Raw genomic sequence first — 264,865 nt, forward strand, 5'->3', positions numbered from 1 at the left:
CAAAACAAAAGCTTTCCTCTTCAACAGGTTTCGTATCCCCCTGGCATTGATTGACATAAACTTCAAGTCCATATATACCAAATAGAAAGGAAAATCCTATGTAATCTCAACTCTACCCTTTCTAATAAAATATGCTTCATATACACTACAAGTCAAAAGTTTGGACACACCTACTCATTGAAGGGTTTTTCTTTATTTTTTAAAATGTTTTACATTGTAGAATAATAGTAAAGATATCAAAACTATGAAATAACACATATGGAATCATGTAGTAAACAAAAAAGTGCTAAACAAATCGAAGTATATTTTATATTTGAGAATCTTCAAATAGCCACCCTTTGCCTTGATGACAGCTTTGCACAAACTTGGCATTCTCTCAACCAGCTTCACCTGGAATGCTTTTCCAACAGTCTTGAATGAGTTCCCACATATGCTGAGCACTTGTTGGCTGCTTTTCCTTCACTCTGCGGTCTGACTCATCCCAAACCATCTCATTTGGGTTGAGGTCGGGGGATTGTGGAGGCCAGGTCATCTGATGCAGCACTCCATCACTCTCCTTCTTGGTAAAACAGCCCTTACACAGCCTAGAGGTGTGTTGGGTCATTGTACTGTTGAAAAACAAATGATAGTCCCACTAAGCCCAAACTAGATGGGATGGCGTATCGCTGTAGAATGCTGTGGTAGCCATGCTGGTTAAGTGTGCCTTGAATTCTAAATAAATCACAGACAGTAAAGCACCCCTACACCATAACAATTCCTCCTCCATGCTTTACGGTGGGAACTACACATGCAGAGATAATCCGTTCACCCACACCGTGTCTCACAAAGACACGGCGGTTGGAACCAAAAATCTCCAATTTGGACTCCAGACCGAAGGACACATTTCCACCTGTGTTTCTTGGCCTAGCAGGTCTCTTCTTATTATTGGTGTCCTTTAGTAGTGGTTTATTTTAGCAATTCGACCATGAAGGTCTGATTCACACAGTCCCCTCTGAACATTTGATGTTGAGATGTGTCTGTTACTTGAACTCTGTGAAGCATTTATTTGGGCTGCAATTTCTGAAGCTGGTAACTCTAATTAACTTATCCTCTGCAGCAGAGTTAACTCTGGGTCTTCCATTCCTGTCTTAGTCCTCATGAGAGCCAGTTTCATCATAGCGCTTGATGGTTTTTGTGACTGTACTTGAAGAAACTTTAAAAGTTCTTGAAATGTTCCGTATTGACTGACCTTCATGTCTTAAAGTAATGATGGACTGTCGTTTCTCTTTGCTTATTTGAGCTGTTCTTGCCATAATATGGACTTGGTATTTTACCAAATAGGGCTCTCTTCTGTATACACCCCCTACCTTGTCACAACACGACTGATTGGGTCAAATGCATTAAGAAGGAAAGAAATTCCACAAATTAACTTTTAAGAAGGCACACCTGTTAATTGAAATGCATTCCAGGTGACTACCTCATGAAGCTGGTTGAGAGAAAGCCAAGAGTGTGCAAAGCTGTCATCAAGGCAAAGGATGGCTATTTGAAGATTCTCAAATTTAAAATATATTTTGATTTGTTTAACACTTTTTTGGTTACTACATGATTCCATATGTGTTATTTCATAGTTTTGATGTCTTCACTATTATTCTACAATGTAGAAAATAGTAAAAATAAAGAAAAACCCTGGAATGAGTAGGTGTGTCCAAACTTTTGACAGGTAGTGTATGTATTAACAGAAGTCTTAACTTGTAAACCATAACACCACAATTCAAAACTAGAATGCTCAGTTTGTTGTGGGGAAGGGGCTACCTTGTATGCCTACCAACGGAGCAAATCACGGCGGTCTAATTTATTGTATTCACGCCGGCTCTGATTCCCCTGTAGTATCCACCCTTTCGTTGATTTTGGGCCTGTTGGACGAGAGGCCACAACTTTGCCTTTGCTGCCTTGTCTGCTGCAGTAAGGTCCTCACCGAATCTACATTTTCTCTCTTTCAGAAAGGCGCTTTCCTTTGCTTTCTTCCAAACTGCATCTCTCGCTGTGCGGAAAGCGAACTGGATGATGATCGAGCGGCTGCCGATGCCATCTTGCTTCTTCCCAATATGATTAGCAACATCCACAGCCATGTCCATATATCCTTCGGGGAGGTCCGGGGCCACACGGTTACAGATGTCACTTACTATGCACTTCACATTCTCACCCTGGTCCTCGGGGACACCGTAAAATTGTAGCCCCCACCTTCTCTGGTATCACTCTGATTCCGACAAGCGCTCTTGCATGTCGGCGATGGTCTTCTCCTGTGCAGTGCATTTATCAGAGGTTGCAGTGTTTGCATGTTTAAGCTCTTCGATACTCTCGTATGCATGATTCAGAGAGGTCTCAAGGTCAACGATTTTTTATGTGTTTTCGCGTATAATTTTCTCCAGACCATCGGCTCTTTCGTTTATCTTTGCAGTGATAGGATCGATTATGTTGACCTGGAGTTCGCTCAAAGACAATTCCTTCTGTGTCTTTTTGGGTGCAGGACTATTGACTGGAGTTTCTGAATCAATCGAATGTCCAGATTCCTCTATTTCTTCTCCTGAGGAGTCAGGTGGCGGTTTCTCTCCAGTGTATGAGTGGTTAGCTAGCAACTGCCTTCTCCTTCCTTTGCTCTTTCGCACATTTTAAAATCAAATTAGCAGTCTACTGAGCGTTGTTCTCTGTGTTTACTGTAAACTGAGTTTTGTTACATTTAAGTAAGCTTGAAAGGGATAAAAGTTAAGGTTACTCGGAGCAAGACAAAATCCCGTCTGCACTCGCCACCATCTTCCGGAAAATCTCCAACCAACATGTAATCTTTGGATCAGAGTATAGTTTATATTTCTTTATTTCAATGGCCTCATGATAACTGGAATAATTTCATCAAATAGAAAACAAAGACCTTAAATAAATACTTTTGCCAACAAACCTACCTGTTCCCAGTCCCATTGCAATAGCCTCAACAGCAACTTCGTCCAGTGGTCTGCCTATGATACCACTTCTCATACGTCCATTGCATTGTTTTATTTGACCCAATCTTGTGTCTGTTTGAGGATTTTCGGTCAACAGACTTTTTACTTTAGGTTTTCTCTGCATAGTCCTCATGGGTCAAACTTTTGCTGTACAGCTCTCTGCTATTACAGTTGTATTGTGTAAGTGAAACATTGTATCCCCATCAGTGGCAACCTGCTTATTGGGGCGTGATTGGTCAAAAGCCCCATTTGTTATTGGTCCCCAAAATAATAATATAACATATAATTCATGCATTATGTTTTAAATCCTCATAAAAGTGCGGTAAATGTTTACATTTTCCTGTTTCAAAAATATGTTGTTCAAAAGAAGCTGTTCAGTTACTTACTGCCCCTCAGTGACTGCCAGCAGCAGCAGCTCCATCGAACATTGCTCCGATTGTTTTGCGAGCAATTTGCTATGAGGGGGAACTGCCCAAATGAAATCGCAGGATTTCATAGCATAAAATAAATTATAACAGCACAAAGTAAATGGACCGTCCTGGGGCGCTTAAATGTGCATTCAATCAGAACTTCTGGGTCTGCTCTAGTCTCTCTACCAATGAGTCTTTCGGGCCAGACGGCTTACTTCCGCACATGACACTATCTCCTCTATCAGGTACAGATGGCACTAAAGCATATTGTAATTAACTTGTAAATAAATAATCACAACAGTCATGGGAGCCTTTGACCTACATCCAACAAAAGTGGAAGGACAGAGGGATACACTAGCTAGAACCTTCTCATTGCGGATCTGGTAGGACAAACAAGCATGACAGTGGCTTATTGTTCCCCCCATGTTGTTCAGCAGGTTCTACTGTAGGTGACAGGTGACATGTTGTGTGGACTGAAATAGCCTAAAACCGGGTGTATCGCAAAGCATGATCCAATGAATTAGCCAGCTACAGTAATTTTGAGAAACATTGAGAAATAGTTTGGTTAAATTAACCAGTTATCTACCATTGATAAGCTTGCTAGCTTCTGAGCTCCCATGCCAATTTCAAGTCTTTCTAAACTAATATCTGACTAACTCAGAAATATGAAGTTATTTCAGAATGAAAGTTAACTGGCTAGCGCATCATGCTTTGTGATGTTGTGTTAGCTAACTATCCCCAGTTAGATCATGTATTTTCACTTATTGCAACTGCATACTTGTTGCGTTCTCCGTGGTGCACTCGTTCGTTGGTGAGCTGGCTGCTCATTCTAAATAGTATAATCTAATCTGTTCAAAACAGTGGCAGCATGTGCAGCAGTGGTCATTCGGTTTTTGACATGCAAAAGTGAAATAGGTGTATTTATGCTGCTGTTCAAATGCACAGATCGCTTTATATATCTTCTCAAAGAAACTACCGGTAGTTTGAAAACTTGGCATGGTATTTCTGTCATGCTGCTTTGTTGACAACTCCAACCACCTCGTGACCCGGGTATTCAGCCAGTCAGCGGCCACCACTGATCCCCATTGGAATATCGCCATTCTTTCAGGGGTGGAAAAAGTTCCCAACTGTCATACTTAAGTAAAAGTAAAGATACTGTACCTTATTTTTTTAAATATTTTTTTTTCTGGGGGATGGATCAGCTTAATATTGCAGATAGATTGTATCTTCTATCAATGTAATTGTCTGCATCACTTCCAATCCCCCATGTTTTTTATATATATACTCCCCTTTATTACTTTTCAACCCGGCCATCCTTTCCCTACTTGGAGTAAATTAGAGATCAACAATGCCCAGGCCTCTACTTCCGGCCTATACTTACTATCTACACCTTATGGACACAGTTGATTTTACAATAATTATATTATATATATATATATATATATATATATATATATATATATATATATATATATATATATATATATACAGTGGGGAGAACAAGTATTTGATACACTGCCGATTTTGCAGGTTTTCCTACTTACAAAGCATGTAGAAGTCTGTCATTTTTAACATAGAAAATCACATTGTATGATTTTTAAGTAATTAATTTGCATTTTATTGCATGACATAAGTATTTGATACATCAGCAAAGCAGATCTTAATATTTGGTACAGAAACCTTTGTTTGCAATTACAGAGATCATACGTTTCCTGTAGGTCTTGACCAGGTTTGCACACACTGCAGCAGGGATTTTGGCCCACTCCTCCATACAGACCTTCTCCAGATCCTTCAGGTTTCGGGGCTGTCGCTGGGCAATACGGACTTTCAGCTCCCTCCAAATATTTTCTATTGGGTTCAGGTCTGGAGACTAGCTAGGCCACTCCAGGACCTTGAGATGCTTCTTACGGAGCCACTCCTTAGTTGCCCTGGCTGTGTGTTTCGGGTCGTTGTCATTCTGGAAGAACCATCCATGACCCATCTTCAATGCTCTTACTGAGGGAAGGAGGTTGTTGGCCAAGATCTCGCAATACATAGCCCCATCCATCCTCCCCTCAATACGGTGCAGTCGTCCTGTCCCCTTTGCAGAAAAGCATCCCCAAAGAATGATGTTTCCACCTCCATGCTTCACAGTTGGGATGGTGTTCTTGAGGTTGTACTCATCCTTCTTCTTCCTCCAAACACGGCGAGTGGAGTTTAGACCAAAAAGCTCTATTTTTGTCTCATCAGACCACATGACCTTCTCCCATTCCTCCTCTGGATCATCCAGATGGTCATTGGCAAACTTCAGATGGGCCTGGACATGCGCTGGCTTGAGCAGGGGGACCTTGCGTGCGCTGCAGGATTTTAATCCATGACGGCGTAGTGTGTTACTAATGGTTTTCTTTGAGACTGTGGTCCCAGCTCTCTTCAGGTCATTGACCAGGTCCTGCCGTGTAGTTCTGGGCTGATCCCTCACCTTCCTCATGATCATTGATGCCCCACAAGGTGAGATCTTGCATGGAGCCCCAGACAGAGGGTGATTGACCGTCATCTTGAACTTCTTCAATTTTCTAATAATTGCGCCAACAGTTGTTGCCTTCTCACCAAGCTGCTTGCCTATTGTCCTGTAGCCCATCCCAGCCTTGTGCAGGTCTACAATTTTATCGCTGATGTCCTTACACAGCTCTCTGGTCTTGGCCATTGTGGAGAGGTTGGAGTCTGTTTGATTGAGTGTGTGGACAGGTGTCTTTTATACAGGTAACGAGTTCAAACAGGTGCAGTTAATACAGGTAATGAGTGGAGAACAGGAGGGCTTCTTAAAGAAAAACTAACAGGTCTGTGAGAGCCGGAATTCTTACTGGTTGGTAGGTGATCAATTACTTATGTCATGCAATAAAATGCAAATTAATTACTTAAAAATCATACAATGTGATTTTCTGGATTTTTGTTTTAGATTCTGTCTCTCACAGTTGAAGTGTACCTATGATAAAAATTACAGACCTCTACATGCTTTGTAAGTAGGAAAACCTGCAAAATCAGCAGTGTATCAAATACTTGTTCTCCCCACTGTATATATATATATATTAATTTTTTTTGCTCCTGAACTTCTTCTACTCTCAACCTCCCTGATCATTTTCATGAAGTCCATCCGGTTTGCTTCTATATGCCATATCTTTCTAACTGTGCTCTTTTCCAAAAGCTCCCAACATACAACCTATATACTTATTATGGACACAGTATGCTTACATTATTAGCTATCTTTGTTATTATTTGTTGTTATTTGTTATTAGTCCCATCCTTCAACTCTATTCAATACCTCCCATCTATCTCTTAACACCATCCATATAGGATTTCTATTTGCCATATATATTTCAACCGTACTGTGATGTTTTACAAAAGTTCTAAACCTTTCTATTCTCATTGCTTCTACAGATTGTGAATTCAAAATAAACATTTTTGCTAAAAGTATTATTATATTATTGATCGATTGACTATGACTTTTCAGATCACCCAGTAATGCTATCTGCAAGATTAGCTCCAGGTAAATATTGCAATCCTTTAGCCATTCCTGGACCTGTGTCCAAAAACAAGCTACAAATGGACAGAACCAAAACAAATGATCTAATGATTCTGTCTCTTCACAGCAAAATCTGCAGAGCTGGGAAGATTGTATCCCCCATATAAATAACATTCTATTGGTAGCAAGAATTTTATATAATAATTTAAATTGAAAGATTCTAATTTTTGAATCCGGTGTCGTTTTGCGTGTCAGTTCATAAACACTATGCCATGGGATCGGTACGTCAAAAATCTCTTCCCAACTATTTTGCAATCTATATGGGACGGCTGTCAATCCTTTGGTCCTTAAGTGAAACTGATATACTTTTTTATTTATCACAGTTTTCCTTAACCAATTATGTTCTTTAATGCAAGGCCAACAGACAAGTTCCTTACTTTCTCCCCCTTCCACTTTCCCCTTCCACTTTTGCGGTAAGGCTGCAATTATTTGGTTGTAATTTTGGGTAGAGCAAACATTTCCATATGTTTTTGTTAGCTGCATGCGCGACATAACTCCACCAGTCCTACGATGATATCATTTACGAAGATTATACCTTTTTTAAACATTCTGTCAAAAAATAAAGGTTTTTTGTCAATTAGTATATTTGAATTTAACCACAATATTTGTTGCATTATTTGTTCTGTAGTTTCTGGAGGATTAATTTGAAATTGCAACCAACTTTCTATGGCTTGTTTTAGAAATAGTGATATTTGGGAGATTATTTCCTTTTCAAATAACTGCAAATGAGTTGTTGTAATCTGAATAAAGGGAAAAAGGCCTTTCTTGAACATTGGGTGAGACAATCTTACTAATTTGAAAACGGAGGATAGCTCAATAACATTCTAGTGATTCCACTAAAGGCCTCATGAATACAAGAATACAAATATACAGAATAAAAAAACATGCGTCTTGTATGCAACAAGGTACTAAAGTAATACTGCAAAAAAACACAGCAAAGGAATACACTGGCCTAAATGCCAAGCCCTATGTTTGGGGTAAATCCAACACATCACTGAGTAACTGCCTCCTTATTTTCAAGCATGGTGGTGGCTGCATCATGGTATGGGGATGCTTGATATCGACAAATATTGGGGAGTTTTTCAGGATAAAACTAAACGGGATGGAGCTAAGCACAGGCAAAATCTTAGAGGAAAACCTCCCTCAGTCTGCTTTACACCTGTCACGTTCGTTCAAGGACGGGTCAGACCAAGGCGCAGCGTGAAATGTGTACATGTTTATTATACTGATAAACAACGACAAAACAACAAACGAAACGTGAAGTCCTAAGGCTAACACAATACAAGCCTCCAACACGGAACAAGATCCCACAACTATCTAGTGCCAATAGGCTGCCTAAGTATGATCCCCAATCAGATACAACGAGCGACAGCTGCCTCTGATTGGGAACCACACCGGCCAACATAGAAATACACATACTAGATAACACACCTAGAATATACACAACATAGAATATACACACCCTGACTCAACATATAAGAGTCCCCTGAGTCAGGGCGTGACAGTACCCCCCCAAAGGTGCGGACTCCGACCGCACAACCTTCACATAACAGGGTAGGGGCCGGGTGGTCATTCCGCCTCGGAGGCGGATCCGGCTCCGGGCGTGACGACCTCTTACTCTCCGCCTCCCTGTTGCGTGCGCCCCTGGTCTGGTCTGGACCTCGGCGCGCTGCTTCGCCTCTCCTTCCTCCCACGATACTCCAGGCCCTGTCTGGACCCTGGTGTGGGAGACCCCGAACCTGGAGAGGGGCTGACGTCTGGGGCTGGACTGGAGCCACTGACTGGAGCTGGACCAGACAACGGTGGAGCGGGCTGCTCAGGCTCCGGACTGGAGCCGCTGACCGGAGCTGGACTGGGCACTGGTGGAGCGAACTGCTCTGGCTCCGGAGTGGAGCCGCTGACCGGAGCTGGACTGGGCACCGGTGGAGCGGACTGCTCTGGCTCCGGAGTGGAGCCGCTGACCGGAGTAGGACTGGACCCCGGTGGAGCGGACTGCTCTGGCTCCAGAGTGGAGCAGCTAACCGGAGCTGGACCAGGCACCGGTGGAACGGGCACGGGCCATGCCGGACTGGACACATGCACCACTGGTCTGGTGTGAGGAGCAGGCACGGGCCGGACCGGACTAGGAACACGCACCACTGGCTTGGTGCGAGGAGCAGGAACGGGCCGGGCCAGACTGGCAACGCGCACCACTGGCTTGGTGCGAGGAGCAGGAACAGGCCGGGCCGGACTGAGAACCCGCACCACTGGCTTGGTGCGAGGAGCAGGAACGGGCCGGGCCGGACTGGGAACACGCACCACTGGCTTGGTGCGAGGAGCAGGAACGGACCGGACTGGCGACACGCACCACTGGCTTGGTGCGTGGAGCAGGACTGGGTTCCTTTATTAACCCCCGCTCCTGATGCTGCCTAACCAGCTCCTCTCGCCGTGCCTCTACTTCCTCCTTCTCCCTACGCGCCTCCTGCAGTGCCTCCTCCTGAATGGATCTCACCCGCTCTATTCTATCTAACAGCCCCCGTAATATGGTGGCCTCCTCTCTTACCCGGCACTCCTCCTCCCGTGAGGACTCCTCCGGAAGCCCCCAACTCGTCGTCGTCATCATCCTCCGACTCCTCAGTATAATACTGTTCCCACTCCTCTTCCCATGGTCGTAGGGACCCAATCTGGAAACCAACCAGGTGCAGTGGTCGGGGCTCTTCTCTCTCGCTCCCCGACCACCCCTTTAGCTCCCCCCCAAAAAATGTATTGGGGCTGCTTCTCTGGCTTCCTCCTCGGCCGGCTTCCGTGTTGCCGTTGCTCCTCTCCTGCCTGGGCTTCCTTCTTCGCCCAGGGTCCTTTTCCCGCAAATATCTCCTCCCAAGACCAAATCTTCCCCACCTGTGTCCAGGGTGTTCGGTCCTCCTGGGCACGCTGCTTGGTCCGTGTTTGGTGGGATCTTCTGTCACGTTCGTTCAAGGACGGGTCAGACCAAGGCGCAGCGTGAAATGCATACATGTTTATTACACTGATAAACAACGACAAAACACAATACAAGCCTCCAACACGGAACAAGATCCCACAACTACCTAGTGCCAATAGGCTGCCTAAGTATGATCCCCAATCAGAGACAACGAGCGACAGCTGCCTTTGATTGGGAACACACCGGCCAACATAGAAATACACATACTAGATAACACACCTAGAATATACACAACATAGAATATACACACCCTGACTCAACATATAAGAGTCCCCTGAGTCAGGGCGTGACAACACCAGACACTGGGAGAGGAATTCACCTTTCAGCAGGACAATAACCTACAACACAAGGCCAAATCTTCTTGCTTACCAAGAAGACTGTGAATGTTCCTGAGTGGCCAAGTTACAGTTTTTACTTAAATCTGCTTGAAGATCTATGGCAAGACTTGGAAATTGCTGTCTAGTCGTGATCTCCAACATCTTGACAGAGCTTGAAGAATTATGAAAAGAATAATGGGATAATATTGCACAATCCATCTGAATACTTATGCAAAGACTATATTTTAATTATTTAATTTCTATTAATATTTTTTTTAAAGTACAAATGTTATTCCACTTTGACATTATTTTGTGTAAATTGTTGATTACTAATTACAACTACATCTATTTGAATCCCACATTGTATACACAATAAAATGTGAAGAAATCTAAGGGGTATGACTACTTTTGCAAGGCACTGTAGGTAGGTAGGACTGGTGTCTGAACGGATAGTTCAGAGCTTCTTCTCTTTTCTATAACCTGTATGGAACACAATATGGTCTACTACAGTATTTACTACAGTGTTCTTTTACAGATAATACTGTAGTATTTACTATAGTAACAGTATACTACAACATATGCTATAGTATTCTACAGTATACTACAACATTCTATATGTACTACACATGCTCGAGGGATACTACAGTGTGTAGTATACTATTCTACAGTTTACTACAGAATGCTATAGTAAGTACTGTAGTATTCTATAGTAAACTGAAGTATTTTTTAAATGTGGGATGACAGTGATGCCACATTGTTTACATTAAAAGCATTTAGTTATGGTCTGGACCGGTTTACTTTACAACTTTTAATGTTGTAGGCCTAGTTCTTAATCAATAGTGAAGTTGGCTAGTTGTATGGCATAGCCATACATCATTACAAATCGTTTTGTCATTATGTTGTCGATGGAAAGGTTGAGCTCTAAATAATCATGGTTGTTTTCTTGGCATTTTCTAGAGGATGCTGTAGTATATAGTATATACTGAAAAGAATGTGACACTTGTAAGCGTAAAGCATTTCTTGGAGATATAAAGTAGAGTAATAATCTTTACTAAAAAATATTTAATGCACACAGACAATTTAAAACACATTTCTAGACATTACAATCAATAATATGTATAATTACCATTGTAAAAAAGAAACATCAAAATACAAACATTAGATAAGAAATTATAAAGAAGCGTGTTGTTTCGCAGCATTTCAAAAGTTAAAGGTTTTATAGATAATTATGTTGAAATACTGAACAGGCAGCCATCTCCAGTAAACAAGGTTGGCATCCCTTTTAAGGAAAATAAATGAAAGCCTAATTCTCAACTACAGTAATACAAAAATGTATGCATTGCATTTCAATCTAATTCCTGACATTTTTAATTTAAACAACATCAAATGGCTAATTTCCTTGTTATATCTCATCTAATGTGTACCACCTCCTGGCAAATGAACCCATAGGTAAATAAGGAGTTGTAAGACCATCAAGAGCCACTGCAGGTCAGTCTTTCCCATTGAAAGCTTAATTCCTAGACTGAATTATGAATGAAGCTCTTCGCTAAAGTGGTTTGTTTGTAGTCCCTCACTTAGGTAATCAAGATAAACACTCAAAACCACCTCAGTGGAACTCTTATCAGGTGACCAATAATTTGTGGAGAAGCCTGCCCTAGTCCACGCCTGTGTAGCAAGTACTGAAGTAGATGCACAGTTTTTAAGATGTTCATTGTTGTCAGCTGTACATTTCCTTGGTCAAGACATCAATGTGGCTTCTGAAATGATATGACAAAAATGAAACAAGATTCATCATTGTTTGATACACAATTTGATCAGTTAAAGAAGGATTTGTCACATATTCAGAACATTTTCAAGGTACTACAGACTCACCTTTTCTCTGTGACTCTTCTGGTGGATCGGCAATTCCTCTGGATCTGAAAACATCTTTTGGCAAAAGGGGCAGACAGACTGGGATGGTTCTCCAAAACCCTTGTCCTAGGTCAGGAGAGTCACTGAGCTTTACTTGGGCCTCTTGATGACTTTGGGGAGATTTGTTTAGGTCTGCATGCCAATCATCATCACCAGCTGACTTCCTATTGCTCTGATGGAGTGGCTCTGCTCCTCTGACACGCTTCATTCCAGCAACCAAAGATTTGGGATTAGAGGACTTTTGAGACAGCTGATCTGAACACACCACCTTATGGCAAGTCTCTTCCCCCTGTGAGCTTAATGCAGGCCTGGCTCGGGGTGGACTGCTCAAGCTCACCTGAAGCCGCTGAGGCTTATGGGATGCCTTGTTTGAGGAGGTCACACACTGGATGGAGCCGGAGTCAGGACCAGGGAAGGGGAAAGCAGTATACTTGTCCTGCTTGTGAGCCGATGCTGAACCATCTCCCTGTATTGTCTGATTCCCCCTCACAGAGCTGGGCTGAGAGGTGGTGGATCCAGGTCCCCCTGTCACCCCACACCCTGACCTGGCCAACCCCGAGCTCCAGCTCTCCAGAGGTGGCACAGACAACTGCTGGATGCAGTGGTGCAGAGAGGGATAATCTACATACTTAAACTTGGGAACTCTCTCCTTGGAAGTGACAGGGGTGCGTCCTCCAGAGGGTCTTCCCAGGGCCGGGGGAAAGTCCTCCAGCCAGCTGTCCAGGGGTGGCACAGTGAATTGCTGGATGCACTGGTGCAGCGAAGGGAAGTCCACATACTGGAATCTGGGCACTTTGAGGGGCACTTCAGAGAGGTCCTCTTTTTTAACCCTGATGGGAATGGTAGGCTTCGCCTCCTCTCTCACCCTACGGGTCTTTGTGTCCGGCTCAGTTTTGACCACTAAGGGCACGAGCTTTGCTTTTGGATCACCTGCTCCCCCTGCAGGGAGAAGTCTCCTGTCCTCCATGGCTGGCCTCTGAAAACACATCAAACACAATTAAATATAACATTTTGGTTAACCTACATTGGTAAAACCAGGCTTCAAATATCGGAAAGCATTTCTAAATATATCCAGTAATGTTACTATGGGGAGGCATATTGGAGGTTGTTCTAAAGCCTTTGCTCTACTTTGCATAAATGTACGTCCTGCTTTTTTCCCCAAGATGTGTCAATCAAATACATGTAAATTCACAGCTGTTTGTCTTTTGAATTATCCCCACTTAGAATCGCTTGTCCTGTCCAGTTCCTCTCTGCTAAGCAACAGCATGTTATTAAGTACGCTGTCCTGACCTGACCACAATAATTAGTTTAGGGGTTTCTGCTTCTGAGAAATAGCCCTAAGCAGCTGTATAGTACAGATATACACTGAGTGCACAAAACATTGACACCTGCTCTTTCCATGACATAGACTGACCAGGTGAATCCAGGTGAAAGCTATGATCCCTTATTGAACAGACGTCATCAGAGCACGCAACAGAACAGTGTACTGCCTACACTTGGTTTGTTGTTTTTATGAAATCGTTTTCATTAAATAGTTTTAAAATCATAGCTAAAGTTTGTATTGCTACTGATTCTGCAACATGGTTGGGACCGCACGTTTGTGTCCCGGATTCCTGTTAAGTAACAGTTAGCTGCTAGCCATCATGAAAATGGAGCAAGCTAATGCTAGCAGTGCTAGCCCACTGGTATAAGATATAATATACAGATATTTCAGGTGTGAGATTACATTTCCACACAATCACAAGATGAAGATAAGGTGGAACTGGAAACTGGACAGAAATTTGTCTGCCCTAAATGCACCACCATCAAGCATCTTAGGGAAGAGATCCTCTGGCTGTTAGCTCAGCTGCGAGAAAAGGAAAACCTGCTTTCTAAGTACACCGACCTTGCTGTAACTCAGGCAAACCAAATCTCAGTTTTAAATGCCTCCTATAGCAAAGCTGTTGATGAGTCGGGCGGCGTTGATCTGTTCTAATCCAATGGACAGATGTTAGGCTCAACTCCGCGGCCCATGGGAGACTGGACACTTGTAAGGCGTAGGAGATCGGGGAGGCAGTCTGGCCACCCGTTAATCCGAGAAGGTCTGATCCAGCTATCAAACAGCTTTGCCCCACTTGAGACGGACCTACCAGCCCCGGGAGTCAGCACAGATCCTGGGTGTATACTAACAGCCGGCGGCCGTCCAGTGGCACCCTCCCCCACGGCCACCACAGTTCAGCAGGTCGTTTCCCCATCGGATTCCATCACTACCACTATCATTGTGGGCAGCTCGATGGTGAGAGATGTTGGCCTGCCTACGGTCTGTGGACTGACCAAGGTCCGCTGTCACCCAGGAGCCCGTGTCCATGACATCAACTTTCTCCTGCCCACGGTTCTGGCCAAGTACTCCAATATTGACACCATCGTCACTCACGTAGGTTTTAACAACCTTCGTTTTAGGCAGGAGGACTACAATTATTTTTTAAAGACCCTCGTTAGCACAGGGAAGAGAATAGTTATCTCTGGCCCCCTCCTGTCCTCCCGGAACGTTTTAGCCAACTCTTTGCCCTAAACGAGTACCTGAAGAAACTTTGCAACGACAGGAATGTCTCTTTTTGTGACAACTTTGATTTGCTGTGGGAGCAATTTTTAAAAGAGACGAGATTCACCCTAACCGCAGGGGTTCCAGTATTATTTCCAACAACATCACAAACTGTTTTAGAGACTGACAGACAGGGTCTGGTAGTGCTCCAGTTCTCCCCATCAGAATAAGCAACAGAGGACTTGGAAACCATATCAACTCCTATAGAAATTGCACTATGGTTATTGTGAGTAACCTAATTTATGTTCCTTTAACTCCGCCTTCTAGTGAGTTTATACAAACTGTCATCTCCTACCATTCTGATAGATTGGAGACTGTCAGAAAACGTGGTTGTAATGTTAATAGTTTGGTTGTTATTACATTGGTTACCTCTAGGCAGTAGAGCAATCACTAGTAAAACCTTCCTCGTGAATTAGTAAAACCTTCCTCGTGAATGACCTCATTACTGAGCGCAAAGTTGATTGCATGTCACTGAAACATGGCTGTCTTCAGACTGTAGTGCCGCTCTTAGTGAAGCCCCCCCCCCCCCCCCCCCCTCTATCAGAAAAGGGGAAAAGGGTGGGGGGACAGCTTCTATTTTTACTAATGCTCTCAGCTGTAAGGCCATTTCATTTGGCGACTTTGGGTCTTTTGAGCATCATGCTATACTGTTTAAATGTCAGCCACCATTGCTGGCCATAACCCTGTATAGGCTACCAAAGCACTGCCCCACTCTTTACTGATTTTTCTTTACTATTGTCTATTGTCCTTGAGAACTATGATAAAATCTTTGTGTTGGGTGATTTTAATATTGATGTTGAGAAAGAGACCATTGGCCATTGAATTTCTTAATATTTTGAGCTCTACTGGGCCCACCCATAACCGCAGCCATACTCTGGACCTGATTATTCCCAAGGGGCTTTCTATTGACATTCTCTATTGTTGATGATGCTTTATCTGATCACCACTGTGTATTCTTTACTACCTTGTTGACCATATCACAGGGTAATTGTCACGCCCTGACTCTAGGACTCGTATTTGTTGAGTCAGGGTGTGTATTTTCGGTGTCGTGTTGTGCTATGTTTATTGTCTATGGTTAGATCTAGTATGTATATATCTATGTTGGCCTGAGTGGTTCCCAATCAGAGGCAGCTGTTGCTCGTTGTCTCTGATTGGGGACAATACTTAGGCAGCCGTTTGGCACCTGGTAGTTGTGGGAACTTGTTACGTGTGAGGTATGTTATTTGTCTACCTTGGACGTCACGTTTCGTTTGTTGTTTTGGTTGTGCGTTTATTCGTGAAATAAATATGAATGCATATCACGCTGCGCCTTGGTCCTTCTCGTTCATGAGCGATCGTGACAGAAGATCCCACCAAAATAGGACCAAGCAGTGTGTTCAGGAGCAAACGCCGGGAATTAAACAGGAGGTTACGTTAGCAGATGTCCTCCTCGGTTGGGGGAGAATCACGGAGGAGGAGGCCGTCCGTTACCGGAGGGCGATGAATGAGGATGCCCAGGTAGGGGAGGAGAAACGGCGCCAACAGTGCCGACGACGGAGACCCGAGAGGCAACCCCAAGAAAAAATGTTGGGGGGGCACACGGTGTGGACGACAAGGCAGCAGGAGGCAGCGACAGGGCGAATCTGCAGGTTAGGAGGCCACCAGGTTACGGGGGCTATTGGTCCAGAGGGAGCAGGAGTTATTTGGTCAGAGGGAGGAGCTACAGGAGGCTATAAGGGAGAAGGAGAGTGTAGAGGCACGGCGAGAGGAGCTGGTTAGGCAGCAGAAGGAGCGGGGGTTTATAAGGGAACCCAGTCCCGCTCCTCGCACCAAGCAAGTGGTGTGTGTCGCCAGTCCGGTCCGGCCCGTTCCTGATCCCCGCACTAAGCCAGTGGTGCGTGTTCCCAGTACGGCCCGACCCGTTCCTGCTCCTCGCACTAAGCCAGTGGTGTGTGTTCCCAGTACGGTCCGGCCCATTCCTGCTCCTCGCATCAAGCCAGTGGGGCGCGTCGCCAGCCCGGTACGGCCTGTTCCTGTCCCTCGCACCAAGCCAGTGGTGCGCGTCGCCAGCCCGGCCCGGCCTGTTCCTGTCCCTCGCACCAAACCGGTGGTGCGCGTCGCCAGCCCGGCCCGGCCTGTTCCTGCCCCTCGCACCAAACCAGTGGTGCGCGTCGCCAGCCCGATCCGGCCTGTTCCTGTCCCTCGCACCAAGCCAGTGGTGCGCGTCGCCAGCCCGGCCCGGCCTGTTCCTGCCCCTCGCACCAAGCCAGTGGTGCGCGTCGCCAGCCCGGTCCGGCCTGTTCCTGTCCCTCGCACCAAGCCAGTGGTGCGCGTCGCCATCCCGGTCCGGCCTGTTCCTGCTCCCCGCACCAAGCCAGTGGTGCGCGTCGCCAGCCCGGTCCGGCCTGTTCCTGTCCCTCGCACCAAGCCAGTGGTGCGCGTCGCCAGCCCGGTCCGGCCTGTTCCTGCTCCCCGCACCAAGCCAGTGGTGCGCGTCTTCAGCCCGGTCCGGCCCGTTCCTGCTCCCCGCACCAAGCCAGTGGTGCGTGTGTCCAGTCCGGCACGGCCCGTGCCTGTTCCACCGGTGCCTGGTCCGGCACCGGTCAGCTGCTCCACTCCGGAGCCAGAGCAATCCGCTCCACCGGGGTCCAGTCCAGCTCCGGTCAGCGGCTCCACTCCGGAGCCAGAGCAATCCGCTCCACCGGGGTCCGGTCCAGCTCCGGTCAGCTGCTCCACTCCGGAGCCAGAGCAATCCGCTCCACCGGGGTCCGGTCCAGCTCCGGTCAGCTGCTCCACTCCGGAGCCAGAGCAATCCGCTCCACGGTGCCTAATCCTGCTCAGGTCAGCGGCTCCACTCCGGAGCCAGAGCAGTTCGATCCACCGTCGTCGGGTCCAGCTCCAGTCAGCAGTTCCAGTCCAGACCCAGACGTCAGCCCCTCTCCAGGTTCGGGGTCTCCCACACCAGGGTCCAGACAGGGCTTGGTACGTCGTGGGAGGAAGGAGAGGGGAAGCAGCGCGCCGAGGTCCAGACCAGACCAGGGGCGCAACAGGGAGGTGGAGAGTAAGTGGTGGTCACGCCCGGAGCAGGATCCGCCTCCGAGGCGGAATGCCCACCCGGCCCCTACCCTGTTATGTTTATGTGGCGCGGTCGGAGTCCGCACCTTTGGGTGGGGGGGTACTGTCACGCCCTGACTCTAGGACTCGTATTTGTTGAGTCAGGGTGTGTATTTTCGGTGTCGTGTTGTGCTATGTTTATTGTCTATGGTTAGATCTAGTATGTATAGATCTATGTTGGCCTGAGTGGTTCCCAATCAGAGGCAGCTGTTGCTCGTTGTCTCTGATTGGGGACAATACTTAGGCAGCCGTTTGGCACCTGGTAGTTGTGGGATCTTGTTCCGTGTGAGGTATGTTATTTGTCTACCTTGGACGTCACGTTTCGTTTGTTGTTTTGGTTGTGCGTTTATTCGTGAAATAAATATGAATACATATCACGCTGCGCCTTGGTCCTTCTCGTTCATGAGCGATCGTGACAGTAATACTGAACGCATTATTAAGAAACGCTATCTTACCTCTGAAGTAAGATCTTACCTCTAAAGATTTCATTGAGTGTATGAACAATACTCCATCACCTATTCTGCCTTCCTCTTGTGATGATTTAGTTGATAACATTAATAGAAAATTAAGGGCAACCATTGATGCCATAGCTCCAGTAAAGTTGAAAAAGGCCTCATCCAAACGGAAAGCCCCTTGGATGAGTGAAGAAACTAATAAATTAAAGAGAAATTGCAGAAAGGCAGAGCAGAAGTGAAGAAAGTCAAAGTTGCAGGTCCATTATGATATTCTGAGAGAGCAATAACGCAATTAGAAATGCCAGACGGGCTCATTTTTCTAACTTGATCACTAATAATCAGAATAATTTGAGAATGCTCTTCTTGACCATTGATGGCCTGATAAATCCTACCCCCGCAAACCTATGTGAACTTCTAAATGTGATGAGTTTGCAGCATAGTTCAGAGATAAGATAACAAACATTAGGCTGGGTATCAGTCAAGCAAGACCTGATAAGAAGTTTGATGATATGTGCCCTAGCCTACCACGCAAAGGCACTATGGATTTATTTTCCCTGGTTGACACAGACATGCTCAGATAAGTGATATCACAACTTAAGCCTTCTACTTGCCTTCTCGATCCTATCCCCACCACCTTCTTCAAAACAGTTTTTAATTGCATATCTGAAGAAGTGCAAGCTATTGTTAATCACTTTCTGTTCACAGGCACTTTCCCCACTGCACTAAAAACTGCTATTGTGAAACCCCTTCTGAAGAAAAGTAATCTAGATTCTTCAGCTCTTAGCAATTTTCGGCCAATCTCCAACCTTCCATCTTAAGCAAAATTCTGGAGAAATTGGTTTTCAAACAGCTAAATTCTTTTTTAAGTGCCAACTGTATTTTAGAAAAATTCCAATCTGGTTTTTGGGCCCACCACAGCACAGAGACAGCCTTAGTTAAAGTGGTAAATGATCTTAGAGCCAACACAGATGCCAAACAGCTCTCTGTCCTTGTACTCTTGGATTTAAGAGCTGCATTCGACATTGTTGATCATGATGTCCTTCTGGACAGACTAGAGAGGTGGGTTGGCCTCTCCGGTCCATTTCTAAGGACCTATTTAACCAGTCAAGAGTTTGTTCACCCTTGGTGAACATAACTCAGAGAAAATACATAACACATGTGGCGTTCCACAAGGTTTGATTTTGGGTCCGGTACTGTTCAGTTTTTATATGTTACCCCTTGGCAGCGTTATCAGAAAGCACAGCATTGATTTTCACTGCTACGCAGACGATACACAACTTTACATTTCCATGTCACCAGAGGATTTTAGGTCCATGGATAAATTATTAGAATGTATTAGTGATTTTAAATACTTGGATGGCTCACAACTTCCTCCAGCCAAATCAAGACAAGACTGAGGTACTTATTGTTGGAGCCAAAGCACAGAGAGAGAATCTAGCCACACATTTTAATTTATTTTAGATTCTGAACTCAATTTTGAATCACACATTAGGAATGTGTCCATAATAGATTTTTACCACCTGAGGAACATTGCCAAGGTGCGGCTGTTTCTCTCTCGGGCTGATACAGAGAAACTCATCCATGTTTTTATTACCAGCAGGCTTGACTACTGTAATGCTCTCCTTTCTGGTCTCCCCAAGAAAGCCATTGGTCAACTGCAAAACATACAGAATGCTGCAGCACGGGTACTGACCAAGACCAGATGGAGAGCACACATTACACCGGTTTTAAGGTCTCTGCTCTGGCTGCCTGTGATTTTTAGAGTTAATTTTAAGATTAATCTATTGGTTTTTAAATCAATCCATGATTGTGCACCTCAATACATGTCAGACATGCTTTTAAGTTATGTACCCAGTAGGTCCCTCAGGTCCTCTGGAACTGGCCTTTTAACTATCCCAAAGCCTAGAACCAAGAGGCATGGAGAGGCAGCCTTTAGTTACTATGCCCCCAGCCTCTTGAATAGCCTGCCAGAGAACCTGAGGAGGGTCGAAACTGTTGACATTTTTAAAAGAGATCTTAGAACACACCTTTTTTAGCTTTGCTTTTCCTTAGTGTGCTTTTTAGTCATTCTGTTTTTTTACTGTTATTATTTTGTTTTTATCCTCTTATGTTTGTTGTGTAGTAAATATGTATGTTTTTATTATTAATATAATTTTTTTCCTGTAAAGCATATTGTGTTGCATTCCATGTCTGAAATGTGCTGTATAAATAAAGCTTAATTTGATTTGATATCACTTGTTAAATCAATTTCAATCAGTGTAGATGAAGGGGAGGAGACAGGTTAAAGAATGATTTCTAGGCCTTGAGACAATTGAGACATGGATTGTGTATGTGTGCCATTCAGAGGGTGAATGGGCAAGACAAAATATTTAAGTGCCTTTGAATGGGGTATGGTAGTAGGTGTCAGGCGCACCGGTTTGTGTCAAGAACTCCAACGCTGCTGGGTTTTTCACACTCAACAGTTTCCCGTGTGTATCAAGAATGGTCCACCACCCAAAGGACATCCAGCCAACTTGACACAACTGTGGGAAGCATTGGAGTCAACATGGGCCAACATCCCTGTGGATTGCTTTTGACACCTTGTAGATTCCATGCCCAGACGAATTGAGGGTGCACAACGCAATATTAGGAAGGTGTCCTTAATGTTTTGTACACTCAGTGTAAATTGACCAGTGTGACCAATGTAGGTTGACCAGATGCTGATAATAAGGGTAAAACTGGGTCCAGTTGAAGATGCTGTGTGCTGCTCCTCCAATCTCATGTCAGGGATAGAAATAGCGTTGCAGGTATGAAGTTAGGAGGAAAGTAGGTCAGAGCCAGACTGATCACACTGCCAGGGGCCCAAAACAAAAGATATGTCACACAGCAGCACAAACTATTGGCCATGCAACAAATGCCAAGCTTGAGCCACGATACTTTAATACAAACCTCCTCACCCTGCTCACTGCAACAAGTATGGCTAGATTCAAGGTAAGACATGAAAGGTTAGAAGGAGAAGCTAAATGTATGCACGCATGACTGTAAATCGCAAAAGCGTCTTCTAAATGGCATACATATTCAGCATTTTGATTCACAATATATTTTTGTCTTTTGTTTATTTTAAATACTTTGTGTGTTTGTTGCCATCGTCATTAGAGGCAGTGAAATAACAGCAATAAGAGGAATCCCAATAGAATCTTATATATGCATGATAACCTACTTATTGTAGTGTCGTTTTTATTGAACCTACCATCCTGGCACAGTGAAACACATAGAGAGATTTGCCCTGGAACTGTGCGGAGCCGTGACGAGGGGCGGGGGGAACGCTGTGTTCCATTTACACTCGCTGTGTAAGAGGAACTGGGTCATGCACGGTGGCCTACATTTGGATGATTTGTTTTCTTCGTTTTTCCCTCCCCACATATATTTGGTCTGGCCCCGCCCTCTTGGGCTCAGCAGCACAAAAGTAACTAGACTACAGCAATATCCATAGTTGAAACGAAAAAGGACCCTTACATTTGGATAACTTCCATACCCATTTTATGACATTTATCCTAGATTTGTAGTAGAAACACAATGACCCGTCGCAATAACTGCAGAGCCAAACGGTTGCATTATTTCCATATGGATCACACTGTTTACTTGTAAATTCATAAATATGCCTATTAAAAGCGGGGTCACGACTGTTGAATTCCTACCGACAATGTCCAATGGGCTATAAGGCGAGTTCTAAAGGGCGACTGGCGCATACACACATCAAAACATAGTCATTGACAAATTAATAATTATTAGCAGTACAATAAAATATGTGGTTATGCCATGCGTTTCTTTATCCAAGTTTTACCTTTCGTTATAGGTCTTCCTGGAAATCCGTGAAACGCGTAATGAATCTGATTCTTGGTGATGCTGTGTCCTGCATTGTGTGCAATTAAATAGTGTTGTTACAAGATGCAAATCAACCAGTAGCCTAATTGCTCAGACGTTTTGGTTTTGCAGCAAATCGAATAGAAAAAAGGCCAAGGAAGGCTGGATGGCTGACCCTTTGAGCGTGGTTGAAGACACCTGCTATTAGTTAGTTTCAGAGAAAATAATAGCTTGATCATTCGATGTCAATGACAGCTCACCAGAAACAGTTATTAAATGCTTTATCTCTAAAAGCCTCTAGTGCTACTGCTACCTTGACTGATAGAGTCTCAAACCAATCAGATTTAGCACAGTCAAACCACGCCCATATAATCCTTATCTATATAACACAATGCAGACCAATGCTCAAACTAGTTACAGTTGAATAGGCGGAGCCTTCGTGCTCCACTTCTGGTCAAATTACAGTTCAGATAGTGTCCACTCCATTAGGATGGGCAATATCACGCATTCACTCATATAATCCTACAACCCAGTTTATATATTACAGACGTTGGCAGATAACATAAATAGCTTTTAGCTGCTATATTTATCAGTACTTCTTTATGAGCATGTCTTGAACTCACACCAATGTAATTACTAATGTATTACCTTGAAGACACAATTATGGGTTATTCTTTAAGAATATAAACTTAATGGGTTTGGGCTACAACTGCCTAATTTCCCTATAATAAACCAAGGAAAATACAAGGTGATATTGTCTTTTGTTTATGTTTTTTGTTGTCAGTTGATTCAATGTATAGCTTCAAAATATGTACATATGCTTAACGTTCATGATCTCATGGACTGTCAGTCATGACGTTTGGCTGGAGTGATGTGGATGGGTAGCCAGGTATATACTGTGGTTTATGCACATCATTGGTAGCCAGGCAAGTTTACTCCAGTCTCTGCTCTTGATTTGTAAGCAGTCCCCTATCACTCAAAGGTGTATAATATGTAGAAATCAAAAAATTAGTGCAGGTATTATTTCCCCCAAACATTTTTATGTTACTTAAATGTAATATTTGAACCAATTCATGGAGCAGAAAAGAGCTTGAATGAAAACAAACATGCTGTTGACATGACCCTATAACAATTGAGTTTGTAATTATATATAACTTTTCTATCAACTGAGGTACTCAAAGCACTTTACATAGTAAGGGGGAAACTCACATCATCCACCACCAATGTGTAGCACCCACCTGGGTGATGCACAGGAACCATTTTGTGCCAGAACACTCACCACACATCAGCTGGAAAGGTGAGGATTGATTTATGCCAATTAGGGGAATGATTAGGTGGCCATGATGGAATGGGACCAGGTTGGGAATTTAGCTATGACAGGGTTAACACCACTACAATAAGAGCCATGGGATTTTTTAATGACCACAGAGAGTCAGGATACCCATTTAACATCCCATCTGAAAGACAGCACCCTAAACAGGGCAATATCCCTGTCATTACTCTGGGATTTCTGTTAGACCAGAGTGCCTCCTACTGGCCCACCAACACCACAACCAGCAGCATCTGGTCTCCCATCCAGGGACCCTGCTTAGCTTCAGAGGCAAGCCAGCAGAGGGCTGCAGGGTGGTATGCTGCTGGCATGAGCTTGTAACCTGGAAAGTTTACAATTTGGGCTTTTTCATCAAAATGTTTCCCATTGGAACATTTATTCAACCCATTGCTCAGTCCATTTCTTTGTTGTAACAAAATGCATATCACTTAATGTTAAAACAAATTTACAGTTAAAAAAGAAAAAGAAAAGTGTGATATACTGATATATAAATACCATAAAACAAATGTGTCTATACATACGTGAATTTTATTGAATAAGAAAATAAATACAGTAATAACATGAAGGAAACATGATTTTAAAGAGAGGAGCATAGAAATAGTTTTATCTCTATAGAGATACAGTGAGGGAAAAATGTATTTGATCCCCTGCTGATTTTGTACATTTGCCCACTGACAAAGACATGATCAGTCTATAATTTTAATCGTAGGTTTATTTGAACAGTGAGAGACAGAATAACAACAAAAAAATCCAGAAAAACGCATGTCAAAAATGTTATAAATTGATTTGCATTTCAATGAGGGAAATAAGTAATTGACCCCCTCTCAATCAGAAAGATGTCTGGCTCCCAGGTGTCTTTTATACAGGTAACGAGCTGAGATTAGGAGCACACTCTTAAAGGGAGCTTGTTACCTGTAGAAAAGACACCTGTCCACAGAAGCAATCAATCAATCAGATTCCAAACTCTCCAACTTGGCCAAGACCAAAGAGCTCTCCAAGGATGTCAGGGCTGGAATGGGCTACAAGACCATCACCAAACAGCTTGGTGAGAAGGTGACAACAGTTGGTGTGATTATTCGCAAATGGAAGAAACACAAAATAACTGTCAATCTCCCTCGGCCTGGGGTTCCATGCAAGATCTCACCTCGTGGAGTTGCAATGATCATGAGAATGGTGAGTAATCAGCCCAGAACTACACGGGAGGATCTTGTCAATGATCTCAAGGCAGCTGGGACCATAATCACCAAGAAAACAATTGGTAACACACTACGCCGTGAAGGACTGAAATCCTGCAGTGTCCGCAAGGTCCCCCTGCTCAAGAAAGCACATATACAGGCCCGTCTGAAGTTTGCCAATGAACATCTGAATGATTCAGAGGAGAACTGGGTGAAAGTGTTGTGGTCAGATGAGACCAAAATCAAGCTCTTTGCCATCAACTCAACTCCCGTGTTTGGAGGAGGAGGAATGCTGCCTATGACCCCAAGAACACCATCCCCACGTCAAACATGGAGGTGGAAACATTATGCTTTGGGGGTGTTTTTCTGCTAAGGGTACAGGACAACTTCACCGCATCTAAGGGACGATGGACGGGGCCATGTACCGTCAAATCATGGGTGAGAACCTCCTTCCCTCAGCCAGGGTATTGAAAATGGGTCGTGGATGGGTATTCCAGCATGACAATGACCCAAAACACACAGCCAAGGCAACAAAGGAGTGGCTCAAGAAGATGTACATTAAGGTCCTGGAGTGGCCTAGCCAGTCTCCAGACCTTAATCCCATAGAAAATCTGTGGAGGGAGCTGAAGTTTCGAGTTGCCAAACGTCAGCCTCGAAACCTTAATGACTTGGAGAAGATCTGCAAAGAGGAGTGGGACAAAATCCCTCCTGAGATGTGTGCAAACCTGGTGGCCAACTACAAGAAACGTCTGACCTCTGTGATTGCCAACAAGGGTTTTGCCACCAAGTACTAAGTCATGTTTTGCAGAGGGGTCAAATACTTATTTCCCTCATTAAAATGCAAATCAATTTATAACATTTTTGACATGCATTTTACTGGATTGTTTTGTTGTTATTCTGTCTCTCACTGTTCAAATAAACCTACCATTAAAATTATAGACCGATCATGTCTTTGTCAGTGGGCAAACGTACAAAATCAGCAGGGGACCAAATACTTTTTTCCCTCACTGTAAATGTATTAATAATCTGTTGAAGTGAAGCTTCATTTTGGGAACAGTGATTTTGCAATACATTTATTTGATTAGAAAATGATTAAATTAATGTTCCAACTGGCAAATGTTTGAAAAAATATGAATGAATATTTTCTAATGGGTTGATATTTCTCAATTATCATTCAAACAATAAGAAGGCGTTAATTATTGAAGCACGACAATAAGAAAAAAAAAAAAAACAGAATGCCTTGGACCAGATTCTTCAACAGCCTACCTTATACCTTTAAGGAAATAGATTACTTCTAAGATGAATGTATCATTGAGAGAGATTACAGTACCAAATTTAAATAGAGCAGGTGAGATACACTACAGTACGTGCTACATTTTAATATACCCTTGTCATATAGTTGAGTATGAATACATTTTCATACTCTGTCCAATATTTCTACAAAGCAAAAGAGACAGTAGAGATACATACAGTATATTACACACAATATCATGGTCATTTATAGTTTATTTCAAGCAAAGAGCCAATCTCTTCCCATGTTTGTGCTGTGATGTTTTCATTCTACAGTGACTCCTAAATCAATATATTTGGTATTTTGTACATGATTGTAATACACCTTTATTTATCCCTCCTATTTCCCACATTTGCTCTATTTTTAATATACTCTTATTTTAACTAATTGCTCTGTGCAACAAATGTAATGTGTTAAAGACAGACAGTGTCTCTCCGACTTTGGCTTATTTGTGCAATGTGGATCAGCACTCGACAGGACACATGGGGTGATGCGACAGACTGTCTGTCAGACACACCCCTAACCCATCCTCTCCTCTCAACCAACCTGGTCAATTCACCTATCTGGTCTTTCACTCCAACAGGTAGGTGGAGGACTGGGCAACACAATCTGTGAAAAAAAAGGATATATTATCACTTAAAGGGATATCATAAATGCAGCACAATTCATTGGTATGTACCTGAATTGAGACAAACGAAAAGGTGTAATGGGTTCGCACTCAAAAAGATGTTGCATAAAGCTTACGTCATTATTCAATTTTTTAAATTATTTTCACTGCATCAGGGATAGCGTACATACAGTGGGGAGAACAAGTATTTGATACACTGCCGATTTTTCAGGTTTTCCTACTTACAAAGCATGTAGAGGTCTGTAATTTTTGTCATAGGTACACCTCAACTGTGAGAGACGGAATCATAAACAAAAATCCAGAAAATCACATGGTATGATTTTTAAGTAATTAATTTGCATTTTATTGCATGACATAAGTATTTGATCACCTACCAACCAGTAAGAATTCCGGCTCTCACAGACCTGTTAGTTTTTCTTTAAGAAGCCCTCCTGTTCTCCACTCATTACCTGTATTAACTGCACCTGTTTGAACTCGTTACCTGTATAAAAGACACCTGTCCACACACTCAATCAAACAGACTCCAACCTCTCCACAATGGCCAAGACCAGAGAGCTGTGTAAGGACATCAGGGATAAAATTGTAGACCTGCACAAGGCTGGGATGGGCTACAGGACAATAGGCAAGCAGCTTGGTGAGAAGGCAACAACTGTTGAAACAATTATTAGAAAATGGAAGAAGTTCAAGATGACGGTCAATCACCCACGGTCTGGGGCTCCATGCAAGATCTCACCTCGTGGGGCATCAATGATCATGAGGAAGGTGAGGGATCAGCCCAGAACTACACGGCAGGACCTGGTCAATGACCTGAAGAGAGCTGGGACCACAGTCTCAAAGAAAACCATTAGTAACACACTACGCCGTCATGGATTAAAATCCTGCAGCGCACCCAAGGTCCCCATGCTCAAGCCAGCGCATGTCCAGGCCCGTCTGAAGTTTGCCAATGACCATCTGGATGATCCAGAGGAGGAATGGGAGAAGGTCATGTGGTCTGATGAGACAAAAATAGAGCTTTTTGGTCTAAACTCCACTCGCTGTGTTTGGAGGAAGAAGAAGGATGAGTACAACCCCAAGAACACCATCCCAACCGTGAAGCATGGAGGTGGAAACATCATTCTTTGGGGATGCTTTTCTGCAAAGGGGACAGGACGACTGCACCGTATTGAGGGGAGGATGGATGGGGCCATGTATCACGAGATCTTGGCCAACAACCTCCTTCCCTCAATAAGAGCATTGAAGATGGGTCGTGGCTGGGTCTTCCAGCATGACAACGATCCGAAAACACACAGCCAGGGCAACTAAGGAGTGGCTCCATAAGAAGCATCTCAAGGTCCTGGAGTGGCCTAGCCAGTCTCCAGACCTGAACCCAATAGAAAATCTTTGGAGGGAGCTGAAAGTCCGTATTGCCCAGCGACAGCCCCGAAACCTGAAGGATCTGGAGAAGGTCTGTATGGAGGAGTGGGCCAAAATCCCTGCTGCAGTGTGTGCAAACCTGGTCAAGACCTACATATGATCTCTGTAATTGCAAACAAAGGTTTCTGTACCAAATATTAAGTTCTGCTTTTCTGATGGTCAAATACTTATGTCATGCAATAAAATGCAAATTAATTACTTAAAAATCATACAATGTGATTTTCTGGATTTTTGTAGATTCCGTCTCTCACAGTTGAAGTGTACCTATGATAAAAATGACATACCTCTACATGCTTTGTAAGTAGGAAAACCTGCAAAATCGGCAGTGTATCAAATACTTGTTCTCCCCACTGTATGTACCTGAATTGACATCACTCACATTACAAATCATTTGGGGAAATAAAGTAATTTTAAATCTATAATATGATAGTTAAACCAGGCATACCTTACAGGCTACTTATTCCTCGCCTGCCGGTCAAGGAATTTCTGTTTTCTATCTGGAGGAATCTCTTCCAAACTGATGCCATGGTTGCTCGCCCTGAGGAAACGCAAAGACAGAAGGTTTAGTGTCTTGTTTGATTGGCAGTGCACACTGAGCACTCAGACTATCTTGGAATAGGCATTAAACATATCAATCCCAGCATATGAAGCAACAAAAGCCCTGTCCACACTGACAACTGTTTTCAACAACCGCTGTTGACAACCGTGTCTCAGAATGTTCATTACAACTGAGTTTGAACTCTTAACACAGATATAAAATGTTCATGTGGACAGGGGTAAATGAGGCAACCACCAGGGTAATGTGTTAAAACATTACAGCGTTGTTTGCTGCCTGCCAGGGAGAGTGTTCATCACACATGCCTTCTGAAAGTATTCAGACCCCTTGACTTTTTCCACATTTTGTTACATTACAGCCTTATTCTAACATGGATTTAAAAATAAATAATCCTCAGCAATCTACACACAATACCCCATAATGACAAAGTGAATACAGGTTTTTATTTTAATTTTAGCAAATGTATTAAAAAAATAAAATAAAAATACCTCATTTACATAAGTATTCAGACCCTTTGCTATGAGACTCAAAATTGAGATCAGGTGCATCCTGTTTTCATTGATCATCCTTGAGATGTTTCTACAACTTGATTGGAGTCCACCTGTGGTAAATTAAATTGATTGGACATGATTTGGAAAGGCACACACCTGTCTATATAAGGTCCCACAGTTGACAGTGCATGTCAGAGCAAAAACCAAGCCATGAGGTCGAAGGAATTGTCCGTAGAGCTCCGAGACAGGATTGTGTAGAGGCACAAATCTGGGGAAGGGTACCAAAACATTTCTGCAGCATTGGAACCACCAAGACTCTTCCTAGAGCTGGCCAACCGGCCAAACTGAGTAATCGGGGAGAAGGGCCTTGGTCAGGGAGGTGACCAAGAACACGATGGTCACTCTGACAGAGCTCTAGAGTTCCTCTGTGGAGATGGGAGAACCTTCCAGAAGGACAACCATCTTTGCAGCACTCCACCAATCAGGCCTTTATGGTAGAGTGGCCAGACGGAAGCCACTCCTCAGTAAAAGGCACATGACAGCCCGCTTGGAGTTTGCCAAAAGGCACCTAAAGACTCTCAAACCATGAGAAACAACATTCTCTGGTCTGAAGAAACCAAGATTGAACTCTTTGGCCTGAATGCCAAGCGTCACGTCTGGAGGAAACCTGGCACCATCCCTACGGTGAAGCACAGTGGTGGAAGCATCATGCTGTGGGGATGTTATTCAGCGGCAGGGACTGGGAGATTAGTCAGGATCGAGGCAAAGATGAACAGAGCAAAGTACAGAGAGATCCTTAATGAAAACCTGCTCCAGAGCGCTCAGGACCTCAGATTGGGGTGAAGGTTCACCTTCCAACAGGACAACAACCCTAAGCACACAGCCAAGACAATGCAGGAGTGGCTTTGGGACAAGTCTCTGAATGTCCTTGAGTGGCCCAGCCAGAACCCAGACTTGAATCCGATCTAACATCTCTGGAGAGACCTGAAAATAGCTGAGCAGCAACGCTCCACATCCAACCTGACAGAGCTTGAGAGGATCTGCAGAGAAGAATGGGAGAAACTCCCCAAATACAGGTGTGCCAAGCTTGTAGTGTCAAAACCAAGAAGACTCAAGGCTGTAATCGCTGCCAAAGGTGCTTCAACAAAGTACTGAGTAAAGGGTCTGAATATTTATGTATTTTTAATACATTTGCAAAAAATTCAAAAAAACTGTTTTTGCTTTGTCATTATGGGGTATTGTGTGTAGATTGATGAGGGGAAAAAACTATTTAATCCGTTTTAGAATAAGGCTGTAACGTAACAAAATGTGGAAAAAGTCAAGGGGTCTGAATACTTTCCGAATGCACTGTAGTGCAGTGGGAGGTCAGGATTAATTACATTTGAGTTAAACAGACAAGTGGTAGATGAAGAATTTTACATTTGGGTGAGCACGTGAACTGAACCACGACACAAGGGTCAGGTCAGCAGCACATAGAAATTATGATTTATAAAACTTTTAGTTCCAGCCACACATTATCACACATTATCAGATTTTTCTAAATTATTTTCGGACATCTTATCCTCTATATCCACGATGACCTAGATGAAAATCAACTTTAATGCGAACTGGTTGCATGAGTACTACTGACAAGGGGCTTGGGACAAGCACCCGGCAGGACTGAGAGTCAATGAGAGTATAGTTAAGAGAAACATAAAGTACAATATAAATAGAGCAGGAAGGCTTGTTAAATCTTACCCTGGAGTAAGATCAGGCGGTCTGGGGAGAACCTTGTCGAACCCAGCTCTTCCAACCAACCAGAATGTGTTTTCAACACCCTTCCCCTGAAAGAGAAGTAGGGAATAACAGAATGTAAGTACGCATTTCACTGATAGTCTACACCTGTTGTTTACAAAGCATGTGACAAATAAAAATAGATTTGAGTGGTAAGTTAAGTGAATTCACTGTTTGGGTCTGTCTGTCTGTCTCTGTGTGTGTGTGTATCTACCTTCAGCTCTGTCATGCCCCTGGTGTCTATTTTGTAGCCCATTTTCAGTTCATGTAGGATATCGACTGTGCTTTGGTTGACATGGATTCTGTAAGCTGGGATATCAAACAACAACAGCAACCACAAAGGCAGCATTAGTCTTCAAATATTCTGACAGTTAATTCAATGTAAACAATGACCATTAGTTATTAATGTCTATAGAGTATCAACATTCGTGACATCATACAGTACTCACATATCCTACATATATTTAGATTTTCATTCATTGGTTGATCATAAATTGATTTAGTATAGAGCAACACAATATCATTTATTGTGTGTGAGCCCATAGACAGTAGTCACAAGAGCAGTTTTTTGTGCAGCAATTCATATGTATGGCCACATGGTGGGAGTAGATGTGAGATTTCCTGTACTCTTATGTCACTGACTAGTACAGACATTATATTTTAGTTTTTTTTTTACATTTTAGTCATTTAGCAAATGCTCTTATCCAGAGCGACTTACAGTTAGTGAGTGCATACATTTTCATACTGGCCCCCCGTGGGAAACGAACCCACAACCCTGGCGTTGCAAGCGCCATGCTCTACCAACTGAGCTACATATACTCACTATAGCGACTATACTGGTTGCCCCTCACTACTATAAATACCCTATGTGTTGCTAGGAATCAGCAGTTAAATAAGCATATATTGTTTTGAAAGATTAGAAGATTATGAGGTTGTTTAACTATTCGTATCATCAACCCAATGGTTTTTATAAGTGTTACATTAACTTATAACACATACAAATCTCAACACATTATGAAGTTAACAATTGCTGTACCAGCATAATTGGTGAAAGGGTATCTGAGGCAATGGAGGATATTTTGATTAAACCCTAAATTTGCCCACTAATTCTACTGATAGTCTTAAAGGATTAGTCAGGACTGCTCATCGTAAACCTCCTTAGCCTCTTGTTGCATGCACACAAATGGCAATACACCTGTCCCTATCCATAGTGACCTCACACAGCGTGATGGGCAAACAACGAGTGTGAGGTACTCACGCAACCCAGTGGACTCCATTCGAGAAGCCGTGTTGACAGTGTCTCCGAACAGACAGTACCGAGGCATCGTCAGACCCACCACTCCTGCCACCACAGGGCCTGGTGGACACAGAAACACACATGTAGATGATACACATGCTGATAAGATCAGAAGTAGCATAATTTCGGATTTATGACTTGTGATTCATGACTTATTCAAAGAGCCTCCAATATGTCTCACAGAAGTCTCTGGAGAAAAAATGGCAAATGCAGTTTAATTGCAGAATATCCTTTCAATGTTTAGCAGAGATGTCAGAATATTTATACAGAATACAATTATGTTTTTTCTGAGCTGTCCTTTACCATACCTAAAAGTAGTCACTTCTGTGTTACTAGAAACATGCAAAACCTTCCATATTAATTGGTAGGGTAGAGTAACTAGAAGAACGCATTAGGCAGTGGAGACTAATAGGATGACAGGGCTAAGTGGATGACATTTCACTGTTCCAGGAATATGTTCCAGACGGGGATCAGGTAAAAATACACTTTTGCTCCAATACTCTGATGTTAATGCCATGTTCTAGAGAATTCCAATACTCATTCTCAAATTTCATTAAATATAATATATCAAAAATGTAGTTTGCTTAAGTATTGAATTTTACTATTCATCTGTTAACTTTGTTGCATATGCATGAACTGCAATGTATAGCAGTTGATCTCATGGACTGCCAGTCATTGCATCTATAGCTCCATCTATGAATTTGACAGTAACATTTCTCCAGCCCCGTGTATGCACGCATGAGTGTAAGTCGCTTTGGATAAAAGCATCTGCTAAATGGCATATATTATTATTATATTATCCCACAGCTTAACAGCAAACCAAGTGGCGGGGCTACCGTTTGGCTGAAAAACGAATGAAGAATTGTGGCTTTCAAGAGAAAAGGCCAGTCAATATGTCTACATTATGAATGCTGAGACAGAGGATTAAAAAATGACAAATAATTTTAGATGGGCCACGCACCAGAGTGAAGGCCGATACGAATCTTGACCTTGACGTCAGGCATGTGCCTCATCTTGAAGGTTCCAATACAGTGGAGGATGTCCAGGGACATGTTGGACATCTCAGCTGCGTGGCGTCTACCGTTCCGGTTTGGAACTCCAGAGGCTACCATGTAGGCATCTCCGATGGTCTCCACCTGAAGGCCACACAATCAATATCTTTATAGTCCGAATTGGGAAATTTGGAATCCACCCATTTACTTCCAGGATTTGTATTGAACGTAGAACAAGCTTCCATTGCATCACTAATAGGACACAACTCTTTTGCAGCAGGACAGGATTCTCACCTTGTAGACATCATGCTGCCCGATGATGGCATCAAAGAGTGTGTAGAGATCATTGAGTAAGTCTACCACCTCAATGGGCTCGCTGAGTGCAGAGATGGTGGTGAAGCCCACAATGTCACTGAAGTACAGAGTGACCTCAGAGAAGTGCTCTGGTTTCACAGGCTTGCCTGTCTTAAGGGCCAGGCACACAGACCTATAGTGTAAGACAAGACAAGGGAGTGGATAGATGGATGCGGATAGAGGTTAGGAGAATAAATAACAAGCGGCCAATTAACTAAAACACTTGCACAGTAATACAATTCAATATTCTCAATACAGAGACATTTTTTATTTTTGATGTTGCAAATAGACATGTGAAGCTTTGTGGGAGGTGGGAGGAGAGGGGGGCTGACCTGGGCAACATCTGGGCCAGCAGCTGGTCAGTCTTCTTCCTCTCCACCTCCAGCTCCTCTGTCCTCTCCCTGATCAGGTCCTCAAGGTTGGTGGAGTACTGCTCCAACATACGCAGCATTGAGTCTATGATGTTGGTCTTCTTCCCCTTGGTTATACTCTTGAACTAAAGTATGAAAGGAAAACATAGAACATGCAGTGAGGAGGTGAAGTGTGTTACATATTACTGTAATATAGTTCACAAAAAGCATGTCGCTTTGAGTTCTTGTTAGCTTGAGACTGAGTTCATTGTGTTCAGGTGTGTGCCCTTTGCATGTCTGTGAAAAAAATTGTAGGGCGAATTCAACCCATCTATACTGAAGCATCTGGCTGACTGAATACCAGGCCAATCTGAGGTGCCTGGAACCAGCAGAGCTCACCAAGTAGACATCTACCTGTCTGCAACTGCCCACCAACAGCAGAGATGAAAGACAGGACAGGATCTAATCACTCTCTCCTCCTTCCCCACCATATTCAGGATTAAAGGTAACAATTAAGTACCTTACTGTGGTTGTTTTCAATTAAAATTGTCAAAAGGAAACAAAAATTGCTTCTTAGCAAAGAGCAATTTCTCAAGCAAGAAATTTGCTAGTACTGTCTGGGAGTGGTCTGAGTGGGACGAGGAAAACTGGCAGAGAGGGTTGGAACTGTTTGTTATTGGTATATTAACTAATTTACAACCTGGTGATGTTACCTGGCAGGCCAAAACTCCAACCCAACAAAACAGACTGAAATTACAGGTGGTCTTTTGAAACAGCTCTTACACTAAAAGGGTATTATCGTAATTTTCAGAATTTCACAGTATTATTCCAACCTTATAGTGAGGAAATATAATATACAGTGGTATAGTGCTATTTTTTTAGGTGATGGAGCAAAACAATTATAATTAAATTACGTCATAATTTCCTCAATCAAAGTTTGTACTGACAGATGTAGCCAATTGAATAACCTATCAATATAGAATATGCATAATATGAATCCTCCAATTGCAAAGTCTGCCTATGCCCACATATTGTCTCAAGAAAATGTTATATTTCTAATACCCTCAAACACAGGCTACCTAAAAGTTCAAACTGCATCTCCATGCCAATCATTTGATTAATCTCCATCAGCTACATGGAAATATGAATTTAGATCTTCTTGAATTACTGTTTCGTGAGCAAATTAGAGCAGATGGTGTTAACAAACTATTAGCCTTTCTTGTGTTTTGTTTCAATCAAAGCATATATCCTGCCTAGTGGTATGCTCTGTTGAGTTTTGGCGCATGAGACATTTTTTGGAACTATTCAGTTTCAGCTAACCATCCTAAAATCTCATTAGAAATGAGATGTTTTTGGTGTAACAGTAACGTTATAGACCTACTATGCGATGGTATTATATTCGGTTCTGTTATGTAAAATGCAAATGAATCATTATGTGATCTTGCCAGACATTGATTTAGCTATGATATAACTTTACTAAACAAGCACGTTTGTGGGAAGTGATAATCTTATATTTGTAATAATAATAATAATAATAATAATAATAATAATAATAATAAATGATAATAAGTGATGAGTATGACTATTAGGTGTAGGCAACAGATCTTGAGCAGACGTCATTTTAAGCAATTGGAGCACCCTTCATGGTGCTTAAAAGACAGTACCAGGATGTTAAACAAGAGCTGCCGCTTTCAAGGAGAGGGACACTAATCTGGACGCTTATAAGAAATCCCGCTATGCCCTCAGACGAACCATCAAACAGGCAAAGCGTCAATACAGGACTAAGGTTGAATCCTACTACACAGGCTCTGACGCTCCTCGGATGTGGCAGGGCTTGCAAACTATTATGGACTACAAAGGGGAACCCAGCTGTGAGCTGCCCTGTGACGCGAGCCTACCAGACGGGCTAAATGCCTTTTATGCTCGCTTCGAGGCAAGCAGCACTGAAGCATGCATGAAAGCACCAGCTGTTCCGGACGACTGTGTGATCACGCTCTCTATAGCCGATGTGAGCAAGACCTTTAAAACAGGTCAACATTCACAAGGCTGCGGGGCCAGACAGATTACCAGGACGTGTACTCAGAGCATGTGCGGACCAACTGGCAAGTGTCTTCAATGACATTTTCAACTTCTCCCTGACCAAGTCTGTAATACCTACATGTTTCAAGCAGACCACCATAGTCTCTGTGCCCAAGAAAGCGAAGGTAACCTGCCTAAATGACTACCGCCCCGTAGCACTCACGTCAGTAGCCATGAAGTGCTTTGAAAGGCTGGTCATGGCTCACATGAACACCATCATCCCGGAAACCCTAGACCCACTTCAATTCGCATACTGCCCCAACAGAGCCACAGATGACGCAATCTCAATAGCACTCCACACTGCCCTTTCCCACCTGGACAAAAGGAACACCTATGTGAGAATGCTGTTCATTGACTACAGCTCAGCGTTCAACACCATAGTGCCCACAAAGCTCATCACTAAGCTAAGTACCCTGGGACTAAACCTCCCTCTGCAACTGGATCCTGGACTTCCTGACGGGCCGCCCCCAGGTGGTAAGGGTAGGCAACGACACGCTGATCCTCAACACAGGGGCCCCTCAGGGGTGCGTGCATTGTCCCCTCCTGTAATCCCTGTTCACCCACGACTGCGTGGCCAAGCACGACTCCAACACCATCATTAAGTTTGCTGACGACACAACAGTGGTAGGCCTGATCACCGACAACGATGAGAAAGCCTATAGGGAGGAGGTCAGAGACCTGGCAGTGTGGTGCCTGGACAACAACCTCTCCCTCAATGTGAGTAAGACAAAGGAGCTGATCGTGGACTACAGGAAAAGGAGGGCCGAACACACCCCCATTCACATCAACGGGGCTGTAGTGGAGCAGATCGAGAGTTTCAAGTTCCTTGGTGTCCACATCACCAACAAACTATCATGGTCCAAACACACCAAGACAGTCGTGAAGAGGGCACGACAACGCCTTTTCCCCCTCAGGAGACTGAAAAGATTTGGCATGGGTCCCCAGATCCTCAAAAAGTTCTACAGCTGCACCATCGAGAGCATCCTGACCGGTTGCATCACCGCCTGGTATGGCAACTGCTCTGCATCCGACCGTAAGGCGCTACAGAGGGTAGTGCATACGGCCCAGTACATCACTGGGGCCAAGCTTGCTGCCCTCCAGGACGTATATACTAGGCGGTGTCAGAGGAAGGCCCAAAGAAATTGTCAAAGACTCCAGTCACCCAACTCATAGACTGTTCTCTCGCTACCACATGGCAAGTGGTACCGGAGCGCCAAGTCTAGGTCCAAAAGGCTCCTTAATAGCTTCTACCCCCAAGCCATAAGACTGCTGAACAATTAATCAAGTTGCCACCCAGACTATTTACATTGACCCCCCCCCCCCCCCCCCCCTTTGTTTTTACACTGCTGCTACTCGCTGTTTATTATCAATGCATAGTCACTTTACCCCTACCTACATGTACAAATTACCTTGACTAACCTGTACCCCCGCACATTGACTCGGTACCGGTACCCTGTATATAGCCTCGTTATTGTTATTTTCTTGTGTTACTTTTTATTAAATGTTTTACTTTAGTTTATTTAGTAAATATTTTCTTAACTCTATTTCTTGAACTGCATTGTTGGTTAAGGGCTTGTAAGTAAGCATTTCACGGTAAGGTCTACACCTGTTGTATTCGGCGCATGTGACAAATAAAATTTGATTTGATTTGAACAAGTTGAACCAACTTGTGGTGCTGAAGGATAGCTCTGCGCATTTGGCCAGCTCAGGAACAAACAATAATTAGCAGTAGGCCTATAACCTATCTTGTGTAGCTATTTGTAGGCTATAGCCTAATATAAATACAAATACATATAGTTTAATATCATTGCACTGTTTGTGAGGAGAGCTTTATTGTGAGTAGGCATTTCATTGTATTGTGTAGCTTTTACACGCTGTATCATAAATACACTTTGATTTGATTAGCTTAAACACATGGTTACAATCTACCCTATTAAAGACTAAAAGAAAACAGAGAGGTGAACTATCAATTCATATAATTTATTTACATAGTTTAAGCATGCTATCAAATCAATTGACCAAGTAGTGAGCCTAAACCTTTACTATGTAGAATTGCAGGAAATTAATTTTAACTCAAGATTTCAGCATGTAAATCTTGGTGGGACAAACTCAACATTTTTTTTTTTTTATGCATGCCTGACTCCACCCTTGCTCTCCATTCAGACTGGACTACATAAGCATTGCACGAAACCGCGCATAATGAGCACTAGTAATAGTGTATATTTGTAGGCACCAACTCCACCATGGCTCATTGGCCAAAGCCTATGGGGAAATGTATGGCGGTTTTGTAGTCTTGGGGGGGATAAACACCAAAAATAGGGTCTGTGGTAAACACAAGCTTAGAAGAGCTTATACATTTTTTCTATGAGATCATTTTGTGTATTTTGAAGCATTTATGTAATCAAAATAAGCACATAAAGGCTTCAGAATTCATATAACGGTCATGTTAACTGACTGATATTATCTCATAGAACAAAACATATAAGATCTCCTAAGCATGTTAACCTCAGACCTTATTTTCAGCGTTTTTCCCAAAACCCCATTCTTTCCACATTAATTTCCCCCATAGGAATGGCTGAATGAACCAGAGGTAACTCATTTCCGGTTTTTAGGACTACAAGCTGGCGAGCTCTATTGCTGCCCAACTTCTGTTTCACTAGATGTAGTGAAAATAGGTAACTGGAATGCACCTTTTGTCCATTGATCTCACCTCAGTCTCAGTGGACTGAGCTGATATCAATCTTGGACTATTGAACAGGGATATTTAAACAATATTGCACGAGGGGGTGTGGTAGATGGCCAATACACCACGGCTAATGGCTGTTCTGGATACAGCCCTTAACCCTGGTATATTGGCCATATATCACAAACCCCCCAAGGTGCCTAATTGCTATCATGAACTGGTTACATAATTAATTAGAACAGTAAAAATACATGTTTTGTCATACCCTTGGTTTACGGTCTGATATACCACGCTGTCAGCCAATCAGCATTCAGGGCTGGAACCACCCAGTTTATAATTTTCCTTTGTGCATGAAAGGACTCATTCGGACCTCGACCAGGAGCCACTACAGAGTTTACTTAAACTAATTCAATGTTGTCTCCTCATCCCTAAAATCCCTGCTTGGCTTGAGCGTGTAAATCTGTGTGTCCCTCTATATTATTTAGGCTATCTTTCTCCTAGACATTCCTGCGTTGTTTCGTTTTAGAGTTATTAGAATAACTGCTTGCCTGACCCTTTTGGGCCATCTAATTCTCCTATTCCCTGTTGAGTTTGAATCTGTAACCATATCGTATCATTTTGCCCCAAATCCTTCATTAATCATTCATCCTGTAAAATGAATTGCTTTATCTTGATGCGCTTAAAATAAATCTTATTCGTTTATAAAGTATTCGCTGCCTCTGAGATATGAATTTGTCTTGTCATTCAATAACTCAATTTCTTTCAGAATTATAATAATTGTAGGTAGTTATAATTGCAAGGTCGGCCCTCTCATTAGGCAGGATTAGGAGGCCGCCTATGGCGGCAGATTGACGAGGGCGGCATTTTCTGAGCTAAACGGGGCAAGACGCACCTCCAACAACAACACATAAAACCTCACATAATTCTGCAAAAAAACAATGACAATTTCTCTCAACCAGTGACATATGGGTTTTTAGGTGAGTGCTGATGCCGCCTTGTGATAAACAGTACCCACTTTGTCAAAGGTAGGGGCGCAAAATATTTGTCTTGTCCATTCCCAGCGCGCCTCTCCAGGGGTCTGTTGGAGAGACGCATCGCTGCAGCGCTCCACCAACGTTCCATCAAAAAAAACATCTAACATAAATCATGTAGCAGATATAGGGTATGGTAGAAAGAGTATGTTGCCTTTTCTGTAGCCTACAGGCTGGAGATAAAATGTATGACAATGTAATGAGATGACAATGTAATGAGACGGACACTTTTTACATCGTACAGGCTTTTCCGATCAAATAGCCTAACCGAAATGGCGCCCAATCAATAAAGAAAATGTGCTGTCATGTTAAACAACATATCAGAAAAACAGGACAGGTCAAAGTAAAATTGACAATATGGAAGAGACAATCACAACTGTTGTCCAGGAGTTTCATCCCATTGTCATAATCAGTGGTTTCAAGTTTGTATCCCTCCATCCTTTTTTGGTGCAGTCCAGAGCAGCCTTGATTTCCACATCCATGGACATTGGTTTTTGGTTAGGTCTGGACAAAATCTGAACCAATCATAGATGTCTATGTTTGGTTCAGATTTTGTCCGGTCTGGATCAGCCTTGATTTGGCCCAATATAGATGTCTATAAATTACATATTTTCAACTTTAATTCAGAAGCGAAACTGAACCTGATTTCAATGTCCGGAAAATATGTATTTTTCAACATCCGGAAAAGATGCCTTTTGAATGTCCTGGAAAATATGTATTTTTAAGGTCTTGCCTAGGGCGGCAGGCAAGGACCTGCCATGTATAATTGTAACTATTTATAGTTTCCTACCGACTACAAAAGTGTTGGTGGTGCTCCGACTTTCACATGTAATATTGTAAATTAATAACCTAATGAATTAGACATTATCATAGTGTAGCACATGGGGATGTGTGAAACTTACTCCTCAGCCTTACGTGTCCTGCTTGGGTCACCTCATTAACTAGATTTTGAGGTGGCGCGATCTGCTAATACACTTAAGGGAGGACGGTCACGTGTGCTAGTAAGGCAGAGGTCCCGAGTTTGCGCCAGGTATGGGCCGAGTCGGGAGGAAGTGGTACTCGCTAAGCAAGCAGCATGGTGTCCTTTACAATAGCATATTACACCATTCTTTTACAACATGTTGTTACGAAACCGACTAGCATGCTAATATTGTTGCTCTCGCTAAGAGTAGGGGTCTTAGGCCTAGTTAACTGGTCTGTAACCAAAATTTAAGATGTGCATCTAGGTGAAAAATCAGTGTATGCACCTAGCTGTTGAATGTACATGTGCCCAGGGAGACAGCAACCTTACCTTGGTCCAGGGCCAGCTCTGTCTCTCTTGACCTCTTGGTCGGCCAGTCCAAACTGTCACGCCCTGGCTCTGGGACTCTGTTATGTTGAGCCAGGGTGTGTTGTTTCTATGTGTTTTGTGTTCTAGGTTTATTATCTAGCTCTTGTGTTTCTGTGTTGGCCGGGGTGGTTCTCAATCAGAGGCAACGAGTATCAGCTGTTGCTTGTTGTCTCTGATTGGGAACCATACTTAGGCAGCCTGTTTTCCACAGTGTTTTGTCGGATCTTGTTCCGTGTATGGTTAGTGTCTGTTACCAAGGACGTCACGTATCGTTTTGTTGTTTTGTTCGTGTGGTACTCTAATAATAAAAGTATGTTCGCAAATCACGCTGCGCATTGGTCCACTCCCTTCAACGATCGTGACACAAACGGATTATTGATTGGATCAGATGATGACAAAAATTAATATATTGTGACGTCACGAGAGGCTACACAGCTTTCAGCGGGATTGCTCAAGTAGTGCAAGGAGACAAGGTTCAAACAAAACAAGGATTTTATTATAGGTCTTGGGAAATTAACGAAAATATAACAAAATTCTGTTCTCTTGTGGCTCTTTAAGGGTTAACAGTTCAGGGATGTCTCTTCCACATCCAAAATCATAATTCTCACTCGCTCAGATAACTTTTCCCCAGCCTTACTGTAGTCCACGTTGCAGCTAGTGGCCAACCCAGCAAAAAGTCCTTCCAAATGTCTCTCACGTATTTCCACAGGTGCATATATCCAAAGGTGAGTATTTCCCAAAGGTAAGTATCTCCAAATCCTTATATTCCTCATGGAAGTGGACGTGCAGCACTCTTGTCCTCCAGAGAGCCCAGGTTGGAGACTGTGTTTCTTCACCCCCCACACACTCCCTCCGTGTCCCTTCCCTTCCCAAACCTTCAGCTCATCAGCTCCTGATTTGTTTCAGCTGCGTGGGAAGATTGGCCATAGAGGGGTGGAGTTCCCGACCATACCAGCAGATGGAGCCATAGCTGTCTGGGTTTGCAGCCACCTCAGGGGGATGTAACGTCCCTCCAGGACACAGCCTCTCGTGACATCACACATCCCCCTCCTCGGGACCGACGTCCTCGTCGGGGTAAAGGCAGCGAAGAAGGCATCACGCCGGGAGAGGGCGTCCGCATTGCCGTGGTGCTTGCCAGCCTTGCTTCTCCGTTTCCGAGGTACTCGGGTTATCCTCTCCTGAGACTCTCTCCAGAGTGGGTAAAAGGCTGGGCAGTCTCGTCCAATTAGGACAGGGACGGGGAGGGAATCAACCACCCCCGCCGTCGTGTGTATGGTTCCCCGTGTGCTGGTCATTGTAAGTTCAGTAATGGGGTATTCTCTGGTGTCCCCATGGACACAGGAAACTGGGAGGACTTTCCCCGGGGTCAGACACGTTGGGCCCACCAAATCCTTACGCACCAGGGTGGCCCGGCTACCAGAATCCAGTAAGGCCTCCACATCATGGTGATTCACAGTTACCGGGCAGGTGGGGGGTCGATCTGGGCCGCCATCTACGACTCCCAAGAGCGAGGCAACACGGTGTGTGGGTGCCGAGCTGGAGGACTCCGCAGTGGGCATAGGTTCATCGGCTGGTTTCCCACACTGCCAGGAGATATGTCCCATCTCCCCACACCGGTAACACTGTCGAGTTTCCCCCTCCTGGTGTACTCTTCTTGGACCCGCCTGGTTTCTGGCTCCCCCTGGAGCCGGGATAAGTCCTGACGTGGCTGGGTTCGAGACCTTGGGGTCCTTTGGACGGGTTCTTCCCATTTGTGGTGGGGCCGCACTCCTGGGGTCTTTTCGGGAAGCATTCAGCATCTCCGCTGTGGCCTGGTACTTTTCCACAGCTTCCACGGTCAGATCAGCCGTGGTCAAGGTCTGTTGACTGATGAACCGTTTTGCCTCATAAGGCAGGGCGCGTAGGTAACGATCCACCACAACGGCCTCCACCACCGCCGCTGCTGTATTCCTCTGCGGATCCAGCCATTTCCTTGCGATTCGGACAAGTTCATGCATCTGCGCCCGAGGAGGTTGGTCTGGTTGGAAGGTCCAGCTGTGAAAGCGCTGGGCCATACCAAACTTTGTGAGTCCATATCTGCTGAGGATCTCAGACTTCAGGGCATCATAGTCAGTAACCTGGTCAGGGCCCAGGTCCCGGACAGCATTCAGCGATTCCCCGGTTAGAAAGGGGGCTAACAGACCAACCCACTGTTGCTTGGGCCAGGCTTCCCTAGTGGCCGTGGCCTCAAATGCATGCAGGTATGCCTCAATGTCATCGGTAGCTCCCATCTTAGATATAAAGTCACTTGCCTTTATTGGGCGGGTATTTTGGACAACCCTCTGTCTCTGCAACTGCAATTCCTCTGCCTTCAGAAGGTTGGCTTTCTTTTGCTCCTCCAAGAGAGCCACGTTTGCTTGCATCTGGGCTTGCTGGCCAGCAACAAGGGCTTTCAATATGTCCTCCATTTCAGTCGGCGGGGAGCCTACGGCCAACGTGGAAAACTGGGTGATCAAACCTTCGGTATCCTCCTCTGACATGCACTATTAACGCTTGAGCTTGCCTGTATTCTCCACCATCTGTGACGTCACGAGAGGCTACACAGCTTTCAGCGGGATTGCTCAAGTAGTGCAAGGAGACAAGGTTCAAACAAAACAAGGATTTTATTATAGGTCTTGGGAAATTAACGAAAATATAACAAAATTCTGTTCTCTTGTGGCTCTTTAAGGGTTAACAGTTCAGGGATGTCTCTTCCACATCCAAAATCATAATTCTCACTCGCTCAGATAACTTTTCCCCAGCCTTACTGTAGTCCACGTTGCAGCTAGTGGCCAACCCAGCAAAAAGTCCTTCCAAATGTCTCTCACGTATTTCCACAGGTGCATATATCCAAAGGTGAGTATTTCCCAAAGGTAAGTATCTCCAAATCCTTATATTCCTCATGGAAGTGGACGTGCAGCACTCTTGTCCTCCAGAGAGCCCAGGTTGGAGACTGTGTTTCTTCACCCCCCACACACTCCCTCCGTGTCCCTTCCCTTCCCAAACCTTCAGCTCATCAGCTCCTGATTTGTTTCAGCTGCGTGGGAAGATTGGCCATAGAGGGGTGGAGTTCCCGACCATACCAGCAGATGGAGCCATAGCTGTCTGGGTTTGCAGCCACCTCAGGGGGATGTAACGTCCCTCCAGGACACAGCCTCTCGTGACATCACAATATACAAAAAGGAAAACTACAAATGACGTGCCCAAAGTAAAGAATCAAAACCAAACTAAAGGCCACATGGCCACCAAACCAACCAGCAGCCTCACGACTCCAAGCTGGCACTCTGACTGATGATCACCTTAAGTGGCGGCACCTGATGTGCTTTTAAACCAGGCTCAGCACTTGGACAAGGTTGCTGCTGCCCCCTGGGGGAATGGAGTGTGGAAGTGGTAGTGAGCTGGAGTGTGCTGTCTAAACTACCTGACCTATTCCATAACAATGTACTGTATGTGTGTGTATGTATATATGTAGCTTTGTGTATGTTTGTGTATAGTAAAGTAGGCAACCTGTTTGAAGATCTCCTCGAAGGTGGGTCTCATGTCTGGCTTCTCACTCCAGGCCTGTTTCATGACCTGGATCACCTCTAGTGGAGCCTCATCCGCTGACACAGTGGGCCGACACAGTGGTGGGGGGGATTTCAACTTACTGAGGATCTCTGTCAAACACACACACACACCTATACTGTCCAATAATTGTACTGTTCATATTGGCATGGTGGCCGTCCTGCTGTATTTGTTTTACATCTGACACAACTAGCCCCATGTATGGTGGTACTGTTTGATATGAGGTCTCACCCTTGGGAGGCATGTCCAGCATGCAGAAGGGAGCAGAGCGGGCGATGACCTCCTGCATAACGATGGCGAAGCTGTAGACGTCCCCATGGAATGTTCCTCTCTTCATCAGCTTGGAGTTCCTTAGCAGCTCTGGAGCCGTCCACAGTTGATCTGTTAGGTGGACCAGGGAGTTAGGGGACAAGAGTGGCGGGTTGGATTAAGTGTTTTTCACACACAACCTGACCAGGGGGGAAAACGAACAAGTGTCTTTATTTTCTTGTAATTACTTGGTAAATGATGAGAATGATTAGCTGTCTCTGATACGTTGTCCTGTATGTGTCCCCATGGACTTACCCTCAGGCCTGCCTTCGTCAAAGTTGATGCTCTGGGTGGATAAGATCTCGTTGAAGCCGTACTCAGTCACCTTCAGCACAAAGCGTCCGTCCACCACACAGTTTCGGGACTTCAGGCGCCCGTGGATGACATGCCGGTTGTGCAGGTACTTCATTCCCTGGGAGGGAAAGAAAAGATTGAGGACAGAGTGTAAACAATGAGGAGAGAGATATAGTCAGAAATGTCTATGAATGTGAGAGTTGTTTTCCCCCTCACCCTGATCAGATCCATCAACAGGGAGGACTTGAACATCCAGTCGAGACGCATTTCCTCATTGTTGAGAAGGTCCTCCAAGCTGCCCCTGCTACAGTGCTCTGTCACAATACCAAAGATCCCTGAGTCGAGGAACAGGCCAAGCAACAGGTTGAGGTTCTCATGCCGCATGTCCCTGAGCTGAGAGAGGGGGAGAAGATAGAGAGGAGAAGTAGGTTATGACAGAGGAACAGCGCAGCGTTCAGACAGCGCTTCAATGTCTTGCTGTTTTCACTGACTCACTCAGTCAGTCACTCACCTTGGTGAAAATATTTGTAGTGCTATCACTGACACTTGACACAGTGTTTCCATTGGGACATCTCTTCAACCAAACCCAGTCACCCTAGTGAACACAGAATATAAAGGTATTAGCAAATGTTTATCTGGAAAACCCAAAATGCAAGGGACAGGGACACTAAACAGAGATGTATTTGTTTATAACTGTTTGTCACCAAGACAGGCAAGAGTAGCAACATTGGGTGTTATTTCTTGCATGCAGCACATCAAACATTGGAATATTGGATTGCTGTCTCTGTTTGACAGTAGTTTTACATTAGATTCACCACATTAACATGTGACCCACCTCGAAGACGGCGACGTTGGAGCTGTCAGGGGTGGAGCAAAAGTAGCTGCGTCCCGACACGGAGTGGCGAGGCGTTTTCACGTCCAGCTGACTCTTCATCATACTATCCTCATTCAGCTTCTACAGAGAGACAGAGAGAGACAGAGAGAGACACAGAGAGAGAGAGAGAGAGAGAGAGAGAGAGAGAGAGAGAGAGAGAGAGAGAGAGAGAGAGAGAGAGAGAGAGAGAGGTTACAAGGGCTTCAGAATAGAAAGTCCATCAAAGATAAGGGACTTTAAAACAGACACAAACTCACACACAAATACAGTATTTAGGCTATAGGCCTTTATGGTATGATAGGCATCAAGCTGACCCTTATGCTGTTCTGGGTATTGATGAAAATCAGGTCATCCAGATTCAAGACTACTTTTAAGGACCCTCCTCCTCCCCCTGATCCTCCAAAGCTGATTCCAATCCGGCCATCTCTCCTGATCAGACACAAAGGGGAAGACCCCAAAACATCAGTAACCTCATTTACAAACGAAAGTGTGTTCAATGCAGAAGACAAAATAGGCAGCTGATTGGCACACTCCTCCCTGTGTTTGAGCTTAACTTACTTCATATAGAAGGCAACTCCACCTCCAACCAACCCACAGAACAGGACAAACAGAAAGAGGATAGTACCTGCGTCCATTCCTAAAGGCAGAGAAGGGGATAGAAAGAGAGTGATGAAGAGAAAGAGTTAGAGGGAACACAGACCTCATTTTACCATAGGCTACTGGTACATCACTGACCCCAACGCTAGACCACCTACCCCCACCACAGGTGATGTATGGACTGAACCAGCAACGGGAGTCTGTGCTGGGGCTACTGCCTGCAAAGTGGATGGAGCGCCCATTGTACTTGACCGCCCCAAATTTGCCAAGGGTGTGGGGGGCCTCCAGAGTGTGTGTCATGTAGAGTTTATCTCCCCCGTCAGAGTCCAGGACCACGTAGCGAGCCAGCATCCCCAACCCATCTTTGTCGGATGAGATGTGCTGGTTGAAGCCCTCAAATTTGACCCCTCCATCGCTCTCGAGCATGGTTTCCCCATCCACCCAGCGCCCCGCTGCCATGCGACTCTTCTCCACTGCATAGGCCATGTAGTATATCATGTTGTAGATGGTGCCGAAAAATGGAGACACCTATGTCAGGGGAGAAGAGTGGTGACAATGTATAAATCATTTATCTGACCGACTGTTATTGAAGACTCTGTCTGTAGACTCTTTAGACTGGCAGTAAGGGTTTTGATGATGTTAGGCAGGGAGTACAGAAATAGAGGAACATACCATTACCAAGACAGTGGTACGGCACTGACAAACCACTGGTCATTATCATTAATAATAAAACATTCCAACAACATTCATATGTATTTGGTTTTAAGGCTAGAGAGGTCCAAAGACCTATAGGTTACCTGTTTGTGAAGAACTAAAACTCAAGAGTACTGTTGCTCATCCAAAGGTGCTTGCTACAGTACTGCATGTCCATGGCATGTGTGACTAATGATGACTAGATGAATATCCCAGGAGCTGTGTTCTGGGATGTCTCACCTGATCTGGTGGAGTGCTGGTGCGGATCTCAAATTTCTCCTGAGCATTTTTGAAGCTCTGATAGAAAGTATTCTCGCCAGAATCCATGGTGATTGTGAGAACTGCATCGTAGGCCTTTCTCAACAAGCTGTCATTGGTCAGGGCATGAAGGTTTGTGCCCTTGGGCAGTGAGTATGTGAGGGTGTCGTAGGGGATGAAAACGTAGCCACGATCTATCATACGTATGTTCAAGGCAGAGGTTAAGAGCTGATACTGGGCCACACCACCGATCAAAGCTGAGTGCATGCACATGATGACCACTGCAGAGACAGAGAAGGGGGAGAAGGAAAGAAGGAGGAGAACAGGAGGAGAGTAAAAGGTTAGTGAAGACAGAGATAGAGGACAGAAGAAGGGAATAGTAGAGACAATTATTAGTCATTACAGTGTGGCAGTGTCATACAATGGAATAGATGACAGTGAGTCAGTGATGTTGTGTATCTTTCCTCTCACCTTTTATCACACACACACACACACACACAAACGCGCATACACACCTCTGACACGGTCTAACTCCTGTATCCTTTTCAAGGCTTTTGTGGGACCATCCTTATCAGGCTCCATGGTGACCACAGTGCTGACCGGCAGGCCCAGGGCCCTCAGAGAGGCCGCCAGCTCGTGTCCCGTAGCTTCCCACAGGTCATCCTCTGATGTCACGATGGTCACATGGGCCCAGCGAAAGTACCGCAGCATAGAAAACAGAACCCGGGAGGACAGAGGCAAGGGCCGATGAAAGGTGGGATACTGTCCATCCTCCATGTTGGGTTTCAGGCAGCCCCAGGAAAGAAGGGGCTTATTCCAGTTTTTCGCAAACAGGGCAGCCGATGAGCAGTAGCCTGGGTTAGTAGGGCCGAGGAAAGCCGAGCCATAGCCTTCCAGAGAGGTGAAGCGGGCCAGAGCATGGGATGTTTTACAGTCCTCGTTGACCAGAGTGTAGTCATACCAGTAGCCTTTCTTAGTGTAGGGGTCCTTGTTGAGGCGGGCGGTGGCCAGGCGGGCGGCCAGGTCAGGGAGGGCTTTGGAGTACATAGGGTCACATGTCCAGGGCCCAACTATGGCCACAGTGAAAGTGGCGCCCCAGGCCTCACAGGGTAGATAGGTGACCATCAGCAGGGGCAACATAAGCCAGTTGCCCCACCAGCTTCTGGAGCGTAGCACTGCAGATGAAGATGTGGGGGTCGTACTGTTCATTGTATCTGTATCCTCTGTCCTTCTTTGTCTCCTCTCCCTCATTGAGGGATCTTGTGTCCATCGTGGGTGGTGGGAGAGGTTGAGGAGGAAACTAGAGTTTCTGTGAGCTGCCATTGTCCCACAGGGCTTCTATCTAGAGTCAGCCAACACAGATGAGGAGTGGAGGGTTGGAAGTGAGGGAAGAGTGTGTTTGTGTGTGTGGAAGAGTGTGTGTGAGGGAAGTGTGTGTGTGTGTGTGTGTGTGTGTATGTGTTCTGACCCCTAGTGCTCTGTAGGGCACTAGCCCAGAGCTGGGAAGGTCACCACTGGACTCCCAACCATTGCTGCTTCCATGGAATATATGAGAAAGAGGGAGAGAGAGAGCACAAAGTTAGACATTTTGACACATATATTATTTACCGTCTCAATTTTCTAGGACAAAACTCTGTTATTGTTGGTGAGCTACAGTGTCAGAGGCTCGGAAATGCGCTGTTTCTATAATAATTGGACTTTAAATATGTTACCATTAATGTAGGGTTATTACATAACATTAAAATATAGTTGCGAGCAGCAATGAACAGAGTTCACAGGATAACAGAAAGAACACAAGATAACAAAGCAAGTTGAATAACAACGCAAGCACCCTATCATGTAGAAACTATCTTCCTTTATGTGCAATCATGAGTCTAAAGACAAAATCTGGAGTGAATCTGACGTATGGTTCATAAGAAGATTTTAAGTATTTTTAGCATATTTTAGCATATTAGCGTATGTGCTAATATGCATCTTCTGGTATAGTGTGGCCATCTTTGAGTGCATCAATGTTATTTTCTCAAACTCTTTAGGGACTATTGTGATGAGTCCAAAACCACATTTGGAGTGAATCTGACTTTTAGTCCATGAGAAGAAGATTTTGTATTATTATTTTAAGCTTTAGCGTTACATAGTCAAAAAAGTTAATTGTTAATAGTTTCCTTATTTTTTAAGATATCAATGCCAAACTTAACATGGTTCATCATGGTAATGTGTTTGTTGCCTGGCCACCCAAACTCCTTGCTCTGGCCAAACACTACGCCACACCCACGGACGTTAGTTTCTTCTCTGCAATGAGTCTAGATCTGAATACTTCCCTGATGATTTCTAGAATGGAATTGGTCCCAGAAACCGATTAGAGATAATCAATTTGCTGATGACTTTGTTTTGTACTACAACCCTCATTTTGACGTCACCACAAACAACTTCACATAAGTATTTAGACCCTTTACTCAGTACTTTGTTGAAGCACCTTTGGCAGAGATGTTCAATCGGGTTCAAGTCCAGAGTCCGGGTTCTGGCTGGGCCACTCAAGGACATTCAGAGACTTGTCCCGAAGTCACTCCTGCATAGTCTTGGCTGTGTGTTTAGGGTCGTTTTCCTGTTGGAAGGTGAACCTTCGCCCCAGTCTGAGGTCCTGAGCGCTCTGGAGCAGGTTTTCATCAAGGATTTCTGTACTTTGCTCCATTCATCTTTCCCTCGATCCTGACTAGTCTCCCAGTCCCTGCCGCTAAAAGAAATCCCACAGAATGATGCTGCCATCACCATGCTTCACCGTAGGGATGGTGCCAGGTTTCCTCCAGACGTGACGCTTGGCATTCAGGCCAAAGAGTTCAATCTTGGTTTCATCAGACCAGAGAATCTTGTTTCTCATGGTCTGAGAGTCTTTAGATGCCTTTTGGCAAACTCCATGCGGGCTGTCATGTGCCTTTTACTGAAGAGTGGCTTCCGTCTGGCCACTCTACCATAAAGGCCTGATTGGTGGAGTGCTGCAGAGATGGTTGTCCTTCAGGAAGGTTCTCCCATCTCTACAGAGGAACTCTGGAGCTCGGTCAGAGTGACCATTGGGTTCTTGGTCACCTCCCTGACCAAGGCCCTTCTTCCCCAATTGCTCAGTTTGGCCGGCGGCCAGCTCTAGGAAGAGTCTTGGTGGTTCCAAACTTATTCCAATTTAAGAATGATGGAGGCCACTGTGTTCTTGGGGACCTACAATGCTGTAGAAATGTGTTGGTACCCTTCCCCAGATCCTGTCTCGGAGCTCTACGGACAATTCCTTCGACCTCATGGCTTGGTTTTGGACTCCAATCAAGTTGTAGAAACATCTCATTGATGATCAATGGAAACATGATGTACCTGAGCTCAGTTTCAAGTCTCATAGCAAAGGTTCTGAATAGTTATGTAAGTAAGGTATTTTTGTTTTTATTTTTATAAATTTGCAAAAATGTCTAAAAACCTGTTTTCGCGTTGGCGTTATGGGGTATTGTGTGTAGATTAATGAGAATAAAAAAATTATTGAATCAATTTTAGAATAAGGCTGTAACGTAACAAAATGTGGAAAAAGTCAAGGGGTCTGAATTCTTTCCGAATGCACTGTATGTAGAGAACAATACAGCAGCGGAATAATTCAGTTTGGGCCATCAGGCAAATGCCTAATGACCCCTAAAAAGTTTCAAGTTTATAGGCCATTGTGAAGTGGATTTACAAAGGATTTAAATGGACACGTAAAATCTGATTTCTTGATTTATCAGTAACTCTTAACCGATCCCTTAGCTTTTCTCAAACTACTTTGAGAAATGTACCATTGGCATACATACCGAATGTTGTATTATTTTGGACATGAGAATACGTTTTTCAATGGTTTCCCAAATTTCCAAGATGGAGGAAAATCTATCCTGATGGACTTTATGGGTCCTTGATGCAAATTTGTTCAGTACAAAGTTTAAAGTTTCTAGATCAAACAGGGAGGCGGATATGAGGGTTTAAGTGAGACTGCTTATAACAGAACCACCTATTGGTGCCATTATTTTTGGCCAAGTTACTCATCGCCTTTCTGTGTGCCAAACTGGAAAAAAAAGTTACCAATCTATGCTTGACCATGTCAAGAAAAAAAACTATGAATTACCAACTGCTTTTGGACAACTGTATGAAGTATGAAGTAATGATACATATGAAGTAAGGATGTACAGTGGGGGAAAAAAAGTATTTAGTCAGCCACCAATTGTGCAAGTTTCCCACTTAAAAAGATGAGAGAGGCCTGTAATTTTCATCACGTCAACTATGACAGACAAAATGAGGGAAAAAAATCCAGAAAATCACATTGTAGGATTTTTAATGAATTTATTTGCAAATTATGGTGGAAAATAAGTATTTGGTCAATAACAAAAGTTTCTCAATACTTTGTTATATACCCTTTGTTGGCAATGACACAGGTCAAACGTTTTCTGTAAGTCTTCACAAGGTTTTCACACACTGTTGCTGGTATTTTGGCCCATTCCTCCATGCAGATCTCCTCTAGAGCAGTGATGTTTTGGGGCTGTCGCTGGGCAACACGGACTTTCAACTCCCTCCAAAGATTTTCTATGGGGTTGAGATCTGGAGACTGGCTAGGCCACTCCAGGACCTTGAAATGCTTCTTACGAAGCCACTCCTTCGTTGCCCGGGCGGTGTGTTTGGGATCATTGTCATGCTGAAAGACCCAGCCACGTTTCATCTTCAATGCCCTTGCTGATGGAAGGAGGTTTTCACTCAAAATCTCACGATACATGGCCCCATTCATTCTTTCCTTTACACGGATCAGTCGTCCTGGTCCCTTTGCAGAAAAACAGCCCCAAAGCATGATGTTTCCACCCACATGCTTCACAGTAGGTATGGTGTTCTTTGGATGCAACTCAGCATTCTTTGTCCTCCAAACATGACGAGTTGAGTTTTTACCAAAAAGTTCTATTTTGGTTTCATCTGACCATATGACATTCTCCCAATCCTCTTCTGGATCATCCAAATGCACTCTAGAAAACTTCAGACGGGCCTGGACATGTACTGGCTTAAGCAGGGGGACACGTCTTGCACTGCAGGATTTGAGTCCCTGGCGGCGTAGTGTGTTACTGATGGTAGGCTTTGTTACTTTGGTCCCAGCTCTCTGCAGGTCATTCACTAGGTCCCCCCGTGTGGTTCTGGGATTTTTGCTCACCGTTCTTGTGATCATTTTGACCCCACGGGGTGAGATCTTGCGTGGAGCCCCAGATCGAGGGAGATTATCAGTGGTCTTGTATGTCTTCCATTTCCTAATAATTGCTCCCACAGTTGATTTCTTCAAACCAAGCTGCTTACCTATTGCAGATTCAGTCTTCCCAGCCTGGTGCAGGTCTACAATTTTGTTTCTGGTGTCCTTTGACAGCTCTTTGGTCTTGGCCATAGTGGAGTTTGGAGTGTGACTGTTTGAGGTTGTGGACAGGTGTCTTTTATACTGATAACAAGTTAAAACAGGTGCCATTAATACAGGTAACGAGTGGAGGACAGAGGAGCCTCTTAAAGAAGAAGTTACAGGTCTGTGAGAGCCAGAAATCTTGCTTGTTTGTAGGTGACCAAATACTTATTTTCCACCATAATTTGCAAATAAATTCATAAAAAATCATACAATGTGATTTTCTGGAGAAAAAAAAATCTCAATTTGTCTGTCATAGTTGACGTGTACCTATGATGAAAATTACAGGCCTCTCTCATCTTTTTAAGTGGGAGAACTTACACAATTGGTGGCTGACTAAATACTTTTTTTCCCCACTGTAAGACAAATCACCGGTGAACAAGACTGACAGTGTTGTAGTACTAAACACTCAAAACTGCCTCAACATGTTTGGACAAAAATATCCTCATTACATAAAAAAAAAAAAAAAATGTATTCACTAACTGTAAGTCGCTCTGGATAAGAGCGTCTGCTAAATGACTAAAATGTAATGTAAATGTAAATAAGAATGTAATGTGATGTTGGAGGAGCTCAGTCCCAGTCCATCTGTCTCTTCAGACCAGGGTGCCCTGAAACCATGGCTGAATCAATGCCCAGCTCTTTGCAAAGTCAGCTTTCATGACATGCAAATGGAAATCAGATTAGCTGCTCTTAGGCTGTGACAGGTGGGGGCCATGTGAGTGGTGCCAGATAACATGGCTCTAAATCTGGCTTCCATGTCCCTATCGCTTTCTCTTTCTCTGAAGTCCCTCGCTCCCTGTGACCTCTTGGTCAGCCTCTCCTTCACCCTGGTGGCCTCTATCTCACTCTGTAATATCTCTAGACATAACTGGATTTGGAAGAACATCAAGAAGCTTTGATTTGATCATCACTGACCTTTTATTAGAACATGTCCTATCAATGGAACTGTGGAGTTCAGGGTTGGGGTCAATTTCATTTCAATCCAGACCATTCAGGAAGTAAACAGAAATTCCATTGAAGGAATAGGAATTGGAATTTCAGTTTACTTCCTCAATTGAACACTTCCTGAATTTATATGGAATTGACCCCTAACCCTGATTGAGTTAACTGGATTTTGAAAGGAAAGACCACTGTCACCACTCCTTGACCCATGCCCTCTCACTTTCAAACTAAAAGTGCTAATTTCAAACTAAAAGTGCTAATTTCACAAATTAAAGTGCTCAAACTAAAAGTGCTAGTTTCATAAAGTGCTCAAACTAAAAGTGCTATTTGCTAAAAGTGTGTTATGTACGTAGTATATTGGTTAAACAGCAAAAGTGTAGGCCTACTGTCCCTCTCTCCTTAACTCTATACATACACAGCTATGTGCAAATTATCTGGACAGGTTGGATAGGTTAGGCCAGTAACCGAAAGGTCGCCGGTTCGATTCCCCGAGCTGACTAGGTGAAAAATGTGTCGATGTGCCCTTGAGTGAGGCACTTAACCCTAATTGCTCCTGTAAGTCGCTCTGGATAAGAGTGTCTGCTAAATGACTAAAATGTAAATTCATGAACTAATGTTCAATGGATGGTTGCCCCTCAGTTGCTGACATGATAAAACATGACCTGTTCTGAATTCGGTGAGTGTACAACATGATAAAGTTATAGTTTATTGTGAGTTGCAGGTAGCACCAGGGTTGGGTTCAATTCCATTTAAATTCCAGTCAATTCAGAAATAAAACCAAATTCCAATTACACATTTTCCTTATTGAAAAGCATTGAAGAGAATTGGAATTGGAATTTCAGTGTACTTCCTGAATTGACTGGGATTTAAATGGGATTAACCCCAACCCTGGCCAGCACATACATTGTTTACACAGTGTGCAAACAGTAGCTAAGCTACATGGCTATTGTTAAAAAGCTAATAATGGTAATAGCTAAGAAGCTGCTAATAGGCTGGTACAATTTACAGTAAGTGATGTCACAAGCATCATATAAAATGTTTGTTGTATATTAATCAAATTATAACTTGATATCCATTACATTCAATTGAATGACATTAGCTGTGAGGACTTAAACTATTAAACAAATTATAAGAAAGCAATACTGGATAAATATAGAATGAAAAATCCAGCACAGTGTCTCTTGGGGACATTTACTGATCTTACAACTAAAATGTGATGCTGCTCTAGGATTATTGAATCCATCAAAAACAAATTCCTCTATGAATCTGACATTTTAATCTAGGGTGTAATCAAGGTATCCTGATATCACTACAGTTTTCATAGATTATGTTGGTCTATACACCTATACTGAACACACACCTGTGCAGGTGGGGCAAAAGATTTCACTAAATTACCCTGAAAAGTTCTAAGTCATTTGTAAGTATTTCAACCACTTACCACAATAAAACAGCACAACAGCATAAAAGTTAGGTTAGAATGTACTGAAATGAAAATACTAACTACCTAGGAATAAAACATAATAAAACAAAATCATATTGATTGGAAGTGTTGCTGACCTGGAGTAGTTTGTCTATAGTGCCATATCGATGCTCTCCGTCTTTGAATGGCAGGAATCCAGGTGACGAGCAGATTGAAATTCAGCAGTAGAGCAGGTGCAGTATCTTGGCATGAAAATTGAAAATAAATAGTAATCCAAGTAAGGGGGGAAAAATCATATTTCCTCTCGTTTTTAGAATCCTCTTATTTGAAAATAAATAATCCCCCAAAATCCATAGGCTTCCTGTAATTTAGTACTTGTAGTCACTGCCCCTATTTTGGACTGGGACCTGCCCCAAACCTAGGAGCAAGGGACTAATGGGGACGTGAGAAGAAGGGTGAGATTCACCCAGTCTGGTAACAAATAGATAGACTGATAGTTGGTGAGAGAGAGCAGGTGAAGGGTAGGGAAGGGCTGGGGAGGGCAGGGAAGCTTTGACTTCTCAACCGGCTTTAGCTTTTAATCCATAAGTAACAGTGTTGGAGCCCTGAAAGTGCAGTTAAGGCTTGGCGGGGGAGGGAAAGCAAGAAGGGATCAGAAAGGAAGAGAAAGAGGGTGAAAGTAAGGGAATGTGTTCTACCCATTCCCAGGGTCACACAACAAATGTTATTTTATTACAAAAACTTAAAACTCAAAGGTAATAATGTTGCTTCCACCAAGGCCAGAGTAACAATGAGGCAGTGTCAAACCGCAAAAAGACTAGAACAAAACGTGCCTGAGCAGAAAGATGTTAGATGCCCTGTGCACAGCTGTGCATCTTCTACAAAGTGTTGGTTCTGGCAGGAAAGCTTGCATGCTTAGATGTGTTTTGGATTATGCTACATATGTCTTTGTCATTATGACGAACAGTGCAGACTGCTGCCATAACCCAACCTAAACCTGGACATGCCCATTAGTGGTTAGACTGATCAGGTAGTGAGAAGTTGCCGGGACCACAATAAGTGTGACACCGACATTGCATGCTAAAACAAAGCTCATGGGGAGAATCTCAATTGGATTTCCTCGATTCCTTGCATCGTCTCCTCCGTCCTCTCCTCGCCTCCTTTTGAAAAAGGTAAAAAGTAATTGAGGGAGAAGAGGCGAGGAGAGGAAATGTAGAAACAAATGCGCTTGTATGAAATGAGACTACTTCTCCACTAGCGCGTCATCAGGCAAATTACATTTACTGAGGTGGAATCCCAAAATACATGTGTAAAGAAATGTATAGTTATGCTAGACATTTTATAGATAAAAAGAAAAGTAGCGTATCTTTTTTTTAAATAACAGCTGTTTCAAAGGGGGTGCGTGGATTTCAAACTCTTACGCAGTAGGATACACCTGAGCATCCTCCACCGGAGGAAGCAATTGAGGAGAGGAGCAAACTCCTCCATTCACCTGTTAACTAATTGACACTCTCCTACATATGGCAACCACTTATCGGTTTCCGGTTCACGGAGGAGAGAAGGACGGAGGAGTCGAGGAGAGGACAGACTTTTTCCCAATTAAGAATCTCCGATGGGCTTTGATTGGTTTGGGTGTCCCTCCTTGTTCACTCCCCTGTTCTTTAGCTCCGCCCGACTGCCTAACAACCGTTCCATTGGATTGGCATTGTCCTGGCTGTGAGACATGGCAAAGGGGATTTCACTTCCTGAAATTGATAAGTATAGCTTCCTTTGTCATCACACCAAATCAATTACTTTAAGGTCTTGATTGCATGCCATGAGGTCCTTTTGGTACACTATCACACAGTTTGCCATTTGTTTTATTCATTGTTTATTTAACTATTGTTCATATGATGTCTGAGTGCCATTTACAGGTGGCTACAGATGCTCCCCACATAATGGCAGAGAGAGGAGACAACTGAGGATGAGAGCGAGGCTTAAGGAAAGAAAAGCAGCTTGTATGCAAAGTGGACAAGGACAGTCCTGGCTACATACAGCTACAGGGCTTTAGTGTTGTTTAAGTGGCATTTAGTATGAGAGGATGTTTTGTGAGAACCCTCTCATAAGATGCCATTATATTTAGAAGACAAAGTTCAAGGTGGTGACAGTGATAAAGCTATCAGTAAACAGACATATCCCACTGGGCATAGATGTCAGTTCAACGTCTAGTTTTGATTTACATCTGGATGAGTTGTCAACTAACATGAATTCAACGTGAAAAAATAAAAAATCACCATGTCATTGGATTTAGGTTAAATGTTGGGTTAAAAAATGCACAATACCTTACGTTGATGACTTTTTTCAAATGCAATCAGTTTTCCACGTTGATTCAACATCATCACATTGAACTTTTGGGTTGAAATTACATGGAAACAATGTTGATTCAACCAGTTTTTGCCCCATAGTGGGCTGAAAATATCTTGGGGTACGTTACAAGTCTTTTTTTGTGCTTTTGACCCAGGCCAGCCAACAGATGCAGCAACCTACATGGTAGGTACATGGATACCTGGAAATGACCTGCTATACAGCTGGAGTTCCTGGGAAACCCAGAGGGGAAGGGGTGAATGGCACAGTTTATTGGGCTGTGATTGACTGCTTCTTAGAGGGGGAAAAAATGAAATCTTACACGCACACATACACCTACACACACATATCGTGAGAATGCTCTCATACAGCTTTCTGATTGTATGATCACAAGTGTCACGGTGTCATGTGCTAACCACATGGTCTGTATGAGGGTGGGCTCTTCTATCTTGCGATTACTAGAGTCCAGTTCCCGTAATAAGATTAGTCCGATGGACCTCTACCTGCAAGCCTCTTAGCAGTATGTGAGACAGGCTGACAGCACTGACAGAGATCGCCTCAAGGCAAGGTTACACTTAGGGATAGAGCCTCCAACAGATAGCAAAGCCCTAACACTAGCCCTTTAGCTACAGCTACCACAGAGAGAGCACCCAGGACCGAAAGGCAAGGAGAGAACACGCTCTTTTGACACATGATGAGCCCCAGGTCAAAGTGTAATTTGGTCTTTATACAGTCCAGTAATAGCACTGTAAAGTCAGATCATCGAGGACAATGAGAATACCAATGCACTCTACACACATCCATCTACATCACAAAGTGAAGAGGTAACAAATAGTCCAAAGTGACATTGGTAAATAGTGCAAAGTGACATCTTTAAAATCAGAGCACAGTAGAAGGCTGATGAGCGGTAGTAGGCAAAGGCATGGTCAATTGACAAAGGGTGTGGTTACAAAAATCCTTGGATGATCTGTCTTGGACTGCCTTCTCTTTTTGTCTTCTCTCCTATTCTCTAAGCTTTAAGTCAAATTGAATTAATCAAATGGCCGCTGTTAAGCAGACCTGTAGGAGGAGGGAACACGAAAGCAGCTTAGGTACATGGCAGACAGCCACCATCGCCCATCCCCCTCCTATTGATCGGGTGACTCCATCAAAGATCTTAGTGAAGTAATAGGAGCTATTCTGGCTCCAGTATTAATCTGTACAGATGTAGGCTCTTAATTTGAGCCAGTTGCTACAGGAGAAAAAAATCTTGCAGCAACAGGAAATGTGAATTATTATGTGGATTATAATGAATATAACAAAAATTGTAGGGGTTGATGCATTTTTCGTTAGGGCAAATCAAGTCTGACATTTTTAATTGGAAATTACACACTTTAGAAGCCTTTTTAAAGCTTAAATACACTGCAAGTTTGCATTTCCTGCTGTGCAGGAAAGTTCCTGCAACAACAGGATGATCAAATTAAGATACGGCATCTGTAGGTTATGAGGAGTGACTGACAACGAATAAGCATGCTAAAACTACATGTGAGTGTGTGAGTGAGTTTGCGCAATTCATTATGTAGGTTGAACATTACACTGACATGCAATGTTGGAGTAGAACTACAGGGAAATCGTTTAACTGTTAAAGGGTCACTATGAGGGTCTGGGGACCTACATTCATGTTCAAGGCATCATCGTGACACAATTGGCATCTAAAGATGCAGTACTTCTTTGTAAGGTTAAGAGTAAATCAGAGGTCGATTCAACTTTAATCTGATTCCCAGACAGATTTAATGGGCAGAACCAGTGGATCTGTATTAAGGTCACCATAAGGTGAATACAGCCAGGACTTCCAGGGGCCTGCCTGTTGCATAAATCCAGATGAGTGTTTCAGGGCAGAGCAGAGTTGAGCAGGCTGCTGAAATCAAGTGGGGCAGCCAGTCGTCTGGTCTCACTCCATAAATAGAGGCTTTGTGAAACAAACTTAGAGGGACTTCAAAATTAGTAGACTTTTCGCAAAAATACCCTCGGCTAAACATATTACTGCAATGTAAACTTGCAAACTTGTCACATCTCGACCTCTTCCTCCGGCGGTAGCGCACGACACTCACCTGACAGTTGCCTCTAAGCAGGGCAGTGGAAACAGAATTTTCTTGTTGAGCCAACACTCTTACAGTAAAAATTGCAATAGCAGAGCAATGTTTTTGAAACAGCTTAAATGTACATACATTTTCCTTATTTTTGAGACATATTTTATTGAGTTTTTACCTGAAATTGTAATAACAGCCTGTAACATTCTGAAATGTCTGCACATGCTTGTGAATTGTGTCATTATTCAAGAGTGTAGTATGGTTTGGTTGGATTATTCAACCGTGTAATAGCTATGTTTTAGAATAAAAGTTTGTGCTTACTGGCTAGTGGCTACTGTGATATTTACACAGCGGTCAAGTGAACCGACACTTGCAAAAAGCAGTCAAGCCATCAGCGCTTCAGTCTCCTCCTGAATTTGGATGCGCGAATTAGGGCTGTCCCCGACCAAAAATAATATTGGTCAATGGAAAGTCGTCTGTTCTTTTGACCAATCGATTGGTCTAAAAAATTTTACTTATATTTTTCCATATATAGACACACCCAATGTGTTTTAATAAAATAACTATTGAGCTTGTCTGATGCTTTAAGCTCACTGTTTGATACAATAAGACACAAATGACTCAAGAGGGAGCCAGAGATCAAGATAACCAGAAGAAAAAACCTTAACCTGTCCCGACCATCCTCCTCCCGCTCCTACTGGCTTTCGTAGATTCTGCCATTACCCTCCTGAAGTTGCAGGTAATAGGCTACACAAGGAGACGGTAAACTTTCTCATGTGGAATGCCAATGTATCTTACAATTTCTACCGATCTGTGTGCCAGTTATGGTTTTCATATGCACATTTTCGTGGAACAGTTTCATTTCATTTATAATAATGTATTCCTATCTCAAAATCATTGTCATGTGGTTAATCAAAATTCTGTCCAAAGCGGCGCTCCTAGTGGCCGGGAACTTTAATGCAGGCAAACTTAAATCTGTTTTACCTCATTTCTACCAGCATGTCACATGTGCAACCAGAGGGAAAAAAAACTCTAGACCACCTTTACTCCACACACAGAGAGGCATACAAAGCTCTCCCTCGCCCTCCATTTGGCAAATCTGACCATAATTCTATCCTCCTGATTCCTGCTTACAAGCAAAAACTAAAGCAGGAAGTACCAGTGACTCGCTCAATACGGAAGTAGTCAGATGACGCGGATGCTACGCTACAGGACTGTTTTGCTAGCACAGACTGGAATATGTTCCGGGATTCATCCAATGGCATTGAGGAGTATACCACCTCAGTCATTGGCTTCATCAATAAGTGCATCGACGACGTCGTCCCCACAGTGACTGGACTTACATATCCCAACAAGAAGCCATGGATTACAGGCAACATCCGCATCGAGCTAAAGGCTAGAGCAGCCGCTTTCAAGGAGCGGGACACTAATCCGGACGCTTATAAGAAATCCCGCTACGCCCTCACACGAACCATCCAACAGCCAAAGCGTCAATACAGGATTAAGATTGAATCCTACTACACCGGCTCTGATCCTCGTCGGATGTGGCAGTGCCAGGCCTGGCGGCAGGATTAACTCGGCAAGGGGGCATCAGAAATGACTAAGGGGGCAAAACTATTTTCGCTTGCTGATAACACAGGATGGATAATAATCAATAGTACAATTACACACAATGTATTTGCAGCCACGCATGGCTGTCTTGCCGCAAGAATACAGGCTACTGCACCGCTTTACAATCTTGAGAAATTGCAAGTTATGACAACGCTACACAGCTACATGTACAATACCCATCAATCCAATTCAACACAGTTGCTAATTACCGTAATAACACTTCCCATGCCAATACAATGCATTTCCAATAGTGGAAAGCAAACAACAATGTACAATGCACTACCATGACTTATCGTTACAATGCAGCTTGGACGCAGCTACCAAGCTGTCTTCCCACAAGAGTGCCGTACTATGCTGCGTATGATAACAGACAAAATCACGTCTATGCCTATTTTTGACATTTGCCACGCATTTCCAAAAGCTAGAAAATAACAAAATAATACAAGCCCAGCCAGGGTGCCTGTTCTTACCCAGATTAAAAAGAGTTGCAGCCGCCTTGATGCTGTTTTGAACCTTCTCAGCAGTCTCTCGTTCCACTCCCCACGGAATTTGCTTGTAGGATCCCTCTCAAATGCCAGTTGAATCAGCTGCTCTTTCCTCCTGTGCAACATGCTCCGTCTGTGCTCACTGAATACGTTTTTCAATGTTGAAAAAGAGTTCTCGCAAGTTGCCGTGGATGCTCCAAATGTTTATCCCAGCTTCAATGCCATCATCACAGTAGACATTGCTGTTAGAGGCCTGGAGTATCTATCCAAAATACTCTGCGTTGTCCATTTTTCTTCTCCAGATCGGCGATTTCAGTCTGTAGAAACTGGCATGCGACAGTAAACTCAGTTTCCACAAAATCTCCTGAGATTAAGTCCAGCAGTGGTTTCACTTTTTCACACCACATCCATAAAGGTTTCATTCTCTGGGTGCAAGGCACACAGGGCCTCAACAAGTTGGCTGTTTCGTTCGTTAAATATTGCTGACATTTCTCCCAGTACAGCATCCAGAGTGCTGAAAAACTGTATTTTGCACTCCCTCTCATTATCCTCTTCTTGCTGGCCCATTGTTGTTTCGAAAACATATTCTTTCAGATTACTACTCACTACTCTTTTTCGTTTGCTTGGAGCGGGGGTGTCCAAGTGTGCTTGTATTTCTCCCATAACTCATCAAACTGCATCTGCCTTGCAGGAATATTCCAGTCACTCTCTGCTTTTGAACCCTGCGCTACAAAATGCCAGTTTTCTCCCACAGTACAGGCGGTTGGATATAATTCCCCAGACAAACCTGCACTGGCTCCTCATCACCGAGGTCGTCAGGCACTAACGGAGGCGTCTGTGCTTGTAATGTACTGCCGGTGCTGCTGCTAGGTTCGGTCTTGGCGGCTGCAGGCCCCTCCTCGAGTTGGTTACCTCCTATGTCACCAGGCTGCAAGAAGGTTGCACAGGTGCCTTTGCTCCTTGCCTTTGGCCTCTGTGGCAGGCTTCTCCCCCTACCCGCCACTTTGATCCGATGCTGCCATTGTGCCCTGGCGAAGCCACTTTCTAATATCCATCATACTATCAGCTACCTACCTAACTGTTAACATTAGCTAAATTCCATCAAGCTGCACGTGAAACGTTTTTTTTTCTTCGTATTACGTAACTTTGAAAGTAAACCTAAACGGTCAAATTGACCCCGCCCTTCTACTGTGAAGGCCAATCCATCGTTTTTTTTAAACCGGTAAAATGTGTATGATGTAGGTATGATGCGTGCAAGGGAGTTGCATGAATAAAGCATACACAACAAATCGGTTGGGCATGACAGAGGGGGCAGATTGTGGGACAGAATAGGGACACAAAACTGAGGGGGCACAATATTAAAACTAAGGGGTCATTGCCCCCTTTTGCACCCTCGTGGCGCCCGGGCCTGGGCAGGGCTTGAAAACGATTACGGACTACAAAGGGAAACCCAGCAGCGAGCTGCCCAGTGACGCGAGCCTACCAGATGAGTGAAATGCCTTTTATGCTCGCTTCGAGGCAAGCAACACTGAAGCATGCATGAGAGCACCAGCTGTTCCGGACGACTGTGTGATAACGCTCTCGGTAGCCAATGTGAGCAAGACCTTTAAACAGGTTAACATTCGCAAAACCGCTGGGCCAGACGGATTACAAGGACGTCCAGAGGCAGCGCTCCTAGTGGCCGGGGACTTTAATGCAGGGAAACTTACATCCGTTCTACCTAATTTCTACCAGCATGTTAAATGTGCAACCAGAGGAAGAAAAACTCTAGACCATCTTTACTCCACGCACAGAGACGCATACAAAGCTCTCCCTCGCCCTCCATTTGGCAAATCAGTCGTGAAGAGGGCACGACAACACCTTTTCCCCCTCAGGAGACTGAAAAGATTTGGCATGGGTCCCCAGATCCTCAAAATGTTATACAGCTGCACCATCGAGAGCATCCTGACCGGTTGCATCACCTCCTGGTATGGCAACTGCTCGGCATCTGACCGTAAGGCACTACAGAGGGTAGTGCGTACGGCCCAGTACATCACTGGGGCCAAGATTCCTGCCATCCAGGACCTATACTAGGCGGTGTCAGAGGAAAGCCCAAATAATTGTCAAAGACTCCAGCCACCCAAGTCAAAGACTGTTCTCTCTGCTACCGCACGGCAAGCGGTACTGGAGCGCCAAGTCTAGGTCCAAAAGACTTCTCAACAGCTTCTACCCCCAAGCCATAAGACTCCTGAACAGCTAATCATGGCTACCTGGACTATTTGCACTGCCCCCCCCCCCCCACCCCATCTTTCTACGCTGCTGCTACTCTGTTAATTATTTATGCAGAGTCACTTTAACTCTACCCACATGTACATATTACTTCAACTACCTCAACTAGCCGGTGCCCCCGCACATTGACTCTGCACCGGTACCCCCCTGTATATATAGCCTCCCTACTGTTATTTTATTTTACTTCTGCTCTTTTTTTCTCAACACTTTTTTGTTGTTTTATTCTACATTTTTATAAAAAATAAATGCACTGTTGGTTAAGGGCTGTAAGTAAGCATTTCACTGTAATGTCTGCACCTGTTGTATTCGGTGCATGTGGCCAATACAATTTGATTTGATTTGATTTGTACTCAAAGCATGCGCGGACCAACTGGCAAGTGTCTTCACTGACATTTTCAACCTCTCCCTGACCAAGTCTGTAAAACCTACATGTACTTATTGTGATCGAGATGTAGTTGTCCCTGATTGCACTGACTTTGCTCACAGCTGCTTGTTTGAAGAAGTGTACTTACTGTGATCAAGATGTGGTTGTCCCACTGGCTATCCTAAGTTGAATGCACCAATTTGTAAGTTGCTCTGGATAAGAGTGTCTGCTAAATTACTTAAATGTAAATGTAATGTTTCAAGCAGACCACCATAGTCCCTGTGCCCAAGGAAGCGAAGGGAACCTGCCTAAATGATTACCGCCCCGTAGCACTCACGTCGGAAGCCATGAAGTGCTTTGAAAGGCTGGTCACGGCAAGCGGTACTGGAGCGCCAAGTCTAGGACCAAAAGCCTCCTTAACAGCTTCTACCTCCAAGCCATAAGACTGCTGAACAATTAATCAAATTGCCACCCGGACTATTTACATTGACCCCCCCCCCATTTGTTTTTACACTGCTGCTACCTGCTGTCTATTATCAATGCATAGTCACTTTACTCCTACCTACATGTACAAATTACCTCGACTAACCTGTACCCCCGCACATTGACTCGGTACCGGTACCCCCTGTATATAGCCTCGTTATTGTTATTTTATTGTGTTACTTTTTATTATTTTTTACTTTAGTTTATTTGGTAAATATTTCCTTAACTCTTTCTTGAACTGCATTGTTGGTTAAGGGCTTGTAATTAAGCATTTCACGGTAAGGTCTACACCTGTTGTATTCGGCGCATGTGACAAATAAAGTTTGATTTGATTTGAAAATGAAAATGATACAAACCGAAAAAAGTATCTTCTATTGCCATTGCCAACTACAGTATATAAAAATAGCCTATAAAGACAACAAATAAAAACATTGCAGCCTGCAGGTAGAAAATATCCTGATAAAAATAAATATCCTATAAATCACATTGGCTATGCATGGCCTGTCTGCAACGAACTTGAAACGTATCAACTATTAATTTGGGTCCGGCCTAAAGCTCCTTACAACATTGTATAAAATATTCTGGGACCTCGGGACAGACACAGCTGTAGGCTATTTGCTCAAGGGATAAGTAATCAGGTAGGCCTATTTTATGACGTTTCCACTGGATCAGACCATTACATTTTTCCCTTTCAAGCTGAGTGGTTATCGAAAGAGAGAGCTGGAAAGATTTTTCAAATACATTGAGGAATTATTGTCATTGTCAATGGATGTGAAAACAGACTTCGTTTGCTTGCTGTATGAGGTGACGAAAACATAACTTTGACAAGCTCCACAGCTCATTAGTGGTAGTGCATTAAGCAAATCAGAAATATTATCAAGATCCCCAAATGGGAGCATTTATATGCCTACATTTGCACGCAAGCCAGGTAGCCTATAGGCCTACTTCTATGCATAATCAGGTGTGCATCCTTACTCAACATTGACAGGAGAGCTCCAAACAAAAGACAATGACAAATTGACAAAACTTGTAAATGGAATGAAATAAACCAAAAGTGTAGCATAGGTTGTGCAAACAACAGGTCCACTCGACAATGAGAACGGTAAAAGACTGGAATAATAATATAATGAATGCATTAACATACATTACCATAACCAAACAAACATTGTAGATTCGAAATCATAGGAATTAACAGTAAATGTAGGGTACTAGGGGGTAACTAGCCCCCCTAAGAACAATGTCTAATAGCTGACACAAAAAAGCGTTTGGAAAAAAAATTGGTATGTGGATGAAGGTCATGCTTAGGCGAATAAACTATAAAGGGAAATAAATGGCTACAGTTGACACTTTTTAAAGTTATTTCATGAAATGTTGTTTTTAGCTAAAGGGCCGTTTTTTTAAAGTACCGTGGTAACTGGCACTCCCAGTTGCCCCCAACATACTCATCCAACATATTACTACTTTACTCAAAAATTATCTAAATGTTTCTCTCTAAACAAGTGGATTATTTATCTTAAGGCTTTCTTACTTGTATATATATTTTTGTAATATATACATTTACATTTAAGTCATTTAGCAGACGCTGTTATCCAGAGCGACTTACAAATTGGTGCATTCAACTTAGGATAGCCAGTGGGACAACCACCACTGGGGGAGGGGGGGTGTAGAAGGATTACTGTTATACTATTCCAGGTATTCCTTAAAGAGGTAGGGTTTCAAGTGTCTCCGGAAGGTGGTCAGTGACTCCGCTGTCCTGGCGTCGTGGGGGAGCTTGTTCCACCATTGGGGTGCCAGAGCAGCGAATAGCTTTAACTGGGCTGAGCGGGAACTGTGCTTCCGTAGAGGTATGGGGGCTAGCAGGCCAGAGGTGGATGAACGTAGTACCCTCGTTTGGGTGTAGGGACTGATCAGAGCCTGAAGGTAAGGAGGTGCCGTTCCCCTCACAGCTCCGTAGGCAAGCACCATGGTTTTGTAGAAGATGCGAGCTTCAACTGGAAGCCAGTGGAGTGTGCGGAGGAGCGGGGTGACATGAGAGAACCTGGGAAGGTTGAACACCAGACGGGCTGCAGCGTTCTGGATAAGTTGTAGGGGTTTAATGGCACAGGCAGGAAGCCCAGCCAACAGCGAGTTGCAGTAATCCAGACGGGAGATGACAAGTGCCTGGATTAGGACCTGTGCCGCTTTCTGTGTAAGGTAGGGTCGTACTCTGCGAATGTTGTAGAGCATGAACATATAGATCTAACGTCATTGGAATATTTCTACAACTTTTTCAAAATTTCTAAATATTTGATCAACTTACCACAAAATCGTTTTGTTGAAATATCTCCAAAAGTTGTGATGATACAGAGGAAATGTGTTGTTCAGCAAGAACAGTGACAGACAGGGAAAGTGTTGGGGAAATAACATGGTGACATCTTGTGGTCTTTGTGTGAATTACAGGGGGGGTAGTTACCCCAGGGGGCTAGTTACCCCCTACTAACCTACTACTGGTGATATAGGCCTATGTAATGGGGAATTGATAGACACTAACAATCAAATGCAAACAATTCACACAATTAAGTTATGAAACAATGAATGTGCACAAATTGGTGGGAGAGAGCCCATTCTGGAGGGAGACATGCATTGTGCAGCCACACTCCCCTTCTTCTTGGACTGTGCCATCCCTGCGGCCTCTGCAGTGGATTAGTCTCTGCCTCCGCAATGGCTTAGTTCACTGAGATGGGCGCAAATAAGACAGGTGTCTCTTTGTGGAGATCAAGAGATAATCAAAAGTACCATGCATCATTCATTCATTTGTTCAGATGCACTTCATCAAGTAGCACTGTGGCTGCGTTGATCACAATGCACTCGTGGGACATTTAAGCCCTGAACGATGACTGACAGACAGCCCTGTCTCCCAGGCTGGGTGCCGCCCCCAAGACCACAGCCAATCGCATGCAAGGAATAAAGCAGCTAACTTGGCTAGTCTTGTGAGCTAGCTAGTTAGCTAGATAGTTTTGTTAGCTAGCTAGCTAGCAAGCTAGCTTGTTATCTATGATAGTTGTTATCTTGCATAACTGATATGTACATAATTATAAAGTGACACTTAATAATAATATTTGAATTTACATTGGGTGAGCGCCCTTCCTGACAGGCTAATAAGTCAGGATTCTGCCCGAGTCCAAAATAAAATCCTATTACAATCCAAAATTTTGGAACCTATCCTATAGGATTACAGGAGTGAAGTGGGACTGGTTCCAAAATCTGATAGGATTTTCTTTTGGATTTAATACGATATTTTTTTTTTGACCAGGGTAATATGTGTTTTTGTGAGATCAGAGTCATTTTTATTGACAGAACAGATGTGAGTACAGAAAGTGGTTAAGGACACAGACAGTCAGCCAAGCTGGGGATCAAACATTCGTCGCCAAGGGGATCCGGAGTCGGGAGCTTAGACCGCTACACCAGACTCCAGCACACTGATAAAATGTCTCTATTAGATTCTTGTACATAAAATCCTGTAGAATAGAATCCTATAGGAGTCATGTAGGACTGGTTCCAAAGTCTGATAAGATTTTTTTTATTGGATTCTTGGATTGGAATATTATGGGATCCTATAAAATAAAACCATATAGGATACAATCCCATGGGAGTCCAATACGGCTGGTTCCAAAATATGATATTATTTTTCTATTGGATTCTAATTGGATTCTAATTGGATCCTTGCATTGGAATACTATAGGATCCTATAGGATTTCAATGTATTTTTCTCCTATAGGATTTATATGAATTTTGTCGATGTAAATTGTATAGACATTTACATTACATTCTAAAGGATTTATCCCCAAAACTTGGCTATACACTATAGTTACCTTGGCTGCTTAACATATGGAGCACCAACCCTTCAAACCTCTTAGACAATTACCTAAGAAGGTGGACCGTGGACACGTGAACTGTAATAACATCATAAGAGACCAATATTGAACTGCCACCCTTGCCACTTGAGATGGTGAAACCGCCAGCACAGTAGCTATTTCATGCAGCTCCATCCCCCCCCGAGGTCCAAGGGACACAACGTGAGTAAACATTTGCATCTGGTGCATCTGCGTCACACGTTAAATGTATTGTGCCAACTGCAACAACAATAGCTGTTAAACCTGCTGAGATTGTCTTCAAGGTTGTTTACATTTGTGTCAAAAAGGAGCGCTATGTGGCATTACAGCCAAACAGCATAGAGATACAGTGGAGAGAACAAGTATTTGATACACTGACGATTTTGCAGGTTTTCCTACTTACAAAGCATAGGTACAGTTGTACACTTCAACTGTGAGAGACGGAATCTAAAACAAAAATCCAGAAAATCACATTGTATGATTTTTAAGTAATTAATTTGCATTTTATTGCATGACATAAGTGTTTGATCACCTACCAACCAGTAAGAATTCCGGCTCTCACAGACCTATTAGTTTTTCTTTAAGAATCCCTCCTGTTCTCCACTCATTACCTGTATTAACTGCACCTGTTTGAACTCGTTACCTGTATAAAAGACACCTGTCCACACACTCAATCAAACAGACTCCAACCTCTCCACAATGGCCAAGACCAGAGAGCTGTGTAAGGACATCAGGGATAAAATTGTAGACCTGCACAAGGCTGTGATGGGCTACAGGACAATAGGCAAGCAGCTTGGTGAGAAGGCAACAACTGTTGGCGCAATTATTAGAAAATGGAAGAAGTTCAAGATGATGGTCAATCACCCTCAGTCTGGGGCTCCATGCAAGATCTCACCTCGTGGGGCATCAATGATCATGAGGAAGGTGAGGGATCAGCCCAGAACTACACGGCAGGACCTGGTCAATGACCTGAAGAGAGCTGGGACGACAGTCTCAAAGAAAACCATTAGTAACACACTACGCCGTCATGGATTAAAATCCTGCAGCGCACGCAAGCCAGTGCATGTCCAGGCCCGTCTGAAGTTTGCCAATGACCATCTGGATGATCCAGAGGAGGAATGGGAGAAGGTCATGTGGTCTGATGAGACAAAAATAGAGCTTTTTGGTCTAAACTCCACTCGCCGTGTTTGGAGGAAGAAGAAGGATGAGTACCACCCCAAGAACTTCCCAACTGTGTAGCATGGAGGTGGAAACATCATTCTTTGGGGATGCTTTTCTGCAAAGGGGACAGGACGACTGCACCGTATTGAGGGGAGGATGGATGGGGCCATGTATCGCGAGATCTTGGCCAACAACCTCCTTCCCTCAGTAAGAGCATTGAAGATGGGTCGTGGCTGGGTCTTCCAGCATGACAACAACCCGAAACACAGCCAGGGCAACTAAGGAGTGGCTCCGTAAGAAGCATCTCAAGGTCCTGGAATGGCCTAGCCAGTCTCCAGACCTGAACCCAATAGAAAATCTTTGGAGGGAGCTGAAAGTCTGTATTGCCCAGCGACAGCCCCGAAACCTGAAGGATCTGGAGAAGGTCTGTATGGAGGAGTGGGCCAAAATCCCTGCTGCAGTGTGTGCAAACCTGGTCAAGACCTACAGGAAACGTATGATCTCTGTAATTGCAAACAAAGGTTTCTGTACCAAATATTAAGTTCTGATTTTCTGATGTATCAAATACTTATGTCACGCAATAAAATGCAAATTAATTACTTAAAAATCATACAATGTAATTTTCTGGATTTTTGTTTTAGATTCCGTCTCTCACAGTTGAAGTGTACCTATGATAAAAATTACAGACCTCTACATGCTTTGTAAGTAGGAAAACCTGCAAAATCGGCAGTGTATCAAATACTTGTTCTCCCCACTGTATATTAACAATGTGATGTCATCTTAATGACACAGGTCGTCATTTTTTGTATTTTTACAACACCTGGATCAGGTGTGCCAAGAGGTCACTAGATGGGCACTGGTAGTTACATCCAGGAGGGAGATAGGGAAGATGGGGAGGGAGCACCTTCTAGGGATGGAGGGAGAGTGGGGGGGGGGACAGCTCTGGGGGGAGGGAGGCGGGGGATGGGCTACAACCCTGGGAGGGAGGGAGGGAGGGAGGGGGATTTGTACAACCCTGGGAGGGAAGGAGTTGAGGGGGTTTATTTTCCTCTTCCTATCCCAACATAAAGAGGGTAAAGGGAACATTCCATGTTTTGTATGCATAGCTGACTATTATATATTAAATGAAAGATAAGCTCATATCTGTGTGTTACTGTACCTAGACATTTATATTCCTTAGATGCTGTGTATTCTAAGGGGAATATCCCCCAAAATATTGTGGTATTGTAACATTGTATATAGTATTTTATGTCGTATTGTAATGTATTCTAATTCAAAGACAAGAAGTTGCATGAATAAGAATCAAATCAAATAATTCAAGTGAGTGTTTTGTTGAAAAAGCTGTACTGTACTGGTAGTCATACTGCAAATGAATTTGCAGCCTTGAATCAATCCCATGTTGTGGTGGTGAATAAAACTGAAATGATTATAGAACTGTTGTTTCTGATTAAATAAAATGTTGTAATTAATGTTGTTTTATTGTACTGGAACGAATGACAACAAACAATATATCATTTAATGGGTTCAATTAAGAAAAAAAATCAAATAGGATTCTGATTGGGGTGACAAAGTCCTACAAGATAGGATCCAATAGGTTTGATTTCCAATAGGGGGGAAAATAGTCCAATAGGATTCCAATAGGATTCTGAAAGAAGTGACACAATATGGATTGCAAGAATCCTATGAGATCCATTAGGATTACTTTTGATTTCCAATAGGAAAAAAGTAGTCCAAATGGATTACAATATGATTCTGATAGAGGTGACACAAAATCCTACAGGATTGCGAGAATCCAATAGGGTTCAATAAGATTACTTTTGATTTCCAATAGGAAAGAAGTAGTCCAATAGGATTCTGATAGAGGTGACACAAATCCTATAGGGTTGCGGAAATCCTGTATGATCCAATAGGATTACTTTGATTTCCAATAGGAAAAAAGTATCCAATAGGATTCCGATAGAGGTGACACAAAATCCTATAGGATTGTGATAATCCTGCAGGATTCTATTGGAAAAATCACTAATCCTATAGGCTTTTTTTGACTAGGGTGCCTTGTAGGCTGTTTAAAAGGTAAGGTTCCTTGCAGGCAGAATAGCTGTCAGTGCTTTATAGGCTGATGCATATAATCCAGAGAGGGTGCTCTCTGTTCCTGGCAGTTGATCAGATTCAATAGCAGCCTCAGAGGCTGATAAATCAGGCAATGAGCACCCAGTTAGCAAAGAGCAGCTGCCTTGTAGGCTGTTTCATATGTAGGGCTCTTTGCAAACAGCCTACAAGGCAGCATCCTGACTTATAAGCCTCTGAGGCTACTATTGAATCTGATCATCCTGCCAGGAATAGAGTGCACCCACTCTTGCTGATATACATAATGCACTGACTGCTAATCTGCCTGCAAGGAGCTTTACCTATGAAACAGCCTACAAGACAGAATCCTGATTTATCAGCCTCTGAGGATACTATTGAATGTGATCAAGCTCTGAGGCTAAAATTGAATCTGATCAGTCTGTCAGGAATGGAACTCACCCACTCTGTACATTTAAATATTTTCCATAAAACATGAAGTGTCCCTTACAATTATACAAATATCAGTTATGCAAGCTAACAACCAGCATAGATAAAAAGTTATGGGATTATTTTTTTTACGTGGGGTCATCAAAGGTCACTGTAATATAACTACTTTTTTTTAATTATTATTAAAAAGATAAAGAATGTGAGGATATGCCAAGTGAAATGTATTAATGAAACACTTTTTTTTTTTAAATCTATCTTTATTGATATACAAATAAAAACAAAGGAAAACATATCAAGCTCACTTAGATCTGGCTGTGAAGCTGTGTGTGTGTGTGTGTGTGTGTGTGTGTCTGTGTCTGTTTACTGTGTCTGTGTCTGTGTCTGTGTACTGTGTCTGTGTCTGTGTCTGTGTACTGTGTCTGTGTCTGTGTCTGTGTCTGTGTCTGTGTACTGTGTCTGTGTACTGTGTTAATATGTCATGACTGTAAACACATCTTGCTTTCACAATTTCATATTTGCTAAACAGCGCCCCCCGTATGCTTCTGCAGCCTCTGCAGCCTCACTCTACCCATGATATCAAAGTAATTTTTGATAAGGTGCAAAAATGAAAGAAACGATTTGGTATAATTTTTCTTGTGAAAGATTGAATAAGTGTGCTTCAAACTGTTTGCTTGAATGAGTTGTAACAATCATCTCTATCTGTGCATGAGAGTGCATCCGACTCAGTTTCCCTACCAGAAAACACGTGATATCGTAAAGTGTTGTGTATTCGCGCACCCAAATTCAGGAGGAGACTGAAGCGCGGATGGCTTGACTGCTTTTTGCCAGTGTCTACTCACTTTACCGCAATGATTTTTACAGCTTTTATCGCGGGACTTTAACTCGGAAATCACCTCACTATTCAGCCTATTGTGCGATTTGGACATTCATATTGCAATGTACAGCCTTACCTATGGATCTTGGGTCCATGAAATGGGGTAACAGGCTGTACATTGCAATATGAATGTTGAAAACACATAGGTTGACTGATGAGCTTAATGTTGCTAATTTCACAGTGGTTTCAGAGTCCCGCAATAAGAGCTATGACGCTAATATTTGAAAACTCTTCACAGTTGTGCGCTGTGAGTGTCACTGAGAAAGCTGTTACTCCATTTCATGGACCGAAGATCCATAAATAAGGCTGAACATTGCGCATAATAGACTGAATTGTGAGGTAATTTTCCACAGTTAAAGTCCTGCAATAAGAGCACGCTAATATTAATGTAAATTCTTTACAATTGTAATCTGTGGGTGTCACTGAGTAGGCTGATACTGTATTTCATGGACCCAAGATCCATAGGTAAGGCTGTACATTGCAATGTAAGTATGTACCCAATGTAATTCTGAAGTCTAATAAATCCACAGTGCGATTATATAATATTAATAATAGATAATAGATAATAATAATTATAACAGTTTTGTAACATTTTTTTTGTGTCAAATTAAGTAATTATTATATTTTGTTGAATTTATATAACAACATTCCAACCTACAAATGCATTATCTAGTCCAATTGTGACATGATTCCACTATTTTTATCTGTTTGCATTAGTTTCAATGGGGGACTTTTATTTTGAATAATATTTTCCAGCAGTAATAACCATGCAGATTAAATGTAGATATCTTTAAATCCCTAAGAAGCAAATAATCCTGTGCTAAAAATAGTGGTGAAGTCCATATAGTTCAGATGTATAGGCTATTTAAAGTGCACCGCTAGGTGCCAGTTATGTATGATTTGGTTATAACACAGCTGTAAATAGACATGTGTAGGAGGCCAAAAATATGACCATTCTCAGAATACTAGTCAGGTGTAATCAGACTGGAATGGAGGCTCCACCATCTGTGGATGGGAGGAGCGTTTATAAATGGCCACCTGATTATAAACTGTCTGGAAAAACATCTTAATTTCCTCCCCCCTTATATTCAGAAACTCATGACTGGTCTCAGAACACAAATGATAACTTCTGGATTTATGAATATTTTACTTGAGTAGCATGCAGAGAACTGAGAAAAAAGTGACAATAATGAAGCATAGCAATTTGCTGTCTTTGTACAATATAATTTGTGTAATATTTCCAGGAGTATATAGAATCAAAATGATTTCCTTTTGCAAGTGATAATGAATGAGGCATTAATTAATGTTCCAAAGACCATGTGCCATAGCCTCTACATTCCCAACTCTCTGAGAGACTGACTGTTACCCACCACAGTGCATTGTACATGGAACTCATAAACATAAACACACTCAAAATAGCACTTCAAGCAGCGGAAGCAGAACGCCTTATGGCAGTATGGACAGACGATACTGGGGCATCCCTTTCCAGTGTGAGTGAGGAGGGCCTTACAGCCAGGACAGGCCCTGAAGAAGGGGCATCCCTTGGCTGAACTGCAGGGATCAGCTATGACCTCTGGGGAGAGGAGGGCAGCCCTGAGGGCACAGCCTGGCAGAAGGCAGGAGGAATGGCCCCCTTCGCCCTCCAGGGTTCCTCCTGACTGGGGCCACTCCCTCCCACAGGCCCAACAGAACTGGTAGACACGGCGCAGGGCCTCGGAGCAGCGTGGACACACAGCACGCTGACCTTTGACCTTTCTGGCCCCAGCCTGGTGGCAGCATGGGCACTTCAGTGGGAATGGAGGAATGGACTGGTGAGGGGTGGGGAGGGGAGAGAGGCATACAATGTCATAAAACCATTATCTGTGAGATTACCTCTTATATACAGTGCCTTCAGAAATTATTCAGACCCCTTGACTTTTTCCACATTTTGTTACGTTAAAGCCTTATTCTAAAATGGATTAAATAAAACAATGTCCTCAGCAATATACACACAATACCCCATAATGACAAAACAAAAACAGGTTTTTATACATTTTTGCAAATGTATAAAAAATAAAAAACAGAAATACCTTATTTACATAAGTATTCAGACACTTTGCTATGAGACTCGAAATTGAACTCAGGAGCATCCTGTTTCCATTGATCATCCTTGAGATGTTTCTACAACTTGATTGGAGTCCACCTGTGGTAAATTCAATTGATTGGGCATGATTTGGAAAGGCACACACCTGTCTATATAATGTCTCACAGTTGACAATTCATGTCAGAGCAAAAACCAAGCCATAATGTCGAAGGAATTGTCCGTAGGGCTCCGAGACAGGATTGTGTCGAGGCACAGATCTGGGGAAGGGTACCAACAAATTTCTGCAGCATTGAAGGTCCCCAAGAACACAGTGGCCTCCGTCATTCTTAAATGGAAGATATTTGGAACCACCAAGACTCTTCCTAAAGCTGGCCGCGCGGCCAAACTGAGCAATCAGGGGAGAAGGGCCTTGGTCAGGGAGGTGACCAATAACCCGATGGTCACTCTGACAGAACTCTAGAGTTCCTCTGTGGAGATGGGAGAACCTTCCAGAAGGACAACCATCTCTGCAGCACCACCAATCAGGCCTTTATGGTAGAGTGGCCAGACGGAAGCCACTCCTCAGTAAAAGGCACATGACAGCCCGCTTGGAGTTTGCCAAAAGGAACCTAAAGCCTATCAGACCATGAGAAACAAGATTCTCTGGTCTGATAAAACCAAGATTGAACTCTTTGGCCTGGATGCCAAGCGTCACGTCTGGAGGAAACCTGGCAACATCCCTACGGTGAAGCATGGTGATGGCAGCATCATGCTGTGGGGATGTTTTTCAGCTGTAGGGACTGGGAGACTAGTCAAAATCTAGGGAAAGATTAATGGAGCAAAGTACAGAGAGATCCTTGATGAAAACCTGCTCCAGAGCGCTCAGGACCTCAGACTGGGGTGAAGGTTCACCTTCCAACAGGACAACGACCCTAAGCACACAGCCAAGACAATGCAGGAGTGGCTTCGGGACAAGTCTCTGAATGTCCTTGAGTGGCCCAGCCAGAGCCCGGACTTGAACTTGATCGAACATCTCTGGAGAGACCTGAAAATAGCTGTGCAGCAACGCTCCCCATCCAACCTGGCTTGAGAGGATCTGCAGAGAAGAATGGGAGAAACTCCCCAAATACAGGTGTGCCAAGCTTGTAGTGTCATACCCAATAAGACTCTATGCTGTAATCGCTGCCAAAGGTGCTTCAACAAAGTACTGAGTAAAGGGTCTGAATACATATGTACATGTGATGTAAATTAGCAAACATTTCTAAAAACCTGTTTTTGCTTTGTCATTATGGGGTATTGTGTTATTAAAACAAATGTAATACATTTTAGAATAAGGCTGTAACGTAACAAAATGTGGAAAATGCCAAGGGGTCTGAATACTTTCCGAAGGCACTGTACCTCTTAATAATGTAATGCTGTCGTATAGGTCTGGCACTGGACAGCCTGACTTGCTTGGCACCAAAAATAGTGACAGTGCAAGACGGTGACTTTATACTCTGCCTCTGTGGAAGTGTGCAGCTTACCTGTGCGAGCAGCAGTGAGCCACTCATTCTCAACTGTCCTCTGAGAGGCTAGGGAAATAGAACATTACAGTAAAGAGGGTCAGTTGAAATCAGGTAGGTCTATTGTAAGTAAAGGGCACTTCTACTCTATAAAACTTCCAGGAACATGCCTTTTCATTGGTTGCTATATTATCCACATGTAAAGTGATTCCTTGTGAAGATACATACTGTTATCGCAAAAAAAACTGAAGTATCTTAGAACACGGTTCAAAGATCGATTATGAACTACTTGATTTACTTAAAACATTGATCTATCAATATGCAAACATGCCAATGACATACAATACTTTTTCATTACCTTTTAATCATAAGTCCCAACCGAAAAAAAAACATCAGCTCCTCTGCCTTTCTCTCCCTAAATCCACTGTGACACAACAATATGTTATATTGTTTTTCGTCTCACAAAACAAGGGGAAATCCAGGACTTAAACCGAAAGTTACTTGATATGGCCCTTCAATTTTCGCTTTCACTTAGAACAGGGATGGGCAACTGGCGGCCCGACCAATTTCAAACAACAACAAAAAAAGAAAAAAAAGTATTATTATTATTTTATTTTTTAGGAACTCAATCGGGGTCTCAGCTTACTATTGAGAGTTTGAATAATAGAATACACAAGGTGCAATTTCGAAATTTGGTTGTGCATTAGCACTCACTCAATTACCCCATGTCAGCTATTTTCTTTTGGATTGGTAAATTAGTCTAGCGACCAGCTATCTAAACTAGTAGTAAGCATGGTTGAATTACCAAGCAGCGTGGGGCCCATTGATCATCACTTATCATAGTAAAAACTGCAAACATTTACCTCCATCCTATGGCAAAATGTGTAGAATTGCAGGGAAATTAGCTGTAAAACTACATATTTTGATCTACACCCCATGGAAAAATAAGTAGAATTGCATGAAATGAGTTATAAAATTGCTAAATCTTTTCTCCACCCCATGGCAAAATGTGTAAAATTATAGCAAACTTGCTTTAAAACGTCAACATTTGATCTACACCCCATGGCAAAATGGGCAGAATTTAAGGAAATAAATTCTCAGCACTATCATTAGTGGGGCTGCTAAAATGTTTTTCTCTCTACTTTCTGAACCCTGCAAAACATACTGTACATGACACCCTGCACATTTATAAACCCTGGTAATTACTGTACATACAGTATACATTAAGTTCTTGTTGCTGTGAACATGAATTTTAAAAGTGCCATTTGCTCTTTCCATGGATTTTTTTTTAACGTAGTTGCCTCTTCCTTTATGGGGACAGGTAGATATTGTGTGTGCAGTGCATCACATACAGATGTAGGATCTTAATTTGACCAGTGTCGTTGCAGGAGTAAAATCCTGCAGCAGGAGGATTTGATTAGTACAAAAAAAGTGCAATTTCTAACGGGAAATCAGTTTTCATAGACTACAGTGGGCTATAATTTAGGTGTAGCCTATGGCTGCATTTTGGATACACTAGTATGTTGTAGTGGAGATCAATATATATTGTGTGTTATCAGTGGTGGAAAAAGTACTCCATTTTACAAAAGTATATATAAAGTGAAAGTGAAAGTCACCCAGTAAAATACCAGTTGAGTAAAAGTCAAAAAATATCTGGTTTTAAATGTACTTAAGTACAGTGGTGGAAAAAGTTACAAGTAAAAGTAAATGCTATACATCAAATTCCTTATATTAAGCAAACCAAACTCACATATTTATTTTGTATTTTTTATTTATTTATGGACAGCAGGGGCACACTGCAACACTCAGACGTCATTTACAAACTCAATGTTTGTGTTTAGTGAGTCTGCCAGATAAGAGGCAGTAGGGATGACAACACGTTATATTGATAGGTGCGTGAATTAGACCATATTACTGTCCTTCCTAAGCATTCAAAATGTAACGTGTAGGCCTACTTTTGGGTGCTAGGGAAAATGTATTGGAGTAAGAAGTACATCTTCTTTTGGGGGGGGGGGGGGGGGGGGGGGGGGTGTAGTGGAGTAAAAGTAAAAGCTGTCAAAAATATAAATAGTAAAGTACACACACACCCAAAAAAAATAATTAAGTAGTACTTCAAATTATTTTTTACTTAGTTACATCACACCACTGTGTGTTATTAAGCTATATAAAATGACGGTTGTTGATGTGTATGGCTGCATTTCAGATACATTTTTGTACATTTGAATGTCGCAGTAGTAGGACTTACAATAGTAGGACATTTATTATGTCTGGTGCTTTAGCCTTTGAGTGAGAGGGAAAGAAAGAGAACTGCAGGTTTTCAGTGAAAGACAAACATTCACCTTCGATTCTGAGTTTCACACAATCCAGAGCAAGGGTCTGTCTTCCATGTACAATACAGGCTATGTAAAAGCCATATCCAAACCATAGAATTGACATCTGATTGATTGAGGGACAGGGACTGGCAGTACAATCAGATTCTATCACATTCTCTCTCTCAATATGAACTTCTCCACTAACATGCACCTATAGGATCCAGTAATATCATTGCCAAAACTTTAAGAATAGCATGTCCGTATTAATTATTCTTCATTAACCTTTACCCGAGTGCAATCCTTATTTTTTTCAAATATAGTGCTTAACAGATGTTGCATGTCAACCTTTTGCAGGGGTCAGAGGGTATCCATTTTTGAAGAATATGAAACATCTCAATGATATTAGTAGGCCTACAAGTGTATTACCTTATCATAAACCAAAGATTATGGAGGTTATTATAAAACTATGCAGATTGCAGGGAGGGGAACCACACAGTTTGTACAGTGAACAAACCCTAAAGCTATCACAGGGATGAATGTACATTACTGAGCAACAGAGGAGAGACCGTCACACTCTCAATTATGATAATGAACACTTAATCATGCACATTTTTAGCTTATCTATAACCATAACATAAGCATGTTGTTTTCAAACATCGCAGCACACAATTAGTTAATCTGCCAGTAGAGCATTTGGTCATTTATCTGCATAGGACAAGCAAGTGATACAAAGTACATAACATGCACAGCCTCTACAACGCTGCCACGCAACTTATAGATAACTGATTGCTTGTTACACTGTATTGATAAGACTGCAATGCCACATGTGTAGACGATGTGAAAGATCCCATGTTGTATGTTCCCAAGTTTTAAACACAGTCAAAACTATTTCAAAGTAGTTCTGCTCTCATCTACAATTGGTAAAATTGTCAACTTTGAACATGACATTGTAATTGATATCATCCCAATAGAGCTCACCAGATTGAAGTCCTAAAAAACGGATATGAGTTACCTCTGGTTCATTCAGCCATTCATATGGGGAAAATTAATGGGGAAAGAATAGGGTTAAATGCAGAAAATAAACGCAGAAAATAAGACAGGCTTATAAGATCTTATACGTTTTGTTCTATGAGATAATATCAGTCAGTTAATGTGATCTTTATAAATTATGAAGCCTTTTATGTGCTCTATGTGCATTTTTTGATTACATAAATGCTTTAAAAAATAAAATAAAGTGAAGTTAGCTGATTAAGATTATCTCATAGAACAAAACGTATAAGATCTCTTAAGCCTGTGTTAACCACAGACCTTATTTTCAGCTTTTATCCAAAAACCCTACAAAAACTCCATTCATTTTTCCCAGTGGTGTATAGTACTTAAGTAAAAATACTTTAAAGTATTACTTAAGTAGTTTTTGGGGGGTATCTATACTTTACTATTTATATTTTTGACAACTTTTATTTTTAGTCCACTACATTCCTAAAGAAAATAATGTACTTTTTACTCCATACATTTCCCCTGACAACCAAAAGTACTCCTTACATTTTGAATGCTTAGCAGGACAGGAAAATTGTCCAATTCACGCACTTATCAAAATCCCTGGTCATCCCTACTGGCTCTGATCTGGCGGACTCACTAAACTATGTCTGAGTGTTGTAGTGTGCCCCTGGATATCTGTAAAGTAAAAAACCAAGAAAAACGTGCCGTTTGGTTTACTTAATATAAGGAATTTGATATGATTTATACTTTTACTTTTGATACTTAAGTATATTTTTGCAATTACATTTACTTTGATACTTAAGTATTTTTAAACCTTTCACTCAAGTATTATTTTACTGGGTGACTTTCATTTTTACTTGAGTCACTTTCTATTAAGGTATCTTTACTTTTACTCAAGTATGGCAATTGGGTACTTTTTCCACCACTGTTTTTCCCATAGGCTTTGTTTTGTCCAAAGAACCACGGCAGAGTTAGTGCCATTATCATTACTCTCTATACCGTTCAAGTGGCGTAGAAGGAGGCGGGAACATTGGACAGGAAGCTATAAACTGTATTATTTGTATAGCCAGAGGTCTATATATAATGACAAGACGACCATGTCTCCGCCCTAACAATCGGAGTCGTTGTCCCAAAGTTGGGAAGGCAGGCGACAAGTTTAGGTCCATAATAGCCCATAGAAACGCATTGGGCTTTTTTGGGCCAGAGTAAAATCTCTCGCTTCGCATCTTCCTCTTTGGTATTGCTCTTGTGGGGGACGATGAATAAAGTGCGGGATAGCGTCATACTCCTTTTGCCTAGTGATTTGCTGAGATGACGCACCAGGAAATATTCATGACCAATGCGCAGATTAGATCAAGATTCTTGGGCGGAGCGTTGCATATCGTTTTATGTCTAAGTAAGCATGTTCATTTCTACTATAAAACCAGCCAAAGTTCATATTTTTGAAGTACTGTCAGCTGAAGTGTGAGTGAAATTTGTCCAGACATGGATACTGTATCAGACTCGATGCTTGCGAGGGGACTGATGTTCATAGGTGGCTTCACAGTGCTGTATTACATGCTGAAATGGTCCTGGGAATGCTGGTATGGATTCAGAGTGTATGTGCTGTCAAAAGTTTGGCAAGCTGATTTAAAGGCATATGGACAATGGGCAGGTAAGGTAGGCTACATGCTATGTAAAGCATACTATTTTTATCTGGTGATCATGCATTACAGTAGGCTAATATTTGTTTATTTATGAAAATAAAGGCATTCTCTTTTTAGTCATAGTGATGGCTATGTTACATGATTCTTTAGACTTTCTCTACAAGATTAATAATACAGTAGACTGAGTGTATCATGTTTCCCCTGGGCAGGTCACATTCCACTTTACAGCTCACCGTTTCGCCCTGTACCCAAGATGATATCTGCTGTTAGGTGGAACGGGATTTGTGTGGTCACTGGTCCAATTCAGTCTCATTGGAAACTTAACTTTCCTGTTGGTTATTGCAGCACATCTGTTTATGCTATTTTACGCTTTTGGCAGCAGTTGGAGAAAAGTTGTTGCCAGTGCTTGACAATGGTCACTATAAAACAATTGTACAAGTATCTGATGACAAACAGTAGTATGCTTCCACCGAGCAGACCAGGACAGCAGCATTTCTGCCAGTATTGTGAAAGAAAGGAAGAGAGAGATATCTTTAAATGTTCCTCCATCCTGCAGTCACGTCCAGTGTCCGACCTGACCTCTCTCAGAGACCTCTCACTGCAGAGGATGAGGAGATACAACAATAGTAGTAAATATGTCATTATGGAAGTCTGCGGTCTAACTAATTCTGACCATGATCTCCTTTCTACAGTTGTCACAGGGGCTACCTCAGGGATTGGCAAAGCTTACGCAAATGAGGTCAGTCTTTACTGATTGTTTTTTTGTTACATGGCCTCTGTGTCCCCTTACCCCATTGCTGTGTACAGATGAGATTGAAGCATGCATAAGCATGTAATTCAAGTACTTTGTAAAATGAGTGTTTACTCACGTAACAGTTGCCTTTCTTCCTGGACACTACAGTTGGCCAGAAGAGGCCTGGACATTGTACTGATCAGCCGGTCAAAAGATAAACTCCACATTGTTGCCAAGGAGATTGGTGAGTGAAGCGCTGAGATGGAAAAATAGAACTAAATGAAGAGTTGAGGTACAAAAGATCAATATGCAAATGTATATTTATCCTTAAAATACAACTATACGTCAATATGTTTGTTCCAGAGAGCCAACATGGACGCCAGACCCAGATCATCCAGACAGACTTCACAGAGGGCCATGACATCTACCCTGCTATAGTTGAGGCACTACGGGACCTGGACATAGGCATCCTGGGTAGGGCACCTATGGCAATGATATACAGTTGAAGTCGGAAGTTTACATACACCTTAGCCAAATACATTTAAACTCAGTTTTTCACAAGCCCTGACATTTAATCCTAGTAAACATTCCCTGTCTTAGGTCAGTTAAGATCAACACTTTATTTTAAGAATGTGAAATGTCAGAATAATAGTAGAGAGAATGACTTCTTTCAGCTTTTATTTCTTTCATCACATTCCCAGTGGGTCAGAAGTTTACATACACTCAATTAGTATTTGGTAGCATTGCCTTTAAATTGTTTAACTTGGGTCAAATGTTTCGGGTAGCCTTCCACAAGCTTCCCACAATAAGTTGGGTGAATTTTGGCCCATTCCTCCTGACAGAGCTTGTGTAACTGAGTCAGGTTTGTAGGCCTCCTTGCTCGCACACGCTTTTTCAGTTCTGCCCACATATTTTCTATAGGTTTGAGGTCAGGGCTTTGTGATGGCCACTCCAATACCTTGACTTTGTTGTCCTTAAGCCATTTTGCCACAACTTTGGAAGTATGCTTGGGGTCATTGTCCATTTGGAAGACCCATTTGCGATCAAGCTTTAACTTCCTGACTGATGTCTTGAGATGTTGCTTCAATATATCCACATAATTTTCCTTCCTTATGATGCCATCTATTTTGTGAAGTGCACCAATCCCTCCTGCAGCAAAGCGCCCCCACAGCATGATGCTGCCACCCCCGTGCTTCACGGTTTTCCTCCAAACATAACGATGGTCATTTTGTCCGAACAGTTCTATTTTTGTTTCATCAGACCAGAGGACATTTCTCCAAAAAGTACGATCTTTGTCCCTATGTGCAGTTGCAAACCGTAGTCTGGCTTTTTTATGGCGGTTTTGGAGCAGTGGCTTCTTCCTTGCTGAGCGGCCTTTCAGGTTATGTTGATATAGGACTCGTTTTACTGTGGATATAGATACTTTTGTACCTGTTTCCCCCAGCATCTTCACAAGGTCCTTTGCTGTTGTTCTGGGATTGATTTGCACTTTTCGCACCAAAGTACATTCATCTCTAGGAGACAGAATGCATCTCCTTCCTGAGCGGTATGACGGCTGCGTGGTCCCATGGTGTTTATACTTGCGTACTATTGTTTACATTTACATTTTAGTCATTTAGCAGACGCTCTTATCCAGAGCGACTTACAGTTTTTTTTTTATACTGGCCCCCCGTGGGAATCGAACCCACAACCCTGGCGTTGCAAACGCCATGCTCTATCAACTGAGCTACATCCCTGCCGGCCATTCCCTCCCCTACCCTGGACGACGCTGGGCCAATTGTGCACCGCCAATGAGTCTCCCGGTCGCGGCCGGCTGCGACAGAGCCTGGATTCGAACCAGGATCACTCAGATGAACGTGATACCTTCAGGCGTTTGGAAATTGCTCCGAAGGATGAACCAGACTTGTGGAGGTCTACAATTTTTTTTCTGAGGTCTTGGCTGATTTCTTTGGATTTTCCCATGATGTCAAGCAAAGAGGCACTGAGTTTGAAGGTAGGCCTTGAAATACATCCACAGGTACACCTCCAATTGACTCAAATGATATCAATTAGCCTATCAGAAGCTTCTAAAGCCATGACATCATTTTCTGGAATTTTCCAAGCTGTTTAAAGGCACAGTCAACTTAGTGTATGTAAACTTCTGACCCACTGGAATTGTGAAACAGTGAATTATAAGTGAAATAAGCTGTCTGTAAAGAATTGTTGGAAAAATTACTTGTGTCATGCACAAAGTAGATGTCCTAACCGATTTGCCAAAACTATAGTTTGTTAACAAGAAATTTGTGGAGTGGTTGAAAAACGAGTTTTAATGACTCCAACCTAAGTGTATGTAAACTTCCGACTTCAACTGTATAGCAGGAAGAGAACAAGGAGTCAAACAGGGGACGAGAATTGGGAAATGAGAAAGGAACTAAAGCTAGTCTGCAATTAAATGTGGGATGGAGAGAAAGGTGTTGTAAGGAACGAGAGGGGTTGGAGAATGTGCTCTTATTACCACAAACAACATACAGTGCCTTCAGAAAGTATTCATAACCCTTGACTTATCCACATTTTGTTGTGTTACAGCCTGAATTCAAAATTGATGAAACATATAAAAAATCTCACCCATCGACACACAATACCCCATAATGACAAAGTGAAAACATGTTTTTAGAAATGTTTGCAAATGTATTGAAAATGAAATACAGAAATATCTCATTTACGGAATTATTCACACCCCTGAGTCAATACATGTTAGAATCACCTTTGGCAGCAATTACAACTGTTAGTTTTTCTGGGTAAGTCTTTAAGAGCTTTGAACACCTGGATTGTACAATATTTGCACATTATTCTTTTACAAATTCTTCAATCTCTGTCAAGTTGATTATTGCTAGACAGCCATTTTAAAGTCTTGCCGTAGATTTTCAAGCCAATTTAAGTCAAAACCGTAACTAGGCCACTCATGAACATTCAATGTCGTCTTGGTAAGCAACTCCAGTGTATATTTGGCCTTGTTTGAGGTTATTGTCCTGCTGAAAGGTGAATTTGTCTCCCAGTGTCTGTTGGAAAGCAGACTGAACCAGTTTTTCCTCTAGTATTTTTTCCTCTATTCTGTTTATTACTATCCGAAAAAAACCTCCCTAGTCTTTGCCGATGACAAGCATACCCAAAACATGATGCAGCCATCACCATGCTTGAAAATATGAAGTGGTACTCAGTGATGTGTTGTGTTGGATTTTCCCCAAACATAACGCTTTGTATTCAGGACATAAAGTTAATTTCTTTGCCAAATTTTTTGCAGTTTTGCCTTAACGCAAACAGGATGCATGCTTTGGAATATTTGTATTCTGTACAGGCTTTCTTCTTTTCACTCTCATTTAGGTTAGTATTGTGGAAAAAATACCATGTTGTTGATCCATCCTCAGTTCTCTCCTATCACAGCTCCTTAAACTCTGTAACTTGTTTTAAAGTCACCATTGGCCTCATGGTGAAATCCCTGAGTGGTTTCCTTCCTCTCCGGCAACGGAGTTAGGAAGGACGCCTGTAGCTTTGTGGTGACTGGGTGTATTGATACACCATCCAAAGTGTAATTAATAACTTCACCATCCTCTAAGAGATATTCAATGTTTGCTTTTTTTATTACACCCATCTACCAATAGGTGCCCTTCTTTGCAAGTCATTGGAAAACCTCCGTAGTCTTTGTGGTTGAATCTGTGTTTGAAATTCACTCCTCGACTGACGGACCTTACAGATAATTGTATGTGTGGGGTACAGAGATGAGGTAGTCATTCAAAAATCATGTTAAACACCATTATTGAACACAGAGTGAGTCCGTGCAACTTATTATGTGACATGTTAAGCACTTTTACTCCTGAACTTATTTAGGCTTGCCATAACAAAGGGGTTGAATACTTATTGACTCGAGACATTTCTGATTTTTAATTAATTTGTAAACATTTCTAAAAACATAATTCCACTTTGATATTATGGGGTATTATGTATAGGCCAGTGATACAAAATCTCAATTTAAATTCAGGCTGTAACACATTACATTTTAGCAGACACTCTTATCCAGAGCGACTTACAGATAGTGAGTGAATACATTATTTTTTTATTTGTCATACCCCCGTGGGAATCAAACCCACAACCCTGGAGTTGCAAATGCCATGCTCTACCAACTGAGCTGCCGGCCATTCCCTCCCCCAATTGTGCGCCGCCCCATGCGTCTCCCAGTCGCGGCCAGCTACGACAGAGCCTGGATTCGAACCAGGATCTCTAGTGGCACAGCTAGCACTGCGATGCAGTGCCTTAGACCGCTGTGCCACTCGGGAGACAACAACAACATGTGGAAAAAGTCTAGGGGTGTGAATACTTTCTCAAGGCACTGTAGCTATTCTCTCTTTCAATGGATGTTAGTAGTGAAATGTAATAATAAATTACATAGAAATATATTCTGACTATCCTCATTTACAGTTAACAATGTAGGCATGAACTATTCTGACAAGTTGGTACATTTCCTGGACATTCCCAACCCTGAGCAGGTAAGATTCACACACCCCCACTCACATAAATGGTCTATGTATATATATCATGTTTTGGATGCCATTTTGATTCTAACAAGGTAATAATGTACTATGGTTGGATTTAAAGCTTGAGTTAATGGTTGAGTTAATTTGTGTTTTCATTCCTCCCTAACCCAGAGAATCACCCAGGTGATCAACTGTAACATCCTCTCTGTCACCCAGGTGAGATTATCTGTCAGGATTTATATAGACTCCCTCTGTGAAGTTCTGTGCATGATACATGTCTTAGTTTATGTTTCTAAACTAGTGTATGGCTCATACAAAGTCATAGCTTTTAATATTTGGTCATCATTATGTGAAAGAATAATGGTAGCGTTTAGGAGGTTAATGTTGGTGTTGTTGAACATGATGATCATGATGATGATGGTGATGGGGGTGAAAGAGGATTCTGGTGATTATGGAGATGGTGGTGATGGTACTGATGGTGTTATCATTCCTTGGAATTTCCTCAGATGACCAGACTGGTTCTCCCACGCATGGTGGAAAGGTACATATGCATCATGATGATATCAATGAAACGTGAATCTTAATGATTTCTATCTATGAAATTGTCCCTTTATTTACCTGTCTTGTCTTTCTCAGAGGGAACGGTCTGATCATCAACATTTCTTCAGAGGCAGGTGCTCAACCACAACCCATGCTGTCTCTCTACTCCGCCACCAAGGTGCCTCTCCCTTTCACTTAAGTTTCTCTCACTCAAGCATGCACAATGAATCACACACATACACAACCATGCTCAACCTCTTGTACATTCACTGAACAAAAATATAAACGCAACATGCAACCATTTCAACGATTTTACTGAGTTACAGTTCATATAAGGAAATCAGTAAATTGAAATAAATTAATTAGGCCCTAATCTATGGATTTCACATGACTGGGCAGGGATGCAGCCATGGGTGGGCCTGGGAGGGCGTAGGCCTATCCACTGGGGAGCCAGGCCCACTCACTAGGGAGCCTGGCCCAGCCAATCAGAATGAGTTTTTCCCAACAAAAGGACTTTATTACAGACAGAAATACACCTTAGCACCCCCTCCCCCCTCAGACGATCCTGCAAATGAAGAAGCCGGATGTGGAGGTCCTGGACTGGCGTGGTTACACGTGGTCTGCGGTTGTGAGGCCGGTTGGATGTACTGGTAGAGAAATTAACATTCAATTCTCTGGTAACAGCTCTGGTGGACATTCCTGCAGTCAGCATGCCAATTGCACACTCCCTCAAAACTTGAGACATCTGTGGCATTGTGTTGTGTGACAAAACCGCACATTTTAGTGGCCTTTTATTGTCCCCAGCACAAGGTGCACTTGTGTAATGATCATGCTGTTTAATTAGCTTCTTGACATGCCACACCTGTCAGGTGGATGGATTATCTTGAAAAATGAGAAATGCTCACTAACAGGGATGTAAACAAATGTGTGCACAAAAGTTGAGAGAAATAAGCTTTTTGTGCGTTTGGAAAATTGTGATATTTTATTTCAGCTCATGAAACATGGGACCAACACTTTACAAGTTGTGTTTATATTTTTGTTCAGTGTATTTATATGCCATTCAGCAGACGCTTTTATCCAAAGCGACTTAGTCATGCATGCATACATTTTACATACGGATGGTCCGGGAATCAAACCCACTATCCTGGCGTTGCAAGCGACATGCTCTATAACAGCTACAGAGGATCAATGTTATCCATTCTTTTCTTGGCAGATTTTTGTGACATATTTTTCCAGATCTCTGAATTCTGAGTACAAGTCACAGGGAATCACAGTTCAGGTAAAATACTTGTAAGAATTTTGTATCACTACCCATGCACTCCTGTTTCAGTATCCTTCAGCATTTTGTGTTTCCTCCTATCTCTTACGCTTTCTTAATTTCCTCTCCTTTAGTGTGTGGCTCCCTTTATGGTATCCACTAACATGACCCACAACTTGCCCCCCAACCTGTTGTTGAAGAGTGCCAGTGATTTTGCCCGTGAAGCTCTGAACACAGTGGGTCACTCTAGCTACACCAGTGGCTGTGTCTCTCACGCTCTTCAAGTAGGAACTCCTCTTATCCACTCATATATTCCAAACAAACTACTCTATAATGCTTTTGTTACCTTAGCCAAAAAGGAGCCATGCAGAATTTACAGTATATACCATTAGACTATTTTGTGTGATTGTAAATATCTCGGTCTCTCTTTGCCGTCCCACAGCACATTGCGCTGTCCATTTTCTTCCCTGATTGGCTGCGCCTTTCATCCTACTGTGTGAAGCAGACAGAGAAATTTGCACACAGCATGCAGAAAAAAATTGATGAAATGACAGAACATTCTGCAAGCAAAGAGGACTAAGGAGTGCGAAGGAGGTTGCTACTGAAATGTTTGTGGTGCTTTAAAGAGGTCAAATTGGAAATTGATATGATATTTTTTATTCCATGTTGATAACTTACATGATCAATGTTACTGTATTTGTATTGACTGCCATTGAAATGTATTGGTAATAGGACAGAGATTGTGTAATGTTGATGTTGTTGTGATGTAAACAAGCTGACCCCAAATCCACCATGACCTATATAGCCTGAGTGCAGCAGAGAATGATCTGTGGGAGATGGAACTCTCAAACTGGCTTCTATAGTATATATTCTAGCTATATACTGGAGTAATATACCTATTATGGATATAGACGACAACATTATAACTGGACGCTTGAACATGTGCATGTTATGGTTGATTTGGACTTTTAATATAGTACAATTTTTGGTATCAACCGTCGCATGTCATTTTTGTGATTTAGATTTTCTTAAAAATAAATATAAAGACAAAAATACTTTATTTTATTGCCTTTTGCCAACCCATTCACAAATTACTGTCAAATATTTGTTACTGAGTAACATATGTGTAGAGGAAACAGTATGCTATAAAATACCATGTTTTATGTAATTACTTTGGTTTTTGACATTTTCTATTGAGTTATTTGCTTGAACAGTCCTGATTAACTCACAAGCAGGCTGTCTGGCACTCACTGATCAGTCCACAGACTCTAGACAACAGTCTGTGTGGCACAACCTGAGAACAGTACATGGATTCTGAGCAGAGTCAGAAATATACAGTAACTTCATAGTTTCCTCTTTATAATCCTATTTCTGCTTAAGCACAAACATCATGAACCACAAGTTTTGTGAAATGTATAAGCTTTCACATAGCACCAAGGACATACCTCTAAATTAGTAAATAGCTTTCATGAATATCAAACTCCTTGCAGTAACATTCTGTTTCCAACATCTGTACATAAGAAAAGCACAGCATAAAAATAGAAATACTTTTTCCAAGTAACAAATTAATGGCATAAGGTTGATACATTATAAATTAGACAAAATAAATGAGCAATCCATATTTAGTCTGCCTGTTAGTGGCTTAATGCTTGTGTAATTTGACACAATATTGTCAAGCATTAGGCACTAATGTAGTTCAGAGCGGTTCAGGAAGTTTGAATTCATGTTCCATCATGGACCACATAGCAGTCAGGAAAAGCAGCATTTCAAGCACGACCAATTGGTGAGTGACCCAAAATCCTAAGAGATCATTTGGTCCAAAGGCACTGGTGAGCTCTCCCAAACTGGGTCACAATCTGAAGAGGAATACACTGGGAAAAGGGGTCAATGGAAAGCGATTGTACCAGCATCAATAACATCAAATAAAATAACACAAAATTCTAGTTTCCATAGCTAGTTAGCATATGTTGCCCTTTCTGTATTTGAGAATCCATTCTCCCTCCATCACCATTCAACCTATCATATGATTCTTCTTTGGTCCGATGCCGCAGAACAGACCATTTGATCTACTTACATGTAACATTCACTCACACTGAATCAGAGTCACTCTCAGGCCACACGGTCAATTCCATTGTGTGGGTGGAGGTTTTTATGAAAACTACATCTGGGTACACAGCTATATCAGGCACAACATAAATGTATTTATATCATTATCCAACCAACACAAAGGCATGAGACAAGTACTCCATTAAATTACAGTTTTAACAAATACAGAAGGTAGATAGGTACCACTGTGACTCACTAGGTGTTGAATGTGTTAATTTGTGAAATTAGTAGATGTGTAAATGAGTTACAATACAAGATGTGAAACTATGTTCCCAAGGAACAGAGCTATACTTATAGGTCCTGTTGTGTTGTGTGCATGTGTGTTTATTTTCTAACTAAAAAGTATGTTATGTAGCTCATATTTTAAGCGTTTAACAGACTGCCCTTTCTATCATGTTCAGGATTAAGTTAGTTACATGACATGTTGATCCCATAAACACACAGAGTGATACACTCAAAGCTCAGTGCATGTGACTGGGGTGAGACCATGAATTAAGAGGGTTGGACCTAAACCGTAAGTCACAGCTTCCAGCTGACTGAGGTATTTTGGTGATTGGCTGGAGTGAGCAGGGGGGCGTGGTAAATATAGGAAGCGGACAGCAGCCTCAGCACTGTGCTCCATCAGCATGCTGTTGACTGCAGACAGGAAGTCCTCTGAAAGGGCCTGGGCCGGCTTCGTCAGGCCCTCCAGCTCTGGGTCCTGTGTCTGTTCCTGTCCGTAGAGCTGCACCACAGAGTCCCAGGGCACTATCTTGATGGAGGCCTTGATCCTCAGCTTCCTCAACAGCTCCCGGTAGGTCTCCTCTTTAACCACCCAGCCCTGGTCGCTGGACTCCGCCTTCACACATAGGAATATTCTCATTCTGGCATGGCGCCATCTGTTGGCCATGTTGAGAACACACGCCATCTGCAGCAGGAAGAGACTGCACACGTCCACGGAGGCTGTGGACGTGCTGCTTGGCTGCAGCAGGTTGAAGGGCCAGACGTCGATGATCCTCTCAGCCCCGTCCGTCTTGGTCCCCATGCCTTCTCCCTGCAGCTGGGAGAAGTAGCGGCCCAGACACACGTTCTTACTCATCTTGATGGCATCTGAGATGATTCCCACGTACTCCTCTGGTGTGAGCCAGCGTGGGCTCTCCACATGGCGGACCGGGGGGAAGTGGGCTTGCATAGAGGGCAGATCCACCCCAAAATCATCCCCTCCGGACCCTTTTGACTCACAGAAGGCAGGGTCTTGGAGGAAGTAGTCCTCAGGGGTGCAACTGTCGTAGAACCCCAAGACCAGAGTATTGGGCTTCATGCCGCCTTGAAGAGATAATGAAGAGTGGAGGAGGATAATCAAAATACACTAAAAAGTACATTGCTTGACGGGTAAAACTGTTTTATGTTCCATTTTCTAAAGTAGTAATATTATAATGAATATGTCGTGTCAATACTCTTTCTGACACCGTTGTGCATGAGGAGGAATAAACAGGAAAACAATAAACAATGACCCAGAATGGGAAACAGGAGGATATATGTGACTCACCCAGGCCGGTGATACGCAGAAGATGCTGTGTTCCCTGCCTCACAGAGGGGGACAGAGTCAGGTCCACAAAGGCCTTCACCCCTAGCTTATCCACCAGACTCAACCAGAAGTTATACTGCTGCTGGACAGGGTCTGAGGGCAGGGTGTCTGAAACACAGATGAGAGGCTGGCTGAGTCATTTCATTCATTTTCATTTTAGTCATTTAGCAGACGCTCTTATCCAGAGCGACTTACAGGAGCAATTAGGGTTAAGTGCCTTGCTCAAGGGCACATTTACGTCATTTAGCAGACGCTCTTATCCAGAGCGACTCACAAATTGGTGCATTCACCCTATAGCCAGTGGGATAACCACTTTACAAATGTTTTGTGGGGGGGGGGGGGGGGGGGGGGGTAGAAGGATTACTTTATCCTATCCCAGGTATTCCTTAAAGAGGTGGGGTTTCAAATGTCTCCGGAAGGTGGTGAGTGACTCCGCTGTCCTGGCGTCGTGAGGGAGCTTGTTCCACCATTGGGGTGCCAGAGCAGCGAACAGTTTTGACTGGGCTGAGCGGGAACTATGCTTCCGCAGAGGAAGGGGAGCCAGCAGGCCAGGCTGAGTGACTGGACTGCCTGGATTCCCGAACGAAAGAAGAGCCTAACTATTTTCCCTTACATTTTCTATGAATATAAATGTCGTCATATTTCTACGAATATCACACTTACTGTAGACGACTACTTTTGTAATCAAATAGTGGAAGGTTTCATGTGGTCATAAACATGACAAGCATTTATTGTAAGTCATAATCACGATTCCGCTGGCACCAGAACTCCTGTCACCATCCCTATAATATTACCCAGATCTCCCAGCTTCACGTGTCCCAGCACAAACAGCCCACCCTTCTTCAGCTGGTTGACAAAGTTGATGAGCTGGCAGGAGGAGCGAGGGTTGGCCACCATCAACAACACCTGGGGCCTCCAGAACTTCACATGGTCCTTCCTCACGTCCAGCATCAGCAGATACTTACGCACCTACAGGAGAGGGGGAATGGGTGGAAAGCAGATTCAAAGCACCAAGACTGACAGCAGTGACACACCCCAGGGTCCTGTTTAGTAGGAGAAAAACATTTTGCATCAGAAAATGAAAATATGTTTTCTAAATTGGACAACTTCAGGTAGTTCTTCCCCGTTGCAAAAAGTTCTCTCTACTGAACACGACCCAGGAACTGGCCCATAAGTGTGTGTTTGTATGTACTGGTACAAGTCTGTGTGTGGTGTGGGTACCTGATGGAAGATGAGAGCCTGGCTGATGTATCCCCAGCTGCTGGTGGGTGATCTGTAGTGCAGGAAAAGCAACAGTAGCAAGAGGAGGACGATGCTGGCTGAGGAGTAGACTGGGTTAATGACGAACATCATCACCAGACAGCTCAGGATGCCCAGCAGACATGTGTGCCAGGAGAACACCTGGAAAGTGGGCCTGGTGAAGACAGGGAGACTAGTAAAACAGGTGAAAGGTGAAAGACAGGTGAAAACTGGACTGGACGTTGATGGTCAAAAGTATTCTAGATAAACACTACTTCCCTAAGGACAACAACATCATCACACAATAAGGTCAATGTCTTCTTTTTTTGAACAGATTATACAGCATGATGCTAGTGTCAGACTACCTGAAGTTGGGGGCCGATGCCCACTCTAGAGCTAGACAGGCCAGGTCGACAGCAGCATAGGCCAGCAGGTAGAACACTGTCACCAGGCCAGCTATGGCATTAAGCTGGCCTGCAAACACCACACACTACACAGTCACACCAAAGACACGGTCTCAGAGCCTGTTTGAATATCAAAAGTAGTACTGCATAGCTCAATACGATACACCCATCTCTTCTCCTCACCTGTGCCAACCCCCAGGTGTAGAGCACTGCCACCCATGGGTTGCCTGAGCTGGACGTGATAGCAGCGGGAGCCAATGGAAAACCTATGGGTAACAAAACATCAACATTAAAGCATGCTCCTTATTTTATATTAAACAAAAACATGTCCTTTACTCTGTTACAGACAATAGCCAGTCTAATTGTGAAACTTGTTCAACAACATCCTTACCAAACAGTTGGTCCAGTGCGAGGGCGTGGAGGATCCGGGATGCCCCAATCAGAGAGCACATGGCTGCTGAAAGGGCGGAACAATAGATCCCGATGGTGACAAATGGCGGCCAGATGTTTATACGCTGGAAGAACCCGTAATCCTGAGCCAACAGGGTCCTAAACAAAATACATGAATTAGTTGACTTTATTAAACTACATAGTTACAGTATGATGAATATTTGTGCATTAAATTATTAGCTAATTAGATAGGTGACAGAGTTCCCACCCCTCCCAGCCTCATTAACAGCCCATCCATTCAGACCTTTCACAGGTGGAGCTGGCGAGGATGAAGAGAAGGACATAGACTATGAAGGTGTAGAGGACTGCAATAATGGTGCCTTTGGGAATGGCAGCGCTGGGGTTTTTCAGCTCTCCTACAGACAACAGATTGAGGAGAAGATAGTGGAACATGTCAAGTTTGAGTCTATGTGAAGCTTAATGAGATGTAAAGTAATGGAGGGCAATTCCATGGTAACACAATTATGCTAAGACTCAGATTTTTCACTTTAAAATGTATACCAAACAAAAAACATTGATTTCCAAGTTTAACAAACCATATAATTTTATGCACAATGACTACTTTTAACAATTTCCACAGAAAATTGTACAATTGTGCAGATACAAAGTTTGGTAACTGAATAAAACAGAGGGAGATTTTACTGTAATTCTGTTACCAAACTTTGCATCTGCAGTTTTTTTTTTTTTTTTATGTTTTTGCCAGTAAACTGTGTAAATTGTTCAACGTAGTCATTGTGCATAGAGTTGTAAACTTTGAAATCAATGGTTTTTGTTTAGAATACATTTTAAAGTAAAACAAAATCGGAGTCTCAGCGTAATTGCGTTACCGTGGATTTACCCTGGAACTAAGATTCCATTACCTTGAGTCAGAATGCATATGGAAAGTTGTCAATGACAACTATTTGTAGTTGTAATATCCACCAGCTGTCATTAGTTATGATGTGTGTGGACAGTACCTGACATGTTGGCTCCGGCCATGATTCCGGTACAGCTGGTGAACATGACAGCGAACACAGTGGCGAATGACATGACTTTACCGGTGCTGTAGTCCACAGTGTAGCCCGCTGAAGAGGAAAAAGAGGAAGAACACTGTTGCTACAACAGCTCTCTCAAACCATAAAACTAACGACTTTTTACATGTCCAGTTCAACTTCCCTATCAAGGCTTACTATACCTAGAATGAATCTGAAATAGCACCCCGTTCCCTATACATTGTACCTAGGTACTACCGCCCCGCCCCCCCTGACCTTTGACCCCAGCCAGGCAGTACTCACAGCCCAGGTTGTCCTTCAGCGTGGTGCTGTTGAAGCCTGTGTAGCTGGCGTCGTAGGTGAGGGTCTGGTTGCCATGACCCTGGTGGGTGATGAGGAAGTTTAGGGGTGTGGTCACCGCCAAGGGGCTGATGTAGATGGACAGCAGGGAGATGGTCACCACCAGCAGGATGAGGAAGGAGGTGCGGGCGAAGATATGGGCGCCCACCAGGCACACCACCAGAACCAGCAGGAGAACTATGGAAGAGTACAGCACTGTGTACCAGTAGCCCTGGGGTAGCACCCGCAACGCAGAGGAGGACGCTGAGGTGGAAGGGGGACATAGAAGTTGATAAGATGGCGGATGAAACACTGGGTGGAATGACTCATTTGAACGCATGAGGCACCAACCTTCTAAGAAATATTCAGTATAATTTGTTTAAAGCATACCACAAAAAAATGGCTTGCATGCTAGGAATTATAAGTATTGGGCTGTTAATTATAGAATGTCAAATCTAACCTGGGTCCTGACCAAATATGTCAAGTAGTGCCTCTACCAGACCAAGCACATACACTCCACATGCGCACACTTTGGCCAGGAAGAACATTAGGCCAATGCTTCCTCCAAACTCTGGGCCCAACGATCGACTGATCATGACTGGCAGACATTAGGTCAAGGGGTTAAATATTACTGATCTGGTGCGAATCATGTGGTTTTAAAACTATGAGCACGTAAAGGTCAGCATAGTAACCTGCTCAGTTGGTTAAATCATATGATGCACACAGGGCTGGACTATGCATTTCGGGGCCTGGGGCACCTACCTCTAGGGCCCCCAAAGAAATATTTTTGGGAAAACAGCTAACTTCCTGAATTTCAACACATTTTGCCATGGGGCAGAGAGAAAAATTTGCAGTTTTATAATGCTATTCTAAACATTTTGTCATGAGGCTGAGAGAACATTTAGAAGTTTTAAAGCTAATTTCCTGCAATTATACACATTTTTCCATTGCTTATGACATGTTCATAACTACAATTTTTGTTGGGGGCCCCAGGAAGGTAATCCGGCCCTGGATGCACATCAGATGATGTTAAGTTTAGTTTATTAGGATCCCCATTAGCTGTTGAACATGCAGCAGCTACTCTTCCTGGGGTCCACCATGTCTTTACTGTATCCAGATGTCATCAGAAACAGTTATCTTTTTGACTACAAAACATAGAAACCCTCTGTTTTCACATGATGTTGGGGTGGTGCTGGAGATTATGAAAATGAGGTTGAAAAGTGGTGAAATGTCCCTTTAAGGATATAAGGGCTAGAACTGTCTGTATAGACTGTGGCATCAAGTTTGAATAGTAAGAACATAGCGATTTTAAACTGCACTCATACTTAAGACAAATACAAACACACTTGCTAAATATATTTTTTGGGGTGTGTGAGAACAAACCGGTGTTAAGGATACAATAGGCCCCACCTCCCTGCACAGCACCATTGGTGGAAATAGCACAGATGGACAAGATGGTGAGGGAGATAATGGTGTAGGCTACAAGCAGCATCACAAGACCCTGCAAGAGCCCTGCATGACCAACCACAAACCCTATAGGAGACATCATTACACAGTATTAGTCTTGTTACTGGACCACAATACAGTAGCCTATGCATTCACATGCATGCACAGTTACACACACACACCTTTTTAAAATAATCTAGCAGAGCTTGAAGCCAACAGCAGCTTCTGACCATCAGCAAGCATCACTGTATGTTGCACTGTAAATAAATTCCACATTCACAGCCTATATTTGTAGTTGTCTGACATCTAGATGCTGCACTCACCAGTTCTGAGGAAGAGGACAATGCTAAACATGGAGAGGACAGTGGGCACTATCACCCCGAAGAAGGTGTTGAGCTTTCGAGGTACCGCATTAGGAGTGCTGGCCTCCCCAGTGCCATCTGACCCCCCTATGTCACACACTGCGGTGTCTGCAGACAGACCACATACCCCATGGGCGAGGAGGGGTGTTTGATCATTAGACATGGCTTTCATCAGAAGCCTGTTGTTTTTAAATGGTTCAGACGTCCCCTGAACCTTTTGTAACCCTGTTAAATGGAGACATTCGTACGTTTGTACGTTAAAAGTTCGTAACAATGCTGACAATTGGACAGATTCCTGAAAACACAGTATAGCTTTATATTTACAAAAAAATTGGTTTGCAAACATACAAATAGAAGGTGAGAAAGGAGGGTTTTAAATAAATTAATAAAAAACATCTTCAGACTACGAGCCACCAGAAAAGCATCAGACATTCTACATAAACATGATGCTTCAAAGTCATGCAACATCAGAGCTGCGCGATTGTTTCGAGTTGACATTTATTTCATGTATCCACAAAGGGGAAGTGAAGCGGAGATACACCGCGGTTCTCAGCGAGGTCATTCTACAATTCAATCTCGCAATTCCGTAAACTTGTAGTTTGACTAATGATTAAAAAATGGTTTACATTGTTGTTTGCTTTACGATAATGCCGTATTGTAGCTATAGCCAGATGAAAACAGCAACTCACCTATTCGCCGTCAGCGGGAATCAGCGCGCACACTTCCGCTTGTTAAACAAACCCCAGTCTGCCTTTGGCTACGTGTCTGCTCCCTTTTTGCCCGCTAATTAGTTTAAAGCTGAATGATCTCTGGAAGAGTTGTCACAACGTAATTTAACAGCATACACAGCCGTGTTTTGTTAGTTAATAGTTGATCTTCGTAGATTTGAAAACTACTGGCTATAGGTAGCATAGGCGACATACAAATTATCCAATAGCGCATAAAATATAAAATATAAATGCCTCAATCTAAACAGCTGTAATTCAAATGTACATATGTATTCTCCATATGCCCATGGACATTGACCTGCTTGCGGGTATGATGCTGCCGCCTCAGCTATTTGTTCCGTGCAGGTCACCGGACAGTATAAACTGTTCATGTGACTGCCAAAAAGGGAAGGGTGAAAATACCACAAATATATGTCATGAATTATTAGGGCCCTGTGTTTTGCGCAATCATGTGACATGCTTGGATTTTAACCTTTATTTTTTTATCATCAAACGGTCCCCTTTTTCTTATGTCAGATGGTCCAGCACCATCTTCAGATAATTGCTTTCATTTTTGGTTTAATTGTCAAAATCTTGCTATGTCACGATTGTACAGGGTCCCAGATGCGCAAAGCCAGACAGCAAAGGTGGGGTGTATAGTTCTCTGCATCTTGTGATCTGTAGAAAATATTGTAATAACTATATTTAAGATTATGAATAAACGTTGTGTAGTGGGTCCCTTTCAGAAGTTATTTTACTGTAATAATGTTAAACAAAATAATCCAATAATACTGTGAAAATGTCACTTTCTATTGGTAAATTATCATGTAAATCAAAAATGTACAAAGTAAATGCATTGCTGTTCAAAATGAACAGGCTAATTCACACAGTTCCATATGAAAAGAAGACACATGATGTGATACCAACAAAAATACATCAATGATTTCTGCATTGTGCTACCAACTCAGTTCAAGTAGTCTGTATTTCCATTTTACACAAACAATATATATTTTTGCAGTAAATGGAACTCAACCCTTGATGCCAAATGGTTGTATAAACCTTTCCAGGTGGAATCTGCAGACCTCCTCATATCTGACAACATAATGAACACCCTTTTATGCCAATGAAGAAAATTGTGAACAAGCAGAAAAGAGAAGATAGATATAATAGAAGAAATATATGATTCTATACACAAACAGCTTCTGTGTACATTGTCAATTGAATAATATTAACTTCTGATTAGGATGACGTTAACACAAATAATTTCTCCATTACTACTGTCATATCACATTTATCAAACACGTGTGTATGAATGTGTACAAATTCATCCTGATCAGGAATCCAAGGACTGCGAGTGGAGGTGTGGCCATGTGTAGGAGGGCCCTGCTTGAAGTAAAGACAGTGACGGGTGGGGTGTGGTGGGGGAAGGTGAGTGGGTCAGCCTGTGCTTCTTGAGCTGGCCCAGCTCCCTGAAACAGCAGCCACACTGGGCACAGCGGTAGGGCGTCTCCCCAGTGTGGATGCGCTGATGCTTATGCAGACTGTCCAGGTGACGGAAACGCTTCTCGCAATACCTGCAGGGATACGGCCGCTCACCCGTGTGAATGCGCTGGTGTGTCTTCAGGCAGTAGAAGCGACGGAAGCCCCGGCCACACACGTTGCAGCGATGCACCTTATCTGAGCTCTCCCTTCTGACTTCAAAAGCCCCAATAAGACCAGGGTCCCCTACAGTGGGTGGGACAAAGCCCATGCAGTTACCATCATTGTCACCATCATTGTTGTCGATGTGAGTTGGCATCTGTGGCAGTTGTTGTGATGATTCAGGGAGGTGGGACTCCAGCATACTAGATAACTCAGGGTCGTTTTCAATTTTAACTGTTCCTTTGACTTCTTGCACCTCATCCAGCACCTGAATCAGGCCCAGGTCATTCACATTGCCTGCTGGGTGACTCTGACCCATCTCAAACTCAAAGTTGGTAATATCAGAGGTCCTGTGAGGGACCTCTGCTGCCAATGTTTCCCCCTCCTGCTCGTGTGGAATTCTTCCAGAGTCCTCTGATCCACTTGCACTGACTTTGTACTCTGAAAGAGATGAATGACATCATCATGACCAGTGAGCAGGAGACTTTTCACTTTTTGAGTGCATGCAAGTATTGATGTCTATGTATACGGCGTAAGCCTACCTTTCTCTGCAACTCCATCGTCCGTGATGTAGAATTGACCCTCTGTATCCTCCTCAGTGTGTTTAGGTGAGCTTTCAACCTCTAGTTGTGGCGCTTTGGATGTTTGTGAAGGATTGGAGCAAGAGACAGTGGAGGAGGATGTCCGTATTCCTCTCAAGCTTGAGCTGCTCCTGGGCCATTCATGCTGCACTGTTGGTAAGCAAAGACCTACACTAGGTAGTGACGTCGAAAACTGGGATCGTGTGGATGAGGCTCGAAACGACTTGGGCACACGGGACGTGCCCCTGTTCAGCATGTTGGAAGGACTCCCCGAAGCAGTGGGGGGAGGGAGGAAAAGAGACTCTTCTGAACCAGGACCTAATACACCTGATCTAGGATGGCTGTGATTTAGAAGTAAACACTGTTTGATGTTCTTCTCGGCTGCTGTCATGTAGTACCGTACAGCGCTGAGTTCACCCTCCGATACCTCAAGTCTCTCTCTCAAACTTTGGTTCTCACGATGAGACTCAGCAGCAGCAGTCCGAGCTGCGGCCAGTTTGATGGCGACTACTCTGGCAGTTTCCTTTAAAACGGTTTCAACTGCACACCTCACTGCCTGTTCGATGGTCGATGCAAGTTCATATTTGAGGAAAGAGACACTGGCCTCAATCGTCAGACTCATGGTAGTGATTAGCTAGATGGGATGTTTCCCAACAGTTCTAATAAGCAAGCTACAACAAGATGCTCAGGATTCAGTCCTTGTTTTGTTTTGTAAGCAAGGTAGCTAGCTAGCTACCCACCGCGTTAGCTACTCAGCTAAGATTAGCTAGCGAGCTAGCGTTAAATGTCTAGCTAGCCGCTCTGGCCAGATACACGACACGACTGACAGTAATTTTAAAGAGTTTTTAAATCAAGTAAACTTAACAACTCCATTATTCATACATTGATTCAACTTGTTTCTCGAATCTTACTCAAACACGTGGTAATAACTTCGGAAATGTGTTAAATGTTTTCATGTTTTGCTAGCTCACCCTTCTTCTTCTCTGAGGTTTTATGGCAGCCAGGCAGACCACAAGTTGTGGTCCACAACTATAAATTGTATTGCCACCACCTACTGTACGGAGTAGTTGAACTGGTGGGGGAAAAACATTCTAGGAAAAAAATATTACATACAAAAGACAAAAATGTATATAATAAAACCCATCCCACTCCTTCAATCACATACCAATCGATATCTCATCCCTGCACAGGCTCAGGGGCCTGGGAGGGGGAACACCTGCGGCCAGTAGGCCTGTTTCCTGCAATGTTTCAGCTGTTAGTTCCTGAAGAACCAAAAACGTTTCTGCGCAGATTATGGGCGCGTTCCTCTGCCCAGGCATTGCTGACGCATGCAAGATTTTACAACGCCTGAATAGGTATTTAAGTATCAGCTAACCACATCATATGTTATAGCAATCTGGTGCCCGATGGCACAGTCGATGAAGTAGCAAACATTGGTTGATGCATGCAACGTCTGAGCAGAGGAACTCGACCACAATTATATCAAATATCTTTATTAAAAATATATTTATAAAATAGACCAGAGCCTGTCGTTTACAATGGGAGCAAATTAATTTTAGTGGACAGAACAAGCAAGGAGTTGGCAGAGCCAAACACGAGCTAGTGAGATCCTATTGGCGCGTTCTAGCATTTATTTGCATATTTCCGTTAGGGAACGCCTATTCTGTGAAGTGCGTGTGTGCAATAACTCAATTCGCCCTTGCACTCCTTCTAAACAATGCAATTTTTAGAAACTTTGGCAAAGGGTAAAGCCTACAAAACGTAGTCCACTCTGTTTGTTACAGATTATAGTTTTGTAAACAGAAAACTGTATGGAGATCAAATGTTCCATCCAAATTTTTTCAGAATTTCGGCACAAAATCCATCTCGCTCCATCTCTTCCACTGCTGGCCACTGGGCTTCCTCTCATCACCATATTTGGTAGTGAGTTGAAACACCAACCAGATGCTTCACATTTATACATCTGGTGAAATATCTGGCTCATTGTTCTATCTGTGATTATATCCTGTTTCTTGGACTTCTTGTTTGCTAGCTCACCCAGAGAGGAAGAGGAAGAGAGAGGCCCAACTCGGTGGAAATTCTGTCTCCCTCCAGCAGGTGGCGTTTTTTCGTTGTTTCTTGTATGGAGGTCAATGAGTATCGAATTTGGTCAACAAAAAAATGAATGGCTTATTTGTTACGTGAGGTTTATTTGATCGAATAGAAGTTTCGTAATGCTTAAGTTGTTAAGAGTGCACTGATATAAGTAGGACACGTGATATCCCAGCAACTTTGAGAAAAAACACTTTATATCGGAGTTGTCTCGAGATAGCTATGCATATTCGCGGCATGAGGCTAGTAGCATAGCATCTCTCTCCATTTAATACAGGCGGTTGACGTCAGCAACCCTAATCGAATATTCAAATAATGATTACAATAATGACATGTATCCACCAATCCAAAGAAAGGACAAGGACTATAATAATAATAATAATATGCCATTTAGCAGATGCTTTTATCCAAAGCGACTTACAGTCATGTGTGCATACATTTTTACATATGTACATTGTTATGGCGGAGAGACATGTATCTTGTCAGTATATCTATAATATTTGGCACACCTCTCCATGCATCAACTTTTGTGTGACGCTTAGTTATGGCTTCAAACGAGGTACAGTGGAGGAGGAACTTTGTGGGCCTTGTAGTTCTAGCAGAGGGCAGACAGACCCCATGTTGTGCAATGACCATTAGAAACAGAAACGTTCTGTAGTCTTTTTAACCAGCATTACTTACATAAGAGCATAGAGAGACAGCTAAAATAGGGGGATGTATAGTATAGGTCTAGAACTGACATAGGGTCAGATGTTATGGGTCTAGGATGATAGGTGAGATTCTCTATATCTCTCCAAAAAAGTCAAAATGCACCTAACATAACTAGCTAGCTCCTCGAATATCACTTTTGCACATAGAAACATTATTTGATGGACTAGAACACTGTCATATCATGTTTTCTAACCCCTCCACAGGTGAGAAAGGCTTCCAAACATGCCAATAAATTTATGTTATTCTTCAGTTTTGCTTCTTTTTAAGGTCACAATTTTACAGGTCCTTGTTAAGTAACCTATGTGGCCAAGAATGACTCTGTTCATCTGTTCTGGAATTAGCCATTCACAGAGCCATGTATTTAGGAAGCTGGGCCAATGCAATTTCTGCATTATGATGCATTTACGTGACACTTCAACATTTTATGGCAGCCATGTTAGCTCCTCATTAACATCACATGGGGAACAATGATATGTAACTGAATGTCTATAATTAGAACAATATTCAAAATTCTAAATACAGTGGGGAAAAAAGTATTTAGTCAGCCACCAATTGTGCAAGTTCTCCCACTTAAAAAGATGAGAGAGGCCTGTAATTTTCATCATAGGTACACGTCAACTATGACAGACAAAATGAGAATTCTTTTTCCAGAAAATCACATTGTAGGATTTTTTATTAATTTATTTGCAAATGATGGTGGAAAATAAGTATTTGGTCAATAACAAAAGTTTCTCAATACTTTGTTATATACCCTTTGTTGGCAATGACACAGGTCAAACGTTTTCTGTAAGTCTTCACAAGGTTTTCACACACTGTTGCTGGTATTTTGGCCCATTCCTCCATGCAGATCTCCTCTAGAGCAGTGATGTTTTGGGGCTGTCGCTGGGCAACACGGACTTTCAACTCCCTCCAAAGATTTTCTATGGGGTTGAGATCTGGAGACTGGCTAGGCCACTCCAGAACCTTGAAATGCTTTTTACGAAGCCACTCCTTCGTTGCCCGGGCGGTGTGTTTGGGATCATTGTCATGCTGAAAGACCCAGCCACGTTTCATCTTCAATGCCCTTGCTGATGGAAGGTTTTCACTCAAAATCTCACGATACATGGCCCCATTTATTCTTTCCTTTACACGGATCAGTCGTCCTGGTCCCTTTGCAGAAAAACAGCCCCAAAGCATGATGTTTCCACCCCCATGCTTCACAGTAGGTATGGTGTTCTTTGGATGCAACTCAGCATTCTTTGTCCTCCAAACACGACGAGTTGAGTTTTTACCAAAAAGTTCTATTTTGGTTTCATCTGACCATATGACATTCTCCCAATCCTCTTCTGGATCATCCAAATGCACTCTAGCAAACTTCAGACGAGCCTGGACATGTACTGGCTTAAGCAGGGAGACACGTCTGGCACTGCAGGATTTGAGTCCCTGGCGGCGTAGTGTGTTACTGATGGTAGGCTTTGTTACTTTGGTCCCAGCTCTCTGCAGGTCATTCACTAGGTCCCCCCGTGTGGTTCTGGGATTTTTGCTCACCGTTCTTGTGATCATTTTGACCCCACGGGGTGAGATCTTGCGTGGAGCCCCAGATCGAGGGAGATTATCAGTGGTCTTGTATGTCTTCCATTTCCTAATAATTGCTCCCACAGTTGATTTCTTCAAACCAAGCTGCTTACCTATTGCAGATTCAGTCTTCCCAGCCTGGTGCAGGTCTACAATTTTGTTTCTGGTGTCCTTTGACAGCTCTTTGGTCTTGGCCATAGTGGAGTTTGGAGTGTGACTGTTTGAGGTTGTGGACAGGTGTCTTTTATACTGATAACAAGTTCAAACAGGTGCCATTAATACAGGTAACGAGTGGAGGACAGAGGAGCCTCTTAAAGAAGAAGTTACAGGTCTGTGAGAGCCAGAAATCTTGCTTGTTTGTAGGTGACCAAATACTTATTTTCCACCATAATCTGCAAATAAATTCATAAAAAAATCCTACAATGTGACTTTCTGGATTATTTTTTCTCAAATTGTCTGTCATAGTTGACGTGTACCTATGATGAAAATTACAGGCCTCTCTCATCTTTTTAAGTGGGAGAACTTGCACAATTGGTGGCTGACTAAATACTTTTTTTCCCCACTGTACATGGCTCTGGCCATTCCTATCCTACTCTTGCAGTCAGTGTCCTTGGGAACAGAGCTTCATATTGATGTGACCCAACAACGGATCCAGGGACTTCATGGCCCTAGTAGATTACATTCTCTTAAAATGGGAATACATTGCATTCTAGGACAATTATCACATTTTGTGATGTTACAGCCTTATTCTAACATTGATTAAATCGTTTTTTCCCCTCATCAATCTACACACAATACTCCATAATGACAAAGCAAAAACAGGTTTGTAGACATTTTTGCAAATTTATAACTGAAATATTACATTTACATAAGTATTTAGACCCTTTACTCAGTACTTTGTTGAAGCACCTTTGGCAGCGATTACAGCCGCGAGTCTTCTTGGGTATGATGCTACAAGCTTGGCACACCTGTATTTGGGGAGTTTCTCCCATTTTTCTCTGGAGATTCTCTCAAGCTCTGTCAGGTTGGATGGGGAGCCTCGCTGGACAGATATTCCAGAGATGTTTGATCAGGTTTAAGTCAAATCAAATCAAATCAAATTTTATTTGCCACATGCGCCGAATACAACAGGTGTAGACATTACCGTGAAATGCTTACTTACAGCCCTTAACCAACAATGCATTTATTTTTTAATAAAAAAGTGAAATAAAACAACAACAACAAAAAAGTGTTGAGAAAAAAAGAGCAGAAGTAGTGGTTCTCCCACTGGCTATCCTAAGTTGAATGCACCAATTTGTAATTTGCTCTGGATAAGAGCGTCTGCTAAATGATTTAAATGTAAATGTAAATGTAAGTAAAATAAAATAACAGTAGGGAGGCTATATATACAGGGGGGTACCGGTGCAGAGTCAATGTGCGGGGGCACTGGCTAGTTGAGGTAGTTGAGGTAATATATACATGTGGGTAGTTAAAGTGACTATGCATAAATAATTAACAGAATAGCAGCAGCATCATAAAAATATGGGGTGGGGGTGGGGGGGCAGTGCAAATAGTCCGGGTAGCCATGATTAGCTGTTCAGGAGTCTTATGGCTTGGGGGTAGAAGCTGTTGAGAAGCCTTTTGGACCTAGACTTGGTGCTCCGGTACCGCTTGCCGAGCGGTAGCAGAGAGAACAGTCTATGACTAGGGTGGCTGGAGTCTTTGACAATTTTCCGGGCTCTGGCTGGGCCACTCAAGGTATTCAGAGACTTGTCCCAAAGCCACTCCTGCGTTGTCTTGGCTGTGTGCTTAGGGTCGTTGTCCTGTTGGAAGGTGAACCTTCGCCCCAGTCTGAAGTCTTGAGCACTCTGGAGCAGGTTTTCATCAAGGATCTCTCTGTACTTTGCTCCATTCATCTATCCCTCAATGCTGACTAGTTTCCCAGTCCCTGCCGCTGAAAAACATCCCCACAGCATGATGCTGCCACCACCATGCTTCACCGTAGGGATGGTGCCAGGTTTTCTCCAGATGTGACGCTTGGCATTCAGGCCAAAGAGTTCAATGTTGGGTTCATCAGACCAGAGCATCTTGTTTCTTGTGGTCTGAGAGTCCTTTAGGTGCCTTTTGGCAAACTCCAAGCGGGCTGTCATGTGCCTTTTATTGAGGAGTGGCTTCCGTCTTGCCACTCTACCATAAAGGTCTGATTGGTGGAGTGCTGCAGAGATGGTTGTCCTTCTGGAAGGTTCTCCCATCTCTACAGAGGAACTCTGGAGCTCTGTCAGAGTGACCATCGGGTTCTTGATCACCTCCCTGACCAAGGCCCTTCTCCCCCGATTGCTTAGGTTTTGCCGGGCGGCCAGCTCTAGGAAGAGTCTTGGTGGTTCCAAACTTCTTCCATTTAGAATGACGGAGACCACTGTGTTCTTGGGGACCTTCAATGCTGCAGAAATGTTTTGGTACCCTTCCCCAGATCTGTTTCTTGACACAATCCTGTCTCAGAGCTCTTCGGACAATTTCTTTGATCTCATGGCTTGGTTTTTGCTCTGACATGGACTGTCAACTGTGAGACCTTATATAGTATGAAAATATATATATATATATGTGTATGCATTCACTAACTGTAAGTCGCTCTGGATAAGAGCGTCTGCCAAATGACTAAAATGTAAATGTAAATATAGACAGGTGTGTGCCTTTCCAAATCAATTTACCACAGATGGACTCCAATTAAGTTGAAGAAACATCTCAAGGATGATCAATAGAAACAGGATGCACCTGAGCTCAATTTTGAGTCTCATAGCAAAGGGTCCGAATAGTTAAGTAAATAAGGTATTTCTGTTTTTAATTTTGTATAAATAAGCAAACATTTCTAAAAACCTGTTTTCGCTTTGTCATTATGGGGCATTGTGTGTAGATTGATGAGGAAATGTTTTTATTTAATCCATTTTAGAATAAGGCTGTAACGTAACAAAATGTGGAAAAAGTTAAGGGGTCTGAATACTTTCTGAATGCACTGTAGAGTTGAAATGTATTCAATTTTGAGTTTGCATTCCAATATTACATGTTATATACATCACAGAAGACTGAAATGTAACAAACTCTTTGACATAGAAACACCGGATTTCTGGCGTTTTAAAAAATGTTTATGTTTATTAATTATGAAATTATGAAAAACATTAATGACATTCCACCCAAAGGTCATTTGACTGCAGGAAAAGGCTATGTGTGGACTTTGCTCTGATTTAGGGGAACCCCTATTAAAACTAAAACATCTGACCATGTATGCTTATGTGTAGTTAAAGTAAGACATTTTTAGTGGCACGTATAATGTGTGCATGCATGCATCTTTTCAATCTGTGGATGTATGGCTCCTTGTGTCCATCTCTTTGCTCAAGCCCTTCCTGTTGCTAGGCAACCTATCCTCATTTACTACAGTCTCTTATGCGGCCTGCAGAGGGACAGGGCAGGTGGGATGTACCATTGCCTTACTTTGTGTAGGGGGAGGATGCTAATCCCTGCCTCTAATATTGCAGCCTTGCTGTTTCACTAACTTGCATGTCCAAGCCCTATCACCCCTTTGTCTGAAACAGAGTGCACTGCAGCCAGACCCAGAGAAGGTAGTCTGCTGTATTATGTTGAACTTCAAAGCACACATTTCGACTTTTCCAATGACTTTTTGGAATGCACTGACACACAAAGTGTCAAAGAGAGCAAATCATGCATTCTCTTTAGATGTGTGTTGATCATTCATCTATCCACAGACTATGGCAGGTCCTGACTCCCATTCCACCAAAACCAAATGGAGTATTTTTTACTATTGTTTTGTTGATTGAAATGCATTCTCTCAGGAAGTCAACAAATATTTTTGTGATCTTTCTTTGAAGAAACAGCAATTTGGACTGATCGAAGGCCTATGTTTCCCCCTACCCTAGGGTCACTATTATGAATAAGAATGATTGGTTTGTTTGGTTCAATTTTGAACAATGGTCTACTCTAATTAAACCATAGAATATATTTCTCAGGCCTATATGGCCATTTAGAACCAGCTGCTTGTTTCTAGTTTACTCCTGTCTTACAAATACATTAAAATATAAGAATATAATGATTATGCATATTGTGTGTGTTTGTTTGTGTATGTATGTGTGTGTGTGTGTGCTTGTGTGTGTGTGTGTGTGTGTGTGTGTGTGTGTGTGTGTGTGTGTGTGTGTGTGTGTGTGTGTGTGTGTGTGCATGTGCATGCCTCTCTGTCTCTATTTGATACTCTAAAGTGTATACAGTTCACTGACAGTTTAAAAATGCATAATATAGCCTATAATAATATAATTATTATGCAAATTATGTGTGTATTATGTATTGTGTGTGTTTGTGGGGTGTGTGTGGGTGCGCACAGGCCTCTGACCTCTCTATCGCACTGTAATGTTCATACAGTCAATGACAGTAAATACAGGGAAAGTTTGAAAAAAAACAGGACAGACAGAGGATTTCGAAATGAGCGTATTACTCCCTATCATGAATATAAAACCATGGCTTGATAAAACACCAGCAGCCCTCACCATCCTATGGCCTTGCTCTCTCTCTCTCTCACACACACACACACATCTGCTAATTATTAAAATAATTGAAAGAACCCTTAGTTACATCTCCAGAGTAATTAGGCTACACTGAGGTATTAATTACACAAGTAGTTTAATCAAAAAGTGAAGGGGAAGAAGTAAGAAATCTGCTATACTGAGTGATGAATTGAGGCCCATTGGAGAAACTTCAACAGTTATTTTGTTCTTGGTGGGTGGGCAGTAATTTCCCTATAGGCTAGTGGAAGTAATTAACGCTATAAGCGCACACTGCACTGAGGGATAGTCTTATTAGTCAATAACTAAGACACGAAAGGGTTCTCATAGAGCAGACAAATGCGATCCTGTGATGATCTAAATCTGCAGTAGATCGAGGACCTTCTGAGAGTCATCCCACCCGTATCAAGTAAACATCAGAGGGGGGTTCTAAAATGGTACAGTCTCACCGAAATGGGTGTGGTTGAATCGTGCTTACGAGATCTAACGTTAGCAAGCGCATATTTCTTCTCAAACTACGTTATTGTGTTGGATGTATTAGAATACTGCAATTTAGAGATACAAATAAAAGAACACTTCATGTGAATATACATTATTGCATGCTCTTATTTATTTATTTGTGTACCGATGGGTGGGTTTCCTGCTCCTCCGGCAAGATAGCCCAGTCGCTTTTTAAATTGTATTTGTATTTTACTCTCAGGAGCTTAAGACTCGGTGTTTTGCAATTTATTTAATAATTCATTTTTTACGAGGAGGCGGCGGTCATTACGAAGCGAGGGAGTGAGAGGAGAGAGGGAGGAGGAAGAGATCCGCGAACTAGCAAGGGAGGAAGGAAGCGAGGATCACGAAAAACACAATCAAGAGAAAAACGAAGCATAGAAAACCCATTTATTAATTTCATAAGGTTCAATGTATTTTCTTTGATGCGTGGACAGACTGCATTTGTGTTCAATCCGCTCCAACAAATATGTTTTCGAGTTTATGAAGGTCTCGGGCGTAGAAAGGCAAACCATTCTGAAGAGGAAACGGGAACACAACAGCAGATCTCATCTTTTCAAGAGGTCCAATCAAACGGAGATATGGTGTCTCTGTACCTCGATCTTTAATATTTATTTGTACAGCCTACATTGGAGATACACTGAGCAAGAATCTAGAAGACAAGGAGCAGAGAGGATATAGAAAATATCTGCATATTTTTGTCCCTATTTTGTTTTGTTTTCTAAGGAAAAAAGGGGCCAATAAACCCCCCCAGCCTTTTTGAAACATTGCATCCAGATTTTATTCGAGAAAGACCAGCAACCTCATCGGAAGCATTAACTAACAGGTAGCCATCCATTATAAAATGCTGTCAGAATTGTCTTGGATGTAAGATGGCTGGATGATGATGGGCCTATTCATGACTATGCTCATCATTTCGATGAAATAGTTTTTCATCTGTATTTTTTGTAAATATATACATATGGACAAACATCCCCACTGGACCAAATTGTTTTCCATCTGCATATAGCATAACTTGCTGTACATTATTACGATAACCTATATTAATAGACAACCCCTTAAGCGTTTGCATATTTAGCGGCTTGGAAAAATTACAGGGTTGCCAGGGTGTCAGTGCCATTAACCGTGAATGCCCATGGCTCACTGCTATAATAATCGAATTATGGCCTTAAATTCATCAAGTAACTGCTACCTATGTAAAGTAGCCTCTATACATTTGTGGGTAGCCTAGGCTACTGTTGCTTGCAGTGAGGGAGTAGCCGTCTGAGTTGCGCGGCAAGGCCGATGTAGGCAACCTATTTGTTGATCAGGGAGGGCTGTATTACAGTGTCTATGCTGCTATCTGACCTTAAGATGGATTTCACATTTTATGAATGGAATTTGTTTAGAATTCTAGAAAGATGCCGAACGTCAATGCAATATATAATGTGCTTAATATGAGTTTACCAGTCTTGGTTCACTGTGAAATATCAACCGAATATCGTTTACTGTGCATTAACATTTTGCATAATCTTTCTTAATCAGAAGCAAGTCTTTGACCTTTAGTTTAGGTCAATTATCATTGGTTATCTCTTAGAGAAAATGCTTAAAGAGCTATTATGGTTACTTTGTAGCCCACATATTCTAAGCACTGGACAAGTGGGTTGTTCGGTACAATGTATCATCATCACTATTCCATCATTAGGCCTTCTGTAACAATCGTGAGGGGCGTCCAGGGCGCTGCACACATGTGGATTGGAATAGGATTGGCTACAGCAGCACCATTTTAACAATTATTACAGATACAGATTAAAGTGAGCGTTAAAATATAGCATTCCATTCCCAGCGAATTCATGAGAGGAACTGTGTGGAATACATCCTGACCTAGATAGGGCACTTTAATGTCTTGTCTGCTGTGTATCTTTAAAAAATTGTACATCTGCAATAGGCCTACACCACTAATTTATGTAAATTATGCCTTCAGTCTACAGCATCAAGAACAACCTGTGCACCTCTGTACCCCCCACACACCTACGTAGAGGTCCACAACCAGTTGTACTAAATAAGGAACATTTAATCCAGCCGTGGCCTGTGTTTTGTGTCTTTCAAAATTATTTTACCAGTGGACAAACACTTCAATTCTACCAGAAATCCTCCCATACGATGATGTTCTTGAGGAAGGGTTAGGAACAGGAACGTGTGTCCAGACAACATGGGGTTGGTTTGGTTACTACCTGGTGAGGTGAATTCCATTGTGATAACATAAAGTCCAAGAAAGGAGGAAACCAAAAATGGGGCATTTGATGATGTCAATGGGTGACGGCGTCTCATCACATCTCATGATGTCCACTCCTTTCCTCTCCCACCCTGGCCTCTGATGGTAATGCACCACCACCACCCCCCTTAGTGCTTTATTGGCTAAATGAGCAGCTGTGCAAGGAGACTGGGACCCACTAATTTCCTCCTGTCGCCTTCCATTAGTGCTGTGTGATCCATCTGGTTGGAGGTTCCCCCAGGGAACAATGACCCAGCTAATTGCTCCTCTCCCTACACTAGTAGATGGTGATGATGTGGATGTTCCTGTTTGTTTGTGTATGTGAAGTTGGATGCCTTTAGTAACATGGCACATGTGATGTGAGTGTTAGGTAATGCTAACTAATGTTGAGGCACTGGGATTAGAGGAATATATGGAAAATGTGAACACTAAATGTGATACTACCTGATACATGCTGTATGGGCAGTCTACCTGTCTGTGAATGCATTTCTTTTTTAATATTTGTGTTTTCCAAGTACCGGTGCACCGCCACCGACAGAGGTATAGTATTGACAGTGATGCAAAACAGAATAGAATGGTCAGAGGTATTTCATCGGTGTCTAACGGATTTGAATAGGCCCACCAACTCATGTAAATACTAGTGCCCAATTTGGGATAGAATTTGAATGTGAAACCTCTCTCTCTCTCTCCCACTGTGTCTGTCTCTCTCTCTCTCTGTAATGGGGTGTGTGTGGGCCTCTCTCTCTCTCTCTCTCTCTCTCTCTCTCTCTCTCTCTCTCTCTCTCTCTCTCTCTCTCTCTCTCTCTCTCTCTCTCTCTCTCTCTCTCTCTCTCTCTCTCTCTCTCTCTCTCTTTCTTTCTTTCTTTCTTTCTTTCTCTCTCTCTCTCTCTCTCTCTCTCTCTCTCGGGGTTGGATGTAGATGGGAGGATTACTTGGGTCCAATTTCTAATTCCCTGTGCATGTGATCAAAAACACACCTGTAGTGCTAAGCATGTTGATATGGAAGTGCATGGTACATCAAATACTGTTGGTGAATTTAAAGTAGTGCTGCACACAAAATATAATACAAATAGGCCTACCATAGTATTTTCAGTCACATTCAACTGTGAAAATCAAATTGTATTGTTCACGGAGACATATTTTGCAGATGTTATCGCAGGTGCAGCGAAATGCTTATGTATTTAGCTTCAACAGTGCATTAAACTTAACAATACAAAACAATACACACAAATCCCAAAAAATTAAAATAAAGAAATATCAGAACGAGCAATGTCAGAGTCTGGAATATAAATACGCTACATGACCAAAGGTATGTGGATACCTGCTCGTCGAACATCTTATTCCAGAATCATGGACATTAATATGGACTTGGTCCCCCTTTTGCTGCTATAACAGCCTACACTCTTCTACTCTTCTGGGAAGGCTTTCCACTAGATGTTGGAACATTGCTGCGGGGACTTGCTTCCATTCAGCCACAAGACCATTAGTGAGGTTGGCCATTGATGTTGGGCGATTAGGCCTGGCTCGCAGTCTGCGTTCCAATTCATCCCAAAAGCGTTCGATGGGGTTGAGGTCAGGGCTCTGTGCAGGCCAGTCAAGTTCTTCCACACCGATCTCGACAAACCATTTCTGTATGGACTTCGCTTTGTGCACAGGGGCATTGTCATGCTGAAACAGGAAAGGGCCTTCCCCAAACTGTTGCCACAAAGTTGGAAGCACAGAATCGTCTAGAATGTCATTGTATGCTGTAGCGTTAAGATTTCCCTTCACTGGAACTAAGGGGCCTAGCCCGAATTATGAAAAACAGCCCCAGACCATTATTCCTCCTCTACCAAACTTTATAGTTGGCACTATGCATTCGGGCAGGTAGCGTTCTCCTGGCATCTGCCAAACCCAGATTTGTCTGTCGGACTGCCAGATGGTGAAGCGTGATTCATCACTCCAGAGAACGAGTTTCCACTGCTCTATAGTCCAATGGCGGCGAGCTTTACACCACTCCAGCCGACGCTTGGCATTGCGCATGGTGATTTTAGGCTTGTGTGCAGCTGCTCGGCCATGGAAAGCCATTTCATGAAGCTTCCGACGAACAGTTCTTGTGCTGACGTTGCTTCCAGAGGCAGTTTGGAACTCAGTAGTGAGTGTTGCAACCGAGGACAGACGATTTTTACGCGCTACTCGGCGGTCCCATCCTGTGAGCTTGTGTGGCCTACCACTTCGCGACTGAGCCGTTGTTGCTTCTAGACATTTCCACTTGACAATAACAGCACTTACAGTTGACCGGGGCAGCTCTAGCAGGGTAGAAATTTGCAGAACTGACTTGTTGGAAAGATGGCATGCACATAACGGGTGTGGCTGAAATAGCCGAATCCACTAATATGAAGGGTTGAACACATACTTTTGTATATATATATATATATATATATATATATATATATATATATATATATATATATATATATATATATATATATATATATAGTGTATATGTATATAATGTTGTGGTCTATAGAGAGTATTGACCATCTATGAATAGAAAAGGTGTGTACAGCAGTAGTTATATAGGATGAGCCTTGACTAGAACACAGTATATACATATGACAGTAATGGTAACAATGTGATGGTAAAAATATAGGTCTAGCGCAGTGTTTCCCAAACTTGGTCCTGGGGCCCCCCATGTGGTGCTGTGTAGTGCTAGGGCAACAACCAAAACATGCACCCCTTGGGGTCCCCAGGACCGAGTTTGGGAAACGCTGGTCTAACGGGTGAAAAATGTAGTAATTTGGAAAAAAAAAAAAAAGTGTTATAATGCTAGGATCAGCCATTTTCAGGAGGGTATTTCACTAGGTGATCCAGATCTTGCTGTAAAATAGTTTTCCGAGCACAGTATGCCTTCATTTTGTAAATGTAATGTGTGAACAACATAGATCACTAGTACGTGAGGCAGTAAAAGAGAGAAACATTCGTTTTGATCCACCAGAATCTACCATAATCGCTGGAATGTTGAATCATTAACAAGTCGTTGTAAAAACATAGTAAGAAACAGACAATAACATAGTAATTATGCAGATATTCCACTGGCAAATTCTTTGAATGATAGCTATGCTAAATAGAGATTCTAAACTGCTTTAAGAACACAACAAACACAAACATGTTGTTCAATGTGTCTGTAATAAATAATAAATGCTGACTGCAGTAATCCTAATCTTGTTTCTGAGCATTAAGTCGTTCGTGGATATCAAAGAGAGCCCATTAAATGATGAAGCGCTCTCTCAGATTATACCAGATTAGAGATTATTCTCCAATGTTAAACCAGACAAGGCTGTACTACCATAAGCATACAGATTACAGAGCTTTTCATATTTTACATGTGCTATGTTGGTAAACCATGCGCTTAAAATACTGAATTAAGTATTATTTTACAGTTTATATACCCAATTTACTCTGCATCTAGCTGCCGTTCTGCAGCCATGTTTGTGATGGTGTAAAACAACTAGCCTCCGGGTGAAATATGCCAAAATGATTATGATCAGATCACACCCATTGATCAGGTTGAGACCAGCAGAGGACCACAAGACCTCTGATGTAGTTGGAGTCGATTACTCATCATGATAACACTGCAATCAAATCATTCAACCTGATACGCATGCTATGTCATGACCAAACATAGCACATATTACATTACAAGCAGATGATTGGTTTGTTCTGACGCAGGCACTGTCCATCATTCTAATTTGACGTTTCTTCTTTTGGAAGGAATCCTAACTTTGAACTCGATATCACTGTCCCGGCGATCTGCATGAATGTTTTAAGTTTCACTTCTCATCCGGTTTTCCATCCTTTGTTCCCACCAGGTGACTTATTGAGTGACAGAGGATATCGACGAGGCCAGGGACCAATCCAAAATGAGCGAGCTGGAGCAGCTGCGTCAGGAGGCGGAGCAACTTAGGAACCAGATAAGAGTATGGCCGCGTTCTCCTGCTCAGACGTTGCATGCATCAACCAATGGTTGCGTGTCAGATTGCTTATGATGTGGTTAGCTGATACATAAAATACCTATCCAGGCAATGTAAGATCAGGCATGCGTCAGCAACGTCTGAGCAGCGGAACACGACCCAAGCGTGTCAGAGAGACTGCGTTTACACAGGTAGCCCAATTATGATCTTTTTTTGACCAATCAGATCAGCTCAATAATTGGGCAAAAGATCAGAATTGGTGTGCCTGAGTAAACGCAGCCAGAATGTCACTGATCTGGGCCCACATTTACAAAGAGTCCCAGAGCCTAGGAGTGCTGATCTAGGATCAGTTTGACCTTTTACTGTAGATCATAAAGAATGAGATAACAGGATATGGACAGGAGGACCTGATCCTAGATCAGCAGTCCTACTCTGAGACGCTTTAGGATCTCAATTAATGCAGTAAAACCATTGGGTTTAGGAGAAAAGGGAGTTGGCCTAATGAACCATATTGAGAGGTGGGAGGTTGACCTGGGAAAAGATTGAGGGAGAGTGCTAATGCTTGTCTAACCACTTTCTGTTTCTCTGTCTCTTAGGATGCCAGGAAAGCATGTGGGGACTCAACCCTGACACAGGTAAGTATCACACATATCCACATAAAATACAGTATGATTGGTATAGATTTGTCTTGTGTCTGAAGGCCCCTTAAGAACACAATCAATAAAAGTGTTTACCAATGCCTTAACCAACATACAATATAGCTTACAGTACATTACATTGCCACATTAACTCTGTGATGAACTTGTCTTTACGTGACTTTTCTGTGTGTTTGTGTGTCAACCAGATAACAGCAGGTCTGGATCCAGTGGGGAGGATTCAGATGCGGACGAGGCGCACTCTTCGTGGCCACCTGGCTAAGATCTATGCCATGCACTGGGGCACAGACTCTAGGTGTGTTTAACGTTATGCCAACCCCTTAGGGGGCTTTTCCCTCTCTCTTCACACTCTCACTCATGGTGGTACAAGCTGTGCTTGTTTTGATTAGGTATAATACAATGGTTCTACCCAATTGTCTCCACAGGCTCCTGGTCAGCGCCTCTCAAGATGGAAAACTGATCATCTGGGACAGCTACACCACTAACAAGGTGAGAGCTGCACCCAAATAACAACAACAATAATACAATAATAACAACAACAATATCTCCTGGTCTCACCAAGAGCCCTGAATAGGTTGACTCATTGTCAACCTTCAGGAATTGGAAATGAAATGGGAGCCTACCAAAGACCTTCCTTTACTAGGAATGTGTGTTTGACTCATCTCATAATCTGCTTACATCATAACCACCCAGAGTCACTTTGACATCCAAACATTGTAAATTATATTATGCGATATCTCCCTGAAAAGATCCCCAAATGTCAATATAGAGGAAGCATAATGGACTACTATTGTGCTGTTCTGCTCTGTCTGGATTTGGACTTGGAGAAGGACGCATGCCTGGCTCCAGTTGTGATGCCGCTCTCTCCTTCTCCATGGCCATGCCTCTATTCTGTGACACACAGTGACCAACTCTTATCCCCCCCTCCAGATGCATGCTATCCCCCTGCGCTCCTCCTGGGTGATGACCTGTGCGTATGCCCCCTCTGGTAACTACGTGGCCTGTGGAGGTCTGGACAACATTTGCTCCATCTACTGCTTGAAGACCCGCGAGGGCAACGTCAGGGTCAGCAGGGAATTACCCGGACACACAGGTGAAGCATTACTACAAACAAATACCTATGTGACTAAAAGCTTGAGGGATTTTGTGTTAGTTTTTCATTGAGAAATCATGGAATTGTCTTAGCTAGGTTATGTGAGTTCATTTGAACCTCCCTGACTATGGTTGTGTATGCAGTTCAGTTGTGTATTCCTACCTGTCCCCTGTCCCTCGTTGAGCCCCAGGTTCCAAACAAGGAAGATTTTAATTCACATGGCTAATTAGTCACAGGGCAACACAATTATAACGAGCTGAGACAGCTAGAATGTCCCTCAGCTGCATTACAGCACTAGCTCACCTGTGGCTTTCAAATGACTCACATTCTGTAGGATGAGTACTGTTGTAATTAAGTCTCTGTAGGAGTAGCACACATTGATGTGCTGCAGTTAGTGTTCTAATATATGTTTTTATTTGTGCTACAGGTTACCTGTCCTGTTGCCGTTTCATCGATGACAATCAAATCATCACAAGCTCAGGAGACACTACCTGGTGAGTCCTGATGGAACAGTTACCAAGGCTGATGGAGAATGCAAATCTAAATATACTATACCCCCCACATTTTAGCGTCCCGCCTTGTGACAGCGAATATCTTTTTCTTTTTACGTTTTAAAGTTCATTTCCTGCAATTCTACACATTTTGCCATAGGGTGGAGGCAGATGTTTGCAGTTTTTATATGATAACTGATGATCAATGGGCCCAACCATGGTCGGTAATTCGACCATGCGTACTAGAAGTTTAGATAGATTGGTAAATTAGTCTAGCGACCAGCTAAAGACAAATTAGCTGACATGGGCTAATTGAGCATGGCCACAACCAAGTATAGAAATTGCACCTTGTGTGTATTCTATTATTCTAACTCTCAACAGTAAGTTGAGACCCCGACCTGAGTTCCAAAAAATATATACATTATATTTTCTTTGTGTGAAATTAGTCCACGGCCTACAAAAGGGGGGCCGCCAGTTGCCCATCTCTGGTCTATACTGGTACTAGCTATGAGCTAAACCAAACGTACACTAAAAATGGTCTGATAACAGTTGTTAAATCCAGTGGGTCCCTGTTCTGTTCTCTCCTCCAGTGCGCTGTGGGACATTGAGACCAGCCAGCAGACCACAGTGTTTTCGGGCCACAGCGGTGACGTCATGAGCCTGTCTCTGTCCCCAGACTTCCGCACTTTTGTGTCTGGAGCCTGTGACGCCTCCATTAAACTGTGGGACATCAGGGACAGCATGTGCCGACAGACGTTCACGGGCCATGAGTCTGACATCAACGCAGTCTGTGTGAGTGTGCTGACAAGCTGGGGGCCACTGGTGACCTGCTTTCTGGTTCATGTCATGGCATTAAGCCAGGAAACCATAGACATGTCACTGTTTCCAAAGTCCTTCATGTTAGCTGCACTAGCTAATGCTTAGTGTTTAATGTACCTAATGTTAGTTTCATGGCTAGCTGATCTACCATGTCTGTCCCTCCCTCTCTCTTTCCTCCTCAGTTCTTTCCCAATGGCAGCGCCTTTGCCACCGGCTCCGACGACGCCACCTGCAGGCTGTTTGACCTGCGCGCCGACCAGGAGCTCAGCCTGTACTCTCACGACAACATAATCTGTGGCATCACCTCCGTGGCCTTCTCCAGATCTGGACGGCTGCTGCTGGCCGGCTACGACGACTTCAACTGCAACATCTGGGACGCCATGAAGGGAGATCGAGCAGGTCAGTGGGGTGGGGTGGAGTAGGAGGGAGCAGCTGACATTTAGGTGGCAGCCATTGTTGTATAGTTGTTTCTGGCTATTCATCAGACCCGTGACTGATAACTGAAAACAAATGATAACTGAAAAGACAAATGTTAGACTTCAATTCACAAGCTGATCTCAGTAAAGTTTAATTCAACTCTCCTCTAAGGGATCCCTGTGTTAAGGGATATTGTTAGATGGGGGATTGATAAGATGGCTAACTAAGACACCTGATTACACTTTGTTTGTCCCTCTCTGTGTCAGGAGTGTTAGCTGGCCATGACAATCGCGTGAGCTGTCTAGGCGTGACTGATGATGGCATGGCGGTGGCCACTGGGTCCTGGGACAGCTTCCTCAAGATCTGGAACTGACAAGTTACCTGAGCCATGCACACACACATACATACGCACACACATTATTGATCATACAAAGTATTCACATCTCACATTTTGGTACACATAGTTTGCACACTGTATTCACACTGTACGTAAAGATGTACACATATACATTGAAACATTGTACATAATATATATATAACGCCAATTAGGTATGAGTTTACACAGACACACACACATGCCACTTGCAATTTGACATGTTACCAATCACATTGTATGCAGGAAGAGTCCACCAGAATTACAAACAAATGCCAACACTACCCACAACTGATATATGTACACAGCACACACACGAGTACCATATGTCATTGGAACCACCGTTAAAGACGTGACCAAATTCAATAAAATCCTGACATCTGCTAAACTAAAACACGCATTTCAAAAACACATACATGCACACACACACATATACAGTACATGTTTATTTCTGAGAGAAACTCTATCCCTTGAGCTAAATGGGGGAGAGGTAGTTATTGGACAATTCTGTTTTTCGTTTGTTTACTCTGAAGTCCCAAATAACCCTAAAACAGATTTTCTGTGCTACAGTAGATTTGTGTGTCTCTGTGACAGGGTGAAAAAAGTGACAGTTGAGGGAATATAGTGATGGGCTGTAAAAGCATGAGAATAAGTGAATGCATTAACACTCAAGAGACTACAGACAGGGAGATAGAGAGCAGAGAGAATAGACCAACTTTCCACAGTGACACTGTTAAAGGAAAATCAAGATAAACCATCAATTCTTAATGTTTCTCCTGGCTCAAACAAAATGCTATCATGTAGTTACTGTTTTTATAGATATGTACACCCACATAAGTAAATATATGATCGTTTTGATGTTTTTGTTGTATTTTTTTTTTTTTTACGCTTATTTTATTCATGTTTTCCCTGTGTGCCTCAGATACACTTTAAGGATAATTAAGAGAATAATGAAATTAAACTAAATGAAATCAATAAAATGAGAGATTCATAAGGTGAGCGAGAAAAAAACAGATTATCAAGAGACAACTCTCAAATAAGCAGGGGGCAATATTCATACTTTGACTTTGTCAATATATTATGTCAACTTTATGATGGTATACATTGTACATACTATTAATAAATACACGTAGCCTCTTGCCAGTTTCGGCCAGTTGTGTATACTTCTTTTTTTAGCATTTCATTTGTGTTTAAAATTATGCATGCTAGTTTTCAAGGGAGATATGGGGATCATGTTTAGCACACAACATACAGTGAATTTGAAATGCTTTGATGACCCAATTTTAACCTTTATGAAACCTACCTGATGTCCATATTTCTGTTCCAGTTTCTAAACAAACTACTTACTACAAACTGATTAATAATATAGTGTCAAGTAATTTTTAGAATGGTCAGATAATGTATTGATGAAAATCATGGCTTGTATACCTATTCTCTACCCTTCTTCCAGGAGTGTGCACCCATTCACTCCCACAGATGGATTTTAAAGGGATTGGATTGGTGCATGCAAGACCAAGGGAGTTCCCGCCATGTTCTTTACACCAGTCTATTCCTTTTAATTCCACAAGGGGGAGTGTACATGTCCACTTCAGGGATATGGTTGATTAGCAGGGTTTCCCAAACTCTGTCCTGGGGCCCACCCCTGGGTGCACGTTTTGGTTTTTGCCCTAGCACTACACAGCTGATTCAAATCACCAACGCATCATCAAGCTTTGATTATTTGAATTAGCTGTGTAGTGATAGGGCAAAAAACAAAACATGGCCCCAGGACCTAGTTTGGGAAACTGGATTAACTGGACCGTAAACCTGGTAAATGTGTTGGTTGTAGTGAAGGCCTGCATGATGGTGGGAACTCCTTATAGAAGACTGGAGGCCATTTATACAACACATGCTTAGCCCATTCTCTCATTGGGTGTAAAGCATGAGGAACAATGAATTCAAACTATGAATAAATGCACAGTAATACAGACGGTTTAAGATTAGATCAATGTAGTTTTATTTTTCAAACAATTCTGCATTAAGACTTTTACAGACTCATGAGTTCATTCAACATAATCTTTTCAAACTTGAAAGTTCATCAGTCTATGAAATACAATCTGGAGTTAACCCCTCAAAAACAGAAACACTAAACATTGTAAAGACATTTAATTTCTCAAAAACTGAAAAAAGATAAGAGATTATAGACCCGCCCAAAGAGATCAGCTTTTTCAGCTTTCACCTGTCCTTTTTCTAACAACAAGCATCTATTAAAAATCACAAATCCATTCATACTTTAAATGTTATTCTACAAGGAGATCCAAGATTATGTTGTACAGTCGGACTATATAATATCTGTGAATAGTGTCTGATTAGTGTGCGACTACATTGTGTGAAGCAGGTCATTGCCTCCATAGCAACAGGAAGAGGCTCAGAGACTGTATAGCTAAAACACTTACTACACAGAAGCATAAAACCCACCCAAATGAGAACAGTGTATTATAATTCATCATTCATTTGGGCTGTGTACCCTAAGAACCCAATTCTGATGGGGTTTTTCCTGACTGTCCACACTCAGTTTTACATGTGACCCATATCAGATTTGTGCATTCACACTGATGTGGGAGAGGCTATAAGGACACTCTCCTGACCTGTAAAACGACTAACCAAAATCTAACTGACCCTTACCTTCACCAAACCGTTAACCCTAACGTTAACAAATTCTGAAATTAAATAATGTTTTGCAGGTCAGGAGTGTCCGTATAGCCTTTTCCCACTGATGTAGCCTCTGAAGTAGCACACAGATCCAATGCTAATTTCGGTCATTGTTTCTTTACATTTAGCTGTGGTTGTCGTGGTAATGGCAGGTCATGTGCAAAAAACTAAAAACAATTCAGAGCAAAAAAAAATCTAATCATCCAGACAGGTCACATATGAAACATCAGAATTATATCACGATTGAGATCCACATATGGATGTGGTATAAATCGAAAGTCAAAAGATCAGATTCAATGTGTTTTTTGTTTGCCGTTTACACATTAGGGAAAAGCTCAGATGGGTATCAGATATATAAATAATTGACCCACGTTAAGCTCTGCCACCCTTGGTTACTGTTGCAACCTCAGACAACATTTTCCCAGGAAGTCCAACTCCCTTTCTAACCACTGGCAAAATCCCCTTGCAATGATTTCAAACTGTTTTTAATACACAACAATTAAATTAAAATCAGACAACCCCTGGCTAATCAGGAATCTCTTGGGTATGTTGTGATGGCCTGTCATTACAATTGCTTTACGGAAACCTGGTAAAATGATGTTTGTAGCACAGGAGGTTGGTGGCACTTTAATTGGGGAGGACAGGCTCGTGGTAATGGCTGCCGCGAATAAGTGGAACGGTATAAAATGCATTCCATTAGCGCCGTTCCAGCCATTATTATGAGCCGTCCTCCCCAAAGCAGCCTCCACTGGTTTGTAGCTAGTGTGGTTAGCCACTGAATGGCTCTGAATTCACTGTCAGCATGCAGTCAAAGCTACTAACCACTTTTGGAGTTAACTAGCAAGTGCTCTCAAATCATATCCTGATGTCGACAGCAGATGGGAGTTGTATTAATAACATGGATAACTTAGCTAGCTAACATACATTTATAGAAAACAAGTTATAAGTGGCTAGCTAGCTAGCTAGTGTTAGCAACGTTAGGTCGTCAATAGATGCGTTCACACTGCACCTTAGCCCTGGGCTATGGAAGATTTTAGCCCAAGGCTAAGAACAATGCAGTGTGAAAAGGCCTAGTGAGACAGAGCTAACCTTAGCTAGCCAACCAGTTGAGCTAGCAAACAATGTAACAAAAGTATAATTTCATATTAGATTAATACTCCAACAAGCGCTGCATTTCAAGAACCACATTAGCAAGTACCTATGGTGCCCTGTTCAATTATTTAGCCATTTAAACATGGTTTTTTTTTGTTCAACTTTTTACCACTCCCCTCACTCGCTTTCATGTGCCGCTACGACATCACAGCACCAATTTGCCTGGCTGAGGTATAGCTGCGGTCCCCAATGTAGAGTTTTCACCCCCGCCACACACACCCTCCTATTGTGCTTCTCTGCCTGTGTGTGCTCCGTTGCTGTGACGTCTGTTGCACTGACAGCTTCTCCAACTCTCAGAATTTATGGGGAAAATTCGCTACATGCTATCAAAACCATGGAAACTCTCGGTGGCAAAACTCCAAAGGCAGCCTGAAATTAAAAGTAGCTAGACTTTTTTACCAATAAAAGTCACTGGAGGGGTAGAAAATAACAAATTGGCAACACTGGTCGGGCTCGACGACAGTTGCTATCCATTACTGCGATTGCGTGCCTAAAATTCTGGGATGGGGTTTAGCGAAGGGAAATTGTCAGAAGATCTGAATTGAGCTGTCTGTGGAAACGCAGCCTTATGATGCTCCATATAGTTCATCAAAACGCAATAACTGGATAAACGCATGAATGCAAAACAAGACAAGCATCACAACTGTTAAAGTGATGTCTGAGTATTATGCTGACTGTGGATTAGAAGGTATATATTCTTGTGATCAAGACCAAAAAAAAAGAGATTAAACAATGTATGGGTATCTCCTTCACTGACGAGACACGGACACAGTCCAGATTAGATTCAGTCTGCCAAAGGCCACGATAAACACCCTCCCACAAGTCTCACAGACAGAGACAGCAGAGAATTCAACTTCATCTGTTCTTAACGCTCATATTGCTTATGAAGGAGAAATGTCACAACATTTGATATGGCAAGGACAGCCTTTGTGATATGCCTATGTTCTGTGGAGCTGAAACATTCAGGTAACAAAGCCCATTTTACTGTTACAACTTTGTCTTAACACTACACTTGACTGATTTTGAATTTAGATTGGACAATAAAAATTTACATTTTGCAATAAAAAGTTAATGACAACAAACTGTTGACCCTCCCATCTCACAATGACAATACATGTTCTCAATATCAGACTGGTCCCTCCCTTCCTCTCAACCAACATTATGACTACTAGTTAGGCTGTATCAAGAGGAATCTGCACTTCCACTGGAAATACATACAGCTCCACCATCACTCTCATGCATCTGTCACACCCACAAAGACAGTCCAAACATTGTTAACGTAGACACCCACATTTATAGCTTTGCTCTCTGTGACGTAAATTAGAATACATTGTGCTTAGATTAATTTATATACCAGACAGTAAAGTATGTTATACAAATACAAATCTGTTTTATAATGTACATTCATTTAGTTAAATCTCTCAATATAATTTACATATCCTTTAATAAAATAGTCCTTTCCGAATATATTGAGTTAGTTACTTTCCCACTGCATTTCACCCAGTCCACATATCTGACCACTCCAGAAAAACCTGCATCTTTATCTCCATTTCAAGCGCCTCTAACGTCACATATCACAACCAAGGTCACTGGCTTAAGTTTTATTTGAACATATAAAATACTATCAAACTATTCTCAACAAATGTGGAACACTCCTATGGCTTTTATATGGTATATTGGCCCCCCTCCCACTGTCTAGAGGACTATCACACCAAAAGAGATGTATCTTTATAGGCATATAATAATGTTCTACATTCCAAATTGGGTAGGTTTGCTGCCATGTACTGCACATTTGTCCTGTGCCAATGTTGTAGTTACATGAATGGGTCATACAAGCATAGTGTATGCATTTAACACTTCGCTATACTGAAATGAATGTTGATTAAAATTCTATAGAAAATGCCTACAGACTACATGTGTAATATTTCCTCTACACTAACTCTTCCACATGATGGCAACATATCTACAGTCACTGTAACTGGTGAGTCTATTACATTTTTTAAAAGCAGTAGGTAAACATTGCGGTTATTACAGAATTAAATCTATAGTCGTTGATAATGTTACAAATGTAAAAGTAGTTGAGTCATATAGGGATGTTCTGGTTTCCATTTAACTGCACTTCATTGGCACAGGACACCATTAATGAGGGAGGCAACTATTTATTATTGTAAACTGTCTGTCAGTATAATCTCTTCTTCCTAGAGTTCAGTTATAAGAGTGGAGGGTCATATTCACAACCCCCCTTTTACCCTCATCACCCAGCCCTTCCCTACTCCAAGGCACTGCTTAAACTGTAAACATGGCAGTTTGGCTTACTAAGATAGGATCATTTCCATGACTGCCAGAGCTACTTGTGGAGTGTGTAAAAATGTGAAATATCAGTTACAATGTCACACAGCTGATATTCAATCCACTAGGCAAGGGGGAAACTAATCTAAGACTTGATACTGAATTGTGATACAAGATGAATTGCTCATATATGTGAATGCAAGCATGCTCACATATATGAGTAGAATATAGACATTTTAAAATGTCCTAAAAGTGCTTTTATCCATTTACAATCGATTCTGTTCTGTACTCTCCATTTTAATATATATTTAAGGTTATAATATTTGCCTCTGTACTAAATATATTTATTATATATAGAATCCATTTAGGGTAAACTACATAAAATACCCACAGCTTAAGCATTTCCCCTGATCTCTAAAATAATCAAAGTAGATTCATAGTCTGTCCAGAGGAGTATTGGGAACTTTGGTAGGGAAAACAACAATACCAATATATTCAACAACTTGTTGCCTTATTGTTGTCTTACTACTAGTTTAGTATGATAAATAAAAGTGCCCAATGAGTTCGAGACCTCTGGTACAGTATTGCAGAGCCAAAGACACAAAACTGGGCCTGCTAAAGCATCAGTCAGTGAAGTTCAATACTGGCTCAAGAACCACACAGCTATTGCTTGAAACCACAATAATAGTTGAGTATTATCCACTGCAGCCCCATCCATACAAACTCTCTCACACACACACATGCATACAGCTTTGCATACAAAAACACACATACCCACATCCATACCAATGAACATAAAATACATTAAAAACTGAAGTTTCAGACAGATTGATCTAGTAAGAGAAAAGGGAACTATATTAAACTGGATAACACCCGCAAGATGAAAAACATCTGACTTCCATTATAATATTCTTACAACCACATCTCTATGTCCTCTTTATTACGGTCACTTCAAAGCCTTCATACTTCATCACCCCTCGACCCCCACATCTTAACAAGTCACCTCACTCCCTACCACTGGTACGTTTTACACACAACAAATTAACTAAACTCCCTTCTCCGAACAAGAACTACACTAGAACAGCATATATATTGCAATATAACGGCAATATAACAGTAGAGATAAATGTAAGAATACCAGTTAGGCTAATACCAAATACAGAAACCGTACAGATATCAAATCTTTGTAGCGATATTGTGTAAATTCATGACAAGAAAAAAAGGTAGAAATATCTAAAGTCAGTTAGAAAGCCTCCTAAACGGTGAGTAGGTCCCTCCCCGATATGTAACAAGGGTAGAATAAAGGAATAGAAGGTGTATAGCTAGAACACAGAGGTATGTTCCATTTAACTGCTCTGGATTTACTAGGGAATAGAATGATATTATGTTCACATCATAGATAGTCCATCTTTTTTAAACCTACTTCCAAAAAACATCAAAATAAGAAACATATTAAATCAAGTTTTAATCAAAACGACACATCTTATTTTTAAACGATAAGTTGAAAATGACGTCATAGGGTATCAGAAGCTTCTATGGTGAAGTGTTGCAACAATACTTCAAACCTCTAGGGTGTGCCAGGACAGTGTGTGTGTGATATATATATATATATATATATATATATATATATATATATATATATATATATATATATATATATATATATATATATATATATATATATATATATATATATATATATATATATATATATATATATATATATATATATATATATATATATATATATACATACATACACACACAGTGGGGAGAACAAGTATTTGATACACTGCTGATTTTGCAGGTTTTTCCTACTTACAAAGCATGTAGAGGTCTGTAATTTTTATCATAGGTACACTTCAACTGTGAGAGACGGAATCTAAAACAAAAATCCAGAAAATCACATTGTATGATTTTTAAGTAATTAATTAAAGCCCCGAAACCTGAAGGATCTGGAGAAGGTTTGTATGGAGGAGTGGGCCAAAATCTCTGCTGCAGTGTGTGCAAACCTGGTCAAGACCTACAGGAAATGTATGATCTCTGTAATTGCAAACAAAGGTTTCTGTACCAAATATTAAGTTCTGCTTTTCTGATGTATCACATACTTATGTCATGCAATAAAATGCAAATTAATTACTTAAAAATCATACAATGTGATTTTCTGGATTTTTGTTTTAGATTCCGTCTCTCACAGTTGAAGTGTACCTATGATAAAAATTACAGACCTCTACATGCTTTGTAAGTAGGAAAACCTGCAAAAACGGCAGTGTATCAAATACTTGTTCTCCCCACTGTGTGTGTGTGTGTGTGTGTGTGTGTGTGTGTGTGTGTGTGTGTGTGTGTGTGTGTGTGTGTGTGTGTGTGTGTGTGTGTGTGTGTGTGTGTGTGTGTGTGTGTGTGTGTGTATATATATATATATATATATATATATATATATATATATATATATATATATATATATATATATATATATATATATATATATATATATATATATATATATATATATCAGGTCCATGGCAACACCCCAAATGGAGGCGTAATATACACATCTGCCAGTGTCTTCAATTTACCATGTTCTCTTCCATTTGAAAATCTTAGATACTAGCTATTTACAATTCAATATTGACTTATATTGGTTAAATCCTGCCTTCTTCAAAACGTATTTCACCAGTAAGGAATGTTTTTAACATACCTCCAATAAGAAGGAACTACAGTAGTTACGACTAAACACAGGTCCACCAAGTGACTGAGGTACAATAATAAAGGAGAAGTATATACAGTACAGTAGAGATGATATTACATTATAATCCTGTGGTGATGTCTCATAGGTAGCTACCATTTCAGAGGGAGCTCAAATTTGTTCAGGGGAGTCGGCAGGTGAGATAGACTTTGTCGTGAAGAGTTTAGGCTGGAATGGATTTACAGTAGGCTTGTGTGTGCTGTATGTGTGTGTTGAGTCTGTGTTGAGTCTGTGACTGTGTGGTGTGTCCTTGTAAGTGGGGGGATTTGAGTGTCTTTAGCTTGGCCTGGTGATTTCCATACACTGACTATGGGACATGTTGTTTCACCAGTTCATGATGCAGTTCCTGTTCAGGGTCATGAAGTAGACCTGGCTGCTGCCCCCGGAGCGCACCGAAGCAAAGAACACCTGAGATGCAAGACAGAAAATTACAACCACACACATATAGATTGTGTACAAACAGGTGTGTGCATACCTGTTTGTGTGTGTGTGTGTGTGACCCACCTTGTCATTCCTCTCACAGAGGAACTTGAGCCTCTGGGCTCTCTTGTGCATGAAGACTCCATCCAAGTGGCCTGTCTCTACAGCACGTATCTCTATGGCCTTCTCTCCCCAACCCATGATCTGGTTGGAGCAGATATGGGCTGCACAGAGAGAAAGAGAGGGAGAGAACTCAGAACACGGCAACTTTAAGAGGAAGTGTGTGTGTATGTGTGTATGCCTGTACACATGTGCCATACCAACGGAGGTGGGCATCTCGCCCCACTGCAGCACCACATCTTTGATGATGCGTCCGTAGGTGTTGACGTAGACGCCCTCGTCCTCGTAACACAGCAGCATCTCCATGCCGTCCGAGCTGGGCAGGAACACGATGGCATGGGGCATTATCTGGGACTGGATCTGGACACACACACACAGAGAGGAGAAGGAGTAGAATATTGTTTGACCTAACAGTTAAATGCACTGATTCTCGCTCTGAATAAGAGTGTCTGTGAAGCAGTGTTGTAGTCGAGTCACAAGTCCCTATGGCTAAGTCCGAGTCATAAATAGTGATGTCACGAGTCCCTATGGCTAAGTCTGAGTCACCAATAGTAGAGTCACGAGTCCCTATGGCTAATTCCGAGTCACCAATAGTCGAGTCACGAGTCCCTATGGCTAATTCCGAGTCACCAATAGTCGAGTCACGAGTCCCTATGGCTAATTCCGAGTCACCAATAGTCGAGTCACTAGTCCCTATGGCTGAAGTCCGAGTCCCAGTGCTTGAGTCTAGGTCAAAGTGCTCAAGTCTGAATCACTGGGTCTGAGTTTTGAAGTTCAAAGTGGTTCCGGTCTTCTCTTCCATTTCTCTGTTACATATTTGACATTGCGCCACACTCTTTGCACCATCTGCTGAAAAATGTGGAAAGCAAAATTAATGATTCGGGGTTCTTTAGACATATTTGGTATTTTGGTTACTGCTGTTTTTTTGCACACTCGTACTGCCGTCTTGATGGCTCAATGCTCGTCTGTTGCTAGAGATTCGCGCCTCTATTGATTTGGCTCAGATTTAGTAGAATAAATCTTCCCAGCAACAACTAGTGGGGGGCTGGTGGGAAGATTTTAATGTGAGCATTGAAGTAACGCAAAGATTTACCTCCTGTTGCCCAATGGTCATAAATGGCTGCAATATGCAAGAGACTATGAAACAAATAAGTCATTCATTCACACGCTCACATTTTATTTTAATGTAATGTTCAATAGTTATGTCAAGTCAGTAATGGATGAATGTTCTCTAGACAGAATTGGCTATTGCTCTTGTCAGATTGACCAGACTATTATTTGCAATAATTGTAACAGGCTTTCAGCTACTTTTTTGTAAATCACCCACTGATATTTGTGTAGGTTCTTTATTGCAGAGTGAAAACGTCAGGCTTGTCAGAACCTGGCTATAGGATGCAGGGGGGAAAGTGGGAGGGTAGAGCGAGACGACAAATTCAAAGAGCCTACTTTTCTATACTCAAGGGGAGAGAGAGAAATAGATAGACTGTTTTACTCTTAAATTCAATACTATGGTTTTCAATTTCGTAAAGTAGTTTGTGTTTCTTAACCAGGCAAAGCTAAATAGTAGACTGGTGACCGGTGGGTACGGGCACGCAACAGAGTCGCTTGCACAACGTGTAGCCTATGATCGGAGGTGGAGACGGAGCAGAGCCTGCCTTGCCTGTCTGCCCACACTCATCGCTTGCGTCGCAGCAGCTCACCAGCTGATGTAGGCTGTGGCGCGCCCTTCCCACTGCTAGAGAACAGAACCCTCGCTGCTCTGCGCACACAGTTCTGCTAATATTCTGCTTATCATAGTAGCATACTCAGTCCAAGTGCAAATACAAGTCACAAGAAGGCGAGTCTGAGTCACCAATGGTTGAGTCACAAGTCATGAAAATCGGGACGAGTCCGAATCGAGTACTACAACACTGCTGTGAAGTGACTAAAATAAAATGTAAATCTAGCAAGAAGTGGGTGGAATCTGTGAGAACGTTTTTATATCAATACCTGTCAAGTTTGGGCATCTAATCAATAAAACTGATTATTATTCATGTTTTGTAGCTATTTTAGGTGTGAATGAATTCCCAAGTCTATTTGATTTGGAAGGATTTGTGGGGGCTTAAGGATATTCTGCCCCCATAGTTTCTGTCTGGCCCTGTTTATCTGTGTGTGTGTGTGTGTGTGTGTGGTGTTACATGAGGAACTTCTCCACCTACATGCACTGGGATGTAGATGTCATAGTTGTTCCCAGAGTCCACGTCGATGGCGTGGAAGCCAGCAATGGAGCCGTAGATGACCTTCAACCTCTGACCTTCCTCCACTGTGAGGTCTACCAACTGGGGCCTGTGGGGCAGGTCACCAAAGGACTAGAGGAGAGAGAGAGATGGGAGACGGAAAGAGAGAGGAGAAAGAGAGAGAACATAAGGGATTTTGAATGTTGTTCTGGTTGACAGGCTGTGGGAAATAGAACACCTGGCATTCAGAACAATGAGGAAGGAAAAGTGAGACCTACCTTGAAGGCCATGAATTTGTGATAAGGCTTGGGAGCCCAGGCATATACCTCCACAGCATTCTTCATAGCTATCACCAGGAACTTGATCCTCTCATATTTCACTAGACACAAACAACAAAGCGGGATTAGAGCCTTTATATTATGCTATAAATAATCACTGCCAAAAAGACAAAACCATGTGTAAATATACATTTTTGGAAAAACTGAATGCAATAACAGGTCACATCACTGTTACTCTTCTGTTTCCTTCCTCCCTTTACTCACCCACTTTGTAGTGCACACATCCCTCCATCTCCCCTACAGTGGTCCAGCCCTGCTTCTTCTCCACCTCTGGGTCATTGTGGAGGATCTTGTTCCTCAGCCAGGCCAGGTAGTACACACGCACCTTGTTCTTCTTACCTGGGGCGGACACACACACAGACAGAAAGTAAGAGGTTATACAGTGGATAAGAAAAGGGTCTGAGTAGCAACAGATGGGGTTTGTGATGCACAGGTCCTTGTCCACGGGTGTATTCAGATAAGTGAAACGTTCAGAACGTTGCAGATAGAAAGGCAAAACGTAGAGCTAACCGATTCTATCTGAAGATTTTGAGACGATGCACTATCCTGAACAAACCCCAGATGAGCGCAGTGTGTGAAAAGTGCTGAGCAGTATTAATCACCTGATATGGTGATAAGCAGGTTCAGTCCCTCTAGGACATCCATTTGTTGGAACCTGCGGGAGTTGATGAGGGGGTAGACCTTCCCCTGACCACTACGGTCCAGCAGCTTCAGACCGTTCTCTGTCCCAACCAGCAGGTTCACACCTGGGAATCACACACATAGTTAGATACAAATATCCCCAAAATGCAATCAATCAGGACCTACAGGAAATTTGTAAAAGATGTCATACTCATGCTGGATGGAATAAAATGATTACAGTGTGGGCTATAGCTTAGACCAGCGTGCTGTCAGTCTCACCCCAGAGAGCAGCACATAGGATCTCAGAGTTGAACCTCTTCTTGTACTTGCGGATCTCAGGGGTGTCGCTGTGGGGGCGTGTGTTGGTGGGGTTCACATTCACCATGGAGCCTTTCCTCACCTCCATCTTCAGCTGCTCAAATCTGGAGCCCAGGCCTGGACACAGCAGGAGGGAGGCAGGGAAGCAGGCAGAGTTTAGAGGGAAGAGGAGAGAAATACAACCCATGTTTTTTATTCTACAAAAGCCCAAACTTCCTTAAGGGAATGATAATATTGAATCAAGCTACTGTGGGCAAATGCTGCCCTCCTGCTGTGAGACATTTCCATGACTCAGATTTACTAACAGCAGTAAAGTAAAAGATGCTGGATTGTGAGCCGAGTACTGAAGCTAGAGACTAGAATAGGGAAGTAGGGAAGTGAAGGTGTATAGGGGAACCTCATTTAACCTCTTGATAATGATACGTTCTGTCTGTACTTACTGCCCACAGAGATGGCATCCGCAGTGTCACCTGGTGGCTGGTACATGCCCAGGTCAACAAAGGTGGTGAAGGAGGACTTGCCACTTGACGCCTTGACTAGACCCCTAGACTGATACTGGGAGAAACAGGAAGAAGGGAGAGAATGGAGTTTGGGCAGAGAAACATGTACATGGAGACAGATGGATTGTACTTGTATTCAGGGTGACAGACAGTCAGAGAGACTCACATCATAGACAGAGTCTTTCCCAGGGGAGGAGTGGGAGGCTGAGTCAGTGGGGGAGTGGGAGGGCTGCACCACGTCAGGCAGGTTGGTGTATCCATTGTGGCTCCGCTTCTCTGGTGTCTGCCAGGCAACAGGGACAAACCAGTCACAATGGCCTAACACAACCCCCTACATTAGAGTAACCTGACCACCCACACACATTTACACAACTCCACACACATGCGTACATACGTGTTTAACACAGATGACTTCTCTCTAGTCCCGTAGGCTACTTCCTGAAAGACAGATAACTTACCCTCTGCACCAGCATGGTCTGGTCCCTGTAGACTCCAGCCTGCCCCTCCTCCCCTCCCTCGCCCTCCTCCTCATGAACAACCATGGTGTTGACCGAGTCAGTGTCTGCATCCCTGGGACTAAAGACAGACAGGAGAGGAAGTCAGGGAGGAAGAAACAGAGGAAAAGGACAGAACAGCGCACAGTGGAGGATATGCAATGGACAGGAAAATAAAACAAGGGAAGATCAGGGTGGTGGTAAAAAGAGGATAGAATGGCCTTTCAATGTCATTATTCCCACAAGAAGCGGTCTCTGTAAAAAGCCATTTATTTTTTCTCCTTTCGGTTTGTCAGTGTGTGTGTCTCCCACCCTGGTACTGACCGGTCTGTGGGGCTGTCCTCCTCATTCCCCTCTCCACTCTCACTCTCCTCACTGCTCTCACTGCCTTCTGAGGATGAGGAGTAGTCGTTGGCCTTCACCGGCGGTCTGGGCTGCTCCTCAGGACGCTCTTTAGCATACAGTCCATGGTCCTGAACACACACACGGCACACAGACGACAGGTTTTGCCAGCATACTAGGACTATGACAGGCATGTGTAACTTAACACAGCGGCCTGACATTGAGAACGTAAAAACATGTGTATCACAGCACACACACAGATACTAACCTCTCCTATAGCTCTCTTGTAACTCTGTGCATTGGAAGAAGCAATAGACAAACAGGGAAGTGAGTGGTGTAAAAAGAAGAAAGTGCAGCGAATAGGATAGGAAAAAGAGAGAAACTGTTAGTGCAGGAGTCACTATCCAGAAAAATATCAGTTGTATGGATTGGGGAGTGAGTGCAGAGGTTACAATAGTGCAGAATAGTCAGTGAAAAGAGAAAGATATATTTCTACAAAAAAAAGTGTGAACAGCTGAGAAAAGGGAAGGGTGTGTAAAGTGCTGTCTGAATCCCCTTCATGCAGTGTTCATAGTGAGTGTGTTTTACAGGTGAGGGGTACTTACAGCAGGGCGACTGGGGCGGGACGAGGTGCGAGACTCCCCTGGCTTGTGCCCCATCATGCGCCCATCATGGCCTAGTATGGGGGAGTCTATTTTGGAGGAGCCTGAAACCAACATTCTGAATGTCACCATGGGGGCTTCCTAACATTATTGTTGGGGCTTGCTTCATTCCATAAGAGGGTTCAACAGAAAGAGAGGGGATTAGCAGAGTCATAGAGAATGTGATAGACTCACTGAGTATCCGGTGCCTCTCCAGAGAGCCAGTCTGGGGTAGACTGGACACAAGGTTCATGCTATCTCCTCTCTCCCAACGGTCGTTGCGGCTGAGGTCTGGGTTGCTGTTACAAGGAAGAGATAAGATCAGTTATCAAGCCTCAGCAGTGAATATCATAACTTTGTTATGATCTACTATCATTCAAGTGTCATGATTGGAATCAGAATAGTCTTCTGACACACACGTTGAAATGTATCGCCAAATGAGCTCATGAGTGAGACAGGGAGTAAAACTGATTTTCTGTTCGGTGCGTTAGATTAGTATCAGCTGATTATTTTGACGAATCATGATTTCGCGGAGGTGTGGTTCAGTGGGGACACATTTTAGCCTCAATTCTCTAATAAACATTGCTTACCCGCAAAATAGTTTCATCAAAAACCATCGCCAGATACATCCATGTTAGCATGCAGCACATAAAATATTAATAAACATATGTGCACTTTCTGAAGAGAGAGGGAGGGACTGGGAACAGGCTTTGGCATAGGGAGGCACGGACTTCGCTAAGACAGATTGGAAAGTGTTTGCCGCCAAAACCTAAATCAAGTAGCGGGAGATTTGGTTCTAGGAGCCGGGATTAGAATGAGAGTAGTTTAGATGTGTCCGTCTGAGTTACCTGGCTCTGACTGGATGCCTGATGCCAGAGGAGAGGTTGGTGTTGAGAGCTGTGGCAATGGAGGCTGTCCTCTGGGGAATCTGCGAAAGATAGTGATATCCGACATTATTAAATACACTACATGACCAAAAGTATGTGGACACCTGCTCGTCAAACATCTTTTTCCAAAATCATGGGCATTAATATGGACTTGGTCCGCCCTTTGCTGCTATAACAGCCTCCACTCTTCTGGGAAGGCTTTCCAGTAGATGTTGCTTCGGGGACTTGCTTCCATTCAGCCACAAGAACCTTAGTGAGGTCAGGCACTGATGTTGGGCGATTAGGTCTGGCTCGCAGTCGGCGTTCCAATTGAACCCAAAGGTGTTCGATGGGGTTGAGGTCAGGGCTCTGTGCAGGCCAGTCAAGTTCTTCCACACCGACCGAGACAAACCATTTCTGTATGGACCTCGCTTTGTGCACGGGGGCATTGTCATGCTGAAACAGGGAAGGGCCTTCCCCAAACTGTTGCCACAAAGTCGGAAGCACAGAATCGTCTAGAATGTCTTTGTATGCTGTAGCGTTAAGATTTCCCTTCACTGGAACTAAGGGGCCTAGCCCAAAGCATAAAATACAGCCCCAGACCATTATTCCTAACTACTTTACAGTTGGCACTCTCCATTGGGGCAGGTAGCGTTCTCCTGGCATCCGCCAAACCCAGATTCGGCCGTTGAACTGCCAGATGGTAAAGCGTGATTCATCACTCCAGAAAACACGTTTCCACTGCTCCAGAGTCCAATGGCAGCGAGCTTTACACCACTCCAGCCGACACTTGGCATTGCGCATGGTGATCTTAGGCTTGTGTGCGGCTGCTCGGCCATGGAAACCCATTTCATGAAGCTTCCGACTAACAGTTATTGTGCTGACGTTGCTACCAGAAGCAGTTTGGAACTCGGTAGTGAGTGTTGCAACTGAGGACAGACAATTTTTATGCGCTTCAGCACTCAGCGGTCCCATTCTGTGAGCTTGTGTGGCCTACCACTTCGCGGCTGAGCCGTTGTTGCGCCTAGATGTTTCCACTTAACAGCACTTACAGTTGACCGGGGCAGCTCTAGCAGGGCAGAAATTTGACAAATTGACTTGTTGGAAAGGTGGCATCCTATGACGGTGCCACGTTGAAAGTCACTGAGCTCTTCAGTAAGGCCATTCTACTGCCAATGTTTGGCTATGGAGATTGCATGGCTGTGTGCTCAATTTTATACACCGGTCAGCAAAGGGTGTGGCTGAAATAGCCAAATCCACTAATTTTAAGGGGTGTCCACATACTTTTGTATATATATCTTAAAGACTAAAACCCAGCAGGTGGCCTCTCACCTTTGGCGGCTGTTCGATCTCTGGCAGGCGGATCCAGGGGCCGCGGTCCTCCCTTTTGCGAGGCTGTGGGGCGGGGCTCTCGGAGGTGGGGTCAGAGTTCTGTCGGACCAGCTCCCTGGAGTGGACGGGGCGGGGGGTGGGGGAGGGATCCTGGGTGGGGAAGGCGGACATGGTCTTAGTGGGCTGGTCACACAGGGACTGGGAGCGGGGGACAGGGGCAGCGTAGGGCTTGAGCGGGACCAAGTGGGCCATCTGGAACTGAAGGGGGGCAGCAGTGAGGGAGGAGGGAACGGAGGAGGTGAATATGGCAGTGGAGGAGAGGGCAGGGTCGGCAGTGAGAGCAAGCAGAATAGAGTGAGATAGGAGGGAGGATTGTGCGGGGAATAAATTAGGGCAATAAGACAATATGAAAGCAATAAGAAGGGAAGAGGGTGGGTCCAGGAGGAGGAGAGGGGAGAAAAGGAAGGAAAAGAAGATTGGAAATAAATAAAGGTAAAATAAACATTATTAGACAGTCCAAGGAAAAAGACATGGGGAAGAATAGAACATCTCATTTTTCTCTCAACTTTGACACATTGTAGCCTCCACTGTGATAAACCAGTATTTAAACATGTCTACACTATATTGTAACAAGGGGAAACATATTAATAAAGTACACACAAATATATTCTCAGATGAACATAAACGCCAACACACACACACACACCTTGCCCTGCCCCCCCTGAGGTTCAACAGGCCGCTGCATAGGCGGGGTCTGAGCAGCCTGGCCCCCTCCGGATTGGCTGATGGAGTCGGAGCGTGATTGGATGGCAGTGTCAGAGACAGTGGTGCAGATTTTGGGGGAGCCCTGCCTGTTGAGCTTACTGCGCTCCTCCACCTGAGACAGAGGGAGAGAGGAAAATGGAGGGAAAGAAGGGGAGAAGAGATGGGGGAGAGGGAGGGAGAAAGCACATCACAGAGATGTCAAATCAGACTAACTTACAGGAAAAAAGATGACACCTAAGGTGATACTGCATAACTGCTTGATGCTAGCTTGTTACAGGGTAATTGCTAAATATATTCCTCTGGTAGTACTCTATATTACTCTAGGTTATAAAACCCTATTTAATGAAAGGTGTGGTCCCTAGGGTTATTTAATGTGAAGTAAGAGCACGTTCCACTGTTCATGTCTGTGTGGCATTATTGTACCTCTCTGGCCCAGGCAGGCTTATTGTTGGGCTCCACGTTCTTGCTGTAGTGGTAGAGGGGCTGGGGCTTCTTGTCCTGTTGCTGCTGCTGCAGGGACACCAGGTAGGCATGCTCCTGCTGCAGCTGCCTCTGCAGACGCTCCGACTGCCTCTGCTCTTCCAGCTGCTTGCGCTTGTACTCCTGCACAAACACCATGATACGGTCAAAGCACACTTTTGTAGGACTGAGCAGGGCTAGTACACAATATACATCCCTTTGACATGCCCCCAAAACAGACACAATCCTACATACAAAGATGGGGACATCATGCAGGGTATACATAGACAAGGGCCTTATTCTCAGGGTTCTCTCAATGATTCTCCAGTTCTCTCAATACATTATTTCGTAAAGTAAGGAGCAAAATACAGTGCGTTAGTGCAAACCATCAAACTGGCGTGTTTGATGCCTCTAGTGGTGAGAGGTGTGAAGTGCCAGTAGGAGGAGGAAGAGGGTAAGCAGTATGCACTGCAGGCAGAGGTAGGGGTAGACTAGGGCTGAGGAGAGGAGGTGACTGCAGGATAAAGGAAGGAAGAGAGTTACCATGAGCAGTGCCTGCTCCTGAAGCAGCTGCTGCTGAAGGATTTCTAACTGCCGCTGTTCCTCCTCTAACTTATGTCTTATGAACTCCTGAAGAGAGGTGGAGGAGGGGTGAAGAGGGAAAGGAAAGACAATGGAGAAGAAGAGGATAGATATAAATAGACCACGATGTAGGGGGGAATTATGACTGTCATACACTAGTTAGTACACAGCCCTAGTGATTTGTCAAGGCTTTAAAGTTCTACAGGTAAACTAAAAGCTACTGCAAACGGTATTTGTTTTTACAGTTAGACTGTTTGACTCTACAATACAAATCCATATAAATTGCATCACTTCTTCATTTAGGACTCGATGCAGGTTAGTTATCGTGAAGAAACGGGCAATGGTAGGAGAGTTAAACGGTTTATGGAGAAAAGGAGAATTGATTATAAAACGTAGGTTGACTGTGATATAATGCCAGTCACAGTGTTACTAAGGTAGAGCGGAAACGAAGCAAAAGAGAGACGCAGAAACTGAGCTCACCCACAGAAAACTCATCTCTGTATAAATACACTAATTTAGATCACTGCTGCCATGGCAACCAGCTCACAGACATTCCACAGCCAGAGTGGCTTGCAGTAGCCTGCAGAGTAGGCTTCGCCCACACCTCTCCCCAATTGGCTGATTGTGCTCCTGAGCTTCTCGTGGTTGGTTACCTGCTCCCTTTCGGCCAGCCTCCTATCCTCCTCCCTCCTTATATCGTCAAGTCTCCGATGGGGGCCCTTTTCTTGCTGTCTCACCATCTCTCGCTCTTTTCTCTGTTGCTGAGAGGGAGAGGGATGACAGGAGAGAGAGGGAGAGAAATGAGTAGAGGCCACTTTTGCACATTAGGTTGTGGTTAGAATGGATGCCTTTCTTTTGCATAAACCGTTAGTTTTTTTCCTCCACTGTGAGAGGAAATAAAAGGTGTGAGAGAGAGCAAGCGAGAGAGAAAGAGAACGGAAGGAGGAGGAAGGAGATGTTGGTCGTGAGTCACACATGTACTGCCAGCCACTGCAGCCCTGCTCCTTCTCTGAGACTGACCTGCTCCCTGATTCAAACACTTGGACAGTTGTTTTTTTAACCCTTTAACTGTCTCTTATAAAACATTTTTAAAAAAATAATAATAATAAATAAATATATATATATATATATATATATATATATATATATATATATATATATATATTTTTTTTTTTGTATTATTAAAAACTTACATTCCTACTACTAAGAACTCAAATAGGAACTTTCAATATTATTTTTTTCAACTTGATGTGCAACAGAGCTCTACCAGGCTGTTGAGAAGTCGAAATACGGCCATACCAGCAATGCCATAGATGCGGTAAATGGCTGCTAAACGCTGACTCTGGTTCATATAAGCTAGTTAGCATACAGCAGTTAGTCACTTTTTTGGTTAATACATGATTCCATGTGTTATTTCATAGTTTTGATGTCTTCACTATTATTCTACAAATGTCGAAAATAGTAAAAATAAAATAAAAACCCTGGAATGAATAGGTGTCTCCAAACTTTTGACTGGTACTGTATACATACAGTTGAAGTCGGAAGTTTACATACACCTTAGCCAAATACATTTAAACTCAGTTTTTCACAATTCCTGATATTTAATCCTAGTAAAAAGTCCCTGTCTTAGGTCAGTTAGGATCACCACTTTATTTTAAGAATGTGAAATGTCAGAATAATAGTAGAGAGAATGATTTATTTCAGCTTTTATTTATTTCATCACATTCCCAGTGGGTCAGAAGTTTACATACACTCAATTTGGTATCATTGCCTTTAAATTGTTTAACTTGGGTCAAACGTTTCGGGTAGCCTTCCACAAGCTTCCCACAATAAGTTGGGTGAATTTTGGCCCATTCCTCCTGACAGAGCTGGTGCAACTGAGTCAGGTTTGTAGGCCTTCTTGCTCGGATTGAGGTCAGGGCTTTGTGATGGCCACTCCAATACCTTTACTTTGTTGTCCTTAAGCTATTTTGCCACAACTTTGGAAGTATGCTTGGGGTCATTGTCCATTTGGAAGACCCATTTGCGACCAAGCATTAACTTCCTGACTGATGTCTTGCGATGTTGCTTCAACATATCCACAATTTTCCTTCCTCATGATGCCATCTATTTTGTGAAGTGCACCAGTCCCTCCTGCAGCAAAGCACCCCCACAGCATGATGCTGCCACCCTCGTGCTTCACAGTTGGGATGGTGTTCTTCGGCTTGCAAGTCCCCCCTTTTTCCTCCAAACATAACGATGGTCATTATGGCCAAACAGTTCTATTTCTGTTTCATCAGACCAGAAGACATTTATCCAAAAAGTACGATCTTTGTCCCCATGTGCAGTTGCAAACCGTAGTCTGGCTTTTTTATGGCGGTTTTGGAACAGTGGCTTCATCCTTGCTGAGCGGCCTTTCAGGTTATGTCAATATAGGACTTGTTTTACTGTGGATATAGATACTTTTGTACATGTTTCCTCCAGCATCTTCACAAGATCCTTTGCTGTTGTTCTGGGATTGATTTGCAATTTTCGCACCAAAGTACGTTCATTTCTAGGAGACAGAACGCGTCTCCTTCCTGAGCGGTATAACGGCTGCGTGGTCTCATGGTGTTTATACTTGCGTACTATTGTTTGTACAGATGAACGGGGTACCTTCAGGCATTTGGAAATTGCTCCCAAGGATGAACCAGACTTGTGGAGGTCTACAATTTTTTTTCTGAGGTCTTGGCTGATTTCTTTTGATTTTCCCATGGTGTCAAGCAAAGAGGCACTGAGTTTGAAGGTAGGCCTTGAAATACATCCACAGGTACACCTCCAATTGACTCAAATGATGTCAATTAGCCTGTCAGAAGCTTCTAAAGCCATGACATAATTTTCTGGAATTTTCCAAGCTGTTTAAAAGGCACAGTCAACTTAGTGTATGTAAACTTATGACCCACTAGAATTGTGATACTGTGAATTATAAGTGAAATATTCTGTCTGTAAACAATTGTTGGAAAAATTACTTTTGTCATAAACAAAGTAGATATCCTAACCAACTTGCCAAAACTATAGTTTGTTAACAAGACATTTCTGGAGTGGTTGAAAAACGAGTTTTAATGACTCCAACCTAAGTGTATGTAAACTTCCGACTTCAACTGTACATAGAGAGATTTTTGGTTCCAACCGCCATGTCTTTGTGAGATGCAGAGTAGGTGAACGGATGATCTCCACATGTGTGGTTCCCACAGTGAAGCATGAAGGCACACTAAACTAGCATGGCTACCACAGCATTCTGCAGTGATGTGCCATCCCATCTGGTTTGCGCTTAGTGGGACTATCATTTGTTTTTCAACAGGACAATGACCCAACACACCTCCAGGCTCTGTAAGGGCTATTTTACCAAGAAGGAGAGTGATGGAGTGCTGCATCAGATGACCTGGCCTCAACAATCACCCGACCTCAATCCAATTGAGATGGTTTGGGATGAGTTGGACCGCAGAGTGAAGGAAAAGCAGCCAACAAGTGCTCAGCATATGTGGGAACTCCTTCAAGACTGTTGGAAAAGCATTCCAGGTGAAGCTGGTTGAGAGAATGCCAAGAGTGTGCAAAGCTGTCATCAAGGCAAAGGGTGGCTACTTTGAGGAATCTCAAATATAACATTTGTTTAACACCTTCAGTGAGTAGGTGTGTCCAAACTTTTGACTGGTACCCTACATATACATACATACATATTTTTCAAATATATTTTCCTTTATTATTTTCCACTAACCCTACCACCCCTCCCCTAATTGGAGTAAACTAATGAACAACAACACTTCGGCTTCTACTTCCTGCTTATATATATATTTTACGGACACAATCTATTTTACAATAGTTATCTTGTGTTTGTTTTTACTCCTATCCTTCCGCTACCTTCAACCCCTCCCATCTATTTCTGAAGACCATCCAGTTTGATTTCTATTTGCCATATATTTTTTAACTGTGCTGTTTCACAAAAGCTCTGAACCTATACACATTTTACGGACACAGTATATTTTACATTAGTTTTTATTAATCCCACCCTTCAGTGCCATTCAACCCCTCCCATCTATCTCTTAACACCATCCATATTGGATTTCTATTTGCCATATATTTTTCAACTGTGCTGTTTCACAAAAGTTCTGAACCTTTCTATTCTCATAGTTTCTACAGATTGTAAATTAAACATAAATTTTTTTGCTAAACGTATTATATATTATTGATCGATTGACTGACTTTTCAAATCACCCATTAGTGCTATCTACAGAGTTAGCGCCTGGTAAATGTTGCAATTCTTCAGCCATTCCTGGACCTGCGACCAAAAAAAAGCTACATATGGACAGTACCAAAACAAATGATCTAATGATTCGGTCTCTTCACCAATATTAGGAAGGTGTTCTTAATGTTTTGTATATTAGAATTGCAATTTGCATAGCATCTCAACAATATTTTTTAAAAATACTTTAGGTCTGCTTCAATGGAGTTTATAGGTTTGTAAGCTTTGGTAAATGAGGATTGATATCAAATTTTAACAAATTATGGTAATTTATGTCCAAACATTAATATTCAATTACTTTGAAATGAATGTGTTTTCAGGTGGTGTATAGTGCAATGCCCCTCAAAATGAATGATACATTTCATATGATCCAGGTTCTTCTACCATGTTTCCCACATATTCAGAGATTTGGAGATAATATGACAAAGTGCAGTTTCCTTTTATTACATACAGTATCAACTGCCTGGTTAAGCACATTTTTACAAAATTCTTGCTTTTTAGGCTTTTTACATTTTAACTATTTATTTTCATAATGAAATCAAATTTTATTTGCCACATGCGCCGAATACAACAGGTGTAGACCTTACAGTGAAATGCTTACAAGCCCTTAACCAACAATGCAGTAAAAAAACAAGAAAAAACAAGTGTTAAGTAATAAATAGATAAGTAAAAAAAACAACAGATAGAAAATAATTAAAGAGCAGCAGTAAAATAAAATAACAGTAGGGAGGCTATATACAGGTGGTACCAGTACAGAGTCAATGTGCAGGGGCACTGGTTAGTCGAGGTAATATGTACATGTGGGTAGAGTTAAAGTGACTATGCATAAATAATAAACAGAGTAGCAGCAGCGTAAAAGAGGGGGTTGGCAACGCAAATAGTCCGGGTAGCCATGATTAGCTGTTCAGGAGTCTTATGGCTTGGGGGTAGAAGCTGTTAAGAAGCCTTTTGGACCTAGACTTGGTGCTCCGGTACCGCTTGCCGTGAGGTAGCAGAGAGAACAGTCTATGACTAGGGTGGCTGGAGTCTTTGACAATATTCCTACTCTTCAATGTCTCTACTAACAGGAATGGTGCAATATTAATCCCTCACCAACTGAATTCCTGCCTCTTGTGTACAATTCTCAGGGGCCCGTTTTGGTTCGTGAGCACTAATTTTAAAACTACTGGCTGAAATGATACAAAACCTCTGGAGCATCACTTTAGAGCATCACTTTAATTGATATCGCCCTGAATAGTTTTAAGCCGCCTTCTCAAAAGACACTACAGCCTCCCTATTAAAGCATCTCCCTTAAGAGAGGCTGCCTCTTTGTTGTATTAAAACTAGATAGAACTTGCTAATGACATGTTTTACATTTAAGATGCTTGTCTTCTCTTGTTGATCTATCTCCAGAGAACATTCAGCAATAAAAATAAAAAATCTCTCCATGAAGAAAGGTTGATACCTGACCTTGTGATAGTCAATTCCCATCTACTGCATACTGTATGTGGTGAATCCAACATCTGAGATTTAAATCCAGTGGAATTATTTTAGTTGGCACAGAAATTATGTAAAATGATGTATTATTATAATTAATAAAAAATGTAATATAGATATCGTGGCCAACTTGCTAAATTAGCAACCTTCATATCACGCTGTATAACGGTATCTCCAAAAACACTGTACAGTGTGTTATGGCAATATACATAACAGCCTAGTACAAGCCCAGTAAACCTGGCTACTGTGACATAAATAGCTGGATAAAATAGCGATAGCCTCCTTTTATCGATAAAAAAAAAAAAGTTAGTTATGCAAGACATTTGATCACTTTACACATTTATTTGGGAATCCACCCCTGTAAATGTAATTTGCCTGATGACGCGCGAGTCGAGAAGGAGAGTCATTTCATACGAGCGCATTTGTCCACTTTCCCTCTCCGACTCTCCTCGATTAACTTTTACCTTTTTCAAAAGGAGGTGAGAGAGGACGGAGGAGAGAGGGCGCAGGAGGTGAGCAAATCTAATGAATAAAAGGCCTGTGTGTATTACCTCTTCCAGGCGGCGGCGCTGTTCTTTCTGCTCCTCGATGCGTTTCTGTCGGTCGTGCAGCAGCTGTCTCTTGTGTTCCTCTGGGTCTCGGCGCTGGGCAGCCAGCTGGGCCTGCTGTCTCTTCAGAGCCTCCGACCGCTCCTTGTTCTCCTGCTGCAGACGCAGGAAGTCCCGCCTCAATGTCGACTCACCAGGCACATTCAGGATGGAGGTACTAGAGGACAGAGAGAGAGAGAGGTGGAAGGGTTAGAGAGGTGGAAGGGTTAGAGAGGTGGGAGGGTTAGAGAGGTGGGAGGGTTAGAGAGGTGGGAGGGTTAGAGAGGTGGAAGGGTTAGAGAGGTGGAAGGGTTAGAGAGGTGGAAGGGTTAGAGAGGTGGAAGGGTTAGAGAGGTGGAAGGGTTAGAGAGGTGGAAGGGTTAGAGAGGTGGAAGGGTTAGAGAGGTGGAAGGGTTAGAGAGGTGGAAGGGTTAGAGAGGTGGAAGGGTTAGAGAGGACGACGCAGATAGACAGAGAAATATAGTAGGATGAGGTGATGGAGAGATCATAGTAGAGAAGCAAGAGATTGTGTCATTCATCTCAGGACACTGTGACCTTATATTCCTGGGGTATTGCATTGGGTAGTAACGTTATTGGGGGAGTGTTGTGTTACCTGGACTCTCCGTCTTCCCCACGGTTCTCATCCTCCTCATCACTGCCACTGTACTCATACTCTGTCTCCTCTGAAACAAAGAGAGTGAGAGATAGAACAGAAATTAGAACGCATAGCATATACAGTGCATTCGGAAAGTATTCAGACCCCTTGACTTTTTCCACATTGTTACGTTACAGCCTTATTCTAAAATTGATTAAATTGTTTGTTTTTCCCCCTCATCAATCTATACACAATACCCCATAATGACAAAGCAAAAACCGTTTTTTAGACATTTTAGCAAATGTATAAAAATAATAATGGAGATATCACATTTACATAAGCATTCAGACCCTTTACTCAGTACTTTGTTGAAGCACCTTTGGCAGCGATTACAGCCTTGAGTCTTCTTGGGTATGACACTACAAGCTTGGCACACCTGTATTTGGGGAGTTTCTCCTATTATTCTCTGCAGATCCTCTCAAGCTCTGTCAGGTTGGATGGGGAGCGTCGCTGCACAGCTATTTTCATGTTCTCTCCAGAGATGTTCGATCGGGTTCAAGTCCGGGCCACTCAAGGACATTCAGAGACTTGTCCCGAAGCCACTCCTGCGTTGTCTTGGCTGTGTGCTTAGGGTCATTGTCCTGTTGGAAGGTGAACCGTCGCCCTAGTCTGAGGTCCTGAGCGCTCTGGAGCAGGTTTTCATTAAGGATCTCTCTGTATTCATCTTTCCCTCAATCCTGACTAGTCTCCCAGTCCCTGCCGCTGAAAAACATCCCCACAGCATGATGCTGCCACCACCATGCTTCACCGTAGGGATGGTGCCAGGTTTCCTCCAGATGTGACGCTTGGCATTCAGGCCAAAGAGTTCAATCTTGGTTTCATCAGACCAGAAAATCTTGTTTCTCATGGTCTGAGAGTCCTTTAGGTGCCTTTTGGCAAACTCCAAGCGAGTTGTCATGTGCCTTTTACTGAGGAGTGGCTTCCGTCTGGCCACTCTACCATAAAGGCCTGATTGGTGGAGTGCTGCAGAGATGGTTGTCCTTCTGGAAGGTTCTCCCATCTCCACAGAGGAACTCTGGAGCTCTGTCAGAGTGACCATTGGGTTCTTGGTCACCTCCCTGACCAAGGCCCTTCTCCACCGATTGCTCAGTTTGGCCGGGCGGCCAGGTCTTGATGGTTCCAAACTTCTCCCATTTAATAATGATGGAGGCCACTGTGTTCTTGGGGACCTTCAATGCTGCAAAAATGTTTTGGTACCCTTCACCAGATCTGTGCCTCGACACAATCCTGTCTCGGAGCTCTACGGACAATTCCTTCGACCTCATGGCTTGGTTTTTGCTCTGCCATGCACTGTCCACTGTGGGACCTTATTTATAAAAGGCATGTGCCTTTCCAAATCATGTCCAATCAATTGAATTTACCACAGGTGGACTCCAATCAAGTTGTAGAAACATCTCAAGGATGATCAATGGAAACAGGACCTGAGCTCAATTTCGAGTCTCATAGCAAAGTGTCGGAATCCTTCTGTAAATAAGGTATTTCAGTTTTTTAAAATGTTGATACATTTGCTAATTAGCCGTTTTTTCTTTGACATTATGGGGTATTGTTTGTAGATTGATGAGGAAAAATTTTAATTTAATTAATTTTAGAACAAGGCTGTAACGTAACAAAATGTGGAAAAAGTGAATGGGTCTGAATACTTTCCGAATGCACTGTAGTACTGCAAACATACGTACTTATTATGACCATAATACACCCCACCCTCAGTCTCCATACCATAATACACCCCACCCTCAGTCTCAATCAACCATTATGCACACAGACATGGAAAACACAAAATAGCTCAACCCAAATTACAGAGGCCTCAGGCCGGCCCTTCCCTCTCTCACCCTTCTCTCCCCTCTTCTTGCGTGTGCGGTCAATGTGGTCTTTGAGCTGGATGCGGACTTGGCGCTCCGTGGGCTGGTCCCGGATGAACGAGTGCTTCAGGAGCTGCTCTGTGGATGGCCGGCTGGTGTACGTCTTCACCAGGCAGCCCTCAATAAAGTCTATAAACTTCTTAGACCTGGTGGGGGGGGTGGGGGGGGGGATTAACGAGGGTCAGAGTCAGGTGAGGCAGAGGGGGGTGTTGAGTAACAGCTGTTTGGTGGAGAGAGATAGGACAGCTGTTGTGAGTGGGACTTTTAGGAGGCCTGGTATCTCCTGTAGGTCACATGTAATTGGGAATGAAAACTATCCCAAGATGAGTGTTCAGAAAAAGAGGAGAAGAACAGGAAAGGTGTGCGTGGGAGAGTGAAATAGAGACAGACAGACAGTCAGAGTGTCCATACATTTAAAGTGGCAATGTACAACAGTGCTCCTTTAGGTAGATCTTTCACTGCTATTTTCATGGGAACGCAAGGCTTTTATCATTGGGTTCTGTACAGAAATGTTTGGTGATCGACTATGAATGACTTGGAGATCGACTAGTTGGTGACCACTGGACTAATAGAGCTCCCCAGCTTGTAGTCCTAAAAAACGGAAATGAGTTACCTCTGGTTCGTTCAGCCATTCATATGGGGGGAATTAATGGGGAAAGAATAGTTTTTGGGGGATAAACACAGAAAATAAGGTATGTGGTAAACACAGGCTTAGAAGAGCTTACACATTTTGTTATATGAGATCATTTGTGAATTTTGAAGCATTTTTGTAATCAAAATAAGCATTCATAAAGGTCATGATAACTGACTGATTATACAAGGAACAGAGAGCAAGCTTTTTTTGCTACTTTCTCAAATCATCAATAGTCTATAGTCGCATCATGCAGCCCATACATCTTTTGATTTCTAAGGCATCCTAAGGTTTGTATCATTCACAACTAAAGTTGCCAAATAACTCTAAATCTAGCATATAGGACCTGTTTCAAATTATCACTTTTACGCTCAACCTAGCCACTTCATATGCACACTCGCTCTGTAATGGTAAAAAGATCCGTTCTACTTTATTCAGCTTAGTTCAATTATATTCTTCTTACTATAAAATAAAATAAAATAAAATAAAATAAATGGCACGGGACATAAGCATATCTTGTCAGCTAAATGAACAAGCCTAAAGCCTATGGCATGGAGAATAGCCAAATAACATACGCCTACAGTAGGCCAACTCATATCCTGTTTATTTTATCAACATTTTCTTCATATCAAAATGTTTCTTTAGACCTGACTAAAATAAATAATGGATTTATTGTGGTGGTGTATATTCAATTGATTTATTATACTTTTTTTAATGTAGATGTTCCAAAGGCGCGTATCAGTGGCTTGTATGTGTTGAGGCCTGGAGATACTAAATGTGTTTATGTTAATTAACAGTCAATTACCGTGAGACCGGCAGTCTTTTGCATTACTATAACTGACTGACAAAATGTCATGACCGCCACAGCCCTAATCTTGACTCAGAAAAGGTTGGTGAGCACTGTATTACTCTTAGTGATAACATTTCTGACATGCCACTGAACTTCCAGTGGTAAGTACAGTATATGAAACGAATCCATGGCCAGTTGGTGTTGGACGTAAATAGTTCAGTAAAGCGCAGCAGGGCTAGGGTAAGGAAATAATCTTATCACTGCATAGGAAGGGACGGAGGGTGGGGAGGGGAGCCAAGACAAAATAGCTAGGTCCTTAAATAAAACTGAAGTTTCAGAAAAAATAACAGCAGGAACCAAACAGCACACTCACCACTTCTTGGACTTGAGTTTGGGAGGGGGGTTCCTCGGGATGAGGAACAGAGCTCTCATAGGGTGCATATCACACAGAGCTGGAGAGGGAGAGGGGGGAGAGAGAGATATGGGGGAAGGGTATTATGGATTGGTATTATATCCACCAAGCATTTCAATCCAAAAAGCATTTAAATACCAGTAGTATATTACTATACAGTATAAAGTTGTAATGGATCACATCATTTTATGCAGATAATTGTGACACTAACAGCCTAGGTACTCCCAGTCAATATCTGTGGTCTTCCTAATCCCGATCCTTACTTTGTTGCCTCACACCTATTGCCCCATTGTCTTGTTTGAGCAACACTGTAGGTTATCAGCTCAACAATAAAATGCATACACTGGCATTACTTCTGATACTGCCCAAGGCATGCAGTGGGTTTCATTTCAGCACTTTGTGACTACACAATGATTACATGACCAGTTTAAGTTGGTCGTTCCTTACTGTCGACATGTAGGGTTTGTGCCGTATATGTATCTGTGGGAACTGAAATGTGATACCTGTACAGACAGACGCCTGTACAGACAGACGGGCACATTTAACCTGTTTTGCACATCTAGTCAACACAACAGAATGTATATTGGTTTGTTCAAATAAGTGAAACCAGTCTGCTCCTGTCAGACCACAGGGTGGTTTGGTAAGGTTTTGAAAAACAACAGCAATGCTAGCTAACAATTAGCCAGTAGTATCCCACAGTAACCAGTAGAAACTAACACAGTATTAGTGAGAATGTAAGTCCATGTTGCATAATTCATGACAGCACACCATCGACAACAGGCCTTGCAACAATAACAGCCCTTGACTGTTGACCTGCCTGTAAGGGGGATGTTTCACCAATTGGGTGCCTTTTGAGTTGTGTAACTTGGTGATAAAAATAAAAATTGTGTTTCACCAAATTTTAACATTCTGTCATAAAGAGCACATGTTCAACTGAATAAATAAATAAAATCCCCATCTCAAGAGGTTAAATAAAATAAATGACTATTAAGTGCCAAGTAAAGTAACACGGTTGACAATTTCATCTTCAAATCTGCCATGAATCCCCTTGTGACAGGGGGAATGGAAGTATGTGTGCAACAGCGAGGGGAAATTGAATGCAAGCTTCATAAATTAAATTAAAACATTTCTAGCCTGTCTATCTATGGGTAACAGGGTTGACGTGTTATGCTTGACCCACTCAGTTTTCTACCACAAAACACCAGAACATGGCCAAAAAGAGTAGAACCAGCTCACCTGCTTTTATACTAGGGTTTGACCATAAGATGTTAAAATGATTCTTTAGAAAAAAAAAAATTTTTAATGAACAGTTTCACCATATTAAAATGCGTTCAGTTCACGTAACAGGGTTGACCTTAAAATGAGGGAACAGTTTTTTTTGTTTCACCTTAAAAGGAATCAATAATAACATTAAATAAATAATAATTGCAAGAAATGACTTTGTCAAAGCAACATAATAACTAGGGCTTTACAATGATGGTGAAAACTTAAGTGGGTAAAAATCTTCCTAGAAGTCACAAAGGGTGCACAGAGGGTTATGTCAAAATGCTTAATTTGAGCAAGTCTTCATTCATATAAAAAAATCGGAATAATTTAATTTTTCATGTGGTCTATATAGAGGGCTCTTCATTTAATATCACAGGCTTTTAAAATAAACATTTTGTGCACAATTTCTACTTAAAATATCAAAAGGGACACAAAAAGGCACTAATTTCATGGAACGACCCATGGGCTATGTCATGCATACTGGGTGGGCACAGCAACAGCAGGAGCACCAGGCTGCCGAGAGAGACTCCTTCTCCAGGCAGGCATCCCCCCTTCAAAGCTGCCTACAGTGGGACCAGTGTGCGGTGATACAGTGCCTTCAGAAAGTATTCATACCCCTTGAATTATTCCACATTTTGTTGTGTTACAGCCTGAATTCAAAATATATTATATAGACAGGTGTGTGACTTTGCAAATCATGTCCAATCAATTGAATTTACCACAGTTGATCTCAAGGATGATCAATGGAAACAGGATGCACCTGAGCTCAATTTCGAGTCTCATAGCAAAAGGTCTGAATACTTATGTAAATAAGGTATTTCTGTTTTTAAGTTCTTATACATTCGCTAAAATTTCTAAAAACCTGTTTTTGCTTTGCCATTTATGTGTAGATTGATGAGGAAAATTTTTTATTTAATCAATTTCAGAATAAGGATGTAACGTAACAAAATGTGGAAAAAGTCAAGGGGTCTGAATACTTTCCGAATGCACTGTATATGCTTGTAGTTGTGTTTTGTGGTTTGATATAAAGTAGGCACTCTAGCACCACAGATCAATAGCCCCCTCACCTCGTATATTACACGAGCAGCACAGTGGTGAATGAGCCATCTCTTAAACACAGGGCTTGATTTATGGGCCAATAATGAGACAGGAGTTTTATAATTTGGGAGGAAGATTATTCAATCTCTCCACTGCAGGCTTATGTTATGCGGAATGTGTTCTTGAGAGTTGGAGATAAAGCTGTTTTGTGGCTGCGTGTCTGTGTGTTTGTAGATGAATAGGGTAATAAAGTGGAGTCAGATGTGTGTGTGGGTGCACTGTACTTACGAGGAGCTCCCTCTGCCGTCTCTATGGCTGTGATCCCCAGGGACCAGATATCACTCTGTGGACACACAGGTGAGAATTAGTAGCCACTCTCAAACACAGACAGACACAGACACACGTTAGGATGGAAAGGGGTCATTACCCTGTAGTCATAGGTGGAGTCAGGGTTCTCGTCACAGGCGATGACTTCAGGGGCCATCCAATAAGGCGTGCCGATGAAGGTGTTCCTGCGCCCAACGGTCCTGTCCAGCTGAGCACTCACCCCAAAGTCCACTGGCCACAGTGAAGAGGACAGAAGTCAGTATTAGTAGTAGAATATTAGCAGCTATTCTCTCTTTTTTGACGTTTCAAGTCTTGATTTAATTAAGTTGTAGATAAAGACATAATACAAATACATAGTGTGCCTGAGGGTGAGTCAATTAAGCACATTGTATAGACTGAGGAAATCTGCTGTAAACACACACTGGAGGATAACATACAGGCACAAAGAGCAGAGGGGTATACTACGAAGCCAGCTAGAGCTACTCAGTGTTTTCTAAAGTTAGCCAGCTTCAGTTAGCTTCCCATTCCAGCTCAGGCTTCATCCGTACTACGGTGTATATTGCTCGACCGCCTGCCGCTAACTCTAGCAGGCTTGTAACTGCGCGTGCATCTTGCACGTGGCTAGTTGAACGCCAAACTCTTCATTGAGAAAATGCTGAAATATCAATCCATGGGAGAGTCAGTGCCACATTTATATTTTTGCTGAAATCAAAATGAAAGAAAATGTATCTTGCAAATTCAGCAGGCTATCGTGCGAAATAGACTTTCAGAAATGGCGTCCTTATTTTATTACTTTGGTGTGCTTTGATGTGGTTATCAATACATGACCACCTTTCTCCACACTCCTATTGATAAAATAATTGTATTAAGTCATACAAAAGGTTTCTGTGCGTGACGTTCATTTGTCATACAACGTGATAGGTATTTTAACAAATCTAGACTAACAGTGTAGTGCTTACTTACGGGCCCTTCCCAACAATGCAGAGAGAAAAAGAGAAATAATAGAAAAATAATAACAAGGAATAAATACACAATGAGTAACGATAACTTGGCTATATACACAGGGTACCAGTACCGAGTCAATGTGCAGGGGTACGAGGTTATTGAGGTAGACATGTACATATAGGTAGGTATAAAATGACTAGGCAACAGGCTAGATAATAAACAGTAGCAGCGTATGTGATCAGTCAAAAGAGTGCAAAAAGGGTCAATGCAGATAGTCCAGGTAGCTATTCGTTAAGTATATACCTAACTATTTAGCAGTCTTATGGCTTGGGTATAGAAGCTGTTCAGGTGAAGTGGATGATCACGCCATCTTTGAGAGAGGGAGGGAATCTGATTTCATTGGTCCTCAACTCGCCGCTCAGACACTACATTCAGGATAAATGTAGTTAGCCCTGAGTTAGCCTGCCCTGGATCAGATTAGATCTGAAGGATTCGTTGCCATAGAAATGTACCTGGCTAAAAGGTGAGCCACTTTTGTGGTACCGGTTATCCCGAGTTGAACTCAGAGTTGACCAAAGTTACCTCACTAACTCCTCAAACTAGATTCATAGTATAGGGCTCAGGATTACATATTCATCACAACAAGCCAACACACTGTACATATAAACCCATGTAAACAACACACAAGAAGCAGCAGAGCAAACACATGAACAGTTTAGCATCCATCATCTCACCGAGTTTGACCTCTGCATTCTCCGTCAGCAGCACGTTCTGGCCCTTGATGTCTCTGTGGATGACCTTGTGTTGGTGGAGGTGCGAGAGGCCCTGGGTATCAAAGAAGGGTCAGAGTTCAGTCAGGGGTTTGACGCCCTCTGGAGGGAATCTGTGATGGTGCTTGGCCTAAAGACTCAGACTGTTGTGTAATGGTTCTACAGTTGGGTGCAGTGTGGTTCTCACCCTAAGGATCTCTCTGCAGATGTAAGCGATCCAGTCCTCCTTCAGAGAGTTGCCCTTGGTGTTCTTCACCAGGTCTGTCACAGAGCCCGCCCCACAGAACTCCATCACCAGCTATACACAGACAGGAAGGAACTTAGCACACATAAATACACACAGACACACTGCAATGTTCACTGTAATAAATAATGCTGCCTGCAGTAATCCTAATCTTGTTTCTGTGCATTAAGCCATTCATGGATATCAGAGAGAGCCCATTAAATAATGAAGCTCTCCCTCAGATTATACCACCAGACAGGGACAACAGCCATCAGACTGACCCAGAGATGGTCATCATGTCCAGGTGGGCTCTTCTTGATGAATGCTCCGTAGTAGGTGGCAATATTGCGGTGATGGCTATACTTCTTCAGCATGTTGATCTCAGCCTTGATCTCTTCCTCTTCTTCCTCTGTCACGTCCATTACCTTGATGGCAGCCAGCTGGCCCGTCTTAACGTGACGCCCCTGATTAAAGGCAGAGCAGACTTGATCATCTTAACACAGGGGTTCTCAAAGTGGTGTCTGTAGAGGTACTGCAGGAGGTCCGTGGCCAAATCTTTTTTTATGAATATTACTAACAGATTAAGCTAATTTTGGCCAAGGGATCCGTGGAATAGGTTTATAGGGTGTAATACAATATAATAATATTAAAGGTACTATATGTAATATTTTTGCATTGTAATTTCAGAAAATGTCTTCAATATATCTACAGTAATAGTGGAATGATAGTGTTTCAGATTTTTTTCCACCAACGTTTTTTTGTGGCACACACAAAATTGCATTCTATTGGTGCAGCCTTCTTATTGGTCAACAAAAGATGGGCCGTCTCGTTGTCAAATTGACTGGGCCCAGCAAACAAGTCAATTTGACAACAGGAGACGGTCTGTCTTTTTTTGACCAATAAGAAGGCTGCATCATTGGAATGCAATTTTGTGTGTACCCAATAGCCTTTTGGGGGGGGGAAATATTGTGAAACACCATCATTCCACTATTAATGTAGGTATATTAAGGACATTTTCTGAAATTACAATGCAAAAATATTACATATAGCTCCTTCAATCAAACATTTATGTTCTTAACCCTGGGAAACATGGGCCTGGGAGGCTCAAAGGGATATTGGTATTCACAGTACTCCACCAAATATACATTTTTCTACTTAATACTTATTGTATCCGCTTAAAATGTTTTTGAATATAAATGCACAGTAATTCAAGCTTCAAAACTAATATTTATTCTCTCTGTCTCAAAATGTGTCGAATTGCAGGATTTTGGCCTTAAATCTGCAACAACAAAAACTCTGCCCCATGACAAAATGTGTAGAACTGCAGGAAATTAGCTTGAAAACTGCAAAATACTATTTTTGAAAATGTTGCTAAAAAAGGGTTCCTTCCAAGGGCCCGAGACTTGGTTCGTCCGGCCATGCCCTGCCAAAGTCATAGTAGAACTCCTTGTATGCCATTTCTCATCTCACTCGAGTTGTGTTATGATTATGAGGGGGGTCCCTGATGACTTTGCTATCACAAAATGTGTTCCAGGCCCCCAAAAGTTTGACCAGTTAAGACAGAGTTCTCAATCAATCAAAACAAGAAACTGAAGGCTAGTACAGCAGATGTCAGCTCTAAAAATATATCCTAACTTCGAGCAGAAATTCGAATAGTTAAAGGAACTCTGCCCTGGTTAAATCTGTTTTGAAAGTGATTATGCTGTATGTTACACCACATCATTTTCTATCTCTACTTTTTAGTTCTCTCCATATTCTCATTACCACTACCCGTCTCCTCGGCTCCTCAGACTGACAGCCTCAGCGTGGTCCAGCACAGCTGCACTAATCTGGCCTAATCTCAGACTTCCTACCACAACGAGGGTTTGATAGGGGGAGCCACTCAGACAGCCTCAATATAAGCTTCAACTGGCTCGGTGGTTCAGTGTCCCTCACCTCCCATGTTGGATCGCTGATCCAAGCCCCATCCATATGTCTTGTCTTACCTTGTACACCTGTCCATAAGTCCCATTGCCCACCACCTCCACCAGCTCAAAGATCCCTGCTGGGTCCTGGAAAAAAGATGGCCAGATTAATTAAGATAGTCGGACCGAGAGACACCAGACCACCAGGCCAGACGGACTGGGAGACAAGATGGCGAGACAGACATGGTGAGCATTTGAATAGACTGGCAAACATATAGAGTGCCTTCAGAAAGTATTCACACACCTCTACTTCTTCCAAATTCTGTTGTGTTACAGCCTGAATTTAAAATGGATTAAATTGCGATTTGTCACTGGCCTACACACACACACACACACACAACACCCCATTTTTACAAATTAATTAAAAATGAAAAGCTGAAATGTCTTGAGTCAATAAGTATTCAACCCTTTTGTTATGGCAAACCTAAATAAGTTGAGGAGCAAAAATGTGCTTAACAAGTCACATAATAAGTTGCATGGACTCACTGTGTGCAATAATAGTGTTTAACATGTTAATCTCTGTACCGCACACATACAGATAATTTTAAGGTCCCTTAGTCGAGCAGTGAATTTCAAACACAGATTCAACCACAAAAACCAGGGAGGTTTTCCAATGCCTCGCAAAGAAGGGCAACTATTGGTAGATGGGTAAAAAAAATATCCCTTTGAGCATGGTGAAGTTATTAATTACACTTTGGATGGTGTGTCAATACAACCAGTCACTACAAAGATACAGATGTCCTTCCTAACTCAGTTGCCGGAGAGGAAGGAAACCGCTCAGGGATTTCATCATAAGGCCAACAGTAACTTTAGAACAGTTAGAGTTTAATGGCTGTGATAGGAGAAAACTGAGGATGGATCAACAACATTGTAGTTACTCCAAAATACTAACCTAATTGACAGAGTGAAAGGGAAGCCTGTACATATTACAAATATTCCAAAACATGCATCCTGTTTGCAACAAGGCACTACAGTAATCCTGCAAAAAATGTGTCAAAGCAATTAACTTTTTGTCCTGAATACAAAGTGTTATGTTTGTGGCAAATCCAACACAACACATTACTGAGTACCACGCTCCATATGTTCAAGCATAGTGGTGGCTGCATCATGTTATGGGTATGCTTGTAATTGTTAAGGACTGGGGAGTTTTTCAGGATAAAAAAACTAAGCACAGGCAAAATCCTAAAAGGAAAACCTGGTTCAGTCTGCTTTCCACCTTTCAGCAGGACAATAACCTAAAACAGAAGGCCAGATCTACACTGGAGCTGCTTACCAAGAAGACAGTGAATGTTCCTGAGTGGCTGAGTTAGGTTTTCAAGTAGATTCAAGTCAAAACTATGGCAAGACTTGAAAATGGTTGTCTAGCAATGATCAACAACCAATTTCACAGTGCTTGAATAATTTGTTGCACAATCCAGCTCTTAAGAGACTTACCCAGAAAGACTCACACCTGCAATCGCAGCCAAAGGTGCTTCTACAAAGTATTGACTCAGGGGTGTGAATATTTATGTAAATTAGATATTTTTGCATTTCATTTTCAATACATTTGAAAAAATTTATAAAAACATGTCTTCGATTTGTCATTACATTTACATTTAAGTCATTTAGCAGACGCTCTTATCCAGAGCGACTTACAGTTAGTGAATACATATTTTTTTTATACTGCCCCCCCGTGGGAATCGAACCCACAACCCTGGCGTTGCAAACGCCATGCTCTATCAACTGAGCTACATCCCTGCCGGCCATTCCCTCCCCTACCCTGGACGACGCTGGGCCAATTGTGCGCCGCCCATGAGTCTCCCGGTCGCGGCCGGCGGCGACAGAGCCTGGATTCGAACCAGTATCTCTAGTGGCACAGTTAGCACTGCGATGCAGTGCCTTAGACCACTGCACCACTCAGGAGTGGTCTAAGGCACTCATTAGGAGTCATTATGGGGTACTGTGTGTAGATGGGCGAGAGAAAAAATCAATTTAATAAAATGTTTAATTCAGGCTGTAATAGAACAAAATGTGGAATAAGTCAAGGGGTATGAATACTTTTTGAAGGCACTGTAGGCCTAGACCACACAAATAAGGAGGCCTGAGAGATATTGAGATGTTTTGAGTCACATAAAAGCTCTAGACATCATCCATCCACCACTTGCATTATAGGAAAGGGAGTAATTGACTTTTCTATTTTATCCCCACCATAAGATAAAAACCACAGGTGACATTCATAATGGCTACTTCAAGCGAAATATTAAAATCAGTCATCGCTTTTTTCCCTGGAGAGGGCAAAAAACAGACAAAGGTTCCACTTTCAGTGTGATTCAATATGGCCTGTGTAGGATCTGTGGGCGGTGGGGCTGCTGCTGCTTTAGGTTGTAAATGTTCAGCGTGACCATCCTGCTTTCATATTGTTTCAATAATGGGTCTGTCTATTCCTGACTTTTTCAAGTGTCTGTCTTTAACAGAGGGAAATCATACAAGGAGAGGTGAGAGAGAGGTGCACAAGAGAATGAGGCATAAATAGATTAGAGCTAGGGGGTTTGAGAGAAAAATATTAAATAAACATATACCTAATGGGAATGACAAATGGTCCAATTACTTCATCTATACTGTGTGTAAGAGGAGCACTATGAGCAGGAGAAGCAGGATCAACAGACTGCCAAAAGGGTTGGAGTAAAAGCACTGGAGTACAAGTGTTCAAAATAGGGGAAATTAATGGAATGACAGGGATGAAAGGGAACGATGGAATAGAGGAGGCTAATATAGAGATCATCCAGAGGGAGGAGAGAGAGATGGCAGCATCGCCCACGTCCAACACAGAGAGTGGGAAGAGAGGGAAGAAAGAAAGAGATTGAGGGGGAGGGTGGAGCTGTATTAAAGCTAAGGAGTGCAGAGGGCTGTACCAGCAACAAACTGTCAACACTGATCACAGACAGAGCATGAGAGCAACACATTGTGGACCAACTGGTAACGTCACTTCCCACAACTTAACTTGGGTGCAGAAGTGCAAACTCCATCCATTGACAATGCTGTTGGATCTTTGCGTGTGTCAGAAGACCCCCCCCCTAATGTGTGTGTACTTACCTAGAGAAAACCAGCTATCCGACAATTTGAATATTCAGCTAGTATTCCTCTCTCCCTGGACAAGTAGGCCTATCACATTCACAAATAATGAGGCCTTTAGACTCACACTGTACCATCAAAAACGTCAAATAATGAAAAACAACAACGGCGTCTGCAAGGGGGCGGTCGGGCAAGAAATAGCCTAGAACAGATTTGATAGTTGAAGGTAAGCGTCGATTCAATGTGTGTTGACACTTGTCAGACCACCTGAAATGTTCTGTTGTGGGGTCTCATGAAGAATGTAGCCTATTCTACTAACTACACCACTGTAATATTTGAGTCTTCTACAGAAAGAGAAATTATAGTCATGCACTATTACTAGCCTACTGTAGGTTATACTTGCAGGCTATGTGAGTGTGTGTGTGTGTGTGTGTGTGTGTGTGTGTGTGTGTTTATGTGCAGCAGGAAGAGTGGGTGTTATAAGGACAGCTATCAAACAATAAGCTCAAGTGAATCATCTCTCTCAGAGCCCTCTCTCTCTCAAAATGGAGAATTAAATAGCATTGCATGGAGAGGTCTGGTCTGTAACTCGTTGTACTTAAATTGCTAGAGTGTGTTGGTGAGAGATACCGGTATATATTAAATCACCCTTTATCAAACTATACTCTACCCTGTTAGATGCTTCTTAGTCTTTGTTTGACGATATACTGACACCGGATCATGGTATTAGAATGGCCAACCTCAATGATGGCCCACATTACAAATGAATCTCATTTTACAGATACCTTAAAAGTATATAGTCCCGGAGAGTCAGCAACCGAAGATCTGGGTTTGTTTATCCTTTATGTTCAACTTCTAATTTTGATGGATTTGGAACATGCAAACAGGTGTTTTACAATCCACCACAGAGTGCAGTCAAAATCAGTGAGTTTTAGAAATCTATTTCAAAATCAGGTTTTGATAGCCCCTTTTAGGAATGTTTTTTAGATTACATTTTCTACTTCTGATGATGCAAAAAAGAAAACGGCTACAAGGAAGTAGCTGACTAAATTGAACAATTTACGATGGAGTTAAGCAGCGACTAATGTGGGCGGACTGGACATGTAAATGGATTTGGTAACCAATAGGGGTGTGGCGGTCACGAAATTTAGTCAGCCGGTGATTGTCAAGCAAATAACTGCAGGTCTCACGGTAATTGACCGTTAATTAACATGAGCACATTTAGCATCTCCTAGCTTCCACACATAGCCTACAAGCCACTGATGCAGACCTTTGGAACATCTACATTTTAAAAAGTCTAATAAATCTATGTAATATAGCCTACACCTTCACAATAAATCCATTCTTTATTTTAGACAGGTCTAAAGAACCATGATATGAAGAAAATGTAGACTATTTCAGAAGACCAGAATAGCACACTCAGTTGTCCTTATGTTAGGTCCTGATCTGGCTATGCCATATGGCTGTGTGCTACACTAGTTCATTTGGCAGACAAGATTTGCATAGAATTCCGTGGCATTGTTTTAAATTATTTTATAGTATGAAGAATACAATTGAACAAAGCTGAATAAAATAGAAAGGATATTTTCTCCAAACGATTTGAAGGAGTGTGCACATGCGACTATTCTGTGTTGAGCGGTTAACAAAGAAATAGGTACTCCTATATGCTTAATTTAGAGTTATTAATGTAACTTTAGTTGTTCTATAAATGTTGGGCTATGTTGTTTTGATTTTTAATACATTGTAAGGCTGCCTGATGATGATTTGAAAAATGTCACATGAAAGGCATGAGCTCTGCTTTGTTTTTTTGCGCAGGCTGTACACACACGTCATCAGTCTCTCATTCACAATTTGACAAGCACTTGATAATGCCTTGAATTTCCCAGCGGAATCCCCTTTGTGTGGCCATAATACCCCCTAAAAGAATCCATGCCTTTTGCAGCCAGTGGCCATTGTGCCCTTGGGCTAAATATAATAATTCCCTTCTCCCTGAGTGCTGCAAAGCACCTCTCACTCACATGGCTCTCCATCACGTGACCGGGTCTTTCTCACAGGCTACAAGTGAAGAGACACATCGGCAATGCAACTGCGCGTGTCCTTATCCAATTCCGAGGTGCATATTGAAGATATTGGAAGAACTGTCCACATTTACTTTTTGTCAGCCAACAAGATGAGTAGGCCTAACGAACAACAAAAGCACTAGCCTATGTCAATCTACTATCCCCATAGTACAAAAGTTGACCTATTCTATTCTGTACGAGAAATAAATATTCCAAACATAGTCTGGGCCAGTTGTGGGATGCGAAAGATCCCAAATGAATACAACCACTAGCATCAAAAAACCTTTTTTACGCAACATTGATAAACTATTAGGCTATTTCTTCATATTATAAGCGCAGCAATGCGCACACGGCAGTAGGCTATAAGCGCAAATGTTCCATTAGCGGGAATCGCAAATGCGATTATGCATATAATGCTTTTATTATGAAGGTGCATTTCTATGGTGAAAATTATCTCCCTCAAACATGAAACTCACGCGCTGCTTATGTATGCCAGTTAGGCTCTACACCCCTTGTAAAGCGGATTAATGTGCTTAATTTTAAGAATTTTTTGGCCACTTTAGTTGTGATACAAACCTTATCAAAACATATAGGCCTATGGACTAGGCTAAATGAGGTGTGCGACTATGATTCAAAAAAGTCAAGAAGAAAAAAAAGGCATTGTTTTTTGCCTTACGATGGGCATCATTCACAAGTGATAATATATAATTCACAAGTGATAGGCTAATATTGTCACCCAGCAGACTATTCTTGATTTAATCGTGTCTTTACATATACAAAATAACGTGTGTGGAATCTGTTTTGATTTAGAATGGACCATTATCATGAACCTATCTCGAAACAGGGGCAGGGAAAAAAATACATCTATGCACTTAAATAGCGAACGGAGGACGCTTTTCCCGTGGTTGATTTTTATGCCAGCCAAGTCGGCTATACTGCTGTTGTAAAGAGAAGCAATGTGCTTAATATTAGGAAAGTTGAGAAATAAATATAGTAGGCCACATGCAATTGCATAGCCTATAGAAATGTTGCGCAACATGAGCTCATGGGCTCTCATTAATAGTTTGATTTTCGATTACATTTGTATTGATGTCAGAGTGGTTAGAGGGACAATGGAGTGCTGAGTATCAGGCAGTTAGCAAGTTTGGTAGGCTACTAATGACCATCAGCAGCATCAGAGCTTGGAGAAGCCTAATTACCGTGACTAAACAGTCACGTGGAATTTGACTGCCTTCATGACCACAGGTGTGTGGGTAATACGGTCACCGTAACAGCCCTAGTCACCATCTCCAATTTGTTCCACCCCACTTTATTTTATTTATTTATTTTTGAGTCGGATTGCAGCCTACAGGAGGAATAACTTGTAAGTATGAAAATGTATGCACTCACTAACTGTAAGTCGCTCTGGAGAAGAGTGTCTGCTAAATGACTAAAATGTAAATGTAATATTATTTGTAGTAACCATTTGGATGTCACCATGATACTGTCTACCCTGCTTAATAGGGGAGATTTTGCGCTGCAAGCCAACAACACGGAGCAACGTGTCCTTGGCTCCTGCTTGCCGCAGTAAGGAGAGGGAAGTAGCTAGACCAGGGGTCTCCAACAGGTCCCAGTAGCTCGCAGCCCACCTATGAGTAGGCTAGCTCACCAAACAATTCTGATCGTGCATGTATTTTTCACGTGTTCCACCGCAAACTGTCAAACAAATCTCAAGTATCAGACAGCTCAAGCTCTATCCAATCAAATCCACATTATCCCTCCCTTAGCCAGAATTGGGTTAAAAAGCACAATATCTGCCAATGAAGTTCCATCAATATTGCCCCTGTATGTATGTGTGGTGCACGCATTTCCCTATAATTTACTTTGTGTAGCCATTTAGCGATAATGATAACTCCAGCTTCAGCAACAAGGACAGCGCGATTAACACTTTGATATTCTGTGGTGGTCGCTGCAGCAGGGAGGAGAGAGAGAACGATAATGATAAATGGGCAATTAAAGGGGTATTACACTCAAATCTAAATGTGTTAGTTATTTTTCAGCCCTCAATTGTCTTCTGTTGCGATTTAAGAATTGACATGGACACGTAACATTCATTGTAATTGTTTTTTCTATGAATAACTGTAATTTAGAGTGAAAAACGTTTAGAAAATCCCAAAACAGGAAAAATAAAAACGGAGAAAACAGAATTAGGGAAAATACAAACAGTGCCTATTTGAAAGCTAGGAAGAAATGTCTGAGTAGCTCATATATAGCTCACTATAGATAGTGTAGCCAATATCAGGCCAGGGTGAAAGCTAAAGTACATTTATTGTAGTGATTTTCACCGAAAATGTACAACTACAGCATTAATGTCAAATGTTACATTTTTGTAAAAAAGAATAAGAATTACTCATAAAATCTTAATGATTCCAACATCGGCAGACATGTTTCAAAATCTCGCTGCAGGTTCTAGACACAAGCATAAACTCACTAGCTGGGCTCATTAGGACGCATCCTTTTTAGGGCTGTCCCTGACAAAAAAAAGTATTAGTCGACCAAGAGTCCTCTGTTCTTTCGACCACTTTTTAAACGTGTATTTTTCCATATATTAACACATCCTATGTGTTTTAATCAAATCAACTATATTCACTGAGCTTGTCTGATGCTTTAAGCACACGGTTTGATTAAATAATTAAGACACAAATGACTAGAGGGTGTCCGACCAGCAATTGATTTGATTGGGCCGGGCTCAGACTTGCTACGCTGTGTAAAAAAATAAAGACAGCGAGTGATGGACCCGTTCTCTCTCTCCTCCCTGCTGCAGCGACCACCACAGAATATCAAAGTGTTAATCGCGCTGTCCGTGTTGCTGAAGCTGGAACATAATTACAGCCATTTATGACAGAAAAGTTCTGTTACCGAAATCCCTCATTTGTTTAGGAAAAACATTCCCTATTCCCTCAACCCTTGCTCTCTTTAAATGCGCACGTGACCAAATACCTATTTGCATGGGACTAGTATTACTAGAGAACGTTGGTTATGTAATTATTACTTCAGAATGTCCGACAATTCCACAGGAGGACTCGGACGGGATAAAAAAAATCCAAACTGCCCCCTGTAATTCTTATTTTTTTTCTCCAATAAATTGACAGTTATGAAGGAGGCTTGGGGGGTTTTATTCTACGCGTGAAGATACAGTATTTCAACATGTCCAGGTGATAGGGCCACACTGATAACTCGAGCTTGGTTCCCAAGTATCTAAACCATACCAAACCATATTTCCTATACTGTTGCCATAATATCTGAATTGATGAAGTGTGATCATAATCATTAGGATATTTTTACAATCCGCAGAACGTCCTAAATGCCCCAAGCCTTCAGATGTGAGCTAAATAGTGCAATTGCACTTGAGATGCATTTTAAGGCTATGGATGAGAAAGTTAACTTTCCAAACGTTTAGGTCAGTTGTATGCTGCTGCTTTGCGATCTATTAACAGTTGCATTAAATAGGCTCATTATTTTTTACTGATGCATTTGCCAATATTCAATTCATACGCACAAAACATATAAACAAAAGCATTCCATGTGAAAGTTGATAGGCTACATGTAGGCCATTCATATATAGCTTAGCAGCACTTAGTTCAATTTATCCAATCAGTTATTGTTTTCTTGCGCAAACTGCGAGCAACACCTGTCGAACTCAGACATTTCTCTCAAAACACAGGGATGTCATTTCGCACAGGACTAGTATTATCAGAGGACATTGGAGTTCGCCAAAAATAACAGTAGGTTATTCTGGCTGAAATTGTTACTCTCCTGCCATGTAAAACGTACTGCCATGGCAGGTTCGGACTGGCCAAAAATTACAGATGTGGTGTTTTGTGCTCGTGCACATAATTACATTACCCGACCTCCCCCTGACCTATAGCCAGGGCGGGTCTTTAACGTTCTGCCACCATTGGCGAGACAAAAAAATGCTGCCCCGAGAGGTTTAATAGTCCCAGTAAGCCAAATTACGTTTCCAGACGTTGAAGTTAGGTTCAATTTAGGTTCTGAATGAAAGGTGAAAAGGTATTTTCCTTATGTTTAAAATATATTATTTTCCAGGACACTGAAAAGGCATATTTTCCGGAAGTTGAAAAATACATATTTTCCAGACGTTGAAATCAGGTTCAATTTCGATTCTGAATGAAAGTTGAAAATAAGTCATTTATAGATGTCTATGTTTGGCCCAAATCAAGGCAGGTCCAGACAGTAACTGCACCCAAAAAAAAATATGTCCAAAAGGCGTCGCCGTCAGTCCGTGATTACTGAGGTGTAGCCTACAGTGTTACCTGAAATTGAATTTTATGAATGCCCATCTATGTGGTAAGCCTACCGTTTGTAAAACCCCCCCAAAAGACGTTCAGACAGGACCAAAATCAGACATCCAAAAGATGTTGGGCTCGTGCTTACTAGGGTGTAGCCTACCATGTCAGCCTGCAATGGGATTTTATGAATGCCCATCCATGTGGTAGGCCCACCATTTGTAAAACAGGCCATTGCACTGGCTTTATTAGTCCTGGTTCCTGTGACTAATCAATTTGGCTATTTAAGCTCTGAATATCAGCTACCCAACTTTATCAGGAGTTATCACGAGCCTATTTGCAATGTGTTTACACAGTGAGAAATGCAGAAGTATTTTATTTTTCGCTTTGATCAGCTTGTCAAAAATGTACGGATAGAAAAATGTAAACCACTGATCATGACAATGGGGTGAAACTCCTGTACAACAGTTGTGATTGTCCGTTCCATAATGTCAATTTTACTTTGACCTGTCCTGTTTTTAGGATATGTTGCTTTGTTAACATAACAGCTCATTTTGTATTTGATTGAGAGCCATTTAGGTTAGGCTATTTGATCTGAGAACCTGCATGATGTAAAAAGTGTCCGTCTCATTACATTGTCATACTTTTGACCTAATCAACGTCAACAAAACAAAGGAGATGATCGTGGACTTCAGGAAACAGCAGAGGGTGCAACCCCCTATCCACATCGACAGGACCGCAGTGGAGAAGGTGGAAAGCTTCAAGTTCCTTGGCGTACACATCACCGACAAACTGAAATGGTCCACCCACGCAGACAGTGTGGTGAAGAAGGCGCAACAGAGCCTCTTCAACCTCAGGAGGCTGAAGAAATCCGTCTTGGCACCTAAAACCCACACAAACTTTTACAGATACACAATTGAGAGCATCCTGTCGGGCTGTATCACCGCCTGGTATCGCAATCGCAGGGCTCTCCAAAGGGTGGTGCGGTCTGCCGAACGCATTACCGGGGGCAAACTACCCACCCTCCAAGACACCTACAGCACCCGATGTCACAGGAAGGCCAAAAAGATCATCAAGGACATCAACCACCCGAGCCACTGCCTGTTCACCCCGCTATCATCCAGAAGGCGAGGTCAGTACAGGTGCATCAAAGCTGGGACTGAGAGAATGAAAAACAGCTTCTATCTCAAGGCCATCAGACTGTTAAATAGCCATCACTAGCACATTAGAGGCTGCTGCTGCCTATTGAAAATCACTGGCCACTTTAAGAAATGGAACACTAGTCACTTTAATAATGTTTACATATCTTGCACTACTCATCTCATATGTATATACTAGGGTTGCACGATATTGGAAATAACTGACATTGTGATATTTTGTTTTTCTGCGATATATATTGTGATATTAAAAAATACAGGATGTATGTATGATCCTCTGGGAAAAATGCAGTTTGCAAACAGCGACTTTTCAGGTGGAAGTCCTCATTAATAAAGTGTACGGTCAGACTTATGTAGGGCTCCGTTGTCCGGCTGGACCACAAGTCCGTTGTTGCTGTATAATATTCCACTTGTGACAGCTCTGTTTCAACTTGTGCCTTGCATTTCTCGTACAACTCTGGGATGGCAACTTGAGAAAAATACTTGCGTGATGGCATTACATACCGCTTGTCAAGTGACCGGATCATGTTTTTAAAACCCTCTTTGGTAACCGTGTTAATTGGTACCATGTCTTTGGCGACGTGAAATGTTATTGAATCTGTGATTTCTCTCTGCCGTTTGTAACCTTTCTCGTATGGTGTAATACTGGCAAAGGCATCCGAAATAGATTTTTTGCTTTGGAGGGCATTGAGATGCTTTGCACTCGTCATACGAAGATTTGTGGTGCCGCCTTAAATGATTGAACAAATTGGTCCTGTTGCCTCGTGTTATGGCAAAAATTGTAAGGCACTCTCGACAAAGTACCTGTTTTTGGTCAACATCATCCTGTCTGTAGCCAAAATATTTCCATATACAGTGAGGGAAAAAAGTATTTTTTCCCCTGCTGATTTTGTACGTTTGCCCACTGACAAAGAAATGATCAGTCTATAATTTGAATGGTAGGTTTATTTGAACAGTGAGAGACAGAATAACAAAACAAAAATCCAGAAAAACGCATGTCAAAAATGTTATAAATTGATTTGCATTTTAATGAGGGAAATAAGTATTTGACCCCTCTCAATCAGAAAGATTTCTGGCTCCCAGGTGTCTTTTATACAGGTAACGAGCTGAGATTAGGAGCACACTCTTAAAGGGAGCTTGTTACCTGTAGAAAAGACACCTGTCCACAGAAGCAATCAATCAGATTCCAAACTCTCCACCATGGCCAAGACCAAAGAGCTCTCCAGGGATGTCAGGGACAAGATTGTAGACCTACACAAGGCTGGAATGGGCTACAAGACCATCGCCAAGCAGCTTGGTGAGAAGGTGACAACAGTTGGTGCGATTATTCACAAATGGAAGAAACACAAAATAACTGTCAATCTCCCTCGGCCTGGGGCTCCATGCAAGATCTCACCTCGTGGAGTTGCAATGATCATGAGAACGGTGAGGAATCAACCCAGAACTACACGGGAGGATCTTGTCAATGATCTCAAGGCAGATGGGACCATAGTCACCAAGAAAACAATTGGTAACACACTACGCCGTGAAGGACTGAAATCCTGCAGCGCCCGCAAGGTCCCCCTGCTCAAGAAAGCACATATAGAGGGCCGTCTGAAGTTTGCCAATGAACATCTGAATGATTCAGAGGAGAACTGGGTGAAAGTGTTGTGGTCAGATGAGACCAAAATCGAGCTCTTTGGCATCAACTCAACTCGCCATGTTTGGAGGAGGAGGAATGCTACCTATGACCCCAAGAACACCATTGTAGTTGCCAAACGTCAGCCTCAAAACCTTAATGACTTGGAGATGGAACAAAATCCCTCCTGAGATGTGTGCAAACCTGGTGGCCAACTACAAGAAACGTCTGACCTCTGTGATTGCCAACAAGGGTTTTGCCACCAAGTACTAAGTCATGTTTTGCAGAGGGGTCAAATACTTATTTCCCTCATTAAAATGCAAATCAATTTACAACATTTTTGACATGCGTTTTTCTGGATTTTTTTGTTGTTATTCTGTCTGTCACTGTTCAACTAAACCTACCATTAAAATTATAGACTGATCATGTCTTTGTCAGTGGGCAAACGTACAAAATCAGCAGGGGATCAAATACTTTTTTCCCCTCACTGTATATATGTTGTGAAATTGTTATATATTACTTGATAGATATTACTGCACTGTCTGAGCTAGAACCACAAGCATTTCGCTACACCCGCTACACGTGTATGTGACAAATAAAATGTGATTTGATTTGATCCTGCCTAATGAGCAGGCAGGCCGTGCCTATAGCATATCATAATCACATCAATATTTATTTATTTATTTATTAACCCATCCAGGACACATATCTTTTTTGTTTTTTACAGCTTTTCTGCTACAAACAGTGGGGAGAACAAGTATTTGATACACTGCCGATTTTGCAGGTTTTCCTACTTACAAAGCATGTAGAGGTCTGTAATTCTTATCATAGGTACACTTCAACTGTGAGAGACGGAATCTAAAACAAAATTCCAGAAAATCACATTGTAATATTTTTAAGTAATTAATTTTATTGCATGACATAAGTATTTGATACATCAGAAAAGCAGAACTTAATATTTGGTACAGAAACCTTTGTTTGCAATTACAGAGATCATATGTTTCCTGTAGGTCTTGACCAGGTTTGCACACACTGCAGCAGGGATTTTGGCCCACTCCTCCATACAGACCTTCTCCAGATCCTTCAGGTTTTGGGGCTGTCGCTGGGCAATACGGACTTTCAGCTCCCTCCAAAGATGTTCTATTGGGTTCAGGTCTGGAGACTGGTTAGGCCACTCCAGGACCTTGAGATGCTTCTTACGGAGCCACTCCTTAGTTGCCCTGGCTGTGTGTTTCGGGTCGTTGTCATGCTGGAAAACCCAGCCATGACCCATCTTCAATGCTCTTACTGAGGGAAGGAGGTTGTTGGCCAAGATCTCGCGATACATGGTCCCATCCATCCTCCCCTCAATACGGTGCAGTCATCCTGTCCCCTTTGCAGAAAAGCATCCCCAAAGAATGATGTTTCCACCACCATGCTTCACAGTTGGGATGGTGTTCTTGGGGTTGTACTCATTCTTCTTCTTCCTCCAAACACGGCGAGTGGAGTTTAGACCAAAAAGCTCTATTTATGTCTCATCAGACCACATGACCTTCTCCCATTCCTCCTCTGGATCATCCAGATGGTCATTGGCAAACTTCAGACGGGACTGGACATGCGCTGGCTTGAGCAGGGGGACTTTCTGGATTTTTGTTTTAGATTCCGTCTCTCACAGTTGAAGTGTACCTATGATAAAAAATTACAGACCTCTACATGCTTTGTAAGTAGGAAAACCTGCAAAATCGGCAGTGTATCAATTACTTTTCTTCTGATAGTGGATATAATGATGAAGATCTGACATGGTTTCAAAGGTACAAACTCAACATATTTTATACAAGGTTTGTCTATGTTGAACATTTATTACCATGATGACATAATCCTGTGGTTGCAATTTCACCCTCAAAACATCAGTTTATGTTGATAACTTTTTTCAAATTCAATCTATTTTCCAAGTAGATTTCATGTCAAAATACGTTGAAAGATTAGTTAAAACAAAGTTGATTCAATCACTTTGTGCCAAGTGGGATGGCTCCATACTATGATATGATTATAATTACACTGGGACGGGTAATTATGGTGCTCCTCTCAGCTAGATAGGAGTAATTGAAACACAGGAAAATGGTTTTGTAAACAGTGTTTTTTGTTAACCTTCCATCTTCCCCGACTTGGTATTAAGAAAGTTTGCTGCTACCTGCTAAGTGTACCTATGATAAAAATTACAGACCTCTACATGCTTTGTAAGTAGGAAAACCTGCAAAATCGGCAGTGTATCAAATACTTGTTCTCCCCACTGTATACATACATTGTACATAGACATTTTACATACAGTATCAGTAAAAAGTTTGGACACACCTACTCCAATGAACTTATCCTCTGCAGCAGAGGTAACTCTGGGTCTTCCTTTCCTGTGGCGGTCCTCATGAGAGCCAGTTTCATCATAGCGCTTGATGGCTTTTGCAACTGCACTTGAAGAAACTTTCAAAGTTCTTGAAATTTTCCGGATTTACTGATCTTCATGTCTTAAAGTAATAATGGACTGTCATTTCACTGCTTATTTGAGCTGTTCTTGCCATAATATGGACTTGGTATTTTACCAAATAGGGCTATCTCCTGTATACCAACCCTACCTTGTCACAAGACAACTGATTGGCTCAAACGCATTAAGGAAAGAAATTCCACAAATTAACTTTTAAGAAGGCACACCTGTTAATTGAAATGCATTCCAGGTGACTACCTCATGAAGCTGGTTGAGAGAATGCCAAGAGTGTGCAAAGCTGTCATCAAGGCAAAGGGTGGCTACTTTGAAGAATCTCAAATATAAAATATATTTTGATTTGTTTAACACTTTTTTGGTTACTACATGATTCCATATGTGTTATTTTATGGTTTTGATGTCTTCACTATTATTCTACAAAGTAGAAAATAGTAAAAAATAAAGAAAAACCCTTGAATGAGTAGGTTTGTCCAAACTTTTGACTGGTACTGTACATGGTACTTTTATATAAAGCAATCACATAACAATAATACATTACCAAACATAAACTCTTTAATCCCACCCCCCAGCCACTCTCAGCCCTTCCCATCTATCACCATAGACCACCCTCGTTTGGTTTTCATGTGCCATATATTTTTCAATTGTGCTGTGATGTTTTATATAAATGTAGAACCTTTCTAAATTGTATAGTATCCACAGATTGTGAGCTAAAGATAAAACCTTTCGTACAAGTATTATTGACTGACTATGGCTTTCCAAATCTCCCCACATCAATAAATTGGTTATAACAAACTCTGAACACCGTAACACGTGACAGCCAAATGGATGCAGAGGATGTGACAAATACACTCAAAATGAGGGAATATTTACAGGTTGCTCAGGAGGTAAAGGCAAAATCAGATGTGTGGAATAAATGTGACTAGTTGTGGAAAATACTAGAGATCAACAATAATAAGGTAAGGAGCAAGTGCTGCTTGCATTTTATGTATGCCAAACAGGTGCTGTATATATTACAATATAATTTCTGACCGTTTGGAACAATGTAAACACAAAATAAAGTGTAAGCATACCAGAGAGTCTGTAACGTTTTTTTGTTACGCCTTTATTACAGCAAAGACTTAAAACTGTCACATTAATTTGTGAATGCAATTTCCGAAATGGAACAGTTTATTTAAGGTAATTATTCAAGGCTCACTTTATTTTATTTTAAAATTTAAATGCTTGATTGCATTTCAAATCATGAACGACTCGTATGCGGTGTGATGACATTAACTAATTAATGATCGATTGATACAGTAGCCTATAGAAGTATTGAAATATAGGCCTTAGTAAGTTACGGTATCAAGACTAAACAGGATGTGCTCTTAGGTCTACAGCTCGATGGTGGTTATACAAGGCTGCTATACTAAGCCTATTAATGATAATGATATCACTTATTATTATAATGATCATCATAATAATAATAACAACAATAAGAAGGAGATCAAGAAAAAGGAGCGTTATTATTATAAATATAATTTTCCAGACAATTTGGAACAGTGTAAACACTAAATAAATTATAAATATTACCAGAGCCGCTATTCTAACGGGGGGAAAAAAGTGTAAAGCCTTTATTACAGCAAAGCAACGATTAAAAACAGCCTAATTTTTGAAATTGTTTACTTGACATGCCGTTGCGTGAGGCTTGGTGCTCACGGAATCAGTAGGCTACTAAACAAACACTCAAACAGGCAACAGAAGCAGGATCTGTCTTTTTTTTATAAAGCCAGGCACATTTAACAGTTAGACTATTGATTATAGACCTAATTAAGTTGGGGTTTCCTCTCTCCTCACTTTTCTTAGATAATAAGGCAAGGGCTGTTTTCTCATCTCATTCTGCTGCTGCCTCCGCCGCATTGTTCTCAACACCAATATGCTGGTTAACTTTGCTATTATGCACATAGCAACATGATCTAGGAAAAGGCGCCAATTCAACAGCGCACTGATGTGTTTCAGAACCGTGGATGACGACCGCTATCCAATGAGGGAGAAAGCGCATGTTATAAAATAATCATATTTTTATTAGTGTTGCACCATTGTTCTTATGGACTGTGCCATCCCCACGGCCTCCACAATGGGTCTGTCCACTCCACAATGGGTCAGTCCACTCCACAATGGGTCAGTCCACTCCACAATGGGTCAGTCCACTCCACAATGGGTCAGTCCACTCAGTGCGAATCAGACAGGTTTCTTCTACACCATGATAGTTTTTTTGCTACTGCTCCACTAAAGAACTCTTGGTCGACCAACAGCCTATCGACCAAACAATCGTCCAGGACTAAATTGGGTCAGCCCTAATCCTTTTTATCCAAGCCAAACTTGGTGCAAAACCACGCCCACGGGTAACCTAGCAACATTCAAAGCCTCGCTGACTGGTCAGAGTTCTGACGTTCCCTGTAACTGGAAGTAAATGCACCTGAGAGGAAGAAAGTGCAAATAGGGAGTGTGATGGTGCCTGCCATTCCAGGAATCATGGGAGATGCACAGTTTCCCGGCCTCATTTGAAATGAGTTAAACGGAAGGCAAGCAACAAGTGACTGTAGATACAGTAGCTAACATTACATGATTGTCAGTAATTGGGAATCAATGGAACTTGCTTTGCCCATTTAGCTAGAGCTAGCTATGCAACTAGCACAAAAACGAAGTCTCTCAATAGTCTATCAATCAAATGTGTTTATAAAGCCCTTTTTTACATCAGCAGATGTCACAAAGTGCTATACAGAAACCCAGCCTAAAATAGTCTTTTCTTAAACACTTACATAACCACACTAAGCTAACGCTAGACAACGCACACTACTAGACAGCTTCAGCCCAATCAGCGTTGTAAACTAGCGATGACACTTGTCTTCACAGCTTAGCGACCTCCAAAAACAACGCAACTATCCATGATGTCGATGCTATCCATCTGGTCAGTTAGACTGGCTGCAATCACTCACTAAAAAGATACATAGTTCAATGCAACTTCATATCCAAATTCGGGAAATGCAAGTTATGGCTGACAATGTTTTGATTTGGTTGGGATTCTTTCTCTCCCGCGCCTTTACTTCGTCACAGTGAACAACTGAACTCTGACCAATCAGCGCGGCTTTAAATGTTGCTAGGTTTCTCATGGGCGTGGTTTTGCACCAAGTTTGGCGTGGACAGATTTGGACGACTGACTGAACCTAATCAGTACATCTCCACTCGACAAACGTCATCAATTTAGGCACTAAATGTCCGTATAGCCTCTCCCTATGCAAATACTGCTTGCTAATAAGATTATCTTAAACAAAAGCTCTAAAATGATATGTCCTTAACCCACAACTGGCCATTTAACCTAAATAGAACGTTAGCTATAGATGGAAGCACCTCAAGACTGACAACTAGTCATTACAAGTTTCCAAAAATGACAATCATCAGTGAAGCTTTAGCACGCGCTGTACTTACCCTCAAAGCTGCGAGGTCGATGTCATCCAAGCTTCGTGTGGGGGCGTTTTCGGACATACTGGCAAAAGTAGTAAATTAGCACAAAAAGTAGCAGCCAGTAGAAAATCCAGGTGGCCCAATGTTTAATTTAGCTGTGTCTTGCGCTGTCAGGTCCCAATCAGACAGATATGGGGGTACCTTATGAGACTTTACTTGCTAACTTACAGTAGCTAGATAGCTAACTAACATAAACAACCGGACGCAAAAACGGCAAGGCGAAACGCAGTTAGCTAGCAAGCTAGTCCCATTGCGTGACAGAGACCCAATCTTGTGCTGCACTCTATGCGTTCATTTTGGGAATATTGGTGCGTATGTTGCATGACAATTCGAACGAGGTCGTCGACAAATACTTTGAATTTTAACTACACGATACAATTATGTTTGTGAGATGAAACAAAAGTTAGAATAAGTAGCTAGATAGCTAGCTGCTGGCTAAATAACAGCGCAATAATACAAAGCAAAGGTAGTCCGCAGCAGAGCTGTCAGGCTGAGAACGTTATCTAGCAAGCTAGCTACCCACGCACAAATCAAAAATAAGATTTATTTTGAAGCTTGCATTATAGCTGCTCGCAATTTCCGTCCTGCATAGACTTCAAATGTTCCACAAATGAAGTATCAAGCAAATGGCGCGCTCAGTATATGATATGTAGTTAGCTAGCCAGCTAGCTACGACGAATGTCCGACATTCGATATCTGAACACAAACTTTCATTCCTTTCGCGTTGACACTGATCGCGCCTTGCAATGCCTGTACCGACGGTGGAAAAAAAACAAGCAGTTTCTGTACGGACCCAATTGTACGAATTGGAGCTGGTTCGTACTTCTAAATATATACTTTAGTTAGGAGTATAGTTGATACCATCCAAGTAATTTCCCGACACATATAGTGCATAAACTATTTCCTCGCCATGTTTTGGTAACGTTAGCCCTGTTCGTCTGTATGGTCGGCTATGACGTCCCTTTATAGCAAGTGTCTGTATATATAAACACACACACACAACACCCTTTCCTCTACTATTTTTTTCTCTCTTCCCACTCCCTACTCTGAAGAGTGCTACGGTACTGCATCGGGGACAAATTACCTGAGAGAGGATCAGTAAACATGCATACTACTGCTGCCTTGGCCTGTAGCTAGCCTAGTGTTTACCTGGCTGACTGGGACAATCACAAATGGATTGACATGACTCAAAAACCAGAGGCAAATGAACTAATACTGTTCACATTAAAACTTATAAAAATGTTTATTAAATGTTAAAGATATAGCTACATTCGTACACATGACAATTTGGAAAAATAAAAGCCTATAGGCTATAGCCTAGTTATTCTAATAATTAAGTGATAAGTGATCAGGCTGGTTTCATGGACTAGACGTAAAATAGTAAACGAAAATCAGGGACACTCAGTATGATATGTTATGTTTAGTACGGTTACATAAGACAGGTTATTTAAAGCAAATATGAAAGGTGGGTGGTTGGTCGGGTGGATGCCACCTAGCTAACGTTAGCCACAACCAATTGGAATTCATAACATATGTATTGAACATTTGCATTTGTAACATATATGAAATGATGGACATCCACAAATTAATACATACCATACCAAATGTAAAATATCATACTAATTTGAGTCCCAGATTTTAGATTACTATGCTACGTCTACCCCTGAGTCCAGGTTGCAGGCATACATACATTTAATGCACATTAAAATGTTTAAAAACATAGTGAAAGTTTGGCCTACACGGTTTAAAAATAAGTAGAAAATACTTCATTCATATAAAGGTTATTCAAATGTTAAAGAGCTACAACTCTCCCCTTCTTTCAAGATTCAACATAACATAGTGTGGTGAATATAATCAACATATATGGCGCAAAAAAATTATAAATGTAATTTTAGTAAAAAAGCAATGATGTTGGTGAAATGAAAATGTGAAACCAATGCAAAAATCTAAACAAAAGTAGTTGTAGTAGGCCTGGTAGTAGTAGTAGTAGTAGTAGTAGTGGTACTAGGTGCTTTTAGCAATGCGGGTATATTTACATACACTAGCGATGCATTCAATTGTATTGGTGGGAATGGAAATTTGAGACAAAATATCTAAAGTATCGTATTATTAAACAGACTTTCCAAATGTGACCCACTTCCTCTCTGCTTACCTCGTGTCAAAATAAAAAGTCCTGCATGTGCTCCATATGTGGACAAAAAGTAATAATTTGTGGTGGACTTTTATTTTGACATGAGGTAAGCAGAGAGGAAGTGGGTCAGCAACAGACCCACGTTTGGAAAGTCTGTTTAATAATATGATCCTTTAGATATTTTGTGTCAAATTCCCCCCTTAATAACTACCAACTGTCCTGCACATATCCACAGTAAGTTGAAATTGAATTGTATTTAACTTCTAGCTTCCCACCAACTGCTTTTGTGCAACCCAATACAATTAAAAGCAACACTAGTGTATGTAAACACACCCGAGTTGCTAAAAGCACCTGTAGTAGTGGTAGAAGTAGTATCACTAAATAAATGTTACTATTTCAGTGAGTCACCTTTTCCTTGATCAAAACTGTCAAAAAGTTACTCATCCCATCCCAGATTAGAAACTGTGCTTTACAAAAAAATAAATATATTTGCTCCCCTTTCTCAAAATGTAGTGGAATGTTCTGGACCACTGACAACAGGGTAAGTTAGTAACAATAATTCACTTGGTTGGCATGGTGACAGCAAAAATAAGCAACAATTAAAGCAAGCCAGGAGCACCCCCTGAATATCTTTCTCATTCCCCTCTATTCACCGCATGCCCCTCATATGGTCCTTTGCCTTCCTCTTTTGTCATTGCCTATTTTCATATACCTCTGTCTGATTCAGTCTATCGCTCATCTGTCCTTTCCTCTTTCGGCCACAATCTAGTCAGCTCTTTATAACCGTCACCATAACAACCACAAATGTTCTGACAGATTTGCTGGCACTGCATTGAGAGTGGAAGCTAGAGGCAGAGAGAGAGAAAAAGAGGCATAGGGAGAGAGCAGCAGAGGGAGAGAGAGGCTGAGAGAGACGTAGAGAGAGAGAGAGAAGAGCTATCCACCCACACAACCTTGCAACAATAAATGTACGCAATGTTCCTAAATCATCTGAGACTCTTGACTTCTGATCTCCATTCCTCCTCCTGCATCTCATACAGTGGCATTCTGTTCCTGTTATGTTCTATAATGGCGGACTCGTACCTAAGACCTTTAAAAAAGGAAATACTCAGGTTCATTATTATATTAACAAACAAATTTGGTCAGTTGAGTGTGGCAATGATCCAATGTCATAAAAATTTACATTTGACATTAAAACAGTGGTAATCCTTCAAATAGCCATGTCTCAAAGTCACTTGGAGCCCATAAAAGTCTCATAATGTGTTAGTATACATCAGGGATCAACTAGATTCAGTTGCGGGCCATTTTTTCCTTTAGCAGATGGTCAGGGGGCAGGAACATAATTACAAATACATTTGTAGACTGTATATTGACCACAAGAAGCCCAAACAGATATAACATTTGACAAAAACATAATCATTTTAAACCTTGCTTACATTTGTATACAATCATGTACACTGAGTGTACAAAACATTAGGAACACTTTCCTAATATTGAGTTGCACCCCCTTTTTCCCCTCAGAACAGCCTCAATTCATCGGGGCATGGACTCTACAAGGTGTCGAAAGTGTTCCGCAGTGATGCTGGCCCATGTTGACTCCAATGCTTCCCACAGTTGTGTCAAGTTGGCTGGATGACCTTTGGGTGGTGGACCATTCTTGATACACACAGGAAACTGTTTAACATTAAAAAAAACAGCAGCGTTGCAGTTCTTGACACACTCAAACTGGTGCGCCTGGCCCCTATCATACCCCGTTCAAAGGAAGTTGCCCATTCACCCTCAATGGTACACACACAATCCACATCTCATTTGTCTCAAGGCTTAAAAATCCTTCTTTAACCTGTCTCCTCCTTCACCTACACTGATTGAAGTGGATTTAACAAGTGAGATCAATAAGGGATCATAGCTTTCACCTGGTCAGTCTATGTCATGGAAAGAGCAGGTGTTCCTAATGTTTTATACACTCAGTGTACATCTCTCTATTATGCGTGGGAATACCTTGGAAAATATTTCCAAAATTAAAATCACTTGGAGCTGATTTGCTAATGTTTTTACAGTCTTTTGTTTCCAACAATAAAATAAAATAAATATATATTTTATTTATTTATTTGCTCAGAAAACTTGGGGGGATCAAATACAATCACCTGCAGGCCGCCAGTTGGGGAACCCTGGGATACATTATCATCTGGTGTGTTTTTAAATGTTTGACCGTTTTAACAGAGTTAAAATCCACTCTGTATCAACAGCTATGTAAAAATCTTGCATCTAATTGCATTCTTTGTAGACACATCAGTTAGTGTTTTTTAGCTAGGTGAGTTTAGAATACATTTTGTTCCAATCTTTTTATTAACAATGGAGTGGAATCTGGCGAAGGTGATACAAATCTATAAAGGTCTTCCCTGCTGTACTGGGATTTTTCAGTGTCATCCTGGCCCTTGTGGCTGGTAGCCTGGTACTCTTATGTCCAGAGTCCCGTAGGAGCCATGCCCTCCTTACTGCCCAGTGGGGGGAGCAGACTCTCCTCTGACAGGAAGTTGAGGGGGAAGTGGACCAGTAGCCCCCTGATGGCCTCCAGCTCCTCTTTAGCTTGCTGGGGGTCTGTGTCACACAGGCGCTCTATGCCTGAATGCTCTTTCAGCTCCCTCATGCTGTGGACAGAGTTGCAGGGGAGGCAGCGGAAGACCTGTTCCAGGTAAAGGGAAGGAACAGCCAAGGGGAAAGGTGAGTAGCAGAGAGGACAGGGAGGGAGGTTAAAGGGAAAGAGAGATGAATAACTATGCACATGAAAGAGATCCAAACATAGCATTTAGTCCTATTCATTTCCATTTATACCTTGTCATAAATCTTAGCATTCAGTTTTGCTGTCGTGTTCCATCCCAACAAGAAAAACTGATCGCTGATCGGGTCATCAATATCGATCTTGGGGTCAGAATCGGCTCCTAAAAGCACCCTGGGAAGCACATGCACATAGACTTGTAAGTCAGTTACTGCCAAACAGCTACATTAACTGCACATTCAAACTGTTGCTAGAGTGACAGTTCGTAATACAGCATCTGAGTAAAGGTTGGTGCACAAATTCACATTTCAAAAAACGGAATTCCTTCATACGGAGAATGACGACCACGCTTGCGCAATATTGTCATCTGAGATGGTTCCCTTGGAAACTAGAGGATATACTTGGTAGCTGCTGATTCGAGCCAAAACTAATAGCTCTGCTGGCATAATAGGCTTCAGGCAAGCTCTGTGAAGCGTATGCATATTCTGTCTAGGACTCTAAGGGACAGTTTTAGTGCATCACAAAAGCCAACAATTACTAATCAATAGATCCATCCACTAGTAGTGCAGTCATCGTTATTAGTATGTCAGTGTAGGGACCTTGGTTACCCCCTCCCTCACTAACATAAGGATGACTATGTGGGAGTTGTTCATCTCATGAGAAGTGATTCACTTCTGCAGAGGGGATAACCCTTTCATGTCCAAACACACCCAGGTTCACCCCAGATATATAATTTCTATACCCCTCAAACTCAGTAAACCTCTCTATCAGTGAACTAACTGAATGTAAAATCACAGAGAGTGCAGAAGTGTATGGACCCTACTGACATATTTTCCATAGTCCTGACCTGAAACACTCTTTGCGCAGTGCCAAAGTGAGGGGTCCGGCCTGGTACTCCTCTCCCCCCATCATGGAGAGGACCCTCTCCTCATCCTCCACCAGCAAAGCCAGCTCACTGTCCCGGCTGCCCAGCATACTGCGGTCATTGATGTTGGCCGAGCCTGGATGGAGGGAGAACAGAGAGCGGAGGGAATAGAAACCGGATAGGAGAGGAAAGAGACAGAGCCAGAGACAGAAAGAGAGAGCAAAGAGGAGAGTGTAGTGACAGTACTAATATCAGTGATGATGGCCATAGATTCTGCAGTGACTTGCTTACAATAAAGTATGTGAGTTGGTAGCAGCAAACTTTCTTAATACCAAGTCGGGGAAGATGGAAGGTTAACAAAAAACACTGTTTACAAAACCATTTTCCTGTGTTTCAAGGACTCCTATCTAGCTGAGAGGAGCACCATAATTACCCTACCTAGTCCCAGTGTAATTATAATCATATCATAGTATGGAGCCATCCCACTTGGCACAAAGTGGTTGAATCAACTTTGTTTTAACGTAATCTTTCAACGTATTTTGACATGAAATCTACTTGGAAAATAGATTGGAATTGAAAAAAGTGATCAACATAAACTGATGTTTTGAGGGTGAAATTGCAACCACAGGATTATGTCATCATGGTAATAAATGTTCAACATAGACAAACCTTGTATAAAATATGTTGAGTTTGTACCTTTGAAACCATGTCAGATCTTCAACATTATATCCACTGTCAGAAGAAAAGTAATTGATACACTGCCGATTTTGCAGGTTTTCCTACTTAAAAAGCATGTAGAGGTCTGTAATTTTTATCATAGGTACACTTCAACTGTGAGAGACGGAATCTAAAACAAAAATCACATTGTATGATTTTTAAGTAATTAATTTGCATTTTATTGCATGACATAAGTATTTGATCACCTACCAACCAGTAAGAATTCCGGCTCTCACAGACCTGTTCGTTTTTCTTTAAGAAGCCCTCCTGTTCTCCACTCATTACCTGTATTAACTGCACCTGTTTGAACTTGTTACCTGAATAAAAGACACCTGTCCACACACTCAATCAAACAGACTCCAACCTCTCCACAATGGCCAAGACCAGAGAGCTGTGTAAAGACATCAGGGATAAAATTGTAGACCTGCACAAGGCTGGAATAGGCTACAGGACAATAGGCTTGGTGAGAAGGCAACAACTGTTGGCGCAATTATTAGAAAATGGAAGAAGTTCAAGATGACGGTCAATCACCCTCGGTCTTGGGCTCCATGCAAGATCTCACCTTGTGGGGCATCAATGATCATGAGGAAGGTGAGGGATCAGCCCAGAACTACACAGCAGGACCTGGTCAATGACCTGAAGAGAGCTGGGACCACAGTCTCAAAGAAAACCATTAGTAACACACTACGCAGTCATGGATTAAAATCCTGCAGCGCACGCAAGGTCCCCCTGCTCAAGCCAGCGCATGTCCAGGCCCGTCTGAAGTTTGCTAATGACCATCTGGATGATCCAGAGGAGGAATGGGAGAAGGTCATATGGTCTGATGAGACAAAAATAGAGCTTTTTGGTCTAAACTCCACTCGCCGTGTTTGGAGGAAGAAGAAGGATGAGTACAACCCCAAGAACACCATCCCAACCGTGAAGCATAGAGGTGGAAACATCATTCTTTGGGGATGCTTTTCTGCAAAGGGGACAGGACGACTGCACCGTATTGAGGGGAGGATGGATGGGGCCATGTATCGCGAGATCTTGGCCAACAACCTCCTTCCCTCAGTAAGAGCATTGAAGATGGGTCGTGGCTGGGTCTTCCAGCATGACAACGACCCGAAACACACAGCCAGGGCAACTAAGGAGTGGCTCCGTAAGAAGCATCTCAAGGTCCTGGAGTGGCCTAGCCAGTCTCCAGACCTGAACCCAATAGAACATCTTTGGAGGGAGCTGAAAGGCCGTATTGCCCAGCGACAGCCCCGAAACCTGAAGGATCTGGAGAAGGTCTGTATGGAGGAGTGGGCCAAAATCCCTGCTGCAGTGTGTGCAAACCTGGTCAAGACCTACAGGAAACGTATTATCTCTGTAATTGCAAACAAAGGTTTCTGTACCAAGTTCTGCTTTTCTGATGTATCAAATACTTATGTCATGCAATAAAATACAAATTAATTACTTAAAAATCATACAATGTGATATTCCGGATTTTTTTTATGATAAAAATTACAGACCTCTACATGCTTTGTAAGTAGGAAAACCTGCAAAATCGGCAGTGTATCAAATACTTGTTCTTCCCACTGTATATGCTGCGCAGCACCTCCTACTGGAAAGTTGATCTATCTATAGCTATCCGTTTGGTCTCCCATCAAGGGTTTTAACCAAGCCCTGCTTAACTTTGATTTGTCACAAACTACTACCAATGTGCTATCACGAGAATTATTAGAGAGATCTCTTAATAATTAAATAGATTCACTGTTGTTGTCAAATTCATTCAAAAGGGTAGGTTTAACAGAGAAAATGTTAAAGAATAGGACTAAATAATATCAAACGTTATTTAAAAGTGCATTTAAAGTTTGATTTGATTTGACCTATTCTTTAAAGGAGATTCTCCAGTACTTTTGTATACTTTTTAGCCAATAGTTCTGAAAGTAGCACTCACGAGCCAAAAGTGGTCTTCGGATATTGTGTACTACGTCACATGTGCAGATATGTGCACCACATCATTGCTCTCTCTCTCTCTGCTGTGTGTGCATCTTGCTAGCTGTCACTCAAATGGCGAGGGGCTGAAGCTCATAACTCAAACACTGTTTGCAAAAAGACCGTTCAATGCAGCGTGTAGTGGAATAGGCCTAGACTAGGCTATATTTAAGCAATAAGGCCCGAGGGGGTGTGGTATATGGCTAATATACCACGGCTAAGGGCTGTTCTTATGCACAATGCAATGCCGAGTGCCTGGGTACAGACCTTAGCCATGGTATATTGGCCATATAGCCCCCAAGATTCCTTATTGCTATTATAAGTTCCCTTGGAGAGTTCATCAATGAGCTTGACGCCTTGATATGTTCCTTTCCTGAGGATGGCTCACCCCTCACAGTTCTGGGTGACTTTAACCTCCCTACGTCTGCCTTTGACTCATTTCTCTCTGCCTCCTTCTTTCATCTCCTTTCCTCTTTTGACCACCCTCACACCGTCCCCCCCCCTACTCACAAGGCAGGCAATACGCTTGACCTCATCTTTACTAGATGCTGTTCTTCTACTAATCTCAATGCAACCCCTCCAAGTCTCCGACCACTACTTTGTATCATTTTCTCTCTCGCTCTCCTCCAACACTACTCACTCTGCCCCTACTCAGATGGTAATGTGCCGTCGCAACCTTCGCTCTCTCTCTCCCGCTACTCTCTCCTCTTCCCTCTGCTAAATCCTTCTACTTCCAATCTCCTGATTCTGCCTCCTCAACCCTCCTCTCTGAATCTTTTGACTCTCTATGTCCCCTATCCTCCCGGGCCGGCTCGGTCCTCCCCTCCTGCTCCGTGGCTTGACGATTCATTGCGTGCTCACAGAACAGGGCTCCGGGCAGCCGAGCGGAAATGGAGGAAAACTAAACTCCCTGCGGACCTGTCATCTTTCCACTCCCTCCTCTCTACATTCTCTTCCTCCGTTTCTGCTGCTAAAGCCACTTTCTACCACTCTAAATTTCAAGCCTCTGCCTCTAACCCTAGGAAGCTCTTTGCCACCTTCTCCTCCCTGCTGAATCCTCCTCCTCCTCCCCCTCCCTCCTCCCTCCTCCCTCCTCCCTCCTCCCCCTCTGTGGATGACCATTTTGAAAAGAAGGTTGACGACATCCGATCCTCATTTATTAAGTCAAATGACACCGCTGGTCCTGCTCACACTGCCCTACCCTATGCTTTTGACTTCTTTCTCCCCTCTCTCTCGAGATGAAATCTTGTGACTTGTGATGGCGGCCGCCCAACAACCTGCCCGCTTGACCCTATCCCCTCCTCTCTTCTCCAGACCATTTCCGGAGACCTTTCCCTTACCTCACCTCGCTCATCAACTCATCCTTGTCCACTGGCTATGTCCCTTCCATCTTCAAGAAAGCGAGAGTTGCACCCCTCCTCAAAAAGCTACAACCGATCCCTCCGATGTCAACAACTACTGTCCAGTATCCCTTCTTTCTTTTCTCTCCAAAACTCTTGAGCGTGCCGTCTATAGCCTAATATAGCCAACTCTCCTGCTATCTCTCTCAGAATAACCTTCTTGATCCAAACCAGTCAGGTTTCAAGACTGGTCATTCAACTGAGACTGCTCTTCTCTGTGTCACGGAGGCTCTCCGCACTGCTATAGCTAACTCTCTCTCCTCTGCTCTCATCCTTCTAGACCTATCTGCTGCCTTTGATACTGTGAACCATCAGATCCTCCTCTCCACCCTCGCCGAGTTGGGCATCTCCGGCGCGGCTCACTCTTGGATTGCGTCCTACCTGACAGGTCGCTCCTACCAGGTGGCGTGGCGAGAATCTGTCTCCGCACCACGTGCTCTCTCCACTGGTGCTCAGTTCTAGGCCCTCTCCTATTCTCTCCAGGTGGCTCTGTCATATCCTCACATGGTCCCTCCTATCATTGCTACACAGATGACACACAATTCATCTTCTCCTTTCCCCCTTCTGGTAACCAGGTGGCGTATCGCATCTCTTCATGTCTGGCAGACATATCAGTGTGGATGTCAGATCACCACCTCAAGCTGAACCTCGGCAAGACGGAGCTGCTCTTCCTCCCGGGGAAGGACTGCCCGCGCCATGATCTCGCCATCACGGTTGACAACTCCGTTGTGTCCTCCCAGATTGCAAAGAACCTTGGCGTGACCCTGGACAACACCCGGTCGTTCTCCGCTAACATCAAAGCGGTGACCCGATCCTGTAGGTTCATGCTCTACAACATTCGCAGAGTACGACCCTACCTTACACAGGAAGCGGCACAGGTCCTAATCCAGGCACTTGTCATCTCCCGTCTGGATTACTGCAACTTGCTGTTTGCTGGGTTCCCTGCCTGTGCCATTAAACCCCTACAACTCATCCAGAACGCTGCAGCCCATCTGGTGTTCAACCTTCCCAAGTTCTCTCACGTCACCCCGCTCCTCCGCACACTCCACTGGCTTCCAGTTGAAGCTCGCATCTGCTACAAGACCATGGTGCTTGCCTACGGAGCTGTGAGGGGAACGGCACCTCCTTACCTTCAGGCTCGGATCAGTCCCTACACCCAAACGGTTCTTCCACCTCTGGCCTGCTGGCCCAGTCAAAACTGTTCGCTGCTCTGGCACCCAAATGGTGGCAAATTTTAAATATACTCTAAAAATAAAAATAAATAGAAAAATAAAAAATTGTAAAGTGGTTGTCCCACTAGCTATCATAAGGTGAATGCACCAATTTGTAAGTCGCTCTGGATAAGAGCGTCTGCTAAATGACGTAAATGTAAATGTTAATAAACTGGTTACCAACGTAATTAGAGCAGCAAAAATACATGTTTTGTCATACCAGTGGTATATACCACGGCTGTCAGCCAATCAGCATTCAGGGCTCGAACCACCCAGTTTATAATAGATACATTTCTTACCCTTTCTTTTCACAGGAAAAATGTGGCCTTTTATAAAAACATTTCATGCAATTCTACTATACTTTATATGACTGGAAACATTTGCATAATCTTTTATAATACAACAAAAATTACAGGGTGGCCTATACTTTGCTAACTGACAAACAGATCAATAAAAATGACGTTGTCTGCAACGATCTAATAGGCCAACAAAAAGGGGAGACACAAATATTGTCCAAAATATTGCCATATGCCTGGCTTGGCCTCTCGTTCAGACATTCGCAACTCAACAATCATCTACAGTTGAAGTCGGAAGTTTACATACATCTTAGCCAAATACATTTAAACTCAGTTTTCACAATTCCTGACATTTAATCCTAGTAAAAATTCCCTATCTTAGGTCAGTTAGGATCACCACTTTATTTTAAGAATGTGAAATGTCATAATAATAGTAGAGAGAATGATTTATTTCAGCTTTTATTTAATACATAATATTCCCAGTGGGTCAGAAGTTTACATAAACTCAATTTGATATTTGGTAGCATTGCCTTTAAATTGCTTAACTTGGGTCAAACGTTTCGGGTAGCCTTCCACAAGCTTCCCACAATAAGTTGGGTGAATTTTGGCCCATTCCTCCTGACAGAGCTGGTGTAACTGAGTCAGGTTTGTAGGCCTCCTTGCTCGCACACGCTTTTTCAGTTCTGCCCACAAATGTTTTATAGGATTGAGGTCAGGGCTTTGTGATGGCCACTCCAATACCTTGACTTTGTTGTCCTTAAACCATTTTGCCACAACTTTGGAAGTATGCTTGGGGTCATTGTCCATTTGGAAGACCCATTTGCGACCAAGCTTTAACTTCCTGACTGATGTCTTGAGATGTTGCTTCAATATATCCACATAATTTTCCTTCCTCATGATGCCATGTATTTTGTGAAGTGCACCAGTCCCTCCTGCAGCAAAGCACCCCCACAGCATGATGCTGCCACCCCCGTGCTTCACGGTTGGGATGGTGTTCTTCAGCCTTTTTCCTCCAAACATAACGACAGTCATTATGGCCAAACAGTTATATTTTTGTTTCATCAGACCAGAGGACATTTCTCCAAAAAGTATGATCTTTGTCCCCATGTGCAGTTGCAAACTGTAGTCTGGCTTTATTATGGCAGTTTTGGAGCAGTGGCTTCTTCCTTGCTGAGCGGCCTTTCAGGTTATGTCGATATAGGACTCGTTTTACTGTAGATACTTTTGTACCTGTTTCCTCCAGCATCTTCACAAGGTCCTTTGCTGTTGTTCTGGGATTGATTTGCACTTTTCGCACCAAAGTACGTTCATCTCTAGGAGACAAAACTCATCTCCTTCCTGAGCGGTATGACGGCTGCGTGGTACCATGGTGTTTATACTTGCGTACTATTGTTTGTACAGATGAACGTGGTACCTTCAGGCATTTGGAAATTGCTTGACTTGTGGAGGTCTACAATTTTTTTCGGAGGTGTTGGCTGATTTTCCCATGATGTCAAGCAAAGAGGCACTGAGTTTGAAGATATCCCTTGAAATACATCCACAGGTACACCTCCAATTGACTCAAATGATGTCAATTAGCCTATCAGAAGCTTCTAAAGCCATGACATCATTTTCTGGAATTTTCCAAGCTGTTTAAAGGCACAGTCAACTTAGTGTATGTACATTTCTGACCCACTGGAATTGTGTTACAGTGAATTATAAGTGAAATAATCTGTCTGTAAACAATTGTTGGAAAAATTACTTGTGTCATGCACAAAGTAGATGTCCTAACCGACTTGCCAAAACTATAGTTTGTTAACAAGAAATTTGTGGAGTGGTTGAAAAACGAGTTTTAATGACTCCAACCTAAGCGTATGTAAACTTCCGACTTCAACTGTATTTGTTATTTGCCACACATGCTGCCCAAATTGCAGGCCCTTCCGACAGGCTATGCGATTGAAAACAATCCACGTTTTTGAAGAAGCTAATGATCCTCCGATCCTCCAAATCATGCTTTCTGGTGTAGTAGCCTATTTTGAATGATTGTAAGTATTTCTGTATAGACAGGAGTAGGCTAATTAAGCGATATAATTTTGGCAATTTAATTCAATTTACTTTATGGATGCGCCGCCTATGCCCCAGTGGGATGCCAGGTGAAGAGTTTCATTGGGTGGTACCAAAAGGAGGGACATTACACAGTGAGGAGTGCATGTGTATAAACATATTACAAACCATGAAATATTGTATAACGATTCCAATAGAACTACTTAGAAATCGCATTAATCTTTAATGAGGGTGGTGCCTTTTAAGTTCCTTTCCTCACCCTCCCCTTAAGTCCAGGATGGATGTATATATAGCAGCATGTTTTTTTAGCTCTGCATATTATTCACCTTGTGATTATTATGCAGAGGCAGTAATTAGCAGCCTGTGATTGATCCCAGCGATTAATCACAACCTGCATTGGAAATGGCACCCTATCCCCTATATAGTACACTACTTTTGTCAAGAGCAAAATTACTGCATTATATAGGGAATAAGGTGCCATTGCAGACACAATTATGTCCCATCCCATCTCTGAATCTGTCTCAAGTGTGGCTGTGATGATGGTGACTCACCGATGATGTAGCGGCGGTCATCGGCTATGAGTGTCTTGCTGTGTACGTAGATGAGCTCTGTGACCAGGGACTGGGAGAGCTGGGAATGCGTGCGCAGGCCACACAGGGTGATGTACTTGCTCCACTGGTCCTCAACTGGGGGGAGGGGGTAGAGAGACACACTGGTTGGTTGGCACACTGGCATAGAGCTAATTCCAATGAAAAAACTAACGCTAAGGAAACGGGAGCACAAATTAAACATGAGAAGACATATGGACGTTATAGGAAAACAGGATGAACTGATGAAGTATGAGGAGAATGGAGAACTATACTATAGTAAGTATAGATAGTAAAGGCAGATACTTTTAGTGTATGTGGTCACCTCTTCAAATTTGTGGATTCGGCTATTTCATTCATTAGTGGATTCGTTGCTGACAGGTGTATAAAATCGAGCACACAGCCATGCAATCTCCATAAACAAACATTGGCAGTAGAATGGCCCATACTGAAGAGCTCAGTGACTTTCAACGTGGCACCGTCATAGGATGCCACCTTTTCGTCAAATTTCTACCCTGCTAGAGCTGCCCCAGTCAACTGTATGTGCTGTTAATGTGAAGTGGAAACGTCTAGGCATAACAATGGCTCAGCCGCGAAGTGGTAGGCCACACAAGCTCACAGAACGGGACCGCCAAGTGCTGAAGCGTGTAAAAATCGTTTGTCCTCAGTTGCAACACTCACTACTGAGTTCCAAACTGCCTCTGGAAGCAACAAGAACTGTTCGTCGGGAGCTTCATGAAATGGGTTTCCATGGCCGAGCAGCCGCACACAAGCCTAAGATCACCATGCACAATGCCAAGCGTCGGCTGTAGTGGTGTAAAGCTCGCAGCCATTGGACTCTGCAGGAGTGGAAAGCAAGTCACCTGGGGTGGTGAATCACGCTTCACCATCTGGCAATGCGACGGATGAATCTGGGTTTGGCGGATGCCAGGAAAACGCTACCTGCCCAAATGCATAGTGCCAACTGTAAAGTTTGGTGGAGGAGGAATAATGTCTGGGGCTGTTTTTCATGGTTCGGGCTAGGCCCCTTAGTTCCAGTGAAGGGAAATCTTAACGCTACAGCATACAATGACATTCCCAGAACAGCGCCGGAGAAGATGGCTGCCGTTTTACAGCCCTCTAACCAATTGTACTATTATGTGTGTTTTTCTGCGTTATTTGTAATTTATTTTGTACATAATGTTTCTGCCATCGTCTCTTATAACCAAAAAGAGCTTCTGGATATCAGGACAGCGATTACTCACCTCGTAATGGACGAAGATTTTTTCTTCAACGAGGCGGCCGCGAAGGATATCATACAGACACCCGACAAGGCCCAAATCTCCGTCATTCGCGTGAGGAAGAGACGGAGATATCGCGGACGAAGATCGGGGTGCCTTGTAAGGATCCGACGGCGAGCGAGTAAACTGCCTCTTCCATCAATCCTATTAGCCAACGTTCAATCTTTTGAAAATAAAGTGGACGATTTAAGATTACGGTTATCCTACCAACGGGACATTAAAAACTGTAATATCTTATGTTTCACGGAGTCGTGGCTGAACGACAACAATGATAACATTCAGCTAGCGGGCTATACGCTACATCGGCAGGACAGAACGGCCGACTCCGGTAAGACAAGGGGTGGCGGTCTGTGTATATTTGTAAACAACAGCTGGTGCACAAAATCAAATACTAAGGAAGTCTCTAGGTTTTGCTCGCCTGAGGTAGAGTATCTTATGATAAGCTGTAGACCACACTATTTACCAAGAGAGTTTTCATCTATATTTTTCATGGCTGTCTATTTACCACCACAAACCAAGGCTGGCATTAAGATTGCACTGAATGAGTTGTACAAGGCCATTAATCAACAGGAAAACGCTCATCCAGATGCAGCGCTCCTAGTGGCCGGGGACTTTAATGCAGGGAAACTTAAATCCGTTCTACCTCATTTCTACCAGCATGTTAAATGTGCAACCAGAGGGAAAAAAACTCTAGACCACCTTTACTCCACACACAGAGACGCATACAAAGCTCTCCCTCGCCCTCCATTTGGCAAATCTGACCATAACTCTATCCTCCTGATTCCTGCTTATAAGCAAAAACTAAAGCAGGAAGCACCAGTGACTCGGTTAATAAAAAAGGGGTCAGATGACGCAGATGCTAAGCTACAGGACTGTTTTGCTAGCACAGACTGGAACATGTTCCGGGATTCTTCAGACAGCATTGAGGAGTACACCACATCAGTCACTGGCTTCATCAATAAGTGCATCGATGATGTCGTCCCCACAGTGACCGTACGTACATACCCCAACCAGAAGCCATGGATTACAGGAAACATCCGCACTGAGCTAAAGGGTAGAGCTGCCGCTTTCAAGGAACGGGACTCTAACCCGGACGCTTATAAGAAATCCCGCTATGACCTCCGACGAACCATCAAACAGGCAAAGAGTCAATACAGGTCTAAGATTGAATCATACTACACTGGCTCTGACGCTCGTCGGATGTGGCAGGGCTTGAAAACTATTACAGACTACAAAAGGGAAGCACAGCCGCGAGCTGCCCAGTGACACAAGCCTACCAGACGAGCTAAACCACTTCTATGCTCGCTTCGAGGCAAGCAACACTGAAGCATGCATGAGAGCACCAGCTGTTCCGGATGACTATGTGATCACGCTCTCCGTAGCCGATGTGAGTAAGACTTTTAAGCAGGTCAACATTCACAAGGCCGCAGGGCCAGACGGATTACCAGGACGTGTACTCCGAGCATGTGCTGACCAACTGGCAAGTGTCTTCACTGACATTTTCAACATGTCCCTGACTGAGTCTGTAATACCAACATGTTTCAAGCAGACCACCATAGTCCCCGTGCCCAAGGACTCTAAGATAACCTGCCTAAATGACTACCGACCCGTAGCACTGACGTCTGTAGCCATGAAGTGCTTTGAAAGGCTGGTCATGGCTCACATCAACAGCATTATCCCAGAAACCCTAGACCCACTCCAATTTGCATACCGCCCCAACAGATCCACAGATGATGCAATCTCTATCGCACTCCACACTGCCCTTTCCCACCTGGACAAGAGGAACACCTACGTGAGAATGCTATTCATTGACTACAGCTCAGCATTCAACACCATAGTGCCCTCTAAGCTCATCACTAAGCTAAGGATCCTGGGACTAAACACCTCCCTCTGCAACTGGATCCTGGACTTCCTGACGGGCCGCCCCCAGGTGGTAAGGGTAGGTAACAACACATCTGCCACACTGATCCTCAACACGGGGGCCCCTCAGGGGTGCGTGCTCAGTCCCCTCCTGTACTCTCTGTTCACCCATGACTGCATGGCCAGGCACGACTCCAACACCATCATTAAGTTTGCCGACGACACAACAGTGGTAGGCCTGATCACCGACAACGATGAGACAGCCTTTAGGGAGGAGGTCAGAGATCTGGCCGTGTGGTGCCAGGACAACAACCTCTCCCTCAACGTGACCAAGACAAAGGAGATGATTGTGGACTACAGGAAAAAAAAGAGGACTGAGCACGCCCCCATTCTCATCGACGGGGCTGTAGTGGAACAGGTTGAAAGCTTCAAGTTCCTTGGTGTCCACATCACCAACGAACTATCATGGTCCAAACACACCAAGACAGTCGTGAAGAGGGCACGACAAAGCCTATTCCCCCTCAGGAGACTAAAAAGATTTGGCATGGGTCCTCAGATCCTCAAAAAATTATACAGCTGCACCATCGAGAGCATCCTGACTGGTTGCATCACCGCCTGGTATGGCAACTGCTTGGCCTCCGACCGCAAGGCACTACAGAGGGTAGTGCGTACGGCCCAGTACATCACTGGGGCAAAGCTTCCTGCCATCCAGGACCTCTATACCAGGCGGTGTCAGAGGAAGGCCCTCAAAATTGTCAAAGACTCCAGCCACCCTAGTCATAGACTGTTCTCTCTGCTACCGCACGGCAAGCGGTACCGGAGTGCCAAGTCTAGGTCCAAAAGACTTCTCAACAGCTTCTACCCCCAAGCCATAAGACTCCTGAACAGCTAATCATGGCTACCCGGACTATTTGCACTGCCCCCCCACCCCATCCTTTTTACGCTGCTGCTACTCTGTTAAGTATTTATGCATAGTCACTTTAACTCTACCCACATGTACATATTACCTCAACTACCTCAACTAGCCGTTGCCCCCGCACATTGACTCTGCAACGGTACCCCCCTGTATATATAGCCTCCCTACTGTCACTTTATTTGACTTCTGCTCTTTTTTTTCTCAACACTTTTTTTTGTTGTTGTTTTATTCTTACTTTTTTTGTTTAAAATAAATGCACTGTTGGTTAAGGGCTGTAAGTAAGCATTTCACTGTAATGTCTGCACCTGTTGTATTCGGCGCATGTGACCAATAAAATTTGATTTGATTTGATTTGATTCTAGATGATTCTGTGCTTCCAACTTTGTGGCAACAGTTTGGGGAAGACCCTTTCCTGTTTCAGCATGACAATGCCCCCGTGCACAAAGGTCCATACAGAAATGGTTTGTCGAGATCAGTGTGGAAGAACTTGACTGGCCTGCACAGAGCCCTGACCTAAACACCATCAAACACCTTTGGGATGAATTGGAACGCCGACTGCGTGCCCAACATTAGTGCCGACCTCACTAATGCTCTTGTAGCTGAATGGAAGCAAGTCCCCGCAGCAATGTTCCAACATCTAGTGGAAAGCTTTCCCAGAAGAGTGGAGGCTGTTATCCTCTGTAGCTCAATTGGTAGAGCATGGCGCTTGTAACGCCAGGGTAGTGGGTTCGATCCCCGGGACCACCCATACGTAAAAATTTATGCACACATGACTGTAAGTCGCTTTGGATAAAAGCGTCTGCTAAATGGCATATTATTATAGCAGCAAAAGGGGAACCAACTCCATATTAATGCCCATGATTTTGGAATGAGATGTTCGACGAACGCAGGTGTCCACATACTTTTGGCCATACTTTTAGTGTACCTAGGATGAGCCTTCAGTTAGCGGGAGGATAAGCCAAACATAAGAGAAAATGACAAGCAGAAATGTTATCAGAGATGAGACAAACAGACGGGCAGTGATGCCAGATATTAGGTTGAATTGGAAAGAAAACTCACGTTCTCGCAGTCTCATCAGTATGGAGTACTCTCCACGGCACATGGTCCTGTGACAAATACATATAACTTATAGCATCAAATCAACAACAATCTTAGTTGTTGTCTAAAAAACAAATCACAACAAAATGTATGTTTTAACATCATATAAGTGATTGTGTCTTAGTGTCTATGCAGCAAACCAAAATTGGTTCTGTGAAAGTTCCTAGAACATTCGTTAGGTCTCGGCAATGTTATCATAACGCAGAACTGATGACTATAGAATGTTTGTGTAAAACATTCGCCTGATGTTGCAAGAACGTTCCTAGAACACATTTAATCTGTTCTTTAAAAAGGTTCCCAGAATGTTTCATTAGGTTTTGGGAACAGTCTGGTGAAAACATTGTGGGGACATCACAAAATATATGTTACCAAAACACAAAAACGTTCCAGTTGTGCGGTTGATTCTACAATGTTTATTTTAGGGTGCAAAAAGCATTCACCTGATGTTGCAAGAACATTCCTAGAACACATTTCATCTGTTCTTTAAAAGGTTCCCAGAATGTTTCTTTAGGTTGTGGGAACATTGTGGGAATATGACAAGAGATAGGTTCCCAAAACACTAAAACTGTCCAGTTGTGCTGACATTCAGATAATGTTTGTATCAGGGTGCACAAAACATTCCTCTGTTGTTGCAAGAATGTTGACAGAACAGCCGTTCTGAGTTCTTTAAAAGGTTCCCAGAACGTTTAATTAGGTTGTGGGAACAGTGTGGGTACATTACAAGAGATACATTCCCAAAACACAAAATATGCTCAGTTGTGAGGACCTTCATACAATGTTTAAATTAGGTTGCACAGGAAATTCCTAGAATGTTCTAAGAATGTTGACAGAACATTAAAACTTTAAGAACTTAGTCCAGGTGAAGTTATGGGAGTTGTCTGGGATGTTGCACAGAACATTCCCACAATGTTCCAAAATGTTCTACAATTTCCAAATAAGTATGTTTTTATGACATTCATATCATATTTATTTTAGGTTAAAAAAAATATTTCATTGATGTTCATGCAATATACATTTTACCTCTTGGAGGTCCTCAGGACATTTCAAGAACATTTAGAAAATGTTATATTTAAGTTTTACCTAATATTACCACATCACTCAGCATACAAATGTGTAGCTCCTTAAAGCATAAGAAAACCGATTGGATTACATCCCCATTATGTTTCTCTCCAGATGTAATGGCAATTCGCATTTGAGAGCTGTACTGTAGGTGATATAGAGACACATGAGATGTTATTTTCATTCATAGGACATTTGAACATTATTTAATCATTCAAACACAACCATATTTTTAGCATGATAAAAAAATCCCCATACAAATCTGTCAGTTTAAGCTAGAGATATGTTTTTTTGCATTGGATGCATCTCAATCCACCACATCCGCCTATGTCGCACTTCCGCATCTGCGGTGAATGGTGACAGAGCTACAGTGGTGTTTGTCAGACCATGAGACATCTCGAAAGTCGCTCTTCTCACAAAATCGTCTGTAGCGTCCGAACAGTTATTACCCCTTTATGGAAAGATTAGACTCTCACGAACACGTCGGTTGTTTTGCTCTAGGACGCCCACATGCCTCACAAGACTCAACTAAAGGTCCCCCGGTACCAGTAGAAAACATTTATGAAAGCATATATTGAGACTGTTTAGTGCCAAATATAAGTGGTTAAATACATGTAAAAATACAGTGAGGGAAAAAAGTGAAATGCTTTGAAAGGCTCACATCAACACCAACATTCCAGACACCCTGGACCCACTTCAATTCACATACCATCCCAACTGATCCACAGTCTACGCAATCGTGAACACAGTCGTGAACAGGGCACGAAAACACCTCTTCCCCCTCAGGAGGCTGAAAAGATTAGTTCTACAGCTGCATCACCGCTTGGTATGGCAACTGCTTGGCATCCGACCGCAAGGCGCTACAGAGGGTAGTGCGTACGGCCCAGTACATCACTCGGGTCGAGCTCCCTGATATCCAGGACCTCTATACCAGGCGGTGTCAGAGGAAGGCCCTAAAGATTGTCAAAGACTCCAGCCACCCAAGTAATAGACTGTTCTCTCTGCTACTGCACGGCATTGATGCACCAAGTCCGGAACCAACAGGACCCTGGCTGCTAAATAGTTAGTTAAATAGTTACCCGGACTATCTGCATTGACCCTTTTTGCACAAATTTTTTCTTGACTCATCACATACGCTGCTGCTAATATATATTATCTATATGTACATATTTACCTCAATTACCTCGTAGCACTGCACATTGACTAAGTTATCCTTACTCATTGTGTATTTATCATTATTATTATTATTATTATTATGTTATTACTTTCCTATTATTTATCTATTTTCTTTCTCTCTGCATTGTTACACCTGTTGTTTACGAAGCATGCGATTAATAAAATGTGATTTGATCTGCACATGTGGAGTTTGAACCTCACACTGAAATTGAGACTCAGATATACTCTACTAAAATAGATTTATAAATCCAGTCAGCATTGCAGAATTTAGACTAACTGTAAAAAATAAAATAAAATACAGTGTAAATATATACTGTTTACCTTTAAGAAATGCACCCAATATAATTCCTAGATTGAGAGGCTTGATATTGCCCCTTCCAGTTTTATTCTTCATTATCTGAAAAGCAAAAGTGATCCTAGATCAACACTCTAAGTCTTGGATACCTTGTAAATATGGGCCCAGAAGTACACAGCATATACAGTGGGGAGAACAAGTACCTGGTCAAGACCTACAGGAAACGTATGATCTCTGTAATTGCAAACAAAGGTTTCTGTACCAAATATTAAGTTCTGCTTTTCTGATGTATCAAATACTTATGTCATGCAATAAAATGCAAATTCATTACTTAAAAATCATACAATGTGATTTTCTGGATTTTTGTTTTAGATTCCGTCTCTCACAGTTGAAGTGTACCTATGATAAAAATTACAGACCTCTACATGCTCTGTAAGTAGGAAAACCTGCAAAATCGGCAGTGTATCAAATACTTGTTCTCCCCACTGTAACAAGGATGGGTGAAGTGATGGTGAATAACCCAGTTACCAGTATTTCCCTGTCTAAGAAGGCTCAAAAGGAAGCATGGAATTCCTGATTGCCATGGCTATATACTGAAAAAAATAATTTTGAAGAGAACTTCCCTGGTGGCGGAGAGGATAAAAGACCTGCCTTGGGAATCAAACATGTGCAGATTGTCAACATATAAAGTGTAAAACATATGGTTGTTAGTATGACTGAATGCTGTTCAAATGTCCTATGAATGAAATAATTTTTTTTGTCTATCACCATGTAGTGGTGCGTGGGTAGCTGTGCGTGGGTAAAATCACTGGGAAGCCAAGCCCCCCCCCCCCAAAAAAGCCATATTACAACCTATGTGTTGTGATAATTGCGTTGTTTGCTCTATAACCTGTTAATTCATATGCCTTGCAACCGTGACCTCAAGGCCTAGACAATAAGAAGACACTGTGGCAGAATTCAACCACACCTTTGTTTTAACACAAAACCTCACTGGGGCCAAGCTTCCTGCCATCCAGGACCTATATACTAGGCGGTGTCAGATGAAGGCCCAAAAAATTGTCAAAGACTCCAGTCACCCAAGTCATAGACTGTTCTCTCTGCTATCGCACGGAAGCGGTACCGGAGCGCCAAGTCTAGGACCAAAAGACTCCTTAACAACTTCTACCCCCAAGCCTTAAGACTGCTGAACAATTAAACAAATGCCCACCCGGACTATTTACATTGACACCCCCCACCCCCTTCATTTGTTTTTACACTGCTGCTACTCACTGTTTATTATCAATGCATAGTCACTTTACCCCTACCTACATGTACAAATTACCTCGACTAACCTGTACCCTTGCACATTGACTTGGTACCGGTACCCCGTGTATAGCCTCGTTGTTATTTTGTGTAACTCTGTATTATTTTTTACCTTCCTTTATTTAGTAAATATTTTCTTAACTCTTTCTTGAACTGCATTGTTGGTTAAGGGCTTGTAAGTAAGCATTTCACGGTAAGGTCTACACCTGTTGTATTCGGCGCATGTGACAAATAAAATTTGATTTGATTTGAAAGGGCCAATTTTAGCTAGCTGGCTAGCTAGCCACCGGAGGACAACAACACAATGAAATGCAACAATTCAAGTTTTTCTGTCAATGACGTATGCTCTCAATGGGATTTGACAGGAGTGACGGCAAATCCAAGCTGGCTTCCCTTTATACTTTTTTGGTGCGCCAGGACCGTTCACAGTTGAGCTCGCTCAGTTTAGCTCAACGCTGATTGGCTCATTTTCTTAGACGTTTTTTGTCATGGGAGGCCAGATGCTCGCTGGCTTCCCTTGCCTTCAACGCTACAGGTGGCAACAATGTCATACTTGTTTGGACCAGACAGCATCAGATAGATGGTCTACACAGAGAAACAGAGGGGCGCTGCTTCGCTGGCTTGGACGCTTTCTCTTGTGAGATACATTCAGCCTCTTGCAAATTTAAGGAAAATTATGAAACACAGATAGACGGAAGATAAATGTTTTTTTCTTGGTGAATTTTTTTGGGAAGCCTGGCTTCCCTTGGCATCCATGAATACACACCACTGCCTACAATACAGTCCTCAAATGCGAATTGCCATAAAATCTGGAGAGAAACATAATGGGGATGTATTCCAATCTGCTTTAAGTAGCAACACATTTGTATGCTGAGAATGCTGTGGTAATATTAGGTAAAACTTTAAAATATAATTTTCTAAATGTTCTTGAAATGTTCTGAGGACCTCCAAGACAAGGTAAAATGTATATTGTGTGAACAATACAATATTATGTTAAACCTTAAACAAATATGCTATGAACGTCTTAAAAATTGACATTTGGAAATTGTGGAACATTGTGGAACATTGTGGGAATGTTCTGTGCAACCTTCGTGAAAATCAAATGAATATTCTTGCAACATCCCAGACAACTTAATGACATTTTCTGGGAACCTTCAAAGAACTTAGACCAGGTGTTCTGTCAACATTCTTACAACATTAAGGGAATGTCCTGTGCACCCTAAAATAAACATTGTATAATCATCCGCACAACTGGACAGTTTTTTGTGTTTTGGGAACATATCTTTTGTGATGTCCCCACAATGTTCGCACCAGACTGTTCCCACAACCTAATGAAACATTTTGGTAACCTTGTATGTGTGCCATCACCCTCTGAATGGCACACATACACAATCCATGTCTCAATTGTCTCAAGGCTTAAAAATCCTTCTTTAATCTGTCTCCTCCCCGTCATCTACACTGATTGAAGTGGATTTAACAAGTAACAGCAATAAGGGATCATAGCTTTCACCTGGATTCACCTGGCCAGTCTGTCATGGAAAGAGCAGGTGTTCCTAATGTTTTGTACACTCAGTGTATAATCTTCAGCACAACTGGACAGTTTTTGTCTAATGAGAACATTTGCCGCAACCTAACGAATGTTCCGGGAACATTTTGGTTTGCTGGGAAAACATGACTGGTACATTGTGTTATTACATTACCTGGAAACCTAATGACAACTTTTAGGGAATGTTCTGTGGTGGTTGTTACGGATGTTGTGATAAAACCCTAACTAGAACTTGGGAATCTTAGCTAATGTTCGGGGAATGTTCCCAGTTTGCTGGGTACAGTGTGTGTGTGCGTGCATGTGTGTGAAGGCCCATAAGGGAGGGTTCTGACCTGTAAGTGAAGTGTAGTATAGCTTGGATGGCATTCCCACCCCCCTCACGGATGTCTCCTTCAAACCCAGGCAGCAGGGGCACCACCACAAACACCCTGTACTTCTTCTGCTCACTGCGGAACAGCAAGAGAGTTAGGGAATGGGGTAGCAGAGGAGAGAGAGTTATATAGAGAGAAACTATTGTCAACAATGTTTTTGTAACATAAACAATATTGAATCATGATAATTTAACTTGACTTATCGATACAGATAATCAACTGACAAACATGTATAAAACATGTATAAACCAGTCCAGTAATATCATGTTATACAGTAAACCAAGCTGTGTGTTGACAGATTAAACACAGAGAGACATGGTGGTAGAACCACACCTGTGTGCACGTAGGATCCTCTTCACGATCGCGTCACCAATGCCATTGTGCACATTCTTCCCGTCAGCACAGCTGATGAAGAACTGGTTCTGAGAGCAGAGAGGTAGAGAGAGGGACAGATGGAATCTCTGTCAGAGCCATGTATATATGGCTCTGGTCTCTGTATGATGCTGTGGGGTGTGATGGGTAGGGAGCTGGACTTGTGACCACAAAGGGACATTGCTGTTAAAGCATTCAGACTTCAAGCTGCTCACATAGAACAGCAAATACAGCCCACATGACAATGTTAGAGGGATAGGAATAAGCAGGGATACAGGGGATTGGGAAATAAAGCAGGATCTTTTAATGCAAACGCTGGGAGAAAATCCTTATCTTTCTAACCCTTGTGTCCCATTAATAAACAACCATTTCCAGTTAAAAACAAAGATATGGAAACAATGCATATTTAAAAACAAACACCTCATTGAACTATGAATCTCATTTGAAAATCTATACTATAACCCATATAACCCATGCATTCAATTGGACTTCAAAACAATAGGATCATGTGGACTGTGGAGGCACATGAGGACTGCCGTTATCTCAACCTTGAGCTACAAGTTGACTTCAGTACAGAGACACAGTCACAAGACAGCATCGGGGAGGCCAGGGCACTGAATACTGGCTGGCTAACAAAAAAAACAACCTTGACCCCTGGTTGATTTCAATGTTTTTCAGCAAGCAAACAGGTAGAGAAGATGGATATGGCATAGAAGTAGTGTGGTTATGAGTCTAGTAAATGGGTGCAATGAAATAATGTGTATTTAATGTATGTAATGTGCTGGCAGCAGAATTACCTCGATGTAGATGTAGTGTTCGCTGTTTTCGATGGTATGGATGTAGGCATTGAGGATAGAGCTTTCACAAGTTCCGGCTGACCAGCGATCCACAGAACGCAACACCTGAGAGAAATAATGAAAATCATTGAACAATTGGTCGTAAAAAAATAGGCATTTCTCTGTGAGCTTGTATGTGTCTGGGTGGGTTTGTTCCCTCTTATGTGTGAGCATGTGTACCTGCACGGAGGCCTTCGCAGAGCCAGGCACAGTGAATGGCAGTGCGTCAACAGTACTGTGAGACTTGGGCAGAAGGCAGGGGAAGAACTTGCCTCGGATGTTCTTGTACTTAAAGATCTGCAGGCAGACAAAGCAAAGACAATAAGAGCCAGATGTATATCTCAGCTGGCGCTAAGGAGGCGCAAGTGTCAAACGCACGTTAGTTTGCAATTTCATCATTTAAAACTGCCGCACTGGCATTTTCCACCACTTACGCAAGTTTTGGCAATTTACCTGTCTAATATCAGCTCACTTGCGCTGAGGTGGGAGGGGTGGCTATATTTGAGGTGTGTCCTTAAAGACAAGCTAAATATTACAATTTCATGCAGCACTAAAGGGAGGTTTTAAGACCCACCATAAACAGGTCTTAAAGGTAATGCAGTTGGTAATGGCATGGATTTTGAGAGCGGAAGCGTAGCCTATCCAGCCGTGTCACACAATGCCCATGGAATCAGAGATGTGCCTTTTGTGCCGGTGAATCTCATATTTAGAAACATAAAAAAATTACTGGTTTCCCCCCATTTTGTAGACTTAGACTATTTAAAACAAAAACTAAATTTTGGGGTGGATTTGACTGGAATGATTCACTCTCTTTTTAAGCCTTATCAATGGTGAATTTAATTTTGCTAATTGACAACGTTTGGCATGTCTTTTTATTTTTATTTTTTTAGTCATTTAGCAGACGCTCTTATCCAGAGTGACTTACAGGAGCAAATAGGGTTAAGTGCCTTGCTCAAGAGCACATCGACAGATTTTTCACCTAGTCGGCTCGGGGATTAACCACTAAACTACCTGCCGCCCAGGTAGACATGGCAGACATAATGCAATTAGAAGGCCTAGCTAGCCCCTATATCAGTGTGAATCAGTGATGTGCAGTCAGGGTAGGCAGTGCTTACCCTGTGATAATCTAATAAAAAAGCTGTTATGAAAAGCCAAATAAAATGTATGCACTCAATAACTGTAAGTCGCTCTGGATAAGAGTGTCTGCTAAATGACTAAAATCTAAAACGTAAATGTAATTGTTATCTAACGTTATCTACTGTTTTTTCTCAATGATTCTAGTGTTTTTTATGCCCCCCCCAAAAAAATGTTTTGCCTAAAACTGCATCAAAACCTAATGCCTTTCTTTCCATCCATTGAAATCCATGACGCGCGCGGCCTTTCCTTACTCCAGTCACTGTTAATGGACAGGGTCAACATAGGCGTCGCTGATTTGCCTAGCTTGAAGTAGCTTCATTCGTTGCATTGAGCCAATTTCATATTTTGCGCATGCGTACTGCCTAAACATGTTGTGTGGGTAATGCCTGGAGTCTACATAATCTGGCGCTCGCATCCCTTGAACTAAACAAAACTAGCTAGTTATCAAAATCAACCTGTGTAAAAAAGGCCCTTCCTTTCCTTACTCTGGCTCCGCCCGCTCTAGTTTAGAGTGTTTTTAGTCGTCGACAGAAGATGTAATCCTTCTACCCCCCCACCCCACAGCGGAGTCACTCACCACCTTCCGGAGACATTTGAAACCCCACCTCTTTAAGGAATACCTGGGATAGGATCAAGTAATCCTTCTACCCCCCCCCCACCACACACAGCGGAGTCGCTCACCACCTTCCGGAGACATTTGAAACCCCACCTCTTTAAGGAATACCTGGGATAGGATAAAGTAATCCTTCTACCCCCCCCCCCCCACCCCACAGCGGAGTCACTCACCACCTTCCGGAGACATTTGAAACCCCACCTCTTTAAGGAATACCTGGGATAGGATAAAGTAATCCTTCTACCCCCCCCCCCCCCCCACCCCACAGCGGAGTCACTCACCACCTTCCGGAGACATTTGAAACCCCACCTCTTTAAGGAATACCTGGGATAGGATAAAGTAATCCTTCTACCCCCCCCACACAGCGGAGTCGCTCACCACCTTCCGGAGACATTTGAAACCCCACCTCTTTAAGGAATACCTGGGATAGGATAAAGTAATCCTTCTACCCCCCCCCCCCCCCCCCCCCCCCCCCCAAAAAAAAAAAAAAAAAAATTGTAAAGTGGTTATCCCACTGGCTATAGGGTGAATGCATCAATTTGTGAGTCGCTCTGGACTAGAGCGTCTGCTAAATGACGTAAATGTGCCCTTGAGCAAGGCACTTAACCCTAATTGCTCCTGTAAGTCGCTCTGGATAAGAGCGTCTGCTAAATGACTAAAATGTAAATGTAATGTAAAATGATGTAAGTTTGGCTGCCGACCGAGTTCACAGTGTTTATTTTAGAAGTGTTGTGCGTGCATCCGGAATTAATATCACAAATCATTCAGATTACCATACATAAAGAACTACCTACAATGGAAGTAGCTGTGTCCGCGTGCGTGTTTGGTGGTGACAATTAAGACAGTAATGGGCCTCAACATCATGTTTTAACTGGACAGCACTATAGTGGGCAGAACCAAAAACCAATCAGCGTTAAGTACCAGCGGGTGAGGGCATTCACAGCCGACCTCTCAGACGAGCTCCGGCTAGCTGTTTTTTTTACAACCTGACAAATGGACATTACTATACTGCACCTTAAACAATTTTCCAAGTTGGAATAATGTAACGAGCTGTTTGGAGGTTTCGAAAAGTGGAACGTCAACTATAATGAAAGACCAGACAGAGGCAACATACAACACGTGACTTTATTCATGACAGGCAGGCAAACAGTGAGTACTGGACTGTCCACTTGACTGAAAGGGCAATATCAATTAATACTTTTTTTACCCAGACTTTTACACATCTTGGACATTTACTTTGTGGATGTAGTGGGAATGGGTCTTCTCCTACCACTTAATGTGGGCCGAGCCTTGGCTTCTACAAGATGGATGCTATTAACTACACTACAACCATTCTACGTGCGTGGCTGCATGGGGGCGCACTCACGCGGGAGAATTCTGCTCTCCGACTGGCTGGAAGCCCTAATCATGGAGCTGCCTGTGTGCTGCGTGGGAGAACTGTGCTATCAGCTACTGTTTGTGTGTGTATTACTTTTTGTGTCAGTGTGAAAATGGAACTGAAGGAGGCCTCCCACACGGCCGTGGGCCTGCTGTGTGCATGCAAAATAAAATAATGGACATGGGGTTCTGCTGTGACTTCTACAACGCTGTCACGAGTGGTTCACCAGACGAATTGACTTTTCCTTTGCAATTTGCGGGTTATGCTACAGTTGAATCATGAGAATATACAACATCCCTTTGGATGCATTTTATTTGCTTTGCTTTATCTTGGCCAGGTCGCAGTTGTAAATGAGAACTTGTTCTCAACTGGCCTACCTGGTTAAATAAAGGTGAAAAAAATACAAATAAAATATCAAGCTAGAATTACATTTTGAACTGCATTTTTCAGTCATTTCGATTGTTGATATATAATAAAAGGTTCTAACACTTCTATATGTGTGTGTGTTTGCGAGCGCCGCACATTGGAAGAATTGTAAATCCATTGTGAAAGGCTATGGAGTTTGCGTTGCGAATTATTCGGATGAAATCTGTCCATATATTGGTATTTTAGTGCCACCTATCAGTTGTAACTGTGGATGCTACATCGGCCTATGGCTGAGCTGAGTTGAGCAGTGTGTCATTTTGTAAGATGATATGAAATATGCCGTCAACGGAGGCTATCGCATGTGTATCTTGGCTACATTGGTATTTACATTTGGTGAAAATTGTTTGTCAGTTTAAGTTAATAGCCTATGTCACTCTGGTTGTTGGAGCTATCTGTTGTATGGTGAACTTGGGCTTCATCAAGGTTTATTTGTGAGTAAATCTGGCTTTGATCATTAACAGTGCTCACCCAGCCACTGACCTCGCCGCACGTTACTGGTTCAAATGTTATGTTTAACAATATATTTCCATATTGAAGCCATGCAATTGACCCTTCGCTAAGCCCTGCCCCATAATTTTGAGCAACCAATCGCAGCGCTCCAATGGATAGCAACATCTCAAACAAGCGCGCGTCTAAAACGATCATCATGCTTGATTGAGCACAACCGCGCTGTATACATGTGCATTTGTTTCCTCAGCTACAGTTTGAGTTGTTTCCTGTCTGACAGTAAAATATTGCTAGCTTTTACTGTAGCTTGGACTATGGATTAGCTAGCTAGTGTTGCAAAAGTCCATTGCTTGCATTGTAAGGTAGCAGCGTGACAATTTGCCAAAAATGTGGTGCTGGTTTTGAACTGATGTACATTAGCAAAGACAGTACAGTATGAAGATAGGTTAAAACTGCTTCTCCAATAGAAATCCCTGATCACACTTGTAGGCAATGTCATGGCGAAGTTGGCTAACTATGCTCATGTGTAGAAACACGTCATCGGGTCTAGCGCCGAAGTGCTCATGTGCAGGCCGTGAAGTCGAAGGCACCCTAACGAAAAAAGATTGCACTCAGAGTGCAATATAACTGCAGTATGCAGCAAATACTGCGTCCAAAATAAGTTTTTTTTACTGCAGTAATTTTGCAGTGTCACTGCAGTGGTCTAAGGCAGTGCTAGCTGTGCCACTAGAGATCCTGGTTCGAATCCAGGCTCTGTCGTAGCCGGCCGCGACCGGGAGACCCATGGGTCGGCGCACAATTGGCCCAGCGTCGTCCAGGGTAGGGGAGGGAATAGCCGGCAGGGATGTAGAGCATGGCGTTTGCAACGCTAGGGTTGTGGGTTCGATTCCCACGGGGGGCCAGTATGAAAAAGAAAAAAGAATGTATGCACTCACTAACTGTAAGTCGTTCTGGATAAGAGCGTCTGCTAAATGACTAAAATGTAAAAGTAAAATGTCCTAAAGCAGACCATTGCCTCGTTTTGTATCGCATTCCAATGATAAAACTGGAGGGGACAAAAATGTATAAAAACCGTCTCCCGAGTGGCGCAGCCGTCTAAGGCACTGTGGTAGAGGCGTCACTACAGACCCGGGTTCGATCCCAGGCTGTGTCGCAGCCGGCCGAGACCGGGAGACCCATGAGGCGGCACACAATTGGCCCAGCGTCGTCCGGGTTAGGGGAGGGTTTGGCTGGCCGGAATGTCCTTGTCCCATCGCTCTCTAGCGACTCCTTGTGGCGGGCCGGGCGCATGCACGCTGACTTCGTTCGCCAGTTGTATGGTGTTTCCTCCGACACATTGGTGCGGCTGGCTTCCAGGTTAAGCGAGCAGTGTGTCAAGAAGCAGTGCGGCTTGGCAGGGTCGTGTTTCGGAGGACGCATGGCTCTCGACCTTCGCCTCTCCCAAGTCAGTATGGGAGTTGCAGCGATGGGACAAGACTAACTACCAATTGGATATCACGAAAAGGGGGTAAAAAGTACTAAAAAACTATTTTTGCCTTGGTATTGTGTGTAGATTGAGAGGGAAAACGATTTAATCAATTTCAGAAGGCTGTAATGTAACAAAATGTGGAAAAAGTCAAGGGGTCTGAATACTTTCCAAATGCACTGTACATCCAAGTAAAGTCATGAAAGAAAGATCCTTAGGAACCTCTGACCTTGGCAAAGTTCCAGCGCTGGATGAAGTGGCGGGCCACATCCCTGGCAGCTTTGCCATGGAGTGCAGCAGATAAGTCACGCCACGGCATACGGGGCACCTCAGTGCGGTCAATGTTGTCTGGGGACACAAAGGACTAAATGTAAGAATGAGCCCTCATGTGTGTGTTGTGTGTACATGTACGTGTGTGTTAGTGAGTGCGGGAGTAGTGGGTGTATACTGTACCTTCGAATGGGCGGTCCAGTTGGACCCAGTCCTTCCTGATGAAGTTGCTGTAGTCCTTGCCAAGCCACAACTGGGTGTTGTTTTTCAGGTCCACAGGGTTGACTTCCTCTGGCTCTGTAGGCTTTGGATCCTGGGCCAAGTCTGACCCATCCACCTGGTCACCTGAATCAACTGCCTAGGGGGCAGAGTAGGACAGTCTGGTAATGAAGTCACTGCTCAACACCAGGTAACACTATGAACTATGGATTATCAGAACAACACCGGAGAAAGAGAAAGATTAATCTTGACTTTGTCTTGAGGTGTCTCACTTCTGGCTCAGCCAGTGGAGCTTTTGGCGCTTCTTCAGATATGTGATTGGTTGTCTCCATGGGAACCGTATCAGTCAACCGGTACTGGCTGTCATCCCACCTCCCGAAGGCCAAGTCCAAGCCTCCCACAAAGGCCACTGATTGGTCGATGGCCACCATCTTCTCATGATGGGCCCATAGAAACACCACCGCGGACATGTGGTTGGGGTGTCGCATCACCTGTTGGAGAGATGTCAGGGAAGCTAAGGACACAAATCTAATAAAGTTTTGAATTTAAATTAAAGACCTAGTTTAACACTAGTATTGAAAGCATGAGGATGTGTATGATTTCTCTGTTTAGTGTGACACTGCGCTACAGTGTTATGACTAAGAGCCAGCTATGTGGATTGGTTTATCAGGTGTAAAGCACCACCTGATTGCACAGCAGAGATTGGAGCGTCTCAGACAGACCTTGATGTTGGGGTGCATGTCCATCAGTGTCCTTTTGCTGTGGCCACTGTTGATGCCCAGCGCCATTTCTACCTCCTTGTACAGGAGCACACACACTTTGACACCTTGTTCCTGCACAGAGAAAAGAACGTTTTGAGAATGACACAAATACTAATTTTCAAAAAATCTGCTGCCTCAGTTTTGATGATGGCAATTTGCATACAGTGGGGAAAAAAGTATTTAGTCAGCCACCAATTGTGCAAGTTCTCCCACTTAAAAAGATGAGAGAGGCCTGTAATTTTCATCATAGGTACACGTCAACTATGACAGACAAAATGAGAAAAAAGAATCCAGAAAATCACATTGTAGGATTTTTTATGAATTTATTTGCAAATTATGGTGGAAAATAAGTATTTGGTCACCTACAAACAAGCAAGATTTCTGGCTCTCACAGACCTGTAACTTCTTCTTTAAGAGGCTCCTCTGTCCTCCACTCGTTACCTGTATTAATGGCACCTGTTTGAACTTGTTATCAGTATAAAAGACACCTGTCCACAACCTCAAACAGTCACACTCCAAACTCCACTATGGCCAAGACCAAAGAGCTGTCAAAGGACACCAGAAACAAAATTGTAGACCTGCACCAGGCTGGGAAGACTGAATCTGCAATAGGTAAGCAGCTTGGTTTGAAGAAATCAACTGTGGGAGCAATTATTAGGAAATGGAAGACATACAAGACCACTGATAATCTCCCTCGATCTGGGGCTCCACGCAAGATCTCACCCCGTGGGGTCAAAATGATCACAAGAACGGTGAGCAAAAATCCCAGAACCACACGGGGGGACCTAGTGAATGACCTGCAGAGAGCTGGGACCAAAGTAACAAAGCCTACCATCAGTAACACACTATGCCGCCAGGGACTCAAATCCTGCAGTGCCAGACGTGGCCCCCTGCTTAAGCCAGTACATGTCCAGGCCCGTCTGAAGTTTGCTAGAGTGCATTTGGATGATCCAGAAGAGGATTGGGAGAATGTCATATGGTCAGATGAAACCAAAATATAACTTTTTGGTAAAAACTCAACTCGTCGTGTTTGGAGGACAAAGAATGCTGAGTTGCATCCAAAGAACACCATACCTACTGTGAAGCATGGGGGTGGAAACATCATGCTTTGGGGCTGTTTTTCTGCAAAGGGACCAGGACGACTGATCCGTGTAAAGGAAAGAATGAATGGGGCCATGTATCGTGAGATTTTGAGTGAAAACCTCCTTCCATCAGCAAGGGCATTGAAGATGAAACGTGGCTGGGTCTTTCAGCATGACAATGATCCCAAACACACCGCCCGGGCAACGAAGGAGTGGCTTCGTAAGAAGCATTTCAAGGTCCTGGAGTGGCCTAGCCAGTCTCCAGATCTCAACCCCATGGAAAATCTTTGGAGGGAGTTGAAAGTCTGTGTTGCCCAGCGACAGCCCCAAAACATCACTGCTCTAGAGGAGATCTGCATGGAGGAATGGGCCAAAATACCAGCAACAGTGTGTGAAAACCTTGTGAAGACTTACAGAAAACGTTTGACCTGTGTCATTGCCAACAAAGGGTATATAACAAAGTATTGAGAAACTTTTGTTATTGACCAAATACTTATTTTCCACCATAATTTGCAAATAAATTCATAAAAAATCCTACAATGTGATTTTCTGGATATTTGTTTCTCATTTTGTCTGTCATAGTTGACGTGTACCTATGATGAAAATTACAGGCCTCTTTTTAAGTGGGAGAACTTGCACAATTGGTGGCTGACTAAATACTTTTTTCCCCCACTGTATACTCCAGAATGTCATGAAGAGTGATCAGATGAATTGCAATTAATTGCAAAGTCCCTCTTTGCCATGAAAATGAACTTAATCCCCCAAAAACATTTCCACTGCATTTCAGCCCTGCCACAAAAGGACCAGCTGCCATCATGTCAGTGATTCTCTCGTTAACACAGGTGAGAGTGTTGACGAGGACAAGGTTGGAGAACACTCTGTCATGCTGATTGAGTTAGAATAACAGACTGGAAGCTTTAAAAGGAGGGTGGTGCTTGAAATCGTTGTTCTTCCTCTGTTAACCATGGTTACCTGCAAGGAAACATGTGCCGTCATCATTGTTTTGCACAAAAAGGACTTCACAGGCAAGGATATTGCTGCTAGTAAGATTGCACCTAAAATCAACCATTTATCGGATCATCAAGAACTTCAAGACGAGATGTTCAATTGTTGTGAAGAAGGCGTCAGGGTGCCCAAGAAAGTCCAGCAAGCACCAGGACCGTCTCCTAAAGTTGATTCAACTGCGGGATCGGGGCACCACCAGTGCAGAGCTTGCTCAGGAATGGGAGCAGGCAGGTGTGAGTGCATCTGCACGCACAGTGAGGCGAATACTTTTGGAGGATGGCCTGGTGTCAAGAAGGGCAGCAAAGAAGCCACTTCTCTCCAGGAAAACATCAGGGACAGACTGATATTCTGCAAAAGGTACAGGGATTGGACTGCTGAGGACTGGGGTAAAGTCATTTTCTCTGATGAATCCCCTTTCCGATTGTTTGGGGCATCCGGAAAACACCTTGTCCGGAGAAGACAAGGTGTCATGCCAACAGTAAAGCATCCTGAGACCATTCATGTGTGAGGTTGCTTCTCAGCCAAGGGAGTGGGCTCACTCACAATTTTGCCTAAGAACACAGCCATGAATAAAGAATGGTACCAACACATCCTCCGAGAGCAACTTCTCCCAACCATCCAAGAACAGTTTGGTGACGACCAATGCCTTTTCCAGCATGATGGAGCACCTTGCCATAAGGCAAAAGTGATAATTAAGTGGCTCGGGGAACAAAACATTGAAATGTTGGGTCCACGGCCAGGAAATTCCCCAGACCTTAATCCCATTGAGAACTTGTGGTCGATCCTCAAGAGGCGGGTGGACAAACAAAAACCCACAAATTCTGACAAACTCCAAGCATTGATTATGCAAGAATTGGCTGCCATCAGTCAGGATGTGGCCCAGAAGTTAATTGACAGCATGCCAGGGCAGATTGCAGAGGTCTTGAAAAAGAAGGGTCAACACTGCAAATATTGACTCTTTGCATAAACTTAATGTAATTGTCAATAAAAGCCTTTGACACTTATGGAATGCTTGTAATTATACTTCAGTATACCATAGTAACATCTGACAAAAATATATCATAACACTGAAGCAGCGAACTTTGTGAAGACCAATACTTGTGTCATTCTCAAAACTTTTGACCACAACTGTACACAGAAGGTAGTCTGGCTGATACCAAAGTCCTCCTGACTTCAGAGTCTGGAAAGGCTGTTTTGATGTTGTCGGCATGCGTTGATAATGAAGGGGGCTGTGCTTTTACTGGTTGGGTCTCCTCAGTGTCTTTCTCACTCAAACACACACAGGCACAGCCACACACATCCCCAGAGCGCCGCCCCCTTCCATTACAACCTCAACCCCCCAGGAAAAAATTACATTCGAGAGAACCAATCAATGCATCCGCTTAATTTCTAGGCGAAGATTGCATTAACAAACAGCCTCCTTTTCAGACCAGTGGGTCACAGCTGTGTGGTCACGAGGTTCACGTTAGCCAGTCTACACAGAAGGTGGGAAGGATGCGGAAAGGAGGGATTAACCTTCAGTGCTTTCAGAGGAGAGGAGGGAGGAGAGGTAAAAGGGAGACTAAAGACATGTTGACAGGAGAAAGTTGGGAAGTAGATTCGTACTGCTTTGCGATTGAGGATCTGGTCCAGGCGCCAGTATGTGTCTGTAGCTGGCCTCTTCAGGAAAACCTCTGGGCTGAGCCTGGGAGGGAGGGTGGGAAAGACATATTCACCATGCAATGTTAACCATGTACATATTTACACTGTGTCCTGCTGTTTACAGACTAATTAGAAACAAACCTAATACATGTTGGAAACAGTGATCTCCGTTGATATTGATATTGGGAGAGTGAAATCAAATATTTGTTTTGTTTGCTGTATGCTCTAATTTAGCTAACGGCAGAGCAGAGCCATTTTCTACAGTATATGGCTCTGGATAACCACTCTATAAATTATGGAGAGCACTGTGCTTACATCAGTACACGTGTTGGAACACACAGTAGGCTTACTAGCCATAGAGATATACTGTATAATAATAGAATGTTCAATTCTATTTCTATGGTGCTAGCTCTGCTACTCACCACCAGTCTGTGATGAAGATCTCCTCCTTGGCCTGCTCCAGAGCATCAGCCAGGTCTGCAAAGTAGCCACTTCCATTTACATACCTTTAATATGACCAATTCATAAACAGAGACATTACATTTAAGTTAAGGGTGCACAAAGCTATGGGTGTATACAGCAGGTACACATACCACATTATCATCATCTAATTGGAAGCAACATCTGACCATTTAGTGAGTGTGTTCTCCCGTGGAGGGGCAAAGCCCCCGAAGCGTTGGACCTGGAGGAATTCACAGGGCTCAGCCAGCCTGTTGATCTCATGGCTCCACCAGCGAGCCTGTCTGTAGCTGTTACACTTGATGACCAGATCCCTTCACACACACACACACACAACTATTTTTTATAAGTCTAAAATGAGGCTACATAGCCTACAAGGATAGACCATTACATTCAAAATGTTAATAAAACATCTGTTTTATGAGTGCGCTGCATAAAAAAGACACACCGGTAGTTTACACACGTTTCACACTGGTTTTAATGTCTATGGTTTCATTCATGTAGCTTGTTGTTATTGTCAGTCAATCAAAGCGGCACTACATTCAGAGGCTCCATATGTAGCAAGTGAAGTGGGAGATTTCTAACCAATACAAAATGGAATTACATTTATGGAATTAAGTTGGCTAAATGAGAAGTGGTAGGCTATAATGATCAACCAACAGGTAGGCTGTTGTTTCATATGAATGGAGTTGTTGTAGACATTGGATGGGGAGCGCAGCAAAATAGCCTCAATTAGCCTTGCTACTTTAGCTAGCTAGCTGGCTAGCTTTTTTACAACAATTTGATGTAGTCAAGACAGGCACTACCAGATGGTCTGATAGATAAGTTTGTCTAACTAGCGCAAGTCAGTTTAGCTATTTTCTCTCTCTCTCTCCCTCCGTGCACAGTGCACCCACTCCATCTCGAGTCGCGTGAGCAAGTTTCCATTGAAGTAAAACATTTATTATTATTATTATTATTTGTATTTCGACTATCCCAAAAAATATCATGACATTATTTGAATACTGTAGCTCAGTTGGTAGAGCTTGCAACGCCAGGGTTGTGGGTTCGATTCCCACAGGGGGCCAGTATGAAAATGTACGCACTCACTAACTGTAAGTCGCTCTGAATAAGAGCGTCTGCTAAATGACTAAACATTTTTTTTTTTTTATATAATAATTCAAATACCCATCCCTAGAACACACATACACACAAGGTTAGGGCCCTGTGTAGCTCAGTTGGTAGAGCATGGCGCTTGCAATGCCAGGGTTGTGGGTTCGATTCCCACGGGGGTCCAGTATGAAGAAAAAAAAATGTATGCACTCACTAACTGTAAGTCGCTCTGGATAAGAGTGTCTGCTAAAATGACTAAAATGTAAATGTAAGGTTACACAGCGAGACAATACTTGCCCGCACAAATACACAAACAGCTAGGGATTGACTCATAAATAAACAGTTAGGAATACAAATGTATATTTGAGGGTACATTTTTATGAATGTCTGCCGACAAGTAATCATATTTTGGACAGCACTATGGACTTACCTAGTGAAGTTCTGAATGCAAACCCCATATTTGGTGTCAGTGTGTGCACGACCCACTTGAACTTTGAACTCCGGGTCAAAGACCAGTACGAAGCAGACGACCCCGTTTTCCCGGTTCATATAGAGCAGGAAGGAGTCCTTGACCACCAGCCAGCGCTTTGACCAGCGGAAGCAGAACTGGTGATGACCAATACAGTTCAGCCCCTGGATACGGTGACCTCCTGATCTTTTGAAGATGGAACCCTCCCTGAAACAAAATGGCATCACTTACATGGACATAGAATCAGTCACATTAAAATATACTGAATAACACTCAGTCTCATATATCATCACACACTCTCATAGACTATTAATAGTGCTTACAGGCCTTTGGGTCCAAGCTCACTGACAAAGGAGAGAGCACTGACATCAAGGAATTCCAGCTGGAATCAGAACAAGATAGACAGTGATGATAGCACATCCTGACACTGAATGGTATTTGGTGTGTGTGTGTGTGAGTGTGTGTGTGCACGTGTCATCTTCACTCACCATGCCGTGATAGTTCTTACAAAAGGAATTCTCCAGAAGCCCGTTTAGGTATTCCTCAAGGTATTTCTATAACAGAGAGATCAGAAATCAGAATTGACTGGACTTGACACCCCTGGCCTACATGATCAAATGTCAACAAATCAAATGGTCACCCCTAAAAATAAAATAAATAATAATAATAATAATAATTGATCCCTCATGTTTTTTGTGTGGAGGGCATTATCTAGAACTAAGTAGATGTACGGGCATGTGCCTTTATGTGAGACTAAGTGATGTATGGGTCTCTGTCTGCATGTGTACCATGGTGTTTATCAGTGTCTGTCTTTCTGTATACAGTACGTGTGGGTCCATGGTTGTAAGAGTGATACCGGTTTGCTGGAAGTTCGTCTCATCCTCTCAGTCCCGTGTAGACTTGGCATCTCCTCTGTCATAGCCCTCAGCTGCGCTCTCTGGGCTGCAAATCTAAAAATAGATATTTGAATATTCTAAACATTTTACTGCTTAAACTCGTACCGAAATCACAACAGGCATTCACTCTGATTTGAAGTGCATCCCCTCTAAACAAATTACTCTCGGCACAGATAATGGGTTGATTTGAGCTCTGATTGGTGCTCTGAGTCTGACCTTCCCAGAGGCAGGAAGTGGGCCATCATCTTGTGCTTGTAGAGGTCACGGTGCAGCTCCTGGAAGTGCTTGTACTTCCTTTTGACCGTCCAGGTGAACTTGCCATGGGTCAGCTTCACAGTGTACAGAGTGCACACACGGACCTGGAAGAGAAAACATGTCATAGACTTGTGTAGCCTACACATAATGTAAACACACGCTCATGTGGAAAGGTGCAGGTGTGCATACAGACACACAAATAAACACTATGTACATACAGTATACTGTACACACACACACCTTGGAGCGTGTGGTGTATCTCTCGGTGCTGTCCACTCTGCAGATGACTGGAGTCCCAGGCAGTAACACAGGCACACCTGCCTCCTTCACATCCAGCAGATGATGAACCACCAGGAAGGGACGACCTTCCTCTGTGGGGGGGGGGGGGTCACATGACACAGGCAAACTATCACAGAATAATTCAATACCACTACTGAAATCTCTTATCATTCTAACGTGATGTAAAGGTATTTGGATGGAAGGAATAAAAACATTATAGGCTACATCAACAACTAGGGTCTGTGTCCTAACCTCCTTCCCTCATGAGGCCATCCAACTCTTCCTTGCTCAGCTCATAGTCTTCTGTGATGAAGCGCTTTGTCTTTTGGGCCTCCGCCGCTCTCCCATCTGGACATGAAGGGGTATTGCAGCATGCTGCTGCTGGACTGGCCATGGTGCTCTATCCCTTTCATCACACAGAACATTTTTACTAAATATGAATCACAGTCCATCACCATAATCTTTCAAACATCTAGCTATAGTCTCCCCCCCAAAAAAAATATATACATAAAATAATCTAGATGAATTTACTGTATTACATAGAAAATACTTGACAATAGTGGGACTGTACAACACAATAACAGAGTCATTCAGACTAATTGCAGACCTGTGTCAATAAGGCCGAGAACAATTTTTCAGACACGTTATGTATGAAGTACAGTACATTAAAGGACACCTAACACAGATGACGATAAATAGTGGGGAGAACTGATCTATGAACTAGGAGAGACTGGGACTTCACGTGTGTCTAAATATAATCCTGGGACCTCTCAAGTGCCTCAGACACGGCAGTGAACCAGATAGATCACACCCATCACACAACACCACAATATCTGAAGAGGAACAAATGACATGATAACAGCTTCAAAAAGCACAATCATGTGTTGGTGGTGTTTACCTGCTTTTATCATCAGCGGTGTGATACATAAGAAGTCTGGGAGGGAGCACACACAATGAGAGAGAAGGGTGTGTGCAAATGCGTGTGGGAAGAGGGATCTGATTGGCTGAGTAGATTTGTTTCCTGGGCAACCAAGTTCAAGGTGAAACAAAATCGAGAGAGAGAGAGATGCATTGACAAAATGTGCATCACTGTCTCCACGTCTCTTACTATGAAGAGTATCAGCCAAGCTCTGACAGTGTTGTGCAAAGCAACAGAGGTCTTGGTACTGTATCTACATTGTCTTTGCTCGAATGCAGAACAGATGCTAGTAAGCTGTACACGTCTCACCATAGGGACAGTCACTAGGGGACTCTGCAGTGTTTCCTAATTCCCAGTGTAAATCTATACCCACTGCTGAGTTTGTGCTGTAGGATGATTCTGAGTCATGGTTAAAGAAACATTAGTTGTTTTCATTTGGTAGGAAACATTTCTGAAAACTGTGGGTGGGTCAACATACCAAAACATGAGGGGAGAAATGTTATTAGGTGTGCACACTGGACACTGCACAGCAAATTACAATCCCAAAGTTAACTTTATTGCTTTCTCTAGGTATCATCTTGTCAATTATAACTAAATGACAATAGCAGAACAAAAAACATTTAGAGCATAATGAAACCCAAAAAGCATTTAAATCCATGGATTTCTGCCAATTTGGTGGCTCCATAATTACTGTAAAACAACCTCCCATGTAATCAAAATCTAAAATCAGCCAGATATTTGCTTAAATGTATTACATCATAATCAACATTATCTAAAAATGGCTACTGTCTAGCCAGTCAGTCATTCAAATGACAAAATGATAGGCCTATTGCCTACTATAGATTTCTCCACTGAAGCCATCATTCTTTGCACCTAGCCTATGGCGGAACAACTTGGATGACGATGACCACAAAATGTTAAATCCTCAGAAGTTTTGGCGAGAAAGCTGCACTGCTCTGTCAATAGAACTCAGTGCTTATTATTGGATGTATTAGGTTACGAAATCAGACTTTTTCGATATAATGTGATATGTTAGAGAAAGACTCCACTGAAAGATTCGTAACATGAATGTTTTGGTAAAATGTATTTAATAACATAAGGAAGTGTAATGTCATCACTAAAGCATGTTTTCACCGACTCTGGGCAGAGTGGGTGGACACCGTATATGATGTTACAAATTACAATTCGTATGATATATTACGAATTTGCAATATGTATGATATGTTAAGAATTCCAATTTGTTGATGCTAATGTTAGCTAGGTGGTTAACGTTAGCTAGCCTAGGGGTTAGTTTTAGTGGTTAAGGTTAGGAGTTAGGTTAAAGGGTTAAGATTAGCTAACATGCTAAGCAGTTGCAAAGTAGCTCAAAAGTAGTTGCAAAGCTGCTAATTACTGAAAATACAAATGTTTTTAGCAACCTTTGGGTTGCTAGACGTTCATGTTATACGCCCACCCATCCAACCTCCTTTTCGTTTTTGCCTTAAGGAAAACTTATGTTAGATGCGTCCTCACCCTGAAAGTAGTCTATGGGCCAAGAGAAAGTGGATTGCATGGTTCAGTTCTTTAAACAGCCACTACAAACTTCAGCTAACCTTAGCCACCACAAGCTAACAATCAATGGAAGCGAGCATGTTTTTTAAATGTATGTCCAAAACACCTGAAATCAATTCAAATCAACTCCATATTTGGTTTGATATTACTTAATTGGCGATTTGGCCATCATTTTTTTGTAACAAAAACATACTCACATGCCCCCATCACTTCAATTGATTGTTAGCTTGTGGTGGCTAATGTTAGCTGAAGTTTGTAGTGGCTGTTTAAAGAAAGCTGAACCATGGATTACAGTTTATACTGGCCCATAGACTACTTTTAGGGTGAGGAACCATCTAACATCAAGTTGTAAAATAGTGAATTACTGCTTTAAGTAACCTTTGGTCTTATGTAACCATACCAAACATAACATATCATACTAATTTGAGTGTACCATAATTTTTCGTTGACTATGTTACGTCTAGTCTATGATACCAGGCTGGCAAACGAAGGAGCAGACAGAGTTGGCAATGTGAGACTATAATAAAGTATCCCTTTGAAATGTCGCATAGGCCTTATTAGTATTGTGCATCTGTGCGGTTTTAAACTATTTCTAAATCACGATAGTTCCCTTTATTGTGGTATAGAATCACAGAGGGGATTCATTTTGGCAGAGGCGTAGTTACTTACTAAAACATCACACAGAAAACATCAGGAAGACGAGGGTCAAATTCCATAATTCCATATCTGTGAGTAAAAAGATATTCGTTTTTCATCCTAGTTCCTCCGCCCTAGAAGACTTATCAGTAGTTTTTGAAGTAAAAGACAAAAGGAGAGCGATACCGTACTAACTCTAAACCATGCACACGTAAACGTTCCTTCCGGCTGCATGGTAGGCTATGTTCCTGAAATAATTCACCGAGACTAGTCGCTACAGGAGCACAAATAGTCTCATGATACAATAGTGCGCGATGACTTGTCCAGGTAAACATTGCATCAGTATATCAACAACGTATACATGTTTCTTTCACATTACCTTGCTATTCCATTATCAAAGAAAATGTCGCATAGTGCCTGACGTAGCAGGCAGCAGCACTCCAGTTGAAGCCAGGTTGGCTAGTCAGCAGCACAACAACAGTAGCCTGCATTACACTTCTTCTATTAAAATTCTAATAGAAATCTAAAAATGAATTTATAAAACAAATAGAGAACTAATAATCAACAACTTAAATAGAAGAGTTTGGTCCGGTTTATATGGCTTTCATTGTTTTTTCATTATGAAACATCTTAATCTTTGTTGCTTGAGCTTTTCTCAATACAAGAGATGTGACTTTATTTTAAGTGTAACCAGCTGCAAAACGTGTGAAATGTCGGATATGGCAGATCTGTTTTTGCCGGCTCAAGACCCCCCACTTCCTCCTCCTCCTTCACACAAAATGAATGAGTCCTGTTGAACTGAGACAAGAGGGACAAGTCGCAACTGGGGCTTTGGTCCGGCAGCCAACCCAGAAGGATGTTGGGAGCACATTGTTAGAGATGCACTCTAGACACCCCTAAACTTGCTGTAAATCACTTCCTAGATGTGGAGGGGGACAAGTCCTAAACATCTGGGAAAATAGCATCTTTAATTACCTATTGCTTTTTCACTCTATGAGAGGTTCCAATTTTGGGGTAGTAATATCTTTTTTTTCACTCAGAGATAATTGAATTGGACCATGTAGTACCAACTGCAGGGGAATTGGGTCAGTGTTTAAAAGACACTGTGGCACTTTTTATCAAGAACAGTTCTGTCGTATCAAAGTTTGTATGTCAGATTCATTATCAGCTCTATCTCACTTTCATGCTTTCAAATGAAAGAGAAGATCTGTGTGAAAAGAGGGTGATGGTTCCCTAACGCATGCAGGAGGGCTTTGACATTGCCATGGATGGATGCACAGAAGTTATTTAGAGTTGTCCAAGTGATTTCACTCCACAGTGCTGAGGCATAGTCTCTAGAGTTGAAGAATAGAGGTTAACTCTGACATTGAATTAAACTGTTTATTTTCTCCCAATTGAGGACAAAGAGGATCTTTGGGTGGAGACCGCAGATTTGGGTGAGTCAGCAGACATTGTCTAGTCATAGTGGTCAGAGTCAGATGATAGTCAGTCATTCATGGTCAGATGGACTGACCACATCCTCTACACTCAGTAGTAGTAAATTAAATTTGTTCAACCTAAAGAGATTTTAATCTCAAATTACATTGTCATAATATTCTAAATACATAAACAAATGTATATCTACATAATATAAAGACCAGAAAATATTTTGTTATATTAAACCACATTTCTTGCCCAAAGCGTGATCTTGAGGGTGTGTAGCCTATTCTGATTCACTCAAAAGTCACATAATAATAGTGGTGTGATCAAGTGGAATGTAGGCTACACCTATAGGCTAACACGTAGACTACTTTCACTGTACACACTACACTCCTTGATCAGATACTGCTTCCCATTAATATGCCTCAAGAACACCTCATCTTCACTCACAAAGGTTTTAAGAATACTCTACAGTGGTCCGGTGTTTAAGAAATGTTTACATTGACTTTAATATTAAAACTGCCTTCAAACTGTGCTGTTGCATGGTAGGATGCCAAACTGTTCTGTTGCGTGGTAGGATGCCAAACTGTTCTGTTGCGTGGTAGGATGCCAAACTGTTCTGTTGCGTGGTAGGATGCCAAACTGTTCTGTTGCGTGGTAGGATGCCAAACTGTTCTGTTGCGTGGTAGGATGCCAAACTGTTCTGTTGCGTGGTAGGATGCCAAACTGTTCTGTTGCATGGTAGGATGCCAAACTGTTCTGTTGCATGGTAGGATGCCAAACTGTTCTGTTGCATGGTAGGATGCCAAACTGTTCTGTTGCGTGGTAGGATGCCAAACTGTTCTGTTGCGTGGTAGGATGCCAAACTGTTCTGTTGCGTGGTAGGATGCCAAACTGTTCTGTTGCGTGGTAGGATGCCAAACTGTTCTGTTGCATGGTAGGATGCCAAACTGTTCTGTTGCGTGGTAGGATGCCAAACTGTTCTGTTGCGTGGTAGGATGCCAAACTGTTCTGTTGCGTGGTAGGATGCCAAACTGTTCTGTTGCGTGGTAGGATGCCAAACTGTTCTGTTGCGTGGTAGGATGCCAAACTGTTCTGTTGCGTGGTAGGATGCCAAACTGTTCTGTTGCATGGTAGGATGCCAAACTGTTCTGTTGCATGGTAGGATGCCAAACTGTTCTGTTGCATGGTAGGATGCCAAACTGTTCTGTTGCGTGGTAGGATGCCAAACTGTTCTGTTGCGTGGTAGGATGCCAAACTGTTCTGTTGCGTGGTAGGATGCCGTGCTACTGCTCTATTTAATAATCCTTGGGAAAATAAACTGGGGTTGTGCTTGGATTCCCAAAGAGCTGGACAAATGATTCTAGTCAAGCCTTGGAATCAGTTAAGCAGGGGTTTTGAAGGCGGTCTGCAGAAACTTTCGTCTTCAACATTGTCTTATATTTAAAAACCGTCTCAAACTGCCATTTCAAGATTTAATAGACACATATTGTATGTGCAAACTCTCACAAAAGTATTTTGATAAAAAAAAGTATTTTGATTTCATTTTCACAGTATTAAAAACAACATGAAATAATAACGACACTCAATATACAGCATTTGTTTGTATAGATGTCCCTCTGCATCTAAGATCTTTAAAACAAGTAAAACACAGTACTTTCAAGTAATGGTTTGAATCTCCAACGTTTTTACTGACTCTGTACCATCCAATACATCCTCTTGATGCTAAAACTCAACATATTCAATGCCCAACAAATTGTTGTTAATGATGATTGCATAGATTTGATTTGTGTATGCTAACATCAGCAGCATAGGTGTTTTAATTGTATAGGATTAAATCAAATCAAATGAAATTTTATTGGTCACATGCACCGAATACAACAGGTACAGACATTACAGTGAAATGCTTACTTACAGCCCTTAACCAACAGTGCATTTATTTTAACAAAAAAAGTAAAAATAAAACAACAACAAAAAAAGTGTTGAGAAAAAAAGAGCAGAAGTAAAATAAAATAACAGTAGGGAGGCTATATATACAGGGGGGTACCGGTGCAGAGTCAATGTGCGGGGGCACCGGCTAGTTGAGGTAGTTGAGGTAATATGTACATGTGGGTAGAGTTAAAGAGACTATGCATAAATACTTAACAGAGTAGCAGCAGCGTAAAAAGGATGGGGTGGGGGGGCAGTGCAAATAGTCCGGGTAGCCATGATTAGCTGTTCAGGAGTCTTATGGCTTGGGGGTAGAAGCTGTTGAGAAGTCTTTTGGACCTAGACTTGGCACTCCGGTACCGCTTGCCATGCGGTAGCAGGGAGAACAGTCTATGACTAGGGTGGCTGGAGTCTTTGACAATTTTGAGGGCCTTCCTCTGACACCGCCTGTTATAGAGGTCCTGGATGGCAGGAAGCTTGGCCCCAGTGATGTACTGGGCCGTACGCACTACCCTCTGTAGTGCCTTGCGGTCGGAGGCCAAGCAGTTGCCATACCAGGCGGTGATGCAACCAGTCAGGATGCTCTCGATGGTGCAGCTGTATAATTTTTTGAGGATCTGAGGACCCATGCCAAATCTTTTCAGTCTCCTGAGGGGGAATAGGCTTTGTCGTGCCCTCTTCACGACTGTCTTGGTGTGTTTGGACCATGATAGTTCGTTGGTGATGTGGACACCAAGGAACTTGAAGCTCTCAACCTGTTCCACTACAGCCCCGTCGATGAGAATGGGGGCGTGCTCAGTCCTCTTTTTTTTCCTGTAGTCCACAATCATCTCCTTTGTCTTGGTCACGTTGAGGGAGAGGTTGTTGTCCTGGCACCACACGGCCAGGTCTCTGACCTCCTCCCTATAGGCTGTCTCATCGTTGTCGGTGATCAGGCCTACCACTGTTGTGTCGTCTGCAAACTTAATGATGGTGTTGGAGTCGTGCCTGGCCATGCAGTCATGGGTGAACAGAGAGTACAGGAGGGGACTGAGCACGCACCCCTGAGGGGCCCCCGTGTTGAGGATCAGTGTGGCAGATGTGTTGTTACCTACCCTTACCACCTGGGGGCGGCCCGTCAGGAAGTCCAGGATCCAGTTGCAGAGGGAGGTGTTTAGTCCCAGGATCCTTAGCTTAGTGATGAGCTTAGAGGGCACTATGGTGTTGAATGCTGAGCTGTAGTCAATGAATAGCATTCTCACGTAGGTGTTCCTCTTGTCCAGGTGGGAAAGGGCAGTGTGGAGTGCGATAGAGATTGCATCATCTGTGGATCTGTTGGGGCGGTATGCAAATTGGAGTGGGTCTAGGGTTTCTGGGATAATGCTGTTGATGTGAGCCATGACCAGCCTTTCAAAGCACTTCATGGCTACAGACGTCAGTGCTACGGGTCGGTAGTCATTTAGGCAGGTTATCTTAGAGTCCTTGGGCACGGGGACTATGGTGGTCTGCTTGAAACATGTTGGTATTACAGACTCAGTCAGGGACATGTTGAAAATGTCAGTGAAGACACTTGCCAGTTGGTCAGCACATGCTCGGAGTACACGTCCTGGTAATCCGTCTGGCCCTGCGGCCTTGTGAATGTTGACCCGCTTAAAAGTCTTACTCACATCGGCTACGGAGAGCGTGATCACATAGTCATCCGGAACAGCTGGTGCTCTCATGCATGCTTCAGTGTTGCTTGCCTGGAAGCGAGCATAGAAGTGGTTTAGCTCGTCTGGTAGGCTTGTGTCACTGGGCAGCTCGCGGCTGTGCTTCACTTTGTAGTCTGTAATAGTTTTCAAGCCCTGCCACATCCGACGAGCGTCAGAGCCAGTGTAGTACGATTAAATCTTAGCCCTGTATTGACTCTTTGCCTGTTTGATGGTTCGTCGGAGGGCATAGCGGGATTTCTTATAAGCGTCCGGGTTAGAGTCCCGTTCCTTGAAGGCGGCAGCTCTACCCTTTAGCTCAGTGCGGATGTTTCCTGTAATCCATGGCTTCTGGTTGGGGTATGTACGTACGGTCACTGTGGGGACGACATCATCGATGCACTTATTGATGAAGCCAGTGACTGATGTGGTGTACTCCTCAATGCTGTCTGAAGAATCCCGGAACATGTTCCAGTCTGTGCTAGCAAAACAGTCCTGTAGCTTAGCATCTGCGTCATCTGACCACTTTTTTATTAACCGAGTCACTGGTGCTTCCTGCTTTAGTTTTTGCTTATAAGCAGGAATCAGGAGGATAGAGTTATGGTCAGATTTGCCAAATGGAGGGCGAGGGAGAGCTTTGTATGCGTCTCTGTGTGTGGAGTAAAGGTGGTCTAGAGTTTTTTTTCCTCTGGTTGCACATTTAACATGCTGGTAGAAATTAGGTAGAACGGATTTAAGTTTCCCTGCATTAAAGTCCCCGGCCACTAGGAGCGCTGCATCTGGATGAGCGTTTTCCTGTTGATTTATGGCCTTGTACAACTCATTCAGTGCAATCTTAATGCCAGCATTGGTTTGTGGTGGTAAATAGACAGCTATGAAAAATATAGATGAAAACTCTCTTGGTAAATAGTGTGGTCTACAGCTTATCATAAGATACTCTACCTCAGGCGAGCAAAACCTAGAGACTTCCTTAGTATTTGATTTTGTGCACCAGCTGTTGTTTACAAATATACACAGACCGCCACCCCTTGTCTTACCGGAGTCAGCCGTTCTATCCTGCCGATGTAGCGTATAGCCCGCTAGCTGTATGTTATCATTGTCGTCGTTCAGCCACGACTCGGTGAAACATAGGATATTACAGTTTTTTTTATGTCCCGTTGGTAGGATAACCGTAATCTTAGGTCATCCAATTTGTTATCCAGTGATTGAAGATTGGCTAATAGGATTGATGGAAGAGGCAGTTTACTCGCTCGCCGTCAGGTCCTTACAAGATCTACGTCCACGATATCTCTGTCTCTTCCTCACGCGAATGACGGAGATTTGGGCCTTGTCGGGTGTCTGCATGATATCCTTCGTGGCCGCCTCGTTGAAGAAAAAATCTTCGTCCAATACGAGGTGAGTAATCGCTGTCCTGATATCCAGAAGCTCTTTTTGGTTATAAGAGACGATGGCAGAAACATTATGTACAAAATAAATTACAAATAACGCGGAAAAATAATTGTATACGGAAAATTAATTGTTTAATTATATAGCATTTTATAAATGAGGCACCAATTGGGCAGAAAGGAAGGCAAGGCCTCAGTTTATCTTTGAATTAAGTCTCTGTGTCATTGTGTCATTCTTTGGTAGAAGTTAAACAGAACAATTCATTAACCATGTAAATGTATCGTGTGTAAAATAAAGTAACTAGCTAAATAAAATATTCTTACAGTATATGGTCTTCTTACATTGCAAATTGCATTATATCCATCAGTAAAGACCTGTGTCACATATACATAACCATGCAGTGAGATACAAGAAAGACAATCATTCTACAGGGTATACAGTGGCTTGCGAAAGTAATCACCCCCCTTGGCATTTTTCCTATTTTGTTGCCTTACAACCTGGAATTAAAGTGGATTTTTGGGGGGGTTGTATCATTTGATTTACATAACATGCCTACCACTTTGAAGATGCAAAGTATATTTTATTGTGAAACAAACAAGAAATAAGACAAAAAAACAGAAAACTTGAGCGTGCATAACTATTCAACCCCCCAAAGTCAATACATTGTAGAGCCACCTTTTGCAGCAATTACAGCTGCAAGTCTCTTGGGGTATGTCTCTATAAGCTTGGCACATCTAGCCACTGGGATTTTTGCCCATTCTTCAAGGCAAAACTGCTCCAGTTCCTTCAAGTTGGATGGGTTCCGCAGGTGTACAGCAATCTTTAAGTCATACCACAGATTCTCAATAGGATTGAGGTCTGGGCTTTGACTAGGCCATTCCAAGACATTTCAATGTTTCCCTTTAAACCACGAGTGTTGCTTTAGCAGTATGCTTAGGGTCATTGTCCTGCTGGAAGGTGAACCTCCGTCCCAGTCTCAAATCTCTGGAAGACTGAAACAGGTTTCCCTCAATAATTTCCCTGTATTTAGCGCCATCCATCATTCCTTCAATTCTGACCAGTTTCCCAGTCCCTGCCGATGAAAAACATCCCCACAGCATGATGCTGCTACCACCATGCTTCACTGTGGGGATGGTGTTCTCGGGGTGATGAGAGGTGTTGGGTTTGTGCCAGACATAGCGTTATCCAAAAAGCTCAATTTTAGTCTCATCTGACCAGAGTACCTTCTTCCATATGTTTGGGGAGTCTCCAACATGCCTTTTGGCGAACACCAAACGTGTTTGCTTATTTTTTTCTTTAAGCAATGGCTTTTTTCTGGCCACTCTTCCGTAAAGCCCAGCTCTGTGGAGTGTACGGCTTAAATACTTTTGCAAGGCACTGTAGGAGTGCAGCCTCCTCCTAAGGCAGTGTGGGGGCTGAAACAGAGATCTGGCTTCTTCATTTTGTTCTAACGCAACAAAGCCCACAGTAGACGTATTTAATTAAATCACAACTGCTTCGCCACAAACTGTTAAGATGTTTTGGCATGTTCATGTCACAGGGCTTACTAAAAAAGACTGTAATAAATAAGATAAGTAAGAGTAAGAAGTAAGTGAAGAAATGAGCAAGACAATTTAACTCTCAATTATATGAAGACAATGATGATGTTCCATATAACCTGTGACCAAGTTAAGAGAGGGGGCGTTGCCTTGCCCTCCTAACTGGGGAGGTATCGTTTGTTTTCCCCAGGGAATGGAAACTCTGGGACGGAGTTAAAATGTCCCTTGAGGAATATGGTGACAGTTCCGATGGCAAAGAGGGCCATGGTCATCCAAAAACACACCTTGTCAATCATCTTCCCGATCAATACCCAGCTCTCCATTTCCTATGGGACAGTTAACGGTGAGCCAGAAGAGTGGAGATAATAACCCACAATGTTCAGGATTTCTTAACTCAGCTCATCATGGGCCTGTATTTACAAAGTGTCTCAGAGTAGGCCTTTTAATCATAATCATTTATTTTATCATGAATAAGAGCCTGATCCTAGATCAGCACACTTTGTGAATATGGGCCCTGAACAGGCTGAATTTAAATGAAATTGACCCAAAACCTGATGGACAGAAGTACACCCACATCCCCCGAGTAAAAGCAACACTTACTGAACTTTTTGAGGTTCTGAGGGCCCATGCCAAATCTTTTCAGCCTCCTGAGGGGGAAGAGGCATTGACGTGCTCTTTTCACAATTGTGTGGGTGTGTGTGGACCATGTTAATTCCTTAGTGATGTGGACACCGAGGAACTTGAAGCTTTCGACCCGCTCCTCTACAACCCAATGTGGATGGGGGCGTGCTCGCCCCTCAGTGACCGATTGCTAAAAGCACCCAATGAACCATTTTCAATTGACATTATTGACATCTAGGCATGTCAACCCACGGCTGGTTCCAGGCATAAGCGACATAAGCAGTCGCTCAGGGCCTCCGGCCGCTAGGGTGGTTTTTAGGAACTCAGTCGGGGGGCTCAACTTACTGTTGAGAGTTAAAATATAATACACAAGATACAAGTTCGAAATTTGGTTGTGCATCAGCAGTTTTTATCTTGTTTTGTCAGTCACTGACAGTCACTCAATTAGCCATGTCAGCTAGCAATGTTTAGATTTGTAAGTTAGTCTAGCCAGTTATCTAAACTTGTAGTAATCATGGCCGAATACCGACCGGGCACGCAGGGCACTTGCCCAGTGGCCCTGACCTGCATGGGGCCCCCATTGATTTTGTTAGTCACTCTCACTCAGATATCATTAACATGGCATAAGTCATGGCGTATTGTGTAGAATTGCAGGAAATTAGGTTTAAAACTGCAAAAGAAAAATCTGCCCCATGGCAAGATTTGTAGAACTGCATGAAATGTGTTATAAAATTGCTACATTTTATCTTCGCCCCATGGCAAAAATGTGTAGAACTGCAGAAAACGTGCTTTAAAACTGCACAAATTTCTCTCTGCCCCATAGAAAAATGTGTAGAATTGCATGAAATGTGTTATAAAAATCAAAATATGTATCGCCGCCCAATAGCAAAATGTGTAGAACTGCAGGAAATCAACGTTAAAACTTACATTTCTCTCCATCGTCAAGAGGGGGGCCACTAAAAAATGTGCAATCATGTGCCCAAATCTTGCTTAGGGCCCCCACAAGGCTAGAGCCGCCATGTGTCAACACTAAAAGCCAATTTCTGCTTGATCTGGCAATGTGGATCAGAGGCTCCAAATGGAATGTGTGAAGCAATTGCGGAGCCTCCAGAGGCTTGCGGTGGCCAAATCGAGCTCCATATGGCGATGCCATGTGCCTCCCAAATGTTGTAACAATTAGGAGGACTCTGCATAGCTCCACATTGACATGATTGGTTGACAGTAGGTGGGTTGCGGTATATCCTGTATAAACACAAATTAACTTCCTTGATAACAAACACGGAGAACTTTGACGAAAAGCTATCAGAACAAGTACACAAATTTAAAAAATACTTGATGATACCTTGTGTAGGGATTTCAAAGACACGATAATGAGTTTGAATTCCTGGAAAGAGATCTGGGAGGTAATGGGGATAGATGTGGTAAAGAGGTCAATGGAATGCAGACCATGTGGGATAGAAGGATGCTGGATTGGCGCACATTTAACAAATCTGATCTAACAAAGTGGATTTTGTCAAATCCGTCATGATTTATGTATTGTAACAGGCCCACAATGTGGTTACTAAAGTCTGATTTGGATATCTGATTTGGAGATATGTGGCTGTTTTCCCTGCATAACATTTAGAAGTTTAGAAAAAGTGACTGCTAAATACTAACTCCCATTCGTATAAGCTGGTAGCATATCTAGCATACAGAAATAGGTGGTGGTAGTCAAAGTAGTTTTTAACTGACTAATGCAGTTGATTGATGAAGATGACATGAACATGTATTGGGGTTGACATCCATACAAGCATTATACTCAGATTTTTACCTCAACATAATGTGATATACACATATAAACAATAGCCTAAATGTAGGATAACTTTAGGGAGCAATGGAGAGATTCGGAATGGAGATGCAGGTGGGAAAACGGTGCAGCCTTTTTACTTCATGCTATCTTGGCTGAGCTCCTATGTCAAGCGCTGGGAAACGGACTACCAACATCTCAGAAGAAGGTCTTGTCTTTTCGTTTAGCCAGTTGCTTGTAATTAGCTGGATCGCTATAGAGATTATCCCTGAATCACTAGGAGTAGTGTGGTGCAGACCAATTTATTAGATGTGTATGACCGCTCCTGCGGAGGCCTAGTCGCAGTAAACTCTGTAAGAGACAATTTATGCTTGATCCGAAAATATGAGGCGCCATATGGATGGTGTGACACAATTACGAAGCCTCCAGAGGCACGCAGAGGCCAAATTGAGCTCTGTAACGCATACAGTGAGGGAAAAAAGTATTTGATCCCCTGCTGATTTTGTACGTTTGCCCACTGACAAAGACATGATCAGTCTATAATTTTAATGGTAGGTTTATTTGAACAGTGAGAGACAGAATAACAACAAAAAAATCCAGAAAAACGCATGTCAAAAATGTTATAAATTGATTTGCATTTTAATGGAGGGAAATAAGTATTTGACCCCTCTGCAAAACATGACTTAGTACTTGGTGGCAAAACCCTTGTTGGCAATCACAGAGGTCAGACGTTTCTTGTAGTTGGCCACCAGGTTTGCACACATCTCAGGAGGGATTTTGTCCCACTCCTCTGCAGATCTTCTCCAAGTCATTAAGGTTTTGAGGCTGACGTTTGGCAACTCGAACCTTCAGCTCCCTCCACAGATTTTCTATGGGATTAAGGTCTGGAGACTGGCTAGGCCACTCCAGGACCTTAATGTGCTTCTTCTTGAGCCACTCTTTTGTTGCCTTGGGTGTGTGTTTGGGTCATTGTCATGATGGAATACCCATCCACGACCCATTTTCAATGCCCTGGCTGAGAGAAGGAGGTTCTCACCCAAGATTTGACGGTACATGGCCCTGTCCATCCTCCCTTTGATGCGGTGAAGTTGTCCTGTCCCCTTAGCAGAAAAACACCCCCAAAGCATAATGTTTCCACCTCCATGTTTGACGGTGGGGATGGTGTTCTTGGGGTCATAGGCGCATTCCTCCTCCTCCAAACACGGCGAGTTGAGTTGATGCCAAAGAGCTCCATTTTGGTCTCATCTGACCACAACACTTTCACCCAGTTCTCCTCTGAATCATTCAGATGTTCATTGGCAAACTTCAGAAGGGCATGTATATGTGCTTTCTTGAGCAGGGGGACCTTGCGGGCACTGCAGGATTTCAGTCCTTCACGGCGTAGTGTGTTACCAATTGTTTTCTTGGTGACTATGGTCCCAGCTGCCTTGAGATCATTGACAAGATCCTCCCGTGTAGTTCTGGGCTGATTCCTCACCGTTCTCATGATCATTGCAACTCCACGAGGTGAGATCTTGCATGGAGCCCCAGGCCGAGGGAGATTGACAGTTATTTTGTGTTTCTTCCATTTGCGAATAATCGCACCAACTGTTGTCACCTTCTCACCAAGCTGCTTGGCGATGGTCTTGTAGCCCATTCCAGCCTTGTGTAGGTCTACAATCTTGTCCCTGACATCCTTGGAGAGCTCTTTGGTCTTGGCCATGGTGGAGCGTTTGTAATCTGATTGATTGATACTCCCTTTAAGAGTGTGCTCCTAATCTCAGCTCATTACCTGTATAAAAGACATCTGGGAGCCAGAAATATTTCTGACTGAGAGGGGGTCAAATACGTATTTCCCTCATTAAAATGCAAATCAATTTATAACATTTTTGACATGCGTTTTTCTGGATTTTGTTGTTGTTATTCTTTCTGTCACTGTTCAAATAAACCTACCATTAAAATTATAGACTGATCATTTCTTTGTCAGTGGGCAATCGTACAAAATCAGCAAGGGATCAAATACTTTTTTTCCTCACTGTAGCTGTGCGCCTCTCGAATTTTGTAACAATGCGGAGGGCTCTGTATAGTTCCTCCGCATTGACATGATTGGTTGACGGTAGGTGAGGGCGGGAGGTCCTGTATAAACACAAACTCACTTCCTTCACAACAGCTCTGCGCTGCTCCGCGAAGCGCAAGAAGTATGAATCGACCATGTAGGGCCTTTAACACCAAAAGTTGTAACAATATTTTAAATGTTTTTGCAGCACCTATAAAAATAAAATGGCACCTGCTTTGCAGGAAACAATAGAATCATCCCATGTGTGTCATAATGATACAAAGAAACACCGAAACAACATGAGCACACAACTTTGGCATTTATTTTGTTTTATTAGGATCCCCATTAGCTGTTGCGAAAGTAGCAGCTGAGTCAATATCACTATGAGGTGCCTTTGGTGTCCTCATCAGACTCACTCAGTCATCATGAAAATGTAGCAGAATAATGAAAGTCTGAGGTCTTATAATAAGTGGCCAAACATTTGCACACATATCAGTAGAATGATAAGTCTCTAAAAAAGTGTTTTCTTCATTTTATTAAAAATTTTTCATTGGATGTACGTGATTTTGGCATGTCCCACACACTGCTCTGCTAACTACAGTGTGTGTAATAAATGGTTAAATGATACTAAATCAAAAAATTTTTTACATGGTTTTACTGTCCACAATAAGTTATTTGATAAAACAAGTAATTTTGATCATGTATATTGTATTTTCATAATCATATTGAACATTTTGCATGTGTCCCTGAAATTGCTGTCCACCCTGTCATTATGGGGTAACTGCCCCTTTAAGAAACCCACTGATGTTTTCAGTGACATCACTACGAGCATTTTGTCTTTCTTCAATGAAGGCTGAAGCAGTGTCTAGTTGCAGAGTAAGTATTTACACTTATGTTTCATAATTTTCATCATATTATGTGTGTAGTTGGATGTTGTCAAGCTTAACATGTCCACTCTGTCATAGTGAAATATCAATTGATAGAAAAACCTATCAGAACTTTTAAATATATTTGTAAAACAGTACACAGTCAGCTTGCTAACTGTAGTATGTTGCTAAGTGAAGGTCCACCATGTGCTCATTAAATGCTAACATTAGCCAAAAATGTCCACCCTGTCATTGTCCACCCTGTCAGCAAGCCTTCCATGACAGGGTGGACATGGTTCATGACAGGAAGGACATGTGCATAGTTTAGGCCACATACTGATAATGTTACACATATTACAACAGCTATTACACACATTTTATAACAGTACATGCTATACATAGTAAGAATGGACAATATGGACATTTTTTTTGGCGATATCGGTATCAGCAAACCTAGTTTGATAATGCAAGCCTAGTTTACCGGGACTGCCAATTAAAGTGTGTAAGGGAACATTTTGAATCGTCTTTTTCAAGGAATGAGATCAAAAGGAGCAGAGATAGCAAGGAGATATCGGGAACGTCGTGATGCTGACCCAGACAGAAGAAGAAAGTACCTTGAGAAAGAAAGGGTCAAATGGAAAAAAGACAGAGAGACTGGAAAGAAGAAGGGTGTCAATGAGCTCAGTGAGAGAGAGAAGAGGGCAAAAAGAAAGAAATGGAGAGAGGCAAAAAGTCAAGCCAGAGCCAGAAACAGGGCCAGTGCTTTGCTACAGTCAGAGACACCACCCAACTCCCCTGCTGAAACTCCTGAAAATCAGCATGAGCCAGGGCCCTCCAGGTTAGATCATTGGAAGTTTAGCTGATGAGACTTATTAGAAAGTTTAGATTTATTTGAAGGACAATTATCAACTGTTTATGTCCCCATAAAATGACATATTGATAACTAACTTGCTAAAAAAAATCCTTACAAATATTTTGTGTTTCAGGCAACGGCGTCAAGGGGAAAGCATTTGAAGGAGTTCGAAGAGAAAACTGAAAAAACAGATCGAAATATTAGAGGCACAGCTCACAAAAGAGAAAAGTAAAACTGAGAAATATAAGAAGAGGTACTATCGGGCCAAGAAAGAAAGTGCGTCCAAATCACCACGTACAAAAGTCAATGCTTTGTTGGCACATCAAAAAGTGAATTCACCCATCAAAAGAGCTCTTCTTTTCCATACATCCCTGATTGAAGATATTAGAAGAAAATATGAACATGCAAAAACAAACCGAGAGAAGCAGCTGATAGCAAAAGTGGTCAGTGGAAACATTCTTAAGAAGTATAAGCTCCAAAAGCATGCCCAGACTGCTTTTGGCTACTCTAAGAAGAGAGCAAAGTATCCTGTGGATCTGACCTACCGTGGGAGGAGGTGCTTCAGTCGAAATGAGATTAGGAAGAACGTTACATCATTTTTTCTTCGAGATGATGTTAGTCGAATGTCAACTGGCCGCAAACAAACAGTCACACGGCTGAAGAAAAAAATGCAAAAGAGGTTGCTTACTGATACAATGAAGAACTTGCATAGGAGGTTTCTCTCTGAGCACATTGGCCAAATGTCATACACCTCCTTTTGCCGTCTCAGACCCTTTTGGGTGGTAACCCCTTCTTCCTCTGACCGTGACACATGTCTCTGCAAAAAACATGAGAACTTGCAATTCATTGCCAATGCCTTGCAGAGCCAAGGGTTACTGTCCTCAAGAAATATTGAGGAAATGTCTGAAGCAACCATGTGTGACCCGAAAGCCAAGGTCTGTGCTTATGGTGAGTGCAGTGAATGCCTCCTAACTTGTCACCCGATGCTGAAAACCCCTGGGGAAGAGAACATTCGTTTATCTCAGTGGATGACAGAGAAGATCAAGAAGGATGAGAAGGTGTCAACAATAACAGTGAAAAGGGAGATAACAACAACAGAGCATGAGCTTAACACAGATTTCCAGGAGAGGCTCCTCTTGCATATAGATTTTAGCGAAAATTACTCATGTAAGTACAGCGAAGAAATACAATCTGTGCATTTTAGAGGTTCACACAAGCAGGCCAGTCTGCACACTGGAGTGCTCTACACCACTGGTGAACAAGCGCCACACACCTTCTGCTCCATATCACCCTCCAGAAGACACGACCCTGTGGCCATCTGGGCCCACCTTGATCCAGTTCTGAAGGTAGTGAGAGAACGACACCCTCAAGTCAGCACACTTCATTTTTCACGAAATTTCTTCTACCTCTCAACGGAACCCTACAAGTATGGCTTCAAAGAAATAACGTGGAATTTCTTTGAGGCTAATCATGGGAAGGGGGCACCAGACGGTGTGGGTGGGGCCCTCAAGAGGTCAGCAGACCGGATTGTAGCCCATGGAGGAGACATTCCTGATGCCCAGAGCTTGTATAACAAGCTGAAAAGCCTGGACACATCTGTCGAGCTGTTCTTCATCCCAGAGAGGGATATTGAATCAAAGCCTGAGGTACCTGCAATAGCTGCCATAAAAGGCACTATGAGAATCCACCAAGCTATCAGTCTGACACCCGGCCAAATGAAATACAGAGACATTTCATGTCTGTGTAAAAGGGAGGAAGGTGTTTTGGACTGCCCCTGCTTTAACCTTCAAGAGGTCACTCTAGCTAATGTTCCTGTTTCATCTGACAAGTCCCCAGCATGTGGAAAGACACCAGATAATCCTAGGAGACCAGAAATGATTGAGGTAAAGCACATTGGAGAGTGGTGCGTCGTTAATTATGACAATGAAGCATACCCAGGTATCATCATGGATGCAGAAGGGCACAGTGTGAAAGTTAAGTGTATGCAACGCCATGGCATAAACAAGTTCAAATGGCCAAGTCTTCGGGACAACATCTGTTGGTACCATGACTGGCAGGTACTTTGCCTAATACTGTCAGGGTTGAGTGTAGAGGTGGTGTAGAATCAGGCGCAGGACACACAGAGGTTACGAACAGCGTCTTTAGTAAAGTCCAAAATGAGCCAAACACGGCAACAGGCTACAGGCGAACTTTACGCACAACAGTAAAGTATGCTAAGGCGCACAAAGTGCGGAACTCTCTCTTAAAACACAAAATACAGAGAGAACAGAAAATGTCGAACTAGCACACAACGTGACATGGAAACAATTACACACAACACCTGACCAAACACAAGATAACTAAATAGGACACCTAATAAACACTAATAAGGAACAGGTGTAGCAACAGAGACAAAACCAATCAAACATAGAAACATAGAACGGTGGCAGCTAGTACTCCGGAGACGACGACCGCCGAAGCCTGCCCGAACAAGGAGAAGGAGCAGCCTCGGCCGAAACCGTGACAAATACCAGAACCACAGGCTCTGAACAAGCGCTCTGTACAGATTGAAGTGTCTGCATGGAAGTATGTGGAACAGCAACTGCAGAACTGAGCCATGTCTCTGCAGAAAGGGAGAGACTGTTTGGAGATGCGTCCAAGTGATCTTTCTGTAATATTCTGTTTTTTCAAATCAACTGTTCTCCACTTAAAAAACATTTTTCTTCTTGTTCTACAGTTGAATGTTTGACTTTCACTGTGCAGAATGATGTACAGAGTTTAACGCTAGAAGGCCACATTAATGTCTAATTTTGGGCATCTTTATTCAGTGGCTGCATGCAGGTAGAGTGGATCAAAAACAGTCTGTTCAACTTGTAATTTCCCCCTACATGGGAAAAGGCATTTTTTACATCATTTTCTTGCATTGTTCCTTGCATTTATGAGGCCATTCAATGACATTTCACAACGTGTCCACCCTGTCATGCCCAGGGTCCACCCTGTCATGTCACTGTCCACCCTGTTATTTTCATGTTCTATGAAAATAAACAAATTATTTTCACAAGTTAGCAACATCTTTTGTGTGATTCCTTTATAAACAAATGAGGGCCAAATAGTATTGTTTGAAAGTTTGACCAGATATCTTTTTTGTTAGATTTTATTTAGAAAAGAAAGTGCAACTCTCGCAGATTTTATAGAGAAACAAATAGTTTGCCATAATTTCATTATTACCCAAATACTTTTCCCATAAACTAAAATATATTGTTGAGAAAGTGACTAAATAGTTTTCTGAAAATGTACGTTTTATAATCACTATGTAATTACAATGTATTTATTCTGCTTTGAAATTGTCCATGACAGGGTGGACATATTTTGCTGTTTGCATGTAAATTGTCTGCTTGCAGTTAATTTATAAAAAGTGTGGGAGCTTGACCAATATGCATTTCTAACAGCATAACATATACTTAAAACAATGAATATGAAGTTCAATGGTTCTCTCGTTCTCTCTTTCTCTCTGAGAACCTGAGCCCTAGGACCATACGTCAGGACTACCGGGCATGATGACACCCTGCTGCCCCCAGTCCGCCTGGCCTTGCTGCTATTCCAGTTTCAACTGTTCTGCCTGCGGCTACGAAACCCCTACCTGTCCCAGACCTGCTGTTTTCAACTCTAAATGATCGGCTATGAAAAGCCAACTGAGAGACCTGAGCCCTAGGACCATACGTCGGGACTACCGGCCGTGGTGACTCCTTGCTATCCCCAGTCCGCCTGGCCTTGCTGCTATTCCAGTTTAAACTGTTCTGCCTGCGGTTATGGAACCCCTACCTGTCCCAGACCTGCTGTTTTAAACTCTAATGATCGGCTATGAAAAGCCAACTGAGATTTATTCCTGATTATTATTTGACCATGCTTGTCACTTATGAACATTTTTGAACATCTTGGCATGGTTCTGTTATAATCTCCACCCGGCACAGCCAGAAGAGGACTGGCCACCCCTCATAGCCTGGTTCCTCTCTAGGTTTCTTCCTAGGTTTTGCCTTTCTAGGGAGTTTTTCCTAGCCACCGTGCTTCTACACCTGCATTACTAGCTGTTTGGGGTTTTAGGCTGGGTTTCTGTACAGCACTTCGAGATATTAGCTGATGTAAGAAGGGCTATATAAAATAAAATTGATTGATTGATTGATTGAATGGAAAATCTCAGCTTTTTGGGGGGGAAATGGGGAAGTCTCAAAGGCACCTTATGGTGATATTGACCCAGCTACTCTTCCTGGAGTCCACACAAAACATGAAACTTGACATAATACAGAACATTAATAGACAAGAACAGCTCAAGGACAGAACTACATCAATTTAAAAATGGCACACGTAGCTACATATCAATACATACACACAAACCTCTAGGTCAAATAGGGGGGCGGCATGTTGCCTTGAGGTGTTGCTTTATCTGTTAGTTTTTTTACCAAGTTTGCTGTTCATTTGAGCAATATGAGATGGGAGTACCATGCAATAATGGCTCTATATAATACTGTACGCTTTCTTGAATTTGGAGACTGAGATTAATAGTCTACACCGAGATGTGCAATTGCCAAGAGCTGTGATTCTGACCATGAGAAAAACCAATCAATATAATGAGAAAAAACAATCAATATAAGCACTCACCCGGTACTGTCACAACCCAGAGTATGCCTACAGTTGCAACCAAACACGTCCAAAGGGAGTGCGTTGCCATCGCAAAATGTACTGATCGTTACGCACAGTTCCAGATTTGAGTAAAGTACAAATTGAAAGAAAGAGAAAGCTAGAGGTTATTTCCGAATGGCTCGTCATCTTCCTTATCCTGCTGCCCCTCGCTCCTCCAGCTGTCGCTATACCCACGGCTCGGGTTACACAGCATCCGGGAAGCGCTAAACTAGGTCGACATTCTGGTCGGCCATAATAATCATCATTATGCTATGGGGTAGTGATGACAACGACACAGATTATGAAGGTAAAGTTTCTGTGGTCCTCTGTAGCTCAGCTGGTAGAGCACGGCGCTTGTAACGCCAAGGTAGTGGGTTCGATCCCCGGGACCACCCATACACAAAAATGTATGCACGCATTACTGTAAGTCGCTTTGGATAAAAGCGTCTGCTAAATGGCATATTATTATTATTATTATTATTATATGTCAGCGAGTTTCAAACTATTAATAGCCCAACAATAGGCCTGAAACACAACTGACCACTTTGAAAACGTGTGTGCAGGGCTCATTGATAGCACTGGTGCTCCCAATTTAAAGTCAAGAGCACAACATAAAATCTAGGAGCACCAGAATAATTTTCTTTATTGATTGAGATATAGCCTAGCATATTGGGCCTATATGAATTCTAGCTACTGTTGAAGCCCATGTTGTGCTCTAGAAACTCATATTTAACCCTGTAAAGAAATTAGTTTATTATAAAAAGCTAAAATGTTGATATAAAAACCTGTCATGGAAATTACAAATTCATTTGTGGGATTTTAGGTTTCTACATTGTGTAAAAGCACTACCTATTGAGATGCATTATATTGAACATTCTACACTGTCTCTTTAAGAGCTTCAAGTTTGTGAGTGATTACATGCAAGAGATCAGTCCTAAAGAAGTTATCCTGTTTCCTTTCTTTCTGTGCCTCCAAATGTTTAGATATAGGCCCTACTGGTAAAGTAACCAGGTTGTTAGCTAGCTAGCTAATGAGCTAACATGACTGAACAAGGTGTAAACAAATGCCTGTGAGTGGTTTTAGAACTACAACTACATGCAACATGGTTTATGAACAGGGCCTAAAAAATAACTTTGGTCCACCAGCCACAGTGGTAGGTAAAAAAAAACAACATCTAACAGCCAGTGGCGGCTCCTGAAAAAATTCTCAGGAGGGGCAATTTTTCTGATGATTTAGGTGACCTACACACATTTTTAAAAAGATATGTCCAGCAACAACATGAAGACAGGGGCAGCATATAAGTCAATACCAGAAGCATTTATTGACTGATCTCAAAAGTGTTGGCTTACAAAAGCAAAATAAGTTATCACAGTAAAAATAATCAAGGGTGTTCTTTCACATTCCTCAACACTGCATAAACAATATGTATGGCTTTGTAAAAATGAACAACCATATTCTGGCCAATTGTATAGATTTGTAAATATGAACAACCATATTCTGGCCAATTGTATAGATTTGTAAAAATGAACATGAACAGATTTTTTATTTTTTTGAATGGCAGTACCTTTCAAACATGTCTGCTTGCAGTAAGGTAGCACTCACAAGGTGGCCAGAGAAAGAGAACCTTTCTTTGGTGTGATCCAGGATGGTGTTGCAGACCTCTTCAGACAGCCTCTGCTTCTCCTCTTCTCTCAAAGCTGTTCTGGGTCTTTTGGCTCCTGTTGCTTCTTGCAGCTGCTGTTGAGAGGAGTCCCTGAAGGCAAACAGACCAATGTGTTTGTTGGCTTTGTACAGTATTGTTGTCTATGTGATGCACAGGTATATGCAATGTATCCATGTATAGTACAAATACTTCAGTTCCACTTAAAATGGGCAGGGATGCATAAAGTCTTTAGTGTTTAAGTTAGCCTTTGTGTCTCACATAGCCTGGATGTTCAGCACAGTATACAGTGGTGCTCATAAGCTTATGATCCCATGCTAAAGTTGACTAAAAAGAGGAATAAAAAAGAAAAGAAAATTGGTGTCCTTAAAGGTTGGATTTTCCAACTTTTTTAATTAAGTAATTAAGATCAATTTCCAAAAGATGATTTTTTTATTTTTTTATTCCTCTTTTTAGTCAGCTTTAGAATGTGTTCATACACTTATGAGCACCACTGTACAGTACACATAGTATATAAAATAAGATAGATTACACCACTGGCCATATAATGACAATAATGTAATTTCAAACACAAATGCAGTCTCCTTTCATGCATACATTTTCAAATAAAGCTCTGCTTTGAGAAAGATCGAATGATATTGTTTAATCTTTATCTTACCTTATGGCCTGCACACTGCTTGCGAAGCTGTCGAGGGCACGTTTGATAAAGACAGCATCGATGTCCTTATTCTGTAGCTTCTGGTACGGTGGGCTGGTCAAATGAACCCAATGAACCCGTCCGGATGGCTTCAAAACATTCTATGAGGTCGTCTCGATTCTCGTAGACAGTGTTCACGACTCTGCTGTTGCTAACCTCATCGTTGTGGCGGCGGACAGCTAGCCTGTATCCCTCATCCAGTTGAGTGGCAATATTCACTCTCACCAAAGCAGACATTCTCAAACAGCTATCAATGTGGGTCTTTGACAGCTCATTTTTCTTAATCTTTTCTGAAAGATGGTGCATGTCGGTTACACCAGTCGCTGTCCAAGCGTTGCTGTCTGCCGTTCATGGTTACGTTACGTTACGTATGACGAAAGCGCGTAAGTGCAAGCCCTCAGACACCCATAGAGAATGTATTGAAAGCTCAGAAATTTGAAAAAAAAATATTTTACATTAGAGGCTATGAGAGACTTCTGGGCGATTTTCAACCTGACTGAAATCGCCCCAAAACGGGCGGGGACATTTGAAGCACGACTTTAGCCTGATTGGACATTTAGTGGCTGGCAGATCAGACGTGAACACTGAACTACTGTTGCCATGATATAATTGATTAGAAAAAGAATCCCTTCCTTTTCCCGTTTGGCAGTGCGTCGCCCATATCGCCCTATTGAACACACCGCCCATGCTAACAGCCACTCAGAATTCTTACCAGCCAATACATTTATTCGCCATAATAATGTTTTCTCGGTTTTGTTTTTCCAGGTTTCAGATTTCCCCCAGTTTGCTTTTCTCCTCCAGGTTTTCACTCTCAAAAGTACACTTTTTAAAATATATATATTTAAATTGGATGTTCTAAGTCCACAACAATGCTTAAACCACAGCATGAGACCACTTTTGAGGTCTGGGGGGACTGGTGTTTGCCAGGCGGTGGTTCTGTACTGCATGTGCAACAGCAGAGTTTGCAAAACAAAAGACCACCTGATTGATATAAATCATCATGATATGTATCATATCATTCTGCCAGGTAAGCCTACTTTGCAGTTAATATTTTAATTTGGAAAGTTGTATGGGAATGCCTTTAGAAATGACTGTTTCAGCATCGCTAACTGGCTACACAAAGTGGTAGACACAGGCATTCCCATGCCATTACGTCTTCTGAAAGTTGTAAGAAATACAAATCACTGATGCATTCTTTAATATTCTTTAATATTATTTACATGTAGGCTTTGGATTGAACGAATCTGCGCTCGCTTTTCTTTCTCTAGGGCACTCATAAACAACTGCAGAGTGAAGCCTATCGTTACAACAATTATTATCTGGGTGATTTTTTTTAACTTGGTCGCACAGCAGGATTTTGTCATGATAATGGCTGGGCACAGAGGAGAGACAGGAGAAGGTCCCCTGAAGATAAATGATGAACCTGGGAGTGTGTGTGTTCAGAGCAGAGATGCCGGATGTGCCTGTTCAAAGGCAAAATTGCCATTGGGGATGGGGGGACATATTCAGAACAGGTCGATTCGTCCCCCACAATCATTTCTTTAAGATCAAAAAAAATATGTATATATGTTTTTAGTTGGGAACTACCTGGAGGTCGGGGGCACTCAGATAGCATAAGCAATGGCAACATTTGCTTTAAAATGGCAAAATGTTCTATCATCATCATGGCAAAATGTGAAGGATAACATGAGATGAGCTATAAAACCGCACATTTTTCTCTCTGCCCGTGGCAAAATGTGTAGAATTGCAGGAAATTAGCTTTAACTGCAAAATGTTCTCAGCCTCATGGCAAAATGTGTTGAATAGCATTATAAAACTGCACATTTGTCTCTCTGCCCCATGGCAAAATGTGTTGAAATGTAGGAAGTAAGCAGTTTTCCAAAAGAACAGCCACCAGCCCCCCCTGAAATATGATTGGCCACACACAGGCGATAATGCTACTGACACGTAACATAAGCAGTACACTAATAGTACAGTGTTTCTCAACTTTTACTGTACCACTGACTGGCAACACATGGTCTTCCTCCTTTTTTAAACATCTCTTTTTAACCAGCTCATGTTTAAGACAAATACAACATGTAAAAACACCACTGGAGATACAACTCACCACTTTAACTGTGCCTCTTTTGCCTACCTGTTGTGCTGTCTGTCTCTGCATCTTCTCTGCTGTCACTGTCACGCCTGCTCCTGCTCCCCCTCCCTGGAGGGACGTTGGCAGGCGCTGGGTCCTCCTGAGCCGCCAGGCGGATGTCTTCGTCCACATCCCAAACGACAGGTGCAATGATGAGAGACGAGGGCAAGATAGGACCCCCCCCCCCCACAGATCCTTTCCTTTCTCTGGTATGGTGCATCCTGGAGAGTACGTCGGCCTTCACATTCTGGGATCCTGGGCGGTAGGACAGAATTAATTGGAAGCGAGTGAGAAATTGGGCCCACCTGGCTTGACAAGAGTTCATCCGTTTCGCTGCCCATATGTGCTCCAAATTCCGGTGGTCAGTAAGAATCCGGAATGGATGGACTGTGTCTCCATTACTCCAGAGCGAGGACCACCGCCAACAGCTCCCTGTCTCCAACTCCATAGTTCCTCTCTGCGGGGGTAAGCTTTATAGAGAAAAAGGCACAGGGATACATTTTCTCTGGCTTACCGTGCCGCTGGGAGAGGACCGCACCCACGCCCTCCTCCGATGCGTCCACATCCAGAATGAAAGGACGAGATGGATCTGGGTGTTTTAGGATGGCCGCTGTGGTGAACTTCTCCTTCAGCCTCTTGAAGGCAGTGTCAGCCTTGGGGTTCCAGGTCAGCTTCTGAGGCCCACCCTTAAGGAGAGAGGTGAGCGGGGCAGCTATGGAGCTGAAGGACCTGATGAAATGCCGGTAGAAGTTAGCGAAGCTCAGGAAGCTCTGTAGACCCTTGATGGTGGTGGGAACTGGCCATGACCTGACGGGTTCCTTCTTCACTCCTTCCATGGACACCCCCTGAGGACTGATCCGGTACCCAGGAAGGCGATGGCCTGTTGGTGAAATTCGCATTTCTCCCCCTTCACCAACAGGCTGTGTTCCCGGAGGCGGAGTAGGACAGCTCGGACGTCCCTGACGTGTTCCTCGAACGTAGCCAAGTAGATCAGGATATCGTCGATGTACACCACCACCTGTCTACTAAGCATGTCCCGGAACACGTCATTGACGAAGGACTGGAACACAGAAGGTGCGTTGACGAGGCCGTAGGGCATGACGCAGTATTCATAGTGGCCTGAGGTAGTGCTGAATGCCGTCTTCCACTCGTCTCCTTCCTGGAGTTGGGTGAGGGTTCCCGCAGAAGTGGGTGATAGCACGGGAACAGGTGGATTGGGGGCACTCGCCGCTCCCTGAGGTGGAACTGGAGCGCTGGGCAGATTATGCAGCGTTTGGAGCACATCCTGCATGGCAGCGTTTAACTGGGCAAGCTGCTGCTGGTGCTGGTCAAGGCACTGGGAAACTCCTGCTGCATCAATTTTTGTTTGGTGTGTGATTCTGTGACGAGTACTGAGTATACGAAGAGGCAGGACGCAGACGCATGTATTAACAAGGTCAAGGTTTACTTAACACTGAGAAAGAGAAATAACAAAGATAGAGTACACGACACGAAGCTTAACAATCACACACAACATCATACAGAACAGTTCAGGGCTAAATAGGGGTGGTGATGAGATGATGAGGTGCAGGTGCGCTGGAGGTGATTAGGGTGCGTTGGGTTTCCATTCCGGTGTTGCCGAGGTGGTGCGCTCAGACCGGTGGCTCAGTAGACCGGCGAATCAGAGTGCCGGAGGGGAGCAACGGGAGGAGACGTGACAGCCACAAATACCTTTAAAAAAAGTTAGGGGCGTGGATCGGAAAACCAGTCAATATCTGGTGTGACCACCATTTGCCTCATGTAGTGCAACACATCTCCATCGCGTAAGGTTGGTCAGGCTTTTGATTGTGGAATGCTGTCTGCACTCATCTTCAATGGCAATGCGAAGTTGCTGGATATTGGCGGAAACTGGAACATGCTGTCGTACAAGTCGATCCAGAGCATCCCAGACATGCTCAATGGGTGACATGTCTGGTGAGTATGCTGGGACATTTTCAGCTTCCAGGAATTGTGTACAGATCCTTGCGACATGGGGCCGTGCAATATCATGCTGAAACATGAGGTGATGGCGGCGGATGAATGGCACGACAATCGGCCTCAGGATCTCGTCATGGTATCTCTGTGCATTCAAATTGCCATTGATAGAATTGTGTTCTTTGTCCATAGCTTATGCCTGCCCATACGATAACCCCACCGCCGCCAATGAGAACTCTGTTCACAACATTGACATCAGCAAACCGCTCACCCACACGACGCCATGTGCCCGGTACAGTTGAAACCGGGATTCATCTGTGAAGAGCACACTTCTCCAGCATGCCAGTGGCCATCGAAAGTGAGCAGTTTGCCCATTGAAGTCGTTTACGACGCCAAACTGCAGTCAGTTCAAGACCCTGGTGAGGATGACGAGCACGCAGATGAGCTTCCCTGAAAAGGTTTCTGACAGTTTGGGCAGAAATTCGTCGGTTGTGCAAACCCACAGTTTAATCCGCTTTCCGGGAGGCTGGTCTCAGACGGTGAAGAAGCCAGATGTGGAGGTCCTGGGATGCTGTAGTTACACGTGGTCTGCCATTGTGAGGCCGGTTGGACGTACTGCCAAATTCTCTAAAACGATGCTAGAGGCGACTTATGGTAGAGAAATTAACATTAAATTCTCTGGCAACAGCTCTGGTGGACATTCCTGCTGTCAGCATGCCAATTGCACTCTCCCTCAACTTGAGACATCTCTGGCATTGTTTTGTGTGACAACACTGCACATTTTGGAGTGGCCTTTTATTGTCCCCAGCACAAGGTGCACCTGTGTAATGATCATGCTGTTTAATCAGCTTCTTATATGCCACAACTGTCAGGTGGATGGATTCTTGGAAAAGGAGAAATGCTCACTAACAGGGATGTAAACAAATTTGTGCACAACATTTGAGAGAAATAAGCTTTTCAGCTCATGAAACATGAGACGAACACTTTACGTGTTGGGTTTATATATTTTTTCAGTGTAAAATCCTAACTACTTATATAGCAAATTACATGTTCCCCCTATCCTACTATTACATGTATAATATAGAGCCAAAATATCAATAAACTTGCAGGACATGTGTCAGTGTGTCTCTCTCGCTCTGTTTATTTCATACCTCCACTGCACTTGACTCTGCTGCAGAGGCAGCTGAGCTGTCTGTGCTGCTAAGTATCACTGGGACCAGAAGACCAGGGGACCACACTGCCTGTGCTGAGCCCAGCAACATCCTATTTATGAATAAATAAAAACTTAGACAAAGAAGAAAATCCCTGAATGAATGCCTTATAGATGACCATTGGCTTATAATACCTTATAACAGCCTAACTACTTATATTGAAAATTAATGTCTGTTATGTGTTTACCCCTGCCTACTTAGCTAAGTGTTTAAATATTAGGCTACATATACATCCAAAATATTAAGAAAGTGGCAGTATCCCTCTCTCTCTCTCTCTCTGTTTTCTTCTATTGAATTTGATATAAAACCTTCTGTGTTTGTCATAGAACGATGGGACTAGTTTCTGTGGATGCAGATAGATTTCCAGCATTGTGCTTCATTTGACAGTGAAGTGACAGGCCCTCAGATGAGCAAATGAAATTATAGGCCGGACTTTCCAGCCTCTAATGGCGTTGGACATGTAATATAATCCGACACAAGAGTCACTGTCACTGCAGTTCATAAACTAAGACTCTTGCCTCGCTGGCTGAAGAGACTCAGAAGCGAATAAAAATGTGTAAAACAATTAGAATACACAGACAGTCCCCAAATTTACCTTTAACAGATTTAGCAATTATTATGCATTTCTTTCAGTATTTCATTGTAATACTTGATGACTTGTATTTAATAAAAAACACTGTATAAATGTCTAATAGATGTCTATTGGTTTATGTGTTATAAAAGCAAATCTAACGACTTTTTAGGCTATTGCACGTTAGTGCCTGTCATATGTGTTCCCCTGAATCCCTCCTTCCCTAATTAAGTTGTGGAGAAATCCTGCACGGAACCTTCACCGTGCGCTGCCACTTTAAGAGCGCACCAGTTGTCAGGAAGGATGAAGTAAATATGGTTATGTTTCACTATATTGGATCACTCCAATATATTGGTACAAGTCCGCGGCGGAGGGATACATCCGAGGTGAGGATTTATAGATTTACTCCCATGTACATGCAGCAAGGTGAGTAGGACGTAGCCAGGCGCAGGAGGTGTGAGAATAGAGTTTATTTGACCAATACAGCAGTCCGCAGCAATGCGTAAACCTAATACAGTGTGACTTAAATGCATACTGGGAAAACAAAACACACGGGTGAATATCTTGGCGATAAAAGTAACATAATGCTCAACACGAGCTAGCGACTCCTCCACATGGAACAATAACGCACAAAGACATGGGGGAGCAGAGGGAATAATTATACAAAGACTGATGAGGGGATATGTACCAGGTGTGTGTGAAAAACAAGACAAAACAAATGGAATGATGAAAAGAGGAGCGGCATTGGCTAGAAGGCCGGTGACGACGAACGCCGAAGCCTGCCCGAACAGGATATAAGGCAGCTTCAGAGGGAGTCGTCACCCAACCTGCCCCCCGCCTGGGCCCCCTCGTGAAACGAGGGGTTAATACGGTAATCAGGATGAGGCAGAAACCTATACGTAACCTCGTTCACTCTCCTCAGGACTTTGAACGGCCCCACAAACCACGGGCCCAGCTTCTGGCAGGACAGGCAGAGGGGCAGGTTCCGGGTCGAGAGCCAGACCCGATCACCCGGTACAAAGACCGGGGCTTGACTGCGGTGGCGGTCAGCGTTGGACTTCTGGCGATGCCCGGCGCGTTGGAGGTGGACGTGGGAGGCGTTCCACATCTGCGCGCCGAAACCAGTCGTCCACCACAGGAGCTTCGGTCTGGCTCTGATGCCACGGTGCCAGGACCGGCTGATACCCTAAAACACATTGAAATGGTGACATGTTAGTGGAGGAGTGGCGGAGAGAGTTCTGGGCATATTCGGCCCATGGCAAGAACACCGACCACTCCCCCGGCCGGTCCTGGCAGTAGGACCGCAGAAACCTACCCACATCCTGATTCACCCCGTTCCACCTGCCCATTGATTCAGGGTGAAAACTAGAGGTCAGGCTGACCGAGACCCCCAGACGTTCCATGAACGCCTTCCAGACCCTAGACGTAAACTGGGGACCCCGGTCAGACACTATGTCCTCTGGCACCCCGTACTGCCGGAAGACGTGAGTAAAAAGGGCTTCCGCAGTTTGCAGGGCCGTGGGGAGACCGGGCAGAGGAAGGAGGTGGCAGGCTTTAGAAAAGCGGTCCACAAAGACCGATGGTGGTGTTACCCTGAGAGAGGGGAAGATCAGTTAGAAAATCGATCGATAGTGGGACCATGGCCGTTGTGGAACTGGTAAGGGATGTAACTTACCAACTGGTGCCTAGGTGCCTTACTTTGGGAGCACACCGAGCAGGAGGAGACATACACCCTCACATCCTTAGCCAAGGTAGGTCACCAGTACTTTCCGGTAAGGCAGTGCACTCTACGGCCGATGCCTGGGTGACCAGAAGAGGGGGACATGTGTGCCCAATAGATAAGACGATCACGGACACTAGACGGCACATACCGAAGCCCAGCTGGGCACTAGGTGGAGATGGCTCTGTGCGTAACGCCCGCTCTATGTCCGCGTCCACTGCCCACACCACTTGCGCCACAATGCAGGAGACCGGGAGTATGGGGGTGTTATCAATGGGCCTCGCCTCTGTGTCATACAGCCGTGACCGTGCGTCTGCCTTCACGTTCTTAGTGCCTGGTATATAGGACAGCGTGAAATCAAACCGGGTGAAGAACAAGGCCCACCTGGCCTGGCGAGGGTTCAGCCTCCTCGCTGCCGGTTGTTCTCCAGGTTACGGTGGTCAGTCCAGACGAGGAAAGGGTGTTTAACCCCCTCGAGCCAGTGCCTCCACGCTGTTAGGGCTCTGACAACAGCCAACAGCTCGCGATCACCAACGTCATAGTTCTGCTCTGCCGGGCTGAGCTTCTTAGAGAAGAAGGCACAGGGGCGGAGCTTGGGTGGCGTGCCCGAGCATTGGGATAGGACAGTGCCTACCCCTACCTCGGACGCGTCCACCCCCACTACAATCGGCAATGAGGGATCGGGATGGACCAATACCGAGGCTGAGGTGAACAGAGCCTTCAGGGTACTGAAAGCCCTGTCAGCCTCAGCAAACCAGCGGAGCCAGGAAGGCCCACCCTTCAACAGAGAGGTGATGGGGGCTGCGACCTTGCCAAAGCCCCGGATAAACCTCTGATAGTAATTGGCAAAGCCAATGAAGTGCTGCACCTCCTTAACCGTTGTTGGAGTCGGCCAATTACGCACGGCTGAAATGTGGTCTCCTTCCATCTCCACAACTGAGGTGGTGATGTGGTATCCGAGGAAGGAGACGGATTGTTGGAAGAACAGACATTTTTCTGCCTTGGCATACAGGTCATGCTCCAATACTCGGCCAAGCACTCTGCGAAGAGACACATGCTCGGAGCGCGTAGTGGAATACACCAGGATGTCATCGATGTAGACCACCACACCGCGACCAAGCATGTCCCGAAACACCTCGTTCACAAAGGACTGGAAGACTGATGGAGCATTCATCAACCCGTACGGCATCACCGGGTATTCAAAATGCCCCGCGGTGGGGCTAAATGCTGTCTTCCATTCGTCCCCTTCCCGAACATGCACCAGGTTGTACGCATTCCTGAGATCTAATTTTGTGAAGAAGCGCGCCCCATGCATTGATTCGATCACAGAGGAAATGAGGGGTAGAGGATAACTATAGCGAATTGTAATTTCATTAAGTGCACGGTAATCAATGCAAGGGCGCAGACCCCCGTCTTTCTTCTTCACGAAAAAGAAACTTGAGGAGGCAGGTGAAATGGAGGGACTTATGAACCCCTGATGCAGGGACTCAGAGACGTATGTTTCCATAGCCTCAGTTTCAGCCTGCGACAGGGGATATACATGACTCCTGGGTGGCACAGCGTCTAAACGGAGGTTTATCGCGCAATCCCCCGAGCGATGGGGTGGTAATTTGGTCGCCTGCATTTTGGAAAAGGCGTGCGCCAAATTGAGGTATAAAGGGGAAATGCTCACGGTTGAGGCATTGTCTGGACTTTCCACCGTGGTCGCACCAACGGAAACAGCTAGACACCTACCCTGACACTCGCGACCACTCCGTGAGAGCCCTCTGCGGCCATGAAAAGGTGGGGTCGTGTAGTTCTAGCCAGGGAAGGCCCAACACAACAGGGAAATCAAGGGACTCAATAATATGAAACATGATTTGCTCATTATGGGTCTCCTGCGTAATCATAGTGACTGGTGCTGTAACCTCCTTAACAAAACCTGACCCTAATGGTCGATTGTCAAGTGCTTTGACAGGCAATGGAATAGACAGGGGAACCAATGTAATACGTAGACTAAGAGCTAAAGACCTGTCCATAAAGTTCCCAGCTGCGCCTGAATCTACCAGCGCCTTACACTGGGGAACTACCGTGTAATCAGGGAAGTTGACGTTGATGGTTAAATGCACAGCATAGGGCTCTGAACGAGTGTGGGTTTGTGCTACCTGGGGAGACGCAAGAGTGCCCTACCTGCCGCCTCCAGAACCAGAAGAACTCTGACGATATCGTGCAGCAGAATGTCCTCTTCTACCACAAGAGTGACACTGGATCTGTCGTCCTCCATTCTCCCGGAACGCTGCACCACCCAGCTCCATCGGAACGTGAGGGGGGGTGAAATGGGCAGGCCCCTTCCAGGACGTCCTCTCAAAGCCAGCAGGTTGTCCAACCGGATGGCCATGTCCACCAGTTGGTCGAAGGTCAGAGTTGTATCCCGGTAGGCTAGCTCCCTTCGGACGTCCTCACGCAGGCTGCATCGGAAATGGTCGATGAGGGACTGCTCGTTCCACCCGGACCCGGCCGCTACGATTCTAAACTCCAGGGCAAAGTCTTGCGCGGTCCTCATCCCCTGCCTTAGATGGAACAGACGCTCGCCCGCCTCTCTTCCTTTGGGGGGATGATCAAAGACTGCACAGAAGAGGCGAGCGAACTCTCCGTATCTGTCCAACGCGTCTCCTCCTTCACTCCAGACCGCGTTGGCCCACTCCAGGGCTTTCCCCGAGAGGCAGGAGACGAGGGTGGACACCTTCTCCCGATCCGATGGAGCAGGGCTGATGGTGTTGAAGTAGAGGTCCAGCTGCAGGAGGAAACCCTGGCAGCGGGAAGCTGTCCCGTCGTATTCCCTCGGTAGAGACAGGTGAATACCCCTGGTTGCTGGTGTGTGGGTGGCTGGATCCGATCGCTCAGCTGGTTCCGCAGGGTTGGACCCCCCCTCTCCAGGCTCTAGATGGCCTGGAGAACCCGATCCGTTGCTTCACCCAAGCTGGCTAACATGGTGGAATGCTCCCGGACCCGCTCAATGACTCCAGGCATATTTCCCGCTCCTGCTGACTCCATGCTGTTTGGATGTGTTATTCTGTAACAAGGTGAGTAGGACGGAGCCAGGCGCAGGAGGTGTGAATCATAGAATAGGGTTTATTAGCCAATACAGTAGTCTGCAGCAATGTGTAAACCAAATACACTGCGACTTAAATGCGTACTGGGAAAACAAAACGGGTGAATATCCTGGCAATAAAAGTAACATAATGCTCAACACGAGCTAGCGACACCTCCACATGGAACAATAACACATAAAGACCTGGGGGAGCAGAGGGAATAATTATACAGAGACTGATGAGGGGATATGTACCAGGTGTGTGGGAAAAACAAGACAAAACAAATGGAATGATGAAAAGAGGAGTGGCATTGGCTAGAAGGCTGGTGACGACAAACGCCTAAGCCTGCCCGAACAAGGAGATGAGGCAGCTTCGGAGGGAATCGTGACAGTACACCTGTGTCACGGCTGGGGTCCGCCCCTATACAGTGGGGGAAAAAGTATTTAGTCAGCCACCAATTGTGCAAGTTCTCCCACTTAAAAAGATGAGAGAGGCCTGTAATTTTCATCATAGGTACACGTCAACTATGACAGACAAAATGAGGAAAAAAAATCCAGAAAATCACATTGTAGGATTTTTAATGAATGTATTTGCTAATTATGGTGGAAAATAAGTATTTGGTCAATAACAAAAGTTTCTCAATACTTTGTTATATACCCTTTGTTGGCAATGACACAGGTCAAACTTTTTCTGTAAGTCTTCACAAGGTTTTCACACACTGTTGCTGGTATTTTGGCCCATTCCTCCATGCAGATCTCCTCTAGAGCAGTGATGTTTTGGGGCTGTCGCTGGGCAACACGGACTTTCAACTCCCTCCAAAGATTTTCTATGGGGTTGAGATCTGGAGACTGGCTAGGCCACTCCAGGACCTTGAAATGCTTCTTACGAAGCCACTCCTTCGTTGCCCGGGCGGTGTGTTTGGGATCATTGTCATGCTGAAAGACCCAGCCACGTTTCATCTTCAATGCCCTTGCTGATGGAAGGAGGTTTTCACTCAAAATCTCACGATACATGGCCCCATTCATTCTTTCCTTTACACGGATCAGTCGTCCTGGTCCCTTTGCAGAAAAACAGCCCCAAAGCATGATGTTTCCACCCCCATGCTTCACAGTAGGTATGGTGTTCTTTGGATGCAACTCAGCATTCTTTGTCCTCCAAACACGACGAGTTGAGTTTTTACCAAAAAGTTCTATTTTTGTTTCATCTGATCATATGACATTCTCCCAATCCTCTTCTGGATCATCCAAATGCACTCTAGCAAACTTCAGACGGGCCTGGACATGTACTGGCTTAAGCAGGGGGACACGTCTGGCACTGCAGGATTTGAGTCCCTGGCGGCGTAGTGTGTTACTGATGGTAGGCTTTGTTACTTTGGTCCCAGCTCTCTGCAGGTCATTCACTAGGTCCCCCTGTGTGGTTCTGGGATTTTTGCTCACCGTTCTTGTGATCATTTGGACCCCACGGGGTGAGATCTTGCGTGGAGCCCCAGATCGAGGGAGATTATCAGTGGTCTTGTATGTCTTCCATTTCCTAATAATTGCTCCCACAGTTGATTTCTTCAAACAAAGCTGCTTACCTATTGCAGATTCAGTCTTCCCAGCCTGGTGCAGATCTACAATTTTGTTTCTGGTGTCCTTTGACAGCTCTTTGGTCTTGGCCATAGTGGAGTTTGGAGTGTGACTGTTTGAGGTTGTGGACAGGTGTCTTTTATACTAATAACAAGTTCAAACAGGTGCCATTAATACAGGTAACGAGTAGAGGACAGAGGAGCCTCTTAAAGAAGAAGTTACAGGTCTGTGAGAGCCAGAAATCTTGCTTGTTTGTAGGTGACCAAATACTTATTTTCCACCATAATTTGCAAATAAATTCATTAAAAATTCTACAATGTGATTTTCTGGACTTTTTCTCCTCAATTTGTCTGTCATAGTTGACGTGTACCTATGATGAAAATTACAGGCCTCTCTCATCTTTTTAAGTGGGAGAACTTGCACAATTGGTGGCTGACTAAATACTTTTTTTCCCCACTGTATACACGGGGGGCCAGTATGAAAAATTTATGAACTCACTAATTGTAAGTCGCTCTGGATAAGAGTATTTGCTAAATTACTAAAATGTCAACAAAAAAAATGTGTTGTTTGATTTCGATTAGTGTAGGAAAGTTTTAAGTCAGATCGCTGTGTACCTCTCAACTACGTGTTTGGAACCTGTTGGGACCGTTCATTCCTTGGTTCTCCATGCACTATTAGCAACATTGTTGTGAAGCTTTTTGTGAGTCTAATTTACAAACGGGGACAGACGGAGGGACGAAGATACTTCCAGCCTTGAGTGCCTACCACAGCTAAGCCTCCTCTTTTTCTCTATTTCTCTCTCTCTTCACTGCTTTACACTGAAGTTTCTTATTTTTTGCACTGCGCTCCCTTTGTTCAGTGCTGCGGTGGAATTTTCGTACTGCCGGAATTATTGACAATTGTGTGTTCGGGCCTGGCGCCTGAACAAAAATCGTTATCTTTACTGCTCTCTAACAATACCGCTACAAAGTGTTAATTAGCCTACTATTTCATATGATACAGCCAAAATATTAACTGGTAGCAGTAGGTTACATCTGTGTCAGTGGCTGTCTTTCTCTGTTTTCTCCCTACCTCGACTGCACTGTCCTCTGCAGCAGCAGCTAATCTGCCTGTGCTAAGCCTAGCATAATTTCTCACAGACAGTCACAACACTTGGGCCTCAATGAAAGAATGGGATGGTGTGGGGGCCTCACCCAAAACGAAATTGGCTGGTATGGGGGCCTCAATGAAAAACATGGCCTGGTCTGGTGTTAGAAATGCCAGGTTTCTGGTTACAGTCTATTTGCGCACTGGTATGGCCTATGTGTGCAAAATTAAGTGGAGTGGTAAGAATCCAATCATACAGCGCCTTGCAAAAGTATTCAGCCCCCTTATCGTTTTTCCTATTTTGTTGCCTTACAACCTGGAATTAGAATGGATTTTGGGGGGGTTTGTATCACAACATGCCTACCACTTTGAAGATGCAAAGTATTTTTTATTGTGAAACAAACAAGAAATAAGACAAAAAAACTGTATCAATATACAATTGTCATTGATATTTCATAACGATGTTAACCAACGTAAATTAAAATGTCCTTGGAATAAATTAAATGTAAGCATACTGATAATCATTTATCATGCAGCTGCCTGGATGCAAAGAAAATGTTGATAGACAACTCTATGTAAAAACAACAAGGAAATAATGTATTCCTTGTAGAATTTGTTCCGTGTGAATTCTGACGTCTGCATAGTGCCTCTAAAAATACATTCGTGAAACAGAGATGTGCTTCCTCCAACAAAAGCACAATTATGCAGAACCCCTCCCCTCCTGATCACATGAATGTGAGTAGTCCACAGTCCAATGTCTCTGCCCCTCCTCCACCCCAACAGCACGACAGCCACTGATAATAACCAAAGTTTATCAGTAATTGTGATATTGGAACACCTACATTATTTCCCCCATTCCCCAGTAGTTTATCAACCCATACATCTCAGATGTGGCCTACTATCTACAGGATGTGTCATCAGGTTTTGTCAGGGTAATATCTGACGTCAGCATACTGTAGGTCTACAGCCAATCACCAACCTAGGAAGCAACATTTATGCTGTTAGTCACATAGGCGTGGTGAAAGAGCTTTTCTACTGTAATAATACTGTATATATGCCATTTAGCAGACACTTTTATCCAGACCAACTGACAGTCATACATGCATACATTTGATGTATGTATGGTCCCGGGAATCTAACCCACTATTTTGGCATTGCAAGCGCCATGCTCTACCAACTGAGCTATATGTGTGTTTGTAACTTTTTCAAATACTGCTACTGTTTAAACTTTTTGTGGCTACATTTCTATTTATTTTATGGTAAAGCAGACAAGCGACAACGGTTAGTACTAAAGACAAAAAAAAAAAACACCCACCCATTCCCTCCCCCCCACCCATCCCCCCCCCCCCCCCCACCCACACAGGACCCTGTTTACTGATCAAGAATTTCCCTGTATTTAGCGCCATCCATCATTCCTTCAATTCTGACCAGTTTCCCTGCCGATTGAAAAACATCCCCACAGCATGATGCTGCCACCACCATGCTCCCTGTTTACTGATCAAGATATCATACCAGTTCTTTTATTTTTTTCAATAATAGTAGATAATAGCTCAACATTTGTCTCTTTAGCACCATTCATATGGGACACAGAAAGTTCCATGTTAGCAATGTCCATAAATGAAAGCACCCATTGACGCCATGGCAGAGAGTGAGGCTCTTGCCAACGTAATGCAACCATCTTTTTAGCTGCTGTAAGTCCGGGCTAGCCATATTCATTTTTCGCGAACCATAAGTTCCGTGGAAGAATCGTCATTTAGCAGAAGTCTTGGTGAAAAGGGAATATTTTCTTTAGTAACAATGGTGGATAAAGACATCGAAACCTGATTCCAGAATAAGAGGCTTCGAGCTAAATGTTTCTTTCAGATGCAAAGACAATCTTCTCTTTGTAAGATCCAGATTGCGCTCTTCCATATATTTGATATATTTTCGCTTCCCTTTGACATAAAAGGGCAGGGCAGACTTTGTAGAGTTATTCATTGACAAACTCTGCAATTCAATAAATTGCAGGAAAACCCACTGCAGGTTCACTGAAAATGTTTACACCATATTATTTAGGACAGATGGTTTCCTGTTAATATCCAATACAATATCCAATGACGATGTCTATGGCAGGAACCTCCAATTGTGTGTGGGTTTTAACATGGTTAACACCATGACAGTGAACATCTGAGTGAACCCGCGGCTTTCCTTTATCTGCAATTTATTGATCTTGGCTCATAGATTTGGAAACCCAAAACATTTGAGTCCAGTTCAAGTATTTTGACATCCATGGGACTACGTAGTGCACTCTAAGTGTGTGGACTGTGTTGACGTTCCATTGGATCAATAGTGGAATTTAAATAGTATAGAGGGCATGATAGCATTGTCAGAGTATGTACAGTATACAGTCCACATCGGATGATAAATAAGTAAGACAGGAACAACAAACAACATTTTTACACAGTGTTCATTCCACTCTTACACAGCATGCAAAATAAGCATGGCGCTTGCTATTATATTTTTTGTCACATACACCGGATAGGTGCAGTGAAATGTTGTTTTACAGGGTCAGCCATAGTAGTACGGCGCCCATGGAGCAAATTAAGGTTAAGTGCCTTGCTCAAGGGCACATCGACTGATTTTTCACATTGTCGGCTCCGGTATTCAATCCAACGACCTTCCGGTTACTGCCCCAATGCTCTAACCGCTAGGCTACCTGATTTGCCTTCCTAAAGCAGATGGCCATCAAGTCCTACCACTAGCAGTTGAGCAGAGTTTGCCACTTATGACCTGAGTCGCATCTCTGATGGGTGGATTTTCATCTCTGATGGGTTCATTTGCATTTAGTATTTGGCACTGCGCCAGTAAGGCCGCTGAGCAAGTCTCCTGACGGAACACCGTTATCATTTTGGAGGACCGCCTGCCTTGCAATTGCTCGTTGCTAACTGGTATGCTGTTAGAAATTTGGCAAGCCTGGATGTGGGGTTGTATTTTCTTACAAGGGGGTGATGAGAGAAAAGTATTGTTAATATAAAATGGTGTGGAGTAGGAATAGATGATGAGTTTGGAGAGAGAGAGGGGGTTACTGTCGGTCAGGTTGGTCGGTCGGTGGGACAGACCACGCTTGCTTAATCAGCTAGTGGCTGACTGAACTCAGCTAATCTCTGGACCCTTCTATTGAGCAACAAGATTGGAGACTGACACGGAGAGAAACAAAAGAGAGGGAGCCAGGAGACAAAGTCAAAGAAGGACAGAGCAGAAAGCAGGAGCAAGAGGGTTGAATTTGAAATAGAGGAGAGAAAATGGGAACAGAAAAGATAAGAAAGTTAAAGACTGATAGAACTATTGTCATGGGTGTGGCCACTTAAAGCAGTGAGGCACGACAGCAGAGACAAAAGCAACTTTTGTCTGGTGGTTTGAGGGGGAGGGTGACAGACTTAGGAAGACGGATGGGGGGTCTGAGGTAAAGGGGTCAATAGAAAGACAGAGAAAGACACTAAGTGGGAGCTTGTTCAAGTAGAGAAGGCCAGAGAACTCACTCATGAGGCAGAGGCAACGGTATGGATAGATAGAAGCTGGCAGGCATAGTAGCATATCAAGGGGGAGAGGGGACAGAGAGGGCCAGGCTGACTCACATCCCCTGCAGTCGGCATGGGGATAAAGGGCAAGGCGGCTTTGGCCATCGTGGTTCTACTGTTATTCCTTGGTTCCATGTGGCTCCGTGAGTAACATATTTGTCTCAAGCTAACACTGAGGGGAGGCTGTGTGTGTGTTTTAGAGAATGTGTGTGACTGTGACTCGAGCTAGCAGCATGTGACTGTCTGTGAGTGGCTGAGCATGTGGCCTGTACAGTAAACATTCCATGTGTTAGCCATATAGTGTAGCTTTATTGATTTACACATGCCTCAGTTGCTTGGGATATATAGAATAATTTCACATGGTGTCTGCTGACCTAGGAATCTATAGAAGTTTTGTTTTCCTCTTGTGGTGGTTAGGCTGCTGTCCAGGGCTGGCCCTAGCCTTTTGGGAGCCCTAAGCGAGATTTGGTTGCGGGGCACCCCACCTCACGAGCAGAACATTTGCGTGGCCCCCCTAACATTTGAGGGGCCCCCCTCTTGACTGCGGAGATACACTTTTTTTTTTTTTTTATACATTTCCTGCAATACTACACATTTTGTCATGGGGAGTAGAGAAAATGTTGCAGTTTTAAATCAGGTTTACAGCAATTCTACACATTATGCCATGGGGTGAGAAGTATTTAGCAATGTTATTTAGATCAATAGGGTGGCCTATTGTCATGCATCTCCCATGATCACAGATGTCTGTCTCATGATATGAGATGGAATGCATGAGTGATCTAATAAGCCTTTATTACTCCCATTGGGTGCACCTTGCCCCTGAGGTCATGACCGTGTGTGACAGCTTGGTAGAATGTTCAGAAAGACAGTCTTTTATCTTCATGATTATAAATGATGTCTGTCTAACAGAGCCAAGTGAGGTTTTGTCGCTATTCTGAAGGATTACATGTTTTGGTTGCACTTTATTTTACAGTAAAAAAAAATACCAGGTATTGACTTAGAAATGACATGATTAATGGTCATTATCGTGTAATAACCTATACATGTACATTACATTTGATTCTTTGGGATTCAAAACATGTACAAGTTGGCACCATTTGGTACTAGTTAGTTATAAATACCAAGTACATACCAGTGGAAACAGTACTGTAGAATAAAGTGCTACTAATGTTTCTATGATTGCATTCTTTAGCAGACCATAGCTACCTCTCCTCCCACTCTATTGACATAGAGATGAGTAAACACATTTCCCCCTGATCTTTGAAAACATTGTATCTTAATCTTAGCAGTCTTCTTTCTCTTTACAGAAGGAAGTTTGGATTACCACTGGGACACTTGTCTTAAAGGTTACAATCAGATAAACAGGGTAAGTCAACAAGAGATGGAACTATGGTAAAATACAATTACAACCTTATTCTTAACCTATTTGCACAGCTGGATTTTATTGGAATGAACTTAATAGGGACCACCAAATGTACTCATATTAACCTCTCCTCTCCCTTTCCCACTGCTCTTCCCCCCCTCCCCATGCCCAGCCTCAACATCTGTCCAATGGCAGTGAGGCTGATAGTGATGAGGATGGGGCCATACTGGGGGTGTGTCCCGGTCAGAAGTTCCAGGTGTCGGAGCTGCTGTCTCACCTGCTGGCCACGCCGGCACCCACCAATGACGTGCTGCTGCAGCCTTATCTGGCCAGCTGGGACGAGCTCATCAAGTAAGCCCATCAGGCAGGACACACAGACACAGAGACCAGACTTCAGCCAGTCAGTACACTCACTGGCTGAATAAAAGGGACATTCACATCTGCTTGGATGAACCAGGGTGAATGAACTCAAAACAGAGTGGTGGATTATTTGGGCTCTGTGTGGTTGCTGATTGTTTCTCTCCTCCTCCTGCTCCTCCATCTGTGACAGGTTCCTGGAGGCTCTTGGTCCGATGGTTGGACTCATATCTCAGGAGATTGAAACCAAAACTTCCATCATCCGTGACCTGGCCCTGCGGGAGGCAGCTAGCAGCGACGAGGGAGAAGTGGGCCTAGCATTGGGGTTGGTGTCTGGGACCAGAGCGCATGGTGGTGGACAGGAGGGGATGGAGGCCTCAGTGGCAGCGCCAGGCAGTGCCTACCTGTCTTTGCGCTCTATGATCCACACTGAGTTGAGCCGGGGCCTGGTGGACTTCCAGCAGACAACAAACTCTGGGTGTCGTACTCTGCTCCGGCTGCACCGGGCTCTGTTGTGGCTGCAGGTCTTCCTGGAGAAGCTGGGGGAGGGGCCTGTGGGCGGCCGGCTGCGGAGCCCCTCGGATCTCTGCCGTGAGGCCTATCAGCACACCCTGGCCCACCACCACTCCTGGTTCGTACGCAGGGCAGCGGAGATAGCCTTCATCGCCATGCCTGAGCGGGGCTTCTTCTACAGGCTGGTGTGTGTGACGAACCAGGAAGAGGCCAGCGTGGTGCTGAACAGGGTGGTCCGGGCCATCGGAGAGGTGTATGACAGAACTCAGGGGGTCCTGGAGGAGCATGGCATGCTGGACCTGCCGTAGGAAAGGAGCGGGGGGGGGGTTATATTTCTGAGGGACCAGCCACATCTGGACATTACAGTAATACTGTTTTCACACTACTGTGCCGAACAAGCTGAGCTGAGCTGTACTACGCTGGCCAGGTTACGCATCCACCACGGTTGGAATCATGCTGGAAAGGACAATGTGAAAATAAAATAGCAAAACCAGCACATTACATTTGAGTCATTTAGCAGACGCTCTTATCCAGAGCGACTTACAGTTAGTGAGTGCATACATTTTCATACTGGCCCCCCGTGGGAAACGAACACACAACCCTGGCGTTGCAAGCGCCATGCTCTACCAACTGAGCTACAGGGGAATTGTTACTGTTCGGGTTAGCATAATAGCATGAATTAGGTCTTACAGTCTATCGCCTGGTGCCTTGTTCCAAATGCTGTACTATCTTTTATCAGGCTAAAGTTCACATGCATGCAAGAACAATGAGCTGCTCAAGAAATCATGAGTGAGTGCTCTCAACAGAGTTTAACAAAAGGGCCAATTTGTATTAGGGGCCATATGACCAAAGTGCTGGTGAAAACAGTCAACTGAAGCAAAATGTCTTCATTTTACAATTAATAAGTCATTGTCATGTCACTGTTTGTTTGTGTGAGATCACATACTGGACTTTTTATGGTGTTGGAAGACCATAGACTGGTTGAAAAACAAGTCTAACTTATTACGTATTGTTGTAAATTCTGAAGATACTGCCAATGTAATTCCATAAGTCAGTGATTGTTGTGTTGTTGTATGTTGATGCGTAATTCGGCATTGCCATCATTGAATCAGAGGCCAATCGCAAGACAAAGGACTTTGTCCATGCCCCACATCGTGATTATGTAATGATTTTATCTGGGATAATTTGTGAAGATCTTCTATGGCTGCTGGACACATCAGATGGACTTTATTCAGGGTAATCCAAACCACATTTACAATGCAGTGATTCACTATGATCTTAGCTACTGTTGTTGTCATGGTTTAAGTACGTATGCATTACTACAAAATTGACACTGTAGAAGGAATCTTTTTGATGTGTTGAAATTTTTTTAATGAATCTGTAACTTAAACAAATGAAGCAATCCCACATGATACATGTTACTGGCCTGGCTACCCAAACTCCTTGCTCCGGCCAAACTGTACGCCACTCCCACAGACATTAGTTTCTTCTCTGCAATGAGTCTGGATCTGAGTACCTCCCGTACGATTTCGAGAATGGAAATACGTTCTAGACCAGGGATGGATAACTTTGATGAGGGTGGGGGCCACAAAAAATCTGAACTCATCAAGGGGGCCGCAGTGGCTCACGGGTCTGCATACCCACATCCATACCTACACATGCAGTCAGAGCCGGCCCTAGTCTTTTGGGGGCCATAAGTAAAATGTTCTTGGGGGGTGTGAGCAAAATATCTAGCGGAGAGAGATTTAGTTTAGAGTTAATTTCCTGCAATTCTACTCATTTTGCCATGGACAGAAATACATTTCTGTTTTAAAGCAAATTCCCTGCAATTCTACACATTTTGCAATAGAGTGTAGAGAAATGTTAATTTTTTATATGATAGCTGAGTGAGAGTTACTAACAAAATCAAGTGGGGCCCCACTGTCGGTAATTAGACCATGATTACTACAAGTTTAGATAGCTGGCTAGACTAACTTACCAACCTAAAATATGTTAGCTTACATGGGCTAATTGAATGCATTGAGAGAAAAACTGCTGATTTTATTTAGTTGGAAATTGAGTCACGGGCCTACAAAAGGGGGTCTGCGGGCCGCATGCGACCACCACTTCCCATCCCTGTTCTAGACCGTCTGATTGGTCCCACAAACCAATGGGTTGGACCAGAGCCAGGACACACGTTGGTAAAGCGACGTTTTGAAAATTAGTCATTGGCTTTGATACTCTGATTGGTTAGAGATGATCCAATTGCTGATGACTTTGTTTTGTATAACACCCCTCATTTTGACATCACCATAAATTACTTCAATGATTGCAGCAAAGATGTCATGGCGACGACGTTGGCTAGCTAAGCTCATGCATAGAAACACGTCATCGGATCTAACAGTCGTCTCACACCGAACTGTGGCAGGTAGCTTAGTGGTTAAGAGCGTTGTGCCAGTAACCGAAAGGTCGCTGGTTCTAATCAAATAAAATAAAATAAAATAAAATTTTATTGGCCACATGCGCCGAATACAACAGGTGCAGACATTACAGTGAAATGCTTACTTACAGCCCTTAACCAACAGTGCTAAAAAAAATAAAACAACAACAAAAAAAGTGTTGAGAAAAAAAAGAGCAGAAGTAAAATATAATAACAGTAGGGAGGCTATATATACAGGGGGGTACCGGTGCAGAGTCAATCTGCGGGGGCACCGGCTAGTTGAGGTAGTTGAAGTAATATGTACATGTGGGTAGAGTTAAAGTGACTATGCATAAATAATTAACAGAGTAGCAGCAGCGTAAAAGGATGGGGTGGGGGGGGCAGTGCAAATAGTCCGTGTAGCCATGATTAGCTGTTCAGGAGTCTTATGGCTTGGGGGTAGAAGCTGTTGAGAAGTCTTTTGGACCTAGACTTGGCACTCCGGTACCGCTTGCCGTGCGGTAGCAGAGAGAACAGTCTATGACTAGGGTGGCTGGAGTCTGACAATTTTGAGGGCCTTCCTCTGACACCGCCTGGTATAGAGGTCCTGGATGGCAGGAAGCTTGGCCCCAGTGATGTACTGGGCCGTACGCACTACCCTCTGTAGTGCCTTGCGGTCGGAGGCCAAGCAGTTGCCATACCAGGCGGTGATGCAACCAGTCAGGATGCTCTCGATGGTGCAGCTGTAGAATTTTTTGAGGATCTGAGGACCCATGCCAAATCTTTTCAGTCTCCTGAGGGGGAATAGGCTTTGTCGTGCCCTCTTCACGACTGTCTTGGTGTGTTTGGACCATGATAGTTCGTTGGTGATGTGGACACCAAGGAACTTGAAGCTCTCAACCTCTTCCACTACAGCCCCGTCGATGAGAATGGGGGCGTGCTCAGTCCTCTTTTTTTTCCTGTAGTCCACAATCATCTCCTTTGTCTTGGTCACGTTGAGGGAGAGGTTGTTGTCCTGGCACCACACGGCCAGGTCTCTGACCTCCTCCCTATAGGCTGTCTCATCGTTGTCGGTGATCAGGCCTACCACTGTTGTGTCGTCGGCAAACTTAATGATGGTGTTGGAGTCGTGCCTGGCCATGCAGTCATGGGTGAACAGAGAGTACAGGAGGGGACTGAGCACGCACCCCTGAGGGGCCCCCGTGTTGAGGATCAGTGTGGCAGATGTGTTGTTACCTACCCTTACCACCTGGGGGCGGCCCGTCGGGAAGTCCAGGATCCAGTTGCAGAGGGAGGTGTTTAGTCCCAGGATCCTTAGCTTAGTGATGAGCTTAGAGGGCACTATGGTGTTGAATGCTGAGCTGTAGTCAATGAATAGCATTCTCACGTAGGTGTTCCTCTTGTCCAGGTGGGAAAGGGCAGTGTGGAGTGCAATATAGATTGCATCATCTGTGGATCTGTTGGGGCGGTATGCAAATTGAGTGGGTCTAGGGTTTCTGGGATAATGCTGTGGATGTGAGCCATGACCAGCCTTTCAAAGCACTTCATGGCTAATCCCCGAGCTGACTAGGTGAAAAATCTGTCGATGTGCCCTTGAGCAAGGCACTTAACCCTAATTGCTCCGGTAAGTCGCTATGGATAAGAGCGTCTGCTAAATGACAAAAAAAAAAAAAATATATATATATATATTAAAAAAAATACCTCAATAAGAAACAATATTGTTGCTTTGATCACATCAGAAGATATCCTCCTCGCAATCTCCAAAATACAACAGTCACAGGACAACTTTGTTTGGACGTCGTAAAGGACCATTTGCCGAAAGTGAAGAGATATAGCTAGCTAACGACCTCCTTTTGCACGTAGAAAAAAAACGGTGGACAGAGACTTGCTAGCTGCGTTAGCTAGCTAGCTGGGATTTCCTACAAGGAATCTGCCTCCCGAAAAAAGCTTCTCCCAAGCGGTTGTGACACCTACTCCCGTTGCCTGCTGCACTGCTGCTTAGATTCCACCTGCCGATCAGTTCACTGTCTGCCCTGGCCTGTTTCCCCCTGTCTGGTACAGGTACCCCCGCCACACTCCCCCCTCTCTCCCGAGCTTTTGCTCGCCTCCAGCACACATGCACTTACAAACACACCGCAGACTCTGGACTGATCGGAATTTTAGGTAGGCTAATTAACTTGTGAAGCTTATTATGTGAGCTTACTCAGAAACGCTTTAATTAAATAGTATAGGCCTCCTATTCTTTTTATCTCATACTTTTATAGCCTACTGGACTCATAGAGAGGTACTCTCTCAAGTTATCTTGTTGGGGCGAGTGACTCTTTGAACTTACAATGGCTAGCCCCAAGTCGTTATATATTTTTTCTTGTGCTATTTGCCTCATGACTCCTGCGTGCTTTGTTGACTATGAACTTGCTTGTTTACCCAACTGTGGGACAGACTATGTTTGTTCCCACACTCCTGACTCTCTATTGGTTACACAGACTCTTGGCCTCCCATCCAATTCTAACCACCTCTCGCCGGCTTTGTATTCATGTTACCTGATGAAATTGCTGTACAATATGATCTTGTTGCCATCTGATGCACATTCAAATGCTGATGATATCTAGAAATGTGAATGTACACCCTGGCCCATCTACTGTTGCTAGCCCCAATTCTGACTTGTGCTCTGATGTCTGTTTCATTGATTTCTGCTCTCATAAAAGCCTGGGTTTTTTGCACATTAACACTAGAAGCTTATTACCTAAAATTGATCAATTGAAAGTGTGGGTTCACAGCTCCAATCCAGATGTGTTGGTCATTACTGAGACGTGGTTAAGAAAGAGTGTTTTGAACACTGATGTTAACCTTTCTGGTTATAACCTTTTTCGGCAAGACAGATCTTCCAAAGGTGGTGGAGTGGCAATCTTTACCAAGGAACACCTTCAGTGCTCGGTTGTCTCCACCAAGTCTATCCCCAAACAATTTGATTTGCTGGTTTTAAGCATTAAACTGTTGACTGTTGCTGGGTGTTATCGTCCACCATCAGCACCGGCCTGTACCCAACCTGCCCTAAGTACTCTCCTGGCCCCTTACACTAAGTCTGAATTTGTCCTGCTAGGTGACCTAAACTGGGACATGCTTAAACCCCCTGACCAAGTCCTAAAGCAATGGGACTCCCTAGATCTTTCTCAGATTATTATAATCCCACAAGGTATGACTCCAAACACCCAGAAAAGGCTACTCTCCTTGATGTTATCCTCACAAATAATCCTGATAGGTATCAGTCTGGTGTTTTCTGTAATGACCTTAGTGATCACTGTTTTACAGCCTGTGTTCGTAATGGCTGCTCAGTGAAATGACCTTTCCTGATTTGTCATGCTAAAAAACTTTCATGAGCAAGCCTTCCTTCATGACCTGTCCTCTGTAAATTGGTATAGAATCAGCTTGATCCCCTCTGTCGAAGACGCTTGGACCTTCTTTTTTGATATTTTCAGTGGTATTGTTAACAAACACACCCCCATAAAGAAAATTAGAATTAAAAACAGGTTCAGCCCCTTGTTCAACCGTGATCTGGCAGAGTTACTCCACCTCAAGAATTCCATTTGGCCTAAGGATTGGCACAAGCTTACTCAGGCTGACTGGCTCTCGTTCAGGCAAATTAGATATAACTGCACTCAGGCTATCCGGAAGGCCAAAGTTAGTTACTTTAAGGAGCAGTTCTCTCTGTGTGGGTCTAACCCCAATAAGTTCTGGAAATGGTTAAAGACCTGGAGAATAAACCCTCCTCTTCACAGCTGCCCATGTCCCTTAATGTTGATGATGTGGTTGTTACTGACAAAGAGCACATGGCTGAGCTCTTTAATCACCACTTCATTAAGTCAGGACTCCTATTCTCAGCCATGCCTCCTTGCCCGTCCAACATGTCCTCATCTTCCACCCCTTCTAATGCGACTAGCCCCAATGCTCCTCCCTATTTTTTCCCCTGCCCCGCTACAAAGTTTCTCCCTGCAGGTAGTCACGGAGTCTGAGGTGCTAAAGGAGTTCCTTAAACTTGACCCCAAAAAAACATCTGGGTCAGATGGTTTAGGTCCTTTCTTCTTTAAGGTTGCAGCCCCTATCATCGTCAAGTCTATCTCTGACCTTTTTAACCTGTCTCTCCTCTCTGGGGAGGTTCCCATTGCTTGGAAGGTGGCCACAGTGTGTATGTTATTTAAAGGGGAGATCAAGCTGATCCTAACTGTTATAGGCCAATTTCTACTTTGCCCTGTTTATCAAAAGTGTTGGAAAAACTTGTCAATAATCAACTGACTAGCTTTCTTGATGTCTATAGTATTCTCTCTGGTATGCAATCTGGTTTCCGCTCAGGTTATGGATGTGTCACTGCAACCTTAAAGGTTCTAAATGATGTCACCATTGCCCTTGATTCTAAGCAATGTTGTGCTGCAATTTTTATTGACTTGGCCAAAGCTTTTAATAGGGTAGACCATTCCATTCTTGTGGGCCGGCTAAGGAGTATTTGGCCTGGTTTGCTAACTACCTCTCTCAAAGAGTGCAGTGTATAAAGTCAGAACATCTGCTGTCTCAGCCACTGCCTGTCACCAAGGGAGTATCCCAAGGCTCGATCCTAGGCCCCATGCTCTTCTCAATTTACATCAACAACATAGCTCAGCCAGTAGGAAGCTCTCTCATCCATTTATATGCAGATGATACAGTCTTATACTCAGCTGGCCCCTCCCCGGATTTTGTGTTAAACGCTCTACAACAAAGCTTTCTTAGTGTCCAACAAGCTTTCTCTGCC

At 43.0% G+C, this 264,865-nt stretch overlaps 10 protein-coding genes across 15 annotated transcripts; 3 read left to right on the forward strand and 7 right to left on the reverse strand.

Moving 5' to 3' along the window:
• Positions 1-11,256: 11,256 nt before the first annotated feature.
• LOC311142011 (uncharacterized protein) lies at positions 11,257-22,408 on the reverse strand. The gene is made up of 3 exons (XM_084177556.1): positions 22,084-22,408; positions 12,093-13,107; positions 11,257-11,977 (listed from the first exon to the last, which is right to left on the reverse strand). Exons 2-3 carry the CDS (start codon positions 13,096-13,098, stop codon positions 11,958-11,960), a joined length of 1,026 nt encoding a protein of 341 aa, XP_084033682.1. The 5' UTR covers positions 13,099-13,107; positions 22,084-22,408; the 3' UTR covers positions 11,257-11,957.
• A 5,985-nt stretch (positions 22,409-28,393) lies between these two features.
• On the reverse strand, positions 28,394-48,806 carry LOC311142028 (retinal guanylyl cyclase 2-like; the record flags this gene model as incomplete). The annotated part of the gene is made up of 18 exons (XM_084177574.1): positions 28,394-28,478; positions 30,725-30,810; positions 30,975-31,069; positions 32,019-32,117; positions 33,019-33,193; positions 33,344-33,536; positions 33,736-33,899; positions 44,402-44,550; positions 44,690-44,839; positions 45,023-45,179; positions 45,278-45,454; positions 45,573-45,656; positions 45,897-46,016; positions 46,250-46,364; positions 46,494-46,572; positions 46,691-47,060; positions 47,466-47,764; positions 47,999-48,806. 18 exons carry the CDS (start codon positions 48,804-48,806, stop codon positions 28,394-28,396), a joined length of 3,405 nt encoding a protein of 1,134 aa, XP_084033700.1.
• Positions 48,807-74,540: 25,734 nt separating this feature from the next.
• Positions 74,541-77,362, reverse strand: LOC311142685 (uncharacterized protein). The gene is made up of 3 exons (XM_084178338.1): positions 77,231-77,362; positions 76,894-76,941; positions 74,541-75,116 (listed from the first exon to the last, which is right to left on the reverse strand). The coding sequence occupies exons 2-3, from the start codon at positions 76,918-76,920 to the stop codon at positions 74,640-74,642; spliced, it is 504 nt and encodes a 167-aa protein (XP_084034464.1). The 5' UTR covers positions 76,921-76,941; positions 77,231-77,362; the 3' UTR covers positions 74,541-74,639.
• A 3,933-nt stretch (positions 77,363-81,295) lies between these two features.
• Positions 81,296-89,928, forward strand: hsd20b2 (hydroxysteroid (20-beta) dehydrogenase 2). Of its 2 annotated transcripts, none has more exons than XM_084178113.1 (11): positions 81,296-81,579; positions 82,522-82,568; positions 82,731-82,806; positions 82,926-83,036; positions 87,015-87,082; positions 87,242-87,286; positions 87,577-87,611; positions 87,707-87,788; positions 88,824-88,889; positions 89,003-89,152; positions 89,311-89,928. In XM_084178113.1, exons 1-11 carry the CDS (start codon positions 81,495-81,497, stop codon positions 89,446-89,448), a joined length of 903 nt encoding a protein of 300 aa, XP_084034239.1. In that variant the 5' UTR covers positions 81,296-81,494; the 3' UTR covers positions 89,449-89,928. The 2 variants fall into 2 exon arrangements, with proteins under 2 accessions (XP_084034239.1, XP_084034238.1); XM_084178112.1 differs by having other exon boundaries at positions 81,563-81,837.
• LOC311142463 (solute carrier family 12 member 9-like) lies at positions 89,911-98,639 on the reverse strand. The gene is made up of 14 exons (XM_084178110.1): positions 98,442-98,639; positions 97,714-97,977; positions 97,343-97,477; positions 96,405-96,542; positions 95,909-96,208; positions 95,591-95,698; positions 94,879-94,990; positions 94,576-94,733; positions 94,368-94,450; positions 94,146-94,270; positions 93,763-93,955; positions 93,336-93,510; positions 92,503-92,649; positions 89,911-92,279 (listed from the first exon to the last, which is right to left on the reverse strand). Exons 2-14 carry the CDS (start codon positions 97,922-97,924, stop codon positions 91,429-91,431), a joined length of 2,736 nt encoding a protein of 911 aa, XP_084034236.1. The 5' UTR covers positions 97,925-97,977; positions 98,442-98,639; the 3' UTR covers positions 89,911-91,428.
• Positions 98,640-99,248: 609 nt separating this feature from the next.
• On the reverse strand, positions 99,249-101,909 carry LOC311142464 (uncharacterized protein). Its single transcript, XM_084178111.1, has 3 exons — positions 101,847-101,909; positions 100,643-101,753; positions 99,249-100,541 (listed from the first exon to the last, which is right to left on the reverse strand). The coding sequence occupies exons 2-3, from the start codon at positions 101,301-101,303 to the stop codon at positions 99,793-99,795; spliced, it is 1,410 nt and encodes a 469-aa protein (XP_084034237.1). The 5' UTR covers positions 101,304-101,753; positions 101,847-101,909; the 3' UTR covers positions 99,249-99,792.
• An 8,157-nt stretch (positions 101,910-110,066) lies between these two features.
• Positions 110,067-121,275, forward strand: LOC311142379 (guanine nucleotide-binding protein G(I)/G(S)/G(T) subunit beta-2). Its single transcript, XM_084178025.1, has 10 exons — positions 110,067-110,905; positions 116,185-116,292; positions 116,883-116,921; positions 117,131-117,237; positions 117,368-117,431; positions 117,873-118,035; positions 118,463-118,529; positions 119,117-119,318; positions 119,528-119,744; positions 120,029-121,275. Exons 2-10 carry the CDS (start codon positions 116,236-116,238, stop codon positions 120,133-120,135), a joined length of 1,023 nt encoding a protein of 340 aa, XP_084034151.1. The 5' UTR covers positions 110,067-110,905; positions 116,185-116,235; the 3' UTR covers positions 120,136-121,275.
• Positions 121,276-128,721: 7,446 nt separating this feature from the next.
• Positions 128,722-175,367, reverse strand: LOC311142065 (misshapen-like kinase 1). 3 transcript variants are annotated; one of them, XM_084177624.1, is made up of 31 exons: positions 174,339-175,367; positions 156,250-156,315; positions 154,546-154,728; positions 154,229-154,339; positions 154,006-154,096; positions 152,427-152,557; positions 152,288-152,342; positions 149,657-149,735; positions 147,833-148,008; positions 145,962-146,031; positions 145,313-145,526; positions 139,681-139,788; positions 138,989-139,075; positions 138,410-138,589; positions 137,928-138,098; positions 137,222-137,479; positions 135,872-135,951; positions 135,219-135,322; positions 134,988-135,088; positions 134,365-134,513; positions 134,005-134,122; positions 133,713-133,829; positions 133,487-133,601; positions 133,008-133,163; positions 132,710-132,853; positions 132,312-132,446; positions 132,048-132,148; positions 131,752-131,901; positions 129,754-129,913; positions 129,518-129,657; positions 128,722-129,421 (listed from the first exon to the last, which is right to left on the reverse strand). In XM_084177624.1, the coding sequence occupies exons 1-31, from the start codon at positions 174,393-174,395 to the stop codon at positions 129,338-129,340; spliced, it is 3,891 nt and encodes a 1,296-aa protein (XP_084033750.1). In that variant the 5' UTR covers positions 174,396-175,367; the 3' UTR covers positions 128,722-129,337. The 3 variants fall into 3 exon arrangements, with proteins under 3 accessions (XP_084033750.1, XP_084033749.1, XP_084033751.1); XM_084177625.1 differs by lacking the exon at positions 138,989-139,075 and having other exon boundaries at positions 128,724-129,421; XM_084177623.1 differs by lacking the exon at positions 138,989-139,075 and having other exon boundaries at positions 128,722-129,657.
• A 3,248-nt stretch (positions 175,368-178,615) lies between these two features.
• LOC311142380 (phospholipase D2-like) lies at positions 178,616-236,263 on the reverse strand. Of its 3 annotated transcripts, none has more exons than XM_084178028.1 (24): positions 236,209-236,263; positions 214,620-214,773; positions 214,329-214,459; positions 214,050-214,192; positions 213,794-213,887; positions 213,426-213,491; positions 213,261-213,319; positions 212,899-213,144; positions 211,547-211,690; positions 211,340-211,423; positions 210,882-210,960; positions 207,151-207,261; positions 206,701-206,919; positions 206,393-206,567; positions 206,169-206,287; positions 200,654-200,770; positions 200,435-200,539; positions 199,599-199,687; positions 199,227-199,340; positions 193,478-193,524; positions 188,327-188,461; positions 180,129-180,282; positions 179,338-179,455; positions 178,616-179,188 (listed from the first exon to the last, which is right to left on the reverse strand). In XM_084178028.1, exons 2-24 carry the CDS (start codon positions 214,759-214,761, stop codon positions 178,964-178,966), a joined length of 2,916 nt encoding a protein of 971 aa, XP_084034154.1. In that variant the 5' UTR covers positions 214,762-214,773; positions 236,209-236,263; the 3' UTR covers positions 178,616-178,963. The 3 variants fall into 3 exon arrangements, with proteins under 3 accessions (XP_084034154.1, XP_084034153.1, XP_084034152.1); XM_084178027.1 differs by lacking the exon at positions 236,209-236,263 and adding an exon at positions 217,853-217,928; XM_084178026.1 differs by lacking the exon at positions 236,209-236,263 and adding an exon at positions 217,507-217,595.
• Positions 236,264-255,022: 18,759 nt separating this feature from the next.
• On the forward strand, positions 255,023-259,108 carry LOC311143052 (ceramide-1-phosphate transfer protein-like). The gene is made up of 4 exons (XM_084178857.1): positions 255,023-255,597; positions 256,762-256,820; positions 256,990-257,168; positions 257,368-259,108. Exons 1-4 carry the CDS (start codon positions 255,528-255,530, stop codon positions 257,993-257,995), a joined length of 936 nt encoding a protein of 311 aa, XP_084034983.1. The 5' UTR covers positions 255,023-255,527; the 3' UTR covers positions 257,996-259,108.
• Positions 259,109-264,865: the final 5,757 nt, after the last annotated feature.

This window comes from Coregonus lavaretus (assembly GCF_964263955.1).
Source record: "Coregonus lavaretus genome assembly, chromosome: 15".
Taxonomy (NCBI): Eukaryota; Metazoa; Chordata; class Actinopteri; order Salmoniformes; family Salmonidae; genus Coregonus; species Coregonus lavaretus.

What these genes read in the sequence shown, in the direction of transcription:
- LOC311142011 (XM_084177556.1), bottom strand. Translation starts at nt 13,098, where the DNA reads ATGGAGGACAGGAGACTTCTCCCTGCAGGGGGAGCAGGTGATCCAAAA. An exon ending in AGAAGAGTCACAGAGAAAAG is followed by an intron (nt 11,978 to 12,092) that starts GTGAGTCTGTAG and finishes ATATCATTTCAG; the next exon opens with AAGCCACATTGATGTCTTGA.
- LOC311142685 (XM_084178338.1), bottom strand. Translation starts at nt 76,920, where the DNA reads ATGAGTGGCTCACTGCTGCTCGCACAG. An exon ending in GCTCACTGCTGCTCGCACAG is followed by an intron (nt 75,117 to 76,893) that starts GTAAGCTGCACA and finishes ACCCCTCACCAG; the next exon opens with TCCATTCCTCCATTCCCACT.
- hsd20b2 (XM_084178112.1), top strand. Translation starts at nt 81,669, where the DNA reads ATGGATACTGTATCAGACTCGATGCTTGCGAGGGGACTGATGTTCATA. An exon ending in GCAAAGCTTACGCAAATGAG is followed by an intron (nt 82,569 to 82,730) that starts GTCAGTCTTTAC and finishes TGGACACTACAG; the next exon opens with TTGGCCAGAAGAGGCCTGGA. An exon ending in ACATTCCCAACCCTGAGCAG is followed by an intron (nt 87,083 to 87,241) that starts GTAAGATTCACA and finishes TCCCTAACCCAG; the next exon opens with AGAATCACCCAGGTGATCAA.
- LOC311142463 (XM_084178110.1), bottom strand. Translation starts at nt 97,924, where the DNA reads ATGAAAGCCATGTCTAATGATCAAACACCCCTCCTCGCCCATGGGGTA. An exon ending in CGCACTGGACCAACTGTTTG is followed by an intron (nt 94,451 to 94,575) that starts GTAAGGATGTTG and finishes TGTTACCCATAG; the next exon opens with GTTTTCCATTGGCTCCCGCT. An exon ending in AGGCTCTCATCTTCCATCAG is followed by an intron (nt 93,511 to 93,762) that starts GTACCCACACCA and finishes CCTCTCCTGTAG; the next exon opens with GTGCGTAAGTATCTGCTGAT.
- LOC311142464 (XM_084178111.1), bottom strand. Translation starts at nt 101,303, where the DNA reads ATGAGTCTGACGATTGAGGCCAGTGTCTCTTTCCTCAAATATGAACTT. An exon ending in CGATGGAGTTGCAGAGAAAG is followed by an intron (nt 100,542 to 100,642) that starts GTAGGCTTACGC and finishes CATCTCTTTCAG; the next exon opens with AGTACAAAGTCAGTGCAAGT.
- LOC311142379 (XM_084178025.1), top strand. Translation starts at nt 116,236, where the DNA reads ATGAGCGAGCTGGAGCAGCTGCGTCAGGAGGCGGAGCAACTTAGGAAC. An exon ending in AACTTAGGAACCAGATAAGA is followed by an intron (nt 116,293 to 116,882) that starts GTATGGCCGCGT and finishes TCTGTCTCTTAG; the next exon opens with GATGCCAGGAAAGCATGTGG. An exon ending in AGCTCAGGAGACACTACCTG is followed by an intron (nt 118,530 to 119,116) that starts GTGAGTCCTGAT and finishes TCTCTCCTCCAG; the next exon opens with TGCGCTGTGGGACATTGAGA.
- LOC311142065 (XM_084177623.1), bottom strand. Translation starts at nt 174,395, where the DNA reads ATGTCCGAAAACGCCCCCACACGAAGCTTGGATGACATCGACCTCGCA. An exon ending in ACTCCACCTATGACTACAGG is followed by an intron (nt 152,343 to 152,426) that starts GTAATGACCCCT and finishes GTGTGTCCACAG; the next exon opens with AGTGATATCTGGTCCCTGGG. An exon ending in AGATCGAACAGCCGCCAAAG is followed by an intron (nt 135,952 to 137,221) that starts GTGAGAGGCCAC and finishes TATCTTTCGCAG; the next exon opens with ATTCCCCAGAGGACAGCCTC.
- LOC311142380 (XM_084178028.1), bottom strand. Translation starts at nt 214,761, where the DNA reads ATGGCCAGTCCAGCAGCAGCATGCTGCAATACCCCTTCATGTCCAGAT. An exon ending in GAGCTTGGACCCAAAGGCCT is followed by an intron (nt 213,145 to 213,260) that starts GTAAGCACTATT and finishes ATTTTGTTTCAG; the next exon opens with GGAGGGTTCCATCTTCAAAA. An exon ending in ATCTTCATCACAGACTGGTG is followed by an intron (nt 210,961 to 211,339) that starts GTGAGTAGCAGA and finishes CCTCCCTCCCAG; the next exon opens with GCTCAGCCCAGAGGTTTTCC.
- LOC311143052 (XM_084178857.1), top strand. Translation starts at nt 255,528, where the DNA reads ATGGGGATAAAGGGCAAGGCGGCTTTGGCCATCGTGGTTCTACTGTTA. An exon ending in GTTACAATCAGATAAACAGG is followed by an intron (nt 256,821 to 256,989) that starts GTAAGTCAACAA and finishes CCCCATGCCCAG; the next exon opens with CCTCAACATCTGTCCAATGG. An exon ending in AGCTGGGACGAGCTCATCAA is followed by an intron (nt 257,169 to 257,367) that starts GTAAGCCCATCA and finishes CATCTGTGACAG; the next exon opens with GTTCCTGGAGGCTCTTGGTC.